General features: G+C 41.0%; 4 protein-coding genes across 13 annotated transcripts; 1 reads left to right on the forward strand and 3 right to left on the reverse strand.

Moving 5' to 3' along the window:
- Window positions 1-31,268: 31,268 nt before the first annotated feature.
- On the forward strand, window positions 31,269-47,389 carry eva1ba (eva-1 homolog Ba (C. elegans)). The gene is made up of 4 exons (XM_033639725.2): window positions 31,269-31,564; window positions 44,529-44,692; window positions 46,152-46,246; window positions 46,359-47,389. The coding sequence occupies exons 3-4, from the start codon at window positions 46,180-46,182 to the stop codon at window positions 46,781-46,783; spliced, it is 492 nt and encodes a 163-aa protein (XP_033495616.1). The 5' UTR covers window positions 31,269-31,564; window positions 44,529-44,692; window positions 46,152-46,179; the 3' UTR covers window positions 46,784-47,389.
- Window positions 47,390-56,222: 8,833 nt separating this feature from the next.
- On the reverse strand, window positions 56,223-74,370 carry sh3d21 (SH3 domain containing 21). The gene is made up of 17 exons (XM_033641520.2): window positions 74,205-74,370; window positions 73,446-73,603; window positions 73,283-73,340; window positions 72,251-72,360; window positions 71,667-71,757; window positions 71,524-71,585; window positions 71,405-71,444; window positions 70,840-70,934; window positions 70,357-70,458; window positions 69,938-69,989; window positions 64,468-64,518; window positions 64,245-64,362; window positions 63,139-63,304; window positions 60,613-60,693; window positions 60,295-60,491; window positions 57,557-57,620; window positions 56,223-57,421 (listed from the first exon to the last, which is right to left on the reverse strand). Exons 1-17 carry the CDS (start codon window positions 74,206-74,208, stop codon window positions 57,389-57,391), a joined length of 1,482 nt encoding a protein of 493 aa, XP_033497411.1. The 5' UTR covers window positions 74,209-74,370; the 3' UTR covers window positions 56,223-57,388.
- A 5,489-nt stretch (window positions 74,371-79,859) lies between these two features.
- thrap3a (thyroid hormone receptor associated protein 3a) lies at window positions 79,860-166,936 on the reverse strand. Of its 5 annotated transcripts, none has more exons than XM_033640861.2 (11): window positions 166,736-166,936; window positions 95,058-95,202; window positions 91,355-92,269; window positions 88,935-89,618; window positions 88,524-88,693; window positions 86,217-86,328; window positions 85,822-85,906; window positions 84,269-84,450; window positions 83,963-84,143; window positions 82,379-82,525; window positions 79,860-82,242 (listed from the first exon to the last, which is right to left on the reverse strand). In XM_033640861.2, the coding sequence occupies exons 2-11, from the start codon at window positions 95,177-95,179 to the stop codon at window positions 82,003-82,005; spliced, it is 2,838 nt and encodes a 945-aa protein (XP_033496752.1). In that variant the 5' UTR covers window positions 95,180-95,202; window positions 166,736-166,936; the 3' UTR covers window positions 79,860-82,002. The 5 variants fall into 5 exon arrangements, with proteins under 5 accessions (XP_033496752.1, XP_033496750.1, XP_033496753.1 ...); XM_033640859.2 differs by lacking the exon at window positions 166,736-166,936 and adding an exon at window positions 101,363-101,606; XM_033640862.2 differs by lacking the exon at window positions 166,736-166,936 and adding an exon at window positions 95,297-95,522.
- A 655-nt stretch (window positions 166,937-167,591) lies between these two features.
- Window positions 167,592-220,916, reverse strand: map7d1a (MAP7 domain containing 1a). 6 transcript variants are annotated; one of them, XM_078171732.1, is made up of 19 exons: window positions 220,511-220,916; window positions 204,474-204,680; window positions 197,467-197,535; window positions 196,652-196,672; window positions 191,862-192,025; window positions 191,464-191,575; window positions 186,232-186,336; window positions 184,781-184,903; window positions 184,519-184,640; window positions 183,983-184,113; window positions 181,488-181,726; window positions 178,275-178,557; window positions 177,262-177,442; window positions 175,899-176,003; window positions 174,234-174,284; window positions 174,091-174,151; window positions 172,801-172,882; window positions 172,193-172,428; window positions 167,592-168,588 (listed from the first exon to the last, which is right to left on the reverse strand). In XM_078171732.1, the coding sequence occupies exons 1-19, from the start codon at window positions 220,578-220,580 to the stop codon at window positions 168,578-168,580; spliced, it is 2,373 nt and encodes a 790-aa protein (XP_078027858.1). In that variant the 5' UTR covers window positions 220,581-220,916; the 3' UTR covers window positions 167,592-168,577. The 6 variants fall into 6 exon arrangements, with proteins under 6 accessions (XP_078027858.1, XP_033496757.2, XP_078027857.1 ...); XM_033640866.2 differs by having other exon boundaries at window positions 184,519-184,664; XM_078171731.1 differs by lacking the exon at window positions 196,652-196,672 and having other exon boundaries at window positions 184,519-184,664.
- Between the last annotated feature and the right edge of the window lie 13,763 nt (window positions 220,917-234,679).

Below are 234,679 nucleotides of genomic sequence, written 5' to 3' on the forward strand. Positions count from 1 at the left end.
ATACACTTCCGTTTTCACAAGTAATTTACCATTTACATGCAGTCTTTTTCAAAATAAACACTGTAAATTGACTTTTTGTCCCCCCTCCAACAACAAACACACATTGTTAGGTTTAGGAAAAAAGAACACTTTTTGGCGTTACAATCGTGGGGGACGGCCAACACTGCTCTCCCTGGTGAAAGTCGGTCTTTGTTGGACCACCCCTCCCACCAGCTCTACTCGGACTTTCGCTGCCTTAACTTTTATTCTTGTCCCGTCGTGTTTCCCCCTGACACCACCGAGCGCAGTTAAACTATAATGACGACTGGCTGTGGGTCATGCCAATGTTAAAGGACGGCTTTTTTGTCTGCGTGTCTGATGCTACAAGTCATTGCCCAAGCGCCGCCATGTCTTTCGAGTGAGCCTGAGCTGCTCAAGCTCTCACAAGCATGAGCCTCATGTCCAAGTCTTTTCTTTGTCCCATCAGAAATAAATCAACTTTCTTATTTGGAGATTACTAAATTCTGATCTGGTTCTCCTGTTTCTCTCAGAAATTTCTCAACTCTGACAACAGATAAAATACACAGCGTTAAGATTAATTTATTGTTACAAACTTTCCTTATTTTGTTGTTTGTTGTGATGTACTAAATACCACAGCGACACCTTTTTTTTGTGTGTGTACTTGAACGCCACACTGACGAGCCCCTGCAGACTTGACGGAGGCGAACCCGTGCGCCATTACAGTTACAACCTGCTGTCTTTGGACTTGTGGTAAGTTGACTTTGGCTGAGCTCCGCCAAAACTACTTTTCTTTTTATGGCTAAAAGTATATTTTATTTGCCATAAATGTGCCATAAAGCTCCCGAAAACACTAATTATTATTGTTCTGTGATGATGTTGGGTGGTGAGAGATGTATTTGGAGCAAGTAGCTGTGCAGGTTATGGTAACTATATTAGCTTGTTAGCCGTTAGCCGCAGCTAATCCAGGTGGTGTGGCTAATTGATTTGCAGCAAGTCTTACCTGTTTTGTTTCAATTTGTTTCAGTGTATGCTGAGCTACATTGTTAATGAGAGCTGGCTGTGGAGGCTGATTTAATTGTTTTATATTCACCAGTGCCGAAATAAATGTGGGTCCAAGCCGAACAGTGACTGAGAATGAGTCATCCCTTAATCTACACAAGGCAAGAGTACTAAGCAGTTACACAGACCCATTTATACATTTTACTGTTCTCATAAGAGCTGATTATTTCAGCCAAATAAAGATGACTGCAGTGAGAGAGTAGAAAAGAGCATTTTAAGGTCTTTAATAAAGTGCGGGCTGATTTTAAGAAGAATTAAAAAACTGTCAAAATCTTATGTTATATTGAGCTCATTTAAGTCTAGGAGAAACAGGCTGGACATAAAAAAAATCTTATTTTGAATTTTCCTTTCCTCTGGACAGTTCCATTATATGGGGGAGACTGTTGACACCTCTTGATAAACAGCACTACAGGTAAGAGGAAAAATCTGTAGCCTATTTTTGATTTGGGGTGAGCTGTTCTTGTAAAGGACAAACGTAGTGTTATTATATATTTTGTTATTTTTGTTAAAAATAAACATCAACAATTCATTTTTAGCTTATTCCTGAGCCCGGTCTCACTCCAGTGTCGAAGTCCAGCGCTTGGGCGGTGACTTGTGGTGTCAGAAACCAACAAAAAAAGGCATCCTGAACTGCCAGTTGCTGTTGTAGTGTAACGATGCCCGGCGGTGTCAGGGGGAAACATGGGCGGGACAACGACGAAAGTTAGGGCGGCGAAAGTCCGACTGCAGTGGGCGGGAGTGGTGGTGGATGTCTCCAGCAAACACAGGCCCTCACCCAAGAGAGCGGTGTTTGCGTCCTGTAAGATTATAAAGCCACACATGGTAGCAAATCAAAAAGTATTTAAGGAAACAGACTTGCATATTGATTTTTCTCGTTTTTTGGGGTTTGCTGATAATAATAAAGATATAGATTAACGCAGCCTAATTTAAGAAGTTTCCTGCACAGAAGGAAAATCAGGTAGTAGTGCAGATGTTCCAAATCAATCTGCACCTAGAGCTACACTGGCTCTAAATGACAAAATATTACTGACAAAAATATATGAATGAATTACCTACCTGCATGTTTCAAGAGTCAGCTGATTACTTATCATACAGAAAAAGTGGATAGCAAAGAAACACTTTATAAATCCAAAGCTCGACGGCATGAATTTGAAGAACAGCCAGCAGTTAGTGAAAGCATACTGGAATTGTTGGTAAGAAGATAAAACTTGGTATGGTCCTTTAATTCAAGCCTTTCAAATGTGTCAGTCTTTAAATTAGCCCATCATTCTTTCCTTTCTTTGGTATGCATACTTTTATTTTCAGCCGTTGGATTACAAACTGCGCTGACAACCGCATCACATTCTTTGACTTTGTTGCATGAGAACAAAAAACAAGTGAAATTCAAGAACAGAAAACACAACCCACCTACAACAGTACTGTTTTTACCTAGCGTTTCTGTTTCTCTCTGAGCCATCACTCTTCCCACAGAAAGCCAAATAGAGCCGGAGGTAGTCATTATAGGCTTCCCAGGGTAATGCTTGAATGACTGCTCAGGTCTATTCTTGCTTGGTCAGGGTGAAGTGGGTGCACAGTGGTTCTTATAGTAGACACTGGGTGACAAACATTCATATAGGGTGTAATTCCGGCGGTTGTGTCTTCAACCCCAATGAAGCATGGGTGGAGTGCCACTTACAAACACCAAACCAGGATTTCCCAAGTGGTGCCAGGCACCCATGGAGTAGAAACAAGTCTGGACCATACTCTGGCTACATGCTGGCCCCAGTGTAAATTCCTGAGGGGTTTGGTTTGGGATCGGTCCCATCCTGTCCGCTGGTTTGCTTTGCAGTTCCATAGTTTTGTGCTGGGCTGTTAACAGTGGTAGGATGGATGTAGGAAACAGGACTGAAGTCTCCAGATGTCTGTCGTTAGGGCAGATTATGTCCATGTTTGGAGGTGCACTGTGTCTGCTACCTGGCTGTTCTTACAGACTGTTTGGGTTTTTGGTCACATGGTTGCTGTCAGTCATCCTGGAGGTTTGGTTAGTTAGAGATCAGTCTGGAGTCTCTAAGAAGCAAACAGTGTGTTTACGTTGTGCTGCTTTATCTAGAAGATGTAATAAACCATAATCTTTCCTGTCAAATTTTGCTAACATCACAGTTGTATTAACACTTCCCTTACACGCATCAAGCTGTGTTACATGTATTATTCATAAGACACACTCGCTGTTTGAAAATCATTTAACATTTTGACAGAAATAGCTGACAGCATGAATTACAGCACACACAGGGTGTGTACTTTGGCTCTGTTTAGATTCAGAAAATTAAGACCTGCTCTTTTCATGCCTTTATAAAAATGGGCTCTGCCTTTTGCACACTCTTTTAAAGGCAGCAGCGGCTGAAGGTCCTGACAGGCTATCATTTCCCCTGAGAAAATGAATGTATTTGAGAAATGTGGCAGCAAAGCTATATCATTTCTGGAAGTGACGCACAGTTTTCTGTGTAATGTACACTGAAATAACACGGATAAAGGAGTAGTTTCAGAAGCCTGAATAATACACAGATAACATCTCTTCCTGTGTTAATTGAATTCAGATACCAGCGGAACCATATCAACTCTGGGAACACTTTAAACTCTAATGTGCCCCTTCTTTGTGTATTTAGTCTAGATGCAAACACTTTAATGTTGTAAACACTGATGTCACCAAGTGACTATAGTCTACTATTACTGAGTAAGTGTATAGAACAATGAATGGATGTCCAGAACTTCAACGACCCAGTTGCCTAGATATGTTTCTGCAAACAACAAATACTTTACATTCACATGTTTCATGTATATTATATCAACATTTATGATGTAGTATGTGAGCGGACTTTGTCATTGGGGGTGGAGGGGATGTAGGATGGCATGTCACTTTAAACAGGATTTATACTTGCGCGTCAGCACAATGCGTGGTAGCGTACGCACGTGGCCTATGCCATTGTGAGCATTTATATTTGTGGTGTGTCTGTGTCACTCTGCAGTTACACCTCCAAAACACTGATTGGCGTTGGGGTTTCTGTGAAGTGCCGTCAAGTTTAGTTGATTCAAAACACACATTACACATGGCTTAATAGAGACTATTTAAAACACAAGTACACAAATCGACTTCACTATAATTTGCAGCATTCACAGACTTCTGCTGGACGCATTTTCCCCACAAATACAATATGCTAATGTTTTTAGCTCAAGCCTATGGCATTTTACATTGTATAAATTAGCCTAGCAGCTAGCAGACTTGTCCTCTACTCATATGAATCCAGGGACAACGGCAACATTTAACAAAGGTAACGTTACAAAATTTGGAACCATTACAACTCACAAGGTTCACTGACAAAACAACTGTCTTATACCAAACACATATGATATGCTAATGTTATTAGCACAAGCCTATGGCATTTTACATTGTATAAATTAGCCTAGCGATGAGTGGAGATTTCCTCTGCTTGTATGCTGCCAGGATAAATCACGCACAAGACTTAAAATGCTATTTTGTGGAGGCTTTATTGTCTTCACAATTTATTGTTTCTTACCCGTGAAATTAAAGTCAACAAAAGCTTTGTCTCCACTGAGGGAAATGGTTTCAGCTTACAAAAATAGAGATCTGCGTCGCCACAACGTGTTGTTACACTTCTCGGGAGGTGCATGTCAGGCTACAGCATAGGATACAGCATTGATTCAACACACAAGTATAAATCCCGCTTTATGCCCACCTTTGACACTGTCATTTCTTCATAGCCTCAGAGTTTTGCCTGAAGTCATGCGCTGCTAAATTTGTCGGCAATGCAGAGGCTTATTTAGAAAATACTGGTAAGGCATTGATTCAACACAGTAGCAAGTATAAATCCCGCATAAGTGAGACCCCTGCCAAGCTGCAAACCTCTGCAGACCACTGTTCAAAACCAACAAACAATAAAACCAGTTAGGTTTAGCAAGTCATTGTTTTCAGTGGCTTTTTAAGCTCAAGTGGGTTTTTTGTAGCCACCCATCAGTGTTTTGTCAGCTTGTTTTTGGGCTTCAGATGTGGGTGTTTTGTAGCAACCTGTGGGTGTATTTCCACCAGCTTTTTAGGTCCCAAACGTGGGTAGTTTTGTCATTATTTTTTCTTTAGTGGCTTTTAAGACATCACTGCATTTCCTGCCAAGTTTGTGCCTCCAAAACTGGGTATTTTAAGCCAAAACATGATTTTTCCTAACTGTAACCAGGTGGGTATTGTGCCTAAACCTAACCACATGTTAACCACTACATCGTGGAAAAGTTTTAATCTATAAACTACATAATAATGTGCAAATATAAACTATCTGAGTTAAACTAAGATTAAACAGAGATAACTACCAAAGAGCTCCACTTCACTTGTCTTCCGAGCTAGAAGTCTCAGTGTACTCATGGAGTCAGACCTAAATGTTCACATTTAGACAATTACAAAATTGGCCTACTATCATCTTAAGAATATGCCAAGAAAGGACTGATGTCTCAGCAGTAGGCTTGACTACAGTATGTGTCTTTACAAGTCTCTCTAAAAACCCCATCACTCAGCTGCCGCTAGAGTTCTTACATTGAGCAAGAAAATTCATCACATCAGTCCAGTTTGCAGCGGCTTCCTGTGTGCTTTTAAAACATTACTGTTGTGTCATAAATCACTGAATTGTTTAGGGCTGAAATATGTTTCAGATCCGCTCCTGCATCACAAACTGTACAGACCTCTCAGGTCATCTGAGACAGGATTGCTGATTATCCCCAGAGGCAGAGAAGCATTCGGTTTCTCTCAGCGCGGTCTCATTCCGAAGTCGTCACACTGACGAATAAAGCCGTCCTTTCATGTCGGCATGATGCGTGGCTGGGTGACATCAGTGTGCCTGAAGGTGCCAGGGAGAAATGCAGTGGGAAAACAAAGTACGTTCAGAGGGTGGAAAGTCCGAGTTGGTGGACAGGTCCAACAATCACCGACTTTCACCTGGGAGGTTGGTGTTCACTTCCCATATGAATGTAAAGCCAGCCAAGTTGTTCTATTATTATTTTGTATGTTTTATTCCACTTCAACTTCCTTGCCTTGATTGGTAAAGAATGCATCAATAAATTAGAAACTGTAATATCTGAAGTCTCCCCACACAGTCCTAATGAAACTTAGACTCCCATTTTGACCTCAACAGTAATGTCTCCTCCATCTGTGAAAATGCTTTGCACTAAAGCCTAGAGTACATTTTTCCTGCAGCGTTCTTGTTGTAAATGATCCCCAGTGCTGTAAAATAAGCTTTAAGAGGGCCTGACTGTTATTTATTATAGGCTCCCACTGATCCCACTTCTCCATCATCTACACACTCGCCACCGCAGCAGCAGGTTAAGAGGCCTTTATTCCAGATACCTGCAGCATCAGGAGGAGCAGCAGGGACCAGGAGAGATTAGCGTCCAGGGAGAGCGGTGTTGGTTCAGTTACACAGAGAGGAGAAAAGGAATAACTCAATGGGCAACAACTCAAGCGTTTCTCTGAAGATCAGTTGAATGGTTTCTGTACTGGTGTATGCATTTAGGCATTCATATTTCAACCCTTTCGCCAGAAAAAATGTTGTATCAAAGGGGTTGTATGTTTCTGCAAAATGCAGATGTGTTAAATTTGCACATTATTATGTAACTGATACACTGAAACTTTGCATTTCAACAATGCTGTGGTTAATGTGTGCGGGTTTGGGCTTAAAAACCACTTGGGTATGGTTAGGAGGAGATCACATTTTGGCTTTTAATACCTGGTTTAGGCTGCTATCCAGGCAGGAAACGCAACAATGTCTAGGTAAAAAAACAAAGGCTTTTTGTGCCACTATCCAGGCAGGAAAAACAGCAATGTCTCAGTAAAAAGCAACAGCTTTTTGTGCCAAAAACGCTGCTGAAAACACACCCATGACTCACTAAATCAGAACCGGTTTTGGTGTTTATTGGTCTCAAACAGTGGTCTGCAGCTTGGAAGGCATCTCGCCCAGATGTCAGCTCGTATACTACGTCACTTTAAAAACTTTGATATGATGTAACACATAACACACAATGGCAACATTTTCTCCTGGCTACTGGGCTAAATATTTGCAGGATAATAATGTATTTTAACTGCTTAACTGGTGGACCCTTCAATCGACATGTTTATATTCACAGGGTGAGTGATGTGCTGGCAAATTAGTTAAATTTTTTTCCAATTCTGACAAGGTGTCAACTGTGTTTAGGCCTCAATATCTATTAAAACTGGCACAACACTCTGTGGTTTAGAGTTCAAGGCTTCAAGCTGTGTTTATTGTTCCCACTACACACTTGCATGCATCATCCCTCTCACCCTCACACACACACACACACACACACACACACACACACACACACACACACAAACTGCCCCAGTGCTTCCAGTGAATACTTTGTGAGCCTGTAATGGTTTATTTTCTCCCCTCATATGTCCTGGGGTGAACTCAGCAGTCGAGCTCTGCAGATTGCACGTCTGGCTTCACTGAGCCTCCAGGCTAAACATTACCTCCTATACTGTACTGTCCAACCAAACAGTCGTTGAGTCTATTTCTGGATGCTGAAAATGATGCGACAGTGAGTCAACCTGAGCTAAGAATGCTCAAAATACACACTGACGTCGACCAAGAACGCGCTTTCGATTTTAGGTTAGTGTAAGAAGTATTTTTGAGCCCATAGAAGAACATTTGGAAGCTGAAAAGGAAGCTGGCATTGCGAACAAAACCCACACGCATTGTATTAAATGGAAGGTCTTTTTTATCCAATTAAGATTCAATGAAACCTAATCAGAGGAAACTATTTGCTTTGGATTCCATATGAAGGCATGCTCAAGGTATAGTCATTATTCTTGGACGCTGAAGGCACATTTCACTCCACCCATTTAATTTCCCGTTAATATACCGGCTTCATACTCACATTACAGCCAAAGCTGCAGCTACTCAGATTGGATCCAGGAGAATTCAGATCTGAGAGTGAGTGGAGTCCGTGCTGTGAGAGAGGTGAATCGTCTGGGGGGAATCATGCAGTCTTGCCCTGCTTGCTTTGTAGTCCATCGCCACAGCTGCAGTGCTGGAATGTCATTCTCTCTGAGGAGATGTTTATTACATTTCAAGAAATGAGGCAAAAAAGCGATATCCTTAGATTGAGTGCGAAAAACATCTGCATTTTTCATAAATCTGTCACACTGTTACAATACTATACTGTTAAACACACTAACAAATCGTCGACCTGTCAGGGCTCACCATTTTATTTCTTTCTACAAACATCCGGAGGACACAAAAGCACCTAAAAGAACCAGTATAAGTGATGTGAGCAGCTTTTCAATGTGGGCAAAACATTTTTTTTGGCCGTTCCCCAGATTGCAGGTCACTCATTACATGAGCGATAAGCATCACACTATGCTGTGGCTGCGCAGGCTCTGGGGGATTGAACAGGAAACTGATTTATGAAGTCTTGCCTGTTAGTTTTCTTCCAAGCATGCAGCCTCAATGTAAACACCCTGACACTGCACAAGCTGATTACAAGTGAGGCAGATGGTTTCCACTCCAAGGGAGTCATGTTTTTGCATTCCTCTGTCATGGGAGAGCTGAAAAATGCCATGCAGCGCACACGCACGCACGGACACACAGTGCATTCATAAGGATGTGAGCACAGACTCACACTTCCTTACGCTACCTGGACTCTCAGGTGTTGCTATCGTCAGTGTGCTTGAGGGGACTTTATATTAAAAAATAATAGCTGCGAAAAGAGATTGCCAGGGCGGATTTTTTTGGGCGTTCACAAAGTGTTGGGTGTGCAGAGATTTGAATCCTTTACCATAAATCACCAAGGTTCAGATCTGAGCCTTGAAGATGAGTCTCTACATTCTCTGTAAATATATCATCTTACTCTGACCTGTCTGTGCGACAGACATGCTATCATGCTTAGAACAAATGGTTCATGAACTCTGTGGCTCTTCATTTGAATGACAGTAATATATTCTCGGCTGCGCCTGAAGGAAGCAATAGATTATGGTGCTTTGATATGGTCTGACTGTGCACAAAAAGATGAGATTTGTCCTGTACATGTCAGCTCTTGCTCTCGCCCCTCACAGGGAGGAGTAAGTCATTAAGTACTTCAGCTGCTAACTGGAAAGGTGTGCACAGCTCTGCTGAAGATCACGACTAGATGCTGACGGATGAACAGTTTTCAGAGCTCTTTCATTTTAACATGCAGCCATCGGCTTGCAACAAAACAAATTTCCTGCTGCTCTTTTATTTCCTTTCAAAGAAAGGAAGGTCACACTTATCTGCAGGGTAAATATGTTCTCAGAGAACAGAGCAAGGATGGACACCTGCTTCCCAAAACCCTCTTGGGCTTGAAAACAGAACTTGTGACAAACTTGTTCTGGCACATTTACAAGCTGTTCATTCACTTTTTGACACCATTTTGCTCCACCGACTGAGCGTTGGTGTCAAAGTGCTTGTTTTCCAATGAAAAGCAGCTCAGCTTGTTATCACAAGTGTCAGTGTGTGTTGACTGTAGCTGCAGGGGTTTGTTCCGGTGAAGAGGTAAATGACCAGCAGGCCACAGCGGTGACCACAGTCCAGATGGATGCCTCTAACCCGAAACTGTTGATTTAGCCAACCATGAGTCAACAGTTCCCAGCAGAGGGGGACGACAGGATGGAGGGGACAGAGGAAAGGAAGTGCAATGGTGATGAACGATTACATGGGGCTTAAGCTCCTGGGGTGGGGGCCAACAGGAAGCGGATGCCTGAGTGATTCAGAGGCAAAAAAGCGACCAACTGATGTTGGTGTGGACTGCTGTAATTATCATGGTGATGGTGGTTATTTCTGTGTGTGTGCAGGATTATGACTGTGTGCGCAAGTGCTTGTGCACATAGGAAGGAATACTTCACTTAAAATCTACCAAATATGCAGCCTGCAGGCTTGCAAAGTTTATAGCCTGCTCTTTAGAAATTAGTTAATGAATAAATTGAACAAATACTCAGTCATCTTAAAATGTCATGGCAGTCTGAACACTCATAACTTTATGTTTAAACAGTTCGATATTTTTAAGGTATAATGAGCTCCCATAGAAACTTCTTAGACACCTCTTGCAGTTGACCAAAATGTTTTTGTCAACTGCATTTTCCAAATAAGCCTTCACATTGCTGACAGATTGAGGGGTGTCTGACTTCAGGCAAAACTTTGAAGCTATGAAGAGATGATAGTGTCAGAGGTGGGCGTAAAGCAGGATTTATACTTCTGCATGTGCACCTCTGCAAGGCATGTAACATGCAGAACTTGTGTTCCAGAATGTCATCAACCAACACACCCAGGGTACCTTGCACGTCGTATCTGGATGTGGAAACTCCATGACCAAACGTTGATATTTGATGAAGTCGGAGTGAGAATGTGTTGAAAATAGCAACATCTCTGAGCTTCTGTCTTATCTAACTTTCATAATACCTAGGCAACTCAGTCGGTAAGTCTAAAGTGTGTAGAAACTTATTCACAGTGCAAGGCACTGCTGAGTCGAGTCTATGCAGTGTCATTATGTTCTGCACATGGGACGCAGGAGATCGCTCAAATCTTCATAGAAAAATACAGCTGGCCGCATTGATTTTAAATAAATAAATCTTAAAGTCAAGATCATAAAGTAAATTTCTTTGCATTTATTTGATTCCCAATCAAGACACTCTGTTAAGAATTGCCTCACTGTATAACTATGGACTTGCTGGGCATAGTGTTAAACAGCCCAATAAACTGATGGAGCAGCTGACTGATGGAAGGGAGTCAGCTGATAGATCACATGAGTCCTTTCAATGCAACCAATTCAGTTCAAATCATTCAGGGCGCCCTATTTAAACTGCTCTGGTCTGCCTACTGTCGCTGCTTCCTCTACAAGCCACTTCCTCCTTTTCGCGTTGTGTCTGACTTATCAAAGTCATTTCTGTTTGTCATTGATGCTGCTCTGTTCTGTTCCTGGGGGGTCTTTGCTGCTGCTCTCCCTGCTTTGGGCTTTCCATGTAAATGCGCATGGAAGGGCAGGGAGGTTTGCTCTCTCTGCCTCAAGCTTTCCTTATTTGCACACAGAAGGGCAGAGAGGTGTGCTCTCTCCGCCTTAGGCTTTCCACCTAGGCGTGTGGAAGAGGCTTTCTGCATAGGCCCAAGGAAAAGCAGAGGGCCCCCAGAACAGAGCCATACCGCCAAATATAATACTGCAAATGGAAATTAAGTTTTCTTTGACTAAAGTGTTCCTGACTGAAATGTGATTAACACTGACTGATTACTAAAATTCAGCAGTTAATCATGATTTTAAAAATTAATCATTTGACAGCTATAGTTGAAACTATGTTGGAGAACACACTGAAGATATGGATGAATGGTGGGGAAGAGGATTATGCTGCAAGAATGGCTTCAAAATGTTCCAATGGAAGTTTTAACATGATTTTGCTGTATTTCTGTACTTCTTTGTTGGGATTCTTTGTAACTGTTGTAAATCCAAGCTGACCATGGCTGCCATTCTCAGCGAAGAGAAAAGCTGCAGTCTTTTCAGAACCAATGTAAAACCTAACAGGCAGTGAATATTTTTGGATATCTTTCCTTTATTCGTGCACTGCCATCATCCACCTTTCACATCTGCTCTTTCACTCTCCTGTTTCCCGGCCTGTTGGGTCCTGTCCTCAGAATGTGCTGTCAAATAAAGCTGCACTCTGACTTTCAGCGGTGTCGACTTCCAACCTGTCTCAGCTCTGCAGTCCCCATCAGCAGCTGTGTGTGCAACTGTGTTATTATCTAGATTACACTCCTGCAGCACACTCCTCCGGGCTCCACCTTAATGAGAGGGAGGCAAAAAAGACAGCATCTAATGGCTCCAGCACACATACTTTGCATACACACATCCAGGACACATACTTGCATGTATGCAGATGGTATACACTTATACATGTGCATAAACACACAAATTAAGACACACACAGACACTCACATTTGACTTAGGTGTTTTTTTAATACCCATCTTCGTCGTACAAAGCATATGCTCACCATGCAGGCCGGTGCGTGTGGTACAAATTCATAGCAGCCCCAGTTAATGTTAGACCCCTCACTGTGGGAAAAGCATGAATGGAAACAGATTGTTTGTTGACATATTATCAGTGCCAGTTTCTATGTCATTATGTGCAGGCTTTTGAGAGTGCTTTGCTCCCAAGGCTGTACAATTGCTTGTGGTTTACAGAAAGAGCTGACCGACCCCACATTTCTGCTTGATGTTTCACTTCAACTTGTTCTCAGCAGTCATAAATACCAGTAAGGGCTTGTATTTTTAGTTCATGCCTGTGGGATAGTTCAAGCTCAATTCTGAAAAGTCTATCTATCACCGCGCGCGCACGTGTGTGTGTGTGTGTGTACAGTGCATGTAAGGATAGGAGTGGCTGTTTTTATAAAGTGGATGACTGTGAGGCTAGGCATCCTTTGGGAAATGTGGGGTTTCAGGATGTATATCATGGAGGCACAGGCTCACAGGGGAAGGGGCTGTGTGAGTTTATTTGGCACCTGATTGGCAGGTTGAATCCCAGGAGTGCGACGATTGGTCAGAGGGGGAGACTGGCAGGGTGAATGAGGGTACAAATATTGTCTGTTTTCACAGTCAGGCATTTTTAAATCTCCCTGCCATCGTTTTTCCGTCTGTGATAGCTCGCTTCAAAATGAACCCAGCGACCTCGTCGTGCACATACTTTAGCCATGCAAAAGAAACAAAATCGATACCTCTTTCATTCTGCAAGAAAAACAGAATCATCATTAGTAGTCTGTTTGTGCCATTAGCACTTTGTCATCACAAGATCCTCACAGCTAGAAAATACTTTAGCCAGGATGAATTGATGACACAGTTGAATGTGTCTGAGCCAGAGCCTTGAGGAGGATCGTTGCACTCCAACAAGGGACTCTTTAATTTTTTTTTCAGAGAACTTGTCAACAGGGAGGCACTGGGCCCCATAAAATACAAAATCCTTTGATGATAACAATCAATAATGTAAGACAGTGGTCCCAGTATGAAAATTTGGATGGCGGCACAAGATCTGACACAGTTAACCAAGGCACAGTCTAATGGCACAATGTAACACTGTGTTTTTGTATTTTTTGCTTGTAATGCTTTGACCCAGCTATGAGTTAAAATAAATAATGTTGCTAACATGATGTAGGGTGATTGGCTCCTCTTACCTACCACCCATACCACCATTTAGTAAGTGAAAGTAGCCTAAAATTAAAATGAAAAGCTATAGCAGGAGATTCATATTATATAATATTATATCACACTATAGGACAGTTTAATATTGTAGTGTAGCAGTGACTGGTTTCATGTTGTTGCTAATTGGTCCGGTCTAATTAGTGGGAAGTGATCACAAAGTTTTGTTTTATCTACCTGATACTGCCAAGTACAAATCTATGAAACAAACTGTAGCATCTTAGTCATGCTTCATACATCATACTCCACCTGAACATCTAAAAAAATTTAAGAACTGCACTGTAGCCCCCTCAAAGCACTGGTCCACCCCCCTGGTCTCACCATCGAAGGGGAGAGTCTCTAAGACACTGTAGCATTACACTGGACAATAACTTCAGCTTCAATCAGCATGCCACGGATATTTACAGGCATTGTCAATGGAGACATACAGCCATCCATAAATTAGATCACCTGTCTGTCCAATCCCAGCTTCTTCTTCTGTACCGTAACAGGCAGAACGAGGCAGTTCTGTACGGTGCCATCTGTTTTTGGCTGGACCGCAGCATGCGGTGTTAGCCCTACGAATGCAAAAGTCTGTCCATGAGTGATGAAGTTACACAATTGGTCAGCGTGAGTGATTAAGTAAGTAAAGGTTTTTCTCCATTGGCCGTCGCTCTTTCATAACAATTAGGCGTTGACAGAGCTGTGGGCATTGACAGTCCTGTATTATGTCCTTAACGGGGCGTCTGTTTACAGTCACACTGTTTAATGAATGCTGTTATTGTTTAGTATGTCCTCATGGGGAGTATACAGATGTTCTGTGAGTCCGTTCATTCAGAATCTACCACACGCTACAATGGAGGCTGATGGCTGTGCAGTTCTTTCATTACAAATATTTTGCACTCTATCGGTGCAGCTGCACTACATGCATCCAGAAATTCACTCTCATTCATTGTGTATTTGAAACGACTAATTTGCTGCACAAAGCATGCTGTGAGCTCAGGTCCTCAGCCAGTTTTTCTATGCCAAACAGTGTAATGACATTGTCAAGTGAAGCCTTAAAGGGATAGTGCACCCAAAAATGAAAATTCAGCCATTTCAGCCGTTTTTCAAAACAACTTTTTATGTCAGGGCTTCAGGACACTTGGATCACTACGGATGAGCATGTTGGAGATATTTTGTGTTTCAGTTTTGTGTTCTTGGACGTTAGTCTGGGGAGCTGTCAGCCATTAGGTGTGCTAGCCGCCGCCCCCCCCGATCTCCGCAAGGGATGTGAGTAGATAATGGCTATATTTTCATTTTTGGGTGCACTATCCCTTTAAGGCCCAAAAATACTTTTTCCCATTAATTTACTTGGCCTAAGAGACATCTGTAAATCAGTGGGTAATCTTTTTTGAGCTTTACTACCTCTGCGAAATGACTTGTTTTGCGATCAGAATTTGATCCATTTGGTCTGATAACATTTGGAAAGTCTAAGGGAGCTGCACGATTGAATAATTTTTGCCTATCTAAGTAAGTGGAATGCTAAATTGGATGTCTATAGCTTTAGTCTTCAGTGTACCTGCTCTCTGGGACACACAGTTCGGATGCAGTGTTGATCATCCAGGCACTTTTATACATAGCAGTTGAACTTTGGTGGCTTCATGCGCCACTGAGCAACTTTAATAGGATTGACAGTGACACTGTATCCAGTTCTCTTGATACATCCAAGACCAAGCTGGAAGTGCGACGAGAGGGCACAACAACTTGAAATATTCAAGCGGTGCTCAAATCAAGGCAGTCAATCAAACTGCAGCCTAAAGCAACCCATTTGGCAGGGCGGGGGTGAGTTAAGGCGAATTAGTCATGTATAGAGAGAGGGAGAGACATGCAGCAAAGGGCCACAGGCTGGAGTCGAACCCGGGCCGTTGCGGAAACAGCCTTGTACATGGGGCACCCGCTCTATCCACTAAGCCACCGACGCCCCGACCTGAACTTTTGTTTGATATGCATTTTTAATTTCTCCTAGCTATTTAGGATCAATAGGACCTGATGAGTATAAAAAACGAAACATCGTCAATCATAATTATGTCCCAATGTCCTCAAACAGGACGATAATAAAGTCCCAATGTCTTCAAATAAGTACCTCCTAGCAGTGTCTTTCAACTATAACATGTGATCAGGTTTTGGACCTTGTCGACTTTTGTGTCTGGATCGGCTGCAGGCTGACTTTGCAGAGATGGTCGCCATCTTGTTTTTACATGCATTAGTGTACAGTGCTCTTACTACCACTAGATGGTATAAAAAAGTGTCCATGAACAAAGACAACAGGTCTGAGTTAAGTAGAATGAAGTATAAGGTTCAGTAAACCCAAGATGTGATGTTGTGATGTCCTCATATGAGGACACAGGGTCTGAGGAGGATAGCGGGTCCACACCGTATGATAGTGGCTAATACCTGCGCAGCCTCCACAAGTCACACTGACTGGAGCTGAAGAGGGGAGGACTGTTAGATCGAGCAAAAAGGAGGTTTAAATTTACATTAATTTGTTTGGCTGGACAGCTGCTACTTCCTGTTTCAGATTAAAAGCCTGCATTTCAGATTCAGCCCTCTGGCATTTCATTAAAGGTCCGGCCATATTCTAGGTTTTGATGTGTTGAATGCCAATCCAAGTCTTTGACAAATAAACTTTCTGCCTATACTTAAAGAAAATGTAGTTAATGTTGTCACTGAAGTTGAATTTAAGTTGGTTTACAGATGTTTATGTTTTGTACAGTATGAGGTTGAGGTTGCAATATGTACAATAATGTATTAAAAAGAATCAGAAAGACTAAAGGCATAAATGGATAAGAAAAACCTTCTGTTGGAGCAGCGTGCAGTTGCAACTTTTGGAAGAGCTGCTTCATTTGTATAAATGTTTACCAGATGTGTAACAAATGTGTGAACACCTCATTTATAATAAATTGGTGAAACGTGTAAGGCAGTCCAATGTAATAGTTTAACATTCAGAAATGATTTTTGAAGCGTTTAAGTGCCATTTGCTCACATCAACAAATCATTTCCATACACATTAAGTTACGAGGGGCCTCTAAACTAATCTCCTTTGTTTTCTACTTTTCCTTTTAAAAGGTGTTACATTGTGGAGCAGAAACAGTTAAGTGTTCGAAACAGGCTGCAGTTGCAGTCTTGTAAATTGGCCTGAATTTTTTATGTGTAAACTAAATTGGTAACTCTGAAAAGCCCTACGGCACCTACACTGCAGTGTGGAGCTTCCACTTGCAGCATGAGTGGTGTTCAGCAGTGCCTGGACATTAGCAGGGACAGGAGGGTGACAGCATGTAGAAACTGAGGAGGCCATTTTTTTAGGCTGTATCTAAAATCTACAGCAGATTCTCATGTCTCAAATGTCTTGACCTCAGAATTCAGTCAACCATGTAGACATTGTTAATGTAACACTTAGAACATGCTTCTTCTGTGTCTGTGTCATCTGATGTTACATGAAGTTAACTGAATTAAGACACATGATGTCAAAGGTCAGCAGAGTAATCCGAGCTCTTGTCCATTTTTCTTTGTGTCCCTGTTGTTTTTCCTGCTCGGCCAGTTTTTACACCGAGAGATTTGTCATTGTGTTTCTATTTTTCTTACGAATCCATCCATCAAAGTGTTTAGAAAGTGTCTGCTTTTGTGATGCCAGAGGGAACGGGGAGGCAATGGTGGGCTGGAGGCCAGGTCAAGGGTGGAGGCAGGGTTACAGATGATAGACTGGGGCCGAAGTAGCAGAATGCTCTGAAAGTGGCAGCCAAACAACAGCAGTGTCATTTTGACAGTCAACAGCTGCTTGCTCGTTTCCTCTGTCTCTCTCTCTCCATTGCTGTATATGTGTGTGTGTGTGTGTGTGTGTGTAGGACAGACAAGCAAACTGGCTCCAGCTTGCTCTGGGACTGATGCCTTTATCAAACCATAATCGCTACTCTCACCGTTTTTAGTGTCAGCCTCAAATCTGATACTGTAAAAGTGTTAGTGGCCGTGGTTATGCCTCATAATATTCTCTGCCGTTCTGTTAAAACAGCTGTAATCTTTGGAAACAGGCAGGCTGCGATTCTCCTGCCATGGCAGCTCAACGTTTGATTACAGTGACGTCAAATGGAGCTACTGAAAAGTGTCGTGTGTCACAAGAAATGTCAAAAAAAGAGAGTTCTGCAAAGGGAGTTCAGAGTACGTAAAGTTCCCTTGTCATTTTCTAAGCCTTTATAAAAGATAACCACAACGCTTTCATCTCTTTTTGAAACAATAATCCATTGTTATAATGTGCGTACAAGTGTTTTATATTGTTGCTGGTTTTCTTTTATGACTGAAAAAGTGTAACTAATATATTTTAAAAAGCTCCACTATTTTTGTTTCCACCTAAAAATGGAAAGTAGTGTTTCAGTAACCGCGCGTCACCAGTCAAGTTTGAGCAATTTTATGAAGGAAGACATAAACACAGTGCAACATTGTTCATGCTTATTTTGGGGCATATACTTAGCATCACTTACAGTGCCTTGTAAAAGAAAGCCCGTCATTATGCCTCATGTGTAAACAGATGGGGATTTTCAGTGTTGCTAGGAGTGGTGCTGCTGGCAGAAGTGGCCAGAGGTGGAAATAATTATTCATTGTCTCAGACTGCAGCTGACCGTTTTTCTCTTCTCTGGATGTGACTCTCTCTTCGCTCCACGCAGGCTGACAGTGAGTTAATGTGACTGGCCGTTAATAAACCTGTTGTTCGGGACCTAATCCGAGTTTATAGAGGAATCCACTGCAGGGCTTTACCACTATATCCGCTATATCCACCACTTCAAGGCGGCCAGAGGAAGCTGGTCAGTCACATAGTTTCCACGTAGTACGTACTGTAGTCGCATGCACACAAAGAGCTTTTCTTAAATATGCAAAGAAGGAGACGGGTTTGTAAAAGAGCCATTTCAGTTGTGGCCTCCTGCGCAGTTGTGAGGTTGTTCAGATGTGCACAGCTTCAGCAATAGAAACATTGTTTGAGAGGAATGCCAGTCCTCTTTTGAATCAACATGTGCACTTATATAACATTTGCAAATTGCATTTATGTTTCACTACATTTAGCAAGTCAAAACAGGGATTTAGACCAAAAACAGTCCTGTGTTAAATCAATGCAAGGGGCTGTATTTTCTTAACAGTCAATCTGAACGTAAGTGACTCTGTGAGACTATAATAGTCATTGCAAAGAATGCTAAACTGTGACAGATGAAAGTTAAGGAGAAATTTAGGAATTAGGAAAGCAGTTGTGGTGAAATCAATTCTAATTTATAATTGGCCAGAGGGTGGTGTCACAGTAAAAAACACACACAAATAATTTGCAAATTTGCAATTGGAAAAGGTCCAGGTCATGTGCTTCTACTGTTGAATGAGTCTTCAAAGATACTAAATAGAATTTAAATCAATAAGAGAGCAATAAAATAGACAGCTCAGATAAAATCAGGATATGCTTTCCGAAAGAAGTATGTTGTTAGGGGAGACTTAAACGAAGACAGTGACTCAGACAGCCTTATATCCTCAGGCAGGTCATTCCAGAGCCTCGGGGGCCCTGGTTGCAAAAGCTCTGTCCCCCTTAGGACGCATTCACACTGGCGCTATTTGGTCCGCTTTAAATGAACACTGGTCCGCTTCCATGGATAGTTTGGTTCGTTTGGAGTGGTGTGAACGCTCATTCGGACCAAACAAGCCAACCCTGGTCTGCTTGAAAACTGGGGGTCTCGGTTCACTTGTAAGTGAACCCTGGTGCGGTTCGCTTACAGTGGGAAATGCAAATGGACTATCCAGCGAACCAAAGAGAGGAAGTGACGTATAGCGCAGTGCATTTTGGGTAGAAAAAAACCCAAAGCCAACTACGCAAACTGGGAGAAGCAGAGGTAAAAAAAAAAAAAAGTTGGAAAATGTCATGTGGGAAGACGTGGACTAGTGAGGAGGTGCATGCGCTTATTGATATTTGGTCAGAGGACTATATATCGCAGTTGCTGGCTGCCAGCTGAAGGGGATGGATGTCTGTTTTCGGTCCTGGCCAATCGTTGAGCGAGGTTTTCTTTTTTCTCATGCTTTGTTTCTTCCTGGTCAGTGGTCGTTTCAGGCAATACTGCCCCCAAACGAGCAGCTGTTGTAACTGCGTGATGTTGTCCAGGCAGTTTGGTCCACTTTAAAAAGTGCAGTGTGAAAGTGAACTGTATCAATAAAGTTATGAAATTTTTCGGCATTCGATGCCCAATCGAACCGAGTCCCCCGGACTATTCTGGTGTGAATGCACCACACCAAACCGACATCAAAGAACTAGCGGCGACGAAAGCCAACTGTTGGCTCGTCTACGTCGCCTCATGTCGCCCTGTGTCAGTTGCATTTGAACACACTACACAGACTACATCCGACGGCCAAGTGGCACGTATGTTCTGCGAGCCAGGGCTAGCTCAGAGACTAGCGGAGGCTAACTGGCTGTGCGTCTCTCTGTCATGCTGCCGCTCCCAGCTAGCGGAGGCTAACTGGCTGTGCTTCCCTCCGGTCCCAGCCAGCTCCAGCTTGTTATTCAGGTTAAAGTGGGAGAGGCAGCGGATCTGTCGGGCAGCTGAGTGAAGTGGAGCCTGAGGAGAAGCACCGGTTAGCCCCGGTTTCACTACAGGCAGATTCATTCACTACAGGGGTGAGGGAATAAACAGCCAATCAGAGTGATCTCTTTCACCGACTCCGCCGCCGATTCAACATGGTCAATCGGCCGAAAAGCCGCCTACACCGAAGGGCCGACAGTACGGGACACACCGCAAAAACTAGGATGCTGATGGCCCGACTTTGGTCGACGGCCGACCGTTGGCTTGGTGTGTCAGGGCCTTTAGTCTTCAGCCTGGACTCTGGAACAAACAGACAAAGACCTCTGCCTGAGGATCTCAAACTACGCAAAGGTTCATAAGGGATTAATAGGTCTGAAACATCATCTGGAGCCTTTAAAGTAATCAATTAAAAGAGATGTACTCTTTTCATACAGATCTGACAAATTTCAGCATCAGTAAAAAGCTATAATGCTGTTAATTAGGAAGTAGACTCACAAGTCAGTCTTTAGACGCTTTGCTTAACTAAAGACTGATGACTTTCTCCCTGATTTTGTGTTTAAACATAATCTTTTACAAGGCCATGACTCATCCGTCCGGCCGGACTATAGAGGGAATCGCCTTGTTGTTTACAAATACTTCCGGGTAGAAAACCAGCAGAGCTTTTAGCTATATATATATATACAGTACAGGCCAAAAGTTTGGACACACCTTCTCATTCAATGCGTTTTCTTTATTTTCATGACTATTTACATTGTAGATTCTCACTGAAGGCATCAAAACTATGAATGAACACATGTGGAGTTATGTACTTAACAAAAAAAGGTGAAATAACTGAAAACATGTTTTATATTCTAGTTTCTTCAAAATAGCCACCCTTTGCTCTGATTACTGCTTTGCACACTCTTGGCATTCTCTCCATGAGCTTCAAGAGGTAGTCACCTGAAATGGTTTTCCAACAGTCTTGAAGGAGTTCCCAGAGGTGTTAAGCACTTGTTGGCCCCTTTGCCTTCACTCTGCGGTCCAGCTCACCCCAAACCATCTCGATTGGGTTCAGGTCCGGTGACTGTGGAGGCCAGGTCATCTGCCGCAGCACTCCATCACTCTCCTTCTTGGTCAAATAGCCCTTACACAGCCTGGAGGTGTGTTTGGGGTCATTGTCCTGTTGAAAAATAAATGATCGTCCAACTAAACGCAAAGCGGATGGGATGGCATGTCGCTGCAGGATGCTGTGGTAGCCATGCTGGTTCAGTGTGCCTTCAATTTTGAATAAATCCCCAACAGTGTCACCAGCAAAACACCCCCACACCATCACACCTCCTCCTCCATGCTTCACAGTGGGAACCAGGCATGTGGAATCCATCCGTTCACCTTTTCTGCGTCTCACAAAGACACGGCGGTTGGAACCAAAGATCTCAAATTTGGACTCATCAGACCAAAGCACAGATTTCCACTGGTCTAATGTCCATTCCTTGTGTTTCTTGACCCAAACAAATCTCTTCTGCTTGTTGCCTCTCCTTAGCAGTGGTTTCCTAGCAGCTATTTGACCATGAAGGCCTGATTGGCGCAGTCTTCTCTTAACAGTTGTTCTAGAGATAGGTCTGCTGCTAGAACTCTGTGTGGCATTCATCTGGTCTCTGATCTGAGCTGCTGTTAACTTGCCATTTCTGAGGCTGGTGACTCGGATGAACTTATCCTCAGAAGCAGAGGTGACTCTTGGTCTTCCTTTCCTGGGTCGGTCCTCATGTGTGCCAGTTTCGTTGTAGCGCTTGATGGTTTTTGCGACTCCACTTGGGGACACATTTAAAGTTTTTGCAATTTTCCGGACTGACTGACCTTCATTTCTTAAAGTAATGATGGCCATTCGTTTTTCTTTAGTTAGCTGATTGGTTCTTGCCATAATATGAATTTTAACAGTTGTCCAATAGGGCTGTCGGCTGTGTATTAACCTGACTTCTGCACAACACAACTGATGGTCCCAACCCCATTGATAAAGCAAGAAATTCCACTAATTAACCCTGATAAGGCACACCTGTGAAGTGGAAACCATTTCAGGTGACTACCTCTTGAAGCTCATGGAGAGAATGCCAAGAGAGTGCAAAGCAGTAATCAGAGCAAAGGGTGGCTATTTTGAAGAAACTAGAATATAAAACATGTTTTCAGTTATTTCACCTTTTTTTGTTAAGTACATAACTCCACATGTGTTCATTCATAGTTTTGATGCCTTCAGTGAGAATCTACAATGTAAATAGTCATGAAAATAAAGAAAATGCATTGAATGAGAAGGTGTGTCCAAACTTTTGGCCTGTACTGTATATATATATACATACATATATATATATATACAGTACAGGCCAAAAGTTTGGACACACCTTCTCAGTACAGGCCAAAAGTTTGGACACACCTTCTCATTCAATGCGTTTTCTTTATTTTCATGACTATTTACATTGTAGATTCTCACTGAAGGCATCAAAACTATGAATGAACACATGTGGAGTTATGTACTTAACAAAAAAAGGTGAAATAACTGAAAACATGTTTTATATTCTAGTTTCTTCAAAATAGCCACCCTTTGCTCTGATTACTGCTTTGCACACTCTTGGCATTCTCTCCATGAGCTTCAAGAGGTAGTCACCTGAAATGGTTTCCACTTCACAGGTGTGCCTTATCAGGGTTAATTAGTGGAATTTCTTGCTTTATCAATGGGGTTGGGACCATCAGTTGTGTTGTGCAGAAGTCAGGTTAATACACAGCCGACAGCCCTATTGGACAACTGTTAAAATTCATATTATGGCAAGAACCAATCAGCTAACTAAAGAAAAACGAGTGGCCATCATTACTTTAAGAAATGAAGGTCAGTCAGTCCGGAAAATTGCAAAAACTTTAAATGTGTCCCCAAGTGGAGTCGCAAAAACCATCAAGCGCTACAACGAAACTGGCACACATGAGGACCGACCCAGGAAAGGAAGACCAAGAGTCACCTCTGCTTCTGAGGATAAGTTCATCCGAGTCACCAGCCTCAGAAATGGCAAGTTAACAGCAGCTCAGATCAGAGACCAGATGAATGCCACACAGAGTTCTAGCAGCAGACCCATCTCTAGAACAACTGTTAAGAGGAGACTGCGCGAATCAGGCCTTCATGGTCAAATAGCTGCTAGGAAACCACTGCTAAGGAGAGGCAACAAGCAGAAGAGATTTGTTTGGGCCAAGAAACACAAGGAATGGACATTAGACCAGTGGAAATCTGTGCTTTGGTCTGATGAGTCCAAATTTGAGATCTTTGGTTCCAACCGCCGTGTCTTTGTGAGACGCAGAAAAGGTGAACGGATGGATTCCACATGCCTGGTTCCCACTGTGAAGCATGGAGGAGGAGGTGTGATGGTGTGGGGGTGTTTTGCTGGTGACACTGTTGGGGATTTATTCAAAATTGAAGGCACACTGAACCAGCATGGCTACCACAGCATCCTGCAGCAACATGCCATCCCATCGGGTTTGCGTTTAGTTGGACGATCATTTATCTTTCAACAGGACAATGACCCCAAACACACCTCCAGGCTGTGTAAGGGCTATTTGACCAAGAAGGAGAGTGATGGAGTGCTGCGGCAGATGACCTGGCCTCCACAGTCACCGGACCTGAACCCAATCGAGATGGTTTGGGGTGAGCTGGACCGCAAAGTGAAGGCAAAGGGGCCAACAAGTGCTAAACACCTCTGGGAACTCCTTCAAGACTGTTGGAAAACCATTTCAGGTGACTACCTCTTGAAGCTCATGGAGAGAATGCCAAGAGTGTGCAAAGCAGTAATCAGAGCAAAGGGTGGCTATTTTGAAGAAACTAGAATATAAAACATGTTTTCAGTTATTTCACCTTTTTTTGTGAAGTACATAACTCCACATGTGTTCATTCATAGTTTTGATGCCTTCAGTGAGAATCTACAATGTAAATAGTCATGAAAATAAAGAAAACGCATTGAATGAGAAGGTGTGTCCAAACTTTTGGCCTGTACTGTATATATATATATATACACACACACACACATATATATATATATATATAGATATATATCACATTTTTCACATCACTGTATCACCGTTTAGACTAATCCGATGTTTGTAAAGTCTATAAACACAATGATTAAACAAACATTACTATTTCTTAGCCGTTAGCAGTGTATGTAATAGGTAATATCTCATTAAACGGTCCGTGAATAAAATATTTTTTCCAGCGGATATCTTAGTTACAACATGGTTGAGCTAGCAAAGCAGTTTTGTGTTGCTATGTGTGGTATTTATTCAGTTTTGGGAAATCACAATGTCTAGAAAGCATCAGTGGTTGCAGCTGACAGGGACAGCAAACAGCAGCAGCAAAGCTAACATCAAGACGTCATCTGTTAAAAGCCTCCCGTTGTCGGATACGACATGAAACTACTCCAGTTAGCTCAATCATGTTGTAACTAAGACATCCGCTGGAAAAAATATTTTCTTCACAGATGGGCACACATTTGATAAAACGGAGTTAAATCTCTCGGCATCCATTTTCAAGCTCTCTGTGTGTTTGTTTCCTTGCGGACGAGAAAAGGGGGGAGCGCACATTTCCGAGAAGGCGTGTCCTTTTCAAAAATGCAAGAGGCGTTGCTTTGTTGCCGGCCGTTTTTGCCGGTGTGTTAAACACACTTTAGAAAGGAGTGTCCCCAGACTATCAGAAGGCGGAGATCTCTGATTGTCTGGTGGCGAGACTAATTAGGAAGCACTCATTTGAGGACAGTGGGACTTTTTCATTGTATTATTGCAGCATTGCAGACAGGCCAGTTAGGTGTGACAGCCAGGTCCTACAGATATAAAGGACAACACAAGGCCTGTTGTTGTTCAGGTATTGAAATGAACAGTTTTATACATATTTACACACTGGTGACTATTTAAGATAAACCAATTGTTCCCATATGAGGACATTTTTTTTCATTAACTGCTTACTTTTCTAGTACTATGCTTAGTTTACTTATCAGGTCTAAGTGATGCCAAATAGCTGGAAATTTAAAAATGCATACCAAATAAAAGCTCAGGTCCCAGGAGGTTAATAGCAAATCCCTATTTCTCAATATTATGTGAGGAACTATTATTTTTTATGTAAACTTTTTGTTTATCATTATACCTAATTTCAGTCTTTCATTTTAGCTTGTTAGTATGTTACCACTAGATAGCATAGAAAGTCACACATAAATCAGCGATTTCTCAAATTATCAAAGATCATGTATGTCTGCACTGTAATACATCCAGTTGCTGAGGCATTTCACTGTTAACCACAAATGTCAACCTGCTGTTGGCACTTGAGGAAAAGGAATCACTCTCATGAATACCTGTAGAAAATTTAATGACAATCAGTTTAATAGTTTTTAAGATATTTTAGTCTAGTCTAAAGTGGTGGCTAAACAAAACCACCAGCGATCTCTATCCCTCAAGCAATGGCGCTAGCAAGACTATGGTAGAAAAAGCTTACATTCCTACATTATCACCTCCACAAGCAACAGCAGAGTATGGACTTTCAGAAATTCATCTTCATATGCAACATGACACTGCCTTACACGGTTTCCTATTTTGCAAGGAATGCTCAGCATTAAAAAACATAAAACTTCACTATTTTGATTTAATTTAATAGCACCTAACTTGACACCAGGATCATCATCATGATAAGCTGAGCAGGAGGAATGTGAGAGGTTCAGCTAAAGTTCTTGGATCCTCATGACTTTTGGCAACTCACTGTCATGCACTGAGGCAAAAGAGTTGGAGAGGAGGCAGCGAGGAAGGGAAACTATGTAAGTGAGGAGGCAGGGGGAGCCACGATGAGTTGCCAAGGTGTTGAGGTGTTTATGTAATCTCACCCCTCCTCAGTTTCTGCAATCCCTCCGTTCCTCCTCCACTCATTTAATCTCTGTCAGCCTCTCTGTGTGGAGTGACAGAGAGTGGGGTTTGGGTGAGGGCGAACACTAGAGCCTTATCCTGGCCCTCATGGTGGATGGACCACCTCTGTGAAACCCTCGACCATTTCCTGTCCCAGGCTTCCCGCCTAATACCAAACAGACCTCTCCCTCAATCTCCTTTCTATTCAGCACACTGCATGGGTGTGCCGGAAGTGAGGTATTAAACTTTTTCTTGACATGATTCCAAAAGCAGATAGTGGACAATATGATACACTGTACTGCCAGGCTTCACAAGTCAAATGGTTGGAGAGACGTTGACAACCTAATTGCCACTTGGTTCCTAACCAGTTGGATATGGTTAGGAAAAGATCATGTTTTGGCTTAAAATACTTGGGTTTGGTGCCACATGCAGTCACAGCTGGAAATGATGCAATGTATCACTAAAACACAATAATTTTTGTTGTTTTAGTCTAGAACAGTGGTCTGCAGCTTGTCAGCCATCTCACGAAAGGGGTGATAGGATATTTATGAGCCCTTTAAAAATGTAACGTATCTGTGGTTTGCAGATTGTGACAAGACAGGAGTCGATGATACAAAAGCATTAGAGTAAACTACCTGATTTCATTGTTCTGTTGGCAGCCAAGCTAGTGAACTTCAGCAGATAGCAAGCTTTTTAGTTTGGAAAGCTTTTCTCCACTTCGAAACAAATCTCTAATCAAATGAAATAATGTATAATTCCAAGAACAAAATGTTGGGGGGATTGGATAAAACTTTGGGGAGATATTGTGGCTGATGAGCATGTTCTGGCTGCCTAGTATTTTAGCAGTCAGCTCGCCAGCTAACACACACATGGTTAGGTTTAGGAAAAAAGAACAGGGTTTGGCTTTAGAATCTTACGGGACATGAACACCACTCTCTTGGGTGAAAGTCATTTTTTGTTGGACCCATCCACCACCAATCCTGCCCAACCCAGTTGGACTTTAGCCATCTTAACTTTCGTCCTTGTCCTGCTGTGTTTCCCCCTGACGCCGCCGGCCACCGTTATACTATAACGGCACCTGGCCATGTATCATGCCAACATTAAAGGACGCCTTTTTGTCATTGGTTTCTGATGCCGCAAGTCACTTCCCAAGCGCCGGATTTCGATGACTTCGAAATGACACTGGGCTCGTGTCTAAGCCAAAAGTTGTACCTGAACACCTCATAAAGACTAGAGCCAATGGCCTACTAGCACTTGCATTCTGTGCCTGCATGAGAGACAATAATTCTTCATACCAGCAGGCGGCAGTAGTCTGTATTCCTCATTCAATACAGGAAACCGGAAGACCAACAGGATGGATTCATATTTACAATGCAACGAATAACAACACAATTAGGAAGAGCTCAATGGCTTAGCAAAGTAATCTTACCTAATATAAAAAGTTTGTTTTGTTTGCTTTGAACGCCCTCTTGACTTTAGCCATTTGTTTGCTTCCCTCATTTCTCTTCTCCTGCACTGAGCTGAACTGCCAATCAGAGTGATTTCATTCACCAATGGGCTCCGCCCAATCTGACGCTGATTTGGCAGGCTAAATTTGCTGAAATAGAAGCTAATAAGAGTTGACAAGGGCCAATGGTGCGGGAAACTAGGGTGTTGCATGGTCACCAATGGCCAACCTTTGGCTTGGTGTGTCAGGGCTTTTATGAGCAGTCTTAACATCACTTAACTATTATATTATAGGGCTGGTAGCAAAACGCTCAGAGACCACTATCCCCAAATCTGAGCAAATAAACCAAAACTATCTGAATGGCCACTAGAGGTAAGTAAGAAAATATGTATTTTTGTAATTTGGGCGCACTGACCCTTTAAGCTTGTCATTAAGGGGGATGTGGGTACAGCAGGGATCACACTGAGTCAGTCCGTATGTACAGCACATCGTGTGTGCTTTGAAGTCTCTATACATGCATGCTGGTGTGTTTCTATGAGCCTTCATATGTGCATGTGATTTATTATTCATACATGCAGAGTGAGTGGAAAATCACAGCAGGAAGGATATCAGACTCATGATCACAAAACAAGCCCCGTGCACAGGAGCTCCCCGCTCTGGGATCCCATCTGTCCCATAAAGAAGCTACTGCTGGCAGATGCCTCCAGTGAGCGTTTTTATGTGGGGGCACCAGGGGCCAAAGAGACATGTGTTTTCATGCACTGGAAAGAGGGAGTGGAGACTACCTGAAGGTGAAGACCGAGACAGGATCCATCTACAGGTTTGCAGAGGAAGTTTTAATGAGCAGTTAGCGAATGCCAAAGTGTTTGTACTTTGACAAGCTTGTTGATAACCTACATTAAAGAGTGACAAGGAAAATGTTTTCCCTCCTCTCTCCTTTTGTCTTCGCTCAGTTTAGTTTTCTGTGTTATTTCCTCATCAACATTGTCACTTGACGTAAGATATCTCCTTAGCAACATGTGTTTGCAGTTTGATATTTCAGTATGTTTTTGATTTAAGAAAGAACAATGCTAATTCTCCCAGGGCGCCCTCCGTGGATATTAATTTCGGTGTGCAGAGTACAGATGAGTCATCTATGGGTGGTGGTTTTTTTTCTTGCTCTCAGAGATTGAGCAAGCAAGATAAAACTTTAATTATTATTTTTCCATGTCAATTATCAGATTATTAGCTTTCTTGAGAAAGCAAAATCACTGGTTTCCTCTAAGTGGATTGTCTGCTGTTTGCACTTCAGTTTTTTTTTTTTAGCCTGAGCATTTCTATTCTTGGATCTCCGTGCTTTGTGATGTGTCCTTACCGGCTTCACATCAAAGGTCTCCATGCACCACAGTCCCTACAGTACCAACAAAAGGCTCTGTGTGGCAACCTTTGGAAAATGAGTGGGTGAGGCGACTGTCATGAAACGCACTGCAAATATTAATCTAGGTTAACAGCGGTAGTTAGCTTTTGTTCCTATGAAACCAGCTTGGAGCGTATCCCCTCGCTTCACCCTGGCAGCGAGCTTTGTAAACGAGTGCTATCTTGTTTAAAATTTCCCTACCATCCCCCTCCATCTCCACACACACACACCTTCACTGCTTGTTTCATCCTTTCCCACCTGCAGACAGACCCTCCCCGGCCATCAGCTGCATATCTCCCCCCTGCTTCCACCTCCGCAACGGCTTATCATGATATACTGTGTATTTACATCGAGCAGCGCACATGCTCAGGTCTGTCTGACATGATCCAAGAAAAGTCTGCCTTGAAAGCAGTAGGTGCCCTGTAATTAGACCGCTCTCATTTCTTTTTAAGCCTCATTTTCACCTCCTCTCTCTTGCTTGATTTTTCTTTCTTCTTCTCTCAGTCTCTCTCCATTCCCCTATCCCTTACTTATCCACCCTCATCAGACTAACCCAGTGCTTGAGTATAAATCAGCCCCAGGGACAGGTGGACATCTGCCAGCCATGAGGAGATCCAGGCAGGAATGTGATCACTGATGCAGCTCGGAGAAACATTTAAACTCTGGCACTAAAGGGACTCAGCTTCTCCCAAAACCCCTGCTCCATCCCCTACACCTCATCCTCATTGATTGAGTTGAAAGGGGGAGATATTGGAGAGATGCCTTTTGCTTTTGTTTTGTTTGCATCCAGGATTTTTTTAGTGAGGGGATAGGGAAAAGCAGAAATTTGAGAAAGAGGCAGTGGGAGGATGTTTGATTTGGAGTGATGAACCCTGAAGTCCAATGGGTCCAATATGCAATACAATTTCAACTGAAGAGAGTCTGCTCAGGTTAGCGAGGGGGTTTATGAGTGAAATATGTGGGATAGAGACCAAGATGTTCTTTCACATCCCAGCAGGGTGTAGCACAATAACGACTCTGCTCTAACGTTGACCCTCTCGGAGAAAAAAATGAACCCTTGATTTCACTGCTCTCGGCTTTTCTTCCCTCTTTTCCCATGAAGAGTAGGGGCAACGCTAATTGAAAGTGTCACTGTGCCCTCCAAGGAGTATGGCTTTAATAAAATTTGGTTGAAACGGGGTTTAGTGGCCACCGAGATTTACGACTAAGCCCACTGAGATGGTATACAGCTCTCGCAAGAAACTTTGGTTGTAAAGCTGGTTGCAAAATATGACAATGAATTCAAACATATGAGACATATATAACATCCAGAAACGAGCAAAAGATCATTATCGTCAGCGTTGAGTCAGCTGTGTGGTCGATCATTGATGCAGTCTAGAGGAGTTTTTTCAACTCGCAGCTGTTAGCAATTAGCATGTCATCTCCTCAGCATGGGAGTTTGACATATTATTGTGATTACATGTTTACCATGTTTTGTGCGAGGCTGCTTTCACCAAAGCCATATTGGCGTCTCATTACAGCTGCACACTCTAGTTCTTGGAGGAACATGACTCTGTTAATAAGTAAAATGCTCCTAACATTTCTGAGCTTAGATTCAAAATATAAAGTGACATGAAACGTAAGAGAATCTTCATGGTATTGTTTGCGTCAGGGCAGCATAAGACTACTACTTGCAACTTCAGACATTCTGGGAAAACTCCTCTGTCAGCACATTGTAGTTTATACTGCATGAACACACTTGCATGAGACTTTATGTGAAATATCTAGAATGTGGGCCATAGCCAACACCAATACAAGAAACCTGTCAGCTTTACAAAGTGTTCTCTGCGTTAGAGGCTACCTCAACAACTCCCGCTCCAACTAACAGGTATAACAACAACCCTCCCCCCCTCAAGCCTCTGCCAATCACAGGTGGTATCTCACACAGATCACTGTCATAGGTGCTAGAATTGACCGACAGGCTTTGTGGCGTCTAAAAACACACAACTTCGCTGGGAGTGACACATTCACTGACATTATGGAAAGCTCAGTAACTGCCATAACAGACCTTTTTACTGTAGCTGAACATAAAACATTCCCAACAGTAACAGAATCTGTGCAGTTAACATCACGTCAGCAAGAGGATAAATATGTTCTCTTACTTAAAATGATTGCATTTTTCATCCACATTAAACAGAACCATGTATTTTTTAAAGTTTATACATGATAAAATGTCCATTTTAAAAGGATAGATTGACATTTTGGGGAATACAATGCTTTCTTGCCAAGAGTTTTACGAGGAGATTAATATCATTCTCACATCTGTCCAGTAAATCTAAGGCTATATCCAGCAGTTAATGTAGCTTAGCATAAAGACAAAGCATCTTACTTGTTGTAAGGAGATGCACAGCTACACATCAGCAACACCTTCACAATACTGGTCAGTTAGTTGTTGATGTTATTTTCCTGTCACGCTGAACTGTGCATGGAAAAAACTTGCCAGGAGTTGCTTTCCTCCGTTTCCTTAACAACAGAGAAAAAGCCCCCCCACCCACCACACACACACACACACACACACACAAAAAAACCCCTGCCTTCCTCCCTCCCCTCTTCCCCGAGCTTGCCCTTTTTAGGCTGTTCCTCTTTTTTCCATCTGAAAAGGGGGATAGTATGACAGCTTTTCCTGCTCCTTGTGGATTGGAGCCGGGAGAGAGAAAACTCTGTTACTCACTCCGTCTCCAACTTTGAGAGGAAGTTACCACCTCTTCCCCAGACTCTGTACACACACACACGTTCAGGCAGACGCACACACACACTTACACACACTCTTCGGGACTTGACCACAGCAGAAACGGGGAATCAACTGAAACAGTCAGGACTGCTTGTAATGCTGTGTCTCTTTTCAAAATTTGGAGGGAAAGAAGGGCAGTTTGCCTGAAGCTTTCTGTGTGGACTGAGCACTTTGAGAGAGACGTTTCTTGTCATCACAGACCGGTGAGTTTGACAGTTTGTTTCAGTGTGTGTGCAGTGCCATAGAGACCCCAGTGAACCACAGCTTCTCTGTCACTGTACTTTTACAACAGAGGAACTTTGTCTGTTGTTTTGTGTCTGCAGTTTTAATGCTCTGCATCTCAAGTGAAATGATTAGTTTGGCAGGCTTGTTTAGAGGTGCGTGTGTTTGGGAAAACTTCCATGTGCTATAAACTTTGATATCTGGTTTCCATCACAGCCACTCTAGTAAGCTTTTACTCCACGTGAGCTTCTTGTGTAAGTGTTTATATTATTAAATAACCATGTGTGGTGAAATATGGCAGAGAAGTGAATGAGTTTTGGTCACAGCAGCGTTAACACATTGATAAAGCTGTTTTATGCATGATGTTGACTTTCTTTTACAGTAAAAACCCTGTCTTATTGCAGCAAAGCACTATGTTTTTGCCACTCAGTCCGCATACATCTAAGCAGAGTCGGTGCATCACACTGTAGTCCTGCTAACAGTGTGTGTTTATCATGTTTTTAGTGAACCGCTGCCAAATAGGAGCTGATGCAGCACTTATAGTTGATACAGGACAGGAGAGCCTGGGTATGGCTTTCCTGTGCAGCTGCACATTATTGGCTAACCTTGTGGTGATGAATTAGTTGTCACCTTGCTACAATCAAAGCAAACATCCTGTCGCTTTTTGTATTTTTTCGTGCGGCCAAAAAGAGCAGACGTCACATAATCAAAGTGAACTGAGGTGGGAGACGTCACATGATCTCAAAACGAGGCATGAAAAGTGCACACATGTTGCATATGGCTCTGTTTCTTTTTCAGCTGTTCGCCCTCTTTTTGCATGAGCTCATAGAAACGCTGCAGGACAGCAGCTGGCCATATGCGCAAGCTCCCATAGCTCTCTCTCTCGCTCTCTCTCTCTCCGCTGGACGTTTGGTTGTGGTTGGTAAGTGGTTGACACCTCTTATCAGGGAGAAAGCAAGGTGATGGGTGGAGGCAGGATAAGGCTGGGTTGCTCTCAGGGGTCTCCTTTAATTTACACACTCTGAGTGCGCTGGCAGCACTTTAGCTATGCCTCCTCCGCTCATCAGATAACCTTCCATAGGATGAGTGTGAATGCTTGGTTAAGTAACCCCTTCAAGTGCGGCTGGAAAGAGCTGACTCCTGTGTGACCTCTCTGAACTATTCATACCAGCAGACTTTCCTTCTTCCACTGAACTCACTTATCAGTCAGCCTGTCTTATCTGTTCTGAGGATGGTTGTTAACTTACTCTATTTACCCAGGAGTCAGAGGTCAGACTGTGATTTGAGCTGCTTGTCTAAACTCCCAGAGTACCAATCTGTTTGCAGAGGGGAGATACAGAAAGTTTCAGCCTACACAAAGCGGAGATAAGTCAAAAGAAAAGAACCCCATGTAGACAGATTTACACAGTGACAAGGAATGAACACAATTGCTCGCAAGAAAAGAGGTGAATGTGCTCTTATCAAAAGAATAATGAAAAAAAAAAATTGGTACACAGTGATGCCATATTGTAGAAGTCCCGGAGCAGCACCACAGACAATGACTTTTGAAAGCTTTCAAATGAGTTTTATTCTGTAGCAGTGCTGTCTTATCATAAGTTAGTTCCACAGGAGGTCCTCATACTCACACTCATACAGCGGCTCCTTTAATTCTTCAGTTTCTCATTTAGTGTCTGGCTTAACGAGAGGAATACTTTATTAAAAAATCAATCATCTTGGATTGTTATTGACCACAGAACAGTAATAACAACAAGGTTATTTGAGACTAAAGTGTCAGTTCAGCAATTTAGGTTTTAATGTATATATATATATACAGTATAATGTGTCTCTTATGTACTTGGACACGCAGAAAATTCTGCATCTAGAGTTCACCGCGGGTAGGTCAGATTCTGTGTTGCAGCATTGTGCAGAAAGCTAGTGCAAACAGAGTAGATGGAAAAGCTTCGCCATACATAAATTAAAATGATTTAATGTTTACTCCCTTTCACCGAAACTCTTCAAGGCTAGCTACAGTATTACTTACAGTTCAGCTGGGCTGTTTGCAACACTGTAACCAGGCTCACTTACACACCCCAGCAATTTCTGCTTTTGCAGAATGTAATGGCTCAGTTTTCACCACATCACACTGACCTTAACTGACCTCTGACTCTGACTGGCCTCTACTGGAGACAAAGGACAGTCATGACAGGTCATACAAGAACGATCAAATGCACATCACAAACAGACTGTGAGCAATTAAAGCATGAGAAGTTAAAATACAGTGATAATAGATTTCGTGGTGCAAACTCAGGCAATAACATGCAGCCATTTGGCCAGATCAGCTTATCATCAGCTGATCTCTTTGAAGCATCTTCCTACAACAGAGGGATCCATTCAAACACATCTAATTGACCCTGCAGGTTTACTACTGGTGCTGCTGACTGTTATCTCTCACTTAGTTCCTGCGATGAACTGCAAACTAAAAGGGCATCCTCGTGTTCTTTTCTTTAAGGGATTTAAGGGGATATATTGGCGGAAATGGCATATAATACAATAAATATGTTTTCTTTAGTATATAATCACCTGAAAACAAGAATTGTTGTGCTTCTGTTACCTTGGAATGAACCATTTTATATTCACATAGGGAGTGGGGACAAACCAAACACTGCCTTTAGTATTTGGTTTGTGTTTTCACGTCGGCCATAGTAGTAAGCAGCCCCACCATCAGAGCCACACTGATTTTTTTATGTGCTTTATTCTGTGTTTTTAACGGTTCAAATCACTGGGCCTGTTTGTTTTGAAGAGTAAAAACCTCTATGATTAATTCAGCTCTCAGTAAAAACCTCTTGAACAATGAACATTGAAGGAATTCTAACCAGAAGTTTCAGCTGGTTGCAATATGCAATCCTCTCCACTATAGGCCACTAAATCCCCTTAAAACACTGCTCATTTAAGGGGATTCCTTATCTTTTGAACCAAGTGTCTTAAACACAAGGTATTTGCTCATGGCACTGGCTTCCATCATGCAGCAGTTGGGCTTGATTCATGCCTTTTTCAAACCCTTGTAAATATACAGTCCCACGGTCATCAGAGAGTTTATAGATAGCAAAAGATTTACTCAGTGCACTTCCCTGTTCGTAAATGTATTGTTCAAATATGAATGGTGACGTTATGAATCTTCACAAGGACATAAATGACAAGAACTTATGTTCTGCTCACCGCAGCTCTAATCTCACTCACATTAAGTAACCAGGATACTATTTTAGAGTAATAGCGAAAAAGGGAGTTTGATGAATGACTTGTCTCAGGAACTGTGTTTAGCAAAGCTCCCGTCAACCACTGATGCCTTACAGAGCTCAGGGCTTATTGCTCTCTTTTAGGAGCTTCACTGGTCCAGACACTCCCCTGTTTAGGCTCGGGCAGATGTTTGACATGCTAAGTCCAGTGGGTTTGCCTAAGCTTACAGTCCTATCTGGGCTACACACATGCACACACACATAAAGAGGGGCAACAGAAACTAAAACACACACAAAAATGCGCTTGAGCATGCACAGAAGTGGTTGCCATTTATTTTGTTTAAGGGAATACTTTGCCCACAAAATGATCATGTATATATCAATTAGTCATGCCATGTTACCGTTGAGTTTGTGAAGAAAACTTTGTTTTTCTTGCATGCCTCTGGTGAATAAAGAATCCAAAAGTGGCAAACTAGAAGTGGAAGCACTGAAAGGTTTCACTTTTAGTCAGAAAGGGCTTAAGGCAAAGTAAAGCAACATGTTTGGGAAGCACTAAGCAAGCGACTGAATAAATGAGACCTGGATTATACTGTATGAGTTGTTTGAGAGTTTGAAAACAGATGTTTTGATTCAGTTTTTGCCATTGTTCATAATGGTCCCCATTGACTTCAATTTATCAGCAATATTTGCTGTTTTTGGATTCTTGTTCACCATGGATGCATGTGATTGAAATAAAGTTCTCTTTATTAATTCAAAGTAACATGGCACTAATAGTGTGTTAAAAGCAGGCAGGAGTCAGCACCTCCAAATCTGAGGCCATGGTTCTTTGCCGGAAACCAGTAGGTTGGGAGAGGGTTATTACCTCAGGGTTATTACCTCAAGCAAGGGAGTTCAAGTATCTCTGTGTCTTGTTCACGAGTGAGGGTAGAATGGAGCCAGACCGTCGTGGTGAAGAGGGAGCTGAGCCAGAAGGCAAAGCTTTTGATTCATTGGTCTGGTTAGTGACAGAAAGAATGAGATTGTGGATACAAGCGGCCGGAATGGGTTTCCTCCGTGGGGTGGCTAGGCTCAGCCTTAGAGATAGGGTAGGGAGCTCGGACATCCAGAGGGAGCTCGGAGTAGAGCCGCTGCTCTTTCACGTCAAAAGGGGTCAGTTGAGGTGGTTCGGGCATCTGATCAGGATGCCACCTCCCGTTAGAGGTGTTCCAGGCACGTCCCACTGCTAGGAGGCCCAGGGGCAGACCCAGAACACACTGGAGGGATTACATATCCCATCTGGCCTGGAAACACCTTGGGGTCCTCCAGGAAGAGCTCGAAGGTGTTGCTTGGGAGAGGGACATTTGGGGTGCTTTGCTTGGACTGCTGGCCTGGATAATTGGATTAAAATGGATGGACTGATGGCATGAGTAATTGTTATATATAACAAGTCATTTTTGGGGGGTGAAGGTCAAATGGACCAGAACTCCATGTGTTTGGTACATTCATTGTTTAAAATTATATTTGCAAAAGAGAGTTGACCCAAGAGTAAGTTAGTCACAGTCTGGTGGTAATATTAAATAGACGATCAGAAAAGAAAAATCTACAATCTACTCTAATTTAATGTCCTCAAAGATAGACAAAACAGCACAGAGATCTCATTTTTCCAGACTGTACTCTTGTTTTGGAACAAAATCTCTCCAACCCCCAGCTCCACAAGCTAACACGCCATCACACGACATTTCACTCGCAGCCACAAAAACCAAACAACAGTATGATCTTCCCATGTGATAAAGAACTTTTCAGTAGACATTTGGATCTGCTCTGAAGAGTGTATTTACTTCTGTCTACTATAAAAAATATGATGGCATTGTAATTCAAAGGGTATTATTACAGATGACAACACTGCTGATGTGTTTGTAATTACTACTGGTCACTAGCAGAGGTCGGTAGAAGTCATACAGGCCACTCAAAGGCCTTTTAAATAGCTATAAAGATACACCAGCTTTCCCTTTTCCAGCACAAGCTTAGTTCCTGTCACGACAACATCTCCTAAGTCTCGTGGAGCCACCACGTTCTTGAGCTGTATAGAGTAAATGCTACGGAGCCAATCATACAAAGGGCAAACACATGTTTTGTGTCACAGAGTAATCCGTAGGGTCCATGTAATTGATACAGTATGCGGCGTTGGTGTGCTGCTGGATGGTGGCCCAGATCGATGAGAAGGGTGAGATCATGACTCTATTTCTGGAGCTCTTAGTTTAGAATGATCTAAAGCCCTCTGTGCTTTAGAGAATCATAGAGGAATGTTCATACAAATCAATACCAACATATAGGAACATACACAGACAATCAGTAACTACCAACACGCAGACACACACAAACAAACCCTTCCAGCAAACACACACAGCTGTGGTTCCAATGTGGCTTCCTACTGCCATGAGCGCTTCTGGATTTGCTTGATTGAAGCCGTGATAAAGCCAGTAGGAAGATGGTACATGGGATATCTCCTCTTAATTTACATAGTAAAGCATTTGGACTCTGCCTCACATCAGGAGCACATCTGGGTGCTATTAACCACTTGCCCTAACACCCAACCTGGTCCTGTATCTCCATTACCCTCCCATTACCTGCTAGAACCCACAAACCATGCTTTTCACAGGGCAAGCAGAGCACTGCGGTTCACATTTTATAACATGAGGATACACAAGGATTCATAAGGGCAAGGGTTGTAGTTACTCTGAGCCAAGCTGGCGTCAGATTGGCATACTGAGTCATGTTGAATTTACAGCCCTTGTTGAAAAGTGCAGCGTGTAAAGTCAAATAATAACTCGCTGACAATGCCTGACTGGTTTGATTCTGTGTTTACTCCTGGAAAAGTTTTTTTTTTTTTTTTGTCTTTGAAAGAAAAGCTGTTGTTCATTGGGTCTATGTCAAATAAAGTGCATGCCCAAAGCCAAATACATCAACACGTGACTAAACAAAGCTCTCTCTCAGCTCTATATCAAACACTAAACCATATTTAAGGCATTTGGATAAGATCAGGTCGTCTAATGGAAAAAAAATGTTGAAGTTTGAATGCCGAACAAACACCACAGGTTTAGTTCTGAATTTATTCCTAGTTAAGACCCACTTGAGAGGAAACTTAATAAAAGTTGGGCAAGTTCTGACTTTGCATTCGCTGGAGCTGTTTGTCTCTGCTGCTGGCAACACACTGTAGTTCAGATGAGGGTCAAATGTGATTTCAAATGTTTGTTAGTGTTTACCTGCAGAGAGCATTACATGGGTGCATGTTTTTCACATCAGGATATTCAGTATCACAGTCTCCTAAACAAGAAACCTATACACTGTCTCCAAAGTTCTTTTTGGGCAATCTGAGAGTAATGAATAGCTTCTTTGAGGCGCTGACGAGACAATCTTCTTCTTGTGAGACTGCAGATGATCAAACTTATCACGATTATGAACATCTCCAGACTTTGTGTCCTCGTTATGCGTAACAGTTGAGGCTGACAGTTGATTGTTGAACTTGGAAACAGCAGTTGACGAAAACATCTGCACTCTAGGATGTCTTGTTATCTGTTCTGTGCTTGTCTTCATTAGCAGATGTCTCCGAGCTCTACAACAAGTGAGCAAACTTCATCTGCTAACGAACACAGTATGATATGTTTAAAAGCACCAGAACGAGCGCCCGGACCTTTGTTTGAGATTGTTTTTTCAACTGCTGTTTTTAAGTATTTGAACAGGCACGATCTGCGTCACCCAATTTTTATGACCTTTCGCCGAAGAGGGGAGAAACGCAACTGAAATCTGCATCAAGATCTGGAAAATACTTGGCAAAAATCTGCTCTGAGTGTTTTTTCTTCTGCTTCTCATCCCACCTTTAGTCCTCAATCTAACTTGACTCGTTTTACAAAATCAAACAAACTCTGAAGGTATTCCAAATACTCTCTGACCCAGGTCTGCTCAAGGTCACCCTCACCTGGTGCTCCATGCCTCTGTCCTGATGGCAACCACATGCCTGTCTTGTGTCCAAATGCAACAGTTTTCCTCTCAGTCAGATACTCCTGGCAGGCCTTGACAAGGGAGGAAGCAGCACTAACGGTCCGCACAGCTTGAAACCCAAGATCTTCATGTCAAGAGGAACCTGGGGAGAAATACACTCTTACTTTCTCCAGAAATGTGACATGTCCTTTGCAACCTTCTTGGATGTGAAGAAAAGAAATTGCTGCAGCTTCAGCAAGAAATTACCTTCATCCTGTGGAGCTTCGTGAATGCTTTCACAGACACTGTGAACACAGATCTCGGTTTGGACAGTGTTTCTGTTTACCGAGTGGAAAGTAATCGCCTGCACCTCTGCTGTTTTGGGGGGAGCTTGAAGTTCCATTATGTTTTAGTACTTGGAGACTGTTTTCTGGCTTGATTACAGGTATGTGATAGATAGCTGGTAGAGACATCCAGCAGATACTTTTGTCATACAGTTTCAAACTCTTTGGCTGTTTGGAGGTTACTGTTAACCTTTCATCAGCTACTGAAAGAATTTCTTCATCAGCGAGAGAATAACTGAGCCAAGACTGAGCTTTGATTCAGTATATTTATTTAAGGGGAGCACAGAGAGTTTCAGAATGTGCTCTGTGAGCTGAAAATAGTGTCTAAACTACCCAGATTGGCTTGTTTGATGTTGTGCATCATTAAGTCCAGACTTTTTTTCAGTAGCAGCCACAGAATCAAAGCAGAGACATTTAATGAACACAATCAAGAGCAAAGACACTATGTAAGATGCCATAAATTCTAATGGCAGCCTCTGTGATCTCCCTCACCAGAGTCTGTGTGTGGACTTAAGTATGAAAACAATGAAATGTGATTACATTCAAATCTGGCTATTTTCATTCTGTGAAGCTTTGTCCTAGGCGAACCACAAAAAGACCATCCGTTGTGCCAGGCATTGTTGCGGCTACGCTGAAATTCTAAGTATTAAAAACATTTCTTTCCCTCTGCGGTTCGGCGTGTGTCATTACAATGAGGAAATAACACCGACTCGCTCCCTTGTGTAATCTGACCTTTTCATCTTCTGTGTATAAATCAAATGTGGCTTGACTCCCCGCATAAATTCCACTGAAGGGTTATGACTTTGATTTCTTCATCGTGGAAGAGGAGTAGTGTGGTCGGACGGTTTATGAAACAAGTATTATTGGTGAAGTATCTGGGGAAAAGTGCTTCTATTCTGCGACGGACTCTCGCTTTGGAGGTCTGGCCCTGTTAGGAGGCAGCTGATGAATTGGCCAGCTGACATATGTGTACAGAAGCCAGCTCAGTCATTCTGTCATACTTATCTTAGACAATGGCGGTGATGCTGAAGGAATGCTCTGACCTGGATGCTGTCTCTGCGGAAAGGGACAAACCGTGTGGGGAGGAAGGGCCATTGTGGTTATCTCTAAGTTGATAACAAAAATATCACACTACATGATAGTTTGGAGCTTTGCTACCTCTCAGCTCCTCAGTCCAAACCAAAGTAAACAATGCTCAGTCAGAAATAGTGTTTGACCTCTTCTCAGGCCACCACACTATAATGTGTTTGTGCTGGCGTCTGTCTGAACACATTTTCTGCTGTGACCTTATATAAATAACTCCTCGCTGACTGACAGGTTTTTGGGAAGACTTTGTTGTGCTAACCTTTATCACTTGTAACTGGTATTATATTTTGTTTTGATTTAATATGAGATAAAGAGATGTAGACATACGTTTCCCACACAGATTTAGCTACATCAGGATGGGTTAAATGATTATTAGATAGTCAGCAGCGTGCAAAGGACAGAGGAAGGGGATTCCTGAATGTTTGACCTCAGGATATGCGGCCAGGAAAGAACAAATGATGAGATAGCAGGGTCAAAAAATAGCACCAAACATTAACGTCACAGGAGCTCAGATGTGGCGCGAAGACACGTGCTGCTACTGGTTTGGCTGGGTCATTGGAAAATAACATTTTAGCTGTCTTTTAGCTTTCGTTTCATGCATTTGACTCTAGATATGCAATTACTATTTGTAACTAAATAATAAAAGGCTGCGGAAAGCTTATATTTAACACTGTACATGACGAGTTCCAACCAGAGTTATTATAGTTTGGTATTTTTTATTTGTTTTTTTTTTTTTTCTTTTTTGTTTTTAGTTTTTGTTTTGTTTTTCAGAGTGGGTTTGCTCATTTTAGTTTAATTTTTAAAGATGTTTCACTTTCAGTATGGGTTTGTTTAGTATGAGGGTTTTCTTTTTAATAATATAGGGGGTAAGGTAGGGTGAGGTGAGGTGAGTTGAGGTGAGGTGAGGTGAGGCGAGGTAAAACTTTAATGTCCTCGAGGGGCAATTTGAGATACAGACTGTAGTCATGAGTACAACAAAACAGACAGTACAGTACATAACACACAGAATCCAGTATCCCACTCTATCAGGGGTAAATCAAGGACAATTAGGGGTCACTGCAGGTTAAGATAAGCGATAGCAGACAGGACAAAGAACGATCTGTAGCGCTTAGTGCTGCATTTAGGGAGGCAAAACCTCCGCCCTGATGGAAGCATCTGAAACTCATGGAGGGGGTCTTGCAAGTGTATGATTGTCTGGGGCAAGATTTCAGAAGCTCAGAACAGGTATTACAATACAAATACAATATTCTGTGAAGGCACTTAACTCCAATTCATGTAGACATCCAGTCTCACTAAAAGATAGTGATATTTCGTGTATATTTTTTATTTAATTTTAGTCAGTTTTGCAATCTTTTTCAAGTTAATTTTTTTTTTCTAAGTCCAGTTTTTATTTTCATGTATTGTATTTTATTTTATTTATTTATTTTTATAAATATTTTTTAATTTATTTTATTTTTATTTCAGTTAACTTAACACCTTATTTTAGCTGTTAGTTTAGTTTTAGTTCACTCCAATAACCTTATTTAAAATTTGTGCAGGTTTGCCACACAATAACACCATATGGTGCCTTGCTTCTTGAATATTCTCACATTTAACACAGAGCAGTTGGTGTGAACGCTCCCACCAGTCAGCACTCCTCAAAAAAATTACAGTTTAGAGTGTGAGAAGTGAAGTGAGAAGCTTTGTTTCTTTGTTTGTTTATTTGATTTATGCCAAAGTGCATGGTCTTAGCCAAAGTGACGAAAATATCATTTGGAGTTTGGTTTGTTCTGTTTGCTTTTTTGAGCCATTATTTGTGTCTCATTCATAATATTTACCACCAGGCAGTTTCTAATGCAGCTCAAGTTTGAGGAAAACACGATGGGACACAATGATACGTTAAATTGCTAATGCATGACTCTTTTGTTATAATTAAGGGCTCATATTCAAGGCTGTAGGGCAGGGCAACATCTGCAGTAGAAAAGCAATTGGGTCACTTCGAGAAAATGACTCAAAGTTGAGTCATGGGATCAGTACAGAGCCGGGGAGGAGAAGGGCTGTTAATAATTTCCTTCTGGAGGTAAAACAAAAACACAACAAAACAACAGGGCAGGGTAATTAATGTTTAGGTAGGCTTTAAACAGGTCTCCAGGCTCTGAGGAAGCTCAAGTTTGCTGCATTCCAGTGTGAGAAGAGGCCCGTTCCTGTACTGTAGGTGTCCAGTCATTAGCTTTGACCTTGGCTTGAGGAAGGACTGTAGTCATTTGAGCCGTTCACTTTATTACCCTCGAGACAAAAACAAAATATCTCATTGAAAGCCCAGGTCCGCTTGGATAACGATGAATAGATTCCATTTGTAGGGAGGGATCAGGCTCTGCGGGAGGGTGGAGATGAACTTGTCCATAATTGAAAAGGAAGGAAGCTCGACGGGAAAACAGCATGTAGGTTCATCCCTACGGTGCAACTGCAGAAACAAAAGGCCCATCGTCTCGCTCCCGTGGGGACTGAGGAGGTGGCCTGGAAAGCATGTTGCCATGGTGAGCGCTCTGTCACTTAGCTCCGAGCACTGTCTCGGTCAGGCGCTCTGTAGTGTACATAGGATCTGCCAAGAGTCAGCAAGATCAAAATCAGCCCTGGAAAGCACAGAGGCTCAGTTAAACCAACTACAGATGGCAGAGGAGCTTTTTCCTAAACAGGGCTACAAGTCAGAGAACTTCACAGCGCAGCATTTCTCGCAGCCCTCGATCCCCCACCTGGCATGTAAAGTGCTAACCCCCAGCGAATTATAGGCCCTTTACTGAGTAAAGGAAAGTGATTCGGTTGCTTGTGTTGTCAGATGTTTGGCAGATTGTTGTGCTTTGAGCTGCTAGAGATGTGGAGGAACTTTGGCGAAGCAGGGAAACTTCAGATTTTGTCATATTAAACCAGTTGGGATGTTTTCCTCCCGTTAAATGGAGGTATATTATCCGCAGAGGTCTCTTCCTCTCTGAAACAAACGGACCAGGTGATTAAAACTGGTAAAACCACTGAATGAAGCAGTTTCACATTACAGTGTTTCTCCTATACACTGTTCGGCTCATTGCAGATGGGCTGCTAGCCCAACACCAGCTTATGTGTGCTAACCTTTTATCTCTGATAACTTAAGACTCAGACGTTCAGGAGATCTTTACCGGGAGCTGAATTATCCACAGAGGTCTCTTCCTCTCTAAAACAAATAGAACAAGTGATTAAAACTGCTAAAACCACTGAATAAAGCAGTTTCATGTTACAATTCTGTGTTTCTCCTATGCTGTTTGGTTCATTGCAGACGGGCTGCTAGCCCAGCACCTGCTAATGTGTTGCTACCATTTTATCTCTGATAACTTAAGAACCAGATGTTCAGGAGAGCTTTACCAGGAGCCGAATTCTCCGCAGTAGTCTCCTCCTCTCCCAAACAACTGGACCCAGTGATTTAAACCAGTACAAACACCAAACAAAGCAATTTTACAATGAAAATAATTGTTTTTCCAGTGCTGTTTGGCCCATCACAGAGAGGCTGCTGACTATGGTGTCGAACGCAAAAAGTCGAAAACAAAAATGTGAATGGCCCTATCTAGAGCCAGTGCTCAGTTTGTCCGTTCTGGGCTACTGTAGAAACATGGTGTTGCAACATGGCAGACTCTGTGGACAAGGACCCGCTCCATATGTAGATATAAACGGCTCATTCTACGACTCGGCTCTTCAACGAAAACACGACAATTCTCAGGTGATTAAACACCAAAGAAATTATACTTGTATTACATTTCTGCCAATTAATCCCCCTAAATCTTACACACTGGACCTTTAACTTCCAATCCTGCTGCAAACAGCATTTTTTAAAAGTCTCACTGAAATTAACTTTTTGTATGAGAACATACAAACCACAATGAAACAGCAGCTACTGGGCATATTTTTCCAAATTGTTAAAAGAGGACAAAACTGTTCTGGCGCTGTCATCTTCAGTGATATGCTACTGATTGTGGCATAATGCAGTCCAGCACAACAACACTAACTACAGCCTCAATGTTAAACATGTTCTGACAGTGTCCTAACTGGCAGATCCTTTGTATTAGATTGCAGTGAATTGTATAGGTGTACCTAATAAAGTGGCCATGGAGTGCACATTCCTGTGTTTTTTGCGGTATGTGCATTTTACCCTCAAGACATCACAGTCAAACCAGTGAAAACTGAAAAGCCTGCCTCTAGTCTCTAGCTGGACCGTGTATCCTGCAATAGGCCTGTCGCTGTTTGCATTGCAGACGCCTCACTGAGTTTGGATCTAATGTGGCTTGACATCTGTCTGTGTGTGTGTGTGTGTCTGTGTGTGTGTGTGTTTGCTCTTGTCTCAGGGTGGCCAAATGAACTGTTTAGCCTGAGGACCAAAGATCACAGGCCCTGATTCAACAGCGAGGGAGAGAAAGGGAGAGGAGTGTGATCATTTCGCATCCATTCTCCAACTTCTCATTACACTATGAGCCGGGACTGAGGACGGGCTTCATAGTTTCATTTTGTGGTAAGTTTCATACTTGATCTTGGCTACACTTTTTGTTTACTTCTGCTTTTACAGGAAAATGTTTGTTGTGTTGTAAAGTTCATTAGTGCGCCACAATACATATGGCTTACATGTGTGGTTTTATGCTTGAATTTTACTAAAAGCAACATCAACAAATAAGCACAACTGTTGTATAAATCACATCATGATACAAATCAGGCACTGAGGTTATCAGTGGGTGCAATTTGGAGGTAAACGCAAACACAAACATGCGAATTGTGCAATTTGAGGACATCCATACGATCTGTGTGTAGGCTTAGTGACATGTGGTTCGACTTAGCGAAAAGTGCGCACACGTAAGAGTGGGACGGCTTCAGAGTTCATCATCTCACATGAACGGCCAGCCACAACACAAAGCACATGTTAGAGGGGAACAGCGCTAACACTTAGCTGGAAGGATTAAAGGCACCTCCTTTTTATTTTGAAGCGGTCTCTCCTCTGTTGCCATCAACACTCTCTTATGTGTCTCAGGGTGCAACACCGTGATGTCATTAAGCCAGGGAGATGGAAAATGTTCACAAAATGGCAAAGCAGAGGGGAAAAGCACGAGTCAGCAGGAAAGGGCTGCAGGGTGGAGGAGGAGGAGGAGGGGAGCTAAGAAAAGGTTGACGGGGGAAATACAGAGAGACCCAGCAGCAACACGACCCTGATTTGGTATTTCATGCAGGCAAATCCAATAATAATTTATTTTTAGATGAGAAACAGACTTGCTTCTTTTGAAGACAAAAGCTAGTGAGCGAGGAGGCAGCATGAAAGAAACACAGCCAATGTAGATAATAAGGAGAATGACTGTTCTTGTATCTCATCTGGTGCACGGCCCCACGGGTTTTTACTTTAAGAAAGACTTCCTTGGGAGTGTTTGGAGCCACGGCCACACACGGAATGGCTCAAAAACACAATGGAGCTCCTCAGACTGGCAGGATGCCAGGAGGACAGACAGCTTAAATGTCAGGGACACAAAGTCCAAACAATACAAGTCAACAACACACTGCTCTTTACCTCCGTGCTCCACAAATTGATCTGGGAGTCCCATCAGGCAGGAAGGAGTCCTTTGTGGCTACTTGGAAAACTGACTCTTGACCTCCTTTATGGAGGAGCTGTCATGGTTCAGAGAGAATGGCGGAGGCAGAGTGCCATGTGCCAAATGCGTTATGATGATCCCAGATGAAGCCAGTACTTTAGGAGGACACAGAGGAGCTTTTGTCTGACACTTGGAGGCCTCATCCCACCCACCCGAGGGCATATGAAGAAGTACCGTGGTCAGTGGGTTTGACATGCAGGCGCTGCACAGAATGTGACACTGGGGGAAGACTGCTCGGGAAATATTTCAAAGACTTTCAGCACCTTGAAGAGCATTGATATGCTGTCTGGTTGCATTATACACCAAAGTCAGATGAGTCATATGTTTGTTGTTATTCAGGTCTGAAGAAATCAAACGTAAGATCACCATGGATGTGAAGAAAAAAGAAATGGACCTCCTGAGCAACAGCATAGCTGCATATGCACATATCAAGGGTAAGTCACACCGCAGCCCAGTACGTCAACCTGTGTTCATGATTTCTACCCAAACAAATCAAGTAACAACATTTTACTGTTTCTGAAGTTGCTCATTTTATCCTTTCCTCAGCAAACCCAGAGAGCTTCGGCCTTTACTTTGTGCTGGGAGTGTGTTTCGGCCTGGTGCTGACGCTCTGCCTCCTCGTCATCCGCATCTCCTGCAAGCCGCGGACCAACGTGGCCCCATCCACGCCTGAGAAAAAACAATTAAAGGACATCAGTGAGGAGGATGAGGAGAGCGAGGACGATGAGGACGAAGACGGGGACGATGTCGAGGCACCTATCACTTTGCCCAGCACAGAAATCCCTGTTGGTAATCACACCAGCCAATCAGACGGGACACTGAGTGTGAACGTATTTACTTCAGCGGAGGAGCTGGAGCGGGCGCAGCGTCTGGAGGAGAGGGAACGTATCATACGCGAGATCTGGAGGAACGGCCAGCCGGACATCCTGGGGTCAGGGACAGGGACTATTGGAAGAGTGCATTACTACTAAGATAAACAAGGCTTCAAGGGAAACACTGTGAGCTCTGTGAAGGACGGACATAGACTTCTGGGTGGGCTCGATGTCCCTGAGGCCTGTGAGACTTGTGTTAGATACAAAGCAACATCATGGATGGCAATGATGTGCCAACAGCTTGGACAGAGCTGAACTATGTGATATTGCACTTCCTGTGTAGCAATATGTCCAACTGACTACATGAAATTAAACCAAGTGGTGTCTTAAAGACTGATAAAAGCGTATGGAAAAGATGCAGTATGAATGTGGGAGCTGATGGACACTTGAAGTCTATTGAAATGTATGGCGCTTATGACAAAAATGCACACATCTGTTTATGTATAAGTGGAAAAAGAAAGCATATATTTGGACAATGCATGTACTGTATTTTGCCATGAAGATTATTTGAGTTTGCGGGGAAGAGAAAACACTTTCAGGTGTACTGTTAAAGGAAATTACACTATTTGAACAAGGGTCAGATTAGTCTAACGTAAAGACAATTAAAATCTAAAGTCTTTAATTTATGAGTACATTAACCCATGTCTGTGTTTTCAGGGATAATTCCACCAAAGGAAATGACCAAATTAAAGCATTACGACGAAACCGTTTGCTGTTGTTTCTCTTCGTAACACCCAGATGTCAGACAAATATACAGCAGAGCTCATTTTCTGTCTACCTTTGGGCCATGGATTTATAATCAAGATAAAGACAGAGGGAGACGGGGGGAATTTTGCTAATAAGATTAATGGAAAGGTCATTCTTTGTCATTTGTTATTACTGCTTAATGTCTCACATGTGTGCCTTAAAAGGTTAGAAATACAGTTTTCTAATAAAATTTCTGGGAACTCCAAAATGACAGCAAATGTTTTTACAAGGCTCTGGTGGAGTCGGACATTAGGGTTGTTACAGATGTGTTGATAACAGAGAGGATGGGATAACTTGAAGTGAAATTAATTTCCTCTCTAAAAAAGTCTGCTTCAGGTAGACAAATCAGATTCTCTGACATATCATGATAAAACATATGGCTGAAATTTCTGTTTCTGTCACAGATTTTGGCGTAACACTGGCTGTGATGTACCCTGCTGTGTGTTCCAATACCCATACTACCATACTATATCCTCCTGAGACCCTGTGTCCTCAGTTGAAAACATCACATTTTGGGTTTACTTGACCTTCTACTTCATTTTACTTAACTTAGACCTGTTGTCCTCATTCGTGGACACTTTTTGTGCCATCTAGTGGTAGTAAGACCACAATACACTAAAAACAAGATGGCAGCCATCTCTGCCAAGTCAGTCTGCAGCCGATCTCGACACAAAAGTGGACCAGGTCCAAAACCTGATCACATTTTATGGTTGAAACTTGTTTATTTATGATAAATAACGTTTGTAGTTTCATACGGCAACACTTTTGACCAATTTTAGCAACAGTAACAACCTACAACGATGTTAATTAGGAAGTACTCATTTGAGGACATTGGGGCTTTATTATTGTTGACAATGTGTAGTATTTTGTACTTACTGAGTCCTACTGATCCCAAATAGCTAGGAGAAATTAAAAATGCATACCAAACAAAAGTTCAGGTCTCAGGAGGTTAAAGTATGCCATACATATTATGTAAAATGCAGTGTGCCAGAAATACCAGGATGTTCTACTACATCTGGTTCCATTTTGCAGTATAAAAGCCAGCATGCTTTTATGGCTATTCTGACCCACAATCCTCTGCACAGCAAACGTTACGTCACATCGACTGAGCTGCAAACATATGACAGCTGATTGACAGCTGATTGACAGCTGTCAGAAGTCCCAGTGATGGATGACAGGACATTTAAGTAACAGTGGGTAATAAGCAGGCTACAACATTTGTGTCTTTCTCTTTGTTTAGTTTTTACCAACATGGCAAGAAGACAGTACTAACACATCCCAACTTAGGGGTACAGCAACTTCACTTCACTGTTAAGCACAAGGCACTCACTCTCTCTCATGTCTCACTCATACCTGTCCCCCCAAAACAAGGGCAGGTAGGAACCAATTAGCTCATCCCACTGCACATGAAAATGCAAATGAAACAATATATAAAGTGCTATAAGTGACAATGAAATAATAATTTACCACCGACTCAATAATGCTTAATTCATTACTGTCTAAATATAATGTACCCATTTATGAATAACACAGTAACTTGTGTAATAAAAATAACCCCAAAACATAGTGTGTGCAGTAATGATGGTTACAATGGGAATATTAATTGTTTAAGTGAACAAAATAATCATAAATATCACAAACAACAACAGGACTTAACTATGAAAACAACAACGACAGATGTAATTTGACTGCTGCAATTATAATATGTTAGAATCTAGAGTCTGTGCAGTTATAACTTTAAAGTTAAACTAAATGCATCACAAAGTACCAACAGCAGAGGTCTCCAGGTTCATGTCCAGCCTCTGGAACTCTGTAAGTGGCGTTTGTTTTATCACCATGGTAACGGATATAAAAGCAAGAGGGTCACAGTTCAGGGCGTAATGTTATGAGACAGTAGCATGTCCCGATTGTGTGCATCCTGCGTGCAACAGTATACATTTTAAGGGCAGCTGTGGTACCTACTCGAAGTAAAAAGACAAAGTAAGATATTCGGAACGCACCCCGACAGCCTATGACGCGCACCCTCTGCATGACGTTGGCCCATCTAATCTGCAACACCTGCTCACAGGTTCACAGCCTCTCCTGCAGCTTATGTAGTATTTCCCACTACAAGTCCAGTATTGTCACTTTAAAACGGTTTTATGGATTAAAAATGAAGTAAAACAAATGTCATGAACACCAGCTGTCAACACACCACTTCAAGCCTGAGTTTTTCTTCACCAATTGAGGACCGCAACGCCTCCCTGGTTCCCCGTAAGATAAGTTGCTGCTCATTCCAACGTGTGTATTGTGAAAGATGTCTCGCCTGTGTTAAATTATCGTTTATGTGCTTGGCAAATGTTTTTAGCCACGCTAGCAGCGACCGAGACTCATCATAGTGCTTGGTCAGTATCTTAACAACTATGTCATTGATTGCCATGATATTTCGTACACATTAAAGGGGGGCACCACCTAATTTAAGAATTCCAGTGTGCTATTAACATGGCCCAGGAAAGTTCATTCAATATCTGTGAACATGAGTTAGTCTCTCTGAAAGCCAGAAACCATTTTTTTCATAGATCCTTTTTTAATTGAGAGAAATTCATAAAAATATGAAACCATTTAAGTATGACAAAAGTCAAGAGTGTATGCAACAGAATGTCAAGAGAATTACATGAGATTAACATACAAAACAACAGCAACAGCAATAAAAAAAGAAGAAGACGATAAACAGGAGTACAAGCATACGGAGGTAAAAAAGTCTACTCAGTCAGAGGATACCTGTAAAACTTCAATTAATAGCCTGGGCTATTATTTGCTTAAATCGCTGAACTCAACAGGCCTGTATTTGGGACAGGCGTCAAAATCCTTCCGAGACCCTGGGTCTTCATATGAGCACATCACATTTTAGGTTTACTTGACCTTATACTTCATTCTACTTAACTTAGACCTGTTGTCCTCGTTCATATACACTTTTTTGTGCCATTTAGTGGTAGAGCACAATACACTAATCTGTGTAAAAACAAAATGGCTGCCATCTCTGCCAAGTCAGTCTGCAGCCGATACCAACACAAAAGTGAACAAGGTCCAAAACCTGATCACATTTTATGGTTGGAACTTGTTTATTTGTGATTAATAGTGTTTGTAGTTTGATATGGCAACAAATTTGACCAATTTAAGCAACAGTAACAAGCTTAGACGCTGTTAATTAGGAAGTACTCGTATGAAGACTGAGGACTTTATTATTGTCTTGTTTAAGGACATTGGGACTTCATTATCGTTTCGTCTGAGGACGTTGGGACTTGATTATTGTTGACAGTGTTTAGTTTTTTATACTTATTGGGTCCTACTGATACCAAATAGCTAGGAGAAATTAAAAGTGCATACCAAAGGAAAATTTGGGTCTCAGGAGGATATGGGACAGGCCTTTAATTTCTTTGATGCAAAACTGCTCAGCAAAAACTGGGAATAACAATCAAATTGTTAATTTAAACCAGTATGAATATTACTTGTGTCGTTAGAGGTGTTCTGGTCCCCTTGGTGTCCCTAAGGAGGAGCTGGAAAGCATTGCTGTGGAGAGGGACGTCTGGGGTGCTTTGCTTGGCATGCTACCCCCATGACCCGCTACCCCCCATGACCCGGCTCCAGATAAGCAGATGTACAACAATGGAAATTATTATTCCTGTTCACAATGTGAAGATATTAGTTTGCTGACATTAGCACTTAGCATTTAAGTAGAGTTGATAGCATGGCTATAAACTGGTTGTGTGTAGATGGTAACCACAGATTTGCAAACCTTAACCAAGTGCTTTAGGTGCCTGAACCTAACCAGGCCAAATACTGTAGCTTTATAACACCATAAAACAATGAGACAATAATGTTTTGAAGTAGCTTGCGAGAGTTCTGCAAATCTAGTGTTACCATTGAGCCATGACCCAGTAAACTTTACGCCTTGCCAAGTTGTCTGTCTTTTGACCCTGCTGTCTGTCTGGCATGTTTTTGAGTCCGCTGGCTGCTAACTTCTGCTGCTATGCTGTTGATATTTGTCTGCTGGCTGAATTTGCTCTTGTCCTGTTCAAACTGTGTATGCCTGCTTTCTTGTCTTATGCTGTGTGTATTCGTCTGCTGACTGAATTGTCTCTTATACTGCTGTACGCTGGCTGTTAATTTCATCTTTATCCTGCTGAAATGTGCTGGTTGTTAATGAATGCTCTTACGCTTTTGATATGTGCTGGCTTCCAATGTCTGATAACTATGTGCAGTGTGTTTGCACTGGTAGTAGTTGTGAATAACTGAACCTCTTCCCTGATGTGACTCAGTTGGTTTTTGCTCTTAGTTGTTTGGCATGTGCACTGCGAGGCTTTGATGCTTTTTATAGGGGCTTAATTGCTTTTGTGGCATATTTCCTCCTGTGTTGTTGACATTATTTTTGTATGGTGCCTTCTGGCTTGTACATGTAACTGTTGTTTTGCACACAGCCTATTTATATAATAATTTCACTGACTTCATGAGAAACACAGCACAGCTTTATCACGCACAAGACAGCCATTTTCACATTTTCGTCATATCTGGCTTAAAGTAATGTTTCAGTGGGGTCTGTGTGATAGCGTTCTTCTGTGCTGCTGCTTCTACAGTTACATTGATGTTTTCACGCACAAAATATTCAGATTTTGCCAAAAAAGACAAGGGACCTTCTTCCTCTGGCGTATGTCCTTAGAGTTTCAGCTCCGTTGAGGCAAGCCAGTCCAGTGTTTCATCGTCCAGGTCAATTAGACTATGATCGCCATTCAGTGGCTGGTGTTTGGGGCAACTGGTTATTATGTGTTCCACAGTTTGTAGCGTCAGTGAAGATTCTCAGTCATCCAGGTCATGGTAATCGTAAGTGCTATATCATAGGCAACTGGACTTGCTTGTGTATTCTTGAAGACGTTTGGCCTCTCACCCAAGACGCTTCTTAAGTTCTAACTGACTGGTACGGAGTTGCAGGCTTTAAACCCTGTGTGGGTGGGAACCCTTGCAGAGTTGTAGGGGTCACGTGAGCTCTTAGTTTCAGAGAGTTTATAGTAGATCCCTGCATTGTCCAAGAGACCACATTTTTGCATTGCTGCCCCGAGGCGTCCTTCGCCTGTCCTCAGTCGAGCAAGGCTTGTCCATCGCTTTCGGGGCAGGTGCTGGCCGGGAATATCTGTGGGGTCTTCAATGTAGTGGTTGAGACTTGATAGTCCTGCTAACTTCCACTGGTCCCACCTTCTTGCCTTGACCGGGCAGGCTTAGAGGTATCAGATGGTGTTGTATGGAGCAGTTCTTGGGCGTGTGTGGCAAAGGGGTGCCAGGACTTGAGACTGGCTGCTTCTCGTCTGCAAATGGACCTCATTCACCAACAGTGTGTACGCACAAATCTGTGCCTAAACCATGTGTACGAACGTTTTAGTAGAATTCTGGGGTTCATCAATATTTTCTTTGCTGAATTTGTTCTGCTCTGCAAACAGATTTAGAACTTCCTCAGACCATATGTACGCACAAATGAAAACTAAATGATGCATGTAAACATAGTCAATGCTGCTACACTCAGCTGTAGTCATGATACTGATGGTAATCTGCTGTTAGCCTCTGCTTCATAGCATTTCAAAAGAATGCTGTCTCAGTTTATTCACGGCTTGGAGGTGCTTTGTTAATTAATGGCCACACAGGAACCAGGTGCTCACTAGATAGTACATTGCCTTCATTGTGTGTGGTGTCTTGCGGGGGAATGGACCACACAGAATAAAGTCCACATAATAGCCGGTGTCAGGCTCTGTGTCTAATATGGTTTTATGGGGAGTGTATTATCCTCACTTCCACAATTCTGCTATTCTGACTTTGGTGACAGGGTCACAGCTTAGGTGGCCAATATCAACTCTGCATTCACATAATACTTCTGTTCCACTTCCATGTGAGATGGAAGATGGAAATACTGTTTGGCTGCCAATAAAGACTCACAGAACAATGATGATTTGCCCACACTGGGTGAATGTTTGTGCTGGACATTATCACATGTCAGTCTTTTAGTGGTTTGAGGATTTACAAGTTATAAAAGTATGAATTCTTGGCATGTCAGTAAAGCCTTACAAAGCAAAAAATATACTTAATACTCATCAGTGTCTGGCATGTGTTCACATTCTTTCTGTTGGCCAATGTGGAGTCAGAAACGGCTGGTGTAGCGTTGCTCAAAAGAAGGTCTTGGTTGGAGATGGAAGCAGGCCAGGAACTTCTGCTAGAGTCGTCCTCAAAGTACAAACTGTGCTGGAGGAGCAGACAGGCTTCAGGTTTGCCTTGGGCCCGCTCTGTTTTCAGATGGAGCCCACACTGAAGTCTTCTCTGTTGAGGTCTTGGAAAAGCCTCTCATGTGGTCACGGGTTTTCAGAAATCAGTGGCGCTGATGGTGTGGACTCTTTGAAGCAACTGAGTAATTGCATTTGTATAAACCTCTTGTGAATGGCGTCTACCTCCAAAATCGTAGGACCCAAAACATATTTCGCTAGACCCACGATTCACTATGTTGAATAGTGTCTTTTTCATTTTATAGGATGTAATTAGAAGCACATATCTCAGCCTTATGGTAATTACAGTTATGAAACAATACATCAATAAAATTAAGTGAACATCATCATGAGGGAAATCCAGTTATGGAAAGCCATAAATCTGAACCCCAACACAGCATGGGAAAGATGAACATAGTACTTCAGGCTGTCTTTTGTGGTTCTTTGGCTGATTCCAGAAACCAGCCTTTACAGATAATAACATCTATTGGCTACATTCATGCTGCTGAACTACCTCTTTAATTAATCATATTTTGTTGAAATGGCCAAAATCAAACCTTTTTGAGTCTAACATTGCACAAACCATACAGTTCTAAGGGTTATGATTCCCCTCAGTGAAAGGCTCCTTCTTAAAAAGCATTTTAGATATGCGGCAGATTTATTGACATTTCCGATGAGGTCACACACATGATTTGTTTCTGCATCTGCCCAGCTCTTTTCTTTGACAGAGACGAACTGTTCTTCGCCAGTTCAGCTCCTTTTTCTCTCTTTCTATTTTTAGCTCAGAGGGGGTTTTTTGTATTTGACCTCTGAGCTCCAAAATGCTTCAGTTCTCAACACTCAGTGTTCCCAACAGTTCCATGTTACTTGTCTTACATTCCTCCCATATCACAGTACACTGAGTCTAATACTTATGCAAGCAGTGTGTTGTATTTTATAGGAGAGCCTGTAGTGTCTGCAAAAATGTTGGTTCCTTAGCAGTTCTTGGGCATGGATTGAGGTGCTTTATAGCACTGCTGGCACACAAAGAACTTTTTAAGCCTCTATATGGTTCTTTAAAGGTTTCTCCAGTAGAGAACCTCTAAAGAACAAGACAGGCGCTTAAAATGTTCTCTACAGGTTCTTCAGCTTAGTTTAGTTTAGTTTATTGGGGAAAGAATAAAAATGCCACATCAAAGTAGCCTACAAACAGAGTATTTCCAGAGGATACTATGTTAATGCAGTGGCTGTCAACCTGTTTGCCCTCATGTGCACAGAAATATTTCAGGATTTAAAAGGTAATGTATTGTGTTTTTCAGTAAGTCTTTCATACAAGCATGACGGAGACAAGTAGGACATGCTCCTAGATCAACATCCCACATTCCGATCCCTGACCAACGTTGCAACTAACCAATCAAAATGGCAGGGATCATGGATCAACACTAGCACTGCAATCTTGCAAAAACTACAAAAAGTGCAAATCACCAACCAGTCTTTGCAGTTGAAAAATGTTATTATCTTTAGTCTTTAATATTAGTGAACAATATTCTAGCCTATTAGCAAGCTAACTTGTTAGCATAGCCTACCTACATAACTTGTGAATGCTGCAGTGGCTCATAAAGATTTCGTTCAGTGTCACTGAGAATTTTGTTAAATTGTACTGACTTAAATTTGGAAAACGCAGCTTAGCTCTCAATTAGCACGAAGGAATTTTGACAAGTACAGGAGCAGCACGCTGATGATGTCATAGGACTGTGATTGGTTGATCGCAATGTTGAAGTTCATGGCTAAATCATGTTGTGCTTTAGTGCACCATTCTGGTTCTGGGTCAAGATTTCTAAAGAAATTACTAATGATCATTCACTTTTTAAGAGTGTCATATAGAGTAGTGGTTCCCAACTGGTGGTTCGCGGTCCAAAAGTGGTTCTCGGGCCCATTCTGGAAGGACCCCATGTGATGTAGTTTGTAAAAACCACACTTTATTTTTAAGTACAGTGAATTTCCACCACAGAGCTTTTATTTTGAAGCTACTTGACAAAGACAGCAAACTAGCTTGATGACATGGCCAAACAGACGTATGCTGCTAAATGTATTAAATGTGTGGACCTTGAATTAATGACTAAAAAGAAATCTGGACCCTGTGGCTGGACCAGTTGGGAACCACAGATGTAGAGGAATATTGACTCGTCCAAGGTATTATCTGACATCATTTAAGAGCCCGAAGGCGTACAATTTTAAAGCATTATACTGCTATTTGGTATCTCTCAAGGGCACTATTTGACAAAGGCACCGTGTAGCACCTGTAAAAGATGTGTGCCATATAGCACCAAAACATGATTACAAGCCAAAGAATCACTTTGGGGTACTTTATAACACCATTTCTGTTAAGCTCCCTCATCATTACTGACATTATTAAATATTTTAGAGGCCCTTCAGTGAAAAAAATCTTTTCTTTAGTGTGCAGGTCTGTGCAGAAAACAACATTGACACTTCATATCTTGCAAAAATTGTGCAATATAAACTGACCCTTTTGTTTGTTTAGTTTCATTTATTTCACCCCTCGTCCGAGAGGGAATGTGCCCGTAATGACCGTTATTCAACAGTTTTTAAAAATAGTATGTTCCCATGGAAGTTTCAGAAGCACCCGGTCCCTGATGAGCTCCAGATGTTGTCCAGATGTGCTCTACAGTGGGCAACACTAGTAGGCTTAGACAGAAGCGCACTACCACCGCCGCCGCTATACCACTTGGAGCCAAAACCGGATTCTTACTGTAAAGACGGCGTGGTCAAATTAAATAGCCCTCCCTCTGGTGGGTGTAAAGAATTTGTTATTAGTTCTCTTCCCACGTTCTCTGCATCCATTGCGATGACTCACTGTGTTCAGAGTTTTCAGTGTGAGTCAGTTTTTCTCAGAGTGACACAGGATGCCTTTTCCACTTAACAGCAAAAAAACGCAGCTGACCACAAACTCTGTTTAACCCCCGAAGTGTTTTCAAGATTTTGTTTTATAAAAGCACAGTCCATTAACATCAGCCATTTCTGTGTATCTCAACACATTCACTCTGTTGAATGAAATATGTTGACTGAAAAGTTAAGCACTTCTCTTTATGTATCATAGTCATACACTGCCCCCCAGTGGATTTATGCAGCATTACATTCTGGTGTAGAAAATCACCTGCATGTCAGCCCATGTTTTCGACAGTAGTATCTCAGGTATGAACATTCATGTAACAATGCCCCTTTGGATGACTTATAATTATATTTTAGTTCTTTGCAAATAACATCACAATATATCCTCCTATGTACAGCTGCATATATTACACACTCTGCTGAGGCATTAACTGTGTAAATGTTAAAAGTACAGTAATGATAAAAGTAAGAAACAAAACAATTTAAAACAACCCACTTAGGACCAATATTTGTGATTTCCAGCATTCAAATATGTAAAAACTTTAACAGTACATTAAAAAGTCTTTTGAAGAATCAAGTTTCTCTGGTCCACTGCAGGATGAGCTTGATCCAACTATACTTTCTAATTCAGCCCTCGCTCTGGAGTCTGCGGTGGGAGAGCTCACTTGTTTTCTCTATCCCCATTCCACGTCAGAAAAATGTTCATCATGTTTAAAATTGCAGAGCGAGAGCCTGCATGGCACAGTGTCAGACAGACAGACAGACAGATGGACAGCTGTCTGCGGTTGGATTAATGCTTCATCCTCAAGCTGTGAACTTCCTCCTGTATGGGAAAGACATTTTTCAACAATCAATTATACCATGGTCATGATCATGATCTGAACCACAGCGTCTCTATTCTTTTCTTGTGGCGATATGCGGCAGGCGTAAATCACGAATGCATGCAAAACTCTCTGACCTGCAGTGCCTCTCGTTTGCTTCTCTCCTCCCTCAGTTCTTCTTTCACTTCCTGCATGTCTCGGCTGATCAAAAGACATAGAGACAGAGACGATGAGTTTGCTGACATGTCTAAATAGGTCAAGATGCACACTTCCTGTAAAATGAAGGTTTATTAATGTAGATTGTTGCTTTAGTTGTGGGGATAAATGAGATCGAAACAGAAATGGCCTTGATATTGATAGCTCTAATGAAACACTGAAATAGAAAATATATTTCTCTGCAATCTGCTGCTCATTTTAGCTCATTGTTTAGCCCGCAACTTTTCTGTTTTGATTCAGTCTCACCAATCTTGTAGCTCAGTTTTCAGCTGCATCAGGCCGTACTCACTATACTGGAGCATTGAGCAGCTGAAGAGCCAGATATTTCCCTCAGGATTTAGTAGATGTTAGCATCACACAAGAGTTATAATGGACTTAACTTCATCAGGTGGCCAGAAACATGACTCCAAATGAATGATAATTTTGTTCTGTAAGTGCCTCATTTGTAAATAAGTAGTTATAATAACAGCAGTTTACCATATCATCTTAAAAGGTAAAGATATGTCATCATGCGTTTACAACTTGTTGCTGATGCCCCAAGTGGCCAAAGAAAATCAGTTATTTCAAGTGCAAATCCAAACATTCAGGCCTGACGTGGCATATGCAGACACTCACAACATAGAAAAATGCACCGGACTACACTGGGTATCACTGTGAGAAATGAACGATTGTTTTACAAATACCTTGCCTAAACATATAAAGCATTGTGCCTTGACCAGCTACAAAATCAGATGATACATTTATAAGGGTCTCTAGCTTGATTAACATCAGCAGACTGTCTGTTCCAGACATTAGAAATAGTGCGCTTCAGCAGTGCAGAGAGGACATTAGGTTTGTGTTTTGGGTCATGTGGCATCTCAGAAGCTTTATTAAGGCACAAAAACAGAAGATTGACATCTCCAGACTGAATCACAAATCCTAATCGAGCAAATAAAATGTGAGCTTGCAGACTCGTCTGGTTCCCAGGCAACCAAAACAGGGTACAAGAGGCTAAGATTGGATTCATTTTGTTTTTTCAATAAGATAAAATTACAGTTCATCTCCAAAATGTTAAAATATGTTTGGAAATAGGACACCTAGAACATATCAGCATGTATAAATGGATGTCCTCACGAAACATTGACATGAGCAAATAGCTACGTCCATACCTTTTTATGTAAAAGCCCTTAAGGCCCTGCAGAGTGCACACATCATCACAGGTGTTTTGGTTACTCTTGATTAGAGTAACTGATTAGACCTTAGTAGAGCTTTGTTCAGCCCCAACGAAACGTGTATTTAAATGGGAACGATGGTGCATTGAAAACCCTGTTGTGTTACACAAGCACACTGCCTTTTAATATAACAGGGTTAAATTGAATTCAGAAGGGCTTCACATGAAGTAGAACCAAAACTGTATGTAGAATGAGTGAAGATTTACTATAATTCATTTTATACACGTCTCTGCCGATTGGGTAACACCTCTATCACACACGAGAGGAAATGTACCTCAAAGCCAGTTGCACACCGTTTTGAGGAAATATGTCGTTCAACCTAGAAACTCTAGCAAAACGATGCACACTGTTTTAAGGTTGAACATGCTGTAATGAGGATTACATGCTGTTCCAAAACTCTACGGGCCAATAAGAATGTAATGGTACGTTCACACGTGCAAATTAGCATTAGCGAATATTCGCCTCCCATTCACTTGCATTTCATGCGAGGGAAGGGGCGAATAAAACATTAGCTTTCGATTGACAAAGCAAATTGGCATCTTCACATTGCGTGGGGCCCAACTTTGGTGACCTTTGACCAGTGACATTGCAGCCTCAACCAATAGCAAAGAAGTCTGTGTGGATGATCCCACTTGACTGTCACTGGCTGAAGGTTCAGAGAGAGCCAAGATGGAGGAGACATTAATTGTTGACGTGTCTAACCAGACAGTATTGTATGATATTGGTCAGCAAAATTACAAACTGCTCCACATTAGAGAGACAGGCATGGAGTGTAAAAATGGTGAATGTACCAATAACATCATATTGTGGGGTATTCATGAGCAAGCTAGCTACCATTCATTTGTTAGTTAGCAAGCGTGTGAGTCACATCTGGCACTGCCCACATTCAGTACGACTATCAGCTCAGCATGTGATGGTCACTGGCCTGCACTCACTCATGTGTGACCGTACCTTTGGTTGTGACACAACGGCACTAACAAGAAAGTAAGGGGGAAGTCACTCAGGCCCGATAAGCTTTTTCAAAATACATGAGCCTGTGGATTCACTTTAAAAGCTCCTCTGGTTGTAATCACATGTTGACTCTCTGAATAGCCTCAGAAGTTCAGTTGCCAGTGAATCATACGTCTACAACTTCACACAGCACGGCTCATGTTTAGCAATCAAGCCTCTGTGATGTGTCGTATCAAAGCAAATCAAAGAGATGCAAAAGATGTAACACAGTTTTTTTCTGGATGGAGCACTTATGTTTGGTACACAGTTTGTATTTCTGTCTTAGGTTTGATTAGTCACTTCCTGTGTGTGTGCTGGGGACCACAAACAACACCCAGAATTTATTTAGGATAGAGGGTCTGTCTACACGTCCTCCATAAGAGTTCAAAAGGACAAGACAGTTTTATTCATACTGTTAATGTTCTCAAATGCTCACTTTAAAAATGAGTAATACTCACTCGTGTCTTGTCTGTAGCAGCTCCAGAGCCATCCTCAGCTCTTTGATCTCAGCTTGCAGGCTTTCCATAGTTGCTTCTCCTTTATGGGTCACAGTCCTGCCATCCACAACTACTTTGGGTGGTGTTGGTCGAACTGGAGGTGGTGTTTTGGGCTGAGGATCAGGCCTTGCAGGTGATGGCAGAAGATTTTCTGTACCCTGCAATAAATCGGGAGGTTTTGCATGACGTTGCACAGACCTTTAATATCTTGTATGTTTTTTTTTTAATTGAATAAACAACACTGTGCTGTGTTGTATCTAGAAAGTCGATGTCACAAACCTTTTGCAGTCCAGGTAATTTCTCTGTCTGGAACTTTTTTGGCGATAGTTCTGGTTCTTTCTGGTCAGTGGCGCCCTGGGCCTGCAAAGGAGCATAAGACATACCTTAATGGCAATTATCGCTAAAAGACTTGGACGGTATCACAGAACTACAGTATACCTGGGTATTTAGAAATCCCAAAGCTTATGATTTTTAGTACGGTCAAAAATATAGGTGCCGATGTCTCTATGAAACTCATTGTGTAGTGCACATCAGGTGCCACCAGAAGTCAATCTCTGGTCTTTGCTGGTGGAACAGGCAGGTGCTGACTGACACTAAGCGGTGGCAATAACGTCACAGGACTGTAAACAGCCACTCAGCAACAGCAGAGAAAGAGAAGGAGGAAAAAACAGCATATCTTCACATCTGCCTCTGTGAATTAAAGGTTTATTTTGATCAAATCAGAGTTGGTGATCGTTGGAACAGAGGACTTAAGCCCCGTTTCCACCAAACACTTTCAGGACGGTACCTTTGGAACCAACAGTAACCCTTCAGACATGGTACCTAGACCTTAGTGTTTCCACTGCAAACACTACTCTTTCATGTGGGCGGTGTTGTTGTCACTCACTGCTCCGTCCAGCACTCACTGTGTTTCCTCCTTTTTCAGTCTGCACGTTGTTTATTGTCCACAGAACGAGGTTACACACCGACATTTTCATAACAAAATAAATCAGGCTGCAGTGAGAGTCTCTCTCCATGGGATATTTAAATATAGTAGGTTTGTGCATTTAGTCCTTCTCAGGCAAGCTCAGGGGTTTAGTGTTGCCGGAGCCCACAGCTTTTTGTAGAGATTCACTCATTAGTAAAAGTGTATGTCATCGAAGAGAGACAATAAAAACGAAAGTTATAGTCAAAGTTGTTGCATCAAAATTTAAGGTGTGCTGATGGATTCACGTCGTCAACTCATGCATTGAGTAACATTAGAAGTAAATGTTCCACCTTAAAAGTCGCCAGCAGTTGACACAGTGAATTAAGTTATTTTTTCTCAGACTCCAGCTGCTGTGAGAGGCAGCAAAACATCCTTTTATTTTATAGTTACAGTTTACTAATAAAACTCTCCACTGTATGAACAGTGGTTACATGAGCCTCAAAACCAGCCACAACTCAGCCCTGAGCAGAGTGACCGTCCGCTATTGACCAATCAACAGACTGCAGTGTTCACAGCTCCACCTTTTAGTACCAGATCTGTGTGCTAGGTACTCCAACAGAGTGGGGACCAAAATGGGGACAGTAAGGAACGTTTCCATTGGTACCATCCACAACTTTTCACAGCGTACCGAACTGAACTGCACCGTACTGGACTGCTTGGTGGAAATGGGGCTTCATTAACTAGATGATTCACAAGACTAACTAAGATGGTTTTGTTGAGTTTTATTTTGTCTTTGTGTGGTTTTAGTGAAGTGTTTTTCACAATAGTTAATGAGGCAGTGAAGCTAACATTAATCTTGGTTTGGTGAAAGGGAGAAATGTTATATCAGAAGGTGTACGGTTGTATTTCTTTGTTTATAAGAACCGTAAGTGTAAGAATGTTAACTTTCTTGTCATTATGTGAGCTTATATTGTTTGTTTATTACACTGAAAAAGCTAAGAGAGTGGGGGTAGCATAGCCTCACTAATAAATACCATATTTATATACCAAGTATCCCAGGGAAGTTTCAGGAAGCTATGAAAAAATATATACCGCCCAAGCCTAATTGCTAATAATCATCCCTCACAGCCTGCCTTAAATACTTTCCTTCTCCAACTATACAAACTTAACATCTGGCTCTGTCTTCTGGGGCAGCCAAGTACAAACCATAAAAGGAGACTTTTGGGAATGAATTCTTTCATTTCCCAGAATGACTTTTCATAAACCCCTAGAGATCAGGCCCAAACTTGTTGCTTCCAGTGTAAAAATGGCCTTTGGGGCAGCTCATGAAAACTTGGGACGTGTCTATCACTAGGGCCTCTTCTCTTGCACAAACACATCTTGTGGCTACATTGCTGTATGATCTACTGAAAGTGCAAGTGCAGACATTGTTATCTCTCTCTTACAGTGATTTCTGTGCTGAACCTTTGTGCAAAATGGTTGAAGAAAAGCTCCTTCTCTAGCATTTACTACTCGTGGCATTGGCATTGGAAATTATACTCAGTTATTGAAGTTGTGCTTGCAATAAGTTGACACAGAAATATGTCACCACAGAGAAAAAAGAACCACAAAATGTGTTCAGTTCCATTTGAATAAAGTAAGTGCCTTTACCTTGCAAGTATGCACAAGATAAAGTAGGGAGTTGTCTCATTGCTGCAGTGATAATCTTAAGTTGCAAAGGTCATCTACAGAAATGACGGTTAGCAACACCAATGTGGTTTAGCTGGTTGTCGGCAGTTCCTTCCTCACTCAGGCTTTTATTGTGTAACTCCTCACCTCTATATTGTTTATACCTCAGGCAAAAGTTGCCAAATTAAAAGTGATAAATCAATATTAGTCTTTCACTAATGTGAACATACTTGTGTTGCTGAAACGAGGCCTGATGGCGGTCTCCTCTGCGGCGGTTTGGCTCTGTTTGCTGTAGGATGGCACAGCTTCTCCGTCTGCACATCTACTCCGTCAAAGCTGTTGGTTTCTTTCTCCTCCGCTTGTTTTGGGGCAACAGGAGCCACATCACCATTGGTTCTGGTGAAAATAAGAGTTTAATGTTAAAAGATTTAATTTTTGTTGACTTGTTATTGAAGTAAATGAAAAGTGGGGAACATAAGGGGGGAAGTTCTCTCAAGAATTCTCTCTTGGTGGAAGAAAAGTGGTGCATAGGCTGCAGTTCACGTTTTCAAAAGTGGAAAAAAACACTTTGAATGCGGTTTCCAATTTCCTAAACTCAACTGGGTGCAGGTGCAAAGCATGGCAGCTGAAGGCTTGAAGTCTCTCTGTATGTCTTAGTTTGTACTGGCACATGTTTCACTTTCACAGCGTATATGCAGTTATGGCAGATCCCCAGAGTCGCAGCTCAACATCAGTAACCTTTTATGCATTGTTTAAATCCGATATGAGGTTTATAAATAATCAGCCTTGAGGTAAAGGCCTCGAAGATTGAGCTTTTAAAAAACATTAAGAGGGAAGCTGGATAGTTGTCCTGTTAAGAGCTATTTACTTGGAAACAATTTTCAGAAAAAAGCTTGCTCTCCATTAGCAGCCCCCTCAAGACAGGGCTGTTTTTGTTTTCCCCATTTTGTGTGAGTGTGTGTGCCTATTTGTGTGTGTGTGCTCAGGAAACAGGAAATGGGCTGCTCTCGTCTGTTTAGGCCCGATCTGACTCATCCCAGAGTTTCCACTGAGCTGCTAAAGGTCGGGCATCCTGGCATTCTTCTTTAAGGACACCATGGCAACCGGTGGCAGCAACCAAAACCTTTAACATCTAAAGGCTCCGCTCCTGGTGCCAGACCAAAGAGGAGAAAGTGTTCCTGACATTTCCTAAAGTCCTTTTTCTTTAGAAAGGTTGCAAATGAATCACTATTCAAGTCTCTGACTTGGAAGACATATTCCCCTGGTAAGTCTTTGGTGGCTTTGCATGGAGATTAGTCGTGAGGCACGACATCAGAGGTGCTTTGGCATCACTCACTTGGGTAAAACCTTGGTGGGTTTGTCTTTGACTGGAGGCGGGATGGGCTTGTTGAGTGTTGGCAACTTGACTTTGGTTGGCGGGTTGCTTCTCAGGTCCTTAACCTCTGGTTTATCATCTGTAAAGCAAATTCAGCATGTTACTCCACAACAGTATTTATCTTTCCAAAGGAGTGTTATATAATAATGTTCTGATTTATGATAAAAGTGAATGCTGTTTGTACCTTTTGTCTTTGCTGGACCACCTTTCTCCATCGCTGAGACTTCCGTCTTTACTGAAAAAGCAGCAGTGAGTGAACTGTTACCACAAAGTTGCATTTGATGTGTAAATAGCACAGCTGCACTTTGGACAAAATATAAAGTAGTAGTATTTTTTATTTTCTATTTAACCGTTATTTAACCAGGAAGCCTCGTGGAAATTGAAAATCTCTTTTACAAGAGAGATCCGGCCAAGGGAGCAGCCAATTACAAGGCAACAAATAAAAATACAAATAAAATCATCAGTGGATATAAGTGTTTCTAATTTTAGATCTTTTTGAAGATTGTTCCATCTCCAAGGATCTGTTAAAACCCGGGGTACATTTAAAAGCAACCACTTGGAGGAGCGTAGCTGGTAACTACCCGAGCTGACAAACAGAAGGTGCAGAAGTAGGCTGGACGTTTGCCCAATATTGCTTTATTCATTTATTTTATTTGCTGCACACAGAAAGCAGTGGCATCCCATGGAGTGCTGCAGGGATGACATTTTTTGTAGGTTGACGCGGAAGTTAGTGTCGCTCTGGTTCCCTCACCAAAAAGCCAATGATTTCCTCTCGATTTTGGACTCACAGAAAATAAACTCTGTGGCAAAGAAGAGTTTATGTTATGTGAAACTACGTCACCCTCGCATGACTTAACATTGCCACCACAACAAGGGTGTAAAGCCATGTTTGATGTGATGATTACGTTCTGTAGTCTCATTTGGCAACTTGTTAGCAACCACCTTTTAAAGACGCTTTAAAGCTTCAGAATTCTTGAGTGAGGTATTTACTGATGTATTTTATGTCATAGAACAAAACGGGAAAGTCTCTTAAGTTTGTGTCAACCACAGACCTTATTTCAAGCATCTAACCATTCAAAAAACCCAATGACTCCAAGATGAGGTGCGAAAATGTTAACTCGTTTCCGGATTTTGGTGCTCACTTTTGCACCATCAGGCAAATATTGTCACTTTGAGTCCATCGGCCAGCTTAAAAAATGTTTCCCTAAGCATCTACTTTGAAGGTGCTCTCAATCTGCAGGGTCCCAGCTGTCATTGTGTGTAACAACATGAATATAGAGCAGGCTGTTGCTAAAATAGAGCATGCACACTCAGCAAATCTGCCTTGGATAAATACAACATAGCTTTCGCACCTAATGCAGGTGTAGCGTCTCCTGTAATATATGTAAGCACTGGAACACACTACTCATTCTCCTTCTATAGACATCAACACTAGTGTTAATGTAGTATTGTCTTCATTGTCATGAGTGAACTATAACGCAGCTGATGTATTATAGCAGTCAAAGAATTGTATTTGTTTACCCCAGAAAAGTGGCGGAGAAAAAATACGACTAGTCTTTTAATTAAGTCGTTATCTATTTCATAAGCAGTTGTATGGGAAGGCAAAGATGTGCACATCACTGGAGCAGACCCAGTCACAGCTGTATCCAGCAGCACTGCAGCTCCCAGGGGTCTCAACAAGTTCAGCAGGGACAGTCACTCTGCCTCAGCTCATAGAAAATAAAAGAAAGACAGCCCTCGAGAGGACTCTGCTGTGGAGACTGCAAGAATAGATGCTTGAATTATAATCCTCAGTGAACTGAAGTTAATGTGAGAGACTCCTGTTTGCCATGCAAGTCAAGTGTTTATCTCAAACACAGGAGGCTGAGGGACCTGGTTACAGCTCTGCTGAATAAATATAAACACAAATCTGAGACGTAAAACTGCTCTAATGCACAGCACCAAAACAAGCACAATACTTTGCATAACACTCAGACCCAGAGATGAGTAATGGACACAGGAAGCCTACCTTGAGTGTTCAAAGCATTGTGCAACATTCCCTCTCAGCCAAACCATCCACACAGCAGTAGTAGCTCAAGTGCTGCTTCTTGTGCTGGTTGTGAAAATCCCTGTGACAGAGCTCTCCTCCACCTCCCCCCCCTCCACCCCCTTGTTTCCTCCAAGACTCCTGAACTGTGTCACATGACCAGTCTAACCATCCCCCATCTCACTATAGTCTGAGACTTCCTGTGAAATTCTTCTGTGTGATAGTGTGGAAAAAAAAACACACGCTGTAATGACTTTAATGTGGTGGCAGCACAAATCATGAGACTATGTTGATGTTCGGTTAGTTCAGGTGACATCTGTGAAAAGCTGAGCATGTTGTACAAGACTGTTTCACTGACAGCAGATGTTTTGATAAGCATGAGTTAGACATCTAAATTTGTATTGTAATCTGAATTTGATAGTAAAAAAAAATTTGCAGAATTTGCAAGTTCGGTGACCCGCAACACTCCTCAGCTGAAACTTGACAGGAAGCCACATCCTGCTTTGTGTCTTGCAGATTTAACCTCTGCATCTTCTTGTTATACATGCTATTAATGTTCCTTCACTCTTTTTTTATCACCAAATTTAAAAAAAGTAACATACTGGCTGCAATAACTGAGAATATATAAATAATTACAACAACAATTTGTTATTGTGGGTCATATCTCCATTTACGCAGTATAGTAAGATTTTATTAATTTTTTTTTTTTTTAGTGGATCAAATTCTTTTTAAATTAAAACTGTGGGCTCGACGATACTGTCTATCTGGTTTGAATAAAAACAGCATTGTGTTTTCAACGGTTCAGTTTTTCTGTGAGAATTCTCTGAGAGGCAGCACCTGATGTATGGTGAGTTTACTCATCGTGCACTGCAGGACAGAGAACTTCTGCCGACCTAACATGGTGACTGGGTGAATACTTGTAGTCATAACATCTGAACGGGCAATATCACAGACAGCTTGCTTTCTTAGTCACAGACATGTTGGCGCAACTCTTGAGTTCGGATCATCCGCATGTTGGGTGAAAATCGTCTCCTATTTAATTTTTTTTTTGCGTTTGCATAATTTTGTTTTCGGCACAACTTGCAGGTATACATTAACCAATACCTGCTGTCAGTATCACAGCACATGTCGATATCAGGACAATGACACACAGTCAAATAATTTGAGAAAATTTTAAACAAAATTGTCTGTCCGTCTCTCAATAACATCATATCTCATAAAATACAGCTCTACTGTCATGTCAAAGACAGTAACACACATAAAGAAGGGGCACTACATATACACCTGCACCTTTTGATCATTCCTCAACCCTGACTGTCCCTATCCCAACGGCTCTTTCTCTAAATTCTACTATAAAAGTTCTCAAACGTGCACTATAGGGTAAAAATAAAGACAAAAAATATAGATAGAAATTAATTTTCTAGCTAAATTGAGTGTCTTAAGCACAATGTAACCTGCCCCCTTAATCCTAGCAACAGAGAGCTCCACAGATAAAATCTCTATTAAAGAGTGTTTCCACTGCGAAAAGAAAGACAGTGTGGTTGCTTCCACATAACATCTTTTAGCAGCACTGCATGCTTATAAACATTGCTGCCTTTGAGTGTGATTAAAGTTCTGCCCTGAATCATCATTAAGTAGCGTACATGCTGGAGAGCAGTCAATCTTTACACCCATAATCTCAGATAGACATTATTAGTTATTTGCTCCCAGGACCTTTTAACTGATGGACACTCCCACATGATATGTAAGAAAGTCCCCAACTGATTCAAATCACACAAGGTACAGTTTGGAGAAGTAGATATACTCATCATGTAACGCCGCTCTGGTGTCAAATAAGCTTGAAATATTTAAATATTTAATATAAATATTATTTATGATTAAAGTTTTGTAAGGAATGGGAAACATAAAACGTAGTCTTTTCTCACATGTAATGAAGAATAAACAGGGTGTAAAAACTAGGCCAAACTCAGTGGATTCCACACTAGTCATTATGAAAGTTCATTTTCAAACTGTTACATGTCATTGACTAGATGCAGTGGTGAGAGAAGTACTCAGATCTTCTACTAAAATATTATTAGCAATACAACAGTGTGGAAATATTCTGTCACAAATAAAAGTCTTAAAAAATCAATAAAGTAAAAATACATATGTATTATGTTAATCAAAGTGTACTTAAAATAAAAGCGCTCATGCAGAATGACCCATTGATGTGTCAGCATTACTTTAATGTAGCTTCTGGTGGAAGTGGGGTTAATTGTAACTACTAAATAGGGCTGCAACAATTAGTTGACTAATTGATGACTAATCGACTATTAAAATAATCGGTGACTATTTTAGTAGTCTACTAATCGGAGTCATTTTTCATATAAAAGTACCCCAAAATACTCTAATTGCAGCTTCTTAAGTTCAAATATTGGCAGCTTTACACACTCTCCCGTGACGGTGAACTAAAACCCTTTGGCGTGAGTACGAAACAAGACATTAGATGACATGATTTTGGAGTTTGAGAGAGACAGACCGATATTTTTCAACATTTTAACAAATTTTTTGATAAAATGACTAGTTGACTAATCGAAGAAATAATCGACAGATTAGTCGACAATGAAAATAATCGTTAGTTGCAGCCCTACTACTAAATATCAGGGGTGGGAATCACCAGAGGATCCACGATACAATATTATCATTATACTTAAGTCACGATACAATATTATTGCGATTTTAAATTTGTTGTGAAATGTTGCGATAAAATCTATTGGGATTTATTACCTTTTTTTTTAAACTGTAAATTATATCACTGAAGGGAAACTTTGTCAACATCTGTTTTATCTAATAAGATAAAGTTTTAACTTAGTTCATCTCAATTTAGTTCACCATTCACCAGTTTTTTGCAGTAAAATGTATGTAGTGGACTGAAAGAGCAATTGATTAAATTATTCTAGTAGGCTACTTAAAGTATAACTTGTATTTGCCATATTAATTATTTATATAAAAATATATAAAAAATTGAAAATATATAAAAAATTGATATTGCCACACAAAAATATCGCGATACTATGCTGTATCTATTTTTCCCCCAGCTGAATCTATAATAAGTCGTCATATTTTGTTTGTTGATAATATTTTGTAATAATAAGTTGAATCTGCAGAGTAACTAAAGCTGTTAAAGTACAATATTGGCCCCTAAGTTGGAGCACAGATATAAAGTAGCATAAAATGGAATAACTCAAGTACTAAGACGTCAGAACTGTTATGCAAGTGCATTTGATGAAAATGGCACTAACATAAGTATCATTAACCAACGGTGTGAACTGACACACTGAATTATACTGAAACAGCTTCAAGTTGCTTCAGCAGAAGTAATGACATTGATCAGGGGACCATTTTGGCTGCTTTTACACCACATGCTGAAAATGACCCAACCAACATTGCAGCCAATTTCTCCAGCTGCTAACAAAAAAGTATCCATCGCGGTCCAAACTGTCAACACACTGCCAGGCTGAACACAACAGCAGCCACAAGCCATGAGTCACAAGAGAAGCTCTAAAACATGAAGTCTAGCTCAAATGTCAAACAGCGCTTGTTCCTGTGCTGCTGTGTCTGATCTGTTCTGAACGTGCTGTTCTCTTACCTGAGAGTTTCTTCCTAATGGTCCGTGCAGGCGGTTGGCTTGCGGTCCCAGACTAGAGGAGGAGAAATGGAAAACTCAACAGGTTGGCAAGTACGTCCCCTTGTGAATTAAAGGCATCTCAATTATACACACTCTTTCCACTCAGGGAATTTTCAGTGAGTAATTCCAAAACAGAGGATGTTAAAGAGGATCCTGACTCACTGCACGCGGGCTGCTAAAGTAACACAGATACCAGCCAGCTACAGATAAAGTGGCAGTGTTTACTTTGCATTTTAAAATAATAAAAAGTATAGAAGATATTAATTACTATAAAGCACGTCCATGGTTTCATGGCAGCAAAATGCAGTTGTCAGATCTTGAATATGGAGAAGTTGCAGTCCAACAAGGATATTCTTGAGACTGTGTGTTAGTCCACTCACTTGCAGGCCGTCCATTGGTGGTATCACCATGACAAAGTTATCAGGAAAGAAGCCACAGCATCCGTTTAGCTCTCCCTCCCACCAGCCTTCATCTTCTGTTTCCTTCAGATGGAGATTAAAGAGTCACATTCAAACATGCCAGTGTCCTCTGGGACGCCAAATTGCTGCACAAGAGGTTACCTAACGGTCAAGCAAGACGTGACTGCCTTATTATCAATCTCGGAAATCTTTTTTTTTCCTCTTCTATGATACAATATAATTTGGCCAACTGCCACATGTACGTCACTAAAACACGGCGTCACCTTGCACACATGATTTCCTTGAAAGTGACACAACTGGTTTGGCTGGAAGAACACCATAATACACCTGCAACCACTTTGTGAGAGAAGCAACTGCACCCGAAGGAGTCTTTTAAAAGCATTATGTCATGGGAAAACATGTTGGAAACCATGCCAGAAAAATAACAATAAAATGTGCTCAGACCTTGTTCAGTATCACAACAACGTCTCCTTTTTTCAGATCCAGCTCATCTGCTGCTTTGGCCGTGTAGTCAAACATGACTTGGCAGCACTCGGCCACTGAGGAGACATAGTTTCAGAGATAAGAGGGTTACTAACCTTATAGAAACTGAGTATTACAGAACAGTGTGACGGGATTAAGAGGTTTCAACAATGATGACTCATCTTATCAGCCTTGTATACACCCTTTACAATACTAAGTCAAAGACTAATCGGATGGAGGTTGTGACGAACTGGAGATAAAGGCTGTAAACCTTGATCCCTGTGGGATATTTCACTCTGATGTAATCCTTTGTGAAGTGATTAATCAAGCCACATTACTGTAAGTATTTAAAGTAAACTCCACCCATGAACCTTTCAGGTAAAATTACAGGAATAACTGCATATCTGGGTATAAATAAACCCGTCTAGTTGCCTTTGAAATGCTGTTCAAAAAGCCAAAGTGTCAAATGACTCAAGCGTTCAGTCCATAAATGTGCAAACAGTTTGAGAAGTAACAAAGCTTTATAGCAGGTTGTTATATGACTTACCGTTTTTTGCTTTGTTCCTCACACTTGCCCTTTGAGATATCTTTTTGAGGACAGAAAGTACATTAAGTCAAAGGTCAACAATTCGTAGGTTTCAGAAACGTTATTTATGCGTGACGTACCTCCTTGTTGAAGACTGCGTCAGTCAGCTTGGGTCTTGCCTTGCTCTCGTTGTACTTGCCTTCTGTAAAAGCAGTAAAAGACTGTTATCGACAACTGTTTTTTTAAGAATAAATGAACAGAAAAAGGATTTGGCTTCACCGACCTTTAGGCGAAACAAAAATTTCTTTGACGAAATTTGACGGAAATGCTCCCACTTTGCCATATTTCACCCCCATCCACCATCCATCTTCAATCTGTCATGTAGATTATGTCAAGGAGAGATGGCAAAAAAGTATGTGAGAAAACATTTAAGAGAAAAAGTACAGACACACTGTGCTTATTAACACTCAAGCTAAAACATTTAACACCCAGTATACATTCCAGAGATTACAATTAATCTGTTTCAGATCTGTGATCACATGTTGGCATGAACGTCTGCGAGAACTCTCAGAACTAGTCAGATCAGTTCACAAGCTGTAATATGTCTGGGACACATGCTTTGTCAGCCTGGCAGCGTGATATAAAGAGAGAGAAAGACCCGAACAATCAATGAATACCTTATGAAAAAGAATCTTTGTTTACCGAGGGCAGACTGGCAGAGCAAACATTTAACCAACGCCCAGATTTACATACAATACTAAGGTTTTGGCTACTGAGCAGCTTTATCAGCCAGCAGGAAGACGTCTGAACAGTAGGGTATCACAGCTCGTTTGCAGAGTGTCACTGTTTGGTAAGAGGGGACTCTACCTCTCTGATGATCTCTATCGTCTCCCCAACAACCAGACTCAGCTCATCTTCATTCATGGCGCTGTAGGCGTACGCCACCTCGCATTTCCTCGTCTGTTTCATCCTCTTTGCTGGAAAGACAAAGAATCACCACATCAACACTCAGATGTAAAGTTTATAATCTACTTTGAGAAGCCAGAGCTCAGTAGTAGTGTGTTTAGCTTGATACGGAGGCAGAAGTGGTCAAGTCTCAACAGGATAGTGCTGACACTGCAAAGCACTTGACGCTTCTAACAAGTCTAAACCCTCAAAGACGCAGTTTGTTTTTATCCGCTCCCTTTTCATACATTGTAATTAGGATTTGTGCAGTGAGGATGTGGTAAACATACATTTACAGTCGGCTCGCTCGCTGCACTGTCTTGCTGAGTGCATGCACCACACCAGCCTCAACGTTTAACACTTCTGTTTTCAGACCAAGAGAGTGAAAATAAAAAAAAACTACCTGTTTTGAATGTCAAATATTTTCATGGTTTATTTTGAGTCAGCTCAAGCTGCAAGCTGAGAAAAGGGCCACATGTTGCAATATGTGCAGATGTTTCAACAGGATGATCATTCTTTCTATCTGCTTGACTGACATAATGTGCCTCATACAGCGCCAGAGGGCAATTACCTCGGGATCTTTTACACATACAAATTTAAATAGTGTAATTATATGCAAATAAGGAGCGTCAATCCAAATTGAGGTATGGACCATTTGAAGTAATTGGTACCATTTCCCAAGAAACTGATATGAATCAAAAGTTCACTCCATTGTGGGTAAGGGTTAGGGTTACAGTTAGGTTGTTGTGTTTTTGTAATGTTAATTTGTTTTGAATAATTGGCTGATATATTGGATCCAAAATGCTACAATAATGCTGCAATAATAAAACAACATTTACAGGACTTGACAGAATGCCAAAATGAAATCTTACACATGCTATTTGGCTATTTTCTGCTCCCGAGGCTGATAACAGAGAAGAAAAGAGTGCTGAGACTTTATACTTAGCATCGTACTTTTTCTAATGCTCCGTGGTTCCCTATTGCTGTCTCCCATCAGATAGACCGGCACCTCCTGTGATGAAAAGCCAAAACGAGGCATATTTTAGCACACGTGGATGAACATAAACACACAGTACAGTAAGAGCACACTGCTTTGGGCTATAAAGCGTTAGCAGACCTTGACAAAGTTGGCAGGGAAGATGCCTCTCTTTCCCCTCAGCTCCCCCTCCAGCCATCCCTCCTCGCTGGCTTTGGTGACGTTTTTGACCACATCCCCCATCCTCACTGTGATCTCATCTCCCATGGTGCCCTCGAAGTCGATCAGCACCAGCACCTCTGCAGTGGCGATGTAAATGGGGCAGAAAATTAAATTCTTTGCACAAAGGCTGGAGTGTTTGCAAGTGATGTGTCCTGACATTTCAAAACCAAGACAAACCTCTACGTTGTGGAGGCTGTGCCCTGTGCGAATGTACAGTACAGTATGACAGATAAACCATACAGTTTTATTCTGTCCTTAATCATTTCTTACAAGTGGAGAAATATGTTTTTTAAGTCAGTGTTGTCCTGCAGTGTTTCAAGAGCTTAACAGAGGGGAAAAATCAACAAATGTACAGAAAAGTATAGAAATAGATCTCTGGGTACATAGAAAAAATAAGATTACCCTCATGTTTCAGCAAACGCAAATGCACATTAATGCTAAGTCATGCAATGGTATCCACATACCATTGCTTTACTTTCAAATGCATGCCACATTAAAATACTTAAAATCAAATAAATAGCATTTTGGGAAGACACATAACAACTCAATCTTTTCGATATTTTACCTTTACACTTTGTTTTACCATCAAATCTCCAGAATCTCAGCAAACAGACAACCAAGAGCATTTTTTTTTTAAATTCCACCAGTGTACAAGAAACAGCAATAACACCGACTCACCCATGGTGTCTTTCTGTCTTTCTCCCTCAGATTTGATGTAATTCCTTCACAAAGCAGCAACAAACTCCCGAGCAGAAAGAGAACTGAAAGAGTGTGGTTGTGTTGTCTAAGACTGAGCGAGATATGGCAGCCAAGGCCCTTCTTCCTACTTGTCAAACATTAACATTGGGCAACTTTTCCTGAGGCTAGTCACGGCAAGTCGACAGCAAGGAGTAGGATGGGTCATACAGTGGAGAGAGAGAGAGAGGAGGAGAGACGAGGAGAGAGGGGAGGGAATGGGGGAGAAGAACAGGTAAGACAGGTTTATAGTGAAAGAACAAAGCATGTAATGAGTAAGACTTGACCTGACGACGTAGCTTATCACAAAAATAATAAAAGATAAAAGTCAGCATTCACAAGCACAACAATGATATTAAACCCAGATCTGCTGCGCTCTGTCATACACATTGATACTGTGTGGTGTGAAACAACTACAGACTGAAAAATTCAAACACAGTACCTTGTGTGTGTTTGTTGGGAGGAATTTGTTTGTGTGTGTTGGTGTGTGTGCACGCATGTGTGTGTGTGTGTGTAATGTTGTTTCTGTACACCCCTTGAGGCAGAGTGGCTGGCCAGTTACAGAAAGCAGAACCAGGGAGTGCAAGACTGAATTTCACAAACCAAAATAACACGTGGCCAAAAACAGTAACAACATCCGTTTTTATTTTTTATTTTATTTTTTACATAGAGACAGAAGTTGTTGTAGGGGAGACTGACTGTGGTTGTAACAGCACCACTCTCACCATGAAGGAATGAACTAAGTGTCCTGTACCAAATGTTCTTGTATGAACCTTCATACATAGCTGTGTGAAGAAGTGTGCAGATGTTACCACCAAAAGACTGATTATCAGGTATCAAAGTCATGTATGGAAGCAAGTTTATATTTTGATCAGTACCGGATACTGTTAAAGTTATTTTATTTTTAATTTGTGTTAGATTAGCGAGTAGTCCTTGGGTAAAATGTGAGGCAGTTTATCTTCGTTCAGTTCATAATCCAAGTATTTTTGTTGAGCTAAAGATTAAATGACATATCAGTATCAGCACTCATTCCATTTTACATAGATGAGTTTGACATGATAAGTTCACAGATGCAGGAAAACATGAACATAAACATGGAAAGAAGACAAAACGTAGGTGCATTACATCCTCCTGCGACACTGTGTCCTCGTATGACGACATCACATTTTGGGTTTACTTGACCTTATGCTTCATTCTACTTAATTTAGACCTGTTGTCCTCGCTCGTGGACACTTTTTTGTTCCATCTAGTGGTAGTAAGAGCACAATACACTAGTCCTTGTGAAAATAAGATGGCAGCCATCTCTTCCAAGTCAGTCTGCAGCCGATCCTGACACAAAAGTGGACAAGATTCAAAACCTGATTGCATTTTATGGTTGTTTGTGGTTAATAATGTTTGTAGTTTGATACGGCAACAAATTTGAACAATTTTAGCAACTGTAACAAGCTAAGACACTTAATTATTGTCTCGTTGAGGACATTGGGACTCTAATGTCGTCTCATTTGGGGACATTTGGAGTTTATTATCGTTTTGTTTAAGGACATTGGGACTTTATGATTATTGACAGTGTTTAGGTTTTTATACTTATCGGGTCCTACTGATCCCAAATAGCTAGGAGAAATTAAAAATGCATACTAAACAAAAGTTCGAGTCTCAGATGGATATGTGCATAGCGTATCCTCACTTGGCTCAGACATCAGACTTGTATTTTCGCACTAAACATCTGACCATTACAGGTTAGTGAGTTAGGTCTTGGTAGGAGCTGGTTATTAGTGTGCAACTTACCTTGGTATTGTGGCAGCTTGTAACAATGGAGCTGCTTGTACTGACATTAATACAAGTTGGAGAAGTTAGAAACATTGCTATTGGTAGAAAACAAATAAGGTTACTTTGTGTAAAAATTACTGTTACTTACTATTAAATTACTTTTGTTCTTACACAAAAAGTCAACGAGTCATAAGTGCTGAGACAAAATGTGTCACGACCTTACTGGATTTCCCCTGACTCAGGCTCTGTCCTGCTTCCCTTTGCTCAAGTTAATATGTTAGGTCACTAGGCCAAGACATTACTCAAGTACTTCCTCATACTCCCTAATAAATGTTAGGGAGTGCTCTCAGTCTACTCTGTAACATTGTGTAGAATAGGACGTTGACCTTTTGTCATGTAAAAGTTTTTTTGTGGACAGAGACTGCTAACTGCTTTCTTATAGAACAGCTCAAATTATAATTTGATAAAATTGAAGTAGTTGGAACAGTCTTTCTGGGCCTTGAAAAGCTTTTGATACTTTAAATCATGATATCCTCATTCATAAACTGTCTAAACAAAACGTTATAGTGGTTTCTCGGTCAGACAGATACAACTGAACAGTGTGTTATCATCAATAATGAGGAGTCTTCTCTTTTACAGATGAGAACAGTACCTCAGGGTTCTGTTCTTGATCTGCTTCTTTTTAGCTTATACATTAATGACTTACTACAATCATGTGTTGGAGCAGGTTTTAAGATGTATGCAGACAAAACAGTCATACATGTATCTGCTAAAACTGCTCTAGCAGCTTCCATCATGTCACTTTCAATCCATATCAGCATGGTTTGAAAAATCATATCTCACATGTTAGAAAACGGTGTCAGTTTGCTTTTCTGCCAGGGCTCGGTCATCAGCAGAAGCTATTGTGTTAAACTAAATATTAATGGACAGCATATCAAACTGGTCCCAGAAGTCAAACACCTCGGCCTCATATTAGATTCACAACTTAAGTTTGAGAAACATGTTAAGATGGTGAGCAGGGTTGCAAAAACAAATTTGCATACTTTTAGACTTATCAGAGGCCGTCTCCAATTTCATGCTACAAACAGTTTCATGCACGCTATGATTTTTTCCACATTTAAGTTTCTGTGTAACCTCTTGGTCACCAGCAGCATCTACAATAAGCCTCTTATGATGATATGCAATCAAACAATTAAAATTTTGGACAGGAAACAGATAACAGCACATCATTGCCATGTTCTTCAGAAACTAAATATGTTAAGTTTTGATAGTTTCATTAATTTTGCCAGTTTCAAACTCATCCATAAATGCCCACACAATCAGGCTCCCCAGGTGCTCAGTGACCTCATGGTTCCACTTAGAGTTTCTGGCTCAGTAACACGTGGAGCAGCCGATGGGAATTGTGAGGTTCACATGTGTAAATCCTCATTTGGATAAATAGCTTTAACATGTGGAATTCTTCACCTACAGAGCTCAAATTGGATCCTGATTCAGATCACTTTAAACTCTTTAAAAGAGGACTCAGTAATGCAGTCATGAATAATGTGGTGCTTCCTATTCTGTGTTGCTAATTATGTATTGCAGTTTTATGTCTTCAGTTTAATGTGTTCAGTGTGTACTTTTATTGTTGGTTGTACTTTGCACTGTTACTTTTATTCTTGTTGCTGAGTCTTTTGTATCCTAAGGCTCAACTAGGGACGGGCATTGCAAATTTGCTTAGGCCATAAATGATGTGGTGTGTGGCATTTATGTATGCTACATACTTGTCCCTATACAAATAAACATTAAGTAAATAAATAAATAATACATTAAGTTACCGCTGTTAAAAAAAGAAAAAAAATACACAGAATATGTATGAGCTAGGTTCAAACTGCCCCATTACCTGATTAAAATTGTACAATGCATTAAAAATGCTTTTACAGAATAAGACATTTAGGACCAGAGGCTTGGTGGACAGAGTAGGAAAGTTTTTTTTTTCTTCAATATAATTTATGTTTACAGTAGGTAGCCCAAAAATGTGGGAGGGCGGAAACTGCAAATCAGGGTGGAGGACATGCACAGGTTCTGCACAGATCATCTGTCTGATAATCGTTTAATTAAAGGCTACCTGGAGACTCCAACGACTTTCAAGGCTCTGAAGCAGGTGAACTTGGCCTTCTGTTGAACAGAGTGGTAACCAAATCAGGATCAGTCGCCACACCCCAACATGCTCTGAACTACAACATTAAAAAAAGAGGAGCTGCACAGTGTGCATGCTTCTGAATACCTTTGTCAAAGCCTCTAGCAAGCTCTGTGCAGACATTTCTCGCTCTTCTTGCTGTTGTCTCATGCACAGGTATGTACATGAATTAACCTAAGCTGTAACATGTTTAACATAGCTGTGGTGAGTGATCCTGGAGGGTTAAGAAAATACTGATTAGGGCCAACAAAAATGGTCTGAATCTCATAGTTGCATATGCAACTGCGTGAATGATTTTTTTAGTCCTGAAAAACAAGATGGCAGTATCATCAGAAGACTTAACCATGTAGTGTTTGCTGTGCAGCTGGGACGCATTCATGTAGTACAAAGTAGGGATGTCCTGCTCAAGTGTTTTTGCCCCGGATCCAGTTAATTTAACGCTGAGTATCTGCCAACACTGAGTCCCGATCCTATACTTCTGTGTTCCTAGATAGTACAGCTGCACAGCGCACACTGCAAGTACATTCAAGTTAATAAACCAGTCCAATGTAGAGCCTATGCTTTACAATTGAAAAGCTGTGCAATGCATTAAGAAAAAAATCTTTGCATCCAAGCTGTTCCCTAATGTTTATTTATCTATTTATTTATTTGACAAAACTAAGTAAGTAAGTCTAAAACAACAACAAACCCTCCCTTGAATCTTTTTGGTCTTGTCACTGTCTCGAGGGAATGTATCTGTCCCTTGAAGAGAGTAGCCTATTCTCCAGTGTTTGTTGCTTCAGTTCAGCCTTTACATGAGTTACCGGAATGAATAGTATTTCATTTAGTATTCATTTTTATTATCTGTACATCTTTTTTTGCAGATTAGGCTACATAAATGTAAAACGGGGGGCTTTTGTTGCACTTGCAGTGGTGTGGTGAGTGTGGTTGTCCTCTGTTCTGCACCACTGTCTGTCTCTCCTCCACCTGCGGATGAACACAATGTGCCACAAACACGAGACCTTTACAGTAAGCTGAAATCAAACGAGTTTTTGATGAAAAAAGCAAAAAAAACCAGTGTCATACTGATTTTTTGCTGTCGTATATGGTGTGTTGTGTTTTGCCGCAGGTGGGGCTTAGCTCCTGCTCTAACACACACGTTAGCTGAGTAGTGAAGAAAAAGAAAGCGGAGAGTTGGAGATGACTGCACTCTGCGAATATAAACACCTGTGTGACAGCTGACGTTAAAGGATTGGATCCTCTATATAACTCAGTACACCTGATCCCGATTAGTTAAAAAATGCCTTGATAGGCCTGATCCCAATGCTTGAGATCAGATCAGGACATCCCTATTTCTTAGTTTGGCCCATGTCCCATCATTTAGCATGGAGGGGTTGGAATTTATGACCTATACTGCAGTCAGCCACTAGGGGGACATTCAAATGTCTTGGCATTAGTCTTGGAGAGCTGTCATGTCGTCCATCTTTATACTGGACATAGCTGTCCAGCTAGCTGTGGACATAAATGAAGCTCATGTGTCACATAAAAATAAAAAAATAAATAAAAAGAAAAACTACATTTATTACCATGAAGTGGCTTTTCAAATGATACACCTGAAATGCTCTTATACCTTCATAGAACTTACAATAAAAAGAACACATCAAGGCGACTGGTATGGTAATCAGTGTCTCTTTAATTTACAGTCTAAGAAAAAAACAGTAACAACACCTATTTAAAAAAAGTACTCCCCAGTCCCAAGCAGGTAACCTTTAAACAATCAAATGTGAATCTCAATCTGTATTGTACAAATAAGACGAGCGGACGCACAGCAAGGCACAACAATTGTTTTTCAGTTGTACTGGCGGTTAGCCAAACAGACATGTCTAATCCTAGACTTGAAATAGTTCGAGCTATGCACTGACATTATAATCTTATTCTAGATTTACAAATATGTAATTCTTGCTCTACAAACTGCCTTGTATTTCTGTCTTACAACTACAGACTAAACAAATAGTAACGTTGAGCCTTTTGATACAGTTGAACACAGCTTACGCAACAGATTAACCTCCTGTGACCTTGTGTCCTCATATGTGGACATTGCATATTAGGTTTGCACCACCTTATATTTTATTTTGCTTAACTTAGACCTGTTGTCCTCAATCCTGGGTGCTTTTGTGTGCCATTTAGTGGTGGTAAGGGCATATCAGGGCATAAAAAAAAACCAAGATGGCAGCCATCTCTGCTGAGTCAGTCTGCAGCTGATCCCAACACAGGAGTGGACATGGTACAACACCTGATCAAATGTAATGGTTGAAACTTTTTTTTATGCTTAATAATGTTTGTAGTTTGATATGGCAACACGTTTGACCAGTTGCAGCAATAGTAATGAGCTAAAATGCTGTAAATTTGGAAGTACTCGTTTGAGGATATTGGGACTTTATCATTATATTATCACAGCATTTTACATTGGCCAATTAAGTGTGACAGACTGTTCCTACAGACAAAAAGGACAGTCCTAACTTGGAGTATGGAGCAAGTTAAATTCATAGAGGTACAAGACAAACAAATCACAAGGCTTTTATGCTGCGTTATTTGCAATTTTACTTTTGCACTTGTTCAGACATTGAAATAAGCAGGTTTGAACAGTTTCAGACATGAACAGTGACCCCTAACCCATTGAAATACAAAACATTGAACATATGTTGCATTGTCTGCAATTTTCTTTTTGCACAACAAAGTTCAGGCATTGAAATAAACAGTTTCAAAAATCCATCTTCCCCATATGAGGACAGGATTTTATTCCAAAACTGCTTACTGTTTAAAGATGAGTCTTTACACTCGCCATGTCCATCTAATCCCAAATAGCTAAGAAAAATTAAAAATGCGCACCAAACAAAAGCTCGGGTCTCAGGAGGTTATATTCTCATCAGCGAACAGCAATTAAAAAACATCAAAAACTATGGCAAGTCCTTTACAAACAAAGTCAAAATCCTGCCCAGCCAGGTACAAAAACTTCAATGAATGTCTCTGGAGAAAACAAAATACAATCACTATCAATATTATATACTGATTAGTGGTACCAAGATCAAGCAAAGAGCTACTGTAACATAGTAAAATCTTTGACGGCAAAATATTTAATGAGCAACATACTAAATGTACAGGTAGTTATCCTTATAATAACAGTCTCCTATGCTGCCAGCTAGTATCTTAGATCTGTTGGATGGTGTAAAATGAAAGACTGCAGAGCATAATAAGCTTTGACCCCATACAGTTTGGTCCCATGTCACATCAGGGTCATTTGTAGGACTAGTTAAACAGTGACGTTTTATGTCAACATGAACTACAGTGTACTTATTGCTTTAAATCTAGACAAGAAAAGGCTCAAAACAAGCCTGCACACACAATATTTCTTCATATACACAAGTATAAGGCACAAGCTGATTTGATCTATGATGTGATTTTTTTTTTTTTGTTACTACTTAAAAATACAAGTGAATATTTTTTTAAATCATTCCTGTGACAAAAGTGTAACATTTCCCTTAACCATAAAAAGCAAAACAAGCATGTGACGTAAATCTGAATTCTTATGAGAAACAGCAATTCACCCTCAAACAGTGCTTCTACTGGTTATAGGTTCTGTCCTGATTGGAAAATAGTTGTGTCAAGTCAGAGTGAGTATCCTACACTGAAAGTAAAGCATAATGAGAGTCTTCAAACGTTTTAATCTGCATTTATGAATCCACTGTGGCGGATAAAATCACTGAGTCAGATGCCATAACAACACAGAAGAATATTAAGATTTCACTGCTTCACTGCTCAAGTATTCTCCCCGTCCATTTCTCCGTCTTTATGGTCCTGTTCTGTCTCCTCTTCCCGGGCGTCACCTTGCTCCCCGTTGATTTGGAACTTGTCATGCGCCCATTTGGGGCTATTGGTGTTGGGGCACCCAGTGGCTTTGCGGATCATGAATCGCGCCCTTCCACGCAAGAAACCTCCCCGTCCTCGCCCTCGGTTGTCCACCCACTTGTGCTCCGCCTCCCGTTCTCTGTCATCGTGCTAAGAGACAAAGGACAGAGGGGTGTCAAGAGAACAACTTCAGAAGTACTAACTTGAGCTAGATTAGACTGAACGACAACATGAGGCTAATTCAAACAGAGATGGGAGGCATAAATGGGAAATAGATCGACCCTACCAAGTAGTATTTTCTGCTTTTGGGTGTGTACTCTGGGTCCCAGTCCTCATTTTTTGGGTGCACTGCCATGTTTGCCATGTTGTTACTTTGTGAGCAGTTTCCCTGATAATTGCCTCTGTTCCAGCCCCTTCCCCGAATTCGGACTTGCTGTAATTAGACATAAGACATGAAAAAAATTAAAGCTGCAAGCAGCAATGGACGGGCCCTTGCACCTTCTTCCTGTGTCCACACTAATCATATCTTGCTGTCCTTCATGTGGAAACCACACCATGTAAATTTAATGCCTAATGATCTCTGTCACATAAGGCTGACTTCCTGTTGTCAGTGGGTGGCACTATCAGTCAAAATGGGCATGTCGATGTCTTCAGACCTGGACTCCTATCCAACATGTGAAACTGGGACAGGTTAGACTATGTAAAGTCACGTTACAACAGTTTTGTGTCATGGCGAAACATGCAAATTGCTCACCTCTTGATGTGTTTTCACAAAAGCACAAGAGCTTCACAATTAATTTGGCATTATGAAGTTCTTAGGATTCTGCTGCCCAAATTTGAAATAGACCCACTGAATCCTCTTAGAGAAATCACATGACCTGAAATGACCGCCAAGCTATCAAGTATTTTAGCGAGTGTTACGCCATCCAAATTTGAATCAAATCTGATCAACTTTGTAGGACATGTTTGAAAAAGTTCGCAAAAATACAGGGAAAATGCACATAATTCAAAATGGCCGACTTCTGGTTGGGCAGAGCTCATTAAACCTCATGAGAAATATGTCTGAAATGATGAGAATAATGTGCATACCAAATTTCGTGACTAATGGAGCAACTTAGACCTCCCACACTTTAGAGAACTTTAGAGAAGCCTGCTAAACACACATGAACCTAGTGACTGTATATTGTCACAATGTTCACAGCTTTTGATGTGTGTGCCAAGTTTTGTGCATTTTCAAGTATACCAAGGGTGTCAAAAATGTGTTCAAAGGCTAAAAGTAATTATGAGCTCTATAGAGCTGACATGCCACACCCAAGCTCAATTGCGCCACCAAATCGTAATAATTTCTGGTCTGAACATGGCTGCAAAGTTTTGTGAGTTTTTATGCATCTTAAAGTCATTTAAAGTTTTCGTAAAATGAAAACTAATGCAACAGAATCCAAAATGGCTGACTTCCTGTTGGTTGAAATTTTTTTCAAAAAAACTTAACATGTTCTTAAAGATGAGAAAAAGGATCTGCTCCAATTTTGTTAACATTAAACGCACTTTTTTCTAACGTTGTTTGGGAACGCTATGGAACCTGCTAGCCTGAGACCAGTCACTGCAGAACATTGCAGTTTTCACCAGTTCTGGTCTGTGTACCAATTTTAATGAGTTTCTGAGTATTATAAGCCCCTTAAATATGAGATTGTGCAGCATATAATAATGATAATTCGTACGACCAATGGGCCCTGGCGCTTTCGGGCCCTAAAAAGCAGCGAAATCACTGACACACAACAAACTGTGAAATTCAATTGTACAGTGTAATTTGACAACAGTCATTGCTCCACACTATGCTCCCCTGTCAATCCAACATCATGTGTTAACTTACAAATCCTCCACGTGGCCTTCCTCTTTCAGGCGGTCCTGGCGACTCTCTCTGACCCAGTCGGGCCTTGTTAAAGCCTTTATCTTTGGGATCAGACTTGCCATGGGGCAAATCTTCTTTTTGGGACTTAGAGGACGAAGAAGACGAGGACGAACTTGAGCGAGAGCGCTTCTTCTTATGTTTCCTAAAAGGAGAAAGAGTATATGTAGAATCCATCATGGCCAGCTGTTAATCATGCAGGGGAAATGAACAACAGCATTAAACACATTTGTGGGTAGTTTGAAACAAGTACAGGGCAGTTGCACGTACTTTGATCTCTCACGGCATTTGGAGAACTTTTCCTCAGTTCTCTCTCTACTACAATCTGGGGAATCTCCCATGTCTCTTCCCCGATCTTGATCATATTCTCTGTCATGGGTGGAGTATTTTTTACGGCGCTCAATATCCAAACGAAGGTCCATTGGATCACCCTTCATTTTTTCCCCGCCGTCCTGAGCAAATCAAAAACAGAACACAGCGTCGTGGACAGACTTTGGATTAGCATGAAGATGCTATCAGTCTGCTTTCAGCCAAGCTGATCTTAAAACTAAACAGCGAGGTCCATGGGTAAAAAAGGTGTGGGGGGGGCCCGGGTAACAGCCAGCTGGCATGAATAAAACCAAGCCATTCTGGAGTGAATTTTCCAGTGCACTTAAAGGGCCAAACCAGTAGTTTTGCATGTTTTAGGATTAACTTCAAATGTGAACCATTCTCCAAAGCATATGTTTTTAGATGCCTTCAAAGCAGCTATTGAAACATGTTAAAAAAAAACATCAACTTGAAAAGACTTAAAATTTGTTTCAGATAGGCAATCCATCACCGTCAGTATTACGTTAGCTGTATTTTGTGTAATTTCATGGTCAGCGGTCAGAAGGCTGCATTTTGAAAACCTCCTCACAGGTGCGTTCAAATGCTTGTGGGAAAGTCCAGCATTCCAGGGCTTCAAGAATCTGCTGCACCACAGCAACAAACAGCACCAGCATATTTCACATTGGCTTCCATATGTCACATGACGTCCAGCAGCCAATTCCCACATTTCAAACATCAGAGCCTCAGAGACGTGGTGCTTTCAGGCTCTTAAAGTGTTTTCAAAACAATCCCTAAATGTGCACAGTGATGTATTTCCTATGTCAAACAAGTTTCAAGTCACTCTAAGCTGATTATCATATTGTCTGAAATCTGTGAGGTATGCTTGGGCGAATAGTTGCTGGTACTTACTATACAGTAAACAATTCATAGTTGTGGAGCTACTGGCAAAACGACTAGTATGGTTCTTTAACAGTAGTGAAGAAAGAGAAGATAGGACTGTTCATGCTAATTTACTCAGTTTGATGTACTTAAGTAGTATTTGCGCCTCATTTTTTACAAATGCTTGACCATATGTGTCCATGCGCATCAATAAAGAAACACTATGAGGGTTTACTAAGAAAGTTAAGCACATAAATATAAGCACAAGTGCATAAAGTGCTTGCTGTTGGTTATTTCCGTTCCTTATTTTTGTAAAGAATACTTACGAAGACATTTGCTTAGAGTCCCTTGAACAGCTTTGGCACAGTGGCTTCCATTTCTGAACTTATATGATTCATTAGCCTTGGTCAGGCTTGTGCCCACAGTCTAAGCAATTCACCATGTGTGAAGGCGATATATAACAAACAACAAAGTCAAAGTGCCTTATTTTGCATTTTCATTTCTTAGACTGTGCATCTCCCTTCAAGGAAAGCCAAAGGCTTCCAGAGAGTGCAGTGTAAAGGCATCTGGCTTGCTCACTCGTCTGCTGTTGTTTGTTTTTCCAACATACTTCATACTGCAAAATGTTCAGTCACCTTGTAAGTGCCATCCTCTGAGCTTTTCATCGCCTCAAAAAGTTGAGAGTGTTTCTTAAAAGCTCTTGGTGAAACATCAATTCGCCTGTGAGAGAATCACAGTTAAGACAAGATGATTAAATGCAGAGTACAGCAACAACCACAGTTACAGGTGCCACAACGACAAACTGTGAGCTACATTGAGCTGCGAGCACGACACAACACAGACAAAAGAAAAGAAAAAAATGGTGGGAAATTAAAACTGACCTCCACCGAGCATGAGAACAAATAAGCCAAGATAGTCTGTTGTTGATTTTCAGGTAGGAAAGGTGAGAAAAATACCTGAAAGCTGTTAAAAGAGGAGGTGAAGCCACAGCACACTGAAGGTGAGAGGGTCACTCAATAGGCGACTCTACCTGTGTATCTCTGGGCTTTTTCTTGGCTTCATCATTTCCTTCTCAGCAGCTCGTCTTTGGTACATGGTGAATCGCTCGTTTAGAGTCATTCCACAGGACGGAAAGTGCTGAGCTGTGCAGGGAAACAGGAAAAATAGCTGTTCAAGTTGTTAGTGCTTCTGGTGTCTTGTCATTTTTCCATCCCACTCTGATGCTGCATTGAACTGAATATTCCCATGTGTCATATTCCTGTATTTTATATAGGAGGTAAAACATGAGTGAGTCCTCGCTTGTTTTACAGTCGCCTCAAAAACATGATGTTTTTGCAGAGAAACTGCAGCTTCTTTGCATATGATGTCACACATTGGTGCACTGTCCAGATGGAGGGCAGGCAACTGGAGGCAAAGACTGACAACACCTCACTAATGTCTATGATTTGTCCTGTTTACAGATGTTCCAACTTCCACTTTAAGTCCTAAAAAAAAGGGATAGTACGGAAAGGGGAGATGTGAAAAAGAAAAAACTCCAGAAGATGTGGATCAAAAACCTCTTCAGTCTGTGGGAGCAAAATTGGCTAAAGTCAAACATTAACATTAATGCCAGGTACACACTACACCATATCAGTCCGATTGTAGATCGACGCAGTGTCGTACAGTGTCGGCATGGATCGTGAACGGCAATGAGATAATCCATCGTTTCATCTCTTGTACTGTGTCATAGTAAACGACAATCGACGCTGTGCCTGGGACGCCTCACGACTTCCTGACAAAAAGTCCAGCATGTTTGATTTTCTTTTTGTCGTTCACGACTTCTCCCGTCACAGCTGTCACTTTGACCAATAGAAACACAGAGCGATCTGCTGCCGTAGACAACTGTATGTAAACAAACCCCAGGCTTTTAGAAATTTCCTCTAGGGATGTTACCACACAGAGTAAAAGGGGGAAATGATGGTGTGAAACAGCAGAGGCACTTTGTCAACCTGCTGAGTACTTCCATTAGCATCAAGCTAGCAAAAAATGATACTTCTCTAGAATGGAGATGGACATAAAGTAAGAAAATTAAAAAAAATAGTGGCGGGGCTTTTACTTACCACAACTGCAGAGGCTACCAGCTTCATGTGAAACAGACTACATTAGAAACGGGCCGTTATTTATCATTCCCTCTGTATTTTTATATTTTTACTTTTTATCCATTCCTGTTTCCTGTTTGATAAAGTTAATGCATTGCGCCGTCATTTCAAACTCAACACTTGTATCTGTTTAAAATTAAAAGCCCATTATAACTGTGGTTGAGAGAATCCCTTCATTTATTGAACAGGCTTTTATTGTGAAACATTTGCAGGAACTTGTTGTGGAGGATTCAGTGATGTGCATAGTTTGCATGCGGTACTTCAAATGTAGCTCCTGACATCTGGTGGCACTTTTTTATATTACTATACAATCACAGTTCGGCTGGAACATGAACAGCCACAGTGACTGAAATAATAGTAACAATAAAAATAGGACAAGAATAATGTGATGACGTCACGCATGTGAAAGACGACCAGCGATGATTGGTTGTGGACCAATGGTGTAGTCTTTCATGTCAGTCAGCCGTGTCACAGCAAGATTTTAGGTCTCCATAGTCGCCTAATTTGACATAGTGACTGTTAGAACAGACAAAAATGTCATGTAGTGTGAACCCGGCATAATGCGCGTTAAACATCCAACATGCAAGAGTTGGATGCAATTACAGTGTGCTGTGACAGCTTCTTTCACCAGACCTCTGAGAACGGTTGACCTAGTAGGTAGAAAATGGTAGCTGAAGTTAGCTAACCTTAGCTCGTAACATCAGCCAGCGGTGCATCCATGTAAAGACTTGAAAATAAAAGACAATTATACTCAAGCACACTCACATGACCAAAAAAAACCATTAAAAAAAAATAAGATGGCAGTTGTTTCAGTTGTCACACAAAATACTCAAAGTCCACCAGACTCTTGAACGCTTTCATTGGCTCACCGTAAAACATAAGTATTGTTTGGAGGTCTGAAAGACGTGGTCATTTGTAATGACGATCATGTCCACACTGTGCCAATTGGTGCATTACTGGGAAAAATCACTTTTCTTCAGTTTGTATAGATTACATTCAACATGAGTTTCAGTTTTCTGATGATACCTGCTGCCTGCAGGTTCATCCAACACCACAGTATGTGGCTTTATCAAGCCTACTACCTTCCCTCAATCTGAACTTCACACGTCACAATAATCATGTGATTGTAAACAAGCTGTTACTAGATCACTCCACTCTGCTGTTAATAATGTGAGGACAGCAAAGAGGTGCAGACTCACCTTTAATGTGGTGAACGATGGTGACAATATGCTGAGCAAACAGCTCAGAGGGACTCCTCTGTATCTGAGCAGCCTTAACATGATCAAAGATAGAGCGGAACTCCTGATCCTTTTTAGAGGCCTGCACAAGATCCTGAGACAACTGTCGCTCCTCGGCTAAAATATCAGAGCTGAAAATGACAAAAACAAAATCTTTAGTCTGTTGCTTTCTTTTTAAATTGAAAAAGGATAAAAGCAAAAGACATATTCTTTAATCACAGGAAACAAACATTCAAACAAGGAAACTGTTGCAGAAACACATAATATATGTTAGCTACTACTGCAAAGTCTCCAGCTGGATGTACAGATATGACTCCTTGCTAAATGAGGAAAGACCCAGTTTGGGACCAGAAATTGTTATATGATGCTCACCTTATCAGGCTATCTCCGAGGAAATCCATTCTGACATTTAATTTAGTTTCCTGTTTTCTTGAGGACATGAAAGGCGAGTCCTCTCCCCTGAGCTCTCTGTCAGAGTTCCTTCTTGGTGGTGGTGTAGCAGATGGGATGGAAGGAGATTTTGCAATCTTCCTGGCTTTACCACCCATGTCTGGAGACAGTTCCTCACATTTTCCTGCTAACTCCCTCTTGGCGAGGGCAGCAGCAATGGCCGCTGCTTTATCCTGCTTACGACTGAGATACATGTCCTCTGCCATGGCGTCAAGGTCACAGTTAGCTACCTGGGAGTAAGACACATTCTGCCATTTGCCAAAGCGTTCATCAAACAGTTCCCGGGCTGAGTTAGTGACCTTGATCTTTGGCTTAAAGGACTCGTCTCCATTGTGCCAGTCTTTGTGAAGTGACTTTGACTGAGGCTTGATTACCATCTCCTCCTCTTCCTCCCCGTCAGCAGACAGAAAAGGGGACGCTTTCAAAAAGCTGTTCAGAGACACTTCACCATCAATGTCCTCTTTGTGCTTTCTTGACACCGAGTCAGAGTGATTCACTGGTGCTTTGCCATTCACTTTTCCTTGTTCCATATCCACATCATTGGCTTCTGTGTTCTTGCCATTTTCCAAAGCTTTAGCTTTTTTATTTTGCTGCTCCTCCAAAAACCTAAACAATGACAAGAGATAAAGAGCTGCATCTAACTGGGCATGCAACTTGTGAGACAACTGCGGTAATGAAGCCAACAGACTATCTGACAAGATGTCATATTAGAGCCTCGACAAATAAAATTTTCTAAAACAGAAAAAACAATTGTGTCAGATTAGTATTTCATCTATAAAACCAAATTAGACATAAAAGCATAAGGAATTTCAATTTAAGTTCCAGTGCGTAGGATTTAGGGGTATCTGTTGGCAGAAATGGTATTATATTCCTAACTAGGTTGTTTTCATGAGAATATATTCACCTGAAAATCTGATTCATGGTGTTTTTGTTCATTTAGAATGACAGTAGCTCTGCGATTGGTTTAAAAGTGTGGAGAAAATGTAAGGAGCCATACGATTGGCTGAAAGCGAACACCTGATTAACTGATGAATCTGTCAATCAGAATCATAAATTTGATTGACAGATTTATCAGCCAATGGTGACGTTCGTTGACCTGCGACGTCAGGGGAGTCTCAAAATTCACCACACAGATTTCTCTCACAAATGTAGAGAGGTTCACAAATGAGAAGCATTTTGTAAATGCACATTCAGCAATTCGCATGATCTGTGAATTTATATTACAAGTGTGCTTCAAAATAATATTTGTGAAGCATAGTGTGTGCATTTCTGAATTTATATCACAAGTTTGCATAAAAATTATATTTGTGAACCAGAGCATGTGCATTTGTGAAAAACCCTGTGTGAGTTCATTCATTATGAGACTGATCTGACCCCATAGAAACTGGTGGAATTCTAACTTGTAATGATAGTCAATACATGAGATCACAACGTGAATGAATCAACACACCTTAAATTTCACTGTGATAACTTTGACCATTACTTTAGTTTTTATTTGACATACACTTTTGGTAATGAGTGGATCCTCAAGTATTTATATATTTATTTCGACCAGGGGTATCCCAATCCTCACTTGAAGGGGAAAAAAAGCGTTGTGGAGTGTTGTTCTTGTGGGCTCCAGCAACACTAAACCCCTGAGCTTGCCTGAGAAGGACTAAATGCATGAACCCGCTATTTTTAAATATCCCATGGAGACAGACTCTCACTGCAGCCTGTTCTGTTTTGTCCTGAAAATGTCAGCGTGTAACCTCGTTCTGTGGCCGATAAACGAGGTGCAGACTTCCATCTATGTCACCGGTAATGAGGAAATACAGTCAGTGCTGGACGGAGCAGTGAGTGACAACAACCCTGCCCACATGTAAGAGTACTGTTTGCAGTGGAAACACTAGGGTCTAGGTACCATGTCTGAAGGGTCACTTTTGGATCCAAAGGTACCATACTGAAAGTGTTTGGTGGAAACAGGGCTTAACTGGCTCTAGATAAGGCCATTTGCATCAATTTCTCTTGTTGGCCACTGTAGCTCTCCTACAGGAAAAGTTTCAGTTCTGCAACCTTACTGCTAGATGCCACTAAATCCTACACACTGGACCTGTAAAACAATGCTATCTGACAGGACAAACATTTTGAATGCCCCTAAATGACAACATTATTGTTTTAGTCTGTTATGACAACCACACTTGACTACCCAACGAATACAAAGCCAAGGAAATGCCAGAATAAAATGATAAAAAGGCATTCAGGCTATAATTCATAACAGTTTATCTGTTTGGCTATAAAGCTTTCATAGTTTGCTGAAACAATGTCAGAATTAATTTGAGAAAAAAGAGTAAAGTCAGTCTTACTGTCTGAAGGCGATGGAGATTGCTGTTTTATCTCCATCCAGGTATTCCTCGTTGGAGAAGAAGTCAAAGCTGGACAGCATTGGATTTAGACCTTCGTGTGAGGATTTTTTTGTTGTGGATGAACTAGATACCGTCTTCCAGGAGGGGGCGCCATTGCTGATGTCATTTGTGATTTTAGGGGACTCTTTAGACTGGTTAGTAGTTTGGCTGTTCTGATTAACAATAACAGCAGAGCTTGCCAGAGGACTCGCTCTCTTTGGACTGCTGCTGCAGTCTGTCAGGCCCTGCCAGTTCCCTTCAATTTTCCCACTGCTTGTGGCTTCTTTGGCATCTCCTGCCAACACCCCGACAAGCTCAACTGCCTCTCCATCTCCCCCTCCTCCTCCTCCCCCTCCTCCTCCTCCTCCCTTTTGGACCTCCTTGGAGGCTGAGAGCTCCTCTTTTACATCTTTGGAGTTTTGGTTAGTCAGCAACAAGGCTGGCGTGCATTTGGGAGAGGAGGAGTGTGAGGAAGAGGAAGAATGCTGCGAGTGTCTGGATAATGGTGAGGAGGATCTGTCAGAGTGGTGAGCGTGACCACAAGGGGGACTTCCTGAGCGTTGCTGGACGTTGTGAGAGCGTCCTCGTGAATAATTCTGCTGCTGTTGCTGTTTTTGAGGGTACTGCTTGTAATTCTTCCAGTTGGGGCGGAAGTTGTTGTTGTTGTTGTTGTTCTGATAGCCACCACCCCCACCACCACGCTGGAAGCGTCCACGTGGGAAGTAGCCCCGCCCTCGGCCCCTAAAGTTGTACGGCCTCCGGAAGCCGCGGTGCCAGCCCCGGAACTCACGATTGTTCTGCTGGTATCCCCTTGGATATTTCTTCTCCCGGTTATGAGGTGGAGAACGAGATCTTGACCGTGACCGAGACCTAGAGCTGTAGATGAAAGCGAGGGGAAAGAAAGCACATTGCTTCACTTCCAAAAAGTCACTGATGCACAAAACTAAAATGTAGTTTTGGGGAGTTTTTAAGGAATGACATGGAATCTAATAGAACACTAGCTAAAACTGCAAATCACAGCCTCAACATTTAAAACTTAACATTTCTGACACTAGACGAATATAGTACAACCTGTATAGTATTTAAAGGATGTGATGTTGGCTATTATTGGAATAAAGGTTAATGAACATTGTACAGCACTGTATGCTTCTATAGCTGAAGAGATAATCATGATACCAGTACTACAGGAACATTTTTCGGGCAGTTAAACCACAGTAATGACCACCTAAAGCCAAATGCTGTTGTAGAAGCAGTTGAGAAACAACAGAAATATACTTCTTAGACTTCCACTTAAACCTGTCTGCTCAATTTCCTTTAACAGACTTCAACCATTTGACCTAACATATGGAAAATGCATACAACCCTAAAACACATGATATATATAGACGTGCAGTTGCATCCGTTATGCATTTATCATTTGGAATAGACAAAACATATGGTAGTATAAAGGAGGCCACAGGAGGTGTACTGCATGGGAGAGGAGCAGAGATTTCGCAGTGTGATGCCGGGCCAGGCTGCAGGGTCGGATCAGGCCACATGGTGGCCCTGCTGCACTTCTGATACAAAGCCTTGTGTTGTTCTCTCGCCTGAACCTTAAACACAGTCCATAGTCTTAAGATCATAAGCATGATACAATATGTTCTCCTCTTCAGAACAGTGCTTTAATCAGCCCAACATGCTCCTTTTAAGCCTAACCACATGTCAACGCATCTGCAGCTTTTCACGGACAGCTTTGAGATTGTGATTGTAGCAAATCTACTGTTAAGACATCAAACAAGTCCTTTATTGTCTCTGTAATGGTCTGTTTTCTCTACAGCAAGATCTCTACAACTATCAGTCAATGCAAAGTAGCCACTTCACTAGGTTCCCTGTTAGAATTTTAGTGATGTATAATATGAAGACGGCTGAATTGTGGAAGTATTTTTTTCAAATGCATACAAAGCTTACAGTATCTTGCAGAACAATGTCCTAAATGGACCGAGCAAAGCAGTTCCACACTACATGCAACAACATGCTAAAGCCAAGTAAAAAGCACAGGACTCACCTAGTGTGTTTTTGCATTGGAATACAGAGTGAGTAAAGAAAGCAGTGCACTGAGCAGCACTGCACACTCACAGTGCAAGCTACAGATACTACATCTCCTCTAGCCAACTCTGTTGGAGCAGGGAATCACATGGACCAGTGTGAGGGGGGAAAAAACTTCTACTTCAATCCTTTGACTCTATGTTTGCCAGCTACACTGGCTGTTCAACCTCTATATTCTGACTTTTCCATTAAAATACTGCAGATATCGACATTTTAATGTGGTCTTAGCGTAATATTTCAGCAAGATACACGATAACCTCTCTTATTTAACATGAGATTAGTCACTGAGGAAAATCCAGAGGGAGTGTTTTACTGCATCTGTGGCTCCTTTTACAACTGAGGTGAAGAAATAAGCTCCAACTTGGAACAGTTAGTCTGTGTTTATTCGTCAGGCTTGTCAACATGTTGAAGGTGTTTTGCACAGACATAGGGAAATAAACTGTGTGTGTTGGTCTTTTGTTTTGTTTTTTTAATTTGAATCTGTGTTTATACACAACTTGTGCAAATGTGTGTGTTCAGGCTGTGTGACCACAACCCCATTTGCACACATGCAAGGTGGACTCAGGAAGAGCACACCATTAGATTCCTTCCATGTCTCTTCTTTAAGCCAATTTTAATTTGTGCTGCGACAGTGCCAGGAAATGAGCCGCCCTGCCGTTTTTATTGCCATGCCACAGTCATTCTGCCAGAAAAAGCAGAGCCATCGCAGTGAAGCCTCGCTTTTTCTTCACCCACAGATAACCCCACAACCAGGGCATTTCTATTTAAGCGACGCAACCAACAAAAAATGCTGCCTTCTTTATTAAGACTTGATAAAATATTTTCATCTACCGCTGAAGTTGACTAATATGGAAATTTTCGCAGGGAGTGCAAACTGCAATAACATTCACGCTAACTTAAGTAAATTCTCAAACCAGCAGCTGAACTCTTTCCCAAACATCAATTTCCTCTTGATACAGAAGCTGAATCCAGAGCTTGAGTCAGACCCAAATCCATTAATACTGCACCAGCTTTGTGAATTCATGAGAACCAAAGTCAAAAAGTCCAAGACAAGACAAGGTCTTGCAGATGGAAACCAACGAATATGTAACTGAGACACAGGTTATAACAGAACACAGAGCTGCTTCCTGACATCCCCACTGCACAATCATTAGCATATATATATTTTCTACATGTCAGATCTTAGCAGCACATTGCATGGTCAGTCCTTTCAGATAAGATTCACCAGATAGAGTTTGAGTGGAAAAGGAGCCTCCCAGGAAACACAGGATGATCAAAACTGTCTGTGTCTATCGTGGCAGCACTTTGCCTGCTGCACCTGCTGCTGCTTTTTCTTTTTTCATGACAACCGACTTTCTTGGGTCACAATCACTCATACTTTAATCATGCAGTGGGTCAATGCATTCTCCATTCATATGAACTGAATATTAACTTTCAGTAATCAATTAAACCTAATTATGATAAGTCTGGCCTGGCAACAAAGAGGCTTCTTCAACAATAGAGGCAGTTGATCTCAGCACCACAAAAATAAACAGCCAATAGAAAGGAAAGGAGGATTGTTTAAAACATGGGACTGTACCGGTAGTGACGCTTCCTGGACCGGGATCTGGAGCGACTCCTGGAGCGAGAGGTGGATCGGGATCTTGACCGGGACCTCGAGCGGCTCCGAGACCTTGAGGCTGATTTCGTGGATCTGGACATCACTGCGGCCAGCCCACATCAAACTGCCAAACAAAAGAGTCGAACAGCCGAGTAAGGATTGTGGTAAATCTGACACGGTAAACAGTGCCCATAAAAAATGATTGGCAATTCAATCACCTGTTCAGGCACTGGATGCATGGAGTGAATATTAGTCATCTCAGCGAACAACTGAATGAACAATTGTCACATAGGAAAACTAAATTTAAAAAGAGCCAAGACTTAAAAACCCACGAAATACAATATCCGACAGATGAGTCATCCGAGAGTCACTTCAAAAGCCGCCTTAACACAAAAGCTGAGTGAAGAAACAGAACAGCTGTGAAAAAGGAAGAAGGCAATAGAGTAGGGCATCCAAACACAACCAGTTTTATTTAGTCACTGATCATTTGCATAGAGGGCAGGCTTACGTTAGTCATCTGACTACTTTACTGTTGAGCCCACCATAAAATACAAATACAAGAGACACTCATCAGTAAGATATACCATACAGTACTTTTCTCCCACTACAGAACACAGTTAATCAGCTAAAACCATAAAAAAATGGTGGCAAAAATGGTTGTTCTGTCACTTTACTCACAAGAGAAGACAGTTTTCAAATAAGGTCAAAAAAAGGGAGAGCCAGCATGTCTTCTCTAAGCCTCACCACCTGTCGACACATTCAGTATCTTTAATATCTACACTATTGCTGTGTCTTAAATCGAATGCCTTTGTTAGCACGCTTACGCTGCATACACTATGTGCTAACTTGTGTAGTGCATGAATTCTGACCAGGTAGTGTTGTCTCAAATCAATCACGGACATTGCACACTTAATGGAAATGATGATTGCAAGACTTGGCAGCTTTGGGGCGGAGCATTTATGCCAACATTTGACGAATGATTGCCACTCGCCAAAGTATGCTTGCTATATCTGCTTGCTTACTCACTTGGTGTCTTACCTATCTAATTATCTATTTATGTATAATGAACAATCTTTCATGGCATGTTTCTATGTCTATGAATGTCCGAGGCCAATACTGGCTGGCCCTGTCACCAATGGTTCTTCTGAGGTAATGATAGCTGCCACATTTTGCGAATATTATACAGCCCGTCGAGCATCTGACCACAAATCTAATATTACAATCTTCTGCAGTGAAGACAACAATTAATCATGCATGATCATGCGACGTAACTTGGTCACGCTTTGGTCGTATAGCTTACTCCACAACACATCAGTGCCTGATATAAAATCTGCCACTGTTAGCTAGCTAGCAAGCTAATGCTAGTATTTGCATTATTGTTTGAGGTACCAAATTATTGCATAATTAACCCAAAAAGCAAAAGGATGGCTTATATCCAACAACAGCATAGTAGTAATGAAAAAGACACATGTATAACTGTACATTGCTTTAGTGTTCATTTCACAAGTTTGAGAAGTGTTAGTGGAGCCTGCCCCTTTCATTATGTTGGCAGTGATGGTGACCACTGATGGTGAGAAGTGTCCAACTTTCCACACTCAGCTATTTGACTGAATATACCATGCGGGCGCTCATAGTCTGCTGTATTTTGCCATCCTTCTCAGTGTGAACCCACCCATGCACTTAAAAAAGTGTAAGTAAGTACATTCCCTTTAGTTAAAACTTGTGAACTTCACCAACAACTGTTACAGCATGACAACAAGTCAGAGGTAAATGTGTGAACAGATCTGACATAATATATTTAGCACAACTGACTGAGCTGATCATTTTAGGGAAGTAATGGAAGACCACAATTTGCTTGTCGGACAAAGTGGGCCTCCCCTCAGCGAATGCTGCTAAATATCGTCACAGCACAAAAGTATGAGTCTTCATAGAAAAAATCAAACTAGTCATTTGATTGTTGATTGTTTTCATATATCTTGGCATTAATGATGCAAAGCTTTGGTTACTGTTAAACTCACCCGACTAATCCAAAGTTAAATACTTTAAGTTCACCCCACTAGAAGGGAAAACAGTGCATTTCCTCTGTAGCCACTTCACCATATCACATTTGCATGTGCTTAATGATCTGTTAACAGAGAGATGCTCACTTTAGACTGCACGGTAGTGCACTCAGACCTCAGTATATTTTTTACCTCAAAGTTTCGTCTCGACTCCTCTCTATAGTAGGAGCATCTAGTTCTTTCCAAAGTCCACAAGGCATTATCTACGACATATGATCCTCGGAGCACAGTAAATGCCAGGGATCAAATAATTGATCTTTCGTTATGAGAGTCATCTTCAGGGACTTTGCGAGGAGGAAATTGCCGACTACACATGACAGGGATTTCAAAAACAGCGCACGCTATCACATGGTGGTCCCAGTGTGCATCCTTGCTACTATTTTGGAGAGGTTTGAAATGGATCCATCTTCCCACCGCCGCCTCCTCATGCTCTATGAACTTCCCACTCTCCTCACTCCTGGCAGCATGTTGTTTTTGGCTTTCAGAGGATAATTTCCTGAAGGTCCAGCCTCAACAGACCGTCAATTTAGCTTACTCGGCACATTTTAAGAATGGCATGTGGCCCTTTCCAGCACGTGGTAGCTAAACAGTAAAATGAATAACTGTAACAAACGTCTTAATTTTGCTCTGGGAATTTGGCCTTGAGGTTGGAAAACTTTAATTGTAATGGATTATTCTACATTTGTTGTAAAAGCTGCAATGCACTTATTAAACCCAACAAATCTGTGTTTCAGATGTCTTTATATAGCTGGAAACAGTTTCTATGAAACTTTTGAGTTTCAGCAGAAAGTGTATGCAAAGCAAAGTTTCCAAGCCAAACAGTGTTGCAGTAGGTCTGTATCTGCAGTGTGTGTATGTGTTTAGTATTCACTAAGAAAACTAGCAAGAGATCTGTTTCGATAGCTTTTCTTTGAACACTCAATTGATAACCAGCTGCAGCTGTCCTGGCTCCACACTGTGTGGTCGGCAGCCTAATCACTGAGATTTCAGCCTCTCTGAAAGGCAGGGCTGAGCTCGGCCTTTAATCACACACAAATGCAGTTACTGACACACACACACACACACACACACCTATCTTTGAATACTTGTGAGGACCTGGTTCTCAAACATCTTCTGTCACGCCCACCCTCAGAAGCGAAATAAAGTTCATGCTCCCTCGCCTCATCAATAATTGGGTAAGCAATGAATAAAAAAGGTCAGCAAAATAGCATCAGCGCCCCTTCGTTTCACTCTGTATTTGCCCCTGGTCATCCATGCTCCACCATGAGCCCCCTAGGGTGGCCTTCCCAATACTTTGCCCTAATGTCTGCTTACACACATTTGTGTGGAGGGAGATAGTCGCACAGTTGCAGCCACACACACACAAAAATGTTTTAATAATTTACCTACGTTTCGACATGACAATCATTTCGTTTCTCACCTTTACCACATCCTGACAGCGAACTAACCACTGAAATTATGTAACTATTAATATCATTACACTCGTCAACCCTGTACCAAATCCTGTACTTACACAGCGGCACAAGGAAAAACATCTTTCCTGGAACTTTATTACTGGATCTCCTTGTCATTGATTATCTAATGCTTGTATCATCCGGTGTAAGGTTTAGAGATGAACAGACTCATTCTAAAATAGATGAGTAGATTAGTTAGTTAGTATTGGTTAGTATTTATACCAACCAAAGACAAATGTCCCTCACAAAATATTAACTTGAACTTCTCTGACTGGTCTCTCAATGGACAGTCTTGGTGCTAGTTTTACCCGGAACAACACAGTATTAACAGGAACAGCATGCAGAACCAGAAAAGCAGGTTGTGCAATAGAAAACAAATCAGAGTGTGGTGAAAAGATCTGTTTTAAATAGTGAAACAGAGTTAAACTGACAATGGTCCTCACATCGATAGAAGATCAAGCACTGGCACACACACACACACACACATATGATTAAGAGCCCCCCTCGGAGTAGGGAGTGACAGCTGTGTAATCCTCATCAGCTGTTTATTTCATGTAACGGCAAAAGTAGCTCTGATTAACAATGGTCCGGCAACTCGATACATAGCTGAAAGCGTACGTGAAGAAACGCTCCGCTCAATCAACAGCCCTATCATTAAGACTTGGATGCCACAGGGGCAGCTGGAATCACATTTGCTATCTATATGTGCCCCTGAGACACCCTGCTCGCTATTTAAGAAAAGCCACAGCAACTGTCATTGGCACAATCTTTGGTTATTGAAATGCTGCATTCGCTCATAGTGTTCCCACAAGATACTTTACATGCTGTGGCAGTTAATGGATAGCCACTGGAAGAGCTGTTCAAGACCAGATAAACCTCTCAGCTTCCTCCATCGCTATTAAGTGAAAAAAAAAAAAACTTCCTCTGAACAGCCTGATTGATTCAGTTATGTCTGAATGAGTATTAGCTGACTTTTGTTTGTCCCAAGGGAGCTACTGTAGCTGCCAGAGAGACAAATGGATGACCTCATGCACAGATTTCCTGCATCATTTTTCTTTGTTAATTGCCTACAGTGACAGACCAGAACACCACTCAGACTGGCATTGAACTCGGCCACAAGTTTAATGATAACACGATCCCACTTGCAGCCAACTTTCTACAAGCTAAGGCAGGTCAATATCACTATTCTCTGCGGGTTTTTGGAAGGATTTGTGCATTTCGTCATTTAATTCTATTTGAAGAAGTTCCCAGAACAATAATGAACAGTTTACAGAAGTAGCGTCTGCGAATGAATGGTTGCTAGGATGTGTAACGAGGCTACATTTGCCTGGAAAATGGCACACAGCGGAGTGTCACTGAGGCATCTTCACACCGACATGCTTCTCAGCCGTCTGTCATCACCACGTTTGTGGAACTCTGCTGTGCACAAGAGGGAACTCATCGGCTAAAGGTCCTCTCTATTTTGGTCAGCTGGGAACAGCCTGGTCGACGATGAGATATAGTGCTATATGCCCAAAATGTGCATGGTTGTTGTTATTGTTTCCTGTACTCTTAAAGTCTCTGCATGCAGCTCGAGACGCAGTTGGTGTTAATGGTGTTGATTATGGGTGGAATGTTGTACAACCAGAATACATACATACAACAAACGGCACCTCCTGTGTTGATACTGAAAGCAACTCTCAGCCACGTACACATAGCCAGATGACTAAATAATTAGTGTATCATTAACACAGGTGGTGGCCTTGATAAGTGAAAACAAAATTTCTACTTCAGTGTGTGCCAGTGCACTTAAATATGGGCACACCTTTTCATTGTGTACTTTAGTGCATGTAGTGTTTGTTTAAGAGGATTAACCTCAACCAGGGTCCAACAGCCCAACAGGAAATTGCATGATAATATTTTTAAACTTCTTTTTGCCTCACTGGACACCAGAAGTAGTTTCACGTTGGACCATGAAGCCAATCTAGGTAAGCATTTACAGTAACCAAGGGTCTAAGAGACAAATCTTGTTGCTATACACAATCTAACTTGGGTTAAACTCGTAGCTGTTTACAGTAGGCGGAGGACAACTCGGTGAAACCTACAATCATAACAGTCATTCACAGTCATTGGGCTAACCACTAAAAACAACTGGTAAAGTTAAACAACTCTTCGACTAAGTTCCCGGTTGAACCCTCTGGTGGTCCCAGGGTGCACTTTGATAAAATATCTAAACAATTAAACAATGTTCAAGATATAAATGTTGACTCACTATGGCTGTTGAGTTCCCAGCAAATTATCCAAGCCTTACTTCACAGATATTTTCACTACACTCAAAATGACATCACTTGGAGAACATATCAAAGCTGGTGGGGTCATGTCCTGGATGAGAGACAGTGCATCCTCCTGGAGTTTCCTCCAATGCGCAATGACGCATCAGTCATGCACGACGGAAAATTATAAATCCATCAATAAGGCACACTTTCCATCAATTAACAGGAGAGCATTGAGGACGATGGCTCCCTCTGAGGGTCAAACAGCTTCCTGAGCAAATGTTGACACATTTCGGTTTGTATTTGAGCCCAGAAATGTCATTTAGAAACATGGTTTGGCGGAAAATAAAATATCAAGCTGTGTTTTTTTGCATAAGTGATCTCTGTGCTGCGCAACGACTGGAAGCCTCGTTTCCAGTGTTGCTGCCATTATAAATACATTATTTTCCATACATTTATTTCCGCTTTCGACCATATGATTGGCCGATATAGGAGAGGAGGAATAATAAAGTACTCACCGGTCGGCGTTGTGGTTCAGTGTCGTCGCGTCACCTTCAGACAGCACGGTGTAATAACGCACGGTTAAAGACAATTTCTCCCTGGTCTTCTGTGTGTCTGCGCTGTTGTGCCCAGCTTATGTCAAGTGTGTGTGCGGGCGTGTGTGCGTGTGTGTGTGTGTGTGTGTCTGGAGTCTGCGGTGTTCAGAGAAAGGGGGTGTGACTGCTGCGTGCGGCCTAGAGGTTCAGATTTCCTTCCGCCCTCACCGCCGTCTGCCAGGACTATGGGCGCATCGGCAGTGAACGGGAGCGGAGTTCACTAAACCATATAGAGACACAATAAGCTCCGCCAACCTTTAATGACATCATCCTGCCAGAGAAGCCTAATAATCCCTGATGAAAACTCACTGTAGTAACCGTGTCCATAAAGGGAGCAGCTACTGGGCACAGCTACTGTGTCTGTCCAAGGCTACATGGTGTTATAGGAGAGACCGGGGTCGGTTGTCACACTTTCACTGCTATGTGAATTGCTTGTCATCAAAACATATTTCAATGGTCATTCCTACATTAAATGAAAGCGTATGGTCTTGGCTTGAAATGGGTGTCATTTTCATTTTTACAACTTATTGTAAGTCAAGCTCATAGTTTTTTAAGATAGAAACACCAAATAAGTTTTGAAATGAATACCACATCTATAATAGTACTCATCAGTGCCCCCTTTTTAATGTCTGTGTATTGTTTTTTGCAGAACAGTGCAAATACATTAAAAAAACATTCAACAGCAAAAAACAAAACAAAAAAGATAGAGCACTGGTGGGAAGACAAAAAAGGGAGATTACACATAAGTTATCCCACGAGTTACGGGTAAATAACATATGACATCATACTACAATTAATCTCTCAAGACAGATTCTGCAATTTACATTGTAGAATCTGTCAGCAGCCCTGTGTGAAAGACGACTACAGAGGGGGGGAGGGCGGGGCTTTGAGTTTGAACGATGCTGCGCGTTTAGCCAATCACAATGGAGGGGGCATGGCCGAGACTTGCAGGTGTCCCCAGGAAATGTGTACCTACAGAAACAGCAAGCTCCGCGTCCATAGTGACTGCTCCACCCAAAACGCCGTCTCATCAACGTGAATTTTTTTTTTTTTCCAGTGGATGTCTTAGTTACAACATGATTGAGCTAAGTGGAGTAGTTTCATGTCGTATCCGACAATGGGAGGCTTTTAACAGATGACGTCCTGATGTTAGCTTTCCTAACTGTCCCTGTCAGCTGCAGCCACTGCTGCTTTCTAGACATCGTGATTTCCCATAACTGAATAAATACCACACATAGCAACACAAAACTGCTTTGCTAGCTCACTCATGTTGTAACTAAGATATCCGCTGGAAAAGATATTTTTTATTCATGGACCGTTTATTGAGTTATTACCTTATTTTTATACAGTCTATGGTTATTACAGACACCGCTAACGGCTAACGTTAACAGCTAATGGTTAGCCCAGCTAATCTACGATAACCATGTTAATTACAAAACACACAGAAATAGTAACGTTTGTTCAGTCATTGTGTTTATAGACTTAACAAACATCAGATTAGTCTACATGGTGATATAGTGACGTGAAAAATGTGATATATAGCTAAACTCTGCTGGTTTTCTACCCGAAGTATTTGTAAACAACACGGCACTTCCCTGGGGGCACCGCCGGAAGTTAAGGGCGTGAGCGACCGCCGAGGCTCCTGCACTTCCGTTAGTCGAAAAACTCCGGGCTGTGCCTCCAGAGGTAAAGGAAGAAAAAAATTTTTTTTTTCTTTTTTTTTTTTACCGATGGATTTCCAGATTGTACTGCAATTAACATGTTAAACCATTACCCATTCACTTCTATTCTTCGATCAATCTAACGACCGGTTGCCAGATATTCTTAGGGCCGTAATATACTTGCTGTAATCAATGCAAACGCAACCGCATCATGGCTGCCACGCGTGATCTGTGTTCGTTTGATGCGACAAATGCACATCTCAACGCGAGGTATGCCGATGCGTGCGCGAGATGCAATATTCGTATAACCGCTAGAGGCATTGGTGCGAATGGATGATCAGACCAGACCCTTCTTCTTCTTCTCATGAGATTCTTCACAATTTCCGGGTTATATTTTTGTTGTCTGCCCCAAGTGTTTACCGCCAGTTTTGTGCATTTTGGCTGCATAGTGCCGCGTACACAACACAGACACGGTGCGTTGTGTACGCGTACATTCGATCAAGCAGCAAGTATATTACGACCCTTAAAGAGTCCCTCTCTGTTTGACAGGGCGAATTAAATTTTCTCTAAATGTAAAATATTACCTAATTCCTTCAGCCACATATTAAATGTTGGGAGCTTTTCAGATGTACAAAGTTGAACCAACAGTTTTCTTGCTAGCAGTGTGGACAGAAAGATGACCTGAGCTTCACACCCATCCTTCACACTACCCGACTCAGCCACCTCAAATAGTGGGGTTAAAGGAGAAGGTTAAAACTCCTTCGTAAAGGCCTTAGCAAAAGGGTAAAAAAATGACCCCGAAAAAGTTTGCAACCTATGGGTGACATTGAAGGAATTGGTGAGACAGAGTTCCATTATCTTTTGAACATTTCACACAGAGAGGTGAAGCATCTTCAAATATGTTTTGTAGTCTAGTGGGAGAGAAGTACCATCTATGAACAGCTGTGAACTGTACATGCCCCTAGTGTTTAAACCATGAATTTGAACCAGATGATTCTTATGGTGCTGAAAAAAAATCCAGCCTTTATTAAAGCTATTGTTTCATAACAGTTCATTATGAGTATAACATTAAATGAAACAGTGAGATTGGAATTGATTAATTTCCATCACAATATGAGCAGGAACTTTTGTTCAAATGTCAAACAGCCTGGGATGAAGTTTGTAACTTTAGATACAATGTTGCTTTCTAATGAGGAACTAAAGTAATGTGTGTGTGTGTGTGTGTGTGTGTGTGTGTATGTGTGTGCAATCAAAAACAAATGAGAACATATAGACTTTAACATGTTTGCCATGCTGACTGTCTTTCTGAACTGTCACACATGTGACAACCAACCCTCAGAGCAGTGAGACCGCCATGTCTCTTGACAAACATATTAAGCTAGCTGCCACATGGCTTTAGCCTGCTAGCTGAATTTGGACTCAAATCAAAGCTATTACCTTTGACTAAATGACTAACAACCTACAAGCTTTTACAAAAACAAAAAAAAAATTACTCTCTATTGCCTCACCTCAATGTTTTGTGTTTGCTTCACAAAATGAGCAGGATGTCAGGCCAACTGTTTGATATCAACATAATGTCACGGCGCCCCCAAGTGTGGCTGTAATAAGCACTGTGACATCCAACCCGTGTGACAACCAACCCCGGTCTCCCCTATGACATTTATCATAGTGTTATGGTAAGATTATTGTACTCCCATTTGTTTATTATTAATGGAATATCATTCCTTCCTCCTTCCTTCCTTCCTTCCTTCCTTGGCTGGTCACCAGCTAACCTAATTAACTGTACTGAAGTGTGTTTTTATCTGCCACTTTATTAAGTGGCACCCGGCCGTCCAGTACAACAGCCCTGCCATAACATCTGTTTTTACAACACTCATAATATCACATCGGTGGGAATGTGGAAATTTGATTACATGTTTGTCGAGGTCAGAGTTAAAGCCGGGGTGAGCAGAAATCCAGGAGAAAAAAGGCAGATTTGGAGAATACACCCTCCTCCTGCAGCTCGCCTCTCTCCCTTCTCTGTTCTAAGCCCCTCCCATCAGACAACCACAGGCATATGCACACACTTCATACAGTAGCCTTAGTGTTTTCCATCCATTTATTTATTTAATTTTATTTCCTTGTATAAGTAGCACTCGCTCAGCCCCTCCCTGCCCCGTTCTCTCTCTCTCTGTTTAGGAGACCAAAAAATGAGACAAGAATTAGCAAGCTAACGTTAGCTGCGGCCCTGCACCTTGCTTCCCATCACTGTCGACAGCTTCCCCTGGAGGAGAGCTGGTAGCAGTTTGGGAGACAGATCTTCGGTTAGCACCTATAGCAACTCAAATTTGGCCAGCACAAACCCCATAGCACCAGGTGTCAGCGAACTGGCAGCCAGCATCAGCACCAGGTCTATACTGTTAGCTGCTGGGGTTTACGTTGGCTGAACTTGTGTTGCTGCGTCTGCTAACTGATGTCCGTCTCCAGAGCTGCTGCCTCCTCTGGGCAAGGTTGTCTGTAGCAGCTGGGAGTAGGGCGGGAGGAAACACTCTGACTCGAGGCTCTAACTTGCATTTGCTGTCCAAGGCACACCAAAGGCCACGCCAAAATCTCAAGGCACACCTGTATTTATATCTGTGCACAATAGCTTCTATGACGTGCGTTATCACTCTTATCACGACATGAGGCAATAAAGATAAGAAAAATAAGACAGGTAGCTTTCATGATACTGTCTACTGATAGTTTATTTTCTCTTTTCTTAGGGTGGAAGGTCATCTTCGCTGGTGCTTTGTTGTAATTTGCCTCATACAAGCTGTCTTTCTCCTTTTAAATGTTGTCGTCCCTCACACTGGCTGCCAATCAAGGCTTTTGATGTGTCACACACTTATAGTTCCCACGCGTTCAATTACATTTTTAAGCTAGAGTTAGCCTTTATTAGGAAATGGGTGCACACAGCATACTGATGCAGTCAGTTAAAAATTCATTTCTAACTTTTTGTATAGGCCCAGTTGAATATTGCAATAATAATGTGTGGTTATCACAAAATCCCACGGCACACTTGGATTGGCATCACGGCACACCATTTGAGAACCACTGCTCTAGTTAGCGTTAGCTACATAAAGCTGCAGCTGTAAGTCTTTGGCTCCGGTTAGCAGAAGCCTCAACTATTAGCAACATTTTCTCTCTATCTCTGAAATATTGACACGTTTTATTATCAGACTCTCTATTAGACTCTCTTTTTCAAAAATCCATCTGTCTTTTTGGGTTGCTTTGTCAGCAGTTGTTAGCAATGCTGGAATAGAGACTTCCTCTGCAGGGTTCTCAGCTGTTGGATCAGGCTGTCACTAAAGGGACGTGCTTGCACATCTGCATTTGTAGAACAGCGAAGAGGAAGCCCTCGCTCTGAAATGACCGGCAATTGTCCAGTCTCTTGTCACGGCCCTGGATTTTCTTAAGAAAACAGAGGGGAAGTTTTACTGGAGCAACTACTGAGAGGTGTTTATAATTTTTTGTCTGGCCTAAATACATAAGGGAGGCAGATTGTTATAAAACACCACAATATGATGCAGTCCAGTACAACATCTTCACTGACTAGGGCTTTAAAACAAAAAATTACTTTAATTAACACCTTTTTGAGAGTGTCAACAACAACTGAATATTATTGACATCAAGAAATAGACATTTTATTAGAAGAGTTGTATTATATTTTTAAACACTTAATCTCTATAAACAGGTATCTACATATGTATTTCATCAGACTGATAGCCTATGGGTTCTGAGATTGCATCAGACTGCACAGTTTTATCTAATTAAGTGGCCAATGAGCATATATTCCAGCAGCAAATGTACTTTTCACTCTACTACATGTATCTGATGGTCATAGATGTTAGATACTTGCAGATAAACTAGGATTTTTTTCGACTGCATCTCAGTCTGCAGCAGCTCAGCTTTGCAGATAAACATTTTGTGTGCAAAACACAGATGGGGTCCATTTTACTACAAATTTGTTGTAGCACACAAAACATTTCATCATTCCTGGACATGCATTTTATAGTAACCACTGAGGCCAAAAAAACTTTTTGATCCATTTAATCCATTCAACCAAGTGTCACGACAACTGTTTCAAGGTACAACTTCAGATCAGAATATAATTATGAAATATTAGCTTAGCAAATACAGTAATACCAGATATTGGCGTGTGATTAGTTCTTATGAAATCAGTTGAGCTGTGAGTAATCCTGTTTTGAATATGCCCACCACAGTTTCATCAGAAGTGATTGGCAATGAAAACCAAACTGCTAATAGATTGCAGACTATTGATGACTAATCCAGTGGAAACACTAGAACCATTCAACTCTGAGTGCTTATGAGTTACAGATCGTCTGTGCCATATTTAATACGAGTGTTTGTAATTCATTGATGTTTTTTTTTTAGCATCTACATGGACATGAATACTGTGAGTGGTTTAAATGTGAAATAGTTTGCAGCTGTATCTACAGTTGTTTCTTTATGTTCTGTGTTATCATGCTATAAGCTGATCTGAGGAGTTGGAAGTCAGAGCTGCTAGATAAATTGCTTTGGGTAGAGTTTCCTTTGTCACTTAGGGTTATTTGACTCTGACATCCAACATATTGCCTCTGGTATGATTCTTTGGTATGAACTCTCGGATCCCTATGCTTATCGTTTTGACTTTAAAGAGTTTCTTAAACCTTTTCATACTGGTGGCATCAGTCCTTAAAAAGCTTCTATCCCACCAACGTAATTCCACTGGTATGGGTTTCAGTGGTTCATGATCTGTATCAGAGGCTTTTCCATCCTGCCAAGAATAGATTTTTGGGAAAATTGGCATGTAAGTGTTCAAATTTACATTGGTATTAGTCTGAAATGCTGACATTGTTGCTGAGGTTTTGCTGCTTTTTCATCTTTTCATCAAAGCCTGCTTTGCAGAGCAAGAAATCTTGGAGGACTATTTCTATTTGGGATGATGTGTGAGGATAATTTACCCTATAAGCCAGGGGTATTCATCTTTTTTTTAGGCCAAGGACCCCTTAGCTGAGGTATAGAGCAGGGACCTCCTACTACATATATTGAGTTGGACTTGAGATAAGTAGTCTTTGAATATATTTAGGTTGTTTCTTGTTTGTGCTTGCCTGTAGCTGTGAAGTTAACAGCAGTTGTAGCATGGCTAGGTGCGTTAGCCTCGCCCTCAGTACTTTTGCTGTTGGTTTCTGAGGAGGGCGATATGTCAGAGTCTCTTGCTCATATAGTTACTAAACCACTGTGGCTCACAGGAATGTCCTTGGTACACTTGAAATAGTAATACAGTTAACTGGCCAATATGTTTCAATGGTTCATAACTGTTAGCAAAGTAGTCCACCTGGCTGTGCCAAAGGTGCCACACAGTGATTCTGCATAAACTAGCTTACATGATTGGACAAAGATTTGTAAGTAACAGTAACCCCTTTATTAATGTTGTTTATTGTACATTCATTTGTTTGTTTTTATGAAAAGGCTGATATATCATCACTAATAATTAGGGCCGCCCCCGACTAGGAATTTTCCTAGTTGACCAATAGTCATCATTTAGGGCCATTAGTCGACTAATCATCTGTATGTTTATGATATTAATTAATTATTAAATGATATATTTTGGGCAGGGCAACACAATGGTTTGAGTTGAAGGTGTGAGAAAGAATAGTATCAGTAACATTGTTAACACTGTGCTACATTACAGAGAAATACAAAACCGTACTAATGAACCTTCATTAATATAGGCCTATATTTTATCTACAAGTGCACGTCACACACTGAGCGAGCCGCCTGTTAATGACACTGTCAGCAAAGCAGTAATGATTGTGCTAAGTGGCTAATGGGCATGTAGCTACTTGTTCCTGTCCGACATGTTAATAACTAGCCTGTGTAATAACCACAGGTACCAGCCCTGGAAATTAGGGGCCGTACACATGCTGTGATTTTAACTCCCTGGAAAACGTGAAGTTGGGCTCTTGTGCCTTTTTTGTGCCAGCTTTCAAAAGCGCAGGAGCAGGTTGCATCTGAGGTTGCTAAGCAACTTTAACAAGCATCATATAGCCTATTTACCTGAAATCCTGAGTACAGAGCTGATCTTCTTCCAGGAGCTGTTTATAAGTATGTAGGTCTGTAGTCCGTGGGACAAATGTAAAGCTCTGGGTAGACCTGCACGAAAATGATCAACTTTTCTGTATTTATCAGACTGAATATTTACAGAAGAAGGAAAACATATCTGTCGGCTGTGATTGGTTTGTAACATGACTCCTGTATGAATGCTGAGTGTGGCCTCTTCCATTGTCTGTCTGATATATTTTGACAAGGAGCCGCTCCTAATAGAGTTTCATGTTTGTTTGTTTTTTTTTTGTTTTTTTCAAATGTATTTCTTTATTTATTTTCTGTGACTAAGCGACTAATGGAATATTGGTGACTAATGACCTTTCTGGTCGACTAACATTTGGTCCACTATTAGCTAGCAGCCCTACTAATAATAAGTTGGATTCATGTTGATATGTATTTTCAAACGCATTTTAATTTGTGAAAATAAATAAAACACTTAAATCAAAGCTTAAATTATCTATCAGTGATTTGCAGGCCCCCTCTGCAGTAACAATGAGGACGCCATAGGGGTCACGACCCCCCGTGTTAAAGAACTATGCTAAAGGCCTTAAAAGAATCATCTGTGTTATTTTATAGTTTCTCATTAATAATATTCCACTCATTTTACTAACATGTTAACAGTGTCTTGTGGAGTAGCTTAATGAGACAGTTGGGAGTCCCACAGGGCATAATTCTAGGATGTCTTATCGTCTAGTTTTCTTGGCTTGTTTTCAGTAACAAATGTTGTACATTCATATGAGTCCAGGAGATAGAGTTCATGCGGCTGCTGTGTACGGTGCACTTTATTTTCCTTCCTCTGGAATGTGCTCTGTAAAAAAAAAAAAAAATGTCTGCAGTACACAGAAGCCAACAAAAGTGTCTACCAGAGAGTCACTCTTCTTTCTCACTCCTACTGGGAACAAAACTGCTGCTAATCATCCCGATAAGAGAAATAAAATATGACATGTTTATATGCAGGCATTACGGTTAACATGGATAATATCATTTTAGGAAGATTGATATCCTCTACCATTTCTTCCCAGACATAGCCAGCTTACTGTCTGCAAAAACAATATACTTTGGGATTCCTGGACTTAAAGTAAAGACATCCTCTTGGATTTGTACCTTTGATCTCTTAATAATTGCCATAAATCTTAATGTAGACCAGACAACATTTACAAGGTGATAATATTCTTAAAAGCTGCACAAAGAAATACTCCTGTGCTGGATTTACAGGAGCCGTATTTGAGACTTATGTGGCATTACAACTATCTGTACAACTGCTGGTCTTCATTGGGGAGGGTGAGTTTAGTTTGTCTAGACAGCACTTTTGTGACATGTAATCTTTTTTCTCCTCCCACAGCTTTTATCTCATGGTTAGAGGAGGAAATGAAGATAGTATATTAAGTATACTTTGTGCTTTTGTCAGCCAATGATCCAGTAGCTAACTGTTTATTCAAGCACTTCACCTTTACTGTTATCGAGGAAATATATCTTTTCATCATACATCGCCAACAGTGTGTATTTGCATTGGAAATACGTTCACTTATAAAGGGCTGTGCACGTGCCACTGATACATCCTGGAAGTTCCTCTGATATGCTCATTTGATTAATTCAAAATATGGCTACCAGGAAATAGACACAGTAGAATACACAAGTCAACAGATGTAGGCAAATGAAGATCAGATGTATGGCGGGAAGATGAAAGGGAGATTAGACAGGAAGTGGTGTGTTTGTGCCAGCAAAAGACTAACCATGCTGACTTTGAAAAGGCCATTAAGCTAAGTCAATATACTATAACAAATGAGACAAAGCAGGTTACATTTGATTGGGGTTATTTATTCAAAACATCTAGTGCTGTGGTCAGGTCAAAGTATAAATATGTACAATAACTCACAGGCAAATTTCCTGCAAAGCTAATGAGATTCCTATCATCCTCGGCTGCACTTTGTGTTTACTGCTAATTTGCAAATATTTAGCATGCTAACACGCTCAAGTTAGATGGTGAACATGATAAACATTATACCTTGATAACATCAGCATCTTACCATGTAATGCCATTATTCTGCTTCGCCATCCTTTATAAAAGGTACGATACGAGTTTTTTCACCTGAGTCAGCAGTGGAGGTAGCAACAGCCCTGAGGTGATGTCTGCATAAAGGCCCAGACACACCAGACCAACATCAGAGAACTAGCAGTGTTGAGAGCCCCCTGCTGCGTCGCCTCATGTCGCTGTGTCTCAGCCAAAAAGTTGCACATGAACAAACCGATGGCCAACAAGCACGTATGTTCTGTGCCTGCATGAGAGGACAAACCCCTCCATATCAGAGGATGGCAGTCATCTGTAATTGTCATTCAAAAAGAAAAACAGGAGGTTCGACTTGACGCTAATTAGTCAGTTAGCACATTAACAACACAATCCAGTGTTTAAAGAACAAAGCATATTTACCGTGTGCCACTGAACAATAACAGAAACCATCAAGAAACGGTTCTGCTACAGAGCTCAATGGCTAAAGAAAAATAATCCTACTTCATATAACATGTTTGTTTCGACCTCACTTCCTCTTGACTTAAGCTAACATTTCTCACTTTCGTGTATCTTCTTGTACGCTGTCCTGAACTGCCAACAAGAATGATTTTATTCACCAACGTGCTTCACTGTTGCCAATGCCTGTTCAACATGCTGAATCAGCGAGAAAGAAAAGCCAAATAGCGCCAACCAGGACCAACGGTGAGGAACACCAAACAACAAGGGCGTCAGATGCTCACCAGTGGCCCAATTTTAGTGGTTGCCGACTGTCAGCTTGGTGCGACAGGGCCTTAAAAATGACAGCTGACGGGACAGGACCATGGACGGTACAGGTATCACAATGTGCTATATGTACGACTCATTGCCGTGAGATTTTAAAACCAGCTAGCATCTGTTAGCAGCTAACTCAAAGACAAAAAATGTCCGCAAATTGGGAAAACAGTGAGGTCTGGGAGATCTTTATCCTCGGAGCAGAGGACAAGATCCGCCAAAATATAAAAGGGTCTGTAAATAATTGGTATTGCCATGTTTTGCAACATGTGCTGCCAATATGCATGTTATATTTCACACTAGAGAATGCTGGCATGCTGTCTAAAATCACACACTGGGGGGACATCATGCTGCTGTTGTTTGGTTCTGTATAAAAAAAGCAAAGGCTGCATAAAGAAGGGACTTAATAGCGGCCCAATCAAACAGTCTCTGTGTAAAAAAGACTAATGTCACATTAGCATTTTGTGCAGACCCCCTGCCTCTTACTAACTGACTCTTCTATTCTATTTCTAAGAAGCAAAAACAGAGAAACAGATGTTTTTAATAATGTAATACACTTATAGATTTTCTTTGTGAGGAAGTCTTTCAGAGCTCTCTGACTAATAATCCCATGACCCCCAAAATTGCTCCCACAACGTACTGTATTGTGTGCTGCAGTTGGCCCAATTTTAGTGATTATTGTGTCAGCCATTTTTAAATTGGAGTAGAGTATTTCCTCTAATATAAAATATCATAACCTTTTCCCAGTCCACTTATTCTTTCAATGCAATAACTTTTCCTTAAGTGGAATACAACATTTACAAAACCTATCACCTGCCAGTGTGTAACCTTGACCCTGTGTTTGCTGAAAGTCAGTCCTGGGATGGTCCCTACGGTTTGCCCTGTGGCCCCTTCCCATCCATCTCTCTCGCCTGTTAGCTCTGCATCATATCACCACTGTCCAGACACCAGGCAGGTTATTTTGGGCAATCCCTCTGACACCACTTTCTCCCTCTGTGCCTGGATAAAAGAGTTTGTACTCCCCCTACTTTATATCCTTCCCACCTGTTGGAGCTGTCCATCTCCTTGCTGACATGCCTGAACACACCGAGCTTCACCATTAGTTCTAATTACTGCACCTAAAATCCCTGTGGACTGTGGAGGACCTTGAATCACATGTCACTGCTGTCCTCATAGGGAGGGACTGCACATAAGAAATGACATGGTTTCTCAGGATGTTAAGCTGTATTGCAGTGCCTTTTTGAAATACTTAACCTGAAAAAACCCTGGATGTTGTAGTTTTTAAAAATATAATAACCAAAGTGGCTTTTCAGATATTCAAATTGTATTGTACAAAGATGTATTTTGTAAATCTTTTCAATCTCAGAAGTAGTTTTAGTTGAACAAAGACATATTGGCAGAAACAAACAAGTGGTTGTTAGGACAGTCCTTGCCAGTTCTTTTGCATAATATAGTCCCATCTGGTTGCGGTTACTGTACCTCTTGTAAAGAGCCAAACTCGTCTTAATCATGCTGTTGTTGGCTGAATCCTTGTATAATTTTTGTTTAGGGCACCGTGGTGGCAATTTTACCAATTAATAGTTTCAAAATAAAGCTTCAATTGTTCTAAAACTCTTTTTTGTCTTTCACAATAGCCATATGCAAATAAAAAAATCCGTTCCACTCCATGCGTTAAAAAACATCACTGCTTGTGAACACACATGGCTGGATTCAGTATGACTCAACAGAATGAGTCTGTGTTAAATCCCCCATTGGTTCCAAGTTCTGTGTCAACTCACTCTGTACGATCTACAACCCTGGCAGTGATATTTAATCACTGGTTGTTTTTACAGCTATTCTGCGGACCGGTGAGATCCAAAACTTCAGAGGAAAAGTAGAAATGCCTGCTTTGAGTTTAATGATCTGAGGAAATTATATTTTCTGGCAATCAAAAGCTCAGATTTTTCACAGTGGTAGGAAAACTATTCGGATCATTTGCTTAAGTAAAAGCATCAATATAACAGTATAAAATGCTTCATTACAAGTAAAAGTCCTACATTCAAACGTAAAAATAAACAAGTATTATCGGCAAAATGTACTTAAAGTTAAAATACTCAAAAATAATCGTCCCTGTGGGTGATATATTGTTTATCATTAGATAATATCGATATATTGCATTCATATACACATTAAGATTACAAAATCTTAATTTGAAATGAAATGTAACTTTACAGTAGCTGTCACATTAATGTAGTGAAGTTATTGCATCATTAATATTTACTTCTGAAATATAATGGAGTAGAAGTACAAAGGAGATATTTAAGTAAAGTACAAGCATTGTAAAAAAAATTGTACTTAAGTAAAATACTTGAGTACAGTCCAGCACTCATATTTATTTCTACCAGTGCTTTTAGACAAAGCAGGTCTCTCTGTTGACTATACTAATGATACACCGGAAAATCAGTTCATGGAATACAAAGTTGTTTTTCAACACTTGTAAATCCTTCAACACTTGCATGGCTGTCAAATACACCCAGTGTTTATGATCATATATATTTCAGGGTTTAATCTCCAGCTCATTTTGGTGCCTCCGTTCAGATCCAGCTTTCCCACCCTATAAAAGATCCATGCCACCACCATCTGCACTGTCCTTTACCGTCACCACAAACGTCAGGTTATCCGACACCTCTCCCGCACAACATGGATGTCTCCCCTGCCCTCTTTGTTGTCAACACAACCAGCCCAACAGGGTCTGATAAGATGAACACGTAAGCAAGACAGCTGCCCGTGACCCACGTCCAGAGCCTGTTATCACCTTCTAGATGTTTCTGGGGGGCTTGAATCCCACCATTACACCAGCAGACCCCTGTAAGCAATAGGGGAGAACTGTGGGAACCCAAGATGGAGCTGCTTGCACAGGGGGTTTAATAGAAACTCTGATTATGAGCAAAAGCCTGATGTGATTAGTGGACAAATGAAGGGAGCCAGAAAGTCATTAAAATGTTGCACATACAAGTGTACATTTGTTTAAAACTACATGGCAGGGACAGCCTGCCCTCATAATCTGTGACTCTAACACATGAAAAATAACATAATGATTTAGTTTTACCCTTGTTTGCCAAAGAGGAGACGTATTATTGTGTGTGACCAACAAATCTTTTTAGAAAATGGCCAGATTGATATACAGTTTGTCATGCTTATGGACTCATTTAGGCTACTAAGAGGAAGACTGATGTGATCAACCTATTGGCAACTGTTTTATAAAGGGATTGAGAGACAAAGACATATGGGTCATCACTGTAGGAAGTTGGGGTGCTGCAGCTTCCAAAAATGTATTTAAAGCCTCAGTGTGTAAAAATGGTGAGTAACAGTGACATCAGTGGTCAAATTCTAGATTGCAGGGCTCACTCGAGCTCACTCGCTCACCCCTCCCGACGGGTAAGTGATGTTGGCCTCGTAGGACAGAAAGCCTTGCGCAGACAGAGATGGCATCATCCACGAGTTTTTCAAGTTTTTCAGGAGTAGGCCTATCTAGCGATGAGGCGAATATTTATTTAGGAATCTAAACCATGTTACGATATTGTAGCGACCCTGCAGTAAATGTTCTGTTACAATGTCAATGTTCTGTGAGTTAAGGGCATGTTTGGGATTGAATGAGTATAGGTAGGGGGCGGGGTGCAAGTGTGATGGGGATGAGGGCTGTGTGAGTGCGCGTGCTGCTGTGTGTATGAGCGAGCTGGAGGAGAGAGCAGGAGTGCACAGTTGGAGTTACAGCTAGTTCTTGTTGGTTGTTTTGGCGTAGTTACGGCCAACAGTAACCTGTACTGTTCAGTAATAAACGGTGGTTTGCAGAATAACTGCGTCATCCTTTCCACACGTCCTGGCGGACGCTACAATATGTTATAGCTTACCAGTGACATATACGTAGGTTATCTGTGAGATATAACGTTATGTTAGGAATGTTTTATTTCTAATTGTTTTGGTAACACGAACAAACATTAGCACAGTAATGCTAAAATAACACGTTTTATGTGATAGTCACGGCACAGTGCAGCAAATATAGGTTGGTACGATTATAATATATGCGTCTCCAGAGTGTTCTTCCACAGGAGTTTTTTCCAACTGGAATAAGCAACGCCGATATTCACTCGCGTTTTGTCCCGTCCTCGCTTATCTGACCTTTTTCTTTTATTTGGTGGCGTAGTTTCCCTCTTACGGGGCAAAACATATGTGTGGTCCTCCATTTAAAGTGCGACAGAATCATAAAAGTACAAAGCAGGTTCACGCAGAAGCGCCCCGGATTGAGCTCCACCTTCTCTGTCTCCAGTGACAGCAAGTTCTAGGTAAATGTGAAAGGCGAAGCGCGTACATCCGAATATGTATTCAAATATGCAGACGCAAGAAGGCAGCCTCCAGCATACCGCGCCCTGCCTGTGTATATATAGAGAAATCATTCTAAGCCTATGAGAAAGCTTCCATTTGTATGTGAATTGCATTACACTTTAGTAAATATATATTTATTAAAGCAATAGTTGATATTTGCTAATAAACAACCACGTAAATTACACATTGTAACTCTAAATAAAAATAAGACATGTTCTTTGTTTTGTTTTGTTTTCTTTTCTTTTTAATGCTGCTGCTGTGCAGCATGCATTTGTTTTTGGAGACTGGGCTTCGGCCATATGTGTACACTGCTCCAAAAAAATTAAGGGAAATGATAGGAAATGAAATCACAGGCGGATCTAATGCCTGAATTTTATCATGGCAACTCATAATGTGACTCAGTAGTGTGTATGGCCCACATGTGCGTGTATGCACTCCCGTCAACGTCTGGGCATGCTCCTGATAAGTCGGCGGATGGTGTCCTGGGGGATCTCCTCCCAGACCTGGATCAGAGCATCAGTGAGCTCCTGAACAGTCTGTGGCAGTACTTGGTGGTGTCGGATGCACCGGTACGTAACGTCCCATAGGTGCTCAATTGGATTTAGGTCAGGGGAGTGAGAGGGCCGGTCAATGGCATCAATGCCTTTGTCATCCAGGAACTGCCTACACACTCTGGCCAACTAAGGCCAGGCATTGTCCTGCACCAGGAGGAACCCAGGGCCAGCTGCACCAGCGTTAGGTCTGACAATCACTCTGACGATTTCATCCCTGTACCTGACAGCAGTCAGAGTACCATTGGCTATGAAATGGAGGTCTGTGTGACCCTCCAAGGATATGCCTCCCCAGACCATCACTGACCCACCACCAAACCAGCCATGTTGGACGATGTTACAGGCAGAATGATGTTCACCACAGCGTCTCTAGACTCTTTCATGCCGGTCACATGTGTTCAGTGTGAACCTGCTCTCATTTGTGAAGAAAACAGGGTTAGGGTTAGGCCAATTCTGGTTTTCTCCTGTGAATGCCAATTGAGCTGCACGGTGCTGGGCTGTGAGCACAGGTCCAACTAAAGGACATCAGGCCCTCATGCCACCCTCATGGAGTCTGTTTCTGACAGTTTGATCAGAAACATGCACACCAGTAGCCTGCTGGGGGTCATTTTGTAGGGCTCTGGCAGTGCTCCTCCTGTTCCTCCTCACACAAAGGGGCAGATATTGGTCCTGCTGTATGCATGAGCCATCCTGGAGGAGATGGACTACCTGTGCAACCTGATTGGGCTGCAGGTACTGCCTCATGCTACCAGTAGTGACAAGGACACTAGCAGAACACAAAACTAGAGAAGAATCAGTCCGGAAGGATGAGGAGAGAGCAACTGTCTGTGGCCACCACATGTAAAACCATTTCCTTTCTGTGGATTGTCTTGCTTTTGCTGGTCTGTTGCACCAAAGCAAACTGATTCACAATCCCTTGTGCTCCTAAATGGACAGATTGATATCCCTGAAGTTTAACTGACCTGGTGTTTTACTGCAATGATTAAGTGTTCCCTAAATTTTTAGAGCAGTATATTATGTTCTTGTACGTGGTTATCGAGTCTGGTCTGTATACCTTTTGGATACTGCTTTTTTGTCTCTAGGTTGGCAGTAAGCAAGGTGCCAACCTAGAATGTTGCATGTTGCAATTTTTTCAGTCACTCTCTGTAAAGCACTGTACCTGGGGAAGTGCGTACATTAATACATATGCTACATTAATACATATTTTATGAACAAGTCTTTACTGAGAGGGGTCGAAAAGATTCAACATGTATTCAATGCATTTGCACATTGCCAACCTAAAAAGGAAAAACTATTGCCTGATATCAGACAGAACTGTCAACTCGTTACACTCAGTAATTCGGTGGAGTGGGCAGACTCAAAGGTCTGGACCTGGGCAAGAAAAATGAATATCCAAGAGGTATACGGCTGCTGTTACACATTGTTTACTGTTGCTCCATGGACAGTGTCCAAGCATTCCGCATAGTCAAGCCATGCTGTTTATAATATGTTTCCGTGTCTATGGGCAGACCTTATGATGGCATGTTAAATTACCATAAACATAAACCATCACCTGTCTGGCTCAAAAACATCAAACATTATATGATCACGAAGGTTCTGTTTATTTCAGGACTGCTGCATTAGATTGCACACATGTTGATTTTATAGTATCCACCCCATAGCTCGTTATTTGTCCTCAGGGGAGTGCTTTCTTTTTTCAGACTTAAGACTTTTTTTTCCATCCATCTTGTTCTGATATTCTTAGTTATAAACCTTAAACGTTGCCACTGGAGGAGCAATAAGTCCTTGTTTTCATTGTCTTATATTTTCTTTTTATATCCTTTATTTCCTATATATTTACATTGTTGAGCTTTATTGAACAGTTGGGAACCACAGACACTGTTTTTGGGGAAAGTTTGGCATTTACCTAGATCATGATAGTCAGGTGGTTCATCCAATCATCTGCCAACTATTTTTGGCAGATGATTATGCCAGATGAAGTGCCTGCTCTTTTCCAAACAGTCGGCTTCTCAGATGGTTGTGTGTAACAAACCATCTGGCGCGTCAGGTTGATGTGGCACGGCTTCTATACTGTGAGTCATTAGCCAAACATGCACATCAAGCTCAGCCGCTTCACACATTACCTTGTTTTACTCTCACAAAAGTCAAATCTGTGGGTTCATGAGATATTCTCTCTGGGCTCCAAGTTCTTGTTTGACATTGTTGAAATAGAACAGAGGCCTGTTGTGTGAATTAACTTTATTTCATTTATCTGGAAGGTAATGTTGGCCCTATCCATGACAGGTTTGTTCACTAAAGTGTGACATGATGTCAATAGACGGTACCTATAAAAATGACAGTTATTCCTGTATTCATTTAAAATAATAAAACATTCTTTTGACCTTGATACTGCCGAATTACAGTAACATTTGATATCAATCTCGATGGAAACCCAAGTCAAGTCAGGAATTAGGCTTCTGTTTCAAATTAAGGGATCATGATCAAGCTACTAGATCTCAAATAAACACCAGAGCAAGAGAAAATATATTTTTGGAACAAAGAGGCCAGTGTGTTTCAAAGATACCTTTTGCATTGAAAGCACATGTCAGGCACAGAATCCAAAAGAAAAACACCAGCTACTCTCACTGGGATTCATTTTGCACATTTTTTTTCCTCCTGACTAAAGTACATACTGTACGTAACTTAAGCATCATGACTGGCATCATTATGGATTATTAGACATATGCAATTACCATATCAAGCAGAAATAAGCTTTGAAAAAAGTTGGGAGTTTTTCAACTTTCCTATTACTGTATGAGTCACTCATAGGTTTTTCCCAGCTACCCATCATCGTATTGAAAACCACATTGTAAGACAACTTCTGCATGCATGTCCAAATTTCAGTTCCACTAACTTATGAAATACACTCATGGGCTTCAGTAATTTCTTTTCTCTTTTTCTCAAGAGATAGTAGCTTTGGTTTTTGGAACCAAACCCCCATCTGGCATCAGATCAGATCCTACCAGAACATTCTCTTCTGTGTCTTTACCCTCTCCTCCCTCAACTCCCACTGTCTCAATACAGACTAAAAAACACCAAAGATGAGTGGACTGCCCACACTCCTTTCTCTAGTGATCAGTATCTCCGGCAGGGCTTCTTCTTTCAACTAAATTTGGGTCTTAAGCCCCTACTTAGAGTCCATGCCAGCAGCCTAGACCTAAATAGACTAACCCATATGATGCAGCACAGCAGTCTCATAAAAGAGGAACTCTCCCTGTGCATGTTGCTCCCACACGCAGCCCGGCAGCTGGGTCAGTTGGAGTTACAGTTAAGAATGGTCTGCGTCAAGTGGGGGACTGTTGGTGGGTGGGGGGGCTCAAGGTTTCCATGTATGAGGTTTTGATGAATCAGTACCTGGGGGACTCGGAAAATGTTGTGCTTAAACTGCCAAATACATGACCGGTATGAACTGCCATGCAGCATCAGAGCCAAGTTGAGGGACTGTGGTGGCGCAATTTTTCTTTTCCCTAATGCAATTAGATTTATGATGGCTTCGTTTGTAACTCAACTCAGGAGGAAGGCACAGCAGGTGGTAAGGCCCTCCTAACAGCCAAAGTTGGCTTATAAATGACCAGAAAGTGAACTAAGTCAGGGTCTAAGGCCACATGACACCTCTTGTGGCATCCCCCCAAATACTTTGCAAACTGAGGAGCTGGATCCAGTCTATCAATTGCCCTCTGCTGCTTTACAGCTTCTCAAATTTGATATTCTATCAGCCTGCTAAGGGTTAGCGCAGTGAGCCTAGCTGTCTGGGTGCTTATTATGCTCTAGGTGTAGGAGGTGACTATGGCAACATGTTGGCAAGTCTGAAAACCTTTTGCCACAGAGATACTATAAAACAGATGTTGTGGTGGGACTCAGCTCTTGTAGCAGCTGACACGTGAAATTTCCATCCAAACTGTGTTGACAAAAGACATTCAGCAGTGCATCACACTTCACAGACTGTTGGTTCCAAATGATCTTAATTCGTCACAGATACAAGTGATCAGGTTAAAAGAGAAAGTGACCTCTACCAAGTGGTGAATGGTTTTGGCATCAGCTTGTCATTAAGTGCTGTCCTTTACCTCTGGTAAGATACGAGGCAAAGATCTATGACTTAGAACAAAGTTAGCTACAACTGCACAGTTCTTCAGCTGGCAAGGTAACAATGTACAGGAGTTTTGTAATCCAGACCAGCTAAACCAAGACTAAAGTGTATCAATACCAAGACAAAACCAAGACTCTTAGGGAATGAGACTGAGTCATGACCAAGACCAGTGAATGCGAGTCCTACACTGCATTACACACTTAGGCTAACATATGGAACATGCAAACCATAAGCACTCCTCAAACTGATCTTAAAGATCCACATTCCCATAAAAACACCCACAGAAAACAAATGTATCTCTTTGCTTGCATACTGTATATAAGGTGTGTATGTGTAAGTATACCATGAGAAATGTCTTGATAAAATAATCAAAAGGCATTGCAGAGGTGATTTTATGTGTAGGAGTTTTCCTTAGTTTTCTTTGAGCAAACAAATACAAAGACAGACGAGGTGTGGTCCTGACCAGTCTTGACATTTAGGATGCTTTCACACCTGCCATGTTTGGTTCAGCAATCGAACTTAAGTTTGTTTGCCCCCTAAGTGTGGTTTGTTTGGGCAGGTGTGAACACAGCAATCGCACTCGGATGCACACCAAAACAACCGGACTGAGACCTTCTTGAAGACGTGGTCTCGGTCCGGTTACAAACAAACTCTAGTGCAGTTCGTTTGTGGTGAGAACGTTTTCTGACCTCGATCTGAACCAACTGCAGTCACATGACACATTGTTTGGGTTAAACATGAGCATGTTACAGTCCTGGAGGATTATTAATGTGCACCTTCTCCTGTACTGCCTTAATATGCACATTCAGCACATCCAATGCATCAAAACATTGTTTTCTAGTTGGAGCTGCGCCTCGTTTTCAAACTGTATGGTTTGACTAAAATGAACAATGACAGCAATATAGTCCACGATGAGCAGCGCTAAAATCAACCTGCGTAGTTGTCCCTCCATTGTGACATTGAAAGTGTCACATTTATCTTGCAAGCGTACTCTTCTCCAACGTTTTGTTTACTTTTTGAAATTTTTCCCGCATGGAAATCGTGACCAATCAAGAGCAGCTGTCTTGCACAAGGCATTTGATCTGGTCCGCTTATAAATGCTACCGTGAGAACAAGAACCAACTCTAGGCAATTATGCAAATTTGTTACAAAATTAGATGCGGCCTTAAAAAAGTGGTCTTGAGACAGGTCTCAACACCAACACCTATCTCGAGTACTACAACACTGGTGTGCAGAGTGCATGTATTTGTGCATGTAACAGTCTACACCACATGTATTTGTTTTTGTGTGCGAAATTCACACAGGAGTTCATGGTGCATCAAGAAAAACACTTCAGCTTCCATCACAGCTGCACTTTCTCATACCCAAAGGAGGTGTCCCCAAGGGCAGCTAGATGCCCACAGGATGGCCTTTATAAAAGAGAGCAGCTGAGGCTGCCACTCTCCTCTGAGCCATCCAAGGCTTGGCTCAGTCCCGTGGAGGGTAGTTTGTGATCTGCTACATCAATAAAAAACATTACAAGCTCCCCTCTCCTTGAGCTGCAGCCAGCAGGGCTCTGTGAGGTGAGAGGGCTATGAGCTGACCTGCTCTCACACTTCTACACACAGACTTTTCTACAAAGATGCTGAACTCTCATGCTGTGTGTCTTCTATCTGTGGCCTTCCACGGATAAAATTAGTGCCTGTGCAAATCCACCCAACCTTGGTGCCCAATCTTTTTGAGCTGTCACTCATTATTACATGCTGTCATCGGTGTCACTTACAGTTAGCGTTCCAATGGATCTCTGGTAACCTGAGAGCATAATCAGGAGACAGGCAGCAGTGAAGGAGGCTCCAGATTCCATCATAAAACGTGCATATAGCATCCAGACACCTGAGAGGCTGCTCAGCTTGTTCCCTTTACCTTATTTTCACCCTGTGGTGGTCCGTGGGTTACACAACATGTTTAATTTACTTCTGCTGCAAAAACACATGCACATAGTAAAACCATGGATGGCAATGAAAACTTAAGGAGGAGCTTATGCAACCAGAGGGTTCAAATAAAGTGCAAATAAGCAAATGTTGAGCTTATGATAATAATTCAGAATGGTAAATTGCTTTCACTCACAAGCACTTACAGCACTAAGAACACACTGATATATATATATATATATATATATATATATATATATATATATATATATATATATAATATGTGTGGGGCAACTGACATCAAATAAATTATATTTATTTGTTGGTCTTTTCCTGCTGGTATTTATAGGGGCCACATTTTTTCCAAAGGTCATCTGCTTAGCTGTAACTTAATCGCAGCAATGAATGGATGGCATTTTTTATGTCCTAGAGGTAGAGGCTCAGGGCGTTTCGCCAGACCCTTGAGGTCACATTTGCAACTGAGTAACATAATGAGTTCGGACACCCCAGTTCAAATTCATGGAGCTGAATCACAGCTTACTTAAACTACTGCCCTCCACATGTCCAGACACAAACACACCGGACAGACACATGGACGTCCTTCTATGAAAAGTAGATTTTCACTTGAAGAGATGCAAATCTAGTATAAAAAAGTGAAAGCTGTTATGTTTACAAAGACTGCTTCGTTTGATCGGATCATTAATTGCATTTATAGGCAAAAGCAGTGATTTCATGAGAGCTCAAGTAATTACAGCCCTCAGTACTTTTTTTTTGTTCAGGTTATGAAGTAATACATCTACTATGCTTGTTAGTTCTTCTGCACTTGGAAAGACTGAAGTTGATCATATAATTCAAAGCTTAAGTACCTTGCCCCCTCTGTTCTGTATAAGAATAACACTCCCTTTTGGAGTGAATTTAACAGGATGTTTGGTGCATTAAGTGAAGGCAGATGCCTACAGCAGGGTTTCATATCAACTTGCACTACTACTACTACTACCAGCAGAAGGAAAACGGGAAACAAACAGCACTATAAAGTAAAAACTCCAACAAATAAAAACAATAAATTTAACAGGATTAGATAAACACAAAAATCTCACTTGCATTTATGTGATTCCAAAAAAGGCACTCAGGAAGTGGAGGGCAACAGAGGAATGTTTTTGGAAGACCACAGTAAGTCACATTTGGTAAAAGAGAAAAACACGCTGCCAATACCGCTTGTGTAGAGACAGAAAAATGTCTGAAAAGTATTGCATGCATTCTCTTTTCCTCATGGACAAGAAAAAAGCTGTAACTTTGTTTTACACATTTTATAAACACTTTGTACCTAAAGACGTTGGATCTTTGACATGTCAGTACTACAGACTCATACACACAGGCTGTTGTCCTGAGCTGCTATTGTCAAACACTTTGGATCCATTTAGCTTGCGGCAGAAATGGTCATAATACTTGTGGCCAGCACACGATGACTTTTTGAAAGCTTTGCCTGACAAGGCATGCTGTGTTCGCCTCCACTGTCTGGACACAAGATGCCTCTCATTGGTCCCGCGGCGAAAGGAGTGTTGAACTGTGGGCCTGCAGAGACTGTAGTTGCTGATGGGGGCTAAATTTTTCCTACTCAACATGAAATGGCTAAATGAAAAAAGGTCGGTCTGAAAGCCTCAACATACTCATTTATGATTATGTCAGCCTCACTTACACCTGGGTTAGCTTCAAGCAGCCTTTAAATTACTCAGCCAGCAGGTACTTTGTTAATCTGTCAACAGCTACGTAGGATAATGTGTGCTTATAGAGGAGGTGCAACCACATCACCAAAAACACATCTTACTTACCTCTACTGGTATATAGTCATGCAGATAGTTTTGGTTTATGTGCTTAGGCTTTGATATTTCTTTTCTGAGCTTTCTTCTGCCACGCCAATACCATAGAAGTGAATGGAATTTGTTTGTCCTCCTCATCTTGCCTTATTGAAATAACTGTAGGAATTATCTTAAAATTGCTTCCTGGTAGATACTTTAGATGCATTTTTTAAACTCACTCACTGACATACTTTGCATAATCCACAAAACACACTGTTTTAAAACAGTTCAGTCAGGAACACTTTAGTCAAGAAAACTTTATTTCCATTTGCAGTATTATATTCGGCAGTATGGCTCTGTTCTGGGGCCTCTCCACCTTTCCTAGGCCTATACAGAAAGCTTTAAAGGGATAGTGCACCCAAAAATAAAAATTCAGCCATTATCTACTCACCCATACACCAAGGGAGGCTCAGGTGAAGTTTTAGAGTCCTCACATCCCTTGCAGAGATCCCAGGGGAGAGGGGTAGCCACACAACTCCACCTAATGGAGGCTGACGGCGCCCCAGATTCAAGGCAGTTAGAGCTGCAGGCTACAATGAGGCTAAAAACAGAGTTCAAATGACTTTTTATGGTGGGGCTTCAGGACACTTGGATCACTACGGACAAGCAGTATGGAGATATTTTGTGGTTTGAATTATGTGTTTTTGGACGTTTGAATCTGGGGTGCCATAAGCCTCCATTAGGTGGAGTTGTTCTGCTACCTCCTCTCCCCTGGGATCTCCGCAAGTGATGTGAGGACTCTGAAACTTCACCTGAGCCTCCCTCAGCATATGGGTGAGTAGATAATGGCTGAATTTTCATTTTTGGGTGCACTGTTCCTTTAAGGCAAAGAGAGCACAACTCTCTGCCCTTCCACGTGCAAATGAGGAAAGCCTGAGGCAGAAAGAGCAAACCTCCCTGCCCTTCCATGCGCCTACATGGAAAGCCTACGACAGGGAAAGCAGCAGCAAAGACCCCTGGAACCAGAACAGAGCAGCATCAATGACAAACAGAAATGACATTGATAAGTCAGACACAGCATGAAAAGGAGGAGCTGGGGTGGAGGCGGGTTGTAGAGGAGGCAGCAACAGTAGCAGTTTAAATAGAGCGCCCTGAATGAGATTTGCCAATTGGTTGCATAGAGAGGAATCATGTGATCAATCAGCTGACTCCCTTCCATCAATCAGCTCCTCGATCAGCTGATGTAGCTAGGATGTGAGCTGAGTTTGACATTGTGTCCTGCCTGAACCAATGCTATGCTTTACTTTTCATTGAGACAGTTTTAAGTTGAATTTTTGAAAGTGACTTTGAGCACCACAAACAAAATTCCATTTACCTCTGTTTCGATGTGGCAGCGGTAGAGAATGGAAATCCAGAACTGACTGCATATCCATCAGAACCGTATGCGTCCAAGCTTATCAATTACTCTCAGCAATGCTGGCATGTTTTTCTGACTGTTGCAAAACAATGACGGAAAACTCCTGCATCTATGCCGCTGGAAACTTGAAACAAGGACTCATAGCTGAGAGGAAGAAACAGTCCAAAGTGTGGCTTCATTTCACAAATAAAGATGTCTTTTGAAGTAAGAGTGAAATCACCTGCAGTATGCTGAGACCTCTTTCTGCTCAACATGGGCTTAAATTCCAGGAATGCCATGTATTTGAGTGCCACTCAGAGCACAGGTTGTTACTGAGGGTAAATATGCTGTTATAAAAACATTAGCGCCACGCAGGCAGGGTGAGCAGATTTTTTCCTTGACCGGGAAATCGGTAAAAAAATGGAGCTTTTGCACACCTGAGTCATTTGCATGGCTTTTTTCTACACTGTAAAAGCACTTGCGTTGATGCTGAAAACCTGTGTAGGCCCACTATATTCCACACAGAAAATTTATATCAAGAATCATTAAGGGAACTGATGAACAATCGGATCGATGAGCAGGAACTATAATGGCATTGATATCAATAAAATCTTATCAACTTCCGACCCTAGGCAGCAGATATCTCAGAATCTGGGTTGATGAATCCCAAACTGTCTTCATGGCTAAATACCGCCAGTGGTAACTGAGAAAATATTTATTTTTCTGTACTTTGGGTGAACCAACCCTTTCATTCAGCTTTAACATCACAGGTCAGAGGCTCTCTCGACAGTCGCTCTCTCTACACAGTGGGTGCATTAGAACATCCATTTCAGCTCAGCTCATTTCAGCTTTTTCCGCTCTTATTAATAGTCTTTGGTGTTGCTGTTCCATTTACTTTGGCTACGTGAATGTTGCATGTGGCTGCTCACTAAGGACAAACTGTGACCCGAAGATAAATGTGACGTTTGTTTCAGCAGTCCAGCTGTTTCACAACCAAAATAAAATAGAATGAATGGAAACGTATGGGCCAACTTAGCCTGTAGCTCACATACTGTAAGTTTGAGCCTTTCTATTGCTACTGCATGAAGGAGATGGATGGTTCACAGATCTTGCATACATCTGTTACATCCGTTCATGCCAGTACAAGCTTGCTCTGCACACATGTTCCTTTCAAGTCATTTCTTTTCTTGAATAGTAACACAGTCATACAGTCATATTCAGAGTCTGTCCAGCAACCACAGACTTCGACTGTTTCCTGCTGATCAACTCTACCGGTGCAGTAAAGCTCCTTTCTTAAAGACATGTCAACAGTAGCTGGTGAAGAAGCGGAAAATTTTACTTCTTCATGTGTCTGCCCAGATGTTTGCAGCCAGTTTAAAGATTAAAACCAGTGACCAGCTGGTCACAGGCCCACTTCTCAAACTCAGAGGTCCTAATGGGATGCTGAGTGATTTGCGAGGATATGCCAGAGCACAACCTCCAACTGCAACCACGGAGACGTTAGTTCCAGCTGACTGAACTTGTTGTGTTACCCCCAGGCTACATTTAAACTCAACGTTAGAGCAGAGAGAACATCCATCCCTGTCCCTGTAGAGGGACATGATGTTGTACAAATGGCCCTCGATGATTCATCTGTGTGTTTCTGGTGTCACTGGAAGAATTGTGTAACCTTCAGTAAGTCACTTCATATAATAACTATAGTTTGAGTGAATTTCAATACTGGGTATTATGGTATAAAAATACCTATTATACCAGACAAGCGCCTCCATGACTTCAAACATAGCAACTGACTGTAGATGGAGATTGACATGAGTAAACAAACACTACTAATCTACAAAGAATCCATTTACTCAGCAAGGGAAACAAAATCTGGTATGAATAATCTCCTTGGACGAGGTACTCCAACACAGCTCCTATTCTGAAAAGTCTTTACAAAAAGGCCAAAGAAGAATATGAAAACTGCTGCTGATTATACCAGTAAGTTAAATATTTTGTCAACTGGCTGATTTTCAAGTTGATATTTGGCTGTATTGTACATGCAGTTATTTGTTTCCGTAGTAACTGTTGTGCTCCAACTCCTCTCAGCCTTAGATGACCTTTTTATGGCTGCTGATGAAAGAAATTACTAACAAGGCACTAGCTGTGGGTTGTTGGGACAGAAGGAAAGCAGTAACTTTAATTAATGTCACGTGTTTGAGAGGTTTGGTGGGAGATCTGGCGGTGTGCATCTATGGCTTAATGGATATGTAGTAAATCTTGTAGATGATTTAAGATGCTGATGAGTCCAGACCCACATGCTCTCTAAAGGAACAGCATTTGTTGGTTGGAGAGCCTCAAAGGCGCACAACAGTTTGGTAATTCTGGTTATGTTGTACATAATTTTCACTAACAGGACTTCAGAAATGACAGTAAAATTTGAAATTGTGGCTTTAAGAAAGAGATGAAACTGTTTTCTTGTTTTTAAAGTGCGTTGTTAACATGGCTGTTCACAAACATCAGCTGAGGGGAGTTTCTAAGTATCAGACGTGTTACCAAAATAAGATGACTTGTAATTGTTTTTCAGTGTGTTTATCCCCAGAGGAGAGGCACCTTAGTGCTTAGGACGAACATTTAATGAGTGAGGTCTGCGGGGAAATCATTATATCTGCAAACGTGTCACACATACACACATTCACATACACACATACAAGCACGGAAACACTAATTGCAGCCAATCGCAGCAGAACTGAGATGTCCTTTTTGGGTGCTTTTGCATTATAGACACGTGGATGTGTCATGTTTCATTTCATTATAAACTTTTTAATTTGCTTCAATTAAGCCATTTTTTTGCCACTTTAAAAAGGGCTGCGACCAGAAAGGCAAGATTTCATTAGTTGCAGAAAAATAGCAAATGAATGGACCATGTGGGAATTTAATTTGAAAGACAGACACAGGAAGAGGCCACACTCAGTCAGACAGGAGTCATGTTACAAACCAATCACAGCCAACAGATATCTTTCCCTTCTTCTGTGAATATTCAGTCTGATAAATATGGAAAGGTTGATCATGTTAGTGCAGGGTTACCCAGAGCTTTACATCATCCCACAGAGGATAGGTCTACACACTTATAAACAGCGCCTGGAAGAAGATCAGCTCTGCACCCAGGATTTCAGGTAAATAGGCAATATGATGCTTGTTAAGGCTCTTAAAAGCTGGCACAAAAAAGGCACAAGAGTAGCACCCAGCGTCTGACCTTGCGTTTTCCAGGCAGTTAAAGGCGCAGCTTGTGTACAGCCCCTAACTTCCAGGGCTGGTACCTGCGGTTATTCCACAGGCTAGTTAATAACTTGTCAGGCAGGAAATCAAGTGTGGGATCATTTTGAGAAGGTGAAAGACGAACCCAAGGTGATATGTAAACTCATCTTCACTGGTCGACTACAAACATGACGTATCATCTGAAACATGTCAGTAGCTACATGCCCATTAGCCACTTAGCACAATCATTACTGCTTTGCCGACAGCGTCATTAACAGGCGGCTCGCTCAGTGTGTGACGTGCACTTGTAGATAAAATATAGGCCTATATTAATGAAGGTTCATTAGTACGGTTTTGTATTTCTCTGTAATGTAGCACAGTGTTAACAATGTTACAGATACTATTCTTTCCTCACACCTTCAATTCAAACCATTGTGTTGCCCCGCCCAAAATATATATCATTAATTAAACTTACGGGTGACTAGTCGACTAATGGCCCTAAATGATGACGATTGGTGACCAGGAAAATTCTTAGTCAGGGGCAGCCCTAACTTTAACTCTCACAGAAACGAGTTAAAGTTGTTTCAACAGTAGCCCAGAGTGGACAAACCAAACACTGGCTCCAAATAGGGCCATTCACCTTTTGTATCAGCCACTGTAGTTCTCCTACATGCTTGGCACGTGATGGAAGTTTCAGTTGGTTGTAAACTGCAGCCTTGACGCTAGATTCCACTAAATCCTACACACTAGACCATGAAGTAATTTGAGTGTGATTGTATTTTGGATGGTGTCTTTTTGTCATTGTCATCATTAAAGCTGCGAAGGGTGTAGATTTTTTTCCATCTCTCTCTGGCAGTGAGAGTTATTACATAAACACTTTTGACACATACTCATAACTTATGCCTGCATGTGAGCTTGACGCATCTTCCCCGCCTCCAGCAGTGTCCTCTTTGAGTCTTTTTTTATACTTTAATCATCCCTCTGAATCCAGAGTTTCTTTTTTATCTGAAGCATCCACTTCAGTAACTTTCCTTGGTCGCCTCTTAGGATTGTCCGTCGTAGCATATTCCTAGCTGCTGCTCCATTGCTATGGTCCTTCCCTTCTTAATCTTTATTTCAAACTGTCAGCATATGTATATAGTATCAGAAGAAAACATCAGAATCATACACATACAGATGAAGCATTTAGAAAACAAAAAGCAGGACAGGAAACAGGACAAGTCAAAAACAAAATAAATGGAACCAAAAATATGGTAAATTAATGAATCTCTCCTCTCCCTTTCGCTCTGGCTGTTTGACGTAAAACTCATCACTTCTAGTGCACCTGTGTGGGAGAGTCATCACAGATGGCTGACACCAAAATTCTGGTTTATTGAGAAGTACAGAGAGCTGTGGTGGCGATAGGCTTGATCAGCATTGCATGAACTCATATGACAAAGGCTTCAATGTGACGGATGTTCATTCATATATAAAAGTCCTGCACTCTGGCTTTAAGCTTTAAGTCCTTATATGACCTTCATGAGGACATAGACATACATTACATCACTGCTGTTTGTGGCTTCCTAATAAATAAGTGGGAAAGGGATCCATGCTTTTTTTGGGCTGGTCTGATATCACATTATGGTTTGCGTTGTATTTTTGCTCCAATAATAATTGTGTATCCAGACATATATCAGTTAACAAATCCCACTGGATCACAAAGTTATGATGTTTTCAGAAGTGTATTTTTAAATGATTACTGCGTGCTTTATAGTTGGCATTCTGGGCCAAAATTCTTTTGATATTATGAAATGGAAACATAATCCCAAAACGTCAAGAGCTGGTCTACAAATGTCTACGACTGCTTGAAATGACTAAAAAAGAAAAAATGAAGAGCGGAGTAGACAAACATGTAAGTAGAGCCACAGGAACTCAGTTTGTTTCCAGTCTTTACATGTTCACACCCATAATGGTCATGACAATCAATCAAGTCCTTTAACTTAATAAAGTGTGCTGATGTAAGCCCATTTGTATGAGAGCAGGCAGGGCAGATGTAGAGAGGAACCGAAAGCATTCAGTTTGGTGATCAGTTCTTTTCCTGGAGGTGCTCCCATCCACTGTGATGTGCCAGGATCCCATCTGGGTTTGATTCCCTCTCACACTGTATTACTTAACTGAAAATAATTGTTTCCCAGAGAACTACAGCCTTCACTAAAAGTAAATACAAATGACAAAAGAATTGTGAATTACATTTCTTATTCCTGAGCTCTAATAAATTGTTTTTAGACTAATTAACACCTAATTTGGCAGGTAATGGTGGAACACTTGATGACCAGCGTGCAGTCAGCTTGTTTAGTGTGGTTTCTTCTGAACAGCATTTAAATTTTAGCCAAATTTGGATGTTAAAATGTAGTTGCAGAAGTGTATCAACTTTCAGAGCATGGGAAACAGTTATTTGTCATTTGGAAACTGATCGAGGAGTAGGAAGAAGAAATTCAGCTGCTGTCTTACTGTTTTCACATTTCAGTTTGGGCGGAGACCTTGTGGGAAATGACCTGGATACGTTTGTGTAGATGCAAAGGGTCAGGTTTTTCCATGTGAGTTGGCTAACTGAAGTAATGCTAATTTGAGGCCTTTCCTGATGTTGTGGAGCAGTCCAACAGACTTCATTCAACCATTAAGTTGAAAAGTAACTTTTGACCTCGATGGAAAATGTCCCAAGAAAAGATGTAAAGGAGAAGTTAGGAGAAAAGAGACACACTGCTAAAAGAATCTGATTGAACTTGGAACTAGGCTACAAAATCATGCCGCTGAGAGTGTAAACACTCTACAATTAATACTACTAATTAATTAAAGAAATTTTAAAAATGTAAGTTGTACTGCAGTGATAAAGACCAAAATACAGCAGCATACAACATGAATGTGAGGAGAAATTACAGTTTCAGTTAATAATACTTTCGATAGCCCGACACCCATTAACTGGTAACTAACTAGCCAAGTTTTAAGAAAAGCACATAATAACATGAAATACAAGCGACTTGTCCTTTTTGGTCTGGTGATTCACTGACTCAGTGAGCTTTAGCGCCACATTTTAAATACTGTTCATTTAGAGGTGGTGAAATTTTAATGATTTGTGGTGTAAATGTCTTGCCATTTTTTTATTTTTGTCATCTTTGCTGACAGACAGCCTTCTAGCCACATCAAAGTGGAATCATAGTGCCTGCTGCCCACTCTCTGGGCTCCACTGGTTAGATAATATTAGCCTTGGCACCTCTGCACATCACCCATGTCCATGGAAGCTAACTCGGGTCGCTGCTCTTGCTGTGAGTACTGCTTGAAATAGGATGGCATTGCTGCAAAACATGGTGGCCAACCTCTGGTTTCCCCCCAGGTAACCCTGGTGGCTTCATTTTGAGCCACAAAACCTCTTTAACATTAACTATGTTAGCACCACTAGTTGTGTTTACACTACTAACAGTGCTAATAGAGCTAACAGTGATAACTTGTGTTACCTCTCTCAGTGACAGCTTACTGACTCCGAACCGTAGTTGGGAACACGTTGGCTTATTAACATTAATTTTAGCTTGGCTCGTTATTAGCTGGTAACTAGCTTCTAGTGGTCCAGACCACTCTGCAGAAGGAAGGATGGCGAGGCGTTCAGGTGCCGTTCACCAACAATGGCTTTATTGCAGTCTTCATCACAAAACAACAAACATGGCCTTCGCATGAGGTTGAACAGCAGCTCTGAGCTCATCTAGACACTTATTCTGCCGACTATCATCACTTTGCCACGTGCTGTCTTCACCATGACACACTGAGAGAGCTGCTTCCCTCCAAACACACAAAGCACATGTCACACCCTCACAGGTTACCCATAAGGTCACCACCTTAAAGGAGAAAAATGGTGAACTGTTTTCACAGTGACACTGCTGGGTCAGGACAGCATCACTAGCTGCATTTGCTGAATGTGGTACACTGCTAGTTAGCTCCCAACGGATCCATTTGGTGCACCGTGCAGTAAACTGAATAGTAGCAATAGTCCGACATTGGTAAACACTCAAAAATATTCTTGGCATTTCACTGATAACAGTTCTGAAATGGGGATGTCAATGGTTAACTAGTTAACAGTGAATCATTGACATCCCTATACTAAACAAATCAGCAAACCCTTTCTTAACTTATTCTGTACCTTTACCATAAGTCACGTAATAACTAAACATAACCATTTTGTTTATGAAGCTTGTGGTGAGCAGTTTGTGTGTGAACATTATGTGGGCTTAATTCAGAACAAAATGTCTTTAAAATGCAGCTGTTTACAAACTTTTACTAGAATTTCCAAGTGCCCTCATTTTCTTAATTTCTCTCAAAAGCAAATGGCACTAAGTGAAAGCTAATGTTGTGCTTCACGTTTACTGTGAATTTCTTAACTTTTCCATAACTTGGAATTGGACAAAAAAAGATGTTTTATAAATGAAAGAGGGTGTAGGCTGCAGATGTTCTTCCATGAGCAAGTTTGAGCATCTGATTTAATTCTGGTGCTAAAAAGACTCTTTTCAGTATTACAACACTCGCTTGCATGCTGTTTTTTGAGCCTTTGCTGCATGTTGTTTTGGTTATCTAAAGAACACAAGTTTCCCATGGCCTTGCAAGTCTCGAAAAGGATACAAGGTGTTGGAAAATAGCACACATAAACACGAAAGACAAACAAACAAAAAAAAAAATGCAAATGAATTTCAGGTATTTAAAAATGCCTTGATTTTTAAAAATCAAGACCAGGAGAAGTCAGCTTTTAGTGGTCCTCTTAAGACAGGTTTGGCCTATTGTACTGAATAGATTATGTGTGATAAATTCTCCTTCCCTTTTACCTCTCTGTATGGTCCTCACTGAATGTGGCTTTTGTCCATGTGTATTGTGACTCGCAGAGGGAACTATACAATGCATCTCTCGTTATGCTGATGATATTTTGTTGTATTTGTTAAATTGCAGTAAGCTGATTTCTCATTACTGACCTTTTCAGACTTCTTGGGATCTTTCTTGGCTTCAGAGTTATCCCAAACATTTCTCCATTATAATAATAATGATGTGAAATAAAGAGTAGTTGATGCAGTGTGAGCAGCCTAAAACATATTCTTAATGGGTGGTATGATGCCACGACCGGTGTTAAAAGCATTTAAGATATGCTTTTTTATGACACTTAGAAGGTTAAACTGTGGAAAAGATGCTAAAATAGAGACATTTAATACTTGGCCTCTTGCCTTGGATTTCAGCAAAAACTTTATTTAGATTGTAATCACTCACCTAACATGGTAAGCTATAATGTGCCTTCTCAAGTATCTACTGAACAGTATGCACTGTAGATGTGTTTAAGGTATAATTATATGTTGGATGTCATTTATCCATCCACTTGCATGTCTGCATTTGCTATTTATTGCAATCAGTTGTGCACCATAGTTGATTTCTGCTTGAGGAAAATAATTTACGTTCTATTCTGGCTTGTCAAACACATTGTTATTAGCTTGAACACCTGGAAGGCAATCCAGCTTGTGACTAAGATCAGGGAGTATGTGAAGGTTGCGATCAGCCAGCACACCTGTTTTCTCTCATAGGGGCCAGTTTAATCAAGACAATGTGCTTGTTAGGTTTCGTCTCTGAAGTGTATGTTTGAGTTCAAGCTAATTTTCTCAAAAAGTCATACATTTGAACAGACATTCCCCTAGTCAGAAAGAAATGTAAAAAACAGGAGTGACAGGAGAGAGGTGGAGTAAAGGGGGTCAAAGTGGAATCATACTGTGAATGTACTCTTTCGCTCTTACCCTGGTGAGGGAAACCTTTCCAGTCTCCTCCACTTCCGCAAAGAAACAACTCCACCAGGAAAAAATGAGGCCCCTTTAGTTTCAACCCAAACAAACTTTAGTTTCTGGTCTTGCACTTTCATAGCTATACGATGAAATTTGATCGCATTCAACCAAAAGACACATAAAGATCATCTGCTGTTTTGGAAGGTGGAAAAATGCGTTCTTTTCTGTTTTCATTTAATTTTTTCTGACATTTCTGTGATGGCAAAAAAGAGTGATCTCATTTTATACCCATTCAGACTGGTGCCAGGGAAAAATGGTTTGGTTTGAATAGACCCACTGTTCTGCTCTGTTCTGTTCTGCTAGACGTCTCTACAGGGCTCAGGGATGCTGGATCCAGACCTACTTCTGTGGCTTTTGGTTCCGCTCCAAGATTTGGTTGAGCTGTGTTTCCCCCTTTTCCCCTTCTCCGTCTGATCTGTGCTGCAGACACATGCACAGTCTGTATGTACACTCACTTTTACAAATAATGCAAAGAGCAGCCGTGCTCCTCACACATGTTCCTTCACTCTCTTGCTCATGTTGACACACTGAACATCTTCGAGCTCAGAAACAAATTTCAGACAACGGGGGCATTCACAGTTCCCTCGCTGCTCAGAGGAGGGACTGTTAAGGGGCAGCGGGAGAGAGAGCAGGCTGTCTATCAACATTACATCCAAGGCTGTGGGGCTCAGAAAGCTTTAGGCTTTCAGGAATAGCAATGGCGACATACTACACCATTGTAAACCTACAAGGCACTCTAAAATTGTTCCTCTCATAAACAACCTAAAGCTTTCAATGATGAAATCACATCAGGTTCACTGGAAGGGCACAGACATTACCTCCTCTTAAATAGTCCCAACCCTGCACCTATTAAACACCAAATTTTTTATTTATTTCTAGGACCTCGAAGCAACACATAAGCAGTCAACTGTTGCTCAATTTTTCATAGACATGATAGGTAGGGGTGTAACGGTACACAAAAATTACGGTTCGGTACGTACCTCGGTACACAAGTCACGGTCCGGGTTTTTTTCGGTACAGTAATGAAAAAAATAGACAACTATTAAATATCTTTTACTTATTGGTAACCTTACTAAAACATACCGCCACAGCAGTTAACTCTTTTTACACAATTTTTGAATGAAACAAATATATATAAAATCCTGCTTTTTCACATTGTTTGAATGAAAATAGAAATATAAAAGTGAAAATTAAAATCCTGCTGTTTTTTTAACACATTTTTTGAATGAAAAATACAAATATAAATTTCTGCTTAAACAATTTTACTCAATTAAAATAAAAAGTATAGTGCAACTGGTCAGCTTTAAAGCCTGCTCAGATTCAGTTTTTAGGAACTTACTTAGCTTTCCCACTTTGTTAAAGTGCAGTAAACAAAACATGCTTATATCTAAAGTGCAGCTTAAACAATTTTACTCAACTCCAATGGCGTTGGTTATTTCTTTACCGCGATGGTCAGGGAAATGCTCTTTCTTTTTAAACGACAACGATATCGTAGTTTGCACCAGATTGCTTTTTCTAGTCATGCCGGTTAACGTTCAAACTCAGGTGGTGTTGCTTTAGATGCGTTAGCATGTTAGACATGTTTCCAAGTACATACCCGACCGCTGTTCTGCAGTGTCGGCACACTGCTTTTGTCTTGTCCACTTGTTTTTTTCCATCTTCGTATTTTACCCTGAAACCAAAGTGTTCCCAAACAGAGGACTTAAGATTTGCGGGTGGGTCTTCAGGTTCGTCAGGCTCACATGCCATGTTGTCAAAATGGGAGAATGTGCTGCACAAAGTGAAGGCGGAGATTTACCGTCAGACTCGGTCCGTCACTCAATTATGTCCGTCGGGGAACTAGATATTTTAAATGGTTCGGCTCGCATAAACGGAATTAAAATAAAACAAAATAAAATAAAATAATATCCTGCGCCCAATAATTCGGTACAGGGTCGTGCCGAACCGAAAGTCGCGTACCGAACGGTTCGACACAAATACATGTACCAGCCCTAATGATAGGTAAAGCATTTGTGCAATAGTTCTGAAACAAAAGTCATGAAATCTTTGATTTTGTATCATATTTTGCAGCAATGTGTGTAAATTCACATTTAGCCAAGAGGATCCAAAACATGCAATCATCTGTCCTGTGCAGTTTGACCATAATATTAATCTATCACAGATCAACATGATTCTGGTCTTCCTCCAGTTCTAGTATGTGTTTCCCTCGGTCCCAATGAAACCCAAGATGTTGCACAAGCTGAACTTCTTCTCCGTGTCCGTATGAGCATTTTGCCTGTCCAGTCTTTGGGAAATGACTGTTTATGATCATCATGTGCAAAGATGCTTGGCTTTTAGGAAGTATCCTGGCACTGGACCCATCAAACTGTTCTCATAGAGGTTTTTTTTTTCACCCTCCCACAGCTCCCACAGCCTACAGAGACTGTCTTTTTTACAGAAGGTTGATTTAGTGCCTTTTTCACACCAGATGAAGAACACATGTAGAGGACTTTCAGTTCTAGTGTTCCTCTTTCCATGGCTGTTTTTTTATGGAAAAGGAAAAAAAATAGAGGACAATTGTCTTTTGTGCACAAGGGTGTAATAACGTTGTCACTCATTTTAAACGGAGAACAAATAAACATCAATAAAGTTATTTGGACTGCTTCCTAAGAAACTCATCAGGGTGCCAAATAAAATGCCTGCATCATGTACTTGACAAAGTCCTTCTGACTCTGATGTATGACGGCATGCATGTGTATTGGTAATGGTTGGCTTAGCTCAAAATAAATAATACTTTTAATATCAGTACATTTTTATCTTTTTCTCTGAACCCAAAGTAATAAAACATTAGAAGCTTGTATAAGCTGCAACCAGCTTCTTCATGCAATTCATTTGGTGGGTTTTTTTTAAAGGAGAATGAGATTCACATGGGAACATGTGTGCTCCTGCTAGTGATAAACTGTAATGTGCATCATCAACACAAAAAATGTTGACAAACATTTTGCACACAAAGTTGCTCCCTTCAGCTTTTAACAAAGCAAATCGCAATCCTTAACGCAAGCCTGATATTCTGTCAAACTTCTCCTGCAGCATGCACATCTGTACTGAGTGCTACACAGTGTATATGTGTGTGTGGCAGCATCTAGAAGTACCACTTCCCTGGCACACTGCAGCCCTTCTTGGCTACACTGATTGTTTTTGGATCTGAGTTATGCAAGTTCATGAATTAAATCAAGTCAAAGCAGTTTTAAAGTAACCAGGACCAGCTTGCTCCCCTCCATGCCAGCCCCTGGGCTTTACTGATGCCAACCCTGGGCAACTATTTCCTTGTTTGGCGATATCAGCGGGAGGACCAAAACTTCTGCAGGACTCTTTAAACCCAAGCAGCCTGGAGCCACTGGAAGTGATTAGGTAGTATGCAACCTGACACTACTTCCATACGCAAAATGGAGTCTGATGACTTAAACATGGTGGAGCAGGAGTGGTAGACTTCTTTGGACTTTGGTTCAGCTGCCATGTTGCTGAACAAACACCAAAAAGAGAATCTGAGAACACAGGGCAGAGCAGCAGGGTGCTGACAGAGGCAGGGAGCAAATAGATGACTCCGGGTCAGAACCCTGCTGTGGGGCTTCTTGTGATGTTTCTATGAAAGTATGGGTCTCCGCCAGCTTGCTTTCAAAGTGAAAATGAGGTGCAGGCATTTTGTTTCCATCCTGAAGATGGTAGAAACTGATCTTGTGGCCTCAAGACCCTAGAGCCTTGTAGGGGGGTCCTGCAGACAGCTGCTGTTTATTTTTAATTAGTGCTGGTTTAAGAGGATTGAAGAGAAAAGTAACCTCAGATTTTACTGAGAAGGAGCTTTGTCTGAGCTAAAGAACTCTTCTAATGGACTTCCTGAGACATTTTTTAGCCATGCCTACAGTATGGCTCTTGGGATGGTAATATTAGTCTGTCAATCAGTAAGTGGGTGCACCACTTTAGTGCAGACTGGTATAACTCAACAACTATCAAATCGACTGCCATGAAATGTTGTGCAGACATAAATGAGCCAACATTCATGGTTCCCAGACGATGAATCCTACTAACTTAACTCAATATCACCAAGTGCCACTGTTGAAACACCATCCATTTCACTGCCATTCTGTTGCTATGGCAACAGCTTTGGTCCCTGTTTACTTCCTGTCAGCTACGGGAATTTACATTTCCTTAATCTCTCAAAACAGATTCTGCAATTTACACTGTAGAATCTGTCGGCAGCCCTGTGTGAAAGACAACTACAGAGGGGGGGGGGGGCTTTGAGTTTGAACGATGCTGCGCTTTAGCCAATCACAATGGAGGGGGTGGGGCCCAGGAAATGTGTACCTACAGAAACAGCAAGCTCCGCATCCATGGCAACCGCTCCACCCAAAACGCTGTCTCGTCAATGTGAAAAAATATTTTTTCCAGCGGATGTCTTAGTTAAAACATGATTGAGCTAACTGGAGTAATTTCATGTCATATCTGACAACAGGAGGCTTTTAACTAGGGTTACCATATTTTGATTTCCAAAAAAGAGGACATTCGGCCGGCCACGACATAGCCTACTTAAATGATACCCGCAGCTTACTCAAAGATGCCTTATCATTTTAATATATTTAAAATTTATATGTATGGATAGAAAATTCAGTTATATTACAAAATAATATCTCTCAAAGACAGAAATTCAGATAGGCCCCAATAGGGACACATACAGACACTAGAGTGTGGTGATCCGAGCCCGACGGTACCCGACAGGTTGGGCCGGCTTTGGTCAAAAATGTAGCTATAAATTGTATTCGTGCTCGGGTCGGATTCGGTCAGCTTTCAGTGAAAATGTAGTGTAAAAATAAACAAAATCCTATTGTCTGTCCGGTTTATTGTCTGGGCACTGTTATTTACGTGACAACACCTGAACATAACACACACACACACACACACACACATTGGCTGTTTGTTTCTACCTCTCTCCTCGCTGGAAGTCTCGGACCTCCAGCCGCCCGCCTCCGCCTTGATTAAACGCTGAAAATAAAATAAAAGAGGGAGACAGGTTTTTCCTATTTTATCTTATTTTGTTTTATTTCTCCCTCTCCTCTCGCTGGAACCGTTGGACCTCCCGTCTCAAACACGGAGGTCTCCCTCTCCGCTGAGCACGCCTGGCCTGTTAAATAGCCTGTAACCGTAACAACTGTGTGACACAAACTCAGTGCTTTGGTCATTAAATAATGTTGGGCTCGGTTCGGGTTCGGACAGAAGTATGCAGCCTGTGCCGCACTCTAACACACACAAACACATGGAAAACCGGACATTATCATCAGTTTATAAAAACCCCCAGGACGCCCAGGATGGGACGTGAAAAGTGGACATGTCCGGGCAAAAGAGGACATTTGGTCAGCCTACTTTTAACAGATGACGTCCTGATGTTAGCTTTGCTGCTGCTGTTAACTGTCCCTGTCAGCTGCAGCCACTGATGCTTTCTAGACATTGTGATTTCCCAAAACTGAATAAATACCACACATAGCAACACAAAACTGCTTTGCTAGCTCAATCATGTCGTAACTAAGATATCCGCTGGAAAAAATATTTTTTCACTGACCATTTATTGAGTTACTGAGTTGCTACAGACACCGCTAACGGGGTTAACAGCTAACAGTTAGCCCAGCTAATCTTCGATAACCATGTTATTAATTACAAAACATGCACACAGAAATAGTAATGTTTGTTCAATCATTGTTTTTATAGACTTTACTGTAATTTGTTACGGTCACTCTGATGTAAAGAATAGAGAACTGTATGCAGCAAGAACAAGAGTATGAAATAGAGTTGTGTAAATATAAAGCAATAAAATGAAATAAAATAGAAATGAAAATGTCTAAAAATGTGTTTCAAAATAAAGATAGACTGTGCATTATGCTACAGTGTTTAACACTCATACTTAAGATGTTAGAAATATTAAAAATAAAATACATATCTTTAGCTACTGCATAAGCAGACATTCCAACAGGAAATACTTGAACCCATTCAGAATTTTTATGTTGTTTGAAACTGTCTATAGTGAAATGACTCAACAACAATTGGATAGATGGACATGAAATTTCTTGCAAATATTCATGTCTCTTTCATTAATTGTAATAACTCTGGTGACCCCCTGACTTTTCATGCAGCATCATCATCAGGTCAAAATTTTACTCATCTGATAGTTTGGTTTTTGACCAATATCAGTCTCAGCTGTAGTTTATGTTTATTCTTAGCGAGCAAATGTTATCATGCTAACAGGCTAACACAGAGCTGCTAGCATGCAGGTATGGGTAGTAACACATTAAAAATAGTGCACGAGTAAAATAATCTTTTAATGTTCCTTTAAACTGTACTCCTAATATTTACTTGAGTATGTTTTTGAGCCAGTTATCAACCATACATTTACACCTTCATTACATCTGGTAAAGTAATCAATAGATGCGTTGTAAATCCCATTGACGCTCTTCACTAAAATGAGAGCACTGTTTCTTGAAGAATTAGAGCTTTTCTATATGAATTAACGAGCGGTTAGGTTAAGCACATTCATTGTGCTCGGCGCTCTGCTCCTCTGAGAGTGTGGTGCTCTGATAAACTAATGGTACTATATTCCAACAGTGCTCCAAATTTATGAAGGTCCAGTTTGTGCCAGAGTGCGCTTATTACTTGAACAGTCATTGTAACAAACTTTACACCGCAAAGATGAATATATTATCACAAATTATGATTGAGTTAAATTATAAAAGGTCTTAAGAACAGGACAAAGGGAAGGAGGGAAGACTGGATATTTCACTGCAAACCTCCAGGTGTGCACTTATAATATCAGGTGATGTTGCAACGGTACTTTCTGATCAAACTTTTAACTCACACAGGCCACCAAACAGAATTTCAACATACTTTAATTTTTACAGGTTACACAATAAATGGAAACATACACTCACTGGCTGCTTTATTAGGTACACCTGTTCAACTGTTGTTAATGCAAATTGCTTATTAGCCAATCATGTGGCAGCAACTCAAAGCATTTAGGCAAGTAGACATGCCATGTTGATGCCAGAGGTCAGAGGAGAATGGCCAGACTGGTTCAAGATGATAGAAAGGCAACAGTGACTCATATAACCACTCGTTACAGCCAAGGTCTGCAGAAGACCATCTCTGAACCAACAACACGTCCAGCCTTGAAGCAGATGGGCTACAGCAGCAAAAGACCACACCAGGTGCCACTCCCGTCAGCTAAGAACAGGAAACTGAGGCTACAATTTGTACAGGCTCAACAGAATTGAACTATAGACAATTGTAAAAACGATGCCTGGTCTGACGAGTCTCGATTTCTGCTGCGACATTCAGATGGTAGGGTCAGAAGCTGGCATAAGCAACACGAAAGCATGGATCCATCCTGCCTTGTATCAACGGTTCAGCCTGGTGGTGGTGTTGTAATGGTGTGGGGGATATTTTTTGGCACACTTTGGACCCCTTAGTACCAATTGTGCATCTTTCAAACACCACAGCCTACCTGAGTATAGTTGCTGACTGTGTCCATCCCTTTATGACCACAGTGTACCCATCTTCTGATGGCTACTTCCAGCAGGATAACACACCATGTCACAAAGCTCAAATCATCTCAAACTGGTTTCTTGAACATGACAATGAGTTCACTGTACTCCAATGGCCTCCACAGTCACCAGATCTCACTCTAATGGAGCACCTTTGGGATGTGGTGGAATGGGAGTTTGACATCATGGATGCGCAACTGACAGATCTGCAGCAACTGCGTGATGCTACCATGTCAATGTCGACCAAAATCCCTGAAGAATGTTTCCAGCACCTTGTTGAATCTATGCCACCAAGAATTAAGGCAGTTCTGAAGGCAAAACGGGGTGCGACCCGCTACTAGCAAGGTGTACCTGATAAAGTGGCCAATGCCATATATAAATGTACATGATACAAAGTAGCTGGCCTGTGGTAACTTGTTGACCTAGCTGACACAAAGTAGCCAGGTAGTGTGCAGAATGTTTATGTGTATGTGTTGCTTGGCATCAGTCAAGTCCCAGTCCAGTTGCAGAGCTATTTGTGTTGGCTGAGCATAATAAACAATTCTGTAAACAAATAAATCATTATCTGTTATCACTTTTTACTGTTAACAAATGAAAGCAATATTAAACTCGTGGCCGTGCAGTTTTACTGAATATTAGCACAGCTGTGATTATCTTCAGCACTCCCTCTTGTGTGATGTTTGATTAACGTACTTGCTGTACTTGATTTAAAAAAAAAAAAAAAGGCTTTTCAACAACTGCTGTTTTTTAGTATTTGCATCGGCCCACACACCTTAAATGTAACTCGTGCTTTCAGTAATCCGGTACTCTTTAAGTTTTGCTTGAGTAGGTTTCTCAAATGGTAATTCTCACTTTCGACCCCAGCAGTTTTTATTTTCTGAGTAATTGTACTTAAATATGGACTTTCAGTACTCTACCCACTGCTGCTAATATGACTGTAGACCGTCGTCTTAAATGTCTATACTTGTGGCCTCAGTGAGGAGTACATGCAGCTGTGATCATGAAGAATCCACAGGGGACAACATTACAGCCTATATGTTGCAGCATGTATGTATGTTTACAATATGTTTGGGGACAGCCAGAGTTTTAATATGACTGTCGTTTCTCAGTTCAAAGGTGTTCTCAGTTCAGGCTTCAAACTGCGTAACTTATCAGGATTTCCTAAACCCAGAGACATGCTGTGAAGGGACTTTCAGAGTGAGGGCACACAGGGTAAGGGGACTGCATATTGCATCTGTTTTGAATAAAATTTCAGCTCCAGCCTGACTTGAAATGATTATATGGGTTTACATCTGAAATATATAAACATAAGATAAACTAAGATAATATTCCACAGAGGGGAATACGGTTGCTGTTGCAGCAGCAGCACAGGGACAGAAATAAAAAGGCCTATGGGTAAATAGAGAATGTAAAAAATAAATAAAAAGATGTACAGTACAGGCCAAAAGTTTGGACACACCTTCTCATTCAATGCGTTTTTTAGCCACCCTTTGCTCTGATTACTGCTTTGCACACTCTTGGCATTCTTTCGATGAGCTTCAAGAGGTAGTCACCTGAAATGGTTTTCCAACAGTCTTGAAGGAGTTCCCAGAGGTGTTTAGCACTTGTTGGCCCCTTTGCCTTCACTCTGCGGTCCAGCTCACCCCAAACCATCTCGATTGGGTTCAGGTCCGGTGACTGTGGAGGCCAGGTCATCTGCCGCAGCACTCCATCACTCTCCTTCTTGGTCAAATAGCCCTTACACAGCCTGGAGGTGTGTTTGGGGTCATTGTCCTGTTGAAAAATAAATGATCGTCCAACTAAACGCAAACTGGATGGGATGGCATGTCGCTGCAGGATGCTGTGGTAGCCATGCTGGTTCAGTGTGCCTTCAATTTTGAATAAATCCCCAACAGTGTCACCAGCAAAACACCCCCACACCATCACACCTCCTCCTCCATGCTTCACAGTGGGAACCAGGCATGTGGAATCCATCCGTTCACCTTTTCTGCGTCTCACAAAGACACAGCGGTTGGAACCAAAGATCTCAAATTTGGACTCATCAGACCAAAGCACAGATTTCCACTGGTCTAATGTCCATTCCTTGTGTTTCTTGGCCCAAACAAATCTCTTCTGCTTGTTGCCTCTCCTTAGCAGTGGTTTCCTAGCAGCTATTTGACCATGAAGGCCTGATTCGCGCAGTCTCCTCTTAACAGTTGTTCTAGAGATGGGTCTGCTGCTAGGACTCTGTGTGGCATTCATCTGGTTTCTGATCTGAGCTGCTGTTAACTTGCGATTTCTGAGGCTGGTGACTCGGATGAACTTATCCTCAGAAGCAGAGGTGACTCTTGGTCTTCCTTTCCTGGGTCGGTCCTCATGTGTGCCAGTTTCGTTGTAGCGCTTGATGGTTTTTGCGACTCCACTTGGGGACACATTTAAAGTTTTTGCAATTTTCCGGACTGACTGACCTTCATTTCTTAAAGTAATGATGGCCACTCGTTTTTCTTTAGTTAGCTGATTGGTTCTTGCCATAATATGAATTTTAACAGTTGTCCAATAGGGCTGTCGGCTGTGTATTAACCTGACTTCTGCACAACACAACTGATGGTCCCAACCCCATTGATAAAGCAAGAAATTCCACTAATTAACCCTGATAAGGCACACCTGTGAAGTGGAAACCATTTCAGGTGACTACCTCTTGAAGCTCATGGAGAGAATGCCAAGAGTGTGCAAAGCAGTAATCAGAGCAAAGGGTGGCTATTTTGAAGAAACTAGAATATAAAACATGTTTTCAGTTATTTCACCTTTTTTTGTGAAGTACATAACTCCACATGTGTTCATTCATAGTTTTGATGCCTTCAGTGAGAATCTACAATGTAAATAGTCATGAAAATAAAGAAAACGCATTGAATGAGAAGGTGTGTCCAAACTTTTGGCCTGTACTGTATACAAAAGTAATATAAGATTCTAAGAAAAAATAGAAACTATACAAGAGCAATTAACGTAAACAGCACACACCAGACTAATATATAATATGATTAGGTAGTTATATGTTGTGTCTTAAGTGTAAATTATTAAGTGTAAAAAACAGCATAATATTAACATAATATAGGATGGGATATATGCCAACGCAAAGTCACGATTTGTCCCTGTAAGAGAAACACATGACTTTTAACTCAAGGTCAGTGGCTGAATTCCCCAGAAAGCATCAATCATCTTCAGATTAGCAGTAAAAAGCTGAGCCACGTCACACCCAGCAACATCAAACCCAGACAGTTGACACTGCTGGCGAGCCCGCTTCCTCTCACATGTGAGAAGGAACAAGCAAGAAACTGAAAAAAGGGATGAGGACCATGAAGCACAAAAGGGGACTTTCCACAGTTCAGAGTGATAACCAGCTGTGCCTGACATCCCCACTGGGAGAATACGTTCAGTTAAATCAGGACAATGATCGGTTTCTTCACAGATCGGTGGAGTAAAAAGACCCAGTATCTTGCTGGCATCCCAACACACTTGATTAGAAGATTTAGCAAATGTGTGCATGATAACTGGCTCAGACTTTTCGTGTTACCATTCAGCGGCTGCAGTTGAATTAGACACACAGGTACACATACTCTTTTTTATATTAGCCTCACAGCAACACAGCTGGTAACTATTTCCTGCGTTCTGCAGACAGCTTAGTTTGAAGGATAGAGGAAAATATCAATAACCACCTTCGTTCCCTTTTCTCTCTCTCAGTAGAGTTTAAAAAGCAAATCTCAGAGGTGACACTTAACTTTAAGGGACAAAGAACAATGAATATTACTTAAAAACAAACTTTGAACTGTTTTTTTTTTTGTTGTTGTTGTTGTTTTAACAACTATACCATATATTTACCACGTACTTGTCAACCTTCTATTATCTGTACTTGAGATTTTGTGGATATAGGTTAGATAACAGTGAGAGTAAAACTGTCAAACCAGTTTGATATTAAGCCAAACACTGGACCAGATGTCGCACTTGACTCAGCAATGTCAAGTGGAACATAATGACACTGTGTCCCAACAGCCAAAGAGTGTCTGGCTACTGCAGTAGCTTGTTATTAGCCATGGTCATTTACCTTACAAGAAACATTAGCTCCCTGGCTATCTTCCTCCATCCAGCTGCCACCTTGTTTTGTTTGTTGTAGTGAAAGAAAAAGGTCTCTAGTACAAGTCCAAGAAAGTATGGACGCTGTGTAAAACCTTAATAAAAACAATGAGGATGAGATTAGGATAGCCTATATATATAGATCCTCATGTCCTTTTCCGTAACTGCGTATCCTGTTAGGAGTTGTGGGCGGGCTCCCCAACAGGATAAGCGATATATATATATATATATATATATATATATATATATATATATTCTTGTATGTCTTCAGTTCCTAAACAGTCTGGGATCTCCATTGTTGTATTTTGGGCTTCCTGATGGGCCACACATTTTCAGTGTTAGACAGGTCTGGACTGCAGACAAGCCAGTCTAGTACCTGATTCACTCTTTTACTACATAGTCATGATGATGGAACACATGCAGAATGTGGCTTGGCATTGTCTTGTTGGAATAACCAGGGACATCCCTGAAAAAGGAGTTGTCTGGGTGGCAGTGTATTTAGCTCCAAAACCTGTATGTACCTTTCAGCATTCATGGTGGCTTCACATATGTGCAAATTACCCATGCTTTAGGGCACTGACGCTCCCTCATGCCATCACAGATGTGGGCTTTTGAACTTTGAGCTGGTAACAATCTGGATGGTGATTCTCCTCTTTAGCCCAGAGGACACAACATCCACAATTTCCAAAAAGAGTTCGAAATGTGGACTGAGACCTCAGCACACTTTTACACTCAGGTCCAGAAAGGTTGGCAGTGTTTCTGGATGTTGTTGACATACAGTATGGCTTTCACTTTGCAGTGTTAGAGTCTGAACTTGTATTTGTAGATGCAACAACAAACTGTGGTTTTCCAAAGTGTCCCTAAGCATATGTAGTAATGTATATCATTATATGCAGTGTTGTCTGAGGGATCAAAGGTCATGGGAATTCGGTGTTGGTTTTCAGCCTTGCCCCTTTCATGTAGAGATTTCTCCATACTCTCTGAATCAGTTGTGCATTGAGAAAAACTGTTCTCAAACTGTTGGACTGTTTGCCTATCCAGTTCTTCACAAAGTGAAAATCCTTGCTTGTGGACGACTAAGCATTTCATGGATGCCCCTTTCATTACTCTTAATAATACTATTATTTGTTACCATTGAACCAGGTTACCTGTGGAATGTTCCAAATAAGTATTTTACTGACTATCCAAGTACGTCTGAATGCTCATAAATCTTCGACTTTTCCTACTCTCCGTTATGACAGGGTATTGCTCATGCTGCCTGCATGAGCAATACCCTTTCAAGACCTCTGCCAGACAAGGCCAATGTTGCGCTCACATGCTCCTCAGATGGTAGTTCTTCCTACTTCAATGTATTCATGATTCATTAAGTTGTAATTAGGAAACAACATGAACGCTATGAAGAAGATGGTATGTATTTTTTTGCTCAGAGCATTTTAATGACACATTATAATAAAAAGCAAAGGAAACAGATAAAGTTAGCCATGAAATATGATTGGGAACTCATTTCTCAGATTGTTCTGACACAGCATGATTGCAGCTAGAGATGCACCGATCCAGCCTTTTCAGTTTCGATACCGATCCTGATGCAGTGGATTCAAGTATCAGCCGATACCCGATACCAATCTGATACCATGGTTGACCTAAAAAGCCATATACCTTTACATGTAGAACAGAAAAGACTAGTGGCATCAGGCATTGATGACTATGCAGTTCTTTCCTAAGATAAAATGAAACAAGATGAAAGAGATTAATGCAATGATGAACTATTGAACTATTTATTTTTAACAAAAATCAACAATTGTGCAACAGCAGTTGAAATAGTGTGAAATACCTCCACACAGCAGATTCTCTCCTTCGCTCCATGACATATGGCGTAGCTCGAGTCGCAATAGATTTAAAGGGAAAGGATCGCCTCAGGTATAGGTTGCATTTTCCGATACCCGATCCATCTATTTTGATGATGTCGAGGCCAATATTCGATCCAGATATCGGATCGTGCATCTGTAATTGCAGCTCATGGTTGCAGAGGTAATTGGGACATCTACTACATGGCCCTCAGTGAATGACAGATTGTAGTGACCTTGTAGTGACCTTGTAGTCTTAGTCTTGTCAGCGACATTTCTGTAACATCATATTGTGCTTACATCTTCCACCCAGATACAAGTGGGATGAATCAATGCATTAAACTCTACATATTGACTGGTAGTGCATTTGACAGCTTGACACTTTGTAGTGTGACAGATAAAGTGACACCATATTTTGCAGAAAGTATCAAAACTCAAAAGGTTTTGATTCATTTACATGGATGAACTCAAAGGAACCGATACTGTGACAAGAATCAGTCGGCCCATTACCACTGATTTTAAATTTAGGGTACTTTCACACCTGCCCTGTTTAGTTTGTTTCAATCAAAGTAAAGTTTGTTTGCCCCCTAAGTGAGGTTCGTATGGGCAGGTGTGAACGCAGCAATCATACTCAGGTGCGCACCAAAACAATCAGATTGAGACCTTCTTGAAGAAGTGGTCTCGTTACAAACAAACTCTAGTGCGGTTTGTTTGTGGTGACAACGTGTTCCGACCTCGATCTGAACCAACTGCAGTCACATGACACATTGTTTGGGTTAAAGGGCCAGTGTGTAATATTTGGCATGGTTTATTGTCAATCTGAATCTGAATCTGAATCTTCTATCCATTAATATGTTTATACAAGTGTATAATCGCTATAAAATAAAATTCGTTTGGTTTTCATAGCCTTATAATTATGCTTTTATATATATATATAGCAAGGGCCTTGCTTTAGAGAGGTTGCCATCATGTATGTAAGGCAGCCCGAGCGGACAATCCAGCCAGCCAGAGAAAGCGTTTCGCGTGTATAAATAAACCAACGAAGACAGCGGAAGGAAGGAAGAAGGAGGAGGAAACAGCAGAGAGTATTAGTAGTTTGTCAATAGAGAGTAGTGAAAAGTTTTTTTAGTTATAAAGTTTGCGAATGGACCACACTTACCACGCAACAGGAGAGAATGAGCCCGAACCGTCATCTGCGAGGAAAAGAAGACGCAACTTCACTCTTTGTGATGCACTCTCTGTGGCGCTTTTCCTCCTGATGATATATCTCCCCAACAATGGTAGCAGTAGCACCGAATCCCATTCTGTGCATTCAGCCTCTCTTCTTGCCCGCTCAGCATCAAACACATGGAGTTCCTCATCTGTATGCTCCGGCTCAAACAGGTATGGCTCTGGGTCTGTGTCCGCTACAAGAAAGTCTTCAAAATCGCGTTCAAAGTCGTCCATTGCAGCTACTATAGTCCGGAGATATTACTAGGCTAAATAAACAGCTGAGCTCTGTTTACCGGCTACGCTGTCAGTCAGTGTGTGGGCTGGAGATTGGCAGAGCAGAGAGGGGAGGGGGTCCCCACTTAGTATGGTAATCCAGTATGTGTGTATGAAGTGTGTCTGTTACGCTAGAAGAGTCAGAGTTTGGGATGGAGTCTTTTACCCCCTGGAGTGTTACCAGAGTTTCTGGAGTGCTCAAATAAACGGGCCTTTTTCCCGAATGCTCCTCTGGTCTCCTGCTCATGAGGGATTCATTACAATATCGTAACATGGCTTAGATTTCTAAATAAACATACACCTCGTCGCTAGATAGACCTACTCCTGAAAAACTCGTGCGCAAGGCTTTTTGTCCCTGTGAGCCCGCCATCATTTACCCAACGGGAGGGGTGAGCGAGTGAGCCCTGCAATCTAGAATTTGGCCACTGATGTCACTGTTTTCAACCCATTTTACACACTGGCCCTTTAAACATGAGCATGTTACAGTCCTGGAGGATTATTAATGTGCACCTCCTCCTGTACTGCCTTAATATGCACATTCAGCACATCCAATGCATCAAAACATTGTTTTCTAGTTGGAGCTGCGCCTCGTTTTCAAACTGTATGGTTTGACTAAAATTAACAATGACAGCAATATAGTCCAAGATGAGCAGCGCTAAAATCAACCTGCGTAGTTGTCCCTCCATTGTGACATTAGAAAGTGTCACATTTATATTACAAGTGTACTCTTCTTCAACGTTTTGTTTACTTCCTGGATTTTTTGACCAATCAAGAGCAACTTTCTCACACAAGGCATTTGATCTGGTCTGCTTGTAAATGCTGCCGTGAGAACATGAACCAATTCTAGGCAATTCACCCTTCACTGGTTCCTGTACAGCAGGGTTGGTCTTTTTTCACTGTTATAATCATTAAAAAGCAAAAGCAGCATGGGTATACATTCAGTAGGCTATATCTTCAGTAGCTAGCTAGCTAACCCTACACTTTTCAGGGTTTGATTTTGGTTTTGGACCAGGGAAGAAACGTATATCTTTTTCCAACCTCTCCAGGTAAAGAGTATCATTAATACACGACGTGCCCCAGGCACAACATTTAGCTCCAAATCCACAAAACCAGCCTGAAAATGAAGGAAATCTGAAAGGATTGGAGCACAGCTGTGTTGTTGTCAGACCCTGGTCTGAGCCGGCCCCATGCTACGTTATGATTGGCCAGTCTGCGTCCGGGGGTGGGACTTAGCAAAGGGTAAATTATGCAACTTTGATCCTGATTCGGACCAAAGCAAGACAACTATAGGTCTGAAAGCACCCTAAGTATTAATAATGACCAAGCTGAAAACATCCCAATACACATTGTACATTTTGGAGAAAAACATTAGGAACCTGGTAAGATCTTAACAATGTTTTCATGACAATAGCACATGTATTTCTGGAAAGCTACTTTTTTACAAGTCTAATTTTTGATGAAGTCGTAACCACATTTAAAAAAACAACTATGCAAGCACACTCGTGTTTATTCACACTTTCTACCAAATGCCCTCACTATTTTCCCTTTAAAACAAACTATGAAAACAAAATGATGAAAGGCAAATAATCACACAATATTAACACATCAAAGACAAACAAAGAGGCATGGAAAGAATTTGGTTAAAGTTGCTCATTAAACAGCGTTCTGTTCAAGAGGAATCAAGAGTAAAACGCAGATGTTTTTTTTCCCCGTCAACATCAGTGTCTGCTCACCTGGCATTTCATGTCAGTTTATGTAAATTTCTTTTAATTTCAGTCTCTTTTCTCACGAATGTTCCCACCACTTTGTCTAAGTGAAGCTGCTCTTTGACCTTGAGCGGTGTGAAATAAAAATGTCACACTTTTTTTTTTTAAAAACTTCCCCTCCACCACCTGAATGCTTTCACTCTGACAGTGTTGACAAGTCAGGGACACTGTCGCCGGGCGGATGGTAGTTTCAGCCCCCCTTTTCTGTACTCCCTCTGCTCTCCAGGGTCCCTGACGGCTGCTCTCATGTGTCATGCACACACACTTGCTTGCTACCTCTTTCTCACACACACGTTCCCACATTTCAGAAAACACATTGAGTGTGTGCACATACACATGAGTACACATGCAAATAGAATTGTGGGAATGCAAACACAAATTCACACACATTCTCTCTGTGCATGTTTGCCAATCTCACACACAGATGCACAGATGCCCGCATACAACACCTCGTTAATGCCTCGATGATATATTACTAACAAAGTTTTTCCTAGCAAGATTTAAAAAAAAAAAAAACTTTAAAAGATTCAGTGCCTTAGCAGCATCGACTAAACTGACCGAAGGGTTGAGTCATTATTTTTCAAACAGTATCTCGCGTTCTTGTTATGGGGGTCGTAACTTTCGTAGAGCAGAAAATGTAAGAAAACACGGTCTAATTCCAAAGGTACTTTAAGTTTGAAAAAATCTCCCAACATTAAATCAGAAGGACAGAAACTCCCAATGGAAAGAAACCAGTCAGTGAGACTTCATCTGATTACTGCTGTGGTTGTGATGTTCCACAGTGTCACAGCAACCAAGACACAACATATTAGTGGAGCGAAGATATACTCCACGGGGACACCAGACACCATAGGTGCCAATCCAATAGTCAGAGAAATCCTCTATAGGAGTTCTACTTTACTGAACCAGTACTAACACAGCGTAGCACCAGAGGATCCCCTTTCTACTTTACACATTTTTGGCTTCTTCTGTTACTCCTCATGAGCCCCCGTTTTTGGGGGTTTGCCTTCCAGATGGAACAAAAAGAAAACTGAGCAATCCAAAGGCTCTTCCTGTAGCTGGCAGCGAGCGTGCGACAGGGATTAATTCTCAGTTATCCCATGAACTGAAAATAACCAAGCCTGCAAGCTGGCAAAATTGAAGCCGCTTGTCCTCTGTGTTCTGATTGGCAGCGATGCTGTAAAACTGTCAGCTCCAAGATTGAGAGACAACAGATCTTTGAAATTAAAACTGTCTCGGTCTAAATGTGAAACCTCCTGGGTGTAGTTGGTCATTCAGCTTTTTAGCCACCAGCCACAGTAGCTGCGAGGCTCTCGGGAGGTAATGTCGGTCAGTTGGTCCACCATTTTGGTCCAGACTGTAGTATCCTCATGCTATTGGATGGACTGCCCTGACATTTTGTACAGACAGTCATGAAACCTACTGTCATAGAGAACCTCTGACTTTTACTCTAGTACCACTCAACATCTATTGGGTTCATTGCTGTGGAATGTTGTGAAGATGTGTCCTATTTACATTGGCAACTCCCTGATTTCTTTTTTTATCTCTAGCACCACTAGCAGCTCAATGTTTTTACTTATCCAGTGAAATACAGGTTGAATTCTTATGGTGATCCCTCAGCAATTCCCCTATCCCAATCCTTACCTCAAAATCCAATATGTCCTATACTTTGATTATGATTTTAAGACCTTAAAAACACATCAGCCTCAGCTGTACTTTGTGTGTGGTGCTAATGATTAAATGTTAGCATGCTAACATGCTAAAATAAGATGGTAAACATACCTGCCAAACACTAGAATGTTAGCAATATCATGAGCTTTTTGCTCAGCCCTTGCTCAGAAGCTGTATCAAAGCACTGTTGTGCATAGGTAGTTCATAAGGAGAGTCCGACACATTGAGTGTGATCCCAGACCAAATACTGGGGAGTGGAAATGGGTTATAAAACCCTCCAACAGTGAACTTGCATCGATGCTGACTTACTGACCATGTGCAACACCGTTTTGTGTTTGTATGGAAGACACCCCTACAAACATAAACTGCTCAAACAAAGATAGACATTTAATATTATTATATAGACGTTAACAGCCTAACTGTTACATTGTATTTAGGATTAAATAAACCCTTCTCGCAGCTCTTGAAAACGCTAGTTGTGTTCTGATGCAAAAACCAAGCAGCTTGTAAACAGTGTGAACAAGAAGAAGATGTTTATAAAGATGAAATAAAATAAATACCACCAAATACACTTACACTGACATTTCTTGGGCATACTATTGTTTAATGTTTTTGGTGACACGTTATGTCATGCTATACTATGACATTTTTTGGGGCATAGCATTGTATGGCGTTTTTTATGACATGTTTGGGCATACTATACTATGACTTTTTTTTTTGACATACTATACTTTGACATTTCTTGGCAGACTTTACTGTGACTTTTTTTTACATGTTATACTATGACTTTTTTTGGCATACTATTCTATGACATTTTTAATCATGCTATACTATGACATTTTTATCATGCTATACTATGACATTTTTTATTATGCTATATTATGACATTTTTATCATGCTATACTATGTCATTTTTTTGGCATACTATACTATGACTTTTTTTTATCATGCTATACTATGACTTTTTTGGCATACTATACTATGACTTTTTTATCATACTATACCATGACATTTTTTATCATGCTATACTATGACATTTTTATCATGCTATACGATGTCATTTCTTTGGCATTCTGTACTATGACTTTTTTATCATGCTATACCATGACATTTTTATCATGCTATACTATGACATTTTTTATCATGCTAAACTATGACATTTTTTTGGCATACTATACTATGACTTTTTTTTTTATCATGCTATAGTATGACTTTTTTGGCATACTATACTATGACATTTTTTTTTTTGGCATGCTATACTATGACATTTTTTTATCATGCTATACTATGATTTTTTTGGCATACTATACTATGACATTTTTATCATGCTATATTATGACATTTTTTATCATGCTATACTATGTCATTTCTTTGGCATACTATACTATGATTTTTTTTATCATGCTATACTATGACATTTTTTATCATGCTATACTATGACTTTTTTTTATCATGCTATACTATGACATTTTTTTTATCATGCTATACTATGACATTTTTTTGGCATACTATACTATGACATTTTTTATCATGCTATACTCTGACATGGTTTTTGGCATACTATACTATGACTTTTTTATCATGCTATACTATGACATGTTTTTTGGCATACTATACTATGACTTTTTTTATCATACTATACTATGACTTTTTTTATCATGCTATACTATGATTTTTTTTGGCATACTATACTATGACATTTTTATTATGCTATACTATGACATTTTTTATCATGCTATATACTATGACACGTTTTTTGGCATACTATACTATGACTTTTTTGGCATAATATACTATGACTTTTTTATCATGCTGTACTATGACATTTTTATCATACTATACCATGACATTTTTTATCATGCTATACTATGACATTTTTATCATACTATACTATGACATTTTTTTTGTCATGCTATACTATGACATTTTTTATCATGCTATACTCTGACATGGTTTTTGGCATACTATACTATGACTTTTTTATCATGCTATATTATGACATGTTTTTTGGCATACTATACTATGACTTTTTTTATCATACTATACTATGACTTTTTTTATCATGCTATACTATGATTTTTTTGGCATACTATACTATGACATTTTTTATCATGCCATACTATGACATTGTTATCATACTATACTATGACATTTTTTTGGCATACTATACTATGACATTTTTTATCATGCTATACTGTGACATGGTTTTTGGCATACTATACTATGACTTTTTTATCATGCTATACTATGACATGTTTTTTGGCATACTATACTATGACTTTTTTTATCATACTATACTATGACTTTTTTTATCATGCTATACTATGATTTTTTTGGCATACTATACTATGACATTTTTATCATGCTATATTATGACATTTTTTATCATGCTATACTATGTCATTTCTTTGGCATACTATACTATGATTTTTTTTATCATGCTATACTATGACATTTTTTATCATGCTATACTATGACATTTTTTTGGCATACTATACTATGACATTTTTTTATCATGCTATACTCTGACATGGTTTTTGGCATACTATACTATGACTTTTTTATCATGCTATACTATGACATGTTTTTTGTCATGCTATACTATGACTTTTTTTTATCATACTATACTATGACTTTTTTTATCATGCTATACTATGATTTTTTTTGGCATACTATACTATGACATTTTTATTATGCTATACTATGACATTTTTTATCATGCTATATACTATGACACGTTTTTTGGCATACTATACTATGACTTTTTTGGCATAATATACTATGACTTTTTTATCATGCTGTACTATGACATTTTTATCATACTATACCATGACATTTTTTATCATGCTATACTATGACATTTTTATCATACTATACTATGACATTTTTTTTGTCATGCTATACTATGACATTTTTTATCATGCTATACTCTGACATGGTTTTTGGCATACTATACTATGACTTTTTTATCATGCTATATTATGACATGTTTTTTGGCATACTATACTATGACTTTTTTTTATCATACTATACTATGACTTTTTTTATCATGCTATACTATGATTTTTTTGGCATACTATACTATGACATTTTTTATCATGCCATACTATGACATTGTTATCATACTATACTATGACATTTTTTTGGTATACTATACTATGACATTTTTTATCATGCTATACTGTGACATGGTTTTTGGCATACTATACTATGACTTTTTTATCATGCTATACTATGACATGTTTTTTGACATACTATACTATGACTTTTTTTATCATACTATACTATGACTTTTTTTATCATGCTATACTATGATTTTTTTGGCATACTATACTATGACATTTTTATCATGCTATATTATGACATTTTTTATCATGCTATACTATGTCATTTCTTTGGCATACTATACTATGATTTTTTTTATCATGCTATACTATGACATTTTTTATCATGCTATACTATGACTTTTTTTATCATGCTATACTATGACATTTTTTTGGCATACTATACTATGACATTTTTTATCATGCTATACTCTGACATGGTTTTTGGCATACTATACTATGACTTTTTTTATCATGCTATACTATGACATGTTTTTTGGCATACTATACTATGACTTTTTTTTATCATACTATACTATGACTTTTTTATCATGCTATACTATGATTTTTTTTGGCATACTATACTATGACATTTTTATTATGCTATACTATGACATTTTTTATCATGCTATATACTATGACACGTTTTTTGGCATACTATACTATGACTTTTTTGGCATAATATACTATGACTTTTTTATCATGCTGTACTATGACATTTTTATCATACTATACCATTACATTTTTTATCATGCTATACTATGACATTTTTATCATACTATACTATGACATTTTTTTTGTCATGCTATACTATGACATTTTTTTTATCATGCTATACTATGATTTTTTTTTTTTGGCATACTATACTATGACATTTTTATCATGCTATACTATGACATTTTTTTATCATGCTATACTATGTCATTTCTTTGGCATACTATACTATGACATTTTTATCATGCTATACTATGACATTTTTTATCATGCTATACTATGACATTTTTTTGGCATACTATACTATGACTTTTTTTTATCATGCTATATTATGACATGTTTTTTGGCATACTATACTATGACTTTTTTTATCATACTATACTATGACTTTTTTATCATGCTATACTATGATTTTTTTGGCATACTATACTATGACATTTTTTATCATGCTATACTATGACATTTTTATCATACTATACTATGACATTTTTTTGGCATACTATACTATGACATTTTTTATCATGCTATACTCTGACATGGTTTTTGGCATACTATACTATGACTTTTTTATCATGCTATACTATGACATGTTTTTTGGCATACTATACTATGACTTTTTTTATCATACTATACTATGACTTTTTTTTATCATGCTATACTATGATTTTTTTGGCATACTATACTATGACATTTTTATCATGCTATATTATGACATTTTTTATCATGCTATACTATGTCATTTCTTTGGCATACTATACTATGATTTTTTTTATCATGCTATACTATGACATTTTTTATCATGCTATACTATGACTTTTTTTATCATGCTATACTATGACATTTTTTTTATCATGCTATACTATGACATTTTTTTGGCATACTATACTATGACATTTTTTATCATGCTATACTCTGACATGGTTTTTGGCATACTATACTATGACTTTTTTATCATGCTATACTATGACATCTTTTTTTTATCATACTATACTATGACTTTTTTTATCATACTATACTATGACTTTTTTTATCATGCTATACTATGATTTTTTTTGGCATACTATACTATGACATTTTTATTATGCTATACTATGACATTTTTTATCATGCTATATACTATGACACGTTTTTTGGCATACTATACTATGACTTTTTTGGCATAATATACTATGACTTTTTTATCATGCTGTACTATGACATTTTTATCATACTATACCATGACATTTTTTATCATGCTATACTATGACATTTTTATCATACTATACTATGACATTTTTTTTGTCATGCTATACTATGACATTTTTTTTATCATGCTGTACTATGATTTTTTTTTTTGGCATACTATACTATGACATTTTTATCATGCTATACTATGACATTTTTTTATCATGCTATACTATGTCATTTCTTTGGCATACTATACTATGACATTTTTATCATGCTATACTATGACATTTTTTATCATGCTATACTATGACATTTTTTTGGCATACTATACTATGACTTTTTTTTATCATGCTATACTATGACATTTTTTTTATCATGCTATACTATGACATTTTTATCATGCTATACTATGACATTTTTTGGCATACTATACTATGACTTTTTTATCATGCTATACTATGACATTTTTTTGGCATACTATACTATGACATTTTTTATCATGCTATACTCTGACATGGTTTTTGGCATACTATACTATGACTTTTTTATCATGCTATACTATGACATTTTTTTGGCATACTATACTATGACATTTTTTATCATGCTATACTATGACATTTTTTTGGCATACTATACTATGACTTTTTTTATCATGCTATACTATGACATTTTTATTATGCTATACTATGACATTTTTTATCATGCTATACTGTGACATGGTTTTTGGCATACTATACTATGACATTTTTTTTATCATACTATACTATGACTTTTTTTGTCATGCTATACTATGACATTTTTTTTTGGCATACTATACTATGACATTTTTATCATGCTATACTATGACATTTTTTATCATGCTATACTGTGACATGGTTTTTGGCATACTATACTATGACTTTTTTATCATGCTATACTATGAATTTTTTTTGGCATACTATACTATGACGTTTTTTATCATGCTATACTATGACATTTTTTTGGCATACTATACTATGACTTTTTTTATCATGCTATACTATGACATTTTTATTATGCTATACTATGACATTTTTTATCATGCTATATACTATGACATGTTTTTTATCATGCTATACTATGACATTTTTTTGGCATACTATACTATGACATTTTTTATCATGCTATACTCTGACATGGTTTTTGGCATACTATACTATGACTTTTTTATCATGCTATACTATGACATGTTTTTTGGCATACTATACTATGACTTTTTTTTAATCATACTATACTATGACTTTTTTTTATCATGCTATACTATGATTTTTTTGGCATACTATACTATGACATTTTTATTATGCTATACTATGACATGTTTTTTGGCATACTATACTATGACTTTTTTATCATGCTATACTATGACATTTTTATCATACTATACCATGACATTTTTTATCATGCTATACTATGACATTTTTATCATACTATACTATGACATTTTTTTTGTCATGCTATACTATGACATTTTTTTTATCATGCTATACTATGATTTTTTTTTGGCATACTATACTATGACATTTTTTATCATGCTATACTATGTCATTTCTTTGGCATACTATACTATGATTTTTTTTATCATGCTATACTATGACATTTTTATCATGCTATACTATGACATTTTTTATCATGCTATACTATGTCATTTCTTTGGCATACTATACTATGATTTTTTTATCATGCTATACTATGACATTTTTATCATGCTATACTATGACCTTTTTTTGGCATACTATACTATGACTTTTTTTTTATCATGCTATGCTATGACATTTTTATCATGCTATACTATGACATTTTTTTTGGCATACTATACTATGACATTTTTTTGTCATGCTATACTATGATTTTTTTATCATGCTATACTATGACATTTTTATCATGCTATACTATGACCTTTTTTTGGCATACTATACTATGACTTTTTTTTTATCATGCTATGCTATGACATTTTTATCATGCTATACTATGACATTTTTTTTGGCATACTATACTATGACATTTTTTTGTCATGCTATACTATAACTTTTTTGGCATACTATACTATGACATTTTTATTATGCTATACTATGACATTTTTTTTATCAAGCTATATACTATGACATGTTTTTTGGCATACTATACTATGACTTTTTTATCATGCTATACTATGACTTTTTTGGCATAATATACTATGACTTTTTTATCATGCTATACTATGACATTTTTATCATACTATACCATGACATTTTTTATCATACTATACTATGACATTTTTTTGTCATGCTATACTATGACATTTTTTTTATCATGCTATACTATGATTTTTTTTTGGCATACTATACTGTGACATTTTTATCATGCTATACTATGACATTTTTTATCATGCTATACTATGTCATTTCTTTGGCATACTATACTATGATTTCTTTATCATGCTATACTATGACATTTTTTTGGCATACTATACTATGACTTTTTTTTATCATGCTATACTATGACATTTTTTATCATGCTATACTATGACATTTTTATCATGCTATACTATGACATTTTTTTGGCATACTATACTATGACATTTTTTTTGTCATGCTATACTATAACTTTTATGGCATACTATACTATGACAATTTTTATCGTGCTATACTATGACATTTTTTTTGGCATACTATACTATGACATTTTTTATCATGCTATACTATGACTTTTTTTTGTCATACTATACTATGACATTTTTTGTCATACTATACTATGACTTTTTTATCATGCTATACTATGACTTTTTTTTATCATGCTATACTATGACATTTTTATCATGCTATACTGTGACATCTTTATATCATGCTATACTATGACTTTTTTTGGCATACTATAGTATGACATTTGTTATCATGCTATACTATGACATGTCTTTTGGCATATATACTATTACATTTTTTATCATGCTATACTATGACATTTTTTTGGCATACTATACTGTGACATTTTTATCATTCTATACTATGACATTTTTTATCATGCTATACTATGACATTTTTTCGCATACTATGACATTTTTTCCCATACTATACTATGACATTTTTCATCATGCTATACTATGACATTTTTTGGCATACTATACTATGACAGTTTTTTTTGTCATGCTATACTATGACTTTTTTTGGCATACTATACTATGACATTTTTTTTATCATGCTATACTATGATATTTTTTGGCATACTACACTATGACAATTTTTTTTTATCATGCTATGACATTTTTTTTGGCATATTATACTATGACTTTTTTTTGGCATAATATACACTGCTCAAAAAAATAAAGGGAACACTAAAATAACACATCCCAGATCTGAATGAATGAAAAATTCTTATTAAATACTTTGTTCTTTACATAGTTGAATGTGCTGACAACAAAATCACACAAAAATTATCAATGGAAATCAAATTTATTAACCCATGGAGGTCTGGATTTGGAGTCACACTCAAAATTAAAGTGGAAAAACACACTACAGGCTGATCCAACTTTGATGTAATGTCCTTAAAACAAGTCAAAATGAGGCTCAGTAGTGTGTGTGGCCTCCACGTGCCTGTATGACCTCCCTACAACGCCTGGGCATGCTCCTGATGGGGTGGCGGAGGTCTCCTGAGGGATCTCCTCCCAGACCTGGACTAAAGCATCCGCCAACTCCTGGACAGTCTGTGGTGCAACGTGGCGTTGGTGGATGGAGCAAGACATGATGTCCCAGATGTGCTCAATTGGATTCAGGTCTGGGGAACGGGCGGGCCAGTCCATAGCATCAATGCCTTCGTCTTGCAGGAACTGCTGACACACTCCAGCCACATGAGGTCTAGCATTGTCTTGCATTAGGAGGAACCCAGGGCCAACTGCGCCAGCATATGGTCTCACAATGGGTCTGAGGATCTCATCTCAGTACCTAATGGCAGTCAGGCTACCTCTGGCGAGCACATGGAGGGCTGTGCGGCCCCCCAAAGAAATGCCACTCCACACCATTACTGACCCACTGCCAAATCGGTCATGCTGGAGGATGTTGCAGGCAGCAGAACGTTCTCCGCGGCGTCTCCAGACTCTGTCACGTCTGTCACATGTGCTCAGTGTGAACCTGCTTTCATCTGTGAAGAGCACAGGACGCCAGTGGCGAATTTGCCAATCTTGGTGTTCTCTGGCAAATGCCAAACATCCTGCACGGTGTTGGGCTGTAAGCACAACCCCCACCTGTGGACGTCGGGCCCTCATACCACCCTCATGGAGTCTGTTTCTGACCGTTTGAGCAGATGCATGCACATTTGTGGCCTGCTGGAGGTCATTTTGCAGGGCTCTGGCAGTGCTCCTCCTGTTCCTCCTTGCACAAAGGCGGGGGTAGCGGTCCTGCTGCTGGGTTGTTGCCCTCCTACGGCCTCCTCCACGTCTCCTGATGTACTGGCCTGTCTCCTGGTAGCGCCTCCATGCTCTGGACACTACGCTGACAGACACAGCAAACCTTCTTGCCACAGCTCGCATTGATGTGCCATCCTGGATGAGCTGCACTACCTGAGCCACTTGTGTGGGTTGTAGACTCCGTCTCATGCTACCGCTAGAGTGAAAGCACCGCCAGCATTCAAAAGTGACCAAAACATCAGCCAGAAAGCATAGGAACTGAGAAGTGGTCTGTGGTCACCACCTGCAGAACCACTCCTTTATTGGGGGTGTCTTGCTAATTGCCTATAATTTCCACCTGTTGTCTATTCCATTTGCACAACAGCATGTGAAATTGATTGTCAATCAGTGTTGCTTCTTAAGTGGACAGTTTGATTTCACAGAAGTGTGATTGACTTGGAGTTACATTGTGTTGTTTAAGTGTTCCCTTTATTTTTTTGAGCAGTGTAGTATGACATTTATTTTTATCATACTATACTCTGACTTTTTTTGCCATGCTATACTATGTCATTTTTTGGCATACTATACTATGACTTTTTTGTCATGCTATACTATGACATTTTTGGCATACAATATTATGACTTTTTTATCATGCTATACTATGACATTTTTATCATGCTATACTATGACATTTTTTTGGCATACTATACTATGACTTTTTTTTATCATGCTATACTATGACATTTTTTATCATGCTATACTATGACATTTTTATCATGCTATACTATGACATTTTTTTGGCATACTATACTATGACATTTTTTTTGTCATGCTATACTATAACTTTTTTGGCATAATATATTATGACAATTTTTATCATGCTATACTATGACCTTTTTTTGTCATACTATACTATGACATTTTTTGTCATACTATACTATGACTTTTTTATCATTATATACTATGACTTTTTTTATCATGCTGTACTATGACATTTTTATCATGCTATACTGTGACATTTTTATATCATGCTATACTATGACTTTTTTTGGCATACTATAGTATGACATTTTTTATCATGCTATACTATGACATTTTTTTGGCATACTATACTGTGACATTTTTATCATGCTATACTATGACATTTTTTATCATGCTATACTATGACATTTTTTCGCATACTATACTATGACATTTTTCATCATGCTATACTATGACATTTTTTGGCATACTATACTATGACAATTTTTTTTGTCATGCTATACTATGACTTTTTTTGGCATACTATACTATGACATTTTTTTATCATGCTATACTATGACTTTTTTTTTGGCATACTACACTATGACAATTTTTTTTATCATGCTATGCTATGACATTTTTTTTGGCATATTATACTATGACTTTTTTTTTGGCATACTATAGTATGACATTTTTTTTTATCATACTATACTCTGACTTTTTTTGCCATGCTATACTATGTCATTTTTTGGAATACTATACTATGACTTTTTTTTATCATGCTATACTATGACATTTTTATTATACTCTACCACGGCTTTTTTCATCATGCTATATTATGACATTTTTTTGGCATACTATACTATGTCATTTTTTTATCATGCTATACTGTGGCTTTTCTTTTTCTTTTTTTTTTTTGCATACTATACTCTGACTGGTTTGACTGGTTTGCGTGTTCAGGTAGTTTTTGTGGTGGGGATCCAACATTATTTAGCAATACAGGTTTTCAGGTCTACATTTTGGCAAAGCTGTTAACAAAGGAATCTCAATACCAATAACCACCAAGCAGATGCACCCATAAAGTAAATGCCTACTTGTCCAATAAATGATTGCCACTTTCTCTGAGCATGCTTTTCCTCACATGTAGCAAGGGAGAAACATCTCATGCCTTCAGCTCACAATATTGTGAATGCAGAGTGCACCTCTGAGGTCAGTCTTATTAAATACTTAAGGTTTTGTGGAACATCGCACAGTCAGAAAGGACCTCATCAGACAGTGTCCATCCCTGACTGGTCTTGACAATGATCCAACAGCTGCCTGTTTATAGTCAGCTGCTTTTTGTCCCCAGTGACCACCCTGATAGGATATGAGGCCTTGGGATGTCTGTGCAACCTGAGGGCAGTTCTGTGGTATCAAGGCCCTGTCTGATGCGAGGGGGGCTGCTCTTAAATCTTGCCATCTCCCGTTGGAATAGCTGAGAGGTTGCTCTGCTCTGAAAGCTCCGAGGGGGATCAGGAAACAGCCTTGCTGTGAGTGCTGGCCGTTCTTTGGCCTGTCATTAATGCACTGCCATTTGAGAACAGCTGTGTGCAGAGAGCCTGTTGCTGAGCAGATAAAGACAGGTCAGTGTGAGACGGGGAGGGGGCGTGAGCATAAACACTGAACAGAGTTTGGGCCATGGGCTTTTGATGGTTATGGTGTATGCATAACTAGCAGTGGTGGTCGTATCTGAAGTGGTACTTCGAGGTGTAACCCAGCGCTGACCCCTATATTTTAAAATCAAGGCGGAGCAGGCGCACTTGCCATTCTGTAACATTTGCAAGATTCCTCACAGTCTTCAGGTTCAGAGATTTACGTCTGAAACAACAGCGAGCTCGTGTCCATAAGTAGCCAGGCTGCATACGCATTACATTCAGAACATAAACACAGAGGTTTGACAACAGGCCCATAAAGTCCTCACACATGACAGGATGTGGTTAGCTCTTCTCTTTATTTTTTTTTTTATGACCCTTACGTTATTCATCCTTATGGAGGAGAGTAAGAATAGAGAGATAGATTGTGACAGCTCACATGCGCTGATCAGTGTACTTGCATTCTGTGGAGATAATGCACCCATCAATCAAAGTGGCATGAACAAAGGAGAGGGGGGCCCAGCCATTCCAGCTAGCCTGACTGGCAGAAAGCACCTTTATCCATTGACCATTAGTGTATCACTCTACCCATCCACAAATACATCTTTTCTTTGCAGTCCTCATTCCGTGTGAATTTCTTCAGAGACTTGGCACGACTCCGCCTGTAACTGTGCACTGCCTCGCTGACACCTCCCTAAAAATAGTGGCCACTAATCCCCAAGTCCCCTCTGAAAAGCACTACACATTACCAGGGCTTCACTAGCACATCAACTGCATCCAAATCTACAGAGAGATAATACATTTTGAATAAATCTACAGGTTTTTTTTATAGACATTTGCAATTGCATGTGAGCAATTGCCATCTTGTATCACATTTAAAAGAGCAGGCATGAATCCAGAGAAATGTAATAGGTTGTCTCCACCTCCACACTGCAGTGCTGCACCCTCTGGTGGGGTTGATGAATACAGCTTTTAACAGCATGTAGACAACTGCAGTAGCAAAGCACTGAACCAGTGAGATCATGTTGTCAAAACTTGCACTTATGTGTCAGCAGGGGTTTACATCTTTCTCAAGGAAGCTTGAGAAGCCAACTGGCCGTAGCAGAGTCAAACTGTGAGCTAAGAGGTGATGTCTTTGTAAATCTTCTGGTCATAATGGTGCCTCATTATTTCACGTCAAAGAACAGACGAGCATTCAGAGCAGTAAAATTTGGTGCATCAGCAAACGCTTTTCCTTGCATTTGGCTGATCGATGGATACTTTGTAGGAATAGCATTGTAAGAATAAAAGTTTCCAATGAAAACTGCCATGTTTCATCATGTTAACAGCTTTAAAAACACAGTCCTCACTTACTTTAAATCTTCCTCACACGCATGTTGGGTCTCCTCACTGATGAATCTTAGCCTTTTCCATGCTTTCCGTCTTTGGTTTCTGTTTCATTTTGATGAATGCATTTCCCTCTAAAAGGTAGCTAGTTATAATGGAGTTTGCATGCATTGCTCAGAGCTTTCCACTGCATGGTGATCAAATCTAATGTCGCCCAGAGGGAGTTAAGAGGCTCTGTGTGCATCACAGGTTCAAGTTAACAAACTGTGGTGCCTCTCCCTACTCGGCTCCACTACTGTTACATTTCACAAGAGGCTGTAAGTCATTTAAAGTGCATAAGTTCTACATGATGATCAGTGTGTCATGACATAAATCGTGTTTGTAAAGAAGGAGTCGGCTTGAAACAGTGTACCAGGCTTCCTGCTGGCTACCAATATAGCGAAAGGCGGCAGCAGATAGCGTGGCATGCACCCCCTGTAGGGATTTTGTAAAAGGAGACCCAAACTGAAATGGACAGCTGAGCCAACTCACATGCCTTGTACATCAACTGTAAGGCCCTCTGGTTACCATCTCCGAATCTGTTTTCCTGTGGTTAGCATGCACGCCGTCTTTTGCGACTTTCAGGGGGAGTAAGTATTTCCCCTCAAAGTCACAATATTACTGAGCCTCAGGAGTAAACAAGTCAAAGTACAGTGCAAAGCATTCCCACACTGTCAAATTAATAACAAATGATGATCAATTCCTGAGTCTGTTTTAGATGAATGAACCTGAGAATGTTTAACACTGAGCTTCAACTCTGAATTCAGAACATCTGTATCAGTTTCTCTCTTCCCACAAATAATCCCTGAATTCATCAAATGCACAAATAGAAGAGGAGACCGCAGACTGGACAGCTCGTCTTTAATAAGACTTCAGATGCTCCCACTGACCTTGTAACGCACATCAAAATAATTATAGCACAGACACGCACCAGCATTTCAAATACATATGAGTCCATGGCATCTCAATGCAAATGAGAGAAAATGTTGTCATGTGCATGACGCATGAGAGAAAAAAAACAAAAAAAAAAAAACAGCTTTAACGGTTTAATAGTGGAGTAAATCCCTCTGACGGGGATTTGACCTTGAATGACTTCTGGTTACTTAATCATGAAGGTTGCACACTCATTTTTTACATCCAGTTCTGCGTACAATCAATCATGGCTGAGGTTCGAACAGATGGTGTGTTTGTTTACACACAGTAAGAAGCTGTTGGGTGTGAACTTACATGTCAAATCTCTTTCCACATTTCTCAATTTAACTTTACAAAAACTGTTACAGGTGGCTTTATACAGACCAGGATGTATAATACCTGGGTTTCACTCAGAGGTGTCTACTCAGAGCAGAGTAGCATAGACAGACTCCCTTTCATACAACTTTAATCCACAGACCCGTCCCTCCTTTGTCTGTCACACACAGTTAATTTACATTATTCACAAAAATGTACCCAGTCTTTTATATTTCTCTTTCAGTTAAATAACTAAAGAACAAAGAAAACAATTACTCAGCTGTACTGTAATGTACAAAGGATGATACTGTCGAGTAGTAAGGTGCATGGAATCGGTGCCACAAAGATCTTTCACAGATGTTAACACTGATGCACCCGTGTCGCATGCGGCAACACCTTTCATCCTCTTTTGTCTTTTGCTTTTGTGTACTGATGATTGGCTGTCATCTTCTATTGCCCACTTCATCTTCAGAGAGACGTACGTTTGCTTTCGGGGGCTTGGAGAAAGGTTGGCACAGGTCACAGGGCTCCCCATGCGAGCGTTGGCAGGGCTGGGAAAAGGTCAGTGGCCCAAGACAACGAGCACTTCAACACTGGGACGTGTCACAGGACCTCTGTGATGGAGGCAGAGAGCAAAGGGTTAAAGGTCAGCAGCCGTCGGGGGTTAACAAACACATGCGCACAGACAAAACAGAGTCACCCTCTTTGATTTGAGTAATGACACGGTCTGTAAACCTCTGACCGGGTGACAATACTAAATGGAAAAGGATGCTGAGCATGTTGCAGAAGGCATGACCCCGTTAACATTTACTGTCTTGTTTACATGGGGGTAATGGACGGGCCTCAAGCGAAAGTTGTTTTATCGTCGAATGCAGCCAACATGTGAAGCAAGTTTGCAGTCGATATAACCCTAAATTATCTGACTGACAACAGCACGTGAGGCTGAGACACGCCAAACACTCAACAAGTAGGAACATTCAAATAACCCTGGAAGGATGCCATGAAATAAATTGACGACCAATGAAATTACATTCAATAAGTCTCGCATATCAATAAGCCCTCATCATAAAAGTCCCACCAGGTCAAAGGCGGCTCAAGTGTCAAGATTTACAAGAGTGAAAATGAGAAGAGAGAATGCTCGCTCTTTATATGACGCGGATAAAGGCAGTTGCAGTGAGATAAAGGAAGTTAAGAATCCGTTTAAATGTGATTTCGGGACAGACATCAGAAGGCTAACACAGATAAACATCCTGTTTGCTTTACGTAGTATTTATGAGCGTTGGTTTGTCGTCAGGCTAACAGGTGAAGGTTAAGGTCTCGCAGAAAGGCGAGAGCAGGGTGAAGAGGGGAGTAGGGTGCTGCTGACGTTGCCACTGGGAGGGGGTTTGAGTGAAGAGTGATATGCTGCTTAATTGCCTCGGGGTCCTGTTTCTAACCCCGAGCAGTGAAGCACTTGTGGAGAGGGTCTCCTCATCGCCTTGGCTATTCTAGGAATTCCTCACTGGGTGCGGGCCCATGTCAGTGGGGCCGCTGAATAAAAGCTGTCATCAGTATAAAGATACCCCACTTCTCCTCACCCTTCCCTGCACTATTTCTTCCATATCTCATCTCCACCCCTTTGCGGGTGTAAATAGAGTCTCCGTGCCACACCATGCTCTCCCCAGGGGGTGCTCGCTCTCACCAGGGAGATGACCTGCACATTAGACCAAGTGCAAGTTCAGGTTCGTGGTTGCCTTGTGCCAAGAACAACAGAACTAACTTTAGTGCCTTCTGTACCGCAGTCTTTTTTGGGTAATGTGAACATGGCCAAGCTCATGTGTGAAAATAAGCACACAGATGTATTGCAAATGAACCACGGCTCTGTCTGATGCTCCTTTTATTAGGGACAGACAAGAAAACAAATTGAATGAGTACATTGGTGCTCTTGTCTTAAACAGATCTTTTCATTCAATGTGTGGTTGTTTGTGTAATGACACTGATGATACCGCCTGTGGTTGGATCTTTGTGGGAATCTTTGTTTTATGTTTTTGTGAATTCTCGTCTGTGGATCAGTAAAGCCTTGTTATGTTTTTTCAAACCCTGGACTACAGCCACAGTTAAACCTCCTCTGAACTACACCAACTCTCAAAAAGTCATGGCTTCATTTCCTTTGAGACTCCCAAAAGCACAGTATTCACAGCTCAGTAAATACACCTTTAATGTTCCTGTAGTTCATCTAGACTTTAAGGTAGACTTTTAATTAATAACAAGAGACAAGGGTATATTATAAAGAAAGCTGGTGATGTCATTATTTGTCTCCTTTCCCCTGCTGTTTGATGTTTTAATAAAGTTTTATATCGCCAGCTGGCTTTTATAAAATGCTGTTGCATTTGTGAACTCCTCTTCATGTGCCTGCGCCTGTTGAGGGCTTTCTCCTATTGTTGTTTATAAACACTGTTTGTGAATGCTGTTCTTTGTGCCCGCACGTGTGTGCCTGAACACCATCCTGTACGCAAATATGCAAATCCTAGTATAACGAAGGAATGACCGCTCTTTGCTCCCTATGATTGGCTGGTATTTGCCTTCGTTGGTTGGATTGGTTAGGTTTAAGCAAGAAGAGTGGGACGGGTTAGTGTTAGGGTAAGAATGTCAGGGTAAGTCAATCAAGGCAGAGTAAGGCGGGCTATTTCTTTGCTATTTTAGGATTTGCAAATTCACATCTTGTAGAGTAACCACAATGCTAATGGGCATCTGTTTATACTTGAGATGTCAGTTCAGTTCATTTCTCCTTTGAGAGCCTGACACACATTGACTGGTGACTAACAGATTCATTTGTAAGAAAAACCACAAAATGATGTGAAATACAAAAAGCCATTTCTTTTGTCCTGGTTCCACACTGACTCAGAGCTTTAAAGCTGCCTTTCAAAGTGCTATCCATTAAGAGGTGGTGAATTTTTTTTTTTGTTTTGCTATTCTTTTTTTTTTCTGTTAGCTTTGCTGACAGCCAGCCAGCTAGCTGCGCTAACATAGTGCCCATTGCCCTCACTTCAGTCTCCACTGGCTAGCTAATGTTAGCTTTGGCTGCTCAGCACTGTGTACCACCTGGGTCGGGTGGGAGCTAGCTAGCAGTGTTACTCATTCACATCAGAGCCACAAAGCGGTGGCAGCTGTTGTATTCACCCAAAGTTGAGCGAAGTGGCACACAGCAATGATCAGTAGAGCCACCTGCAGTTCTCAGAAAGTTGTAAGACTTGCAAACTTTGTAATATTTTGGTTTACATGCAACATTTATTGTTGTTGTTTGTGCTGAGCAGCTCTGACTGAGACAAGCGGAAACTAATATGCCAACGCCTGACGAAACCGGATGTGCATCACTGTTTTGTGCACAGAGCCTCTGACCGCTAGTAACGGCTAATAACACTGGTGGTGGGACAGCATTGCTGCAGAGATATGTCGGCCACCCTCTAGTCTCCCCCTCTGGTAGCCCCTGTGAGTAAGCAGCTTCATATTGGGCCACAAAACCCCTTTAGTATGTTAGCACCAAAATTTCAAAGAGACATCTATAGGAACGTGACACTAGGTCATTACGATTCAACCAAGAACAAGTTTTTTTCAAGTTCTCCTTTTTTTCCCCAGAAGTTTTGCCTGAACGCTGATGGTAAGATAAGAAAATTGATACCGCTCTGATTTATAAAGCTACCGTCAGTGGCCGCTTAGCTTAGGCTTTACCCAGAGGCTCATTTGTTTGAACTGTTAAAACAAAGTAAAGTAAGTTGCGTGCCAGTGCTATTTCTTTCCAAGTGCAGTGACTTCCGGAAGTCATGCAAGAAATAGTTCCAGTGGCACGTAACTTTTTGTAAACCCACAACTTGTCATTTTCACACTTCCATTTCTATAAGGATTAAACAAAGAAAAAATAAGGTTTTTATTTGAGCTTTATACATGGTAGTAGTCTAGCTGTTTTCCCTTGCTTCCAGTCTTTATGCTAAGCTAGGCTAATCATGTTCTGGCTACAGCTTCATATTTAATGTGCAGACATGTGAATGGACTCCGGCCAGAAATCATTACAAAGGGTAACCACCAGTTGAACATCTCAGACTTAAGTCGGTATGATTATTTTTCATAGTTTTTATTCTTCCTTTCTTCTACTCTCTTCAAGTTTGTATTGTTAATTTTCAGCTGACTTCAGATCTAAAGTGTTTGATATCATGTTTGGTCTGTATTGTGGCCTCTCTGTACCTGCAACATGCTGTGGCTTCATGGGGCCGGCCTTTTTCATGAATGGCTCCTCACTTTCAAACGTGAGGATGGGCTCAGTGGCCATGCTGGTCTCAGACTTTTCCCGTGCTCCGTTGGTCGTGTTGCCGTGATTAGCGAGATGGATGATATCTCCAAAGTGGGCAGTGTCTTCTTTAGCGGACAGACCGTTCTCATGTCTCATAGGCTGGACCCCGTTGACCACTTGGACTGAGGGGCTGCGGGAGAGAGGAGAGACAAAGCAGAGTATGGCTTTAGTTACAATGGGTCGGAGTGAGTCATACAACAAGTGAGTCATTCCACCACCGTCCAATTACGGTAGTCTTTTAAAAATCTACCCCAAGAAGCGCATTCGAGTACAAAGAGTAAACATTTCAAGAAATCTAATCTCTCCCAGTGTTACGATTGTTTACTGTTGGCCTGAATCGTGTAGCTCCTTGTGTTTTCTGTTGAAGTTTACAACATTACAAACGTCCTGCAGACTTGACTGGTGATTTTTCTGGCACACGACTTTTATACTGTTCATGGTGGTCTTGCATCAACATGAGCACAAAGAAACTCTTAGAAAGAAAGGAGCAGTGTAGTTTTACCTTTCTTTGACGTCTGTCTGTCCATTCTCTGTCTTATTGTTGAGCAGGCTGACTTCTGTCTTTGGCTGATACTCAGCAGATGCTGGAGGAAACAAAGTAAAGCAGCCATTTATCCAGTGTAAACTATGCACACCAGCATGATCTCAGCATTCAACCCTACGCTGCATCATCATCAACCACATGGTGACAAACACCATTAATAATCATCCTTAAACTGTGTCAAGCTAACTTTAATAGGCAGGAAAGAGATGCCAAATTTTCTTAGGGCATCCTTCCTGTGTAGCCAGATCCCCCCTGACTCAGCTCTACTGAGGACATGGCTGTGGTTCAGACAGATTTCCACACCCCTGACTAGAATGGAAGTACGCCTGCCAGGCCTCCGACCACATCAGCGGCTGGCTAATGTCTTCCTGCATTGGGGAAGTTGGGGAACTTTGCTACAAACAGCAAATCTCCAAGACCACATTGATCCCCTTCATCTTACTCATTCACTGTGTGTGACGTGGAAGCTTAGACGAGGAGGGTGTGCAAGTTGCATGCTTTTTAACAAAGTTGGGTTAAGAATTTTTCCATAATTAGAAGTTGTGTCTACAACTTGTAAGACATGAGTGGATATGGGTAAGGCCTTTGCAGCATCACGTGTCCTTATATTATTACTTGTTTTAAAAGTAACTGTCTGATAACTGCTGCAGGCTGTTGCCATGAGCCCACTCTTCCTCTCTAACTCCCTCAGTCCCACGGCTTGGACAACAAGCAAGCACACATGGGTCCTATTGTACAGAGAAGAAGAACTCAAACTGCAGCTGTGCAGGATATGAGACCGAGATATAATCTAGTAACCCTTTTATACAGACTGCTCCGATGTGAAGATGACTCACATGGGAAATGAGGACAGGAGTGCAACAAATACCTGTGAATTTGTTGATTCAAACATATGGAAGAAGTAAAAGATGGAGAGGAAAGATGGTGGGAGTATGTGTCATCAAATATCAGCCTAAAGGTGGGATGAGTAAAATGAGTTCATCTGCAATAATGTGAATCAGACACCCTCTAACATTGACTGCTAATGTGGGTTTGCTGATTAGAAATCCACTTCTAAGTGGATTCTGGCCACAAATGATCCACTTAGTTTTAAATTCCCTCACAGATAACACATTAATGGGAGATGAGGAAAGACAGTTACGCTAAACGATTCCTGCATATTAAAGGCTTGTAGTGGGTAATGATTTTCCTCCCTTACTTGAGGATGTTTTGTAAAAAGCAGACTAATCAGAGTGATGTTCTGCTTACCTTTGCTGCTCTCTGCCTCTTTGTCATTGACATTTGTGGAAGGGGAAGACTTTGTCTCTTTCTGTGAAGATGGGAAATAGTTTCAGTATCCTTTTTACTGGAAAGTCAGTGTTGTTTTGGTTTAAACAGAACAGCAAATGTACCTTGTCACCGCCATCTGTCTTTCGTGTCCTCTTCATGATCTCATCCAGACGCTGAGGAAAGAAAAAAGGAATAAGACCAAGAAAAATGCCACAGAGACAAATACCCATAAGAGAACCTGTTCTTAGATTTCCTTTGTATTTTGTGCAAGAAATAAGGGCAGATGTGTTTTCAAAGTTATGAAATGAAGATTTCAGGTTGTTAAAACTGGGTTAGGTTTAATGGGCTAGACTGAGCCCACACACCTTGACAGACTGTTTGCTAGAAACATAGGTTTCATATTTCGCTGTTCATTGCTTCTCTTCACCACAGAAAAAGCTTTCCCTGTGTCTTATATCTGAGGCTATTATGCCTGAAGTGAGTGCAGTCATGGAGTCAAACTGAGGCTCTTATGTCTCCAGGTGGAGAGCTGTGTTAATAATGATGAAGCAGCACTTGTGTATTCAGCTGGAACAACAGCGTAGGATGGTGGAACAGTGAACAGTAGGGTGGAGGAAACAGGATAAGTCTATACCATGCTGAAGAACAAACCACTCTTTGTGGTTAATTTGTATGCACAGACAGCAAAGGTTTGATGCAAGATGCGACCTTCATCTGAGGACACAGCTAGCCTGGGACACTAAGACCAGAACTGCAGCTGCCACTCATAAAAGTGAAGCATTTTTAAGATCCAGGATTATTCATGGACAGCTCACACACTTGGGGCTTTGGCATCTGGCCTTACTGCAAAACTTGTGCCTCAGGACAAAAGATTCTTCTTTGTCTAACAAGCTGGATACTTTACGGATACTTAAATCCACACATGCTTGCTGATCACAAACTACCCTTTGTTGAGGTGATAACAAGAGTAGGCCACTTAGTTTTGATAGACGTCAGTCACCAACAGTGTGTTGTACAGTGTTAATATGCAGCGAGTCTCTAGGGCAGAGGACATGCTGTTCTTGCGGACTAATTCCAGCACGGAGCCAAGCTTGGTTTGGCTGAGCCAGACCTGGCACGCCTCAATAAGAGCCTTTCTCACATGGACAGAAGATGAGGAGAGGGAAAGAAAGGCTTAGCTTGCATATAGAAGCGTGGGCTTACTGGAGGTGTGGGTTGCATACTTGAGTAGATAGCCATGGTCATACTGCACACACACACAAAGATATGCACAAACCCACACACAGATAACTGGCACGGGGAGGTCTCCATTATTAGTGTTTATATATAGCTTCATGCTCGACACACAGTCTAAGCCCTATTAAATCATGGCATGCAGACAACCCATCCAGGATAAGCCAAAAACATCATCCATCTTGGTTTCATGGACTCAACTTCCAAGCCTGCTTTTGTCATGTCAAAAGACAGACCATAGAGTGACCATACCCCAGAATATGATACCTCCACTGGGGGAGGGGAGCTCATTGGAAATTGTCTACAGTATTAATTTTGTGTTACTGTTACTCATGCAGTGAGAGCAGAGCTGGGTCTTTTAAAATCAGGCAATCAGTTTGTAGGATTTTAAGGCAGTTTTTTCCTTACAAAATCTAAGAAAGTATTTTTGGAAAAAAAATGAGGATTTAATTTCTACTTTCATTATTCTAAAAATGCACTATTCCGTTTTGAAACGGGTGACTTAGAAACCTGGCTGAAAGAACAATGATGGGAGGACAGATGCGGTGCCCTACCCTTTTCCTCTCCAGCCTCTCCTGCTCCTCCTTCTGGAAGTGTTTCTCCCTCTCCAGACGCTGCTTCTCCGCCTCCTCCCGAGCTTTCGCCTCAGCCTCTTCTTTCTGAAACACACACAGGCGAGAATCCAACCACAATCTTAATGCCGGCAGAAGGGGGAAAAAAAACCCAGCCAAAATAACATGCCTTTTACGTAACAAGGGTGTGGTTTCTCCCTGCAATTATTGTTTACAACCACAAAAGGGATATTTTCCTGTACCTTTGAGCCAAAAAGATCTATTTCTAACATTTACAGCCTCTTGAGGACCATTCAAAGTGAAATACAATGCTTAAGCCTTTGCATAATTATATTTGATCAAGTTTAACCACAAAAGCCACTTTCTGTAGAGGACCACAAGGGGGTGGCAAAGCGTAAGTGCTGGATACCACTTCCAGAGATAAGACAGTGCCAGAGCTAATCATGTTACAGGCCTACAGGAGAAACAAATATTGTAATGAAAAGCCACATTTCCTGTTTCTACTAACCAAGCGTCATTCCCCTCTGCTTCTTCCCGGCAACATCAACAAACACAGGAAGAGTCAATATTGCCTTTAATGGTTGTTTGACAAACTGAAAAGTGAAAAGGGCACGTTCATTGTAGCTACTGCTTCACCAGTTTGGATCAATATTTGCCTCTAAAGCACAACAACATCCCACTGACGTTGAAAATACTAGGACTGTGCTTTCTGACCAACCTGTTATCATTGAAGTTCAGTGTGAGGTGAGCAGCTGAGCAGAGACAGTAAACAAGTGACTTTGAAAAACACCACAAAGTTTGTTGCCAAAGACAGGAGAGCGTAAAAGTTTGTGGTGTAATGGGCAAAGTGCCTGGGAATGATGTGATGAGTGCATACATGTGTGTCTTGACCTTATTTGAAAGGCAGTAATAACTGCCACAGCGGTGCTTAATGATCCTCCCTGCTATGGGCTTTAAGCACTTGCAAGATCCTTTCACCCTATCTGACTAACCAGACCGCTCCACTGCACCACATTAAAGGAACACTTCAACCCCCAAATGAGCATTGATCTATCAGTTACTCAGCCCATGTTACCATGAATTCAGGGAGGAAACTTTTTTGTTCTTGCATGCCTCCACGTTGACTGAAGAATTAAGAAAAGATTAAAGTAAATTCTTGATCATTGCATATTAAAACAGCAAAACTACATCATCAATCGTTCAGCAAAGGCATGTGAGAAAAGCTATTTTTTCTTCCTCAATTCAACATAACACTGGGCGATTTATTCATATAATAATCCTTAAACACCCAACCTTACTAACAGCTTCCCTTTGTCTGCGTGCTGAGTGTTAACAGTCATTATACCTGTTTTTGTAGGCGCAAGTTCTCCTCCTGCTCAGCTTTGGCTCTCTCCAGAGCCTCCTTCTCCTCCGTCAGGCGCTGCTCCTCGTCCCTCCTCCGCTGCTCCTCGGCCATGGCACGTGCCTCCTCCTCCCTAATTCGCCTCTCCTCTGCCTCCCTTGCTATTCGCTCCTCTCTCAGGATCCTAATGAACATACAGCCGAGGGTAAGTATTTCCACTCAATCATGTGTCAAACACTTTGAACGCAGTAAACAATTTAAAATGTAAATGATTCCATTGACGGGACATTTCCTCTTTAGTTTACACCATCTCTGCTGAGTTCACATTAAAGCACGAGCAGCAGGAAACCAAAACTATTTAAGGAGATGGAAACAAATGGAAGTATGTGTGCCAACACAAGATCACATCAATTCCCAAGCTGTAAATAGTCACTTGCTGTGGTTAAAATCACCCAACAGGCTATCCAATTCTTAATGCCTCCACACATCATGGCCAGTGTTGAGTGAGGTCTCATTTGGACATACACGTGCTTTGATAGTACATGGAGCCTTCCTGTTTAGTTTTGCTGATGTCTTTTTCATTATAAATGGGAAATAGCTGCATGTCCTCAGTGAGATTTGTTTGCAAGATAAAAACAACTACAGCGGCGTAGTCTACACCAACAAACACACTTTCAGAATAAAGTATACTTTCACATAAGTTCAAACGTCATATACAGTACATGTCTGAGGGTGACATTGCAAATGTGCATTTTAATTATGGCTCCTCCACTACCTTATATGACCTCTTGAGATGTCTGACTGGGAAAAAAGAAAATAATGGGTAATTAAAGGACCAAGCCCTTGAGTGGGAACACAGCTTGGGAATTACTATCATTCAGCACGGACACAGACATGTTTAAATTCCTTTTTTTTTCTCACAGTGAAAGAACTTGACAGATGTTTGACTATGCAAAGTCAACACTGTGCCGACCATTTCCAATTGTGTTTTGAGGCATATTAAAAAACCCTCTGACCTCTCCTTCTCCTTCTGCTCGCGGCGCTCCTGCTCCTCCCTCTCCCTCTGCTCTCGGGCCTGTCGGCGTTTCTCTGCCAGGATACGAGCCGCCTCCTCTGGGTCGTTGGTGCCCGCCATGGGCTTGGCTGATGGAGACGGTGCAGGTGAGGACGCAGGGGCAGGAGGAGCTGGATGGGCCAGCTCAGGTGAAGGGGAGGCTGCAGTGGTTCTAACTGGCGTGCTCGACGCGTGTGGTGAGGCAGCGGTCGAGGCTACTACGATGGCAGGAACCACAGGGGAACCTAAAAGAGGGGAAACTAGTGTTACAGAAGAGACACTAAGACATCATGCTGTGCAACTTAACAAAAACCTTTGATGTGATTTTTCATGCTTCCCCACAAGTAATGACTTTTGAAGTGGTGCTTTGTCAAAGGAGAACCTATAGGTCATTTATTATTCTCCATTATTAATAACGCATTCAACCGCAGTCCACATATGCACTGTGAAAACATTCTGTCCCCCGGCAAATGGAAATTGTAAACATCCATAGCTTTAGCCTAAGAACTTGGTAATTACATAATTAAGGCTGATTAGTGCAGCATCTTACTGCTGTGTGTGGCTCACTCAGTACATTCCCTTTGTTTTCATGACTAATTAAGTCTGATGGTAATCTTTGCCTATTGCTTCTTGAAAGAAATGCAGAGTTTCCAGAGGCCTTTTCACTTTTTCCATTAGATACATTCTTCTAACCAGTCACAGGAAAAGACCAAGCCAGACAGTGAGGAGCTCTTTGGGTACATTAGAAGAAATAACATAAAATACAGTATGACTCAGCCATGGAGGGAAGCTATCCCAAATCCAGATATACTGTATCATTAGACTGTTAAAATAGGACAGTCTATCAATGTGGAGATATTAAGTTGCAACAAAATGCTGATTATTGTGCAGTATACTGTTCTACAATAATATTAATAATAATCTTTACTCGCTTTCAGCCACGTTTTATGGTCTTTATCTACAGATGGAGTTTTTGCAGTGCTCATTATGACCTCATCATGAAACTTTGATAACTTGATAACAGATGGTCGACTGAAGTTCCATTCTTGGTTCACATGATGTCAACTGAGCAAACTCTGGCCACATCCACACTAATATGTTTCAGCCCCATCTCAAAAATAATCTCTGTCCATACTCACACGCCTGAAACCACAAATAACATGACCATTCATGTACGCTTGGCATGCCAGTGTAAACAGGAAGCAGAGACTACTCGATGGTGATTTCTTTGGTTGGAACGGTTACCAAAAGTATCACATGAGCATAAGGTGGTCAAGGCAGCAGAAAACCGACTGGTAGTTGTTACCAGGCAATATGGTGATATATCAGCTGTAGCAGGAGCATTACCCATCAATGGAGGAAGCCATAGCAATGGGAAGGCAGTAACATTAACCACACAAGAAAGATGAAATCTCAAAAGTATGCGGGCCTAGCTGTAATGTTTTCGTTTGACACATCATGAATGAAGACCTAAATAGGAAGCAAACACAGGTGTCTGCATCATTGTTTTCAAAAGTCTCTGTTTCCACCCTTCCAGACTAAAACCAAACTCAAACTAAAATGGGGTCAGCTGTGTTTTCCAAGGTCTCTGTTTTAAGGGTTCCAAAATGCCGGGGTAGTGTGGACGCTAGACATAAATGTAGCAATAGTTATGCATTTCAAAACGAAAGCGTTTTAGTGTGGATGTAACCTCTATCTACTGATGAAGACCATAAAAGGTGGTTAAAGCTCTGGAAGAATCCTGTAAGTGGATGATTTCTTTTGTCAAACTAAGGTCCCGAGGTCAATCATGAAATTAAGCTCTGGTGAAAGTTCAGTCAAAAAGACAATACTCTTCATACTCAGGCTGTAAGTTTCTTTCTCAGCCTGCCACTCACTCCTTGCATGTATGCTGACTAGTGATGTGTCGTTCGCGAACGAGCCAGCTCTAAGTGCTGATTCTTTGTAGCGAATGAGAAGAGCCTACTCCTGTCGGGGAGAGCCTAATTTTCGGCTTTGCTGAGAATCCATGCAGGCAGGGGTGGGACTTTATTTTGATGGGCACACCATGCGGCCAATCACATGCGAGTCTAGGATCATAACATGATGTGAAAGAAGGAAGGGGGGCAGACGCACCAAAGACAGCGAGTGTAATGATACAGGCCAGAAGAGACAAGGGGAGCCGGATTTAAATGCAAGCACGTCAATGATATTGGAGACTGCAAAGCTGATTGCAGAATTTGTAAAATGAAAATATCCATCAGAACAGGGTCAACAACAAACCTGCACAGACATGTAAGAACCGCCCACCCGTCCGTGCAACTGGAGTAGAGTGGGCACTGTAGAATTTTTCTTGTAACGAAAAAAAAAAAGCATAAAAATGAGGCTTTTATGAAAACACTGAATGAAAAATTGCTTACCAACACACAAACCATTCATAATTGCTGAATAAGGCTAAAATAGAAGGCTCCAAGTGATACTACATGAAGAGCCATTTGGGAGCCATAAGAGCCGGCTCTTCTAAGGGAGCCGAGCCAAAAGAGCCAAATCTTTGAAAAGAGCCAGACTTCCCATCACTAATACTCACTCACTATCTCTAGGGGTCATTGTCTGGGTAGGTCAATTGAATCATCAGCTGATTCACAATCGCCCAATAGCACAGCGACACAACTCTGTCAGCCTATCATCTTACTGCTCCTTATTTTAAATATAGTTCTTGCTCTGCCGTAGTTCCTCCTCCTCCTCTGCCCTCCACCTCCCCATCACCACCTAGTCTTTACGGATTCATCAGCCTCGTACACCTTAGGGGTAAGCAGCCTGAGAGTCAGCAGCCACCACCACCAGCAGTGTCTGGACTCCATGGGGGGATTTATCCTGCTGCCATTCAGATGTCCCACTATCACAAAATATCTCCCTCTGGTGTCCAGGTGCTAAAGACTTCTGTTAAATCTTAATCAGCAAAAATCATCTGTTAATCTGTACACTCATATTCTGTATGAAATAATATCTTAATTGTTTTGTCTCTCCTGACTGAACTTTTGTACTCAAGCTCTAGGAAAAAAAAGTAGATATAATTAACATCACTGTTGCTAGGGGAAAGTCTGATAATGACTGATGTCACTGTGCAAGAAATTAGATACTAGTTGAACTTTATTTTGAACAGCAAGCCATAATAACTTCATTCTGTTGTACTCACTCTTTCTCTGTTCGGGAGTTGCGGGCCTACGCGGCTCCTTCACTCTTTCAAGGGGAACAGGGGAGGAGGTGCGGTGGTCTATCCTGGCAGGGGTCCTGGCTCTTTTGGGCCGACCTTTAGGAGTCGACGGGCTTCCACGTGTGGATGGAGGCTTGGGGGAGGCAGCAGGGCTGGGGGAGGCGGTTCTGCCCTTAGGCGTGGCTGGGGATGATGGCCGTTGTCTTGACAAAGGACTGGGGCTGGAAGAAAGGAAAATCCAGGGGTAAAAAATAAGACTGATGGAGAATTTAAAAAATGATTCTGTAATTCATTTACACCAAGTTGGACACATTATTCTTTTAGACTGGGATGTTTGTTTAAAAACCAGACACATGTCCTGAAGAAACCTGATTTCATCAGACAGGTTCACTGCAAACAAAGCACTCATACATTGCATCATCACATTTAAAGTGCGTTATCGGTCAGCTTCCCAGCTATACAAAGGCAATGCAACACTTGGAGGGGAAACATCCATTATGCTGAAGAAGACGTTTTGTTTTTTCCTTGAGGCCTCTGGCACTGACGGCCCTGACAGCTCTGCCAAGCTCTTTGCTGCCTTTTTGTTGAGTCAAAAGATCTTTTTTCTCCTCTTCCATCCCTTCTGTCATGGATGTCATTTATTTCAATGGCCTGGGGATAGGAGAGGAAATGACCACTTGTCCTGGGATCCTTCACTCAATGGCTCGGCTCAAACAGTGCATGAAATATGCGGTCATTATAATGCAGACGTAAACACGGTCACTCTGGCTGTTGACCACAAACAAGCTGTGGGTCAAGGGGATATAAGGTGAACCTTGTTTACGATACAGTGTCAGTGATCATGTTTCTATACATATTAAAACAGCAGATTATCATATGTCAGATTATTCAATTGGTTCTTAGGGTATGTAAAGTAATATGATTTTTTTTTTTAAGTGGAGGTGGTAGCTTTGAATTATGTACCTTAAATAGCGCGTATGGTGTGCTTTTCAGTTGGAGCTTTCACAAGGTTTGGTTTCAGTTGTACATGTTCAACATCGGCCTCCATGAGGCTGAGGATTATTTTAATGATGAAATAATATGCCCACTATTTCCGTGACTATGCCAGAAATATGGAAAATAATTTCCTAGAATCCAAGATTGCATCTTCAGATGTCTTGTGTTTTACATCCAACAGTCCAAACTTCAAAGTAATTCAATTAACAAAATAACGAAAAGCGGCAAATTATTATTTATTGGAATTTTTAGTAGAATTATTTCTTATATATTATACAATTAATTATTATATATATAATTTATTAATTATTTATTATTGTAAAATGATTGGTTGGACCCTGGATTATTATTTTTGACACTCTGTACTCTAAATGATAACTCAAGAAGATTATTAATAAATTAATTAGTGATAAAAATAATGAAAATAAATCCATGGTTCTTCTTAGTATTAAATAGGATGGGAAATTAGGATTAACATTACACAGGCTCTATGCAAAATGAGTTGTGTGGACACTGTTCTCAACATGGAGGTGGCTAACTCGGCAGCTAACGGTGCAAACTAGGGCTGTACAATTGATCGAAAATGATAAAAATGGCAATATGGCCTACTGTTACATCAAAATCACAGGAGCTGCAATTTTTTAATAGATGTAAAATGTGTCACAACATACTATTATGATGCAAATGATGCATTGTGGTGCCACAGAGATGCCTGGCCCACAGATCACATCTAATGTTAGAGAGCATGCTTGTTTGGCACAGACCAAAGCAAAATAATCACATCATTGTCATTTTACAGGGAAAATGAAATGCAAAAATTACTATTCCCTCTAAAACTGTGACTCATATCGCATAGCAGTATCTCTCAAAATCATCCCAATGTCATTGTTTTTGGGGGTTTTTTGCATATAATGCAGCCCTAATACTAACTCAATAAACAGCACTTAACAGCAACAGCACTGACAGAGCTAATGGTGATAACCAGGGTGCAACCGGAGGGTCGGTGCTACGCTTCCAAGATGCCGCTGTCCCAGTATCAATGGTAACCACTGTATGAGCGCATTGCAAAGCAGCTGCGATGAACTAGCCACCCATTCTGGCTCACCACAACAAACCACAGAGAAGCTCGGATTACAACACACACAAAGGTAGCGTGACTTCATCCTCCTGTCAGGATGCCATTACTCCACTCTGCATTTACATAGCAAATAGTGGTTTGCTGCTGTATTAATGTTCTGTGTTGCATGCAGAACATTTGAATCAAATTAAAGGGCAATGACCACAGCTTATGTCAGTCATTTTCCTCCTAGCATCAGCAGTAAGTAAGCAGTGGTAATGGACCACAGGCTTTGTTAAATGTGTAAACAGACAATTAAATGTCATAATTAGAGGTCTGATAGAGGAAGTCAGCAATCAGGTTTAAAGTGAACTGGAAGTAAAGATGAAAGGATGAATAAATAAACAGAAGCTGTATGTTTTACCTTGGATCAGGTCTGTGTCTCATGCTGGGTAAAGACTGTCTCTTCTTAAGCACCTTCTCTTTGGTGAGGGCGCTCTTCTCCTTCTCATTCTCCCGTTCCTTGTCCTTCTTTTCTTTCTTGTTTTTATCCATCTGGATGACAATAAAGGGTTAACACATTTTAATCTTTTCATTTTTTATTCAGAAAAAAAGTTCAATTTTAATAAAAACAGAAAAAAGGCCAAGATATGCTAAAGGTTGTTCTACATAAAGTACAAGAAAAGAGGAAGTCTGGTCAGGGGCCATGTTTTGCTCTCTTGGCAATAGTTTCTCAACAATAATCCAACAATACCACCATTAAATTTCCACTCAAAATCAGATTAAAGGCACACCCACTTGTAAAAACACAATCAGCTGTTTTAAATTTCACGGCTGTTTAGCCACGCTTTTATTCTTTAAACTGTTTACTTATTCTGAGACTCCTGATTGAGTCCAGCACTGAAGACTGACTGTCAGAGAGGACAACAACATGGCAGAAAGCTTATCAGTCAGACTTACAGGTGTGGAGCTCCGTCTGTGTTGGCGCTGGGTGATATCGGGTGTGCTGGATGTCACTCTCCAGCGGTCGGCGCAGCGGTGGTGGGGCTGGTGGGCGCACAAGGTGAGGGGACTGGCTGAGGCTGAACGAGGGCAGAGAGGAGAGTCTACATAGAAAAGTGACGTACAATTAAAGCTCGCCAACAATAATACAGCAGTGTGTTTTAATATATTTAGAGAGGCAGAAATTAAGCTAATGTGTGTCCATTATTTTTCAACTTACAACCATCTTTGCCATTGTTGAGGACGCTGGCAGCACTGCGGCTCCTGGCGAGGAAAGACAGCGTTGGCGTCATCAGCCGGTCGACTATACTGCTCTCCCATGGACTCAGTGCAAGGCTGCGGGCTGCAGGTAGGAAAACAGATTGATCAATGTGTGTTTTATTTACTCCAAAGACATCTTACAGGGATGTCGTCAGTTGAACCAGAATTTTGCTGCAAGCATGTATCACCCAAGCTGTGGTCAAACCTGATGAATTACAGGAACTTCAAATCAATCATTGCAGAGTTCTCCATTATCACCCAAACACAGTGATGAAATAAACTTTACCATTTGTCCCTAGAGGGAAATGAAAAGTTATTAAGGTTATAGCTCATGTAGCGACATGTCTACAAGCCATAAAGACCCAATGAAATACACAAAACCCCAATAAAGACACCTCAGCGCCACCCAAAGAGATGACAGGAGACAGAAAATGAGCTCAGTGAATGTGTCTACTATAACCTTGGGCTGTAGTGGTACCACCCAAGAGAGAGCGAGAGTTATTTGAAATGCTTGTCTAGACAGTGAGTCAGTTATTTATAACCACAGCCCTGAGCATACAAGCAGAGACGAAAAAGACTGGAGACTCATCAGTATTTTATTTGGGGGAGAATCTCCCTCCTCTGGCTTCAAGGTGTAGGGCGAGGAGGATGTTGCAGTGAATGCTAACAGACAGGGTGTGTAATCGTGCTCGGCTGGAGAGGAGAGCGACAAGAGGGGCAGGGTAGTTACCTATCTATTTTTTCCAGCAGCACAGAGGAACAGTACCTGCTCCGGGGGAGTTTTCAGAATACATTATCTCCTGAAAAATGCTGACTCACTTGCTAACTTTACTTTTCTCAAGCCCTGAAGTTTCTCCTTCTTTGCAGGAGTACACCGTGACCTGGTTAACTTTAGACCTATAAAAAGAGCTGCACTATCTGAAGCAGGAAGAAAGGTTGATTCAAAGACACAAAGTTGATTCAAATAAATAACTGTCACCCACCTCCACATCACCCATCAATAAAGCATTCAAGACAATACAAGACATCCGTTTCCCCGTATGTAACGATGAAAATGAGCACAAAAGGATCCACTTTACAGTATGAAATGACCACAACCACAAAATGAATGAACCAAAGGACAGCAAACAGACAACAGTGCATAACCCATATTAAAATATGAGCATGCAGCATGTCAAACAAAACCCCAACCCAAATTCTGGAGAGTAAAAAATAAAAAGGAACTCATAGAGGTTTTGACAGATGGAAATGGGTCAGTCGTCAACCACCAAGCACAGGAGAGGGACTGAAATCAGAAAGGGGAAGAACTGAAAAAAAAAAAAGAGGACGATGATGGACGGGTTCGGAGGCGGTGGCAGAGTGATGGACACACTTAAACGGGAGGGGAGGGCATTCCAGATGTTGCCTTACTTCTGCTGGGGGAGTTCCAGAGCGTGGCGGAGGACTTGGACAGTCGCTTGTTTATAACAGAGTCCACGTGTTTGGGCAGGTTGACCGTTGACACAGAGCATCTGCCTAAGAAGCCAAGAGAGCGCCACACAGATGTTCACACAGGTCACATGGTTATGAGAGGAGGAAGGGGAACTTCTGTGGCGTCATGCGTTACGCTCAGATGATGCCTCTACAAACAAACGGCCACACACTGCAAAGGCCACTACAGTACGGTACGTGTAATGTGAGCAGCCCCCATTAAAGCAAATTCCTGTGTGCTGACCGTGTTTATAATAACATCCACTGCTTTACGGTACATACACGCACACAGAGCACCATATGTTCACTTCAGGTAGCCTTTAGGTATGTAGGCAGCCATCTATGACACAAAATTGATGTTTAATGTTTCTGTTTTTAAAGTGTCAGTTCACCCAAATTACAAAACTGCACTTTTAATGACAATAAATAACAAAACATGTGTCTCTGAGATTTTTGCCACATCCTCATAACAACTGAGGTGAGTGGATTTTAGCTTTTGGTGCCTAAAGTATTAAAAAATGACCTTTAAAAATGTTCATCAGCAACATTTCTTCCCAGAAATCCCCATTACTATGTATAATCCACACAGCACACTGTCAACAGTTTCCATTGGCACTATTACGTTGCTAGAGAAGTAGGTCCAGTGAGAATGGCTGGCAGTAGGTTTGTGGATTATCCAGAGTGACAGGGACGTGTTTTCTGGAAAAAATAAGTTGCTAATGAACACAGGGTTCCTACAGCTTAAGGCAAGTTAGATTTAAGACTTACTTAATGTCACTTGGAGTGAAATTCCAGACTAATTTTACCCAACAACCCCCCCCAAAAAAGAACATGAAACGACATCGATTAGGGTTAGGGAAAATTTTGCCAAAATGTTTGTTGTAACATAAAGCACTGCTTTTTTATTGTGTAGCAGAGACGAGGGTGGAACAGAACTTCTTTTCCCCCATTTTTTTGGGGAGTTTTTCCTTATCCACTGTGAGGGTCCAAAGACAAAGGGATGTTGTATGCTGTAAAGCCCTCTGAGTCAAATTGTGATTTGTGGTATTGGGCTTTATAAATAAAACTGAATTGAACTGAAGTTGCAAGTTTTCTTGGTATTTTGCGTTTCTCGCTCTGCATGTGAGACTCCACTGTCTTGACTCCCATTGTGAGTTTAAAAACTTTTTGCATGAGGTACACCAAGCCTGCAGCCACATCGTGTAATCTTGGTTAAAACAGCCAATTTTCATTGAATTTGCACATCCCCATGTTGTCCAGGGGACAGTGACAGCTAGCTAGCACACAGCGGATCCTGACAGAAACAAAATATGACTGTTGTTGGTTCCGCCTAAATATATCTCTGACATGCTTGTGACATATGAATCTTCTAGGACCCTGAGGATCATCTGGGGCTGGCTATTGACCATCCCAAGAGTCAGAACAAAACAGGGTGACGTAGCATTTTGTTATCATGCAGCACAAACCCGGAATAACCTCCCCAATGATGTTCGACAAGCCCAGACTTAAGAAAAATAGATCTTTTACAAAGCTACATCAGAAAAAAAGATTAATAAAAAAACTTCTTCATGTGTCTTAGCATTTTGAAGACTTTTGGAAGATTAATATAAGATTATATAAGACCTTTAAAGGGACATTGTGTAACATTTTCAGTTGTTTATTGGCAAAAATTGATGTCTGCATTCATAAATATGTCATCACTGGTGTACTATTACCTCCACCAATAATCTGACTTATTCTCGTAAAAGGAGAATTTCGGATTTGTTTGTACATTGTGCGGGTAAGTCGTCTGTGGGGTTCCATTACGTTTCGCCATCTTGAGAATACATCCGCCAGCAAGGGACATACAGCACCGCCTTCAGCGTTTTCGTTGAGAGCCAGGCCAGCACTGTGTGACTGAGGAGCCGAAGGAGAGGAGCAAGAGGCGCTTCGCTACTACCCTGGCAAATTTGAAACAAAGTCCCACTCTTTGAGCATAATGCAGGATCATGCATATGCAGCATCATGGGAGACGGAATCCTTGTCGCCAAGAAAGCGCAAAAGGGAATAGAAAAGGCAGCGTGACCGGCGCATTAAAAAAAACGAAGGCCCACATCGGGGTAGCCTTTCTCAGGTAGAGAGAGCTGCTGAGGGAGAATGGTAATGCAATCACAGGCCAGCGCTGCTGTTGGCTGTTAGCCGCTGTTAGCGGCCAGTCGCTAACAGTCTCATCCCTCTCCTCGCATCACTGCACCGCTGTTAGCTGTTAGCCGCTGTTAGCCGCTGTTAGCGCTGGCCTGTGATTGTATTACCTTTCTCCTTCAGCAGCTCTCTCCACCTGGGAAAGGCAACCCCAATGCTGACCCTTGTTTTTTTAATTTGCTGGTCACGCTGCCTTTTTGATTCCCTTTTGCACTTTCTTGGCGACGAGGATTCTGTCTCCCGTGATGCTGCATAATACATGATCCTGCATTATGCTCAAAGAGTGGGATGTTATGCGGCAGTAGTGCCACTGGCCGCTAACAGCTGTTAGCGGCGCAGTAATGCGAGGAGAGGGATGAGGTGTGTGAGGTTGAGCCACTTGTCAGTTGTCAAAGGACAAGACGTGATTGGTTTGTTTCAATTTACATCCGCCCCAACAGTCCTACGTTGTAAACACAGCCAGCATGGTGAGGAGGGGGTTTGTCAACTCGCGTCGCGTGTGTCTGTGTAGGAGCCTGAATGAATACTCCATGTAGCATCGGATGACATGGTTTCATCAGTGTTATCATAGCTTTTTGGTACACAGCGGCTACAGTTGTTGCAATACGTGTTTGAAACAGTGAGGCGCTAGAGTGCGCCATCTGTTTGAATACAATATATGATTTCAACGTCAGATGGGAGAAATTCCTACACACTGTGGCTTTAATGTTATTCTTCTTAACAAAGCTTCATGCCTACTTCACAAAAACACCAACTCCAAAAAAGCATGTCAACCACACTAAGAAACCTTTAAAACAGCTTTTTTTTTTTTTTTTTTTTTTTTAACAGCTACCAACAAAAGCAGCAAAGAAAAAAAGACATCTCGAAATCCCGTAGCAACCAAACAAGTGATGGAAAGAGACTGCTGGGAAACATACACTCATCTTATAGTTGATGACGTGAACTGGCTCTTCAGAAAAGGGCAAACCTCCTATCCTTGAGACCATCCGTGTGCATCCATCCCAATTCTATATCCCTTTAATACACTGCAATCAAACCAACACTGCTCTTTTCCAAAATGTCGTCAGACAGGATTCAGAGAACATTACGGTAATGGAGGTGCAGTATTAAAGCGGGCCTTGTCTCCATTTAAATGGACAATGAGGCAGTATGCTCCTTTGACGGAAGTCATGATGGGTAATTTGGGACATTTCCTAAATAACATCCCGAACTGTCAGCCATTCCACTGCAGCCTGTTTGTGCTTGTTTACTTTCATCATCTGACAGATGGAAGGCTGCAGAGGTAGGAAGGAAGGAAGGAAGGGAGAGATTGATTAAAGTTGTCAATAATTCCCCTGGCATACAGCAGACATGACATAAAACAGAACTTTGGACTCCTCAGATTTAGAGCTTCATGTTGGGAGGACGGCACAAAGGACAGAAGCATCCATCAGGCTATTAAAACATCATTTCTACTGTATGACCTGGCCTCTGCAGTCATTGCGTTATTAGACAGCATATTCAATTTGCCTCTAGTGGATTGAAGCCTGCTTACTGCAACTGATGCAATAAAGGAGCTGAATACATTTTCACTTTGTGCGATCAATGCAGTCTGGTGATGATCAGCAGCTAATGACCCTGCAGTAATGTTTAAGAGACAACCATCCTGCTAGGACAGAGCTGGAGCCGCCAACACATTAGAGGAAATGGTGTGTTAAGGTGGAGGACTGCGACTGATGCAGCAGAACCACATCAGATTTAAATAGAACAAAAACAAACCTGCGGTGCAAATCAGTTTGGGCAGAATTCATGACTCTGCACCTGCTAGCGTCATGTGCCAACTCCAGCAGTGAGCATAAAACACTGCACATCACAACCAAGCCATCTATTCGACGTTAGGATGAAGACACAGACAAAAAAATTAGGTTTGGTATAATACATCTGAACAAGGTGATAATGCACCAATTTCTGGCTGCAGTGCTTCAGATCTAATAAAAAAATTCAGTTGTAAAAGGACAGGAAATGAATCAACAACCTTTTCGATAACTGGTTATTTGTTAATTTATCAAGCAAAGATGCCAAACACTTTGTGGTGTCAGCTTCTCCAATGTAAGGATTTTCTACTTTCCTGTTTTATGCCATTGTGAATTAAAGATTTTTGGGATTTTCTGTCTGCCTGTCTGGACAAAACAAGCAATTAGGCTTTAGGAAACTGAGATTAGACATTTTTTCACCATTTTCTGTTATTTTCCAACATCTTACAGCCTAAATAATTAACTGGGAAAAAAGAGGTTGGTCTAATCAATAATTTATCCTTTACAAATCTGTGACCTTCAAAGGAACAAGAAATCTCCGCAAGGACATTAGACAGCTGAAGCAGGACAATCACTGAAAGACATCTTGTACAGAGCTTTTAATTTCATAGGGAATCTGGAACAGGAGTCTACTGTATGTGGGGCAGGCCTTTAATTCCTTTCTCACAAAACTGTTGTTCAGCAAAGACCTAAGAAGCTAACTAATGTTAGCTTAAGTGAGTAGCCAACAACCTGGTTATATGCATCCAAAGAACATCTATAAAAATGAACTGCTTGGCAACCAGACCAGGCGTCTGATTGAGACAGGCGTTTGTCAAAATGTGTAGCCACTTCGGGCTAGTAAAAGGGACTGGGTGTTAAATGGGACTAGACTTTTCCTTGACAGTATATAAAACAATCAATCTTCAGTGAAAACAGTGAGGTACAAGATGGCAAACTTATGGTAGAATAATTTTCCTCTAATGGACATCAGAGGTTAATGGCACTGAAACTCAAGAGCCAATAATGATGAATAAAAGCCTCAACAGATAGAATCTATGGCTGATAAAAGTGGTGATGCGTTGCACCATTTCCAGCAGGATAGCTTCCATCAGCTGCCTAATATTAGCTACAGGAGTCAGATATTCTTCAGTGATTACAGCTGAGTCCTTTGCTTATTTCATGAGGATGTGTATCCAGATTACATCAGTGTACTCACCTTCTTTCTGGCTGGAGTTCTGGCTTAACGCGCCGGCCCAGGACCATCTTTGCTGGCGGATTTCTGCCCACGTTTTCTTTGTTGACCTGTGGATGGCTGCCTCATAGCGCTCCTGTAAAGGATAAAGGAGCAGTTATTTAAACTGTCTAATGCATCAAAGGTGATATGCTGAACTGCGGGGCATAGTTCATCCTTCAGCTGAAAAGCCTGGATTCAAGCACCCAGCCTGGCTTAGGTGTCCTTGAGTAAAATCCTAAATCCCCTCATCTGCAGCTGACCCATTAACATTTCATCTCTGGGTATCTCGCAGTATAAGAGGAAGCAAAGTATGTGTCAGCACTAAAACAACTATCACATATTGAATGGATTATTTTTAACATCTTCTCATCCCAACGTACTTTATTCTTCTCCAGTTTCTGTTTCTGTCTCTCCTCCAGTGCAGCTCGCCGTTTTTCCGCCTTGATCCGCTGTTCCTCCAGCTTCCTGCGGCGCTCCTCCAGCTGCTGCTCCCTCAGCTGCCGTGCCTTCTCCTCCTTCTCCAGCCACTGGTTCTTTTTAGCAGCTAAAACGGGGCAGAAGTCATGGTCAAGAGAGGTTTTAAACAAAGAAGACAAAGAAGCCGTCTCTCTTCCCTCCTGCTTTCAGAATACTGTAGATATAAAGCACACTCTCTTTGAAAGGTCTGTAGCCGTTGGGACCTAAAAGAGAAGTGTGATACCTGTTGAAAGCATCTTTTGATAGGTTGTGGGTTTTCAAGAACAATTCTGTTTGAAACTTTTAGAAAATATCAAAAAAGTCGAGCCTTTCTGATGTTACTTTTTATCTACAGCTGTCACCCTTCACCTGAATCCCACTTTGTGTTTGGAAAAATAAATTCAATTACTTGACTTCTCCGCAGAATACGGCACAAAGCTGGATTTGGCAGATACAGCACTTCTGAAGTGACACTTCTACACCACACTAATCGCATCAAGCCTCCACGTCAGCTTCAATAAACCACACGCACTTTGATATGGAAATCGCCTTGTTGTCCCTGAGCCATTCAAAGAGGGTGTGAAGAAGCATTTCGCAGCTGCCTCTCTGTGTTTACAACTCGCCATATTTCTTTAAACTACAAAGTAAAACCTCCATGAAGAATCAGCCTCTGCAAGGAGGCTGATTCTTCATGGAGGTACAGCCTCTGCAAGGAGGCGAGGCTTAGTTCTCTAAAGCACTTGATGCAACAAAAGCAACTGGTTGTGGATTTCAGATTATGGTGACGGATCATTGCAGAGATGCTGGAGGCTAGAGCTAGAGGGGTTAAAATTTATTGGGAGGCACACAGTTCAGCTTTTATCCGGGAATGGAACGGAAAGCTGAGTTATACTGAGGGACTGCTTGCCAGAGCCTTGCAGCAAAGAAAATATCTGCTGCAGTGCGTATGTCAGCTCATCGCAGAGCTATGGCCTCAATTTGAGAGAAGCCACATCTTTACCATACAGTGATACAACTCCTAAGAGGTGGTGCTGCATGTAAAGTGCAGTGGAAACTGCTTCATAATTCACTGGTTGTGCTGTGATGAGAACAGAGGGAGGAGGCTGCTTCAGCTGTGCACAAATGCAATGTTAAAGGCTTGCTGTTGTCCACATCCACAGCATTCACTCCCTGCTCATAAGAGAAACTTTTAAGTCATTTACTTAATGTAAATAGACTGCACCCACTTTTTCAATGCAAATCAAGCCTGTGACAGTCGCTGATTATATATTTGAATTTGACTCATTCAACAGAAACCTTTTCTAATTATTGTCACGGTCAATAAATTTGTAGATTATTTTCTCGATTATTCAATTACTAGTCTCTAAAATGTCAGAAAATAGTGAAAATTTTCGATTACGTTTTCATTTACTATCCATAACCACTTATCCTGTTAGGGGTCGCTGGTGGCCTGGAGCCTATCCCAGTTGACATTGGGCGAGGGGCGGGGTACACCCTGGACAGGTCGCCAGACTATCACAGGTTTAACACACAGAGAAAGATTCACGCTCACATTCACACCTATGGCCAATTTAGAGTCACCAGTTAACCTGCATGTCTTTGGACTGTGGGAGGAAGCCATAGTACCCGGAGAAAACCCACGCTGGCACAGGGAGAACATGCAAACTCTTGGTTCGAACCAGGAAATCTCTTGCTGTGAGGTGACAATGCTAACCACTGCTGTAAAGAAACCAGAATGTTTTTTTAAAAATTATTCAAACCAATTAATTTATTAACGTACCTTAATCAGTGCAAAGATGTATGGACGACGAAAATGAACACTGACACTTCATTGAGCTCGGCTAACTCAGGCGAGGCTGCACCGAAGCAACAAACACTGAGAATACTCTCTTCAAGGGACAGAGAAATTTCCTCGAGACAGTGACAAGGCCAAAAAGACTACAGAGGGAGTTTGAAATTATACTGCTATTGCTATTCAATTGTCAAACATATACATAACTTTAAAGTACATGAGATGTGCGCTGTGCAGTTATCTGGGAACACAGAAGTATCGGATCAGGACGCGGTATCAGCAGATGCTCAAAATTAAATGACTCAGATTGGAATAAAAAGACATGATTGGGACATCCCTAATCATATTATTTGGTGATTAATTTAATAGACAATAAATCAGTTATTCATTGCAGCTCTATTCATCATCATCCATTTATGCATCAGTTCCAGGGTGTTCAGTGATAAACAGATGTCCATTTCTGAATATCTTAAGCTGACATGGTTTTAAATCGCATTAATCAACTCACTCTTAACAGTGATCAGTGCTGACAAGTAGCATCGGGACCTACTGCAATAAAACCATTAAATAATTACCCTGGTACATAAACTATTTATACCATCCCACCAAAGACAGACTAGGCAGGAGAGTAGCTTCTGTGCCATCATAGCCAACTCCCAGATGCAAATCCTTCAAAGCTTCACTTAAACGAAACAAGGAACCAATGAGATCAAGCTAGGACTCTCTAATGGCGTCCCTTTTACTACTGAGCTAGTGATACTGCTGGTGATGGTTGACAAGCAAAGTCTTCCTGGGCAAGATCTCTTTTAAGCTGATATTGTAAACACAAGCTTTGGCAGGATCTTATCTTATATCCAGGTCTGACTGAGAGTATTAGATCAGTACCATCTGGCATGCCTGCATGGTGATCGCCCAATTAGACTGATCCACGCTATGAAGTGTGTCAAACTGGTCTTACTGCTATCGAGCACACGGTTGGATCAGACAACATGGCATTGCTGAAAGTACAAGTATGATAATTTAAAGAAAACAGCGTCTTGTGAGGGTATACTTGCGCCTCAAGTGTTTACTAAAACATGAATATATTTGTGGAAGCCATGATAGCATATTTAGACTCTGTTTTACCATTTTTTTCTCTGACTGTAAGGTAATTGGTATTTCTGTCTGTCACTAAATACCACACTGATGATACACCCTGTGAGACCATAGCTAAAAAGGAAAAAAAAAACGTTTGTGAAACAAAGTCATGAAAATACATCATGATTCAGCTCTGTACTAAACAAGTGCACACTAATTTACATATTTTCCCATTTTAGAACATTCTGATGCGTGTGTTTTTGTGTTTGGCAATATAAAGTTGTTTAGATGTAAATTTGCAGCCAAGATAAATCTGGCTACAACAGTGTCTCTAAAACCTCCAATTTCTTCAGTAAGATGGTAATCATAGCCATTTTGTGGCATGTGGTTCAAACGTGTTATCTTAAAATACAAAATCCAAGGAGTTGTGACGTGTCTGCAGATGGAACATGTGGATGACCAAGTTCAAACTCAGGGCACGCTTCATATCCTTGTATGCAGACACAACCATTAATAATTTATTTAGAAATGAAAGGTTAAGTGATCAGTCTACATGGTTTTCATCAAAGATACACTGATGATGCTCAGAGAGAAAAGGTAGAGAGTCATCCAGTGGAGATTTCTTTGATTAAGAAATAAATAAAAGAACCAAGATTTTAAAAGAAGGGACAACATGGGGATTAAATGAATGAAACTGCTCTAGAGCTGGGCAATACAACCAAAATGCAATATTGCAACTCTTTTCATGCACGAAGGCTACATGATATGCACAACAAATCATATTGCAATTACATTGACAGAAACTGCAATTGCAATATGAGTTACAGTTTTAGTAGGAATGGTAATTTCTGCATTCATTTTCAATGAAAAATAACAAAGTTAATAAAGATGATGTGATTTTTGCTGGGGTCTGTACCAAACAAGCATGTTTCCTTATTTCTGGAATATAATTTGTAGGCCGCAGCATCTCTGTAGCACCACTCCTGCAATCTGGATATTGCACTTGGCCATATTGCGATTTCAATAATATTTCGATTATTTCTGCAACCCTATGTATATTACCTTAATAATGATGAAAATGACAGTTAAGTTTCAGACATTTTTTTTAAAAACCTTTCATCGGGGCTTTCTGAGAATAACACATCTGCATTATGTCTTCTAAATAGGGCTGGGTGACATAGGGAAAATCAAATGTTAGAAAGTTTTTGACCAAATAACCCAACATCTACACTGCTTTCACAAAATATTCATAGAGTTCTGATAAATAATCATCAGTAATGCAGATATAATGACTAAGTGGCTAAAGGCAAATAATAGAACAGCTCGAACACTCTGAAACTGCATCACTTTACTGTAATGCAGCCTTTAAAACCAGGATGAGACAACACTTAAGGTATTATGATATCCAAAATCAAAGACAGTACCTTGTTTCATATCACTTTATTGATATCATATCAATATATTTCCCAGCCCTGCATCTAAAAGCTTTAGCACTGTTACTGAAGCATTAGCATTAGCGCTGATAACTTTGCGTTCTGCTTTGTTATAAAATAAGAGGTGAAATAAGGAGAGATGGAGCCAAAGCATGTGACTCAATGTGTGTTTTTTATGGGATGGTTCTTGAAGTCATATGGGAGGAGCTTTTAACAAACATACTGAGATGAGCGAGGTTCCTTAGTGACTCCTAATGTTTGCATGTTAGTATGTTTGTGGTATATTGCCCAACTCTAGTTAAAACTACTGAACTTCATTAAATTGAGAGACATCCAAATATGACAGAAGGATTGACATGGGTCACCACCACCATCACCACCACCACCACATACACATAGGTGAGTGGCTTACCTTGTAACATGCTGAGCTCTTCTGCAGAGGGGGAAGGAGTGAGAGAGAAGACAGAGGCAACTGTCAGTCATGCAAAGCAGGGCACGACCAGCGCGTGTGTAGCCAGGTGACAAAGTGACAGCCATTTGTTAAAGGAAAAAAAGACTTGGGCAAGGAGATGCACTATCAACTGACACAAAAACATACAGCCATGTCAGTTGTTGTGATGCCCAAGTGAATTGCAATGAGGATATTTTGCACCAATTGATAGATTTAAATTTAAATAAAATCTATACGGTTTCTGTGCTTTCATGACTGTGCTGTTGCCAACCAATTTCAAATAATGTTGAGTCATAAGAGATATTTATCACACTGCAAAAAAGCTGCAAAATTGCCAAAATAATTGACTTCATCAACACAAGCATGCATTATTTTACTTTTTTTTTCAATGTGAGGAATATCTCTATTTAATTCAAATTGTACTAACACACAATTAAGAGTAGATTAAGCACTGGTGTGTCATACAGGCATACAGTAAGCAAACATTTTGACAGAGCTCATTAACGTCAGCATACATAAAGAAAATGAAAACTTGTTCGTCTTTGGTAAAATGGTGGCTTGGCTTTTGCTGATTTCAATCACTTCTGTGCAGAAGCCCAAACTCCCCTTTTATCCTCTCTGTGCTACACGTGCATGCCATCTGCAGCCTGGAGCCAACTCAGTAGCATCTCAACTGCAAACTACAAAAAAAAAAAAAAACCTCTTCCACCCCAACACTAGGGGGAGCTCTCTTCCCATGTAACAGGCCTGTCCTCCCACCCCTTGTTCCCACTTACCAAGATATTTGGCCTTTTCCTCTCTCCGTTCCTTGGCAAGCTTCTGCCTCTCCTCTGACTTCATGATGTCTGGGAAGAGAATGGAGGAAGAGAGAGAAGAAAAACAGGGAGAGGATGTGTAAATGAGAGGTGTCATATCAAGTTTAATTCATTCAGCCCAATCAGACTTATGTCACAAAGCATTTACACCAATCAACCAACACATTAAAACCACTGACAAGTGAGGTGGATAACACTGATCATCTCTGTACAATGTAATGTCCTGATAAGAACCTCAGGTCCTGGCATTCTTGTGAGCAACACTTGACACACACCACTCACCTGAACACTGTTGCAGGGCAAGTACAACCCCTCAACAGCATCCCTGATGGCAGACGCCCCCACAGCAGGACAGTGTTTCATGCCACACCATAAAAACTGGTCAGGAACATGACAAAGAGCTCAAGCTATCAACCTCGCCTCTAAATTCCCCAGATCCAAATCCATTCAAGCATCCTTGGGATCTGCAGGTACCCCACTTTGCACAACCCACTGGACTCAAAAGATCCTCCGCCAACACAGGATACCCTCAATGGTCCTGTGTCCAAGCCTCGACAGGTCAGAGCCAAGTCCGATCCAAATCAGAACCAAGTAAGCTCCACTGTAGATCAGGGATACCTCTGGGGTAGTGGCACGTCCCACACATACTCGATCTGATTGGGATCTGGGGAATTTGGAGGTCAGGTCAACTCCTTGAGCTCTTTGTTACATTCATCAGGCCCTTCCTGAACAGTTTTGCGCATTGTTCTGCTGGGGGTGCCACTGCCATCAGGGAGTTTCGTTGCCATTAGGGGATGTACTTGGTATGCAAAGGTATTTGAGTGGGTGGTGCGTGTCAAATGTTGTTCACATGAAAGCCAGGACCACAAATTTCCCAGCAGAACATGGTACTGTAACGAGATAAATGTAATTCACTTCACCTGTCAGTGGTTTTAATGGTCTGGCTGATCGGTGTATTTAAAGAAGTTCATAAATCTTGACATTTCTTTATGTTTCCTTGCAGGTCAAAACAAACACAATATCAACACAGTATCATTTGATCTGCAACATCAACGCAGCCTGAGAGACACTCAGTATCTCACCGATTGAGATTCATGACACACTTCCATATAAATGAGCAATTAAGAGGTTAAAAAGCTTTCATTAAAAACTCAATTAGAGCTGGTTAGTCAAGCTCATCTGAGTTGCAATCGTTCCTTGAGGACGATTTATGTTAAGCAGAGAATATATCATTTTCCGCAACACCACATATCAGCTATGGGGTGAAAAGAGCGCAGTGTGTCTTTCTATTCTTCAGTAAATAACAAAGAAAGCACTAAAAGTACTGGTATTACCTAAAGTTCAAAGTCATGTAAATGTACTACTATTTGTTGTGTGCCATTAATCATAACCGTGGGCTCTCTAACATCCCTCGACCCAAAACTGACCCGAGGCGACAATGATGCACCCGCCCTCTGATAAACATGAACATATGAGTAAATATTTTCTTCACTGCTGCAAAGTCAGCACGACAGAGGCTTTAAACTTTTAAATGTCACCACAAGGAAATGCATGCCACAAGACAATGACAGGAAACTGGCAACGTCAACATTTCACCTTTGATGCTCAACAAAGGACTGGAGCTAATGTGTGCTACATTTTCTGGATCAACAAAAAAACACACACAGAGAACAAACGTTTCAAATCTTCATGGAAACCAATCTTGTCTAAATAAAAGCTGCAGCATGTGGCAGGGTCACTGAATCTCCCACGTCATGTGGATGTGGGTGTATGTTTGATTGTGATATGTTATGACTACAGGGGGCACATACGTATATCTCTTCCCTCTGTGACATCTCTGATGTGTGCTCACACAGGATTCCTCAGAAATACCTCAGTGGAACCACTCAGTGAGAAAAAGCTGAGGGGAACAGCAACGCATGCCAAACTGAACTGAGCCATTTTAAGAATTCAAACTGCATCCTTTCCTGATAACTGGTTCTACTTCCTGGGAAAAACATTGTCATTCTTACTTATCAAAGGCACGCTTTTCCTTTTTATATCCTCAAGAGAATATCTTAATGTCAGTATTTCACTACTAGAGCTGAAACCATTATTCAATACAGCAATCAGTCGATGGGTAGAACATTTATCAGCAACTATTTTGATAACTAGTTGTTCAAGCATTATTTCAAAATGTTATATTTAATTTTTATCATAGAAAAATAAAAGTATAATCTCCAAACAAACTCACACACATTCAGTACCCACATACAAAAACCAAACAGCAAAAACAACCAGAATATACAGATACAAAGTTATACAACAAAGTTTCAGCCTATTGCATTGACAGAAATGGCTACGAATAGCAAAACCTGGTGTCACGCAGACAGGAGAATTAAGATGTCTAACAACTGAGTCTCAAGAACTCTCAAGCGTATTCTCCAAACCCAGTGTGTCAAAGCCTGTGTGTCCCTGACATTAGTGTCCTAAACCATCTAGAGAAACAAGGACGGCTGGTAGCCTTCCATTCCCTGAGAGTTACCCTCTTAACTAGTAAATGGACTGCACTTGTATAGCACTTTTCTAGTCTTCCAATCGCTCAAGGTGCTTTAACACTACATGTTACATTTATCCATTGACACACACAGGTGCCCAAGGTTACCGTGCATGGTGCCACCTGCTACTCTGTAACCACTCATACACACACCAATGGAATAGCCATCAGGAGCAATTTGGGGTTCAGTATCTTGAATACTTCTTGGATAGTTCGGCATGCAGACTGCAGAAGTTGGAGACTGAACCGCTGATCTTCCGATTGGTGGACGCTCTCTACCCCTGAGCCACTGTCGCCCCAACTACTAACATAGCACCATCAGAGTCTTCTGAACAGCATGTGGCACTGCAGGAGAAGCTTCGAAACAACCAAACCAGGCAATTAATGCATCAGATTTGATTTGTATATCATATACTGTATTTTACAATACTAAGAACAGATATCCTGCTAACAAGGGACAAGCCAAAGACAAAACCAAAAGTCTAAGACTTTTAATCAGAAATGGCAAAAACTCACTGGTTACAGCTTGTCCAAATGTGGATATTTGCTGTAATCTGAATATCTTTGAGTTTTGGATTAATGGTTGAACAAAACATGGCATTTGAAGACATCATCATGGAGTCTGATAACCTGTGAGGAACTTTGCTTTTTGCTGACATACTATGGACCAAATCAATCAACTAATCGAGAAAACAATGCCTAGATTAATTGATAATGGCTATGATTGTCAGTCGCAGCCCTGTTAACAACACAAATGTGATTACAGCCAACTAATTCCTGCTTTCACTTAACTGGGCAATATTTTATTTCATAATAAAGAATTGCAACTCGACAACATAATCCTGAAACTCTGACTGAAATCCTGCAGCGTGCCGCTTCTTTTTCAGACATCACAGGACCTTTTTATGACAATGTTTCCCTACAACTAATAACTTATTTTCTGCAGCCCACAAAATTAAATAAGCTTAAAGTGTTAAGTCATCAAAACAGCTACCATGTGAAATCATATATAAATTTTGTAGTGTGTACGACCACAAATAACTCGTCCATCACTGGGAAACACTGGCACAGGCTGCACCCTTGATCTTTCTTGTGTCTTCATGCTACATCATCCCCCTCAATCTTCACAGACCAGATGTTCAGCATCAAACACAAATGAGCTCATCCTTCAGCAATGTAATAGGAGGAGGCGTGAATCACAAACATGAAAACAATCTGCCATGCAGCCTCCCCTAAGAACAACCTCTGACCCACTTTGATATTTATAGGACTATGGCCCATGTGCACGGTGTTGATCGGTGTGATGTGCTCCTGTTTGCAGCTCACCACCGTGTTAATCATGATGTCACATGCACAAAAACTGACTGGCCCAGAAAATACTGCGAGATGCAGTGCTTGGGCTCAAAATGTCAGCTCTGTGTTATATTGTGCACCTCAAAAATGGAGTACAATAGGAGCAGTGCAGGCCAGGGTATACTGTGTAGGGTGGCATTATTGTGCAAATTCAATACACACACACAGGAAACAAGGACAAAGTGTTTATGGACAGATTTCTTTCACTTTTCCCTCAACACACTTAATCAAAACGGTGGGACAACCCTTGACATCGTGTACATGAGGATGTTCTCAGGGACCGAAGCAAATCAATCACAGTTCTCATGGGAAAATATTTGACATGTGACAAAATACAACTGAGCAGACTATTACCAGTAGCGGCAGCTCCCAACTGAACTACAAGCCTCACCACTTCATTTTACTAATTAAGGGGCCACAGAGTGCTTTTCATCTTCATCATGCCCCTCTGGGTAGTGTAAAACCTCACAAGTAATGAGTTTAACAAAACCAGTGGAAAAGGAACTTGGAAGGACAAAAGGGAAGTGTGGTCAGCAGACTTAAGACTCAACGGCATATTCCTCTAAAATAGACCACACTTTGGCAAATAGATCACCATAACACTCTTGATATAACTGACATGGCTCAGGTTATAACAAAGTATCCAAACTAGAAGTGCTGTTATAATTTTGGGAGCAGTTTGGGGCTTCGGAGGGTTTATCCCCATCACCTCACGCTAAGGGAATAAAGACCATGACCACAGTGAATGGATTAATGGATAAAGAATAAAGGAGAGAGAGGAAAGAGGCTTACCCTCCAAAAACCCTCAAACATGTTCCTTAGAGTCTGCATGTGCTGTTAGCCAGTGGCTGCAAGGACTTCAAGTAGTGGCATTGTGGATACGGCTATGGCGCAACTACCAGGTCAAACTAAATGCCCTCTTGGCATCACTCACTGAAATGGGATTCCTATTCAGGTTGTCCACCTCTCATTAGGGACTGGCCCATGGCAGTGATCAGCACTAGCTGAAAGATCATTTGTCTGAATTTCACTGGGATTTTTCTTTACTAATTCAATCTGGCCTAAAATCTTTGATTTGTTCTCACATAGCAGCTTCTGTTCCGTACTTGTTCCGACAACTGCAGCCGCTCTATTGGATTTAGGTTCACTTCTGAAAGCATGTGGTCACTATTAGTCAGATACTGAAGCATTACCTTGCCTCAAGAGAGCTGACCTAACTCCAGCAGACTGCAGATGTAATTGCACCATTTTAAGAGCACTGCTTGATGTCAGGCCAAATTCAGCTTTGACCTTAAAAGGGATACTTCGCCAATTTTCAACCAGCTTTGTATCATGACAGTGTGGGTAGTATGTGTAAATACACTGTGGTAAACTGCCCTCCATCTAACCAGTGCCTAGATCTCCCTGCCTGCCCCCTAGTGAAATTTCACCGGATGACGTAGATGACACAAAACATGTCATCTGTCCTCTTTGGTCTCCCTCTCAAGTGTCTTCTTTAACTCCCGTTGGTCCAGAATTCAGCTGCCCATATCATTACCAGAACCCCCTCCATAGATCATATCACTCCTGTTCTCCAGCACCTTCACTGGCTTTCTGTTAAATATCACATCAATTTCACGATTCTGCTTCTCACCTTTAAGGCCCTTCATAATCAAGCCCCTTCATACCTGTCTGAACTCCTTCATATCTACACACCCTCCTGCACTCTTAGATCCTCTCCCGCAATCCAACTCACATCACCATCTGCCCGCTTGACCTCAATGGGCTCTAGAGCCCTAATCGTTCTGACCACCACCTCTGGAACTCTCTCCCCCACAACACTCCTTTTCAAGCTGGCATATTCGTTTTAATTTCATGTTGACATACATACTGAGACTTGCACTGATGATGATTTTATACCTAATATTTACAATTATGATTTTTGTCTAGATGTTTTATTAACTTTTATTGTATATTACGGAATTGTTTGATTTTATGGTCTATGGATACATTGCTGCTTGTTTTTTAACTCTTTTGTAAGGTGTCCTTGAGTGCTCTGAAAGGCTCCTATAAATAAAATGCATTATCATTATTATTATCTCTCTCCCGGGCTGGTGCTGGAACGCCCACCACCCATGCCACCACCACGGACACAAAGCGCTTTAAAGGATATCAAGGGACAAACTCGAACCGAAAACTGATCATACAGTAAAATTAGGCAGCAGTGATCGAATATAAACAAAGGTCCTGTTACAGCGTTGTCTATTCCTCACTTCAAATGTTTTCAGAAACATATTTTAACTTACCATTTAACTTTAATACAAGATTGTTCCCAGCCAGCGCCATTGTGTCAAAAGGACTAGTTTGCATTACGTCACTCACAGGTGGGAACGTTTATTAGAAGGCACAGTGCATTCTGGTAGTTGCAGGTTTCCTACCTCTTGAGCAACAGAAAATGCCACAGCCATTTTTCTGTTTTCTCTTGTTATGTAGCACCAGTTTCAAAAGTATTTGCATCTTTCTACTGCATAAAGAACCCATATTTACTCCTTTAAGCTACTGAGCACTATACTCATGTCAAAAATATCTGTTTATTGATACATATCAGATCTAAAATATTTGAAATGGTGTCAATACTCATATTCTGCAGTACTGACACTATCTTGTCGGTAAAGATTCTCAGTCATCCAGGTCATGGTGATCGATATAGCACTTACGAATACTGATACTATCGATACCAGTAACTTGCTCTATCTCCTTTCTGACGGTGAGTTGAAACACACATCGCTGCAGTTCCTCCCGTAATTCTGCCTCCTCTCTTTTACTCAATGTTGTCTTCTCGTCAATCGTCTCATTCGCTCAGGTTCTTTATAGACGTTTGTGGCTGGGTTTTGGTTTGTTTTTTTTCTTGCATTTTATTGTATTTTGAATGTGTGACAATCTCAGAGGCAGAATATTGTTTTCATAAATGTAAAAAGTCACCTTTGTCATGTTATAGCCTTGTAATATTTATCTTTTCACTTGTTACAAATTCCAGTATCGTGACAACACCACCCTATACAAGCAAAACAAGCACTTTACAGGTGAAATTTCCATTTACCTTTACTAGGTTTCGACCTGCGGACAGGTGATGCAGGTGACCCAGGTGATCGAGAGAGGACGACAGATTTTGTGGGCGTAGCCAATCTCTGGTCTGTATCCTTCTTAGCTGGAGACTCCATTCTCTCTGTGTTGTCTGTATTCGGGGGGCTGCTCTCCCCCTCCGGGTCAGGCCTCATGGGGTTTGTGTTCAGGTCTGAGTGGGGAGCTGGTCGAAGAGAAAGACACAGATAAACACAGGTGAGGTTAAAGGAAAAACAAGCACACAGATGGAACTGAACCAGTCTGTCTTCATTCCTGTCACTGCTTGGGCCTGAGAAGCTGTTTAGTGTGGATGACGTAAACTTCCTCAAGAGCTACATGTATCAAGAATGAGGGGTGGAGACTATTTTCTTTGAGAAATTGTTTCTTTTGATAACTCAGATATCGGCACTGTAACAAGAAAATGAAACATAACACCTCCAAAGAAGCAATCTGAGCTCTGTTTCTGTGCAATGTCTCATTCTGTTGTTGGAGCACCATTATCTGCTGCAGAAATTACACCATTATTTTACTCAGAAGCACAAGATAATCTGTCTGCTCCTCAAACTGTATGCCGAATACCATCTTCTACTCCACTCAGATGATTTATTAACAGACCAGCCCGAGCAAATGGCCCGACTCTCTGGCAGAACAAAACGCAGTAATTGCTTTTTGGCATCCTGATGATTCTACTGAGGTAAATGAATTGCTTAGAGAAACAGAATCAGAGTGATCATCTTCCCAGAAGTAGTCAAACTTCTTTTTGATGAAAACTACTCAAGAGGAGACAGGCAGCTCAGGCCCATGAGTCATCAGTAGTCTCTGAGATTTGAAAGGTTTTTCAATAAAAGGATTGCTGGGTCGGTTTGTTGGGATAGCAGCTTCACTCACAGCACCATGACTCACATTTGGCACGCTGCTGAACTTGAATCTCCTACTCAAACATTAGTTTGCCCAGGCTTTGACGGCCAAACAAAGACCCTCGTGGGAGGGACTCTTGGCTTTGTCCACTCAGCACTGTACCCCTGCGCTCCCCGTGGAACCATGTTGGATCACAGTTTCTTCTGCATAGTCTCTGAAGGTAAACACTGGGGCAACATGCTGTAAATTATTCAGACTTTGGCTAAAAACAGCTCAGACAGTAGGGGGCTGTCACACTGGGACAGTGAATGCACTCAAGATTTACGCTACAAATGCTGTGCTATTCAACAGTTTGCAAAGAACAGCACCAATGAGCAGCGAGGCCAATGTTGTGCAACTTAAAAGAGAATTGATTATAGCGTTCTATAGACTCTCCGACGGTACAGTGTGCCTCTTAAGCCATAAACATCTCCTTCAAAAACAAGCCATAAAACCTTTTTTTCCGAACACACTGCTCCCGTGTGACGAAAACTCTGATTATTATTAAACTTAAGAGGCACAAAGCTGAACAAAGGTCTGTATGAAGAGCCGAGGCCAAGTAAACAGGTCAGCTTCCTACTACTGCAGCTAAGTACTCTGGAGCATTCAGCAAGATATGAGGCCTCATGGCAAAGATTGTCTGAGCTCAGCTCTGCACATTGAAAGGCTATGTCATCAATCCAGGAAATGGAGGCGGTTACTGATGACCCTGAGTTGGACGACGCCTGATGACCAGAGAGAGCAGCAGTATGAGTCTATGAAAGAGTTCAGCTGGGAGACAAGACACTGTGTTTCCCCTGTTGAAGCATGCCACTATTAAACAAGCATTCCTCGGGCAGTGATGTGTTCTGACAGCGAGGGGCCATTGTTGTGGTCTCTTCATGGCAACGGGAAAGCGGCCAAAATACTGTGATGACAGTGAGAGGGGAGAGGAGGGAGGGGGAATGGTAACAAGATAAACTGAAAGCAGGAGAGGTGCAATTTTGGGACAAAATGCAACTTGTTGGGGAAAAAGACAGAGCAGGAGCAAGTTATGTGTTCAGGGATTAAAATTTAAATTGCTCGCTATGGGAAAAAATGGAATGTCATAAAGCAACACAGCATCTGCAGCTTGCAACCAACACAATTTAAACCTGAATAAATCCAGTAAAACTGCCTGCTCTTGGCTTTTTCTCTCCCATTTGTCCATGTTGAGGGTAAATCCTTACAAATAAAGCACTTTGTGACTAATATCTGTAATCATTAACCGGATCTCTACAATATTCTTGCACACAAATGATGCTACACACTATCCCAGGTGCAGCATTGCGACTTGCACAGTTGGTGACTCAGGCAACCCTCGTCTCTGAATTCATCACATTACAGTACCCACTTTTCTTACATATCCCTAAGGGCAGAGATGTCACAACTAGACTACCAAAGGTGATAGGAGTAAGTACAGCTCCGACAGACAAGTATTGTGTTGCCTTGCATCCTGTGAGAGTTCCCCATACACCTGAGAACTGGAGCCACAAAGAATTGGCTGTCTGACAGCACTGTGGGCGACTGGTCAGACAATCACTTGGATCTATACTGTCAATGATGAGGAGAATGAGAATGTAACGTACTCTGGTATGTTGGTGGCACTGACAATGAATACCAATGAAACCTGAAGCTCTCTGGAGGAAAATGGGATGGGAGCTGAGGGAGAGGATTGCTGCTCCGTGGCAAGAGACCGAAACAAGGGCTGATTGATGCAGCACTCTGACTGTCTGGCTACGAGACAACTGGGAGAACAGAGTGTACAATAGATGACAGAAAGTTAATGGAAAAAAATTGTAGAATGTAAGAAAAACTTTGAACTGTGGCTGCAACTAACGACTACTGTCATTATTGATTAATCTACTGAAGATATTTTTGACTGGCTGATAAATTGTTTAGTCTATAAACTAAAAAAAAATAATGTAAAAGTGTAAAATGCATTGTTACTTGATAAATGACTTAAGAGTCGATTGATTTTAGAAATAGCTGGTGCTTAATTGTCTTTTAATCACATAATCAATCAACTTATAATTTCAGCAGTAGGTACAACTGCAATTCATATTTAAAAGGCACTCTCTTTAGAGTTCTGGACCACATGTAGCGCCATGGACAGGGTTGTTACAGGCACCAACACCAAGGTCGATGACTGCAAGCTTGCACCAATGGACGCAAACAAAGTACAATTTAAGCTACATCCATACTCATACGTTTTCGTTTTAAAAATACATAACTGTTGCCTTTTAGTCTGGACGGGCCGAAACAGGACTTTTTAAACGATGACACACACTCCCCCATGTTCGCCTTCTGACTCGGTCTCATCAGTCACAACGTGTCAAGCCAAAACATTATAGCTAAGCCTACATAGCTTTTGTTATTTTATCCTTTAGCGTGGGTACTTCTTTTGCACTGCCATGGCGTCCTTTGGCGATAGATAATGCTACCAGTACAGCTCAAATATGTTGATATACTTGCTTTGCAACAACTCCCAATCTGTTTTCCTGCACTTGATTGCCTTATACTTGTGTTACTGTCAGAAACAGTTCCAGCTTGTCGTTGTTCCAAGCAAAGAATCCTCTGGTCTATACATTCAATACAGGCCTTAAAGAAGCATATGACGCGTTTTGGTCAGGAACAATGAATCATAACTTTACAAGAAACATTCAAATGGCACCTTTGACATAAAAAGAACAAAGAAGTTTGTAATGGCTCTGATTCGGGTACTGTTGACTGTCCTCAGCTGACACACTGATGAGAACAAATGTATTTGGAAAACTTTCTACAGTGACCCCTGACAGCAAACACGATTAGGACATACTGATGCGGGACTTTGAGGAGAAAGCTTAAGTAATATTTGCACAGATGTACTCAATGCAGTGACAAAATGGGTTCGGCAATCCATGAACTTTGTGTCCTGGCTGTTTTAACAGACTTTAAAGACTTGAGCCAAGCTAATAAGATTATCTAGTTTTGATGTAACAGAGTGGCCTAATGTGATGTTTATGTGTGAAATTATTACAGGAATACCAGCCTAATTCTATTACTATATTTACATACTCATACAGCAGAAGGGGTCTATCAGAGGAACACTTTTCTCATCTTAGTAACTGCCTCCTTACCATATTTACACTCCAGCCTCCCAGAGGCCCTGCACCCAGGGGACGACTCCAGCCAAAAGCCATTAGACCACCCTCTTGTGACATCACTTACATTATTCAAGTTCATAAATCAATGCACACCAACTTCCTCTGAGAGGCTCGAGTCTCCATCAAGCCTTAACAAGGAAAAACACTTTGGTGGACCTTATTGTTGGAGGACAGGAGGAGGAAAAATATGGAGGACAAACATTTGGTCAGTGTTTCAAAAGCTTGATAACATTTCAGACATGTTGATGTGCACCACCGGTCCTTCTTTAGATTTCCGGAACAGCTAGCTTTTATTTAGCTTCTTTATTTTAAGCAATAGGGTCCAACATGTTCATTTCATATCCAAGATTTGTGAATTTGTGTTTTGTTTGTGCTCCTCACAGTGGTTGTTAGATGACAGGGATTCACGTTCCTAAACTTACAAAATAACAATCAAGATTTGATGATAGTTGTTGGGTTGTTTGCTTATGATAGGAGGGATATGCCACTGTCAAATCAAATGAAACCATCCCTATATTTAAGGGTGTTTCTTCAAACTTCAACCTTGACTGTTGCTTATTTAGTAACAACTCTAACATGTCAGAGAAGACATGATCAGTCTTTTAAGTATAGTTTTATAGCACAGTCTCATACTTATCTGATGGTAGTACGTAAATTTATCTTTGCAGCATCTAAAAGCAGTGATGTCATTGCACGGTGGCTTTGTTTTATCCTACTGAATATCAAATGGGTGTTTGACAGCTATGAGACCCTACAAAGTGGGTCAGAGGAGGTGCAGGAGTCTCCAGCATGCTGTGCGTGATCATTGGTTGAACATCACACCGTCACCTTGTACCACTACTCAGTTGGCCCCTTAATTTCCCCCTATGGGGCCTCTCTAGCAGCAGGTGTCAAAGACAGCCTGAGGCACTCAGCTGAACCCATTTACATGCGAAAGTCATAGAATAGAATAAGATATCTGTAAAAGTCAGCAGAAATAGTGAAAGGACCCTGCAGAAGTGGGTGTATGCACACATGCACGAGCACAGTGTGGGAGCAGAGCGGCAGGTTGGGAATCAGCAGGTAATTAGCACAGGGTCTGTGCCATTTCCCAGTCAGAGACACGTTGGGTAAGATTGGACAAAATACACGAGCAACTTCAAATGTTGGATGGGAGAATACAGCAGAGGCTCTGCAAAGCTCAACTGTGAATTCACTCCCAAATGCAACCACAAAGGGATTTAGTGCTTTACAGTTTGGCTGATGACATTGCGAGTAAAGAGCCACGTTAAAACTGGGACAACTGGTAATTCTGCCACACAAAATGTGATTTAGAAGAAATCCAATTTCACAGCATATTATTTTGTTAGAGCAGGTTATAAATACCCACACTGCTGCCCCAGTGCCACTCACATAGACTTAGATAGTCACCTCCAAAACTGCAGGGCCCAACAGCCTTTCAAGTTTGATTATCTTAATAACTATAAAACATGAATATTTAAGTACAAGCAATAGGAATTCAATTTAAAAAAAACACAAGGAAGCAGAGGCACAAGAGGACTGCACCTTGGAACAGCATGTTCCCACATTAAAATGAAAGCACTTTCTATCCCCAGCCAGCTATACGGGCTATAGGATCTGACAGGTAACTGCACTAAGCACGGGGTTCAGACGCTACGCCACACTGCTATTTTTCTACCTGTTCATCAACCTCAAAAGGGACCTGCAAATCAAGATAAGCAAAAGCTAACGTCTGCCACAGCCCAGCAAAACACATGACTCACTCTATGACAGAATCAGCAAACTATGACAGCACATTCTTATGACTGTGTCTGCTCATTAACAGTTTAGGGAGGATACTTTAGGCTGAGAGGAGCTGTAAAAAGCAATGCTATACGTGAAACTGCTTGGTACAAAAACAAGCAGAAATTAGAAAAAAGTAATGATAAGCTTTAAAACGATCTTGATGATAGTAACCAGTGATAATGCACACAACTTAGAATTACTGCTCAGCCCATTTCAACATCCACAGCACTGCCAATGTCTCGTCAAGATGCTGTGCAGAGTACAAATATAGGGCAAGACATGGAATATTTATGAACCTAATAGCTTCACTCTTAAGTACAGCCTTCTCTGTCTCCTGCCAAACAGATAAGATGAGGTAAAGAGGTGAACGCACTGTCAGACCACCTACAGGAATAAGTACAGGCTTGTAATACAATGATTTAGCATTAATGCAAAATCTAAATAGGGCTAATCTTACAAAAAACTTGGTCAACAGAGAGGAAATGCAGCCCATTCTCTTGAAAAATGCAAATGAGGCAAGCAGGGTAAGGAAACAGTACTGAGACCCAGAGTGTGAAATCAAAAGACTGGAAAGGGAAAAGGGCGGCAACCCGTAAAAAGAAAAGAGGAACTCGGGGAAACACACAGAGAATGGATCTGCATCTCATTTGGGATGGGCAGGGGGACTAATGAACTACCTCATCGCTTACCCCCCTAACCCGTCGCCCCTTCACCCTGTTGTGTCCCTCCTGCTCCGAATAGGGTGATGTAAGAGGGCAAGGGGGCCCAGACACACAGGAAGCGCAGTGTAAACAACAAGCACTGAGTTCATGCCAAACCAGGGCCTGCTTGTGTGTGTTTAGAGACCAAAGTTTTCATTAGATGTGCTTACAACCGGGGACTACAATTTTAAAGGGGAACTGAGATAAACATTAAATTCTGCACATAAACTGCATTTTAATTCTATCAAAGTACTTTCAACTAAGCAAAAATGAATGATCACTTTAATTATCGGTTAAGCAAATATTGTTTTTTGAAAAGAATAGTACAATATGTGAAGAAATTAGTATAAAAAATCTCATCAATCTCATTTTTGCTTGATAAAAAACTTTAGCTAGTCCTTAATCAAAATCCTTGATTTATTTTATGGTGATTGTGATCATAATACAATGGCACTGATTGCAGCAATGGATTATCTTCTTCATCAATCCATTTGCCAACTTATTTACTTGATTATTAAATAATCATTTAGCCTCTAAGATGGCAAGAAAATATTGAAAAAAGTCAATTACAGTTTCCCAGAGCTTAAAACTCACTGTCAAATGTGTTGTGTTGTTTGACCAACAGTCCAAAACCCTGAAGGTTTTCAATTTACTATCTCATGTACAGCAAATCCTGACAAATGGGAAGCTGAACTAGGAAATGTTTGGCATTGTTGCCTGAGAATTTATTCTAACAACTAATCAATTATCACAATAAATGCAGATTAATTTTCTTTCAAATGACTGATCGATTTAGCTCTGGACGTAATTAATCAAGAACGGGTCAAAGATATCTGACTCAGACTGATGAGCCCTCATCAGGCCACAGCTGATGTCTGCCCTAAAACGTGGTGCTGCATACCAACCAACAGGGTTCAAGACACTTAAAAAGACCGCATTTCTTCGCTGCATGCCAATCGGCCTGTGAATACTGATGTCTCTGTCAGTGATTGCAACAGCTTTCATGCCATCACCTGGCCCAGACTGAGAACAATGCCTGGCATTTAGCTGCTGCGGCTCTCTCCTACACCGGCGTAAGCACCAAAGCCACTGCGCTGATGAAAGGCTCCGCTTATCTGACCTAGCAGCAGCTCCCAGGGGACGCTGCATCTGCTGCTGCCACCAACATGCTCCTACATAAAGGGATAAGTAACCTAGACAGTCTGATCAGTAGCGGGGGGGAGTGTGTCAAGAACTGCCGAACTCAAGACTTTCTCAATGACATCAGAGGATGAGGAGGGATCGCTGGGCCGCACAAGCTACCATTCATAACTGAGAGCAGTATATCTGCATGCCAGCCAGTTGCTCCTGGCAACTTACTCCACGTCCTGTTTGGGGGTTGGGAAGTGACAGCATGATCTAATTCTAACTGGTCTCAGCGGCCAAGTTTTCAGGTCCCCTGTCAGCCTCAAGGACCAAATTTTAGTCAGAATAAGATGTAAGCTATTTGAGTTTAATCCTTTCCAGTTTAGTTTGCCATGCCCCAAAAATATTTCTAAGCCCTATTGACTAGAAGAACAATGCTTCACGGATGCTTCAGGAACAACTTGGCCAAGACATAACTTCAATGGCTTCAATGGCTCTCTAATACCAGTGAAATTCATGAATCTTGATATCCAATTCAATACCAAGGTAAAAACAAAAACAAATGATCAACCAAAATGTTTTTTTCCCAGCCAAAAATGCCAAGAGGTATTCTAAAAACACTTGATTGAAAAAGTTCCATTTTCAACAAGCTGTGGCAGAGCTGTTGCTGCGGCTGCACTTGGTGCCATACTCCATACTCAACCTGCTCCTACCATGCTGGTAGGCGTTCTTCCTCATTCTTTGGTATTAAACGACAGACTAGAACACCTGTGGGAGTATATGCTGCCCTGTCAGTGCCGGAAGAACTGCATCCCTGCTAGCTACATTTTCAGAACTTTGGCATTAACTTGGTACCCAAGTATTGGTTCTCATTACATCCCGAATCCAAGGTTCCCACGCATTTTAATGGACAAAATTTCAAAACTTTTCCATGACTTTTCAAGGGCCCATAATCACTTTTTTTTGTGCCCCACCTGCCTGACTAGCAGGCATACATGAGAAACGGAAAGTGGAGAGAAAATGAAGAAAGGTGCATGATGGATAATAAAACCTTGTTATGCAGCGGCGCATATTAGAGCTACGATATGTCGTCAGCTCCAAACAATAATTTTGCCCCTATGTTAGAATACATGGAAGGTTATCCATGGGAGATTACAGTAACAATTTCAGTACACACAACAAAATCCCATGACTTTTCCAAAACTTTAAATTAATTTTACTAATTTCATAACTTTTCCAGGTCTGGCAAATTTGATTGGAAATTTCTATGACTTTTACAGGTTTTCTATGACTGTGAGAACCCTGCTAATCCCAGAATTTTCCATCTGTGTGGCAGTTTCTCTTTTTGTACAGAACTTAACACTATGTTGCAGATCATGAACAACAAGGCGGTGCGAATGGAGTGGTTGGAGCAATGCTTCTCTGTTCTCGAAGCATCACTGGGATCAATTATTAAATACAGGATATATAACTGGTGACATTTTGAAAGAGCTGTGTGTGTATCCTTGACTGAGGTAGCTCACAGAGCCGTTGTTTGTCATTCTGTTTCAATATGGTTATTTTCATAAACATCACCTAAAGCAATAAGCAGGCACAGGCAGTAATTTTGCGCCTATTGAACTTACAATTACACCCAACAGTTATCATTAACTGGATTTTTGTCTCCCCACACAAAAAACCAGAACTTTTCTGCTGGCAACAGGGTCCAATCATGGGTGTCACAATCACAGGTAATGACAACGATGCCAGCGGTTCTCTCCCGTTCAAACAAGGTTCAAATTCATCAACAAAAACATGAACTGTAATGTTAGTTACATTTCCTAGAAAGCAGGCACGAGAGCTAAAATAATTGTGAAATGGGCCAAACAACGGTTTCAGATGATTTATGGTACACCTGCCAAGGAATGTGTCGGGAGATCGAGATGTGTTGACTGTTTAACAAGCATGCCCTTTAGCTGAACAGGGCTGGGTCTAATATTATCGGATAGGTCTGGTGACTGGAACTTTCAGGCGACCAGAGAGCCCAGAGCAGCCTGTCTGGGATATTTTCAGACGTAGAGGAGGTGGAAGGAACAAGCGACACAGTCCAAATCAAGACTTCCCTCCCCTTCTCCTTCCTCTAGTGTCCCAGGGAGAAGGGCAGCCCAGCTGACTGATAATAAATTTAGGCCACAACGCTGCATCATCACCGGCCTTCTTTCTTTATGCCACCGTCGAGACAGACAGACAGAAGGGGGTCAGGAAAAGCAGATGCCTTCCAAATAGCACATGTGTAGGTTTCATAGGCTTCTCATGCTTTTGGTGAGAACGGCATGTTTCTTTGGCATTCAGTCACTTTCTTGCTACCCAGCTGCTACAGCTGTCAGCATCTTGGACCAAAGGCCTAGCTCCTATCTTTTGATTTTTGTCTTGTTGTTTTAACTGTACTTTTTATTTGACGATTTTAATGCATTGCCTTTATGCACTGGATGTTCTAAATAATCCCGCCTTGCTTGTTCTTGATCCAATCATTCAAACAACCTCTGCATAGTCTTTCTGGTCTCAATGTGCTCTGCTGCAGGCAATTTACGGGCCATAAATACTTTATGTGTGTCTTTGAAACAATTTATCCATTTTAATAATAAAAGGAAAAGTTTCTTATTTTGGTAAATGTGCTTATTTGCATGCTTGCCAAGAGTGAGATGAGAGGTCAGTTAGCTTTGCTTGGCATAAAGACTGGAAATAGGCAGTAACAGTTAGCTTGGCTCAGTCTAAAGGTAACAAAACCTGCCAACCAGCACCTTCTTAAGCTCACCTCATGACTCACATCCCTCAAAAAACTAAGTGTCCCAAAATATCACTTTATTCTTTTAATCACTATCATGCAGGTTGACCTAATAGGGAGTTTTGCACCAAATAATTCTCCTGTACACTTCTCAACACAAGTATTAATTGCGAAAAAACTCTGAGGTTTAATTCCTTCTCTTCAAAGTAATCACAGGTGGCCCTTAACAAGTCGTAGCTCTTTGAATGATCAACTGTATTATATATCAAATGGTCTTGTTACAGGGAGACGACCAAAGGAGCTGAAGAGGTGAAGACAAGTTAATACATCATTAAGTCTTTCTTCAAACACATTCTCAAAAAGCCAGACATGCTCATGGGGCAAAATCTGAAGTTACAAGGATTTTTGGCTCATTTTAGAGGACTATCTGCTAAAACAGTAGCCCCCAGTCATTTTGAGTGTGACTAATAACACATGTAATGGGGCTATAGAAAGTGAGCAGATGACAATGCATGATGCACAAAGCATAGAAAACAATTAATTGTCATTTATCAGCATTTCAGTGACATCAGACTGAACATATGGCAACTAGACTTATTATTTACAAGATGAGACCAAGCAAATTTTTGGTTGCATGTGAGCTACCTTGCGGTTTTAGCTGGTTAAAGGTGGTTCAAGTGCAGGCAAGTTCAACTCTAATCCTGCCTTAATCAATTCAGAGTAAACACTGACATAGTTGTGTTTTTCCCTAATTAATTCAAAATGAGGAGTCCAAAATTAAGGGACCTCACACATATCATTTCAAAAGGCCCTATCTGTCATTCACATTCACAAAAGCAAACATGACCTGTGCCTGCATGCATGTATTGATCACTTTCGGTAGTCATTTCCTGGTAGAGTACCGCAGAGGCTGAGAGTTTGTACACTTTGAGCGCTGGTTAATGGGAAGGCATCCTACATTATTTGCCTTTCGAGAGTGCTGGGTTAGAGATCTACCTCTATTAGGTCAGCATCTGGGCGGTGTGATTTACACCATCTGGGTGCTAAAAAAATGGACCGACACTGACGTGATGCCTTCTCTATTTGGGGAGTTGTAATCTGGAGAAAGCAGTTCAATCAGTTTTTTTCCACCCTTTTCACATTACAGCATATCATGCCGTCGTCTGCTCTCTGCCTGTCTTCACTCTATAGCTTTAGTGTTCTCGTATTTCTTATTTCTTGGGACTTCAATACCAGGCATTAACAGTAAAGTAGGATTCTGCCTTAAGGAATATTGTGATTCTTATACATAGACGCTACTTCCAGACTGCAGGCAAATCAGATTTGTTTCTCAAATCAGATCTTGAAGACAGACTGTCCATCGACTGTCGATTTGCAAGTGACTAGACCGTACTTCTATGTCTAGACATCACCAACCTATCTGCATGGGTTGCTGAGGTAACGACATAGGTGTTAGTGACTACATAGCAACACTGGTGATGCAGCATTCCAATGCAGAAGCATGAGAAATGGAAGTCCATTATTTGTCCCACCAAACAATTTATTTTGGTGTCTACTGTCTCATGTTGTCCTCTGCTAGTAGCTGCATGGATCTGCTCAGCACTTCTGTCACTGAATTTCACAAAGTGGTTGTGTTTTGTGTTCAAAGACTGTGAAACCAGACTTGAGCAGCCAGAACGAGACGCATCTGTCGAAATTTTATTTGAATCGCTTTCCAAACCACCTCCAAATGTGGTTTGAGTCAGATTTGCTAAAATCCCATTTAATTTGTTTGTTTTTTTTCTCTTTTTGTTGATGTCCAGACTTCTAAAAATTCATCTGCATGCAATCTGGACATGCCAAAAGAACAATTCCTGCTGGCAGTCTGAACATGGCCCTAGTTGTGAGCACAGGGGTAATATGAGCCTACTTGCATACTCAGTGTTCACACGTGATTGTTGTCTGCATTCTCCAAAATATTGGGATTCAAAATGAAACTGTGACTATGCAGTTTAAGTGCCAACTTTTAGCTTGAATATGTTTACATCCATGTAAAAACAGGCTGTTAAAAATGCCATGGGACTATGTCGAAAAAAAAAAGGATATGATTCCAAAGCTCCCAAACTAACTAACTGAGCTCCCAAACTAACTAACTGAACACCCTCAAACACTCTTACAGCTGCGACTCAGCTCTTTCACTCCAGTCAGGGTTTCATTTTAAATCTAATGTGCTGGAATACAGAGGAGCCAAAACAACTCAAAATGTGTCACTGTCTAAAACTGCACTGTAGTTTCAAAAGCAGACCTCAGCGGCACAGTGCTGGCATGACTTCAGTCGGCTCTTTGCGACTCTGATGTTTCTGCTCTTTCCCCTTCTCTCTCCAAACTTCACAGGGACAAAGCTGAGTCCCTTCTGTCGAATGTACCGACTGTGGGCTTTGAACATATCTGAACATGCAGGAACTGGGAAGCTCCCAGTCTCCAACACCAACAACACTGCCTGAAGAAGCTTTAGAGGAAAAATCAATCAATCTATACACCAAAAGAAATCTTGTGAAAGGCTGTGGTAAAGTATAATGATTCTCAGTTTGCTACTTTAATCCTTTTAGCCATGCATGCCTGGGAAAAGCCAGTTGATTGACAAAATAATCTGTGATTGCAGCAACATACACTGAATTAAATGGATTATGTATGATGGAGCCCAAACATAGGTTAGTCCCCTCTGTGTGCACCTCCCAGCTGTATGAATGAGATTATTTAAACAGCAGGTACAGCTGGATAAATGTATTGTGGTAGCATTCATTTCTCCCTGTGATACAGAAATATTTAATAATCACTGCATAAATGACTTGAAGCACAGTACATATCAGGCCTGTTGCTTGACCTGTGCAGTAAGGGTCGCATCTACATTTACAGAGTTACAGTTTGGGAAGGCGACATTATTGCACGCCCAGAAACACATAAAAGTAAATTGTTTTGCTCTTCATCACAAACACAATAATACTTTTGAGGATCCATTTCAAACATGAGCAGTTTCACACATTGCTAACCTGTCAAGAGTCAAATATATCTGCCTCCTGCAGAACATTAAAACACCTCATTATAACACACTCCAGCGCTGCATCGCTCATAATTAATCCTGCGTACAAACGTTGGTTCCCATTGTTTTTAGGCTCCATTTAGGCAGTGAATCTAGGAGCACCCATGGGATTCTGCCCACTGCTAATTTACAAAGACACTCCAAAAATGGGATGCGGTGGCACGTATCCCCCTGATTACATAAGAACTCCTGCAGCTGAAGATGTGTAGCTCACTGATCCTGTTCATTACAACACAGGCTTGACAGCCAAAGCTGGTAGATTCTCCTACATTACACGACAGACAAGGACATCACTGTGATCCCCCTCCCTGTCAGTCTGCTGAGGCGTTCTTCTCTCAGCATAGCTGTGGTGAAGCATCATGTCTTTTTTTGCTTAAAACAAAGCCTGCATAATGGCTCATTAACAATTTAAAGCACCGCCTCAGTCTCTTCTACTGTATACATCCTGCTCCTCCTGTAAGAATTTCAGAGATATAAGCAATGTGATTCGCCCAGGGTGTATGAATGTGCTCGAAAAGGAAAATCTTAAAAGAAAATTGGAGTTTCTATTTATCTCAGCTGGTCACAGCTTAGCTGTTCAGGTACGGAGATTAAAGAGGACAACCAAACAGAGCCAGTTGTCAGAGAGTGGCAAAGTGGAGAGCGCAGAGAGAAGAAAGCCTGCATAAAGAAAAGAGGGATTAGAAGATCTTCTCCTTAAGTCCTGACAGCAGGTTTTCACAATGCTGGGCCGAGCTTTCAACAGCTCCAGTCCAAGGGCTAGTTTTCAAGCACGACAGATCAAGTAAGCTTTTTTTGGTGCCTGTATTTCAACAAAAGGAGGAGGCTTGTCCAATTGTCCTGCTGCTTCCAGGTGTTGTTCACATATCTTGATCAAGGATGTTTTACATGGGAAACACACATTCTTGGCGACAAAATATGTCTTTTATCAGAGATTGTTAGGGATGGACGTACTCCTTCTTCCCCTTCGTAAGAGAGCAACAGTTGAATGATATTTAAATCTTCATTCTTATGTGATACAGCTGTGCATATGTTAAAGACACACGATAACAGAGTCACATCAAGCCGGAACCATATGTCCGACTTTGAGCTTTGAGTTATGCATGAGGAGTGTTGGATTTACGATGAGCATTCGACCTCTGATGGCTTATTAAAGAAAGCTGGAGAAGCAACTTTTGTAAGCACAGGAAGCAAAACAGTCTGGCTGACAAACTGTACATAACAAGAAACAAGACGCCTGATGTCAACGCTATTGCCATGAGTCACAACAAGTGATGACAGCTTCTCCCAGCTTTACAGCACATTTGTTATGTTATTCAGAACATGGCTGTTCAAAGACACTCCAGTCTACTGGTCAAGATTCCCACAAACAGGGTGGAGCACGTCTCTCCTCCTGCTTGATGCGGAGCCAAAACAAGCCGACCTCTCTCTGTGCAGCCCCCTGTCAGTAGGAAGGAAGTTCTCTGTTGTCAGAAGGAGGAGGTCACATTGTGTGCGTCCAGAAGCAGGCAACATGTCAATACACAATACTTTGGCATGGAGGTCAAACTTTGAAGCAATGCTGGGTGTCATGCAACTTCACATTGGTAGGTTTCCATTATGGGTATTTCATCTTGTGGCTTTGGCACTGACCTGCATGATCACAGGATCACATATTTGTAATTGCACATATAAAAGCAGTAAGCCGGATCTGGCCGGAGTGTGAGGTGGACTCTTTATCCACTGCACTTTGGCCCTGTGCTGAGCCTCTCATTAAAATATCCTTGATTTCAGGGAGTTTGCTGTTGCTGCACCTCTGCACCAGGAGAAAATGAGCTCCACTGCACCTGTGCACACACGAATATCCTCTGTATCTGGAAAACATCCTCTGATAGCGCAGCAGCAAGGAGGAGATAGGAAGGGATGCCAGACTGCCTATGACTGCATCATGTTAGTAGTGAGCTAAACATAACATACAGAGGGGGATGGGGTGCTACTAGTCAGATTACCTCATCTAGCGCAAATTGTGTTGTTATATCCCTGCTGGCTGGGCTCTGTGTGAAATAATGGCAACATATATATATTCTTAAGAGACAGGCATGAGCAGTCTGCTTTGTGATCACACCGGCGTTTTGTTTTCATCATCAAAAAGGTATGCAAACTGGTAAATCTGCATTGTAATGCCACCCAGATTCATATCTGGGTTGAGGTTTAGGTGTTAATCTTGTGGACAACAACAATGTTGCGTTGTGATTTGTGGGCTGTCTGCATCTGCACCTCCTAATGGATTATTCATAATTCATCAGACAAATTAATCCCCTAACACGCTCTCTGTAGCTTCACCTTAACTGCAACAGTGTTTGTTACCCCCCAAAATGAGCAAGGCAGCTGTAAAGTTAATGCAAGCAAGACAAGGATTTTCTAACTACGTGACAAAGGAGGTGAATGACAAAGCACTCGTGCGTTTTTTCCTAAACAAGACAGGTTAAACTCAAAGGCAGAGGGTGGATAAAGACTTACATGTTGCTCCTGGCAGAGTGTTTTCCTCCATTTCGGCGGCAGCACCGTCGCTTTCTGCTCTTTTGTTCATTCAAACATGCGACTTTGGGCTCTTCCTCTCCGGCAGTCCTCTCATTCCTCAGGCAGAATGGGGGGGAAACTTGGTGGAGTCACTCCAGTTGCACCCGGTATCCTGAACGAACCGGGCAGGAAGCCCGTCCGGTTAGACCCGAAATAGGACCACAAAAAGCAACAAAATAAAGCAAAACCCAGCCAGTACCCGCCTGTTGTTGACGGAGGCACCGGTGGCTGCTGAGAGAAATTACATAAATAGGTGTCGGAGGGAATTTGGGAGAAAGAAAGCAGCAGGAGGAGGAGTGAGGGAAGTTTCACTCTCCGACGCACCACAGCTGATGCTCCTCTGCCTGTGCGGATGGTCCCTCACTGGCCTCCGGATCGGACTGTACCATTACCAAGAGGGGGGCGCGGGTGCTACCTGTTGTATTTATCCTTAAATTCTAGCTAAATTTAACGTCACGGAAGACAGATACAGTAACTGCTAGCATCAACAGGCCTGCATCGAAATCTAAAGATCACTTTCTAAATGATAAAAACAATTCCTATATGAATAAAATAGATGTCCCCCTCCGTTCTGATTGGTTCCTCCACCCACAAAACTACAATGCTCTCACACCCAGCCAGTTCACAGTTCACACTCTATATAAATCTTTCCCTTTGGAAAACATTCATCTGACCAGCATGCTAGCTCTATTTTCTGCAACGTTATTGTCATTGCCTAGCTGCCTTTAACATCTGATTGAAATGCAGTATACATAAATAGGCACAACAACGTGACAAACCACTATATTAAATCACATTTTTATTTAACCAGGAAGTCCCATTGATAGTTAAAATATCTTTTACAAGAGTGACCTGGCCAAGGTAGCAGCCAATCAAATCACATTTAAAATGCAACAAATACAGCATATAATCCACAATAAAACAACAACCATTCAAACATAGTGGCCTCTCAAGAAAAACAAGCACACATCTCTGTCACCACAGTCTTTGTGATGGCCTAAATTCATCAATGGATACAGATGTTTAAAATGAGATTGCTGTAACATTTAACTGCAGTCAACAAAATACACCAGCATACCAGGTTTTCACTTATATTTATTGTGGAAGTGGTCTTATAAAAGGCATTTACTTTGAACACTGCCTATGCATTTTTTTAGTATTTAAAAACAATGGAGGGGGAGAGCGGGTCACAACCTAACACATTTTAGTTTGAATGCTATTAAAACAGTTTGAGATGGATTATTTTTTTGTTTTATTCAACATGCACATCTCTGCTACACATAAACAGTTGTTGTTTTTTCTAGAACTTACCTTTCTTCTACAATTGCACTGAGAAGTGGTGGGAGTGAAATGTTACAGCGTACCCCATGGGTGGGGTTAAGTGTAACAGGCAGCGGGTTAGCTGTAACACTTGCTGGAAAAGTCTGTTTAACACAATTAATTTAATACAGTTCTACCTATATACCAGAAGTCTCCATCTACATCAGGGGTAGGATAGGTATCCGTACAGGTATCCATCTATCTGTTGTTCTATCATTGATATTCAGTGGTTGGACCGACAGATGTACACAGATTGCGTAACCCAGATCTACATGTCAAAATATGAGTTTTAAATGTATGAATATTGACAAGACTGTGAAGCTGTGTACATATCTCATTAAATGAAAGACATTAGTTCAAACTGAACAGAAGTTTGAAGTGCAAAAATAGAGAAAATACACTATAGTTGTGACATTGTGTTACAACGAGCCCCACCAGATGGAAATTTGTTGCTGGGAGTTGGTTACATAGTTCAAAATGGTGCTGTGTTTTAGGCAACAAGAGTTAAGAGTGATATATGGTTGGATTCGGTGACTCACAGAGACTGTTCAGTTATTGAAAAACAAGTACAACAAAGAAATTTACTTACGTTGGCTGAGAACATTCTTTGTTACTGAACTCAGCTGAAACATGTCCACTATCTGCGGAATTCTGCGGGTCACTGTTTGGTGGTATCAAGGTCAACTGGCCGGAAGCACGAAAGGATCGACCCCTGTGTTAATATTTGCCTGCATTAGGTTGTGCACATTTATGCTGGATGTCCCACTCCTAGCTGGTATGTGTGCAGAAGAAACGCAACACAAAACAAAAATGGAGGAGTAGTCCACACACTGAATAATGCAACACACTTAAACATATTGAAGCAAAGATTTAACCTTAAAGGACTTCTAAAATAGGCTTCAGGTTTGCTTCAAAGTATTTTGGAAAGCATGTTATATTCAGTGTAGTTTTTTAAAATAGGGATTAATCAATACAAATCTATTCTGAATATTTAAAACAGTGTCAATACTCATTCTCTGCAGTTTGGATACACTGGCACCTGCTGCACTTTCTCGTGCTGTCTTATTGTTCTACTTCTGTACTTCTTCTTTTACTTCACATACACAAATAAACCAGAAAATGTCTTCCTAAAATCTTTGAGGCTTCTTAATTAGGATCCTTTTGAGTTATTTCTAAATAAACCTGCTGTTTCCCTGCCTTGTCAGAAGTGATCTGGAAATTGAAATTGGTTGCACTTTGTCAAAAGAAGTGGAGTTTCCTGAGGGTGCCCTCTTCTACATCCATGCTTGCTTGCACTTTATGGATATGTTGCTGCTCTCAGATTAAGTAAGGGCAGATTTCTCACTGTCTACAGCTCACACTCAACCATATGTACAGTTAATGATTTGTACATGCATGTAATTTCAGTGTAAAGAGAGCACTAGATTTTCCTGTCAGCCGGGTTTTTGTTTCGGATGATGGAAGATGGATGCTTCATGTGCGAAACAGGTTACTCCACCCAACGTGGAGCTGCTGCAGTGTCATATATTTAGAATTCTTGAAAATCTGAGACAACACAACCCAACTCAAAACATAAACCCAACAGGGATCTTTGTTACTTAACAGTTTTAAATACTGCAGAGTGTTTACTTCGTCTACCACCTGTGGATCCCTCGGAGCATCTGCTAAGGTGGGGGCTGGGCCAGGGGCTGATCGGCACGCTTGAGAGGGGACACCCCGTCAAAAGGACCCCAGTAGGACTCTTTTGTGCAGCTGTTGAGTCGTGTTCACTCCAAACCCCCAAGAGCCACCTGTCACTGCAACTGGAAAGTGGGGGATGTTGAAGGAGGTGGGGGGTTGGGTGTGCAGGCAGTAGAGTGAGTGGCTGGTAGGTTTTGCAAAAAAAAAGGCAGAGGAGTGACTGTTTAATGTGCATGTCTCGACATCTACTTGTACTTGTTATCACATTCTTCCTAATTGCTCTTGATGAATTCACACCAAAGAAATGGTTTTCTCCAAAATCCCACTCTCCCTAAAGTCATTACAGTCTGTTGATTCAACAACTATCTGTAATTGAATCACAGATAAGTATGGTAGTTCATTTACTAAAAAAAAAATAGCAAATAAGAGTCAATTTCCAATCCTTTCAAGACAGGAAAGACTGAGGGACAGACAGCAGGAAGTGTCTTTGAGTGCTAATGAAAAATCAATAGCTTCACACCTCATCCAGAACTCAACAACACACAGAATGTGTTGTTTGTTTACATAAGATAGAAGCCACACTGCTTTCTTACACCACCTTAGTTTTCAGCTAAATGCCTTTTGTTGCCTCCTCTTTTGCACTTAAAACATTATGGGACATGCAGACAAAATGCATCAGATGTCATATATATTACTTTTCAAGTCTCCTGCAGATGCATGTTCTTAAATCTTTTGTGTTGCCTCTTAAGCCAATGAATTGAAAACCCTCCCATCCTTTCATCCTTTCAATCCCATCTCTATACCCGGCCAAGACGTGCACACACTTGCACACGAGCACCTGTGCACACATGCACATTAAAAAGTCTTTTGAATGACAGCATAATGTTAATTGGTCTGTTGCCTTACTAAGTATTATGTTTTCTTTTTCTTTATTTTTTTGAGAAATAAGAGTATGACAGATAAACTAATCCTCAAATTTGGACGAGGCAAAATGAATCCATTTAGCTTCTGTAAAATATTAAAGAATACAACACGTTTGCAGACTGAAGCAAAAGCAATATAAATTTTTTAAAGAAAAATGTCTGCATGGTTTATTTATATTATTTTTTTAACAGTTGTACTGATCTAACACAGGATTTGCTGTAATTCAAGTAAAAAATTGTACATTTTCTGATGTATCACTTGTAACGAAAAACTACATCTACGGTCCAAACGAGTTTCTATGTTTCTTGATACTTTATATCTCATAAAAATGAAGGTAACCTTGCCTTTTTTAAGAATACTGGACAATGTTACAAATAAACAGTTACTATTATATCCTGCACAGCAGACAGTAGATCAAGTGCTTGAGCCAGCAGTCTGATAGAAAATTAAAGGCCTCAAAATAAAAGCATACCTCAAAATCAGGAGGTGTGTCCATTTATCACACATCACTGTACCATGCTGTGCTAATGAGCCATCCAAAGTGAGGTGGATGCAAACAGGAGAAAATAACACAGTTGGCCTCCATTAGCTGCACTTTAGATGTGCTGAAATGTTGCGTGTCTTTAGGTTTACAGTGACTGATGAAGATACACATAAGTGCATTCTGGTTGCTTTCTACTCTCACACCCCTCTCTCCATTTATTGTTTTGAACTCACGCCAAGTTCTGTTAGCAACCTGTGAGCTCGCATCATCATCTCCATTTGTGAACCACTTGTTTGACCTCACTGCACACAGGAAGTGGAGGACCCCCTCCTCCTCTATCCCTCAGTGCTCAAGAAAGGACTTGATTTTGAAGCTGCAGCTGCAAGCCTCACTTCACACACAGATACCCCCATGCACACACACACACACACACACACACACACACACACACACACACACACACACACACATGCGTATACACGTGCACACACATCTTATTTAACTGCCACTGATTGCCGTTAGCACTTCATGCCTTGAAAAAAGGCAGTTAAGAGAGAACACTGGGAATACACGAGTAAACAAAAATCATTACTACCAAGAGGATGAGGTTGCATCAGTAAATACACATCCCAAAAATAAGAGGAAACAACTAGAGAGATAAGAACACAGAGAAAAAAGCTCTAAGGAAAAGAGAGAGGGAACTGGGATCCAGGAACAGATTCTATGGGACAACTGATACAGCAGAAGAACAGAAAACTGCCAATGAGGACTTATCTGTGTAAAGATTGTATTCTGAAGTCTTAGTCTCTCTTTCTTTGCAACACTTTAGGGATGTGTTGTCTGAGCAGGAACCAAGTAGCTGTTGGGAGAAGTTTGCCTTCAGGGAATTCTGCCAGAAAGCTCGTTCTTGGTTAGGCTGAGGGAAACAGAATATGGTTTGGGTTGAAGTGAAAAGATTTCTGCCAGAAAGATGACTAATTTCTCCCATGTGCAACCGAGCGCAAGACTGAAAACCTGTGTGAAGCCCAGGTGGGTGTTCAGGAGTGGAAAGAGCACTATATCCTGCAGTTTAATGCTAACATCAGCATCCTAACATGCTCACAAATGAGAATGCAAAAATGCGGATGATGCTGATGTTTAACATGGAGGTTAATAACTGTTATGTTAACCAACATAAATTATTTTTACTGTAATGTTATTGCAATTCATCATGAGGGTGGCATGAACGGCTAGACCAAATGGCAATCCATCCAACAGGTGTTGAGATATTTTACCAAAACCCCCAAATTTCAACCTCATGATGGCACTACAGGAACACCAGTGGATCATCAAGGTCATTGGGTTACATCCTCTGAGGACCATGAATGTTGGACAAAATTTCATGACAATCCATGTAATAGTTAGAATAAAAGTATTCATTGTGGAAGCTGAATCATGGAGCTCCCAAAAGTCAGGGGGGGTATTTCTCTCTTAAATTCTTTTGCATTACCTCACATTAGTTTTACACTCCCTTAAATCCATAGAGAAAAGCCCCTGTGGTTGAACAATGCTTTCCAAGTTAATGTTAATAGGCGCAGTAAAGAGTAGTCCTCACACAGCTATATCCATGGCATAGATTCAACCACATATGCAGCCATTTAACAATATCCACAGCCACAGCTTCATCCACCACAGCCAGGAAGAGCAGCTACAATTGTGCTCAGAGAGCCAGTGGCTGTATAATGTTGGAGCTCCACCTTTCGAAAGAAGTAATGAGCAGTTCCACAAAAATTTCAACCATGACTTCTCAGGAGCTCTGAACAGAATTGGTCACTTTTACTCAAAAAAGTCATTGCACCTTCCAAAACATTTTTGCACCATCACTTCCGCAAAAAGAAAGAGCTCCCTCCGTTCTATTCCAAGGAACACGGTCACCACCAGCACCGCCACTGAGTCTAGAGGTCAGCGGCTGTGAATGGCAAGGGTAACCCTCAGCCTGGTAATGAAACAACAATAGCAGGAATGTTCAGAATGTCCCCAGAGAACATAGACCCAGCCTATGTTATATAGACTACTGAATACACTATCTCTGCCTTCAGCAAATGGCAGCATTGAAGCAGCCGGGTGGTGTAGCATCAGGGAAGGGTGGATATGAGGCTAATTAACTATGATGGATTTACTGCTGGAATATGTTGGGGTTTTTTTTGTTGCACTTGCTCAATCTATCCTAGCGAAGACATTTAGCAAAGACAGTGTTGCACACATTTTACAGATGTCAGTAGAGTTTGGGTAACTTGCTTCAGTTGCTGGTGCAGTTTGCTGTTCAGAGAGCAACACTGCTTTGGTTACCACGTAGCTGTCTCAACCCAGCAGGGTCGAAGGTCACCTGCACCTGTAGGGGGCCTGCAGATTCATATAATTTACGATGGTGTTGTCTTTTGTTTCCTGTAGTGTGATTTAATCAGACACTACATCACATGTCACACTGGAAAAATGTGTGTGTAAGCACAGACAGAGAGGTGGGGAGAGACAAAGTGTGGGAGCGTTCCCTGTGTCTTTGTGTTTCTCTCTAGGGTGCTGGGAAAAAGAGCACTGTTTAGTCTGAATCATATGAATTTAGTCTGCCTTGCATTGTGGACTGGGATTTCGACTTAAGTCGGAGGTCTTGTTGTATACATCTAAGACTTGTAATTTACATGTTTTACTGTAGGAAAGTATTGAATGTTGTGACTCGCAGCTTCATTGTATTAAGGCTGAATTTCTATGTGAAGTCCTCAGTTTGAATCTGGTGTAGTATCTGTCTCCCCACTTCTGTCTCTCTTTGTTGAATCTATCAAAATAACCAAATAATCAATCATCAATTTGTACTGTACTCCTAAAAAGCCGGCAAACTCTGAGACAGTGTAAAAATATAGTGGCTGAAACTGAAGCAGCAGAGATTAAAATATCCTTCTACTTTTCATCCTTAGTATAGGTCAAGACCCCATAATGTTTTCCATAATGCAACTTTCATGTGATCATTCCCAGTGCAATGACTCTGTACAACACCTCAAACTCAACTCTGTTTTGGTCTTGCACATCTTGTTCTCCCACTTTACCTCACTGCATTCTTAAAACTAAAAATCAACATATTTGCACATTTGCTTAATGTTTATACCAGTAGTGTGTTATCTTACACTTACTGGCCACTTTATTAGGTACACCTTGCTAGTAACGCGTTGGACCCCTTTTGCCTTCAGAACTGCCTTAATTCTTGGTGTCATAGATTAAAGAAGGTGCTGGAAACATTCCTCAGAGATTTTGGTCCATATTGACATGATAGCATCACACAGTTTCCACAGATTTGCCGGCTCTACATCCATGATGCAAAACCCCTGGACCTTTACATCCCAAAGGTGCCTTTTTGGATTGAGATCTGGTGACTGTTGTCAAGAAACCAGTGTGAGATGACGTGAGCTTTGTGACATGGCGCGTTATCCTGCTGGAAGTAGCCATCAGAAGATGGGTACACTGTGGTTATAAAGGGACGGACAGGGTCAGCAACAGTAACGTACTCAGGTAGGCTGTGGTGTTTAAAGGATGCTCAACTGGTACTAAGGGGCCCAAAGTGTGCCAAGACAATATCCCCCACACCATTACACCGCCACCACCAGCCTGAACTGTTGATACAAGGCAGGATGGATCCATGCTTTCATGTTGTTACGCCAGATTCTGACCCTACCATCTGAATGTGGCAGAAGAAAACAAGACTCATCAGACCAGGCAACATTTTTTCCAATCTATTGTCCAGTTTTGGTGAGCCTGTGTGAATTGTAGTCTCAGCTTCCTGTTGTTAGCTGACAGGAGTGGCACCTGGTGTGGTCTTCTGCTGCTGTAGCCCATCTGCTTCAAGGTTCGACGATCGGGGACAGGATGTGCACATTTCTTTCCCAGGGAAGTGACAAATTGAAAACTGACAACTAAACAGCAGCGTGCATTTGCATCATCCAAGGTCAGCCAATAAATAACATACTTTAATTCATGGATGTGACAAGTCTATTTTTGAAATAAATGACTTTAAACTGTTCTCCATATGGCATACAGCTCAGTCGGTAATTAACACAGCCCTCCACTGCTCATAAACGCCTCTTGCACTGATCTTCCTTGAACAGATTTCCCTGACCTCTCCAACAACAGGTGGCATTACCAGAGGCTCATTTCGCTGTCTTCCATGAGGAATGTGATTCCGCAGCAGTATGTCTCAAAACAGCAGAGAGCCTGGCAGACCATGACGTAATGGCCTAAAACGTGCTATCAGTTAGAAGCAGGGCCAGAACACGTGGAGTTGGCTCTTCTCTCTGCTCACCCCCGGGGGCCCCTCTCTATTCTCCTTTTCCTCGTTTCTCTCTCCCTCACCCCCCAGCCCCTCCACCTCCCTTCTGCTCCAGCGCACTCTCTGTTTATGAGTGCATGAATCGCTCCATTTCACTATCCCCAACTCCCAGCCCACTACCAATCCCACAACTGCTTCAATAATAGAAGTCCCCCCTCCCCATGCTTTCATTTCCATGACAACCCACAATGAGGAGAGCAAGAGAGAGGAGGTAAATAGCAGAGGCAGGAAAAAACGTGAATGAGAGGGTGGGAGTGCCTTCCCTTGACCTCTGCGTCCATTTGTAAGGAGGGAAACCTTCACTACAACAGCCTGAGCTTCACTGAGGTTAAACTGGCCAATCAAAAGAGCACTAACAGCATTGCTCTGTCATGATGCAAGGTGCCTCTTGAGCAAGCAAGTTAACTTAATTTTGTAGTGCTTTTTAAAAAAGAAGTTACAAAGTGCTTTACAGGAGGGAAAAAGAGAAAAGAGGCGTAAAAGAAAACATCAAGACAAAGTCTACAGCCATGCAAGCAGCTGAGTGAGGCTGGATTAGGCTAAACGCTGACATCAGCATGCGGCTGTTACATACTCACAGTGACAATGCAAACATGTATAATATATATATATGTATAATATTTACCATGGTCACTGTCTTAGTTTAGCACTAGCATGCTAACATTTGAGCCTTAGCACTAAACAGAAATTACAGCTGCGGATGATGGGAATGTCATTAGTTTTGCAGGTAATTTCTCACAAACCAAAGTATTGAACCAATTCAATTTTGACCTGATTAAGCCCCGTCACTTTGTGATTGTCCAGTTTTGTATTTTGTATAATGAATATAAAGGGAAACTTCGCTGATATTGAACCAGCTGTGTGGCATCGCAGTGTGTGCAGATAAACGGTGTTTGGCTTCACCCCCGTGCCACTGCCAGCACCCGGACCTCCGCTGCCGGATGGGCAGGGATCTCCGGGGGAAGTAAAACAACGTTCATCTGTGCACAATGTGATGACACAGAGCTGGTTGAATATCAGCAAAGTTTCCCTGCTTCCCTTCACTGGTTCCTGTACAGCAGGGTCGGCCTTTTTTTCATTGTTGTAACCATTAAAAAGCAACAGCAGCATGTGTATACATTCAGTAGGCTATATCTTCAGTAGCTAGCTAGCTAACCCTACACTTTCCAGGGTCTGATTTTGGTTTTGGAACAGTTTTTTCTGTGGTGTAGTGGTAGTTGATGAGGTGGGTGTACAAGGAAGATGGGTAGGTTACAGAGGAAGAAGTGGGTATATTCTATATATTCGACTTGCTTTTTGGCTGATAGATGGGAATGAATGGCCAAAATAAGAAGAGGGTATATCCTGTATACCTGCATATACCATTCATTATACCAATGCCATTTTCAGCCACTACCATGGCTACAAACAAGAAAACAAAGACAAACCACAGAGTATGAAGTTACAAAAAACTAAATACAGTAGTCTCTACTTTCAATATATTCATTTATTTCCTTTGTTAATTTTGGAAAGGTCTCATTAACACTAAAATGTCACAGTTCACTCCTCCCTGATGGAAATCATTGGTGCAGTGTCATATGGATGGATGGGTGTCCTTCAGAGTGACACAAAAACAACAGAGGTAAACAAAGGGGGAAAGGTCTTGAAGTCAAGCACCAGTGAAGCTTTGTCACACACACACACATAAACATACTCGCTCTTACACATGCGTATGCACACACACATGAGATTACTTGTTTTAATTCAGCACCCTGGATTACAGCCAGGATTAATTCTATATGCCTCAGTACTGATGAGGAGATATTTCACTCAGGCTGTACCTATCATGGCTGCCCAGTGCTGTGTCTGGCCTGTTTTAATACTAGCTGCTACTCATTGGCTTTTCTTTTCCAAAATGAGTGAAAAGGAAGAGATAACAAGGCATTATTGGCATCCAGTTGATTGCTTGTAAGATTAGTCCTTCCTCCTCCCAAGGGTCGTGAAGATAACAGCATTCCTACTAAACGCTCCCGAGGGAGACAGATACCACAGCAGCATTTAACAGTTGCATGACGTTTATAAAGCAAAAACATATCCCAAAAACAAATCTGTGAATGACAATTACTGCATGTAAACAAATACTGACAAGTGTTTCTGTGAGATAATCCAAAACTAAAACATGCTATTTATGTACAAGTCAACATTCCAACACAGTTAAGTGTCATTGACACTTGGGGAGTGATGGCAATGTGAAAAATGTGCTCAGTCTGTTGTCATGTGATCATGTTGCACTCTTCTGCACTGTAAAAGAGAGAGGTGTGCCCATTTAGCAAGGAAATAATGAGGAGAATGGTCCTGACCTGATCTATGTATGTAGTAAACGTACGTGAGCACCTGCAGGCATTTGAGCATCAGTAATAGAAGCAAAGCAGCCAGCTTGTTAGCAAGCTCTTTTGGTAATGATCATTAAAATAACAAATGATGAATTAATTAACCAGCTCTTGAAGTGGTGCACTCAAGGCCAGAGACACGATTTACTCTTCAGAGCGGAAGCTAAAGTCTGATTCACGCTGCAGCCCCGCTGCTGCATATTTAATCAAATCATGCAAGAAAAGTCAAATTTAGCTTTTCCCCGTGTGTTGGCACAAGTTGAGTCCAGGACAGTGGGGTGACCTGTCCCACGGGAGCTGGCAAGGAAGAGGGTGAGCTCAGTAATCCCCGAGGTTCTGGGCCTCCCAGTGTGGTGTCCTCAATCCCCCCAAGACCCTGCCAAAATCCCCCTGACAGCAGCCCTCATTATTTGCCTATCAGTGGCTTAGCCTCACCCAGAGACAGAACAGAGATGGAGGGATTTGTTCTAGACTACAGAAGGAAGAACAGAGAAACACTGAAGACAATACAAACGTGATTTCCTTAAATCCTCCAGTTCCTCCGACACGAGAGCCAGAAATGAAAAATCTATCCCGATGATGACAAGAGGATAAATGTGAGCTTCAGGATAAAACTCAGACGCTGTAACCTTGACTGTGTACTCTGTAAACAGATCAATTTTCCTACATGAGCCAGTTGACACAGACTCGATGCACCATTATGTCTGATCAAAGCTAACAGTTTGCATCCTATTAGATGGACAATCCTAATGCTATTGTGTTATAAATCTTATTAGAATAAGGGAGACTCGGGGGGGTTGCACTCACATTACATTCAATTATCTGTAATAGGAAATGAGTTAGAGGTGACAGCTGCTGCCTGCTATGTAGCTGCGAGGCACTGCGACTTACAGTCAGCGCAGCACATTAGCATCAGTATTCCAAACATGACAACAGCCACTTTATGCCAATGTGTACAGAGGAAATCAATTTTACCTTTAAACTGTCAAGAGGGGAATTTTTCTTTACATAGACATTTACTTTATTTATGTCATTTTCATTTGTAATTTCTGTCAATGTGGGGGTTTTTTGTCTAGTAGGGCTACACCAATATATCATGTGAACTGTGTCACATGACCCCTACATGAGCTCTTAAATTGCACACCTGTTTCCAATGCATTTTACACTGTGATGAAGACACTCTAGTTGAAATGCGTTGGTTTATCCATGTATTAATAAAGGATTTTTAACTACAGTCAAGTCATACCTTCATTACAGGAAGTACTTTGTCTCGACTGGTAACTATAAGTCAGAGCAGATGGCCATGGCATGTGGGGTCCCACAGGGATCCATTTTGGGACCCCTCTTGTTTAATCTTTATATGCTCCCATTAGGGCCAGATCATACAATTTAATAACGTAGACTACCATAATTATGCAGATGACATGCATGTATACATATCGCTTTCACCACGTGATTATGGACCTATAGAACGCCTGTGTCACTGTATCAAGCAAATAAATGATTGAGTGTGTCAAAATTTTCTCCAACTCAACTGAGATAAGACCAACATAACTGTCTTTGGGGCACAGAAAGAAAGACTGTCAGCTCTCACCTTGAATCCTAGTCTTTTATAACTAAGAGTCACGCAAGAAACTTTGGTGTTATCCCGGACTCAGATTTGAATTTCCACAGCCACATCAAATGCGTAACGTCATCTGCCTAGTAACATTTAAAAAATATTGCTAAAGTCAGAGGAATGTCAAAGCATGACCTTGAAAGGCTCACCCATGCTTTTATTTCCGGTAGATTGGATTAATGCAATGGTCTGTTGGTAGGACTTTGAAAACAAGCTGTTCAGCAACTTCAGCTTGTTCAGAATGCTGCTGCTCGGGTCCTGACAAAAACTAGGAAATATAACCACGTTACTCCAGTTCCAAAATCCTTACACTGGTTACCTGTCACTCAGAGAACTGATTTCACAATCTTGCTGCTTGTGTATAGATCACTCTGTGGCCCAGCACCCAAATATATCTCTGACATGCTTGTGACATATGAACCTTCTGGGACGGCATACTGACCGTCCCGAGAGTTAGAACAAAACATGGGGATGCAGCGTTTTGTTATCATGCAGCACAAACTTGGAATAACCTCCCAGATGATGTTAGACAAGCCCAAACTCTGACCACTTTTAAGTCAACGCTAAAAACATTCCTTTTTTACACTGCCTACTCCACCCTGTAATGACTGCAACTTTATTTTAAAATTTAAAATAATTTTGAATAATTTTTTTATCTTTGCACATCTTTTCTGCACTTTTGCTATTTTTTATTGTTTTTTTTTTAATTGTAAATAATTTAGTAAATAATGTTACCTTTCATATCTTTTTTCTCTTTACTCTTTTCTGTATCCTTTATTATGTTTTATATTTTATTGCTCTGTAAAGCACTTTGAACTGCACTGTGTGTATGAAATATGCTATACAAATAAAGCTGCCTTGCCTTGCCTTACAGCCAGAGTGCCTCAGATGCATTTTTGGACTGCCTATCTGTACTATGGACTTTTACACTGAGTGAGCAGGCTAGTCGTTGTTTTTATCTTTATGTGACTATTTGCCCCATCCATGAAGACCTGATTTTTTTCTTTACAACTAACTATATAGAGCTTTAACCCAGTGCAGCACTCCCTTTTTTTCCTCTTTAAGGCTGATTGTTAGCACACTGTATTGTATAATTTTTAAAATGCTTATCAGCATGCAGAAATATCACACTTTAGTGATAAATAGATTAATTTATGGCACAAATAACAGGGAGGCAGGGGAGTGGACTGAGAAGACAGGATGATGCCAAATTGAATTTAGATAATATCATCCCAGTATTAATTTCCTTCTGACACCATTCAAGGACAGATCAGACAGATGCCTGGCGTTATTTATTGACCCTGTAGCTTCTGATTTGTTCAGCATTCTGGATTATTGCAGAGATAAATCAAAGATTGTCATC

The sequence above is a fragment of the Epinephelus lanceolatus genome, chromosome 10 (genome assembly GCF_041903045.1).
Source record: "Epinephelus lanceolatus isolate andai-2023 chromosome 10, ASM4190304v1, whole genome shotgun sequence".
NCBI lineage: Eukaryota > Metazoa > Chordata > Actinopteri > Perciformes > Serranidae > Epinephelus > Epinephelus lanceolatus.

What these genes read in the sequence shown, in the direction of transcription:
- map7d1a (XM_033640866.2), bottom strand. Translation starts at nt 220,580, where the DNA reads ATGAACAAAAGAGCAGAAAGCGACGGTGCTGCCGCCGAAATGGAGGAA. An exon ending in CACTCTGCCAGGAGCAACAT is followed by an intron (nt 204,681 to 220,510) that starts GTAAGTCTTTAT and finishes CTCTTCGACCAG; the next exon opens with CTCCCCACTCAGACCTGAAC. An exon ending in AGAAACTGGAGAAGAATAAA is followed by an intron (nt 191,576 to 191,861) that starts GTACGTTGGGAT and finishes TATCCTTTACAG; the next exon opens with GAGCGCTATGAGGCAGCCAT.
- eva1ba (XM_033639725.2), top strand. Translation starts at nt 46,180, where the DNA reads ATGGATGTGAAGAAAAAAGAAATGGACCTCCTGAGCAACAGCATAGCT. An exon ending in TGCATATGCACATATCAAGG is followed by an intron (nt 46,247 to 46,358) that starts GTAAGTCACACC and finishes TCCTTTCCTCAG; the next exon opens with CAAACCCAGAGAGCTTCGGC.
- sh3d21 (XM_033641520.2), bottom strand. An exon ending in AATTACCTGGACTGCAAAAG is followed by an intron (nt 60,492 to 60,612) that starts GTTTGTGACATC and finishes GATTTATTGCAG; the next exon opens with GGTACAGAAAATCTTCTGCC. An exon ending in GCAAACGAGAGGCACTGCAG is followed by an intron (nt 57,422 to 57,556) that starts GTCAGAGAGTTT and finishes TTTCCCATACAG; the next exon opens with GAGGAAGTTCACAGCTTGAG.
- thrap3a (XM_033640861.2), bottom strand. Translation starts at nt 95,179, where the DNA reads ATGTCCAGATCCACGAAATCAGCCTCAAGGTCTCGGAGCCGCTCGAGG. An exon ending in TCCAGGAAGCGTCACTACCG is followed by an intron (nt 92,270 to 95,057) that starts GTACAGTCCCAT and finishes TTTCATCTACAG; the next exon opens with CTCTAGGTCTCGGTCACGGT. An exon ending in GAAGGCCACGTGGAGGATTT is followed by an intron (nt 82,526 to 83,962) that starts GTAAGTTAACAC and finishes GTCTAATTACAG; the next exon opens with CAAGTCCGAATTCGGGGAAG.